Genomic DNA, 284834 nt, shown 5'->3' on the forward strand with positions numbered 1-284834 from the left:
AGTTCTCACCGCGATCCCAGAAAGTTACGTGGTAGCAGAATCTTCTTGACAAAGGAACTGGGGCACAGGTTAAATACTGTGTTTAAAATCACAGCTGGTAGCGGCAGAAGTCCCTGTAAACGTTGAAATGGATACAGATGTTGTTTTTCAAGTTGTCTGTATTATGGACATATTGGAGAGGCCTAATTCCCCTGCAGCTTGGGGGATGGCTCAATTAACCACGGACTATCCAGTTATGGAATACTGTTGTCCTAACGTGGGAAGTTCCCCCAGGACATATTTTGGAATGGAGAGCAAAATGCACGTTGCAGAACAATATGTATTTCGTCATTTTTTTAGGCAAAACCAGCCCCTCAAAACAGTGCTGCTTTAGTGTGGTAGACATCAATGGTAAGCGAATAGAAGAAAAACTGAATAAGCTATACTAAACTGATACAGTGACCAGGGGAGGGAAGGGGGCAGGGATTTATGGCAGTTATGGTAAAATAGAAATTTATTCTCTCTCCTGGTTTTTGGACAGGGATGTAGTCAGAAAAACATGTATATGTTCCTTATATAATAATTTTAAAGTGACTAAAAATTCCTGTTTTTTAAATTTATTTAGAAAGAGAGAGTGGGGGGAGAGGGGCAGAGGGAGAAAGAGAATCCCAAGCAGGCCCCACACTCAGCACGGAGCCAGACATGGGGCTCGACCCCATGACCCTAGGACCATGACCTGAGCTGATATCAAGAGTTGGGCGCTCAACCACCACTAAAAATTACTTTTTTTATCCTTTGAGCGCCCAGTCCATTATACGTGGCATTTGAATAATTTGGGAGATAAAATGCACCATTAAAGGGTGAAGAATTGGGGGTTATGAGAATATGAATATAAAAATATTCTTGGGGAATCCCCAAAAAGGACATTAAAAGACATTTGAAACAGTGCAGTATTTCATTGTTTAGTCTCAAGGAGCTTACAAAACTTTACACCTGTTCTAGGTCGACATTACGTAGCTTATTGGATGAAAACCAAAAGCTGTTAATATCTGCTTTTTCAAATATGCATCCTGATATTTTTAGTTGAAATATATTTTAAAAGTTTATTTATTTGTTTTGAGAGAGAGAGAGGGTGCCATGAGGCTCTGCACTGTCATCCTGGAGCCCAATGTGGGGCTCGAACTCATGAACTGCAAGATCATGACCTGAGCTAAGTCACTGCTTAACAAGCTAAGCCACCTAGGCACCCTTCAGTTGAAATATTTTATAGCAGAACTTATAAAATGGGGATTTTTTACTTACAAAGTTATTCATTTTAATATTATGAATGATGTGCTAAAATCTTATACATAACAGTTTCAGAAGCCTTTTTTAAAAATTGTTAAAAAGAAAAAACCCATCTCTTGCACATTGCCCTGGGGCTGAGGCCCTCAAACCAAAAGACATAAGTCCCAGGATTGAAATGGGATTTTCAGTGGGAAATGGGATCCACTCTAATTGGCAATAACCACTTTAAGTTGCCATTGAAAATATATCAGTTGACGTGAGGAATGTAAGAACCAATTTTGATTTGAAGATCCCTAGGTTACTCACTTTATTTAGGAAAGTAAAGAAGAAAGTAGAAATAGATGTAGTCACCTGAAAAGTCCCCTTTTCTTTGGGACTTCTGTCAAGTGGTTGGAAAGATCCCAGTAAGTTAGAGTTCTAATCCTGATGACGTCACAACCGTTGCTTGGTAGCAAACCAGCTCAACAATTTTTTTAAGATTTTATTTTTAAGTAATCTCTATACCCAACATGGGACTCAAACTCACAACCCTAAGATCAAGAGTCACATGTTCTATGACTGAGCCAGTCAGGCACCCCAGATAAACAGAATTTTCAAGAGGTGTTTAGGGCATTCCTCACCCTGATAAGATGCTAGAAGTCTAGTTTAGCATATGTATTCGTTGTTGCTGTGTAACAAATTATCCCCATGAAAACATACATTTTTCCCCACCATTTCTGAGGGTCAGGAATCTGAGAGCAGTGTAGTTTGGTAGTTCTGGCTCAGTCCCTTTTTGGGTTGCAGACAAGCAGTTGTCCTGGGCAGTAGTCACCTGCCATCTCAAGATGGGAGCATTCCAAGGCATCTGGCTTGCCCAGGTGGTGGAGCGTGCAACTCTTGATCTCGGGGTTGTGAGTTCGAATTCCATGTTGGGTATGGAGATTACTTAAAAATAGTCTTTAAAGGGCGCCTGGGTGGCTCAGTCAGTTAAGCATCTGACTCTTCAGCTTAGGTCATGATCTCACGTTTCGTGGGTTCGAGCCTTGCATCAGGCTCCTGTGGAGCCTGCTTGGGATCCTCTCCCTCTCTCCGTGAGCCTCCCCCTCTTTGGCCCCTCTACCCTCTCAAAATAAATAAGCAAACTTTTTTTAAAAGTCTGGAAAAAAAAAAAAAGATGGCAGGGGCGCCTGGGTGGCTCAGTCGGTTAGGCGTCCAACTTTGGCTCAGGTCATGATCTCAAGTTTGTGGGTTCGAGCCCCGCGTTGGGCTCTGTGCTGTCAGTTCAGAGCCTGGAGCCTGCTTCAGATTCTGTGTCTCCCTCTCTGTTCCTCCCCCACTCACACTGTCTCTGTCTCTCAAAAAATGAATAAACGTTAAAAAATTAAAAAAAAAAAAAAAACGATGGCAGTATCCCATCTACTGGGGATGAAGAATCTGCTCCAAGTGCACTTCTGTATTGTTGGAAGGCCTCAGTTCCTCATCAGTTGGGCCTCAGTATTATGGCTGGTCACAACATGCCAGCTTGTTTCCCCCGAGTGAGAGATGAAGGAGAGAGAGCAAGATGGAAGCCACAGTGTGTTTTAAACTAATGAAGTTTCATATCATCTATTCTCTGTGTGCTAGTGATCCTACAGACCGACCTTAGTACAATGTGAGAGGGAACTTGAAAAGACTATGAAGACCAGGCAGCAGAGATCATTGGACGCCATCTTGAAGGGCAACTTGTATGGTGTGGGGCCATTTTCCAAGCTCTCACTCCCATTGATAATTACCAGATACCTACAGGGTGCCTAAAGCTATAATAGAAATAAAGGAATTAGAAACAATGTAGAAATTGGGAGAATACAACACTGGTACAATTTCCTTACCATCCGATGAATGAGTCCTCAGGGAAGAAGATAAAACGTATACACCACAGTTTTACACAGCATACTAAACTCAGTATTAGTTACCTTGTATAATATTCTGAAATCTCTCTTTGTTGATCCATCCAGCTGGTTTTAATTACCCACTATATAAATGAGTTATTTCTACGTTTTCCATCTTATTACTCCCAAACATGTATGGAAATGCCATTAAATTTTTACTATTGAGGTTTATAGTACCTGTGTTGGGTAACCATAATATATAACATGATGATTAATAAAGGTAGTAGTGGAGGCTTCCTCTGATGATCCTGATCCTCCTCCAATTGAGAGAACTGACTTTGAAGTTCATGTGGATATTGATGGGAAAGCTTCATTCACATTAGGGAGCTTGATACTGGGATTGGTAGAGGAGAGACTGGGTTGGAAATTTGTGCACACACCTACGTACACAAGTGGACAAATACAGACAGACACACACCTACACTACCCAAAAGAGGAAGTTCTACTCTGGAATGTGAACTGTTTTGTTCCATGGTTTCTGGAATTGTTTTTCTAGTTTGGATTAAATTGAAAGATGCATGTGACTCTAGTAGCAAAAAGCACTGATAGTCCATGCATGACGTGGCAACAGAGATACACACAATATTGCCTTGCATTCTTGTAATCAACTTTGAGAAAACCCATTCTTGCCACGAAGAAGTTTCCATCTCTTTAGAGAGTTTGTCTTTGCTTCACTGTGAGGGAAAAGCCATAATGCACCTGCAGTATAGGTGGAGAAGGTGGATGAAGGGGCCAACTATGCAGCCAATGGCCAACAATTGTTAAGTCAGTGAGATTTCTGTCCTCCTTCTTGTGTGACTCTATCACTGCTGTAGAGGCTGTAACCTCAAGAACAATTTCCACCTATGCTCTGGCACTCTCTCATGAATGCTTAAGTCATGGGTCTTACATTTCTGTTCATTCACCAGTGTCATCCCATAGTCTACTGTGAGAGTGGTCCAAGCAGAGACTGGCAAGGAAGGCGGAGTAACTCTTGAAAGGCCTTGTAAGCCATGCAGAGGAGTCTGAATTTTGTTCTAAATGCATTGGAAGGGCTGACCCATCATAAGACCCAACTGGCCCTCCTGCTTTCATCTTCAGTTAACTACTTTCATTTTGAGAAATATCTTTTGGCCTGGTACTGGGCCTTAGTAGAGACTGAATGCTTAAGTATGGGCCATCACATTACCATGTAACCTAAGCTGCTTTTCATGAAATGGGTGTTACCTGACCCACTAAGCCACAAAGTTGGGTGTGTGCAGAAGCACTCCATCAACAAATGAAAGATCATGCCCAAGTAGGCCCTGAATGTACAGATTCCATGAAGAAATGGCTCGAATGCACATGGCTTCCACTTTTGCTATAATACCTTCTCTCTGCAAGCCTGCATGTATGGCTTCATGGGGGGAGTTCTCTATGGCCAGAGCTTACACAGAGAGAGGGAAGACTTGGCCTTTGTTTATAGATGGTTCTGCACAATAGGCAAAGCGGACAGCTGCAGCACCTTGAATCTAGTTGAATCATAATAACAGTTTTATAATACTCATTTGCATATGTAATATGTTTATTTCCCTATTGATGTAATAAATAAGGGAGTCCAAAAGGAATCCAGCCCCAGAGGAATCTCTTTTGGGGGTGACCAAAAGTGTTCTAAAATCAGGTAGCGTTGGGGCACCTGGGTGGCTCAGTCCATTGAGAGTCTTACTCTTGATTTCGGCTCAGGCCATGATTTCACGGTTTGTGAGATTGAGCCCCGTGTCTGGCTGTGTGCTGAAAGCACAGAGCATTCTTGGGATTCTCCCTCTCCCTCTCTCCCTCTGCCCCTCCCCTGCTGGTGCTCTCTCTCTCTCTCTCAAAATAAATAAATGAACATTAAAAAAATATCAGATAGTGGTGATGGTGGCCCAACTCTGTGTATCTAAAAACCAGTAATTTGTACATTTGAAAATAATTTTAGAATGAGTTTTATGGTGTATAAATGATCTCAATAAAGCTGTCATAAAAACATAGATAGCAATGAAAGATGACGTGGGAAAAAAATCCTGCCCCCAGATACAGCAGGTTGTGTGGCCTTAGGTGAGGTATTTATTTGAAAAGCTCTCTTTGCCTCTATGTTTGCAACTATAAAATAGGATAATTACAGCACTTAGCTTGTAAATTTGTAATGAGGATTGAGTGAATTAATATTTGTGAAAGCACAGAACAGGGTGAAGGAGTGGAATTGACACAGTGCTCAGTAAACATTGCAATTATTATTATTATTTTAATGTTCATTTATTTTTGAGAGGGAGAGAGACAGAGGATGAGTGGGCAAGGAGTAGAGAGAGAGGGAGACACAGAATCTGAAGCAGGCTCCAGGGTCTGAGCTGTCAGCACAGAGCCCTACGCGGGGCTCGAACTCATGAACCGTAATATCATGACCTGAACCGAAGTTGAATGCTTAACCGACTGAACCACCTAAGCGCCCCTGCAATTATTATTTTGTTACTACCATCAAAAAACCTCTGCGACCTATGCTGTGTTGTTTTCAGTGTTCATGAGAAGACATGTAGACATACACATATATATGTATCCTTGGGCACATCTGGAAGTGCCTAAAGAAAACCTCAATGGAGATTAAATTACTGGATCTTGGGTATGCGTCATTTGACTTTACTCAATATCACTAAAGAGCTCTTTAGTGATGTATGATAGCTCCTTTTCCTCCACATCCCCAACCACACTTGGTATGAAAGACTAATTTTGCAAAAATGACACTTTGAAATGATATTTCATTGTTTAATTTGCCTTTACCTGCCCCTGGTGAAAGTTGTGTGTCTTTTTCTATGTTTATTGGCAATTTGGGTTCCTGTCCAGTTAATTGCATATTTAATATTGCATGTTCATATGCTATATCATGTTTCTATTTTTTAATTTATAGGCAGCCCAGATATATTCTGGACACGGAATAAAGGTTGACCCTCATGTTTTAGATATGGACAAATGGGTGGATTGTGTGCTACTTAAATGAATGAAGAGAGGTAGTGGGAAACAAATTTTAGGAGAAATATCAACAGTTTGCTTTCAGAAATTTGAGATGCTTTCGAGTCGTCCAAGAGAAAAAGTCTGTGCTGCAGAGATACATTTGGGAGTTGTCAGCCCACAGATAGTATGCAAAGTGATAGCAATGCATGTGGTTATCTCCTGAGAGAATGTGGGGTGACATGACAAGAGCAGAATTATGCTTTTGGAGGGGAGAGTCTAGAAACTGATACTGAGATCGAGGGCTAGTAAGATAGAGAAAAACTCGAATTTTTCTAGAAAAACTAGATATCATGGAAGATAAGAGAGGAATGTGCTCCTGCCTAACCCCCCATTTTTGTAATGGCTGCATCAGGTTTCATTGCAAGGGTGTACCATAACTGCTCTTCTTCTTGGAATTTGGATTTATTCCAGTGCTTTTCTATTATAAACTGCACTTTGATGAACACTCTTATAGATTTATCTTTTTTCACCACTCTGATTATTTCCTTTGTATATACTCCTGCATGTAGGTTTAAGAGTATGCCTATTTAAAACTTTTCACTTTAAGTTGAACATGGTCTTCTAGAAATGTTGCTTTCATTTATATTCCTACCTGAATGGGTTTGCTGTTTTCTCCATTCTGGTGGTGGTGGAAAGTGGCAAGAACTCAATATTGCATACCAACTTTTTGATTGGTTGTAAAGTGTGCCATTGTAAGTGACTCAGTCAATTACACTGTCTTCTAGTCTATAACTAGTGTTGTGATTATTAAAGTTTAGCTGGATCATTTTGCTCATTTTTAACCTGTTCCTTAGAATAAATTTCTGAAAGCAGAATTGATGAGTCTAAAGTATTTGTATTTTTAAATTTGTGGATACATGTAGATAAATCAACAGGGCATGGAAAGAGGCATCCCTAATCTTTGGTGGGAGTTATTTGGAGAACCATATCCAAATTGCTTCTATCAGGTTGAATGCATCCTGTATGACTTTGTAAGAAAACTGTGCTCAAAATTCTTAAGCAATACCACTTTTACACATTGCACTGGGGTTGAGACTCAAAATCTGAAAGGCGTTTTATTCCAACTGTATAATCTGATCTGAGAGCCAAAAACAAAAATTATTTTCAGCAGCATTGTGTTGGCAACCAAGTCATCAGAGACATCTCCAGAGGGCAGAGGATTTTTGAAGCTAAAAGCTTCAAATCACAGTCAATGCAGTGTGGCCATGGGATCACTTGGAAAAGGCAGCCTCAGGTTTGAAAGTATTTCCGTTGAAAGTTCAGTCTCAAAAGCAGCGACATTTTTGCTAGGTTGGGTTCAGTTTGGGATTTCCCTTTTTTGTTGTTGGTCTAACGGTTGACCAAAATAGGTTCAGTTCTTGTTGAGATAGGTCTTGTAGATGCTTTTGATTTTTTTTTTTTAAACACATGGCAAATAGTATTGCATCCGCATTAAGTATGTATTTGGATTAGAATCTGAAGACACAGGATTCTTACACTAGCATCCGAGTCTTGGCGTGAGATGTCAACACCCTGACTTGTGTGCGGGTACTAAGGTCTCCAGGGCGGCCGGGAACACAGGTGGAGGACCCCCGGCGTAGCGAGAACCCAGCACCCACAACCCAAGGACCTCCGCGCGAGGACCAGCCCACTAGGGCGCCTGCGCCAGACCAGCCCATCCTTTCCCTCAGGAAAAGGGGAAGGGCGGAGCCTGAGGTAGGACCCGCCCGCGCTGGCGGCGCGCGGGAGGCCGGGGCGGGTCTTCCGTCTGGCGAGTGGCTGCTTCCGGATCCGGTGGCGGAGGCTGGTGCGGAGTGAGGTGGTGCGGTGCTAGCTGGCTGGCGGGCGGGCTGGGCAGCTGCCCGCGCGCTGCGGGCGATGCTGGGAGGCGGCTCCGGGGCCCGGGAGCGCGAGGCGGAGGGCGACGGGGCGGAGGCTGTTCCTGCGCCGCCTGCCATTGAGTTCCCGGCCGACGGCTCGGACCCCAAGTATGATGGTGAGCGACCCGGAATGCTGCGGCGGCCCTCTTCTTGCACCCATCCACCTTCATTCCCGAGCGGGCAGGGCTGCTGCGAGCAGCCCCGAGCTTCGCCGCAGCCATGGGGCGAATTCGGCTGGACCCCGGCCCAGCGACGGGGGGCGGCGGGCGGGCGGCATGGGTAAGGTAAACATTTATTGAAACGAGCGTCCGCGACCCACTGGTTTGTTTACGTTTCTGTTCCGTGGTTTCCTCTTTGCGGACTCGAAGTCCTTGGTAAGGCTTCGCTCAGGCTGCTTTCCAGCTCTCGAGCCCTGTGGTTTGGTCAGACGTTGAGAGTGAGCTTTGTAAACTACTAGACGGAGATTTTGCGGACCTTATACGCTTAACAGTTTGGGTTAAGCGTTTTAATTTGTAGTTTCTCACTGATAGGGGAGCTGAAGACTAGAGTGGGGCCGTATGGAAATCACTCTATTCGGTTTAAAGAAAAACAATGCCTCCAGGTTTTTGGGGGGTGAAGGACCTTTGGTTACTAGGAGATACAGGGTTAAGCCAGGCAAGTTATGTTATAGTGAAAAGTACTTAAAACATTGACTCTAACCACTTCAAAGTATCCACTATTTTATTGAAAGTTCTTAGGGTCTTTAATTACTACCAGTTGTTTTGGCAGTTTTTAAAATTAAATTGTGCTATCAGGAATGAATACATTGATTCAGGGAGGTTTTTAGTTTTCGGTAGTTAGGATGATTACAGGGAATACAAGCTCAGTTTAAGCATGAAGCAAGTATTAACATGTTGCAGTGGATTTGAAGGTGCAAGTCAAGTTGAAAAGATTCATTTGTTTCTAAAGTCCTTCGAACTTCACCCAAATACTGTCTATAATTCTTGACCCTAATGGGAGACAAAAGCAGACTGCGGTGGTAATTTTAGTAGGTCCTTGACAGAGTAGTTTTAAGAGAACTATATTTTAATGAACCGATTTTTTCACATGAAACCTGGTCTACTAAGGCAGCACAATATTAGGTGAAGTGTTATGTCAGAGGAAAAGTCCCAGCTGTAAACATGCAAGTCTGTGTTATCTGTAATATTTCGATAAGGTTTTCTGCAAAGGAGAGATTATTTTTGAAGGGAGTGATCTTAGATAAGCTTTGGAAAACTTCTACTAGGTTACTAACAGTACTGTTGTGTTTACATATTGCCTTTTCTTCCAAAGAGGCCCAGAATATCCAGACATGATTTATCATTTTATGTGAAAAGTAAGGTCTATGGAAAATAGTTTCATTTTTTAGTAGACTTAGAAACAGAACTGTTACAGAATTTCTTGAAGGTCGTCTATATGATGTGAGGTGGTCACTCTGCCAGTTGATGGTAGAGTCAGAAAATTCAGAACCTAGATGTAACTCTATAACCTGTGTTCTTCAGCCGTCTGTTATGTGGGGACCAACTTTGATCAGTTACTGCATGCCCCCCCCCCTCCCCTGCCCCAGCATGCCCTAGAAGGAGAGCAACAGTAAGCCCATTGTCAGACTCACTGGTTTTCTTCTTTCATCTGACACAAGTTTTCCAGAATTTTTGGCTCAGATTAATCCTCCAGGTTCCTCCTTCATTTAATAATGGACCATTTATTAAGATCATACTTGTCTGAGGAGCCTGAAGTAGGTGATCCTTTTTTCTGTTTGTCTACTCACCTCCTACTTGGCAGAATTCTAGAACTCTAATTCACCTAGGAGCTCATACTATTTCTTATTCTTTTTTATAAGAGGACCCGACCTCATCTTTCCTATTACCCACTTAGATCTTCCTCTTCTACTTAACCAGGATTGAAGCGGGAAGCATTCAGTGTCAGCCTTCATTGCCTTTCAGTTTTACTCCTTCCTGCGTCTGAGTATTTGTCCACTGGTCTTTTTTATAGTTGCTATTTTCTTGATTTAGTTCATTTGACTCCACTGATCAGTCATTTTTTTTTTTTTGTTTTGCTTTTTTCTTATTAAAAAGTAGAACTTGGGGCACCTGGGTGGCTCAGTTGGTTGAGCGTCTGACTTTGGCTCAGGTCGTGATCTCGTGGTTCATGAGTTTGAGCCCCGCGTAGGGCTCTGTGCTGACAGCTCAGAGCTTGGATCCTGCTTTGGATTCTGTGTCTGCCTCCCTCTCTGCCCCTCCTCCGCTCACGTTCTCTCTCTGTCTCTCAAAAATGAATAAATGTTAAAAAAAAAAAAAAGTAGAATTTAATTATTGTAGAAAATAGGAAAGTATGAGTATAGAGAAGCAGAAAACTCTCCTAACCATCATTTCACCATTGTTGACAATTTGGTATATTAAAAAAAATTTTTTTTTCACATTACAGTGTGTTTTAAAATTATAGAAAAACCTAAAGAAGAAAATTTAAAAACCACAATCTGATCACCCAGAGATTACTGTTTACATTTTGGCAAAGCTAGAGACAATTTATTCGATGACTTACATTTAAAACTATTGTTGGTCGGCACCTGGGTGGCTCAGTTGGTTTATTGTCCGACTCCTGATTTCGGCTCAGGTCATGATCTCAAGGTTCGTGGGATTGAGCCCTGTGTCAAGCTCTGCGCTGAGCACGGAGCCTACCTAAGATTTCTCTCCCTCTGCCCCTCTCTTGTGTGCATGCGCTGTCTCTTTCTCTCTCAAAAAGTATTGTCAAAGATCTCATGAACGGGTTAAAGATTTCTGAGTTTGTCCAAATGGATAAACATTTAGAGAAATAATTCAGAAAAATTTAAGGAAATCAAGGAAAAAGGAGAAAGTCATCTGTACTCTCATCCCAGAGAACTCACTGCTAACAATTTAGTGTGTTTGTTTGCAAATATTAATGAGGGCTGCTGTAAGCCAGGTGGATTCCTAGATTCCAAGATCCTAGATACTAAGGATCAAACAGGCAGACTGTAAAACAGCGTGTTCACTGTAATTTCATTTCTTGTACAAATTCTATTGATGTATGGTTGAAAACAGAAGGGGCAGAGATTTTGTCTGTTTTGTTCTTTCTGTTGTATATATATATTTATATAGCTATGAAATAAATGCATTTTTATTTTTTTTTAATTTTTAATGTTTATTTCTGAGAGACAGAGCATGACTGGGGAGGGGCAGAGAGAGAGGGACACACAGAATCCAAAGTGGGCTCCAGGCTCTGAGCTGTCAGCACAGAGCCCGATGTGAGGCTCGAACTCACAAACTGTGAGACCATGACCTGAGCCGAAGTCGGTCGCTCAACCGACTGAGCCACCCAGGCGCCCCGAAATAAATGCATTTTTAAATTATGATCATAGTATGGTAAACCTTTTACATTCTGCTTTTTATCTTTTTTTTTTTTTTTTTTTTAATGCTTATTTCTTAGAGCAGGGAAAGGGCAGAGAGTGGGAGGGAGAGAATCCCAACCAGGCTCCTTGCTGTCAGCATGGAGCCCGACTCTGGGTGCAATCTCACCAACCGTGACATCATGACCTGAGCCGAAATCAAGAGTCAGACGCTTAACCGACTGAGCCACCCAGGTGCCCACAAAAGTCTTTATTGATACCTGATTATTTCCTTAGACTACATGTACAGAAGTAGGATTTGTTGGGTTAAAGAAATAGGTTAAAAAAAAAAAAAAAAGTTTTCATACATTTTGATAAAATGATGACCAGAGAAGTTGTGTTGGTTCCTATGGAGCTATCTTGTCTCACCTTCATTAGTATTAGTGTTTTATAGCTTGCTCCTTTGACTGGATAATGAACTAGTCATGATTATCTTTTTATACACCATCGTTTCCAACAGCTGCATAATATTGTTATATATATATATATATATATATATATATATATATATAACTTAGCAGGTTTTCAGTATTCTAAACAGTGGTATGCTAAACATCTTATATATTTGTTGTGCCTTGTTGTGCCTTGTTTACTTATTTTCTTGGTAGATGTTTCCAAAAACTAGAAGCGTGAGGCCAAATGTTTGCACATTTTGAATTCTGTATTTATTGCCAGAAGTTGCAAGCACTTTTACCCCCTTGTGATTCAAAGTGTTTGCTTTTCTGTATCCATAACAATACCATGCTTTAAGTTTTTTTTAATGTTTGTTTATTTTTGAGAGAGAGAGAGAGCGAGCAAGCGAGCACAAGTGGGGGAGGGTCAGAGAGAGAGTGAGACACAGAATCTGAAGCAGGCTTTCGGGTCTGAGCTGTCAGCACAGAGCCTGACGCAGGGCTCTAACTCACAAACTGCGAGATCATGACCTGAGCCGAAGTTGGACGCTTAACCGACTGAGCCGCCCAGGCGCCTCTTCAGACTTTAAAAATAGTTACCAATCTGATGGCAAATTCTGGTACCATAGTTATTTTAATATGTATGTCATTAGTTACTAGTTAGCTTAAACCTATTTGAATTTTATCCGTGCTTCATTTTCTTACTAGCTTATAAGAGCTTTATATAAATTTATTATCTTTTCTTTTTCTTGTCATCTATAGGACAGATCTGTGTATTGTATCTGAATGTGTTATTCAAGTTTTAACTTTAAGATGTCTTTACATAGAGAAGTTTTTACATGGGCACATTTTTCATTCTTTCCCCGCCCCCATACTTGGTTAAGTTTTCTTTTAAAACGAATAGCACATCTGTGTATGCCGCAGGTGTTCTTTTGGTCTCCTTACAAGTCAGAGAGGAGATTGGTGATGAAGTCAGGACTTGGACACTGACTTCTCGAGGACCTTAATAGATTATAGAGGAGGGCAGAATAGAATATTTGAAATGGGGAGGATTTTTAGCAGGTGTAGGATGCATGGTCTCTTTCTGCAGGGCATTTCCAATTGAATGGGTCCACAGCTCTTGAGGGTTTGAGAGGTCTCATCTCTTCTCTAACGGCCCCTCTTAGAGTTTTCACTCCCATTAACGCCTCCATCCTCCTTTTCCTGGTGTTGTATAGTTGGTCAATCCATTTCTTTCTTGACATTTCTGGGACCTGTTCTTTCCTCCGTGTTTTTTCTTTCATTTACTCCTTTACTGGGCTCTTGACTGTTGCACGCCCCTTCCCATCTACATATTGCGTGTTTCCAGAGCAGTTTCCTCAAACATTTTTCCTTCTGACTGCTTTTGGCCTGTTCAGTAACATATTAAATAAAGAGTAAGTGAGAACTTACAACCCTCAACTTCAAGTGCCAACTTGTTCATCTGCTTGGTCTTGTGTAGTGGAAAGAGGATGGGCTTTGGGCCCCTGGGTGGCTCAGTCGATTGAGCGTCCGACTCTTGGTTTCGGCTCAAGGTCATGATCTCACAGTTGGTGAATTCGAGCTCCGTGTTGGGCTCTGTGCTGAGACCATGGAGCCTGCTTGGGATTTTCTCTCTCTCTCTCTCTCTCTCTCTCTCTCTCTCTCTCTTTCTCTCTCTCCTTCTCTCTCTCTTTCTCTGCCCCTCACCTTCTCACTCGCTATCTCTCAAAATAAAGGAACTTTAAAAAAAAAGAAAAGGGGGGCGCCTGGGTGGCGCAGTCGGTTAAGCGTCCGACCTCAGCCAGGTCACGATCTCGCGGTCCGTGAGTTCGAGCCCCGCGTCGGGCTCTGGGCTGATGGCTCAGAGCCTGGAGCCTGTTTCCGATTCTGTGTCTCCCTCTCTCTCTGCCCCTGCCCCGTTCATGTTCTGTCTCTCTCTGTCCCAAAAATAAATAAACGTTGAAAAAAAAAAAAATTAAAAAAAAAAAAAAAAAAAAGAAAAGGGAAAGAGGATGGGCTTGGGAGTTATTCTGACCTGTCTGCTTAACCTTCCTTAACCTCTGAGATCTGTAAAGTGAGAACGGTAACACTTCCCTCCCACTGTTTTGTGAGGATTGAATGAGCTTGTGCACATGAAACACCTGGTGTAGACGAAGTGCATGCCCCAGGTGGTTTCCGTCCTTTCTCCCTTGCCCTCTTTCTGCTGCCCAACTCCCTTCTTTATGCCTAGGCCTCGGCTGTCCTCTCGAAGGAAAGAAGCCATCTCATTCCCTCTCGTTTGCTTGAGTGTTGAGTTATTCACCTACCTATTTCTGCCTTTGCACACCTCATTACTACCAAGCTCCCCACCCCCCGCCCCCCACCCCCCAACCCCCCAGTGGCATCCTTCTGCTAGTCTTCCAACATCCAGAATTCAACTCAAAACTCAGTTCCGGTAAGTCTGTCTTGATTAACCCCACTGGGCATAACTATTGTTTTGTGTTTTATTTCCTTAAATGTAAATAGTTTGTGTTGCATTAATTAGATTCTGCTGTTTTGTCATTATGAGATATGTGTACTGTTAACATTTTTTCCTCTTTTAATTTTTAGAATCTGATGTCCCAGCAGAACTCCAAGTGTTAAAAGGACCCCTACAACAGCCGACTTTCCCTTTTGCGGTTGCAAACCAACTGTTGCTTGTTTCTTTGCTGGAACACTTGAGCCATGTGCATGAACCAAACCCTCTTCGTTCAAGACAGGTGTTTAAATGTTAGTAAATCTTGCTAAATAAGCCTTGCAGAAATACTATGTTGTTTGATGTTGTGGGTCTGAGAAGCAGCTGGTATATAAACATTTGAAATAGGTATTAATAGTTTCTATTTCTTGAATGTATTTTATATTCTTCTTTGGGTAATTGCTAATGAATATTGTCATTGAGGAGCCCAAAAGATTAATAACCGTATGATCGTGTGTATTTAAACAAATGAAAGATAGTTTTTTTGTTTCTATAACATGTTCCTTCATATAATTTTTGAAGATCTGTCATGGTTTGGTGGGTGAGCAGGTAAATGAAAATCACAGCTACTCATTCTGAAGTAGTTCTTAACCAGAGCCCTGGAAGAGCTGCATGCCGTGTTGTTGAACAGGAAACTGTTTTCCTCTACGTGCTGGATACTTCTGACACCCAGTGTGTGGGTATTTTCCTGTGCTGACCAGTTCTCTGAAACCAGCTGGGTGTCCTACCATTCAATTCAGTTCTGATACTACTTGGAGTTATTGTCAGTTCCCACAGGTTAAGGTCTCAGTCCCAGACTGCCTTCATTTTGGATGCCAGTTGGCAAGTAGTGGGTCCCCAGTGTCCTCAGGTTACCCATACTTGTGTCCAACTTGGCTATAAATTGTTCACTATAAAGGGTCGACCTCTCAGGTTTGATAATTTGCTATAATGGCTCACAGTAGTCGGGGAGACACTTCTGCTTACTGGTTGATTATACAGTAGAGGGTATGATAACAATACAGGTGAACAGCCAGATGAAGAGGCACATAGGATGAGGACCGGTAGGATCCAGCGTATGGCAGCTTCTTTCTCCATGGAGATGGGGTGCATCACTCTGCTGGTAGGTGGATGTGTTCACCCAGAAGCTCCCTGGATCCTGTACCTGAGGGATTTTTATGGAGGCTTCATCATGATGGCATGATCAATGAACTCAATCTCCTGCTCTTCTCTCCCTGGAGCATGGAGGGGTGGAGCTGAAAGTTCCAAGCTTCTAATCATGGCTTGGTGTTTGTGGTGACCATTCCCCATTTGAAGCTCTCTGGGGGACCCTCAGTCGTCTCATCAGCGTAACAAAGACATTCATCACTCTGGAGATTCCAAGGGTGTTAGAAGCTCTTGTGTCAGGAACTGAGGTCGAAGACCAAATATTAGAACAAAAGATGCTCCTCGCCCGCTCAGCACTTGGGAAATCACAAGAATTTTAGGAGCTGTGTGAATTTTAGGACATAAGACCAAGCATGTTTCTTATTATACCACAGTGGTTGAAATGTTTATTTTTATTGCTGCCATAGGTTATGTGTATGAGAAACTTGAGCCCCCCCCCCCCCAAAAAAATAAAAATAAAAAAAGAAACTTGAGCTCAGAAGTGAGCAGAATTACGGGTTATGATGTTTCTGGTCCAGCTCATTGAGAGCATTGTGGCCTCTTTAATAGCTCCAACCAGCCACAAATTCTGAGGATCTTTTCTACCGAAAAAGTCTAAGTCTTGTTTAGTGTTAGGAATCCTCAGACTTACAGATACCTTTATGCCGTCTTAGAATGGAATGTTCTTAGTTAAAGGCAGAGTATTATTTTGATGAGCTCGGTGGGACATGAAAAATGTACGCATGTACACTTATTTTTTTGAATGAGTGGTGGGGAGGTGGGTTGTACAAAAGCACGTGTTCTGTAGGCTCTGGAACATTGGTAGCTGGGGATTACTGTATTGAGCTCATTGAACAGAAAAGCAGGTTATAACCACCTTTAAGTAGTAATATTCTTCCTAATTAAAGCAAATCTGAATCTTGCTGATTTTAAGATAGTTTTGAATTCCTTTTTAGGTGACTGAACTTTTATTTTTATTTATTTATTATTTATATATTTTTTAAATGTTTATTTTTGAGACAGAGAGAGACAGAGCATGAGTGGGGGAGGGGGAGAGAGAGAGAGAGAGAGAGAGAGAGAGAGAGAGAGAGAGAGAGAGACACACAGGATCCGAAGCAGGCTCCAGGCTCCGAGCCGTCAGCACAGAGCCTGATGTGGGGCTTGAACTCACAAACCGTGAGATCATGACCTGAGCCGAAGTCGGACGCTTAACCGACTGAGCCACCCAGGCACCCTCACTTCCCCACGTGACTGAACTTTTAAATAAAATATATTTAAAATGTTTTTGATGTTATTCAGTTAGTTAATATAATGAAATTACCCATATAGAAAGAATATTCTCTATGGGGTGTGTGTGTGTGTGTATGTGTTTATGAAAAAATAAAAGCCAAGCACTTCTGTAGAAACTTCTTTTTCTGAGGAGCCTGGTATTGTGACTTCAGACTTAACTTTCCCCCTGGTATTTGGTCTTGATGCACATGTGCTCTTTGTGGGTTAGAGAGGGTCCATAATTGAGAACAACTTTTGTTCTAATAACGTTTTCACTTTGCCTCTGTTCGGACCTCGTTGCCTGTCAGCAAAAGGAGATGTGATGTGTTTGAATGTCAGAAGAATAGTAAATTTACATTTTTTTCTTGCCTTTTTAAAAACAGCTTAGTACTTTACCAACCATCCAGGCATGGTAAACAAGCAAGTGCTCAGTATCTAATAAGCAAATGTAGATGTGTTCCTGATCGATGAGTGACGGTTGTTCCTTCTCTATTAGAGGCTCAATATCCAAATTGTAATGTGTATGAAGATAACTTTTTTCTTACAGAGGTTTTGTTTTTTTTTTTTAATAGAGGCTATTAATACTCTTTAGTCTCCTTAAAATTGTCATCTTATTGATGGCCTTTCTAATAATAGTTTTCCATGTTCTTTGTAGTGCTTTGTCAGACCTTTATCAAAATGGGACTGCTGTCTTCTTTTACCTGTAGTGATGAGTTTAGCTCACTGAGACTACATCACAACAGAGCTATTACCCATTTGATGAGGTCCGCCAAAGAGAGAGTTCGTCAGGTAAGCGCTGAAATACACTTCATATTTGACAAAAACATTTTAATTTCAAGAGAACTGTATTGTAAAGCATTATGAAGTCCTGATTATAATACGGGTTTATGAAAACGTTAACCTTAATTTATCCAACAAATATTTATTGAGTGACTACTATGTGTTAGGCTGGGATTCAGGCAGCAAACCAAATAGACAAAAACACCTGCCCTCATGGAGCTTATGTTCTTTTTTTTCTTTTGAGATTATGTTCTGATGAGGGGCAGTCAGCAACAGCAACATAAAAATGTATAAAAATAAATAGGGTGTTACATGGTGGTAAGCGTTAAGGAGAAACAAAGCAGTGAAAGGGCTTAGAAAATGTGCGTTATATACAGAGTGGCCAGTTATTTAGGTGAGGAGCCCAAGTTGAGTATGAGCCGTGCACCTGTCTGGGGGAAGAGTGTCCAGGCAGAGAAACAGTGATTCCCGAGGTGGCAGTGTGCTTGGCTCACTGGCAGCCATGTGGCTGGAGTATAGGCAAGGGGAGAGTATGGAAGAGGTAGGGAAGGAGGGCAGCGAGATGGACAGATGGGGTAGGATCTGGAGACCGTTTTAACATCTTTGGTTTTTACTCCGAGTAAAATGGGAAGCATTACAGGATTTTGAGCCAAGGAGTGACATGATCTGACTTTCGTTTCAATGGACGCCCCCCCTGCCCCCAGCTGCCGTGTTGAGAATAAATGGAGGGAGGCAAGGGTAGAAGCAGGGAGACAGGTGGTCATACAGGGACAGGAAGTGATGGTGGCTTGGAATGGGTGGTAGCAGTGGAGATGTGAGAAGTGGTCTGTTTCTGCATGTATTTTGAAGGCAAAGCTAGAGTTATTTGCTGATAGAACTCCTTGGTCAGTTCTCAACTTTGGCAGTGGATGGCAAGACTATAGCTTTTTAAGTAGTGATCTTTTGGTTAAGAGAGAAGTGTTTTCAACCGTAAACCCCTTGGTGATCTTGAAAACGCCAGAGTGTTTTTCTTTCTTGGAATGTCGTTTGAGCATTTGAGACTGTTAATGTGACATGAATCTCACATGAATTTTGTGAGATTCCTCATTCCATGAACTTTTCAAAATGCTTTTAAAAGCAATTTTCTAATTTTAGGATCCTCGTGAGGATAATTCTCATATCCAGAAGATCAGGTATGTGTTAAATACTTCTGTGATTGTGCAAAGAGTAAGCTCTCCAAAAGAAATTAAGAACTTATCCTGAATTAATCAGAAATTAGTTTGGGGATTAAAAATAATGTAGTTCGGGTAATTTATGAAAATTAAAATCTTTGTTCTGAGAAAATAGTTACTGCTCCAAGATTTGTATTACTTCTCATTCCCACTCCCTCTTTTGTCCCCCCTCCACTCCTTTTTCTGTGTGGATTCCATAAGCCCCACCCTTTATTGAGGGCACTGACACCCGGTCTCTGTCAGCAGAACAACATTGAATTTTGGTTGTATGTAGGAAATGCTAGTTTAAAATCTGTAATTGGTCTCATTAAGAAATTTAAATAGGTTTGTTACTGAGCTCCGCTAATCAACTGCTGCTTGTTAGTTATCCTTAGGATTCCTGCTTTAAAACATTGATAATTTCTAATTGGAATGCTAATTACTGGTAACATACTTGATTACTTGATTAATGATCCCTTTCCTGTCTTTATTTTTTCCCCACTCGCTGTCTGTATTACATGTTGATTTGCTTGGCAAATATTTTCTTCCTAGAGAATGAAAAGTGTCATTTTGGCTCATCTTTTCAGATCGTCATAATTTAGTGATAAGTAAGGTTTGGTAGGTTAATAATACAATGAACATGAAATATCCTAGATGCTTGAATCTCTCGTGTTTTGATATTGATTGGTTGTTTGTATCTTGCTTTTAGATCAAGGGAAGTAGCCTTCGAAGCACAGACTTCACGTTACCTAAATGAATTTGAAGAGCTTGCTGTCTTAGGAAAAGGTGGATACGGAAGAGTGTACAAGGTTGCTTCCCACATCCTTGTTTTGACCTCCTACTCTGAATAAGTGCATTTTGAGAAGTTGTTCTCGTGATTATTATTTAAAGCGCTCAAAGGAAATTCCTAGAAATCATGTAGGCTTACTCTTCGTTGAGATCTGTCATTTACGGGGAAGTCAGCAGGTTTTAACCTTTTCCTAACCATACTGGTGGTTTAGGCAGATTCCGGAAACTATATTAATTTTCTTGAAAATGCATCACTGAAGAAAGTTGTGGTATTGTATTTTGGGCTTTACATAGTCCTTTTTTGCTAACATGCCCATTTTTCAGACCTAGAGTCTCTAGGAGTTGGAGTCTCACTGCAGTTTGGAAGCTTCTAGTCTGGCTGGCTATGGCCGACTTCCCTGAACTCTTTACTATTAAAGAGGAGGCTTGTCTTTCGCTTAATTTTATCTCTTTAGCTAGTTTGGATCCTGAGCTCAGGTTACAATAACTTTCTCTGTTGGAATTTAATGGCACAATGTACTTTCTCTTTCCCTCTACGTTTTAGGTCAGGAATAAATTAGATGGTCAGTATTATGCAATTAAAAAAATCCTGATTAATGGTGCAACTAAAACAGATTGTATGAAGGTATGGTTTTTTAAGTGTATTTGTTTTGAATAGTTGAGTGTTTAAGTCCTTTTGAAAGAGTTATGTGTGTGTGTGTATTTGGCAAATACTAGATGATATGGGGGCTTTTGGGGGGGAGGGGTTTAAGTTATTTAAATTCCAGTTAACATACAGTGTTATATTAGTACCATATAGTGGTTCCACAGTCCCATACATCACCTGGTGCTCATTAGGCTCTGATAGTTATTTATTTTTTATTAAATTTTTTTTTTTTTAATTAATACTAGGTGTTGTGGATTGCCGAATTTACTGAGTGGGTTACAGTAAAACAAACATCAAAACTAAATTTTTATTTGACTTAATTTTCTTTTAAGTTTATTTTGAGAGAGAGAGAGAGAGAGAGAGTGCGAGTGAGGGAAGGGCAGAGAGAGTGGGGAGAGAGGAGAGAGAGAGAGAGAGAGAGAGAAAGAGAGAGAGAGAGAGAGAGAATGAATCCCAAGCAGGCTCTGCACTGTCAGTGCAGAGTCCAGTGCAGGGCTCGATCTTACCAACTGTGAGACCATGACCTGAGCCCAAACTAAGTAAGAGTCAGACTCTCAACCGACTGAGCCACCCAGGCGTCCCTGACATAATTTTTTATAGACGCTCCTGATTGACCACATTTCAGGAGCGTTGCTGGGGAAATTAATTTTTTTTTTTTTTAATAATTTTTTTTTTCAACGTTTATTTATTTTTTTTGGGACAGAGAGAGACAGAGCATGAACGGGGGAGGGGCAGAGAGAGAGGGAGACACAGAATCGGAAACAGGCTCCAGGCTCTGAGCCATCAGCCCAGAGCCTGACGCGGGGCTCGAACTCACGGACCGTGAGATCGTGACCTGGCTGAAGTCGGACGCTTAACCGACTGCGCCACCCCGGCGCCCCGGAAATTAATTTTTAAAGTAAATCATTCATATACAGTATAGCTTGTTATGAAAATATGAGTTCAGTTCAGGTTCTGGTCTTCCCCCTGACATGTTGTATGGTCCTGGGAAAATGACATAGTCCTCTAAGCCACTTCTGTCTCCTGTCCTTGACGTAGTGACTGCAGTGGTTTTATTTACCTTCAGGGCCTGGATTTACTCATAGCATATGTGCTGCCGAAGCAAGCACTGGACTTACTGGTAGTAGTAAAATGAGAGAACGAATATAAATGGGCTCGGTAAAGTGTGAAGCTCTCGGTACATGTACGTTATTTTGTCGCTGTAACAATTCCATTTGTCTCAATAATACTACGATTGTCTTAACGTAGTTTAGATTTCCTGTTCAGATGGATTTCGGTTGTTTTGCTCTGAAACAAGTGGTATTTTGGTACGATGGACAGTCAGCTGTCCGTGAAAGCCAGATCTAAGTGTGTTTCCTCTGTAGGTACTGCGGGAAGTGAAGGTCCTGGCCGGCCTTCAGCATCCTAGTATAGTGGGCTACCACACTGCTTGGATAGAACATGTTCACGTGGACCAAACACAAGGTAAGCAGGTACACACGATGTAGCTGAAGGGTTGGCAAACTTCGGCCCGTGGGCCAGACCCGGCCCACCCCCATTTTTGTGCATCCCCTGAGCGGAGGGTGTTTTCTTACATTTTTAAATAGTTTAAAAGCGATCAAAAGACGACTATTTTGTGAAAGTTACCTGAAATTCAGATTTCACATCAATGAGCAAAGTTTGCTAGGCCACCGGCTCATTCATTTGTGTATTGTCTGTGGCTGCTTTTGCACCACAACAGCAGAGCCCAGTAGTTGGGGCCGAGTCCTGGAAGACCCACGGAACCTACAGCAGTAACTCTCGGGTCTTCTGCAGGAAGTTTGCTCCCTGCCACCCTTTTTGGGCATAGTTGAATAGCTCTGTTTCTACAATTCCTAAAATGAGCCAGGCATTCGAATACGCTTATTATATTTTGCCAGAAGGTATTGACATTTTTAGACTTGTGGTCCCATTTGCTGTTATTTTATTTATTAAAAAACTTTTTTTTTAATGTTTGTTTTTGAGAGAGAGAGAGAGAGAGAGAGAGAGAGAGAGAGCAAGCAGGGGAGGGGCAGAGAGAGAGAGGGAGACACAGTATCTCAAGCAGGCTCCAGGGTCTGAGCTGTCAACACGGAGCTCTACATGGGGCTCGAACCCACGAGCTGCGAGATCATGATCTGAGCCGAAGTCGGACACTCAACCAACTGAGCCACCCAGGTGTCCCTCATTTGGTGTTATTTTAGCTCTGCCTTTGACTATGACTTAGAAAGCTAGGCTGCTTGAAGATATGTTTTTGTTTTTGTCTGACAGATAGAATTTCTATTCAGTTGCCATCTCTGGAAGTGATCTCCGACGAGGACGACGACAGGTGTGTGCACTGGTGTTTAGTTTGGCCGGTTAAGGTATAACCTGCCCTGGGTTGTCTTTGTCTTTTTCCTCATTTTCATTACAAAATGTTAAATTGTTTCCTCCTCTCAGCCATTTCTTGTCAGTGTTTTCAGTAAATGTTGCTCCTAGAGAGATTTGATGCCATTTGCTTCAGGAGTTTACCAGTCAAGATTCTGAGGGCTCGAGGGGACAGCTGAGTTAGTCTTTATCTTTTTTTTTACGTTGGTTTTTAGCTTTACTGTTTTTTTTTTCCTTCCAGAAATCAATATGTTAAAACTGATGAAAGTAACAGCTCATCCATTATCTTCGCCGAGCTCACCTCAGAGAAAGAAAAGTCCTTAGAAGAATCTGGCATTGAAAATCAGAATAACAGATTGGTGAATTACACCACCAATGCAGTTACAAGAGACGCCAGTGAATTTGAAGCATCCAGTTTACTCCAGGGAAATGGTTTGGCCGATTTGCCTTCCAGATCGATTGTCGAACATCAGCTGCCACTTAGGCATCATTCTGACTTAGAAGAGAATTTCGCATCCACTGAGGAATCTTCGGAAAACTTAAATTTGCTGGGGCAGACGGAGGTAGGTAACTTGCCCAGAACCTACCGATGATTTGATGCTCACCCATAGCAATTGTGTCAAGGACCGTGACTAGCTGTGGCCTCTCCCTGCCCCCGCTGACTGCTCACCTTGCCCTCCCCCGTCTCCCCTCTCGCCCTTCATCTGCTTTGGTCAGCCTCTCCCCTCCATGTTCCCCCACCCGTGGCCCTTGTGTTGGGTCTTCCCTCCTTTGCTTAGTTAGCTCCTACCACTCCTTTTCTGGCCTTCTCTAGATCTTCTCATTTGTGCCCCCTGGAGCTGGAAGCATCATTCACACTTTTTGTGTTGTGTGTTAGCATCATGCTGTACACATATGTTTATGCATAAAGGTTTTCTGTATTTTGGAACATGACTTTAGGAGAGAGGAGAGGAGAGATCCCCAAGTCCATTTTCAGGACACTCATTAGGGTCACACTTACATGTCGGTGAGACTCCTGCATACTCTCCCTGGTGTTGACAATTCGTGTTTAAAAAAAACAAAATAGGGGCGCCTGGGTGGCGCAGTCGGTTAAGCGTCCGACTTCAGCCAGGTCACGATCTTGCGGTCCGGGAGTTCGAGCCCCGCGTCAGGCTCTGGGCTGATGGCTCAGAGCCTGGAGCCTGTTTCCGATTCTGTGTCTCCCTCTCTCTCTGCCCCTCCCCCCCGTTCATGCTCTGTCTCTCTCTGTCCCAAAAATAAATAAACGTTGAAAAAAAAATTAAAAAAAAAAAAAAAAACAAAAACAAAACAAAAAAAACAAAATAAATCTTAAACATTAACAGAATCTATATACAGTCCGCATGCTGGGATTACAGAGCTGTATGCCATCTGTATGTATGCAGAATTAATTCTCGTTGTCCAGGACCATGTGGCTCTGTGCATGTGCTTTTCACGAAACACAAAACTTTGAGCAGAGTCCTCCAAATCCAAAGGAGTTGCGTGTGAAGGACTGTTCATCAAAACCATTTCATTTCCCTGTATTACATTTGGGGGATTTTCCTCGGCACCTAAATGGGCTCTAGCAAGCTTAATTTTTGCTTACCTTTTCCTTGAACAAGTTATTTATGGACCCAGTGAAGCCACCACAGTGCATATACCTTGAGGTATACAGAGGGTAGAATACCACACAGCCATTCTTTGACATGGTGTTTTAGCTTTGGAAACTGTGTTGTGAGCAGACCACATAGCCTCAGCCCCCGTGCGTCCGTGTCCCATTCAGGAGCTGCTCCCATTCTTCCACCGGGCCTATCCCTGCCCCCTTGGGTTATGACACACCGTTTTCGGTATTCCTTTATTTCTCTGTCTCCTTCACTAGACCCTGGGGCTTCTTGGGTAGACACGTGCTTGTTGTCTCTTTCCTGAGCACTTAGCCCCCGTGCTTGGCCTAGAGTAGGCAGGTGAGTATCTGTTGACTGAGTGATAGGAGCAAATCGTGCACAGGTGGGAGCCAGCTGTGTCGCCCCGCAGGTGCAGTACCACCTGATGCTGCACATCCAGATGCAGCTGTGCCAGCTCTCACTGTGGGACTGGATAGTCGAGAGAAACCAGCGGGGCCAGAAGTACGTGGACGAATCTGCATGTGAGTACCGTATGTATCTGGAAACATTGGGCTGGGAAATCAAGACATGGGCGGTCTTCCACTGTAGGAACTACCTCCCTGTGCTTTAGGGGAACTACCTCCAGGTGCTTTAGGGGAAAAACATCACCTTTTTAACATAAAGAAACAATGGTGCTTATTTCAACATTTTTTAAGAATGGAGGTCTATAAAAAGAGAGACGTGGTTTGTTGATACCTAAGCAGTAATACGCTAGAATTCAGGTTAATGCTTTTGGGCAAAAAAGGTCTTTTAGAATTTTTGCAAGGAAATTTACATATTTGTGTTATTTTTTGGAACATGACACTGTGATACTCTTGCAAAATTACACCCTTAAAGAAATCGTTACAGAAGGGTAGGGGGTGAAAAGTTTGTCTCTCTGAAGATCCAGATCCCCTTCCTTCCTCTGTAGTTAGATATCCTCTAGAAATACTCCGTCAGGTTAGTAATTTCTAAAATTACCATCACACTGGTTCTCAACTTGTGCCGCACATTAGAATCACCTAGGGAGCTTTCAAAAAGGTGTCGTTGATGAGAAAGAATAACTTTAAGGTGGAGTAAGCCGACGAACATGACTTTGGCTGGTGTTCAAGGTCAGCATCTGCAGTGAAAACTCCTATTCATAGTGTGTGCCCTTGAGAAGGGGTGATGAGAGGGGCATTGTGTGTCTGGAGTCTTTCTCCCCAAAACCCATAATGCCATCTAGTTGTAAGAAAACATCAGACAAATCTCCATCTGAGCATGTTCTACGAAGTGTCTGACCAGTACTTCTCAAAACTGTCATGGTCGTCATAAATAGGAAAAGTCTAAGGAACTGTCACAGACCCGAGGAGCCTCGTGAGACATGACAACTAAATGTAATATGGTGTCCTGGACGGAGTCCTAGAACAGAGAAGGGACATTCAGTAAGAACTAAGGAAGTCTGAATAGTTTGTGGGCTTGTATCAGTATTTGTGCATTATTGTGACAAATGTACCATATTAATGTAGGTGTTATTAAAGGGAGACTGGGTGTGGGGTAAGTGGGAGCCATACTATCATCTCCATTTCTCTGTAGATCTAACATTGTTTTAACAAGTAAAGTCTGTCTTTTTAAAAAGGCTGTTGTTGGGGCTCCTGGGTGGCGCAGTCGGTTAAGCGTCCGACTTCAGCCAGGTCACGATCTCGCGGTCCGTGATTTCGAGCCCCGTGTCAGGCTCTGGGCTGACGGCTCAGAGCCTGGAGCCTGTTTCCGATTCTGTGTCTCCCTCTCTCTCTGCCCCTCCCCCGTTCGTGCTCTGTCTCTCTCTGTCTCAAAAATAAATAAAAACGTTGGAAAAAAAAAAATTAAAAAGGCTGTTGTCTGAGACCACACAGTAATTTTTACATAATTGGTATTGGGATAGGGTTTGGCCTTTGGTATTTATTTGAAAATTCTCTTGTCGATTCTAATGTATATTCCGTTACCAAAATTGGGGACACAAGAGACTGGGTTTTAAGTAAAGCCTCAGCTAAATGCTGAGTATTAATCATTTGCTCTTCACTCCTGATGACACTGTCACCCTTTATTTGGTCTAAAATACAGGTCATTTAACCCACCCAGAATCTTAGATTAGCTTCCAGTGAAGGCAGAAACATAATGCCTCCTTCAGACATTCGAACTCGACGGCGAACTCGACGTTCGCCGCTTCTTTGGTTTACCACGTAATCAGAACCTGGCATGCTTTTCTCAGTTCAGTCGTGGCAAGGAGTAGGCAGGGTGTTTTCAGTGCCCTGTTGGGTTGTATCCGTTGCTGCACAGGCATCGTAGTGCTATACACAGATGTTTCTACAAGAAGAATGGCTTATTAAAGTCTGTATGGAGTTGTTGATCTTTCAACTTCCGTTTGGAAAATAAGTAACGGGTCCCTCATGACGTATGGGATGTCTCCGATTTACACCATCCAGGACAGTAAGCCACCATCCAGGACAATGAAATCAGGGCAAGACCGTGTATGATGTAGCTAGCTAGCACGATACATATTTTTCTTCTAAAAATACTTTAAAATACAAAAGTTTTACTTTGTAGTACTCCGGCACCGTGTGCGTTCCTTCCTGTCGCGTGTAGTTTTACAGGAGCCATTCCCAACAGTCCAGAAGCGATAGACCCCGGTTTGTATCCTGCCTCTAGCACTCACTGGCCTTAAGGCTTGGGTCAAGTCAGGGGGCTGTTCTCTGCCTGTTTCCTCCCCTGTGAAATGTGGATTGGCCCATGTGATTGGGTTTGAGGAGTGAAGCAGTCGGTGTGAAGGGTGCGGTGCTGAGGGAACGGAAAGTGTTCTCCCTGGATCGGGCCCGTGTGCGGCGCCGAACCCTCTGGCTGGGGCCCGAGATGGGCACCTCTTACCGACAGACCCAAGGAAGGTAGTTGTTCCAAGGCTGTGAAAGCCCCAAAGCCCTCCTTCATCCCTGCGGACAGGAGGTCGTGGCCTCGGTGTGAGGGGCGCTGGTAGTAGAGGTGCTTGTGAGTGGTACCCTCGTGTACACACCCACGCACACACCCACGCACACAGTGTTCTGTCTTCTCAAGCACTGGGCTAAGGACTTGAGCTTCCTGAGGTACATGCTAGCTGGTGCAAAAGGGGAGCGTGGGGTAGGTGAGCTGCGTAACGACGTAAGCTCATCCAGGAGAAGGGAGACTGTCTCGTGTTGTGCTTGAAAGTAAGCAGTCTGTTCAAGGTTTACAGTGGCTGACAAGAGAAAAGCCATTAAGTTCTCGTTACGATATTCACCGAAATAGCTTAGCTGGAAAACTCCAGGATTTTTGTCTTTATCAATTTCTGTTTTAGTCCTACAGAACTTTCCCGCCCTCTAAAGTTAGGTGTTATATCATCACGGCAATAGATGAATTAAATTATTTACTTTTCCCTATACCTCATTTTTCATTTGTTAGTCAATTTTGGAAACTGCAGCATTCCAAACGTCCACGTAATGGAAGCTCACTCCTCAAGCTAGCCTAATGTATCTGTTTTTTTACTCCATTATTTGTAACAGTGTCTCTAATCCGCAGTGGGTTTAGGACACCAAATTTATTAGCTGTGAGGGATGTCAGGGGTTGAAGAAGATTTAAACCTAATTTAATCTAGCCGCCTGATGCCTGAAGAATGGTTTGCAAGGTAATTAATACAGGGGCTCTTGAGTGAAATTAGTGACACCAATTCTGTTCACTAGGGTGCTGGTTTGTGGTGGTTTCTGAGCCACCTGAGGAGCCCTTCTTGTCTAATTTCTAACCATTTTGGAATGTTGATTTTGTTGAAAATCTGAACGATGTTAATGTGTTTAATGTATTTAGAACTATGTAACATTGAGATGTTAATGTAATGAGTAAAAAGACAATTAGAGAAATAAAACTTCCTCTTTTACTTGAAGGTCCCTATGTTATGGCCAGTGTTGCAACAAAAATTTTTCAAGAAGTGGTGGAAGGTGTGTTTTACATACACAACATGGGAATTGTACACAGAGATCTGAAGGTAAGTGGAGAGGCTGAGTCATTGAAAGCAGCAGTAATTTCGTATCAGGGAGGACGTGGCATTGGTTCTTTGAATTAGATGGAAGTATGTATCCTCTTTCATTTATCTAGAGGATTATCATTTTTATGTAAATCATCATCCTGTAGGTCCCGAACTTTAGGCAGTGATCTTTGGGCATTCGAAAATTCTCCCTGGAGGATTAGTACTGGTTTTCCAGGTAGTAAGTGTGCGGAGTACTAATATAATTGAGGACGTTAAATGTATTTAATGCGGACAAAAATCCTCATAGATTATTGCAGCCTTAGAGGTAAAATCTATTTCTATAATTTTGTATCTTCAAGGGAATTTAATATGGCCAGTTTTTTTCTGCTGTTTAAAAAATCTATGCTTATCTTGATTTTTAATCAGAACAGGCTATCAAGAAAGAACACGTTTACTTCTTTGGCAGAAGAGTTTTAAGTGGCTTATTTTTGAACAAAAAGTTGAATTGTGGAAAATGTATTTAAAAGAGTATTTGGGAACAAAAAAGTTAACGTGCAGATCATTTTATTTTTTGAAAAAAGTTTAGGAACCAAATGGTTTGTACATCCGGGATGTGCAAGCTGATGGGTTCAGTGTTGCCAGGGTATGTGTCTTAGCCAGAAACCGCATGGTGAGTTACTGAAATTCCGTGGCCTGTGCCACTTGGGGGTGCTATTTCAGGAGGTAAGCTAAGTCATGAAAGCCATATACAGAATGCCACATCTTCGCGGGGAGAAGTCGCTTCAAGTGCCCTTTGTACTTCTCACCATAAATATTCCTGAGGTTCCTTTTGCAGATGTCCTGTAGGGATAAGGGTCTTTGAGATAGCTTTATGAGGGTTTCCCTTAAGAGGTGGAATTCTGGCAGCATGATTCCCGCAGGTAGAATTCCGTGGTTATTGGTCAGTCTCAAAGGATAAGAGCGATGAAGTAGCCTGGCCAGAAGCTCCGTGTCCCTTACGTTGGAACTGCGCTGAAGGTACATGTAGATGGGAGACTCCCCGTTTCTTGTTAATAGGTTGACATTTGCTTCAAATTCGAGCAAGAGATTGATAATTGCCTCTCTGCCTCCAAAACACGCCTCATGGATAGCCGTTTGACCTTCGTGGTCCCGGGCATTCACTTGGGCTCCGTGAATTAGCAGTAAACGGATGCAGTTCACGCCCGCGGCCAGCATTCGGCCTGCTTTGCTCGACGCCGTGCACACCGCCAGCTTAAGGGCCGTGTTCCCAGTGGAGGAGATGACGCAGTTAACATCTGCTCCGCAGGCAATTAGTGTTTCCATCATCTCCTTGTTGAGCATGTCTGCAGCCGTGTGAAGGGGCGTCATGCTGGATTCATTAACAGCATTGATGTGGGCACCATTTTGGGCTAAAATGGAGAGCACTGGATAGGTCCCGTAGGTTATGGCCAGGTGGAGGGGAGAGTGTTTGTTGCTGTTGTCTACCCGAGCGTTGACTTGGGCTCCGTGTTCGCACAAAATGCGGAGACATGTTACGGCATTGTTCTGAATGTCTGTCAGGATCCTTCGTATTCTGTTCCCCGGTTTTGTCCACGTGGTAGAAATGATCGGCCAGTGCAGCAGCATCAGGTGAAGTGTGGTAAGGCCTCTTGTGTCCCTAAAATAGTTATTCATCACAGATTATACTGTACCCACGAATGTCTGCGCTATATCCACAAGTATCTACACTGTATCCACGAATATCTATGCTGTATCAATGAATGTCTACGCTATATCCATGAATACCTACATTGTATCTACACGAAGAATTAGTGCTCAAGAAGGGAATGTCTGTTTGAAGTAATTCTCCTCAACTACTTGGAAGAAGCGTTTGGAAATCTGCATGGCCGTTTAGTCCTCGGGGTATCACGGCGTTTTGGGGGGACAGGGTACTGTGCATCACAGCATTGGAGGGGCCTAGCTTCCTACAGCGGTTTCAGTTTTGTTACCCCTGCTGGGACTGGCCTCTCCGAGGCTGTATGTTAGTTAATCCTGTGCCCCAGCACCTCACACGGTGCTGTGGTTTAGCAGCCACGCGGGAGAGTTCCGTGGGCCTGGTGTGACCTGGTCTTAACGCAGAGCTGAGCCGAACCGGGCCAGAACCCCTGCCAATGTGGCTCTTCGTGGCCCTGCATCTGCTCCCCGTGTGTGGGGAGGTGGAACAGAAGACAGAGTCGAATCTGGAGACCCACAGCCCCCAGTTAGTGAAACCAGTTGGTCTTCACTCCCTGCGCCAACTCAGGTGCAGCCAGGGTTTTACAGCGGCCCCCGTGCGCCCCTCTGCTGAGGTCTCTCCGGGTGGCCTCCCAACTTGCTTTATTTGGCAGAGAAAAGGGAAGGCTTATTACGAATAGCTGACCGCTCTGCTGAGATTTGGAAATGACTTTCAGTTCGCGTGTATTTATGTAGCGTAAGGCCCCAGGCTAGGGAGGGATAGGGTAAAACAGTCTCTGCCCTTGCAGGCCTGACAGTCTGGCATGAAAGGCGTTTCAGTAGCTAGGCCAGAATTACCTGTGGGGAGAGTTCTAAGAGTTATGAGGGCCCACGGGGGCGGCCTGTGGTGGAAGGGTCGGAAAGGGTGCACCGAGGGGCCGCTGTGGAGGAGGGGGCGCGTTGGTGACGTCCAGTCGTGGAAGGACAGCGCGAGGGTCTGCAGAGCTGGGCAGGGGTGCGCAGGGGTGAGGGGGGAGCCACACAGGTTGGGGGGCTCTTCTGGAGCATAGTGAGGATTTGGGGCTTTACTTTGTTGTAATGTTATGGGGCCAAGAAGGTGTTGCTTCACTAAGTAGTATTTATCGGGCACTTAGTGCCTGGCATTGGTCTAGGTGGTGAAGACGGGTTGAGGAGCCACACAAGCTTCTCTTTTGTGAAGCGTACTTTCTAGGGGTGGGTGATAAAAAGAAAATCCGTTGTCTGTTTCTGTTTACTTATTTTTCACCCTAGCTTAGGGTGTTAAACTCCTTGAGGGCTGCGACCAGGACTTAACGCATTTTCCACAGCATCATTGCTGAGCGCTTAATTCTCAGGATGCTTTCAGTGGGCTGCCTGGTGTGTATTCCTGCGTTTCGGCCAGTTTTTCAGAGGCTCTCATCTAGTCAGTAAGGAAACGGGCTCATTCGAGACCTAGGATTTTGTAGTCCATGACACGGAAGGATGGGTGAGTCCGGACGTGACCGGGAAGGGTAACCTAAGTCATGCGTCTCCTCACTTAGAAGTGATCCCCGTCGAGTTACCTTACTTCGGGGTCAGCGCCATGTTCTAGCAAACAGAGCAAACTTTGTGCCTTGCGGTGTTTGGCAGCCAGATGAATGGGGATGATGGACTGCGTCTGCTTCAGGGGAGAAACCGAAATACGTTACAAGGAGCCCTGTGCAGGGAGAAGTGGCCATTGTGTCAGCCTGCTGTTTTGGAGGAAATAAGTGTATTTAGTATCTCAGTTCGGTATTTTTTCTGGTATGTGCATGGAAATTTTCCTTCCTTTTGACTGTTTTAAAGGACCCCAAACCAGTGAGTTTCTTATTATAAAACCTGTGTTTTGCATAAATGCAGATTTACCAAGGCAACAGAAATCACTTACTGAAAGCTTTGGAAGTTGATTCTTGTGGGGAGCTCACAGGGGAAAGTTAACGGTAATTGCTACTAAGTCACTTTGTCCTTAAATTAACCTGCAGGGTGATTGACAAGTGCGGTTTTGTGTTTTTTCCTACTTTGCCAGAGTTATAGTCTCAGGAGTAACACCCACATTTCCGGGGTCTCAGAGAGAACGTAGCGTGTGTCCTGTGACTCGCCGAGCTTTTTATGCCGGTTCTTAAAATGCATATGTATGTAATCAGTGGCTTCACAGTGTGACAGCAGGATGAGGGAGGAAGGTGGGGTAAGGGAGAAGGTGACTTTTTGAAAAAATAACTATAAAGGTAATTGTATAAAAATGTAGCAAATGATAAAGCATATGTAAAAAGGGGAAAAGGAATCCCTTCACACAGCTGTCATCACCATATCTGAGAGGATGGCATCAGCGTTGTGCCAACCAAATGCATTCTAGTCCTTTCGCGTGTCCGTGTGCGTGTGGTAACTAGAGGGGGGGTGGCACGTCGACTTAGAAGGGCCTGCTCTGGCCATGCGGTGTGCTGGGGGTGACCCGTGGGGCTGCGGGTGTGGGGGGGCCTCGAGGAGCCTGCGCGAACTAGGTGGTGGGCCTTTGGAGCAGCGTGTCTTTTCCCTACAGGTGGCTGAGCAGAAAGCGGGCGGGGGGGCGGGGGGGGTACCTGGTTCAGAAGGAGTCGGTAGCTGGTGGAGTTGGCCAGAATGGTCATGGGCTGGTTGACGGGGTGGCTTCTCAGGAGCACCCGGATGGCAGCACAGTCCTCCCTCATGATGGCCTCGTAGAGTCTGATGTGGAGGGCCGCGGCTGGGCCTTCTTCCAGGGACTTGGCCCCGTCGGCCACCAGCTCCCTGCTGCCTCTCTTGGTTATGTTTCCCATGAGCAAAACTTCAAAGAGTAGGGACTTGGAAGTTCAGGGGACACTTGTGACAGAATTGCTCAGTTTTAGTCTCATTATGACCCCTTCAGTTCCATTCTAGAACTGTGAAGGCTTGTATCTGTGAACAAGGTTCACTTTTCTATCAGGCTCAACTTTTTAAAGCTTTGTTGTTAGGTCATACAGTGGCAGATAGAAGCATGGTTTGGGGACTTTTTTCAGTCACAAAAACATAGCCAAATTATCATCGTGTGCATGAGATCATTTCTGTGTTATTCTCCATTTGGCGATAGTTAAAAAAAAAAGAACAAAGCTAAAACAGGAATTTATAGGTGCAAATAAAAAATTAAAATTATTACATTTAAAGTAAGAAAAGCCAACTTTAAACCTAAATACGTTTTTTGTTTTGAGTAGAAGGCCTCTTCCCCTCAGTGTGGGCGCAGGTCTGTGCTGCCACAGGACTAGTTCCATTGGGAGAAGTTTTGGGTCTGCACCCGTTGCTTAAATAGAGCTGAATGCGTCCCTTCACAGTCGCAGCCCTGGCTAACAGAAAAGAATCATCCAGGAGCTTTTTACAAATATCAAAATGTTCTCATTAAAAAAAGAAATCTGGGGCGCCTGGGTGGCTCAATTGGTTGAGCGTCCGACTTTGGCTCAGGTCATGGTCTTGCGGTCTGTGAGTTCGAGCCCTGCATGGGGCTCTGTGCTGACAGCACGGAGTCTGCTTGGGATTCATTCTCTCTCTTTCTCTCTCTGCCCCTCCCCTGCTTGCTCTTGCTCGCTCTCTCTCTCTCAAAATAAAAAAATAAACTTAAAAAGAAAATCAGTCTTTGGCTTGTTGGAGAAGATGATAGTTTTTAAAAGCTTCTCAGGGAATTCTGACGCTCGGCTGACCAGTTGTGAACAAAGTGTGCTCTGTGTTAGTGGTTCTCAAACTTGGAGTAACATGGGGACTTCTATTAGTATTTTTTTGTTTATTTATTTTGAGAGAGTGTGGGGCGGGGGGAGGGGCAGAGAGCGAATCCCAAGCAGGCTCTGTGCTGCCAGCCTGAAGCCCAATGCAGGGCTCGAACTCATGAACCGTGAGATCATGACCTGAGCTGAAATCAAGAGCTGGACACTTAACCAACTGAGCCACCAAGGCACCCCAACATGGAGAACTTTAAATAATACTGCTGCCTGCGTGCACCCCCAAGAATTCTGATTTTATTGGTCTGTGGAATGGCTGGGATATTGGGATTTTTTTTTAAAGCTCCTTGGTGATTCTAATGTGCACTTGAGTTTTAGAACCACTGCTCTAATTTTTCATTTTTGAGGGGCTCCCTGCTCCTGAGTTGAAAACTCTTAATGTCTATGCATTTTTACAATTTGTTTAAGAACACCAAGGAATTGTTCTGTTTGTTTACAGCCTAGAAATATTTTTCTTCATGGCCCTGATCAGCAAGTAAAAATAGGCGACTTTGGTCTGGCCTGCACGGACATCATACAGAAGAACACAGACTGGATCGATAGAGATGGGAAGAGTAAGTTTATTTTGGTTGTGATCTTTTCTTTCTACCTTTTTTTTTTTTTTTTTTTTGGCATTAAGGAAAAAAGAGGCATGGTTGAACTTGTGGATATATTTTTACAAATGTTAGAGACATACAGTGCAGGTGGGGGAGGGGCAGAGCGAGAGGGAGACCCAGAATCCGAAGCAGGCTCCAAGGCTCCGAGCTGTCAGCACAGAGCCCGACGCGGGGCTCGAGCCCACGAACCACGAGATCATGACCTGAGCCGAAGTCGGACACTTAACCGCCTGAGCCCCCCAGGTGCCCCTGCGCTTAAAGAGAATCACAAAGCTTAATATAATAGCAAAAGTAAGATAAGAACAAAAAGCAACCATCGTTCCTTCGGGGGCTACAGTGCCCTGCTCAGAGTCCGTGTTCTTTATTGTAGACAGTGTGAATTCCGCAGTGTTTAAATGTCTGGCTTTTCCAATCGTAGGAATGCCCACGCACACTTCCAGAGTGGGTACCTGTCTGTACGCCTCCCCCGAGCAGTTGGAAGGATCCGAGTATGATGCCAAGGTAGTATTCGCTGCCTTTCTCCCTTTTGTTAGACGGAGTCTGCGGTCCTGAGTAGCAGAAGCGCAGATAAATGCGATGGCCGCTCTCGTGCAGAGGAACTGGACAGATAACTGAGCAGGGTACCTTGTCTGTTACATCAAACTGCCAGAACAGGAAACCTAGCTTTTCAGCAGAGTCTGACGGCACTGACTTTTAGGCTACTTTACTGGTTATAAATCCGTGGGTGTCATAAATTATTTTTGAAATGAGCCTTCCCTTTAGAAGGTCACTGTTAACCTCAGGATGCTACAATTCATAGAAGCCTGTTTTAGCCTGCCTTTCTTCTGTTTTCTCAAAAAAATGCTAAATAGCGCTACAGGGAACTGTGGTTCTTGATTCCCTTTGAAGCAGAATGAAGATACTGAAGAGTTTTAGTCCGTTTTGTTCCTTGAAGGAATGTCAAAGTAAATCCATTTCTCAGAATAACAGCCTAATAGATTTTCTTTCTTTTGATGAATCATTCAGCTTTTTAGTGGCTAGGAATGAACTGTCAGAAAAAACCATGGCGGTTCCTAAAATCCTATCTGGCAAAGACTTTTCTCTAGAAAAACTCTTTCAGGCAAAGTAACACATTTTCTGCAGCTTGTTGAACTTCCCCAGAATGCTTAACTGTGTCTGGAGGCAGAGGGGGCACTACCGGAGCAGGCCGCAGGGACACTGTGACCCCCTTAGTTGGGACCAGCCCTTGTGGGCTCACACCTCTCGCTCTGGCTGCTCCAAGCCTGGATTTGCAGGGAAGTGATAGTGTGGTAGTGACTGTGGGTGCTGGGGGTTACCCTGCCCCTCGCCCGGCTGTCCATCCTTTGTGCCCGTGGATGCCCCTTTTTGCTGTTTAGAGACAGGGATTGTGACAGTACCAGTCACCTCTCCCTCAGGGCCATTGCTGCAGGTGGCAGACACATGCCGCTGTGAGGGGTGAGTCCGCCCACTAGGTTTCCTTCCTCGTGAAGTCTGTGAACCATCCTTCCTTACAAAGGAAAGGGTACTCTCTCCCTGTGTGTTTCACCACTAAATTCCCTTTCCTCCGCTTTCTCCAGTCAGATATGTATAGCTTGGGTGTGATCCTGCTGGAGCTCTTTCAGCCGTTTGGAACAGAAATGGAGCGAGTGCAAGTTTTAACAGGTTTAAGAACTGGTCAGATACCTGAATCCCTCAGTAAGAGGTGTCCTGTACAAGCCAAGTATATCCAGCTCTTAACTAGAAAGAACGCATCTCAGAGACCGTCTGCTGTTGAACTGCTGCAAAGCGAACTTTTCCAAAATTCTGCAAATGTACGTATATATGTATTTTCTTCATTCTTTTTTTTTTAAAGTAAACTCTGCCCAACGTGGGACTCAAACTCACAACCCCAAGATGAAGAGTCATGCGCTCCACTGACTGAGCCAGCCAGGTGCCCCCTGTATATGGATTTTTAATACTGGGGAAAATATGAAGCTTAAAATAGAATTTGAATTGTGAATCTGATTTCACGAGGAACAGTTGAGCTTAGAATAAGGTTTGTGGGAGCCAGACATTTAAACTCCTTCCCAGAGTTCCCAGTAACACACTTTTCATAGTCCAAGAAGCGAGGTGACCACTGCCGACCGTCTACCGTAAACATGTAATTGCAGGCTGTGCTTTTTAGCCCCATCTTGCTAAGTCAGAAGGCTTTCTTTTTCTTTCCAACCGTGATGTATAACCTTTTCTAAATGATTATAACACACCTACTAGTAAAAAGGAGCACCTGGCAAAGGGTGAAAGCAGGAATTCGTGGGGGGAGGTAGAGGGACGGTGGCAGAGACCGCCTTAGCCCGTCTACGACCCTTCCGCGTGCAGGTGTGTGTCTGGTTCTCAGTCCTGTGATCGCCCCAGGACACCCCCCTTCCTTTCCTCTTTCCAGACATGTTACAGAGCCAAGCACCGTCTCTGGTCTGCATGTACCGGAGAAACATCCGTTCTGTTTCTCTAGGAACTTTCTGAGGTTTAACGAAAGCTTGATTCAAAGATACATTCGCAGATCCTCTAGTGCTTTGCTCCTCCAAGTGTGGGGGAGGGCTGGTGAGAACGCACAGGGTCTTGGGCTCCATCCCAGACGTGCCGAGTCAGAATCCGCATTTAACAAGACACCCCGAGTGAGTTGCACACCCTGTGCTGGAGCAGTATTGCATTCACTGCCCTGGTCCTCACGGTGCAGTCTCCAGGCAAGCAGCATAAAATCCTCAGGAACCTGCTAGAATTCTCAGGCCCTCTCTGGTGCCCAGACCTAGTCCGAGAGAAGTCCCGGGGAGGGCGAGGGAGCAACGGTCTGTGCTTAACACACACCTGAAGTGGCTCTGATGCACGCTAGTCTGGGAACTATTTGTGCGATCTGTTTAGTGGATATGTTTCCTATTTAAGGCTTACTAATTTTCAAGTAAGACCGTGAATTTCACTGGTTTGAATGATAAACAGGTGGCTGTAGTACTTTGCCGAGTCTTTGAAAATAGCAGATGTGGTTATTAAATTTATCTCCTCCTCCCATTTAAGTCTGATATTAGATGGGGCGTCTGGGTGGCTCAGTCAGTTAAGCGTCTACCTTCAGCTCGGGTCATGATCTCACAGTTCGTGGGTTTGAGCCCCACATCGGGCTCTGTGCTGACAGCTCGGAGCCTGGAATTCTTTATAATATAGCCTACACATGCCTATAGAGATAAAATTTGTACATACAGGCAGTCATTGCTTTGCGTGGTCATACAGACTAAAAATGACCATGCTGAGCTCAAACCATGCAAATGGATGTTAGTAGTCAGTGGGAAGTTACAGTTGTCCCGTGACCTTTATAAATGTTTCTCAGAGAGGCGCCCACATGGCTCAGTCTGTTAAGCATCTGACTTTGGCTCAGGTCATGATCTCGTGGTAAGTTTGAGCCCCGTATCCGGCTCTGTGCTGACAGCTCGGAGCCTGGAGCCTGCTTCAGATTCTGTGTCTCCCTCTCTCTCTGTCCCTCCCCTGCTCATGTTCTCTCACTCACTCTTTCTCAAAAATAGTAAAAAATTGTTTTTAAATAAAAATGTTTCTCCAAACATTAAAACTTGTCAGTTTCAGATGTACATGGAAACGAAGCCAGTTGTAAAACTAGTATTTAGTGCACTGTGATTAAGAAAGTGTTCAGGAGTGGCGTGAACAGTGCCTGCTTCCATCTTCTAAGTAGAATTTAGGATACAGAATGAATGTCTCTTCTATGCCTTGGTGCCTTGTATATTCCTTTTCTTTTTTTTCTTTAACATGTATTTAAAAAAATTTTTTTTAATATTTATTTTTGAGAGAGACAGAGCACGAGGGGGGGCAGGGGCAGAGAGAGAGGGAGACACAGATTCCGAAGCAGGCTCTGAGCTGTGAGCATAGAGCCCGATGCAGGGCTTGAACTCACAGACCGTGAGATCATGACCTGAGCTGAAGTCGGGGCCTAACCGACTGAGCCATCCAGGTGCCCCAGTGTTTATGTATTTTTGAAAGAGTACACACACACAAGTGGGGAAGGAGCAGGGGGAGGTGGGGACAGAGTTTCTGAAGTGGGCTCTGTGCTGACAGCAGAGAGCCTGATGCTGGGCTTGAACTCATGAACCGTGAGATCCTACCCAGACCGAAGTCGACGCTTAACCGACTGAGCCACCCAGGTACCCCTAACTGTACACTCCTTTCTAAGTTTGGATTGGCTCCCAACATTTTATCCTTTGCACTTCCAGTGTTGTGAAATATCTCCCAAGGGTTTTTCAACATGAATTTTGCTGTTACTTTCTCTGGGACATCTTTGTCCTTTTCCTCACTTATGTTAAGTCATCTTCCTGGGCCCTGGAGCTGCGCATCCCATCTGGTGGCGGCAGGAGCAGCAGCCCCACAGTCAGCTGTTTCTTCTCGAACATCATTTAGGTGTGATAAGGTTTCCCCTCCAGCATCATCGCTTCTCATTAGCTTGGGGCACTTCTGTCTTGGTTGGCTGGTTCCGTTTTCAGTTATTCATTTTATTTCAGTTATTCATTCATTCATTCATTTATTTAAAAAAGAGATCTTAATTTTTTTTAATGTTTACCTATTTTTGAGAGAGAGACAGACTGCAAGTGGGGGAAGGGCAGAGAGTGGGGGAGACACAGAATCTAAAGCAGGTTGCAGGTTCCAGGCTCGGAGCTGTCAGCACAGAGCCTGATGCGGGACCAGAACCCATGAACTGTGAGATCATGACACAAGTTGAAGTCGGACGCTTAACCAGCTGAGCCACCAGGGGACCCAGTTATTCATTTTTAAAAACTGTCTCTTGGGTTTGTCACTGGGGACGAGTAGGCAACACAACCACACACATTGGCAGTACTGATGCAGTGACCAAGCACTGACAGAGTGACGCTTGGCCCCTGGTTGTACATTGTGGACTGAGGTGCTGAAAGTTGCGGTTACGCAACAGTGGGAACCTCCCCCTCGAACACGTTGCTGGGTGCCTGGCGCTGCTTCCCTAGCCGCGGTAACTGGCATTCAGGCCCACCGGAAGCATGCGGAGGGAGGAATGCCTGGATGTTTAAAATGGAGGAAGCCGTTTTAATGGAGCTTAAAATGTTCTTCTTAACAGGTTAACCTCACTCTACAGATGAAAATAGTAGAGCAAGAAAAAGAAATCGAAGAACTGAAGAAGCAGCTGAGTCTCCTTTCTCAGGACAAAAGGGCTAAGGATGACACGAAGGACGGGAGTGTGCCCGTCTCGCCTTCATCAGGCTCTGTAAATGTGAACTTGGACTTCTAATCCTTGAGTCAACTGGAATGTAAATTTTTAGTCTTTATTAGGGTATGGATGGTATACTTGTATTTAGTGAACCTGTACAAGACTTACTAAAGTTGTAGAAGTTCCCCCAAACTGCTTTTCCTTAAGGCATTCTTCCACAAGCCAGCATTCTGGACTGAAGCCTTCTCTAAACTAAACGTATTTTCTTGCCCTTGTCCTTGTCTATGAGTTCCTAATTTTTAATATCACGGTCTCTCCAGTCTCTGAAAGTAGAGATTTAGACACCAGGCTCAATTTGTTCTCCTTTGAGCTCTGCCTGTCGACCACCAAGCCCTCCTCTGGAACATTCTGCACAGATCTGGGTTTGTGCCTATCCCATCACTGCCCACGCCCAGGCCTGCATGCTCACCGGACTTGATCACTGCCAGTCTTCCTCCCCCTTCCGTGCCATTGCTGCCAGTTAATTACCAGGAAGACGTCTGCGCAGATCACTCCCTGGCTCAGAAGCTCCTGCTGGCTGTCTGCTGCGTCTGAGACACAATTTCAGCTTCTTAGCAGCACAGTGTGCATCATCTAGCCTTTCTGTTCCCTTCACCTTCAGCTCAGCATCCTTCCAAAACCACGCCCTTCTTGAGCTTTGTGCCTCTTCCCCCAAATGATCTGAATGATCTCACGGTAGCTCTGGGATGTGTGTTCCTGTTCTCCTCCCCGCCCTGTTCCCACGGGGCGCTCCTTTGCTCCCACAGGGCCGGCTCCCGGCCAACCTATGTTCCCCAAATGCAGCCATGGGATATGTTCACTGCATCTCAGAAATGTCTGCCACGTAGCCTACAGCCATCCTGGTATATTGCACACAACGTTACTGAGTTTTAAATAAAAGGAAAACCATAAATTATGATACCTTTATTCATTCTAGACAACTGAGCTAAGCAGACTTTGATTTTAGTACAAGTCCTTTACCCCCAACAGGCAGGAAACAGCACCATTCATGAAGTCAGCCTTTTACAGGTACCGAAATTCACTGAAGGAGCTTGAGCGCAGTGTTGAAGGGGGCCAGGTTCTCACACGCCCTCATCCACTTCTGCACGTTGGCCGGCACTGTCATGCTGCCGCCTCCCGTCTGCTGGAGCACGGACCACAGCACCACATCTGCCACAGTGAGTTCATTCCCAACCAGCCAGGGGCTCTTGCCTAGAGCGGAGTTCATGGAGCGGAACACAGCGGCTTTTTCTTTACCGCTTCCCTCTTTTAGCTGAAAAACCGCTATATCTACCCAGCTATCTATGAGGGTTAAATTCACAGCATTCTGCTTCTGGCCAAACAGAGAGAACAGAAACCGGGCGATGTTCCCTTCTCCTTCGATGGGACACATCGTTTGGACGCTGAACTTCATCTGCGTCTTCGGCACTGAAGGGAGAAAAGCACACCATGTAATGGCCACGAGAGGAGCCCTCAGGAGGAAGTACCTGAACGATGGGGAAGGGGATTTGCCAGTTGTGAACTGGTGGCAAGGGAAAGGGGTTTCAAGATCACGATTTTAGCCTGTCTCCAAAAAGTGCATTTTTCAAGAGAGTTTAAACCGGATGGGTAGAGAACGTAAACTCTGTTGAAAGAGTAAGCGTTTCTGGTATTTGATTATGATGGTTTTCAAGCTAGAAAGGCCCTCAGACCATCTACGCCAAACCCTGTGCCTAACAATTTGCAGGATGAGGACTGGTCACCAGGAGTCCCACGTGCCATGCTGGGAGCTCCGTCTACCTTCACGAGGGCTCCTTATGGGTTGCTGAGGTAGCGAAGGGGTTCTGGATGAACGGTGCTCACTCCCCTACCATATAAACGTAACCAGGAGAGGCATACATCAGAGGGACGGCGAAGAAAGGACAGCCTGCCACCCTTTCCAGGCTATTTGAAAAGATAACACTGATGTCCCTGTAATACGTCTGGAAATGGGAGGTCAAGGTGGCCAAGACTGTCCTTTCTCTCCTGCTCTAGCTGGTCAGACAGGATCCTCCCTAAAACAGCTGTCAGAGACGCTAACCTTCCTAGAGGAGGGAGGACATCTTTGCCTCAAGGTTCATCTGTGCTCCTTTTCTAGAACTACCTGACGTGCTTTCTAGACTTTGAGAGAATTTGACCTGATAGCAAGTCATGGTCCTGGCCCCTTAGGAAAGGCACGGTGCACGGCTCAGTCCAGGGTGCGTGAGCCCAGCCCAGGGCCCTCTGCTTACCATTCTTCCAAATTAGAGTAAAACCCAGCTGATACTCGTGACGGGGCTGTTTTTTGGTCTGGTCGCCGAAGCACTTGAGGAGGTTTTCTGGCACACTCTTAACTGCAGAGTGCGTGTGAACGGTGGACAGGACCCTGTAGTGGTCACACAGGAGCCTGTGCAGCACGAGCAGGGACAGGGGAGGGGAGGCAGGGTTTGCGTTGATCACGATGTCTTTCAGCGCCCCGTAATCCTGCGGGAGAAACCCAAACATGAGGAACGTTAACAGCAAGTTGATTGTATGTAATTGTACCAGGTGCCGTTCTTAGGGCCTGACCAGGGTTATTTAACTGGGTCCTCGACGCCCACGAAGAAGGTCCTGCTCTCACCCCATCTCACAGCTGAGGAAGCTAGTTCTGGGGGGCAGATGACCCGCCAGGCCCACAGCTCGGTAAGAAGTGGAGCAGGGACGGGAGCCGACTGCAGCCCCTTCACTTCTGTGCTGCTGGCCCTCGACACCGTGAAATCAGGAAAACAACACGTGAAGAATGACACCACTGGGGCAGCAGGATGGCTCCGCTGGTTTAGCACGTGGCTCATGATTTTGGCTCGGGTTGTGATCTTGCAGTCGGTGGGACTGAGTCCCACATCAGGCTCTGCGCTGACTGTGCAGAGCCTGCTTGGGATTCCCTCTCTCCCTCTCTCTGCCCCTGCCCTGCCTGTGAGCGTGCTCTCAAAATAAACACAGGTAAAAAAAATAATGGCACTATTTGTTCCTAAGTTATTGAAGAAAAAAAAACCCCCACACACGCAATTACTCCATTTACTGAATCTTTCCAACACCAGACCACCTGACAGGACAGTTTCTATGTCAATTTCTGTGTGAGTTACATGTCAATAGCAAGTCCCCTGAAAAAGGGCACAGTTCCAAATGTCCATGGTGATGGCAAGTGGGCAAAATCTAAAAAAATTGGTGTTAGCTGAAGTGCTATGAAGTGCTAAAATGTACTGCTCTTTTAGATGCAGACTTTATGCATTCATTTTAATTTTCTTTTTGAGAGAGAATGGGCACATGTGTGCAGGAGGGGCAGAGAGAGGGAGAGGGAATCCCAAGCAGGCTCCACACCCAGTGCCTTGGAGCCCTAAATGGGGCTCGATTTCATGATCGTGAGATCATTAGCTGAGCTGAAATCAAGGGTCAGAAGCTTAAGCAACTGAGCCACCCAGACGCCCCTCCCTCCTTTTTTATTTTAGAGAGAGTGGGCACAAGCGGGGCAGAGGGAGAGAGAGATTCTTAAGCAGGCTCCACAAAGCACAGAGCCAAATGCAGGGCTCGATCCCACGACCCTGGGATCATAACCTGAGCCAAACTCAAAAGCTGCACACTCAACAGACTGAACCACCTAGGAGGCCCATGTTATAATGAATGAACTCTTATAACACTCTGGAGGCCAAGTTCCTCGGCTTTCTGTACACAGCCTGCCACAATCTGGCCAAGAGTCTTGCCCCTCCTGACCAAAGCCTGTCACGTCAACCTAGGATGAATGCGCTGCAATTCTCTGAACAGCATCACTTGACGCTGTGCCTTTTGAGGTAACAAAATTCATCTTATGCACCATGTGCCCTGGGAAGCCTTCCCAGCACCCTGACGCACTGGCACAGCTGTGTGTGATCACCCACTCATCAACCCGACTGGCTCCCTGAGGAGCCTGGCTGGGTCTCTGGGTGCTCAGTGTAGGCAGACATACCGGACGAGGAAAGAACCCGAGCGCAGAGGTCCTGAGTTACCGGGACGCGCTGCGACCACACCTCCACATGTTCATGCTTCCCCGAGAGCTCCACGTCTATCACCGATTCCAGAGGACGGGATTAGCAGAGGTTCTTGGGACACCCTTTCTGTGCCCTCAATAAACACCACTTGGGAATGAGATTCTTTCTCTGCATATCAGACTGTCAGCTAAGCTAGCTAAATCCTGCAGACTGATCACTAAAGGCGGTGCGCGCAACTTAATTCTAAGACCGCAAACTGAATGTAACAAAAGACACTTGACATGTGAGACTGTGGCTGGGCAGCCGACACTCTGAAGTCCAGGCTGCTGTCAGGGTCAGGATGGACTTACGTGAACCGGAGAAATGCTCAGGTGACCTAAGGTCTGTTTCTCCAGGCTCGGAGGCTGTGAATGACACCCACCTCCGGCCTGCGTCACACGTGGCATGGAATGGCGGGAGCTGTGACCGGACTCCTTTCCTTGCCTAAGGATGTTCCCAGCTCTTCTCCACCGGGTCTGAGAAGTCAAGCAGCTTTAGTGCTTGCTCTGGCTTTGCTCATAGCTCACGAATCTTGTTTTGTGTGTGCACAGGCACAATCATTGAGGGGAGAAAAAAAAAGAACGTGCTCCTTGTACCCACCTTTGAGAACTAGAAAACCAAAGCTTGAATCACACGAGCACGACTTTCTGGCACTCACAGCAGCCGAGCATGCTGATGTTCTTTAGCTCTCCAGGTGAACTTACCTTTCCAAGCACTGAGTTTAAGTCCAACGCGCTGGTCGAGAAAGCAGCGGGCTCATCAGCTTGGATTATGTTGGTTACGTCCACGTCTGCGTCTGGTGTCTGAATCATCTTCGAGAGGCCGTCAACCGCAGCTTTCAATTCATAGAGACGTTTCAAAATATCATCTTGGCGGGACTCAAGGGCTTGAAGAGATGGGTCGGACTCTTCCTAAACAAACCAACATCAACACGTTCATCTCCTCTAACGTCACAGCAGCATTTACATTTGATCCTTTGTCTTCTGCTGAGTTCCATGAATTCATCAATACCCCCCCACCTCTGAAAAGAATTAAAATGAAGTAACAGAATCATCTCATTTTCCAATAGGTCCTGCAAATCGATCCACAAATGCTTCAAAACAAATAAAGAATGTGACTGAAAGCCATTCTGAAATTGTAGGACTATTTCAGGTAATTTAAGAACGGAGGAGAATGATGGATGAACATAAATCTTATTTCTTTATTCTCAGTATCAAATTAGTTCAAAATACTTTGCTTCAACAAACAGAAAAAGATGGGGGGGGGGGCAATGAGAATGTAACTGAGAAATTTATACAAATAGGAGAGAAAATGGAGCAGAAGCAGGCTCAACACAAAGTGTCATTGGCTTGGAAAGGTATGTCCATGGAGTCAGATGATCTATTCCCCCCATCGTTCTTAAGGCAATGCTGGCACTCACTTAGAGTCATCCAGAACTTTTTCACACTAACATCCTTTACTCACTGAATCTTTGCATTCTTCTTGCCTGGTATAGTCACTGCTACACAGTGAGTAACCAATAACATTCACTGAGGAATAAATCTCAAACCTCTACAGGCTTACTTTAAAAAGCACTAACAACCCTCTCAATAAAGTCACATTGTACAACCTATTTCCAGATTCACGAGCTCTCATAACAGATAATCCATTTTGAGCTGAGAGAAGAGTATGTTAAGCAAGAAGAAAATGCTCGTAACTAGAAAGAATAGTCAATACGGCAATGACCTTGATGTGACTGTAAACGTGCACTCACGATGCACTGTATTTTGTGTGCTGGTAAGCCTGATGTTCTCAGGAACTTTTCTTCTCGCACAGCCACTCATAACACTGCCCTCGCACAGATCTAGTTCATCACTAGGTGAGGTCCATTTCCTGGAGTTCATCGGTCTCCTCAGCGGTCTAAGGTTTCCTCAGCGGTCACTGCCCAAGTTGAAGACACCACTTTTCACCTAGCCTGCTTCCACTGGTCACCTTGCTCCCATTGGGGTCACCCTTCCGATCCGTCCCTAAGATGGCAGAAAGATTAAAACAAATGTTGATCCGGTCACCCCACCTCCATGTTAACCTCTTAGGCTCTTTGCCTAAAAAACAAAGCCCTTAAGAAATAGTCTGTATTGGAGCATCTGGGTGGGTCAGTCGGTTGAGCGTCTGACTCCAGCTCAGGTCATGGTCTCACGCTTCATGAGTTCGAGACCTGCATCAGGCTTACTGCCATCAGTGAAGAGCCCACTTTGGAACCTCTGTCCCTCTCTCTCAAAAATAAACATTAAGAAAGAAAGAGACAGAGAGAGAAAGCAAGCCAGCCAGCCAGCCTGTCTGACTTGTCCTCTGGGTACTTCTCACATATCGCTCCCCCTGGAGCTGTGCTCTACCTATGCTGCCCTTCAGGTCCCTAAAACACACCATGTCCCCACCTACCACAGGGCTCTTATTTATTCTGTTCCCTCTATCTGCAACACTCCTCTCTCTTCTCCTAGACCTTAATCTGCACTTTCTCGCCTCCCCTAGCCTGCCACTCTGGTTTAAGCTCCAACAGCAAAGAAACTAAGATAATTGGCTTGCGGGTGGAGCAAAGAAGAACAAAGACTTCAGTGTGCCAATTAAATAATTAGGGGCTGACTAGAAAGAAGTCTGAATTCAAGATGTGGGACAGGCACGGCAACTCCTGTGTAACGTCCTTATGTTCTTCAATGATAGTCCTCGAGTGCTCTCCCAGTTTCTTTTAATCAGCCTTATTGGTGCACTGTGTGTGCACAATCATGCTCCTTTCTACACACGGCAGCAGGGTGTCCCTGACGAGCCAGGGCAGAGAAGCATCTATTGTGTTCACCGCGCCAGTCAACACACCGAAGACGGTCCGAAGACTGACTGGGAGCCCCACTCAGCTTGATTTCACGCCTCCTGGGGTGAGGAATGAGGAAGTGCTCACAATCTGCTTTACCTATGCATTTTGCTGCCCTGTGGCTTGTTTTCCCGCTTGGATTAGCCTGTGACTCGGCATGTCGTGTTTATCCGTTTTATTTTAGATGTATTTTAGAAGCGGTTTATTCTTTGTGTTGCTCCCGTTTACCTTGGAGATGCTTGATTTCTAATTCTCTGTCTACACTGTTGTCCTGAGCTTAAGAAGTGGGGCTGGCTGGCTTCTAAGTTAGAGGTTCACAGTTAAAAGTCCAAGGAAGTTAAGCAGCACACCAAGAAGGAAAAAAAAAAAAAAAAAAAAAAAAGACTTGGTTTCAAATGAGACAGTGGCACTCCCAACTCTGGGTCTGGGTTTTGTTTTTAATTCCCTGCAACTGTCCTGTGTCCAGTGACGGGCATTGGATCATGGTGCTATTTCTGTCCTAGCTCCCTAGTGAGACAACTGTGTCACCATTTTCCAGCTAACCTAACTACCCGCCTTCCAATCTAGGCAGAAGGCTATTAAAACAAAATGAAGGATAACTCTCTCCGGGAGAACAAAAGTTACCTGTTCACTCATCTTCAGTCAGAATGGAGGGAAGGTGTCTCCTGTTGGAAACCTAAGAAGTGTATCTGCGGCCCATAAAAAACAAAACAAAAAACACGAAAGGCCTGGGCAGAGGCTTTGGAAAAGAGACCACTAGAATGGCCAGCCCTCAGGAAAAGGCGCTCCACTGATCCAGAAATCTGGAAAACCCGAACTGAAAGGACACCAGGCTCCCGCGGTCCACCCGCCCGCGCTGGGGAGGGTGCCAGCGCCAGGAGCTCCGGGCCCACCGCCGGGGCGCACACGCCGCTTAGGGAGGCGGTGCACCCGGTGCAGGTGCAGGCGGTCCAGTCCCAGGGCGAGCACGCACACCCCAGGCCTGCTCGCGCGCGACAGCGGCCGCTGCGGACCCGCTGCCCGCGATCCCGAGGCAAGCCTGCGGGAGGCGGCACGACAGCGACGCGGGGGCTTGGGGACGCAGGCTTAGGGCGCAGGGACCGCGGAAGTCGGGCCCTGGGGGCGCTGACGTTAACCAGGGTGGCGGGGACACCGGGGTTCGCCTAAGGATTCCTCAAAATTAACATTTACGTGCTCCTTACTTTGCTGTGGCCAAAATTTGGTAACAAAAAACCTTAAGTAACCATAAGCGGGAAAAAGAGATACAAGAGGATTAGAGCTTTTAATAGACAAAAGCAGGTACAGAGAACTGGCGGGAGCGTGAAGCCGGGCCTCCACCACTCCCCACTGCAGCTTGTCGAATCTCAGGGCTCCAGCCGGAGGAGACCCGACCCTTAGCCCCTCACCCCCGACTGACCCGGCCAAGGCGCCAGCGCACTGGGCGGAAGACCCGGAGATGTGACTTCGCGCTTGCGCACTGCAACAGGGTGGAAAACGTACGCACAGGGCGGGTGGGGGCGGGGAGGGACGCGCGCTCCTACCTGCACGTGGCCTGAGTCCGGCGCTGAAATGCCGGTTCTGGCGTGCACGTTGGGGAGCCGGTACATGCAGGTGGGAAGCTCTACACGGAGAGATGCGCTGCCCTCGTGATAGGGCTTTACCTGGTACATCGGCATCGTGGGAACCAAAGGACGGAAAGTGGCAGATGAGGGACACGAACGCTGAGAAACCGTCCGAGACGACGACAGACTGCGGCCACGTCCTTTCCGATCCGGCTGCGGCCTATCGGGAAAGCGCAGTCCGTATGGTCTAATTGGCCCGCGCCCTCTTACGTCACGGCCTCGACCTTTTACACAACCAATCAGCAAGAAGGAGGTGTGGGAATCGTCGGCTGCCCCATCCGGAAGGGGCGGGGCACAGTGTCGGAAGCGGCCAATGGGCAGCCGGGAGGCCGAGCCTCCGTGGGAGCGGCGGCGGCGGGAACTGTCCCGAGTCCCGGAGGTGGGTCACATTCTGGATCCATGGAGCTAGCCGAAGGGCCAAGGTGAGAGGTGCTTGCAGTGTCCCCTCGCGGTCGCTCTCCCTGAGGTCCACGGCGTTCCAGATTCCTGGAATGGAATGGAAGGAGGACGCAGCGTTGGGCGAGCCGGCGCGGAGGCCCCGGAGCGAGCCCCCCTACCTGCTGCCCTTTGGGCTCGGCGGGAGCATCCGGTCGGCTCCCTGCAGACTCTGCTCGGACGCCGCCACACGTCCATGGACTGGAAGCCGGAGCACGAAGTGCCTGGAGACTGAATTCATTTTTTCTCTGCCTGGTTTCTTTCTTTTCTTTTTTTGAAAATTGAGGTTATTTTGGGGAGGCTTCAAGGCAAATGTTAATTTGCATAGCCGCACCGTTTTTGAAAATGCAGAACTTTTGTATCTCTTCGAGTATGTCATTGCTGGTTAGTAAACTGCATGCAGTTCAGAGCGGCGAATCTTCAGCTGGCACTGTTGAATTCAGTGTCAGCTTCCTGAACCCAGATTCGCGGTCTGTGTTTAAATGTTTCATCCCCAGTCCTTAAAATAAGTATCAGAAGTGGACTTGTTAGCCAAATAAATAAGTTTAAGAGATACTTCTTTCCATTTTATATTGTCATCTGCAGTTTCCACATTTAAGAGAAACCTGAGCGAAATTTTTTTCAAGGTAGAATGAAGAGTAAAGATGTTTGTTCCCTTTATCTTATAAGAGTTTATTGAAGGTCTGCTGTGTGTTAGCTGCTGTGGGAGAAGATCCAAAGATTTCTCTCCCATGGAGGCTTCTGGGTTCTGTTACATCCACATTATCAATTAAACTGCTTACGAGAAATTGCTAAGTCAACGAACATAAGGAATACGTTCTTGGGATGACAGGAGTTTGCCAGGCAGAGGAGGAAGAGGGGAGCAGTCTAGACCAAAAGATTTGTATGTGTGTCTAAAACAGCTTGTGACATTCAGGAAACAGTTTGCTATTACTAGAATGTAAGGGAGTTGGTGAAGGGAGAGGATTGGAGAGAATGAGAGAAAAGTAGACTGGGGTCCAGTTAGGATGAGATTTTAAACTTAATATAGGAGACAGTGGGACGCTAGTAGATTTTTCAAAAAATTTTTTTCCTAAAGTTTATGTATTTTTTTTAGCAATCTGTATGCCCAAGGTGGGACTTGAACCCAGGACCACAAGATCAGAAGTCCCATGCACCTCCGACTGAGCCAGCCAGGTGCCCCAACAGTAGTAGATTTTTCAGCAGAGAAATTATTTGGCCAGATTAATGATTTTTAAACTGATGGTTTCATGGAAGGTGGATTGGAGTAGGGAGAAAGTGGAAACAGATTGGTTGGGAAACTCTTAAAGCAGGTATAGCAAGAACTTTGGGAGAGTCTTTGCTAAGGCAGCAGCCAGCAGCCTGGATTGGGAGTGGAGATTCAAAGGCTTCTTTGGGAGTAGTAATAGAACCAGTACCCAGTTTCTAAGATGGTTTTGATTTTAACATAAACGCTGTGTATGTCCCACCATACTTGTGGTTTTTCAAATCGTGTGAGAAATGTTGTTTTCACTTTTTGGAAGAAGATCCCATTGTTGCCAAAGATTATTGACCTGTAGGTTTAAGGGTACATGTGTCTCCTCCGTGTAGATCCTAGTATAATAAATTTCTAAATACCCATTACATTTGAAGTATCCAGATTTTTTGACAAATGTGTAAGGATCATAGAACAACGTTTATATTTAAGAATATGCTCAAGGGATATGTTAATATAATAAATGAACATGTTAGATACATTGACTATTAACAGAGATGAATCATTTCCCGCAGTTAAAGCCAGGATGAAAATACATAAATGCATACTTGCTTTGTTTCTTGTAACTGGTGTCTTTAGTACAGAACTTGCTAAGGCCATCAAGCCTATCGATCGGAGGTCAGTCCATCAGATTTGTTCTGGACAAGTAGTACTGAGTCTAAGTACTGCTGTGAAGGAGTTGGTAGAAAATAGTGTGGATGCCGGTGCCACTAATATTGGTAAGTTTAGAAGAGTTTTAAGCCACAGGAAATAATCAGTTTATACTGTATTATTCAAGAAACATTTGTGATTGTAATAAGACAACCAGATGTTGATATACTGAGAAATTACTATGTCTTAAACTTAAATTTAGCATCTTTTATGTGCCTAGGTAGGTAGTAATAATAAAAGCAGTTAACTTTTATTGTGTTCTTACTAGTGCCACACAGCTGTTTCTAATCTGCCGAATAACCGTATGAGATAGGAATTATTATCACTACTGTATTCATTTTATCGAACAGAAAATGAAGGCATGGGAATTTACTTTGAGGTCATAGAGCTAGGAAAATGTGATTCCAGGAAGTCTGATTGCAGAGCCTTTTTTCCGTAACGACTCTTGAAATTATCCTTTTGAAAGAAAGGTAGAAAGGAAGGAAAGAGAGAAAAGAGAAAACTATTTTATCTGGGTTAGTAAATTGCCAAGAAGTCCTTTTAAAGAAAATGAAATACACAAAATGACAGTAGTACATTTAAGTAAGTGTAATTATGACTCTAATTTGTATTACATAAGTTATAAGTAATGTGAGTGTAAAGGCTTTTTTACATGGATCAAATAAATTAATTTGTTAAACTTTTTAGATCTAAGGCTCAAAGACTATGGGGTGGATCTCATTGAAGTTTCAGACAATGGATGTGGGGTAGAAGAAGAAAACTTTGAAGGCTTAAGTAAGTGGAGTTTTTCTAATCCTTTTTTCTTTTTTCTTTTTTCTTTTTTTAGTGTTTTACTTATGTTTTGAGAGAGAGACAGAGTACGAGTGGGGAGGGGCAGAGAGAGAGAGGGAGACACAGAATCAAAGCAGGCTCCTGGCTCCGAGCTGTCAGCACAGAGCCCGATGCAGGGCTCAAACTCACGAGATGTGAGATCATGACCTGAGCTGGAGTTTGATGCTTAACGGACAGGCACCCAGGTGCCTCTAGTCCTATTTTTAAATATTTGAGCAAAATGTTTCCAAACTTTGAGTAACACTGTCTTAGGAAACACAAAAACAGCTTTTTAAAACCAGTTGCTTTGGTAGGTGTGGTATTTATTCAGGGGTATATCCCTTGAAATATTTTTGGTCTTACTGTGTACCTCTCTTTCAGCTCTGAAACATCACACTTCTAAGATTCAAGACTTTGGTGACCTAACTCAGGTGGAAACTTTTGGCTTTCGGGGGGAAGCTCTGAGTTCACTTTGTGCACTGAGGTGATAACAATATTTTTATCCACTAACTTGGCCCCTTACGAAAATCTCTCTGAACCCGAAAACGTGGGGTTAGAATCATTGTTGTTTATACTTCTCCATGCTGAGTGTCTCAACTTGAAACTTCCACATTCTGTTTTATCTTACTGCCAATCTAAGTGGTAATACTTCCGAAATGTAAGCAATGAAATGAAATAGTATTGTAAAAGAATTATTACCCTTGTTAAAGCAGTAACTTCTCAATTTTAAAATGGCACGTAGATAATAAGTTACAGATGTGTTGGTTTTGATTTATTTCAGTGTTTAGGAAAAAATTTAACCAAAATGCTTATCATATATAACAGAGTCTAGGTTTTTATGAATAATTACTTACGCATTGGAACTATAATATTTTTTGGATCCTTGTTAAAAGTTTTGTTAAACCAGTAGGAATAAAACTGAGAAATAAATCTTTATTTGTTAATATGTAAGCTGTGAGACCTTTTATTTTGCCGTTTAACCATAAAAACAAGTATCAAAGCTTTCATCAAAACAAAGCATTTATAGAACTCTCTGTCTTACTATTAGGCGCCAAGATTTAGATCCTGTGATGACCCCTCACCCATATAAACTTTCTCGATTATCTCAGAGGGATCAGCATTTTTTCGGGAGAGGTTTTAGAGAACAGAAGTGGGAGAATGAGCATGTGATGTCCAGCACCTGTCAGTGTCTGACCGTGTCGCACCTGCTCTCTCTCACAGCGATGTGACTATTTCTACCTGCCACGCATCCGCGAAGGTCGGGACTCGGCTTGTGTTTGATCACAATGGGAAAATCGTCCAGAAAACCCCCCACCCACGACCCAGAGGGACAACGGTCAGTGTGCAGCAGCTATTTTATACGCTCCCTGTGCGCCATAAGGAGTTTCAAAGGAATATTAAAAAGGTACATTAGGGGCATCTGGGTGGCTCAGTCGGTTAAGTGTCTGACTTGGGCTCAGGTCACACTCGCGCGGTTCATGAGTTCGAGCCCCGCGTCGGGCTCTGTGCTGACAGCTCGGAGCCTGGAGCCTGCTTCGGATTCTGTGTCTCCCTCTCTCTCTGCCCCTCCCTTGTTTGCGCTCTCTTTCTCTTGCTCTCAAAAATAGATGAACATTAAAAAAAGAAAAATGTACAGTAAATTCAGAACCCCAGCCTCTGAGAGCATTGATACACATGTAGTGAGAGATCTACCGCACTAATGTGCACTGAAATTAACTCTTCAGATGATTCTCTTCCCTGAATTTTTTGGGGCGTGCTTAGTTTGTCTTTTCCTGACCGAAGACTGAGCTTGAGGTTGATGTATCCTCTCTTTTTTTCTTGGGGAAAAAAAAAAAAAGTCATTAAATCATATTTATTAGGTGTTCTAACATGGGAATGAATTCTCTAAGAAGTAACCTTTTTCATTCTGTCTGTAGTTTTTAATAAGATGTTTTTCTTGGTTTCCTGAAAAATGAAGTGTTACAACTTTTACGAATTTGAATGGAAATGAAATAAATATATCAGTTGTGCTTAAAAAGCAGTTCTAGGGGCGCCTGGGTGGTTCAATGGGTTAGGCGTCCGACTTCGGCTCAGGTCATGATCTCACAGCCCATAAATTCAAGGCCCATAAGTTTGAGCCCCGCGTCGGGCTCTGTGCCGACAGCTCAGAGCCTGGAGCCTACTGCGGATTCTGTGTGTCTGCCTCTCTCTGCCGCTCCCCCACTTGCTTGCTCTCTCGCTGTCTCTTTCAAAAATAAATAAACATCAAAAAGAAAGCAGTTCTAAACTGTGCATACGTGTATTTATGTGTGTCTGCGTATATGCACGTAACCATATAGTTTTGTAAAAGCAAAGCAGTTAGCCGAAATATGCATAGGAAGAAGGCTGGAAGGGAAGACATGTGACTGTTACCAGTGGTTATTGATGCATGTGCGATCACAGGTGCTGTTTGCTGTCTTCCTTCCACTTTTCTCTTTTGTGTATCTATCTTTTTATAATCAAAAAGTTATTTAAATGGATGCAGCTAAACACTTTCTTGTACAGCAATTTGCACAAGTTATAGTGCAAATTTTACAAGAATGTATATTTGCTGTGGATAAAACCGTTTTTTCATTTTTATTTAAAAATTAAAAATTTTGGGGTGCCTGGGCGGTTCAGTTGTTTAAGCATCTGACTTTGGCTTGGGTCATGATCTCTCAGTTCATGAGTTCGAGCCCCACATCAGTTTCTGTGCTGACAGCTCAGCGCCTGGAGCCTGCTTCGGATTCTGTGTCTCCCTCTCTCTCTGCCCCTACCCCGTTTGTGCTCTCTTTCTCTCTCGAAAATAAATAAACATTAAAAAAATTTTAAAAACCAAAAAAAATTAAATTTTTTTTGTATAGAAAAAAATTATTATTCATTTTTTATATCTCATGGTAAAAAAAATCAGTGCCTCAAAAACTATAGGAATAAAGAACTTCTACTTGCTGGAAAAGACCCTTGTTAATAGTGTGATATATGTGTTTCCAGGCTCCTTTTAATTTCATGTATTTACAAATCTTGAGAAAAAAAATTCAAGATAAATTAATATAATGAAAGGAAACAATACAGAATATAAAGATGTAAGTAATATAGGATTATATGTAGTAGAAAGTTGAGATTGTGTCTGTCTGCCTCCCAGAGTTTGGTGTATATCCTTTAGACTGATATACAGATGGAACCTTTATTCCGTAAAATGGAGAATAAAATCCGATCTTTGATTTTCTTTTGTAAAGGTTTTTATTTATTTATTTTTTTAATGCATGCGTTTTATTTTTTTTGTTAACAATTAGGATCACATTATACGTTACGGTTCTATAACTTGACCATTTCTATGGTATTTCGTAGGTATCTTCTTTGATCGTGTATCTTTTTTGGCTGACTCGTTACTTTATTCTCTATCATTCTGCCATTATATGGATATACCATAATTTATTAACTCCTTGTTGATGGTAGCTTAGGTTTTTTTTAATTTTTCACAATTACAGGGGCACCTGGGTGGCTTAGTCAGTTAAACATCTGACTCTTGGTTTCAGCTCAGGTCATGAACTCACAGTTTGTGAGTTCAAGCCCTGCATTGGGCTCTGCACTGATGGTGTGGAGCCTGATTGGGATTTTCCCTCTTTCTCTCTCTCTCTTTCTCTCTCTCTCTCTCTTTCTCTCCCTCTCTTTCTCTCTCTCTCTCTCAAAAAATAAACATAAAAACATTTTTTAATGAGAAAAAAAAAGTTTGACCTAATTGACTCACTGTCTGGGGAAATAACTTTTAAATAAACTTTTTTTCACAATTACAGATTGTTTCAGTGAACATTTTTGTAATATATCTTTGATTATTTGTGCCAGTCATTCTACAAGGATAAATTTATAAAGGAAGGATTACCAGGTCCAGTGGAATGCACTTTTTGATTTTTATCGCAGTGGGCGTGGACATCGTGGACACAAGAGAAGTGTGGTTAGGAACCTAAGCCTCTTGAGCTCTCTCTTATACTACGTGTGAGGGTATACGTCGAATACAAAGGTATACATGCATAAAGGTATTCACAGCTCCTTCTGTCAGGAACAGTTTTTCTTCTTTGTGCGCCGATACGAGAACCTTGAGTTGGATGTTTTAACTTGAACCATGTAGTTTTTGTAGGATTAAAGTAACGTCGAGTCTCGTATTTGTGTTTTTTAAACAGGAGTATGCCAGAATGGTCCAGGTCTTACAAGCATACTGTATCATTGCAGCAGGCATCCGTGTAAGTTGCAGCAATCAGGTTGGACAAGGAAAACGCCAGCCTGTGGTTTGCACAAGCGGAAGCTCCAGCATAAAGGAGAATATTGGATCTGTGTTTGGGCAGAAACAGGTAGCGGTGGCCAGTTATTTAAAAAACATTTTAGGGGCGCCTGGGTGGCGCAGTCGGTTAAGCGTCCGACTTCAGCCAGGTCACGATCTCGCGGTCCGTGAGTTTGAGCCCTGCATCAGGCTCTGGGCTGATGGCTCAGAGCCTGGAGCCTGTTTCCGATTCTGTGTCTCCCTCTCTCTCTGCCCCTCCCCCGTTCATGCTCTGTCTCTCTCTGTCCCAAAAATAAATAAACGTTGAAAAAAAAAAAATTTTATTTCTCTAGTAATTATGGCAGGTTTCTCTTGTCCTTTCCAAAGACGAGAGAAGGAAGTCCAATAATTGATTTTTTTTTTTTTAGGATTTTTATTTTATTTTATTTTTTATTTTTTTAAAGAGAGAGACAGACAGATGGGGGGCGGAGAGCAGAGGTAGAGAGAAAGAGACTCTTAAGCAGGCTCTACACTCAGCACTGAGCCTGACATGGGGCTCGATCCCACGACCATGAGATCATGACCTGAGCTGAAATCAAGAGGGACGCTTAACTGACTGAACCACCCAGGCACCCCTAAAGATTTTGATTTTTAAGGAAGCTTTATCCCCAACGTGGGACTCGAACTTAAAACCCTGAGATCAAGAGTCGACTGCTCTGTCGACTGAGCCAGCCAGGAGCCCCCAGTAATTGATTTCTTAATTAGGTACTTACCACAAGAGTTAATGCTGAGAGCTGAAAGATTTTTTTTATTTTTTTCTTCCAGAGAATAAAACCCTCCTTTTACTCTGCATCTGAAAAAGGGTGTTGTGGGCAATGTATTGATTATGGATAAGTATGCGCTCAAGTGGTCCATCCTTCTGATAAAAAAATCAAAATTTCAGTTACGATAGCTGCCAGAATCAGCCACCGAGATTCCTTGTGCTCTTACTCTGAGTGGCCTGACCAGGAAAAGCAAACACACAAAACCCTTCCTTTCTGAAATTAGGTTCCTCCTAATTTTGTTAGGAATTAACTGTGAGTCTTGTCTCTTTTAGCTGCAAAGCCTCATTCCTTTTGTTCAACTGCCCCCTAGTGACTCTGTGTGTGAAGAGTACGGGCTGAGCCACGGTGATGCTTTGCAGACTCTGTTTCGGTGAGTAGATTGCTGCCGGGAAAATTACAATCAGACATTTTGTCTGGGTTTTTTTGTATGTATGTATGTATGTATGTATGTATGTATGTATTTGTTTTGAGAGAGAGATAGCACAAGCAGGGGAGGGGCAGAGAGAGAGAGAGAGAGAGAGAGAGAGGGAATCCCCAGTAGGCTCTGTGCTGTCAGCACGAAGTCTGAAGCAGGGCTCGAACTCATGAACCCATGAGGATCACGACCTGAGCCGAAATCAAGAGTCAGACACTCAACCAACCGACTGAGCCACCCAGGTGCCCCTGGAGGCTTTTGTTTTTAAAGATCGTGATTTTAAGGTTTATAGTTTTTATATTCGTTGTAAAGTTATAGGCATTATTATTGCCGAGAAAGAGGATTTTTATAAAGGGGTCCGTTACTTAATTCGTTCAATATCCTGGGTCCCTGGTGCACTTGAGGGGATTTCCTATTGAATTCTTGGGTTTCCTATTGATTTCCTATTGAAACCTTTGTAATAAGGAAACTGCTTAGTGACAAATTAAAATAATTTTTAATTTACGTATATGTTTTGCCTTATGGGGATTTGACAGAGCGGAATAGTGTTTCCTTTCATTCATGCTTTACCCAATAGCTTGTCCACTGTCACTACTCTCAGGGTAAGAAAAATTGGCATTGCCCCTACTTGGGATTGGCCTTGTGATGGCCCACGCCTGCTCACTGTCTACTGGCCTCTGGCTCACATTCAGAGATTCATTTCTTTTGTGTGCACACCATTCTTACAGAGTGCAGAGTGCACATACCCCGGGTAGATCACAGGCAGAGGGAGCACTGTAATTTTTTTTATTTTAGAGAGAAAGAGAGAGTGAGTGAGTTGGGGTGAGGGGCTGAGGGAGAGAGCACAGTGCCCCAGCGCAGAGCCTGAGTCGGGGCTCCATCCCGCAACCCTGGGATCATGACTGGAGCCTAAATCAAGAGTTGGGTGCTCAACTGACTGAGCCACCGGGTGCCCTGAGGAAGCTCTTTAACAATACCTTAGGAGATAGGAGTTTGCTGATGGAGAACAGATTGTCTCGTCTTGTCTTTTTTTTTCTTTTCTTTTTTTACTTTAAAAATTTTTTTGAAGTTTATTTAGAGAGACCAAGAAAGTGAATGGGGAAGGGGCAGAGAGAGAGAGAGAGGGAGACATTGAATCCCAAGCAGGCTCCGCACTCAGTGCAGAGCCCGATGCAGGGCTTGAACCCACTAACCACGAGCTCTTGACCTGAGCTGAAATCAAGAGACGATTAACCCACCGAGCCACCCAGGCGCCCCAAGGAGAACACATTCTAAAAGGGCAGGGAGTGCGCGCAGAAATCCTGAATACAAGTAGTTGAGCTCCCTGGGCATCTGGTGGGGACAGCTTGAAGATTCTAGAATGTGAATTTTGGGTGAGACTCCTTCCTTGCATAGAGGCCAAGAATTTAACAGGGCAAGCAAGAGAAGAGCTGAAGCAAATCTGTTTTGAACCCACTGCATTTCCTGTGGTGGATTCATTGACCGTAGGAGCTGTAGAACATGCCAGAAGGTCTGTGTCCTTTTTATGATTTATCAGAGTGGAACACGGACACGCATCAACTGAAATGTTAATACTTATCAGTGTGTAACCAGGTGTTATATTTTATTTTGTTTTTACTTTATGAATGTGCCCTCTGACACGTTACTGTTTTCCATTCTGGAATCCTGTCCTTACCGTGTGAACATTGTACAGCATCTCTGGTTTCATTTCTCACTGTGCTCATGGTGTTGGAAGAAGCTCCACAGACAGACAGTTTTTCTTTATCAATCGGCGGCCTTGTGACCCGGCAAAGGTATTTTTTTTTTTTTTATGGTTGTTTTTTGTTTTTTGTTTTTTTTTGAGAGAAACTGAGAGAACACAAACAGGGGAGCGACGGAGGGGGTGGAGAGAGAGAGAATCCCAGCAGGCTCAGCCCTTGTCAGCACAGAGCCTGATGCAAGGCTCAATCCCGCGTCTCTGGGATCATGACCTGAGCCAAAATCAAGAGTCAGACAGACGCTCAACTGACTTAGCCACCCAGGCGCCCCTAGACTGGTCATCTTGATAGGGTTTTAGTGTTTCAGTTTTGATTTTGCATTTTCAACAATATTGTACCTCGGTCATAGATTCTGTTTTCTTGTGGCACTTGAAAGTGACTTCTGTCTGTTGGATATGGTTCAGTATTGTGCATGGTGCAGTTTTATAGTTTATCTCCAACACTTTTAACAATGATATTACAGAATCACATAAATACATTTCTCTGTACGTTGGAGTGTGTTTAATGAGCATTTAAATTGCACCTGCAGCATGTTGGCACTGAAGTTAAAATAACATAATAAACAGATAAATAAATAGGCCGCACCTACATCTTTTGACATGTCTTCAAAAGCAGCTTTGGATTGGAAAAAGATTCAGGTTTAGGGATTGATGACTAAAAATATCCCTTTGAGGGGCATGAGGAAACTTTTTTGGGCAATGGATAGATATATTGATTATCTTGATTATAATCTTACTGATCTTGATTGTAAACTTGTCAAACTGTATAGTTTATTTTTTAAACATTTTTTTAAGTGTTTATTTATTTTTGAGAGAGAGAGGGAGATAGCGTGTGCATGCAAGTCAGGGAGGGGCAGAGAAAGAGGGAGAGAGAGGATCTGAAGCCAGCTTCATGCTGATAGCAGTGAGCCTGGTGCGGGGCTTGAACTCACCAACTCTGAGATCGTGACCTGGGCCGAAGTCGGATGCTTAACCGACTGAGCCACCCAGGCACTCCTCAAACTGTATACTTTAAATACATGTAGTTTATTGCAGGCCCCGCTCTACCTCAGTCAATCCGTTAAGATATAACCGTGAAGTGGCTGATTAGAGCAGTGTGTTGGGGGACACACAGGAATGTTTGTTCTTTTTTTAACCTTTGTTTTGTACGTAGGTTTCCAGACTTGTGAACGAGGTCTATCATATGTATAATCGCCATCAGTACCCATTTGTTGTTCTTAACATTTCTGTTGATTCAGGTAAGTTCCACTGAGCTTTCCGTCACGTTGGTGACTTACCCCTAAAAGAAAAAAATGAAATCATAAAGCCATGATATGCCCAGAAAGGATTTTTGTGGCAACAGTTAATGGCAGTGTATTTTTTGTTTACAGACTTTTAATTATATTGTATAGACTTTTATTTTTTATACAGGCTTTCTTGCTTTCTGCTTGAGACCAGGTTAATGGTATTATTAGAAAAATAGGAGTTTTTCATGGCACATCAGGGAGAAAGCAAACCAAATGTTCCCCCTGATTTTAAAAATAATGCTATTTTTCTTCTCATTGGGAAAATTCTGGTTTATTGTTATCTAGGATTTTTTCCTAGGTACTTAGAAATATGTGCACGCCTTAAAATACGTAATGCTATATATATATCCCTACTCACATCCTTTATAAAAGGGAGAAAATAAGTTTGGGTAAGTTTGTATCAAGCTCTTTATCCTTTGACATAAATGGTATTTTTTTTTCCATCTCCTAAAAATTATTCAGAAACATGATTTTAACATCTGTACTCATTATATTCCAAGGTACAGATGTATCTTAAACTTTTTAAATTCGTAGCCTTAATTTAGCTGTCTTCAGTTTTTAGAAATTTAAATACTATCCTTATATTAAATTGTTACCTGTGTCGGGGCGCCTGGGTGGCACAGTCGGTTAAGCGTCCGATTTCAGCCAGGTCACGATCTCGCGGTCCGTGAGTTCGAGCCCCGCGTCGGGCTCTGAGCTGATGGCTCAGAGCCTGGAGCCTGTTTCCGATTCTGTGTCTCCCTCTCTCTCTGCCCCTCCCCCGTTCATGCTGTCTCTCTCTGTCCCAAAAATAAATAAACGTTGAAAAAAAAAATTAAAAAAAAAAAATTGTTACTTGTGTCATTGGTAATTTCCTTAAGATACATTCCTAGTACTAGAATTAGTGTGTCCATGACTAGGATCGGGCTGTACTCATTTACACATCTAGAGCCGTGTGTTGGGTACTGTCATTTTTAACCAAACTCAGTGGGCAATACTAGAAGACCTTATTTTGGCGTGTGGTCTTCTATGTTTTCATGTGTTTATTTGCTCTTTCTTTATTTTTGCAAATTAACTGTTCAGATGCTTGCATATTCTGTCCGTTTAATAAACGGTTCATCTTTCCCTTGTTTCTCTGCAAGTGCTGATTTTACAGTTTATGAATATTAGTCCAGACACCGCAGTGTTTTTAACAGTACTTTCGGTAAGCGCAAGAGAGTAAAACAGACGGGGAAATTTCTGTTAAAGGTGATTTTAAACATAAGTGTCTTTTTTTTTTTTTTTTGGCCTTAGAATGTGTTGACGTCAATGTTACTCCCGACAAAAGGCAAATTTTACTGCAAGAGGAGAAGCTTTTGTTGGCAGTTTTAAAAACATCTTTGATAGGAATGTTTGATGGTGATCTCAACAAACTTAATGTCAGTCAGCAGCCGTTGTTGGGTATTGAAGGTAAGAAAATACACAGGTGTATGGACAGCTTCTGAAACTCACTATCCTTTTTTTTTTTTTTAATTTTTTTAAATTAAAAAAAATTTTTTTTAATTTTTTATTTAATTTTTATTTAGAAGAGAGAATCTCAGGCAGGGTCTGCACTGATAGCATGAAGCCCAATGTGGGGCTCCATCTCATGAACCGTGAGATCATGACCCGAGCTGAATTCAAGATTCGGACACTCAAACGACTGAGCCGCCCAGGCGCCCCCAAAATCTCTGAGAGGATGTGTCACACTAGGCAGCGTAGAGCTGCAGATGTAAGGAAATCGGGTAACAAGAGAAATGGAAGGCACATTTGGCACATCCAGGGATGTGTTCTTACCGGGACTCCACCGTTTTCCTTTAATGAACACTCCTGATGGCTGCAAACCTTTTGTTAATTTCCAGAGTCCTGAGAAAAGTCGATTCTGACCATTTTTGCCCATTTTTCTCATTTCTTTACGGAGTGGGGAATTTCTGGGGGCCCTCACGCTGCCATTTTCCCACCCGTCACCCCTGTGCCTTCTTCGCCGAGTGGCGTGTGGGAATGTGCGTCACCACAAGGCTGATTCAGGATGTGTAGTAGTGATAGGTAGAGTCATTAGTTTATTGCCTGGCCCTACGTGATCAGATATTTAAGTGGTTTTCTTCTTTTTTATCCAAACCAAGAGCAGCTGGGACTTCTGGGAGGGGGCCCAGCGTTGAGCTCCAGCCGCCTTCTTTGGCAGAGGGAAGAGTTGGCCATTACCCCCGCCCCCCATGACCACATCTCCTCGGGGTGCACACTCTCTGCTGTCGGCCAGCCTGCCCTGATCTCCATGTCTGTATGTGCAGAGATGGTGGGCGCCCATCAGTGCGTCTTCCGAGGGGGGAAGACCAGAGCTGCTGAGGAAGCTGAAACTAGAGTGTGGCAGAAGGCTAAGGTGACAGACGGGTGTGGCTCCCAGTGAGAGGAGAGGTTGTGGGATGACTTTGTGAGCTGAGGGTGTGAGGAGGAGCTGGAAGGGTCTTGGCAAGGGGGTGGGGGTGGGGGTGGGGGGGGTTGTTGGCAGGGATCCTGAGCCGCTCTGTCCTAATGTTCCTTACACCCCAGGGTCGGGGAGAGGTCGATTTGGAAGAGAGCAAGCAGGCTCTGGTTTTGATAATCAGGGCATAAGGTGGAGGCGAAGCTCCCGAGGGGTGGAGTGGAACAGGAACGCAGAAATCCGGGCAGTAGAGTGGCAGAGCTTCGCTTTGGACGCAGTGGGCGCCCGTGAGCCCTGGCCGTCCTCGGCGTGGGGTGGCGTGGATGTGGATGTGCACGGGGATGGAGTGGAGGCTGCGCCGCTGTATGTACATCTCTGTGGAGGGGGCCACTCACAGACACGCTTCGCCAGATGCTACCCTCTAAGGAGAAACTGCTCAAAATACCGGTGCCTCTCGAAGCCCAGTTGAACCGATGCCCCTTTCGGCCATTGTATTGAAAACAAACAAACACGAGTGTATCAGCCCTGAGGTCAAGAGATGGCAGCCGTAGAACCACCTTGCTACCCCTTCTGCTTGCCCCGACCCCCCGTGGTAACCATCTTCCTCACTTCTGACACCACAGATTCAATTTTATCTGCTTTGAATTTCTGCTTTTTTGCGTCTTCTTTCTCTCATTACCTTGTGGGATCCGTCCATGTCACATGGCAACTCATTCATTCGTTCTCGTTGCTGTGTGGCATTCCGTTGTAGTTCTTTTTTTTTTTTTAATTTTTTAATTTTTATTTTTGAGACAGAGAGAGAGAGAGAGCGTGAACAGGGGAGGGTCAGAGAAAGAGGGAGACACAGAATCCGAAACAAGCTCCAGGCTCTGAGCTGTCAGCACAGAGCCCGACGCGGGGCTTGAACTCACGGACTGCGAGATCGTGACCTGGGCCGAAGTCGGACGCTCAACCGACTCAGCCACCCGGGCGCCCCTCCGTTGTAGTTCTTAACGGCTGATTTCTTTGTGGACGGTTGGGTTGTTATGGCCAGAGCGGCCGTGGACAGCCCTGTGTGTGGCTCTGGCGGGTGTGGGTGTGCCAGGAGTGCAATGCCAGGCCACAGGCCTCCACCTGCAGATGCGTCGTGTTTAGATTTAGGAGCTACTCCCAGAAGGTTTCGCAAAGCGACTGTACCGATTTCACTACCACCAGCAGTATTTACACCTTCCTTTTAAGCCTCATCTTTGCGAACTTTTGTCGATTGTTAACTTTTTGCCCATTCTGGTGATCGTACAGTAACATTAAAGTGTGGTTTCAATTTGTATGTCCCTTACGATTAACCATTGTTGTATGTTCTGTTAGCCATCTCTGGATCCCTACTTTTGTAAAATGTATCCTCTTTTTAAAAAAAATTTTCTTTAACGTTTGTTTATTTTTGAGAGAGAGAGAGAGAGAAAGAGCACGAGTGAGGGAGGGGCAGAGAGACAGAGGGAGACACAGAATCCAAAGCAGGCTCCAGGCTCTGAGCTGTCAGCACAGAGCCCGACGCGGGGCTCGAACTCATGAACCGCGAGATCATGCCCTGAGCCGAAGTCGGCCGCTTCACTGACTGAGCCCCCCAGTTGTCCCCAGCTCTTTCTCCACTTCAGTGCAGCCCCTGATACTCTCCTCTGCTCCTATCTACTCAGGTAACTTAATAAAACAGCATTCGGCAGAAATGGAGAAGCCCGTGCCAGAAAAACAGGATGATCCCGCTTCGTTAAGGACTGGAGGAGAAGCGAAGAGGGCAGTGACCATTTCCAGACTGAGAGAGACCTTTTCTCTTCGGCACACGACAGAGACCAAGTCTCAGGGCCCGAACACCACCGAACCGAGACGGATTTCTCCGAGACAGAAGAGACGCGTCCAGTGTTCTGGAGCTCCAGACTCCCCGTGTTTCCAGAAGTGCGCCTCGGGCACAGGCTCGTCCGGCCCTGGCGGGGAGGCAGTGCGTTCGCACGGGGGCCCCTGTGACCGCAGGGACGGAGCGGAGACGGAGCAGGACTCGGGGCACAGCCGCACTTCGGCCGGCCCGCGGGAAGGGCCCGGCGCCCCAGCAACGGGCGGTCGGTCCGGTGGTGTCTGTGCAGCAAACTCCCCTGAGGACAGGTTTTCACAGGGAAGCTCGGAAGCTTCTGAGAAGTTGCCTGAACTTGACCGTCGCCCTGCAGACACGGAGCGCGGTTCCAATCACGAGGACGGTGGACGTCAACATAGGGTCTCGCCTCCGCCCGTAGATGCATCCTCCCCAAGCACACGGCGTTTCAAAAAAGACGGCATTCCTTTGAATCCTGACGTTCCCCAAGGGTTGGTGATTGCACAGAACACGTCAGCGTCTCAGGTCGACGTGGCTGTTAAAATCAGTAAGAAAGTAGTGCCCCTGGCCTTTTCCATGCGGTCTTTAGCGGCACGAATAAAGCAGTTACGTCACCAAGAAAGGCCACAAGAAGGCGAACAGAATCACAGGAAGTTCAGGGCAAAGATCTGCCCCGGAGAAAACCAAGCCGCCGAAGATGAACTGAGAAAGGAGATAAGGTAACGTTCTTTCATAGGATGAGCTGCCGGGAGGGGACGAGGCTGGTCCTTCCAGGCCCCGATTTTGCTCCTCTGGCTGTCAGGACGGTCCTCCCTGGGGGCCTTCTCTGCACCACAGACGTGACATCTCCTGATGTCACACTTTCCCAAGCTTCTGTCTCCCCGTCTCCCGGCCCCCCCTTTCTCTCTGCCTTCTCTGTGCTCCTCGAAGATTCTAATTTGGGAGTCTGTTTCCACTCACCCGATTGCTCATTAGCCCTACCGGTGCATCCTTGGTGATGCTGTTTCCACTCGCTACGTTTTCATTGCCCCTCATACGCGTCAAATTAACTTTCTTTAAAGAGCTCTTTCTCGGTGAAACCTTTCAAGAATTGTTTCCTTAGATTTTCTTAGCACATCCTGTCCATTTAGTTCAAATTAATCAGGGCCTCCTCGACCCCGATCTCATTCCTCTTCCCCAAGGTTTCACAGTGACTCCTCCCTGCACTGAATCCATGGAGGTTTTAGTGGACATTACTATTTCCCATGATTCATTAAAAAAATTTTTGTTTAATGTTTATTTATTTTTGAGAGAGAGAGACACAGAGTATGAGCAGGGGAGGGCCAGAGAGGGGGACACAGAATCTGAAGCAGGCTCCAGGCTCCGAGCTGTCAGCGCAGAGCCCGACATGGGGCTCAAACCCACGAACCGTGAGATCGTGACCTGAGCTGAAGTTGGACGCTTAACTGACTGAGCCACCTAGGGACCCCTCCCATGATTCATTTTAATGCATATTAGGAAAAATTATAATTTATTATCAAACTTGCGATTTCTAGAAGATTGTGTAGGGTAAGGTTAAGGAAAAAAGAGAGTCAATTTCAAGAACACTGTTAATACTGATAACAGAAAACACTGGTCACCACCACTTTCTTGACAGTAATCACGTACAACATTGTAACTTCTAAAAACGATGACTTCTCTTGAAATATTTAACTTTGATTTTTTTTTTTTAATTTTTTTAATGTTTATTCATTTTTGAGAGACAGAGGCAGAGCATGAGCGGGGAAGGGGCAGAGAGAGGGAGACACAGAATCTGAAACAGGCTCCAGGCTCTGAGCTGTCAGCACAGAGCCTGACACAGGGCCCGAACTCACAGTTTGTGAGATTCTGACCTGAGCCGAAGTCGGAGGCTCAACCGACTGAGCCACCCAGGCGCCCCTTAACTTTGATCTTTTTAAAGCATTGTGTATGTTTTGTCTCAGTAGATACTGAAATGTGCTGTGTCCTATACACAGAGCACCAGTAATTACGTTGAAATTTTATGGCACTTTTGGTTTGGACTGCACAGGCTTTGCCTGATTTTGATAATCAATTCTTCAACAGCAAGCGTTACGTTAGATAATTCCCTTGATATTCATGGTGCCTAACACTGGGAAAGGTTTTTAGGAAATAGTTCATTTACTTATTTTTTCCAAAAGTTTACTTATTTTGAGAGACAGAGAAAGAGAGCACAAGCAGGGGAGGAGCAGAGAGAGAGAGAGAGAGAGTCCCAAGCACTGATGGTGTGGAGCCTGTTGTGGGGCCTGAAGATCATGACCTGAATAGAAAATCACTAGTTGGATGCTTAACTGACTGAGCCACTAAGGCACCATAGGAAATAGTTCCTTTAAATTCTGTGTGATTAAGGGGGGGTGAACATCTTTGGGTGGGGTCTGGGCCCTGTGAACGCTCAGGGACACAGTGAAGAGCTGGGCTCCTGGCTTACATGCACGATCATGGAACACGTGCTTGATGGAGAAAGACCTGTAAGGTGCCCAAAAGGCAAAGTAATTATGCTTTCTCTTTGGGTTCTTTTTTTTTTTTTTTATTTATTATTTTTTTTTTCAATGTTTATTTATTTTTGGGACAGAGAGAGACAGAGCATGAACGGGGGAGGGGCAGAGAGAGAGGGAGACACAGAATCGGAAACAGGCTCCAGGCTCTGAGCCATCAGCCCAGAGCCCGATGCGGGGCTCAAACTCACGGACCGCGAGATCGTGACCTGGCTGAAGTCGGACGCTTAACCGACTACGCCACCCAGGCGCCCCTTCTTTTTTTTTGAGAGAGAGAGAGTGAGTGCACACATGAACAGAGGGTGGGGAGGGGGCAGAAAGAGAGAAAGAGATAGAATTCTAAGCAGGCTCCAGGCTCAGCACAGAGTCTGACTCGGGGCTCGATCTCACAGACCGTCAGATCATGACCTGAGCTGATATCAGTAGTCGGACGCTTAACCGACTGAGCCCCCCCAGGGATCTGACCCTGGGTGCTTTTAGCCTTCTCAGTGAGTGAAATCAACTGTAATTTTTAAAAGCAGTGATTTTAATTCAACAAATATTCATCGATCCCATGTTATGGTAGTTCTTGAATTTGGGGAACACAAAAGAACCGCTTAGGATGCTTGTTCAGAAAGCGGAACCCGTGGTCAGCCTCTGGAGATTCTATTTCAGTAGATGCGGTAGATCGTGGGTGTGGAGCCCAGGAATCTGCATTTTTGCCAGGTACTCCAAATGCTCCCTTTGAGAAACGCTGATCTACAGTGGGCCTGGCATTGGCATCTGGCCTTCGGTGCACGGCTGCTGGAACGCCTTTTGCTCTGAGCTGTCCTGCCGATGATTTTCCCAAGACATGTCCGGAGCGGAAGATGAGGCAGCAATTGAAATACTGTGGTAGCATTTACCAGCTTTTGTGTTTCTGTTTTGAGTTATACCCAAAGAGAGCAAGTCGTACAGTTTTGTTTCTTCTTCACTGTTTGAGCCTGATGCTACTTTTTAAGTTTACGGTGGGAGATACACCGGCAGAGACAGAATGCCTGTGTCTTCAGGCCGGTGCAAGTTCTTCCCACGGGGACTCTATCTGGGGAACCAGAGCCAGGGACTTGGTGTTGGTGCTGCTTACAGGTGTGTTGCGTCTCAGTTGGAATCCACTGTAGGCTCCTTACTTTGCAATCTCTGAGGCTGGACCATGTGAGCATCTCTGCTGGTGCACTTCTAGACTTTGTCAGTAGGGGGCGGTAGAGGGATGCCGCGAGAAAGCACGGGAGCCCGGCCTCTCCTTCCTTCTGGCTGCCCTGGTCTTTTCCTCCTACAAGGCAGCTGCCAGCAGGAGGCCCAGCATTGCTCACTCTGTTTGCTACCCCTGCGTTTCTTAGCTAACTAGTTAATTACCTTCTACTAGTTTACTATACCTGGTTATGAATTTCCTCTGTTCAAATCGCTGGTGTGGTTTTTTTGTCTTGATTGGACTCTGACACGAAATTACTACCAGGGAATGGTCCCAGGAGACGCATCCTCACAGACAGGGTTTGGGGATTCGTTTGGTCCTGACCTTGGACTTGAGCTCAGTGTGAGCTCCTTGCCAATAGGAAATGGGAGCTTAGTAATCCATGGCACACGGAGGTGTCGCTGTCAGACCATCACCCGCGGTTGACTGTGGCAGAGCTCCAAGCAAAGCAAGTCCCACGGGAGCCCAGGTGGGTGCTGTGGTGTGGAAGGGATCTTCCTCGCTGCTCTGGAGCACTCGCAGAAAGAAAGGACCGTCTCAGGTCTCAGCTCGAGTCCCGTCTGAGCACCACAGGGCTGATCCTCATGAAAACCCATTTTCACAAAATTTGGTTGCGTGGGGTACAGAATGGCAATGTCGTTTTCTCACGTGAAGATCTGTGGTGGTGTCTGTCTTGTCTGCACTGACGCACGTAGTCATGAATGGAATTGGATTTTGAAGCCACCCACCAAAGGACCCGTCCGTGAGCTTGGCAGATGTTAGAAGGATTGATACCCAGGATTAGTGAAGAGGCACTTTTACACACTTAACAAATCGAGGGATTTATTGTACAGAAATACCCCCAGAATAGAGTGGATTTCTGTCCATGAACGTTTGCTGCAGCATCATTTGCGTTACTCAAAATGAAAACACCCGAAAGTCGTTCAGTAGAGGCTTTGTCGGACAGGTTATGGTACGTGCTCGCAGTGAGCTCCCCTACGGCCACTAGAAAGAATGAAGGAGATCTACATGAATGGGTCTGAAAAAGCACTGAAGATGCCTTGTTAAGGGAGGGGCGTAGAACGGCCTGAAGAATTATGATTCCATTTTTAGGTTTTTTTGTTTTTTTTAATATTTATTATGAGAGAGAGATAGAGAGCAAGCGGGAGAGGGGCAGAGGGAGGGAGACCCAGAATGCCAAAGCGGGCCCCACAATGTCAGCGCAGAGCCCGATGCGGGTCTTGAACTCACGAACCCTGAGATCATGACCTGAGCCGAAATCAAGAGTTGGACGCTTAAGTGACCCAGCCACCCAGGCACGCCCGGTTTTTTTTGTTTTGTTTTTAATATGTAAACAAAGGTCGGGGAACATATACACCAAATGAACAGTAGTTACTGATGCCATCTCTGGGGAGCTGGATGAACGAATGAATAACTAATGTTACCTTTAAAAGCGGGATTATTAGGGACTTTCTCTAGTTTATGTTTCTGTATTGTTCATTTTCCTGTTACAGTCTCTTTTATAATCAGAAAAGTAATCTTTTAAAAATCACGATGTCACGGGCGCCTGGGTGGCGCAGTCGGTTAAGCGTCCGACTTCAGCCAGGTCACCATCTCGCGGTCGCGGAGTTCGAGCCCCGCGTCGGTTCTGGGCTGATGGCTCAGAGCCTGGAGCCTGTTTCCGATTCTGTGTCGCCCTCTCTCTCTGCCCCTCCCCCGTTCATGCTCTGTCTCTCTCTGTCCCAAAAATAAATAAACGTTGGAAAAAAAAATTAAAAAAAAATAAAAATCACGATGTCTCATAACGAACATTTTCCACATGCAGTAAAACGATGTTTGCAGACATGGAGATCATCGGTCAGTTTAACTTGGGATTTATAATCACCAAACTCAATGCAGATATCTTCATAGTGGACCAGCATGCCACGGATGAGAAGTACAACTTTGAGATGCTCCAGCAGCACACGGCCCTCCAGGGTCAAAGGCTTATCGCGTAAGTTCTTTCTGGTGTTCAGAATCTTCCATGTTCTTGCACCCCTAAAGCTTAAGACCCGAGAGCATATACGTACGTGTGTGTGTGTGTGTGTGTCTCTTTTTTAGCCACAAGCATCCCTGTGGCCGATTTTTATGCTTGTCACACAGCAGTCATAACTGCCATCTCTTGAGTCCTTACTCTGTGCCAGGCACTGTTGAAACCATTGACACGCGTTAATTCATTTAGTCTTCCCCAACCTACAAAGTGGCGGCTGTTACCATCAGCACTTCACAGGTGATAAAATGGAGGCTCCCGGACGCAGAGGTTAGGTGACTTTCCCAAGTTCACACAGCTAATGTTCTTTATTTATCAAGCCCTTTACCTCTTCCGGTTGGCCAGAAAATCTGTCTGACGAAGGCCAGTTTATAGTACGTAATGTGTCTGTTTATAGCACATAGAACTTAGGTGTGCACAAGGGTGGCGCTGCCTGTGTGTCTGTCCTCAGCTAGCATAGATCAAGTTCAGTGATTAGTCACCACAGAGCTTGGTATTTGTCTCTCCTTTGCCAACGCCTGTTTTAGGCTGACCGCTTCACAAGGTGGTGGGATGGTGTATCATGTAGACCAGAAGTCTTAAGCCAAGTGATAGGAAGAGGTCATGGATTTTCATTTGGGAAGTTCAGCGACATAGAGAAATACACTGAGATCCCAGTAGGAGTAAATCCTGGCACGAACAAACAGTCACTCAGCTGGGAGAAAGCACCGAGTTTACGGAGTAGTCTCTTTCCTATGGAATGGTTGAATCCACTTACTTTCAGTAGGTATTAATGGTAATGGAAAAGACATTTATTTTTTAGTTTTTTTAACGTTTGTTTATTTTTGAGAGAGAGAGAGAGACAGAACGTGAGTGGGGAAGGACAGAGAGAGAGGGAGACACAGAATCCGAAGCAGGCTCCAGGCTCCGATCTGCCTGCACAGAGCCCGACGTGGGGCTCGACCTCATGAACTGTGAATTCATGACCTGAGCCGAAGTCGGACACTTGACCGACTGAGCCACTCAGGTGCCCAGTATAAAGACATTTAATAAGCTACTTTCTCATACTGGATTCTTCCTGCCTCTTTCACAGAGGTCTTTTATTTTTTAGCCATTTTGCATAAATAGGGTCTCGCTTGTGACATTTCAGGTTGCCCCAGGTAGTCACAGATCACTTGGGGTCCCAGGTGGCCCATGCTCCAAGGATAAAGACCACAGGTCCTTCCTTTCCTACCAGGCCCTGCGTGGTCTGGCCCTCCCTAGGTCCTTCCTCTTGGTTCTCCATGCTTGAGCCACCTGGCCATCTCCTTCTCAGGCCGTTGACAGACCTGATGAATTCCTACCTGGTCATTAAGGAGAATGAAGTAGATCTTTTGTATGTGGCTCTGGGAACATCAGTGGGCCATCCTCGGGCCTTTGCACAGACTTGTCCCTGCCTAGAATGCTTGTCCCTGTGCTCACCCATCCATCCATTGGCTGATAACGGGCGCTCACCCCAGCTCTCAGCTCGGAGGTCCCTTCCTCAGAGACACCGTCCTTGACTCCTATCTCCAGGCGCATCTGACTTGCTCTGGCTCTTATGGCGCTGGGCGCCTCTGCCTCCTGATTGGCAGTGTACTTTGTCATTACAGTTTGTGTGACTGCCTGTTCAGTGTCCTTCTTCCCCACTGGTCTCTTACTCCATGCCCATCCTTTCTCCTGCCCTTATCAGTTCCGACTGATTAAACACTCGCTGAACCAGGAGGACCGGTGGACAGATTGCTACGTGGACAGATGGCGAGGTCAATGATGCAGGCTCGGAAGGGGCGGGATAGCAAAACAGACGCTCTGTGTTCTGCTTTCCGATGCCTGTGATGACCCAGCCGAGCTTTTCACATGGTCTGTGTCGCAGGAAGGAAAAATAGCGTTTTTATGTTGTATTGTTATCTTTAAGGAGTGGATTGAGAGAAACGTGGGGTCACTGGGATGGGGTGGCAGGCTGAGGAAAAGCCAGCTGCTTTGGTGGTCATTTGAACTTAAAAAAAAAAAGAAGAAGAAAATCAACGGGAAATTCTCCGGCAGTTATGTGACAGGAAAGGCACACGGCTGAACAAAGCGTTGTCGCTTACCTGGCTTTTTGAAAGGAATTCAAAGAAGCACGTATTGGCTTTGTTCCATTTCTGCTTTACGGCTAAATGTTTGACTTCGAGACTGGGTTTGAATCTCTTCTCTGTTTTTTCAGACCCCAGACTCTCAACTTAACTGCTGTCAATGAAGCTATCCTCATAGAAAATCTGGAAATATTCAGAAAGAATGGCTTCGATTTTGTTATCGACGAAGGGGGTGAGTGACGACGATGACGGGATTATCCTGTCAGAGCCGGGAACAGTCTTTGAGGTGCCCTCGATAAGTATATTTTATCAGAGATGGAAACGGTTCCCCCAGAAAGGATTTTGCCTCTGCCCTGTGTTTCAGTGTTTGTTACGCACAGGCGTCAAATGAAACGTACTTTTCGAATCGTGGACTCTTCTCCCAATTTTATTCTTCCAGCTCCAGTCACTGAAAGGGCGAAGTTGATTTCCTTGCCAACCAGTAAAAACTGGACCTTCGGACCTCAGGACATCGATGAACTGATCTTCATGCTCAGTGACAGCCCTGGGGTCATGTGTCGGCCTTCCCGTGTCAGACAGATGTTTGCCTCCAGAGCCTGTCGAAAGTCTGTAAGTAAACAACGCTCTTCTTCCAGGGCCCGGAGGGTCTGTTCGGGCCGGTCGTGGCACGAGTTCTCAGGCCAGCTGCTGACCAGGCAGCGCCGTCGACTGTGGCCGAGACTGCCACGGGTCATCGTGTGTAATACGGCCACATCCTACTCTGCCAGTGTGATGTGCGAGCTGGGCGCGTCTGCCTTATCTCTGGCCTCTAACCCATAATCGCTGTGACGTTTCACCGCCGCCGCTCAGCCTGTCCTGGAGGTGGTGGCGCTGGTGGGTCATCAGCTTGATGTCAGAGCGAAGCAGGTGCGTCTGGATCACCTGACCCCTGGGAGCAGCCGGGATGCCCTTCCTTCATCAGAGGCTCCACCCAGGTGCCGCCCAGGACACAGAGGGGACAAGGCAGATGAGGTCCCCCCCTCTTTGCGGAGTTTAAGGTTTCGTGGGGAGGAAGAGACTTAAGCCAAAGTAGTAACTTCTGATACCAGTAGGCCCAGAAAAGAAGTTAAAACAGTATGGGGACAGGGAGTGGCCTTGGCTCCCGGTCGAGCAGCTGAGATTGGGAGGCAGGGAAGGGCCATGTGAGGAGGACGCATCTGGGCTGACGCCTGGAAGGGGCATGGAGCCCCTCGGGGAAGAGCTCTCCTAGTAGAAGAAACAGCAGGTGCACAGATGGGGCGGGGGGGAGCGTGTGAGCCAAGCCAGAGGCGGCCTGTCCTGGCGGGGGTCCCGGATGTGAGCCGAGCAGCGTCGGGACCCACACGGGGTCTTGCGATCCCGGTGGGAACCGGGGAGCTCGTGCGGAGGGCTGGAAGGGCTGAGGCGCAGGCTGCCGTGGGGGCGCCTGAACTTCCAGAACAAGGCGGCGGGGAAGCAGCAGCTTGCTCGCAGTTGGGGGGGTGGGAGGCATAAAAGCTGATTTGGACATGTGGTATTTGAGGCCCCATGAGGCTGTAAGTGCAGGCGTCTGGAAAACGGTCAGGTTAATGAATCCGAGCTCGGGGAAATGTCAGTCGGGGAGCAAAGTTCAGGGGCACCGTGCAGCCTGGGGATTGGATGAAGTTCGGGGAGGGGTGAGGGGAGGATCTGACTTCCGGCCACAGGTATTTCTTTGATGAAGACAGTGTTGGTGCCCCCACCCCGGGGTCGGTGAGCAAGAGGCAGGGCAGACTGGCCTGGGCCGGTGGCCAGGCGGTTTAGAGTGTCCTGCCTTAAGGTGCCACACAGACTCGGGGAGCCACAGGCTGCCCTGCCCTCCCCACCCTGGCGGGGCCGCCACACTGTGGCTCTTCGTCCTCCCGTCAGCACAGCTGCCGACCGTTGTGGGTGATCCTCTGCCGCACCCCGCGGGCCCGTGCCCTGCCAGCCCCTCAGCCCCTTCTGCTCGCTTGGCTCCTGCCACACGGCCACGTGCCACGTCCCCAGCCACACCAGCCTTCCTCCCACCCGAAGCCCTTTGCGCTTGCCCGCCTCGCATGCCGCCTTCACACACCCGCCCAACTCCCTCCAGCCCTGGGCTCTCCCAGGTCCCCCACGGAAGTGGGCTTTCCCGGGCGCCATCCCCCCGCCCTCCCTGGGTGACACCTGTTTCTCTGTTGACTCGTCTGGGGTCTGTCCGCCCCAGTGAGGTGGAGCGCCCCACGCACGCTGCCTCTGGGGCTGTGCGTGGCACGAGGAAGAAGGGAGGTGACACACGTCTCAGGTTTGTCGTCTCACACCACCTCTCCTGGTTTCTCAGGGGCGCTGATTGCCAGTGCTTGCTGGGGGGCCCGCTCACCTCCACGGAGAGTTCAGCTAGAGATGAGCTGAGTGCTGTTTCATCAAGAGGAGGCAGGGACAGGAGCCTGAAGGGAGGGCGAGTGAGACGGGCAGTATCTGGGGAGGGAGGACCCGGGCAGAGGGCATGGCCAGCACCAAGGTCCCAAGGTAGGTGCTTGTGTAGTGCACCTGTGCGAGAGGAAAGGGGCAGGTGCCTTGGCTGCCTGTGGCTCAGTCAGTCGGTTAAGCGCCCCCCTTCGGCTGAGGTCATGATCTCACAGTTTGTGGGTTCGAGCCCCGCGTCAGGCTCTGTGCTGACAGCTCAGAGCCTGGATCCTGCTTCAGATTCTGTGTCTCCCTCTCTCTGCCCCTCCCCTGCTCGCACTGTCTCTCTCTCTCTCTCTCTCCTCTCAAAAATAAAATAGAAACATTAAAAAAATTTAAAAAGGAAAGGGGGTGCCGGTGTGCTGGAGAGGGGCAGGGAGGGATGCGCTCTAGCAGATGCAGGCACAAGGCCAATAGGGGCCAAATCCGCCGATGCACGTGGGCTTTTACCCAGGTGAGCAGCGAGCGCTGGCAATGTGATCTGACGGCTTTTGAAAGGAATCACTGGCCGCTGAGTGGAGAACAGGTGGAGGGGGACAGCGGGGAGGTCTTCAGAGGCCCTGTGGTTGCCAAGGTGACAGGTCTGGGCGGTGGGAGAGCCGCTGAGACTGGTTGCATCCTGGACAGGTGTGGTCAGTGTCTGTAACAGAGGTGTGTTGCCGTAAAGGAGCCACGGAAGGGCTGGATTTCACAAAGCGGAGGGGGGCTGAGATATCAGCGGGTAGGGTTCCTCGGAGGAAGATTTTTCAGGGACCACTGTTTTGAATAGTCATCGTGTCCATCCTCGTTCCAGAGAAAAATGTTGCTGGAGAGGTGCTCTTGTACCCAAAGCCTTTGTAAAACTTGGAACCGTTGTGTCTCCTATTCAGGTGATGATTGGAACCGCCCTAAACACAAGTGAGATGAAGAAACTGATCACCCACATGGGTGAGATGGACCATCCCTGGAACTGTCCCCACGGAAGGCCAACCATGAGACACATTGCCAACCTGGATTTCATTTCTCAAAAGTGACAACATCTCTCGCTTTCTAGAATTGTACGTTTTGTTGCAGATTTTTCCTTTTCAAAAGCAGGGTTTTAACGAGTCAGCTTGTTGCCAAATAAACCTGTTTGAAAAAAAAGAAAATGACCAGATCCACTAGAAATGATCTTGAAAACCTTGTCAAACCACGCGGAGCAGTGCTTGCACCGGCTTTTGTCCCGCACCAGAGTGTGTGTGCGCGCGCACGTACAGGCAAGAAGAGCATGTCTTACAGAAACGGGAAGAACGCTTCGAAAGCCACCTGGGCCTCTGCTGCTGTGGCCTGAGGTATCTTAGTCAGCAACTTTCAGCCCGTAGTATGATTAAATTCATAATGGTTTGATTTCATAAAATTACGGTCCTTTTGGGTTCGGGGTTGTCCACCCGAATGCACGTTAAATTAAAAAAAAAAAAACCCAAGAGAGATTCTCTGCCCAGGTGGAGGAAAATGGCCAAGTGGGGCCTGGGGTCACTATTTTTAAATGTTCCCCGGCAAACGTTCGTAGGCAAGGGGAAATAAAAGATTGACTTTTCTGTAACTTTAATGCTGTGATGTGGTTTTTTGGGGTGGGAATCGCAAGATGTTCCCGTTACTGGTCCTGAGAGCAGAAGCCCTGTTGTCAGAGAACTTTTCGTGGAATCTCGTCCTGCCGGAGACAAAAGCAAGCCCCTGTGGACCCAGACGGCTGTGGGCTGTACGGTGACCAGTGTGGCCTCCCCCCCACTCAGCTTCTATTTGCAAACTTAGAATTCCTTAGACTAATTGAAATAATCGAGTAATTATTGTCCTAAGTGCCTATGCTGTGGTGCCCTCCTACAGGATCTCATTTAATAGTTGCAGGAACTCTACAGATGGGGGTCTTAGGCAACCCCCCTTCCCCGACCGCTGTGTCCTAATCCGAGAGCCCTCAAATACGTGACCCAAGTGGCCAGAGGGGCTCTGAAGATGTGGTTGAGGGGAGGGTCACGAAGCGGGGCACGATCCTGGATTGGCCGGGTGGGCCCAATCTACCCCGTGACTTAAAAATTGGAGAACCTTTCTCAGCTGATACCGAGGATGTAGGAAGGCCGCCTCGAGAAACTGGAAAAACAAAGAGATTCTCCTCTGGAGCCACCGAAGGAACCAGTCCTGCTGGACTCCTAACTTAAAATCGTAAGATGATAAACTCGTGTTGCTTTAAGCCAGTAAGTTTGGAGTAATTTGTTTACGGCAGTGGAAGCCGCCTGGATTCCTGTGTTATGGTGAAGATAAACGTTGCGAGGCCACGCGGCAATTAACAGAGCTGGGAAAACCTGCATCAGGTGCGTCCAGCTCCAGGTCGCCACCTGGACGTCTGGACCAGAGGGGCCGAGCCTTGTGGCTCAGCGGCTTTTCGGCCGGCGGTCCCTTTAAGGGCGGGGCGGAGCCTGTGGTTGCCTGGAGACCAGCCTCGTCGGTCGGGACGCTCCGCAGTCGCCGCACCATCTCCGCCTCCTCCTGGCTGCGCCCCTCCGGAGACCGGAGCCGGGTGGGCGCCCCGCCGGTGGTCCTGCGTGCGCCGCGGCCGACTTCCCGGTCGGGTCCGGCTCTTCCTCCGCCGGGCGGACGCGGCCCCCAGGACCTGAGCAGGTGCGGTGGGCAGGAGTTGCGGGGAACCCCAAGCTCAGAGAATGCGCGCCCCTTTTGTGCTGCCTAAGGAAGGAATAAATCGCCAGGGTAAAAGGGCCTCAAGCCAGGGGGACCAGAATGTAAACACAAGTTACTGGGAAACAGGACTCGAGGAAGGAGATGGGCCTTAGTTGCAGTGAATATTTCACCCAGAGACCGGAAACCTATCTGTAGCAAAGGCTCACCTGGGCTTCCCTGGGCTTCCCTGGGCTAAGGGCTGGAGGGAGTAATGCGGTTTGAAGGACAAGAAAAGCGGGATCATGTTGGTGAGAGCAAAGCCTAGGGGTGTCGTTGACTGGCAGGTGGGGTGTCCAGAGGATGCCATCCAAGCAGAGGGTGTGGGGGTGTCCCCTTGGACCCCTCAGGGTGTGAGGAGGGACCAGACCTTGCCCTTTACCCCAGGACTCATCTGTGTATATTGCTTGTTGCACTGGGATGTTTTCAATGAGGCCAGTTTGGGAGGCCATGAAAACTGTGGCTTTGGGGACCTGCCCGTCAGCTCCGTGACCTTGGGCAAACGTCACACGGCTCCTTTTCTGGCACGGGAGGCACTCAGTCTGGCATATGGAGTGGGCAGCCCAAGATTTCAAGTTCAAACACAGGGAAGTGACACAATAATCACAACATCATTGATAGTGTGCTGTATCCCACACTTCAGAGGTTTTCTGTGCATCATTTCATATAATTCTTACAAATGAGTCAAGGCCCTGTTTTTTCTGTTTGGTATCTGAAGCAGATGGAGTTTAACCTGCTTAAGGACACACAGCTGGTGAGGGGCAGTGCAGGAACCTGAACGCAGCTCTTGAGCACTTTACCATGCAGATAGATATAGATATAGATATAGATATAGATATAGATATAGATATAGATATAGATTAGTTTACCTATTTTTTGAGAGAGGGAGAGAATCCCAAGCAGGCTCCCCAACTATCAGCACAGAGTCAGACGTGGGGCTCGAACCCATGAACCACAAGGTCATGACCCAAGCAGAAATCAAGAGTCAGATGCTTAACTGATTGAGCCACCCAATCGCCCCTCCATGCAGACGTATTAAGAGATGGGCTTTCAAAGTAGGAATTGCCAGCATGTAAGACATTAAGGGTTAAGTAGCCATTTTTTAATGTATCGGGTTCCCTTCTTGCTGGAACACTATTTGAAAAGAAATGGTAGGCAGTGTTTCCAGTTTTTAAAAATTTTAGGAATGGGGTGCCTGGGTGGCTCAGTCAAACGACCGACTTCGGCTCTGATCATGATCTCGCAGTTCGTGGGTTCTAGCCCTGAGTCGGGCTCTGTGCTGACAGCTCAGAGCCTGGAGCCTGCTTCGGATTCTGTGTCTCCCTGTCTCTCTGCCTCTCCCCTGCTCAGGCTCTGTTTCTCTCTCTCTCCCTCTCTCAAATACATAAACATTAAAAATAAAACAAAAAAATTTTAGGAACAACCAATGCGATATTTTTATAAACTGGTGATACTTGATAATCATAATTTTTCAAGCTTTAAAGAGGAGAATGATAATGACATTGGGTTGTAAAGCTAAAATTTTAGCTACGGATGAAACCCGCAAGTATGTAGAGCTACGATTTTTCTTTTTCAGATAAAACCCATCAGCACTTTGAAGCAAACAGCTCCCAACCGAAGGAATCATTTGATACTTACATATATAAAGTAAACTTTAGGACTTCTAAAGACAATGGCGAAAGAAAAGAAAAGAGTGGAAAAACGGGCGGATAAGTTTTCCCGCTCTCCCTCCACTGATAATCCAGACTTTTCCACACCAGACAGCAATGCTGCTAGACAAGAACTGTCCCCCAGGGCTGCCCCACCATTGGAAACGCATCTCAGTGAATCAGGGCTCAGAAAAGAGTCCAATGACGATGCCCAGCTGAATGAAGACGCCACTCAGTACGAAGAGCCCATTCTCACCAAACTCATAGTTGAAAGGTGAATTTGATGGGTTGCGTCTTCCGTGTTCCCCTTTCTAGTGCTTTCATGCTCTGTTCTCTCTCTCTCTGCAATCTCTTATTGTGGCTTTCCCTGTCACTCCCCTAGGTGACTGTAAAAGTCTGTGTCTTCAGCCCTGGTCTCTCTCCTGGAGTTTTATATTCAAATTTATAACTCCCTCCTGAACGTCATCCAACCCGACTTCAAGCCCCCTGTGTCCAAAAGCAAAGACTGCAGGACTTGAAATAAGATCTGGACCGGAGTCCTGGCTCTATGACATCAACCCCATCCTTGAACCTTTCTGAGCCCCAGGTTCTTCACTGGGAAAAACACACCCCATAGATGGTTCCTCTGGGTACTGCCATGCCCCCCCCCCCCCCCCCCAGCCCTGGGCTTCTCCATTGGTGCCTATTTCTTTTTCTTTTTTTTAAATTTTTTATGTTTGTTTATTTCTGAGACAGAGCATGAGTGGGGGCAGAGAGAGGGAGACACAGAATCCGAAGCAGGCTCCAGGCTCCGAGCTGTCAGCACAGAGCCCGACGTGGGGCTCGAACTCACAAACTGTGAGATCATGACCTGAGCTGAAGTCGGTCGCTCTACCGACTGACCCACCCAGGCGCCCCATCCGTTGGTCCCTATTTCTGTACGGGCACCACCATCTCCCTCCCTATTAGGGCTGCCCTCCTCCTCTCCTGCCCTTTTGTATTTCTTTTCCCTCTGTGCTTCTCTCATTAACCCCTTTCTCTCTGCTTAGTTTTTTCATTCCCTCTTGACTGGGCTATTGGACTCACTTCCTAAATATTTCCCTGCTTCTAGGCTCTTCCAGGCCTCCTGTATGGATTTGCCCTCCTAATCGTTTACATACATCACTCCCGGGATTCGTTACTTGTCTGTGTAACAAGTCACCCCAGGGCATGGTAATTAAAACAAATATCTCACATAGTTTATGGGGGTCAAAAATCTGGGAGCAGCTTAGCTGGTCGGTATTGGGTTAGGATCTCTGGAGGTCCAGCCAAGATGTGAGTCTAGACTGCCATCATCTGAAGGCTTGGCCGGCTGCACAGTCGGCTTTCAAAGGGGCTCCCTGGCAGGAGGCCTCAGTTCCTCATCACACAGCAGTATGTCCTTTGGTGTCCCCACCACCTAGCAGCTGGCTTCCCCAGAGAGTAATCCAAGAGAGAGCTAGGGCAGAAGCCGTGTGTCTTTTAGGACCTGCTCTGTCATCACCCTCTGCCCTTTCTTTCTTTCTTTCTTTAAAATTTTTAATGTTTGTTTATTTTTGAGAGAGAGAGAGACAGAGCACAAGCCAGGGAGGGGCAGAGAGAGAGACACAGAAGCAGGCTCCAGGCTCTGAGCCATCAGCATAGAGACTGACATGGGGCTCGAACTCACAGACCTCGAGACCATGACCTGAGCTGAAGTTTAACCAACTGAGCCACCCAGGCGCCCATACCTCTGTCATTTCTGCAATACCCTAGTGGTCTCATAGGTCAGCCCTCTTCAGTGTGAGAGAGGATTCCACAAGGCTGTGACTCCTAGGAGGTGAGAATTGCTCTGGGGCCATTTTGAGGCTGGCTGCCACATTCTTAAAAACTTTTGATTTCTTAACATTGTCTACAGAATAAAACCCCTGAGCCTGATACTCTGACCGCAGCCTGCCTCTCTCCTCTCAAACTCAAGAGCCCAGTTAGACTTTCCCCCACAATCTCATTTTTATCTTTGCTTGCAAAGATGGCTTTGCTTCGTTTCTGAATGGTCAAATTCCAGCCTACTCTTCTGGTCCAAATCTTTCCTATTGATTCTTCCCAATAGGAAGTCATTTTGCCCAAAACTTTTTTTTATCATGCTTATCACGTTCTATCATGTTTTACTATATACATAGTATGTACTACTTTCTATCACATACATATGTAATATGGATGAATTACCATAATTTGTTTCCAAGTTTCAACTTCTCTACCAGGTGGAAAATTCTGTCCTAGCACAGACACGCCCAGAGTATCAAACACCAGACCTTAGGCATAGGGGATGCTCAGTCAAGATTTACGGTTTGAATGATTATCAGTGGCCATTTTTCTTTTCATTTCTTTTTATTTTTTTCTAAATATTGATTGTTTTGGGGGAGAGTGCAAACGGGGAAGGGGCAGAGAGAGGGGGACAGAGGATCCAAAGCGGGCTCCGAGCCGACAGACAGCAGAGAGCCCGATGTGGGGCTCGAACTCACAAACCATGAGATCATGACCTGAGCCAAAGTCGGACACCTAACCGACTGAGCCACCCAGGCACCCCATCTTTTCATTTCTTAATTGAAACCATCTGTCATCACACAACACTATTGCAATACCACTGGCGGTATTCCCTATGCTGTACCCTTTATTCCCCGGGACTTACTCCACAACTGGAAGCCTACCTCTCCCTTTCCCCCTCGCCCATTTGGCCGATCCCCCCACCCTCTTCTGCTCTGGCATCCACCAGCTCTCTGTATTTATGGGTCTGTTTTTGCATTTTGTTTGTTTTTTAGATTCCACATATAAGTGCAATTGTATATTTGTCTTTCTCTGACTTATTTCATGTATAATCCTCTCTAGCTCCATCCATATTGTTGCAAAAGGCAAGATCTCATTCTCTTTTGTAGCCGAGTAATATTCCAGTGCTTATATATACACCACATCTTCTTTTTCCGTTCATCCATGGACGTACACTTGGGCTGCTTCCAAATCTTGGCTCTTAGACACGATGCCGCCATACACAGGGGTGCATTTATGTTTTTGAATTCGTGTTTTCATTTTCTTTGGGCAAATACCCGGTGGGGGGGATTACTGGATCATATGGTTTTTTTATTTTCAATTTTTTGAGGTACCTTCATGTGGTTTTCCAGAGTGGCTGTACCAATTTACATTCCCACCAACAGGGCATGAGCGTTCCTTTCTCTCCACGTCCTCGCCAACACTTATTTCTTGCCTTTTTAAGTCTAGCCCTTCTAACAGGTGTGAGGTCATATCTCATTATGGTTTTGATTTGCATTTCCCTCATGGCGAGTGATGTTGAGCATCTATTGATGCATCTCTTGGCTTCCTGTGTATCTTCTTTGGAAAAAATGTGTATTCGGGTCCCCTGCCCATTTTTTAATTGGATCATCTGTATCTTGGTGTTGCGTTGTATAAGTCTTTTACATATTTTATGCATTAACCCCTTATTGGACATATCCTTTGCAAATATCTTCTCCTATTCAAGAGGTTGCCTTGTTTTGTTGGTGGTTTCCTTTGCTATGCAAAACCTTTCACGTGGATGTAGTCCCAATAATTTATTTCTGCTTCTGTTTTCCTTGCTGAGGAATCATGTCTAGAAAAATGTTGTTACAGCTGATATCAGAGAAATTACTGCCAATGTTTTATTCTAGGAGTTTTATGCTTTCTGGTCTCACAGATCTTTAATCCATTAAAAAAAATTTTTTAATGTTTGTTTACTTTTGAGAGAGAGAGACACAGAGTGTGAGCGGGGGAGGGGTAGAGAGAAAGGGAGACACAGAAACCCAAGCAGGCTCCAGGCTCTGAGCTGTCAGCACAGAGCCTGAGGTGGGGCTTGAACTCACGATCCTCAAGATGATGACCTGAGCTGAAGTCGGATGCTTAAATGACTGAGCCACCCGGGTGCCCCAGATTTGTACTCCATTTTGAGTCTTGTTTTGTACATGGTGTGATTTCGAAACTGGTCTCATTTCACTCTTTGGCATGTATCTGTCCAGTTTTCCCACCACCATCTACTGAGAGGCTGTCTTTCCCCCTTGGTGTATTCTTGCCTCCTTTGTTGTAGATTAACTGACCATGGAAGTGTGGCTTTAATGGACTGTCTGTTCTGTTCCATAGATCTATATGTCTATTCTTCTCCCAGCACCATACTCTTTTGATAACTACAGCTTTGTAGTAGATCTTGAAATCCGGGATTGTGATGCCTCCAGCTTTATTTCTGTTCTTCAAGATGGCTATTCAGGGGCTTTTGTGGTTCCATACAAATCTTAGTGTTATTTGTTCTAGTCCTGTGAAAAATGCTGTTGGCATTCTGATAGGGATTTCGTTGAATCTGTAGATTGCTTTGGGTAGGATGGACATCTTAACAATATTAATTCTTAATCCATGAGCATGGAATATCGTTTCATTTGTGTTGCCTTCAGTTTCTTTCATCTGTGTTTTATAGTTTTCAGAGTGTAGGTCAGGTCTTTCACCACCTGGGTTAAATTTGTTCCTAGGTATTTTATTGTTTTTGATGCAATCGTAAATGGAATTGTTTTCTTAATTTCTCTCTTATTTTATCAGTGTATTAGTGTATTCCATGTATTTCTGTATTCCATGTATTCTGTATTCCATGTATTTCTGTATTCTATTAATGTATAGAAGTGCAACCGAGGGGCGCCTGGATGGTTCAGTTGGTTAAGTGTCTGATTTTTGGTTTTGGCTCAGGTCGTGATCCCAGGGTCATAGGATTGAGCTCTCTGCACTGAGCATGGAGCCTGCTTCGGATTCTCTCTCCCTCTCTCTCTGCCCCTCCCCTGCTCGCATTCTCTCTGTCTCTCTCTCTGTCTCTGTCTCTGTCTCTCTCTCTCTCAACGTTTATTTATTTTTGGAACAGAGAGAGACAGAGCATGAACAGGGGAGGGGCAGAGAGAGAGGGAGACACAGAATCGAAGCAGGCTCCAGGCTCCGAGCCATCAGCCCAGAGCCTGACGCGGGGCTCAAACTCACGGACCGCGAGATCGTGACCTGGCTGAAGTCGGACGCTCAACCGACTGCGCCACCCAGGCGCCCCTCTCTCTCTCTCTCTCAAAATAAACAAACTTAAAAAGATTTTTAAAAATTATCATCATAAAAGACACATAACGTAGAACTTCCTATTTTCACCATTTTAAGTGTACAATTCAGGGGCACTAAGTACCCTCATCCTGTTGTACAACCATCACCACTATCAATTTCCAGAACTTTTTCATCATCCCAGACCGAAACTGCCCAGAACAAACCCTCACCTTCCATCTCTGCCTCTTTTCACTATTTCCTCCTGGCTGTTGGCTCTCCCTACAATCTCTTCTCCACACAGTGGCCATCCAGATGCTCTTTTTATGACATAAATCTGACCATGGCCAGCTCCCCTCTTAGAACCTTCTCCTGATTCCTCCTAGAGGAACCCCACCCCCCACCTCAGCGTCTGTCTCCTCTCCTCTTCTCTTTCTCTCTCCTTCCTGTTCTCCAGCTGGGCTGCCCTCCTTTCTGTTGGCTGAACTTGAGCTGTTGGCTCCTTCCTGCCACAGGGCCTTTGCACTTGCTGCATCCTCTTCCCAGAGTTCTTCTTAAGGCTGTTTGTTTTATGACCTGCACATCTCACTACAACTTCTGTGTCCTTCAAGAGGCCCTGACCGCCTGTACACAGCAGCCGCCGCCTCCTTATTCTCAGCGTCATTCCCCCATCATGTCTGTCATAAAAATTGAACATGATCTGGAATCCTCTTGTTTGTTTGTTTCCTCTTTGCTGCCTGTCTCTCCGCAGTCAGCTAGGGTCACCCGAGGGCAGGAACTTTCCAGTCTTGTTCACAGTGGCCCTCGGGGAACATCTGTTGAATGAACGAATGTGAAACATTGTTTGTACTTCTTCATTGATGTTAATTATGACTTTAACCCACCATGGCTTGTGGTTGCTCACACCACTCATTACCTTGAGCTTTATTTCTTTGCAGCTATGAAGGGGAAAAAGTCCATGGACTGTATGAGGGAGAAGGCTTTGCGGTCTTTCAAGGAGGCTGTACCTACCACGTGAGTTACGCGTCTCGGGGATGGGCAGGGAGGGGAGGACGGTGAGAATATTCTGGGAGAGTCTGAGATTTGTATCTCCAGAAAAGTCTGTTGAGTCTTCAAAAGAGATTGGAAGTACTTACTGCTGATTTGACTTTGAACCCAGTTACCTATTTTAAGGTAAAACCATGGATCCACACCTCAGAAGTCATCATTTTAGATTGTTTCCTTTTCCTGATTTTTAATAAATGTTTATGTTAGAGAGAGAGAGACAGAGCATGAGCAGGGGAGGGGCACAGAGAGAGGGAGACACAGAATCGGAAACGGGCTCCAGGCTCTGAGCTGTCAGCACAGAGCCCAATGTGGGGCTCGAACTCGTGAACCACGAGATCATGACCTCAGCCGAAGTCGGATGCTTAACCAACGGCGCCCCCCTTTTCCTGATTTTCGTTTATTGTCCAAACAACCTGAAGGCGACTGGAGCAAATATCAAAGAGTAAAATCCCAGTGTTGTCACCCCTTTGCCATTAAATGTTTTGGACACGCCGCGTCCCTTTAATTCCTCGAATGGGTGTATCAACATTTATAGGGCCTACTGATTTCGTAGATAACATCTTGAAACTTTTTTCACTTATGAATAATTTGCTGCCTTGCTACATGCTTTTCGTAACTTAAATATTTTGCGGCAAAATATACATAAAACCTACCATTGTAACCATTTTTGAGTACAGTCAGGGGCATTAAGCACAGGACCCTCCCCAGCCTCCACCTCCAGAAACCTTCATCCTCCCAAACTGAGACTCTGGCCCCAGTTAAACACCAGCCACCCCCGTGTCTTCCTCCGTGATATTTAAAATACTGCATAGCTCTCTGATTTACTGTTCATGACTACACCATAATTATTAGATCACTTTTGAAGTGTTTTCATTTTTTCCCCATCATTAGCAATGGCACAGTAGATCATTCAGATTATCAAAGAAACGTGTGCTTTTTAAAAAAAAAATAATTTACCAGGGCGCCTGGGTGGCTCAGTCGGTTAAGCATCCGACTTCAGCTCAGGTCATGATCTCGCCATCCATGAGTTCAAGCCCCGCATCGGGTTCTGTGCTGACAGCTCGGAGCCTGGAGCCTGCTTCGGGTTCTGTGTCCCCCTCTCTCTGACCCTCCCCCGTTCATGCTCTTTCTCTGTCTCAAAAATAAATAAAAATTTAATTTAAAAAATAAATAATAAATAAAAATAAAAAATATAATTTATTGTCAAATTGGCTTCCATACAACACCCAGTGCTCATCCCAACAAGTCCCCTCCTCAATGCCCATCACCCACTTTCCCCTCTCCCACACTCCCCCATCAACCCTCAGTTCTCTGTATTTAAGAGTCTCTTATAGTTTGCCTCCCTCTCTCTCTGTTTGTAACTATTTTCCCCTCCCCCTCCCCCATGTTCTTCCATTAAGTTTCTCAAGTTCCGCCTATGAGTGAACACATAAGGTATCTGTCCTTCTCTGACTTATTTCGCTCAGCATGATACCTTCCAGTTCCATCCAGGTTGCTGCAGATGGCAGGATTTCGTTCTTGCTCGTTGCCAAGTAGTATTCCATTGTCTCTATAAACCACATCTTCCTTATCCATTCGTCAGTCGATGGACATTTAGGCTCTTTCCGTAATTTGGCTATTGTTGAAAGCGCTGCTATAAACATTGGGGTAGAAACGTGTGTTTTCAATAAGAACAAATTTTTGTGGTTGGGGTCAGAAAGCAGGGGTTTCAGTCCCCTGATTTTTCCCCCCACTAAACATACAACGTGTTCTTATTCCTGCATCATGTAAACTCTTAAAAACGCCATTAGCGTGCCTGAATAATAGTCATGAATGTGGCCGTCCCGTCTGGCCTCGGCCAGTTTTGGAATCAGCTGTTGCGTTCATGCTGATCAGTCTCCTTTCACCAATCCGGGCGCTAAGTGCACTGCTGTGTGAATAGGACCGAGTGTGGAGGCTGCTTGAGATCCTCTCTCTCCCCCCACCCCCTGCCTGCCTCTCTCCCCTGCCCGGTGCTCACTCTAAAATAAAAAAAAATTTAAAAATCAACCAGCGACACCCAGTTCTCGATTACACAAGATCGACCCCTCCCAGGCTGCTGAGGACACAGTATCGGCTCCCACTACCCCAGAGGGTCTTGTCTCCGGTGGCCTTCGGTCCACAGTGACCCGGTAGCTCCAGCCTGGCCCAGTGGCCTTGCCTTAACTGTTGATGTGGGGCAAATACCCCTCCATTTCTGAGATCTCCTCCCCACCACTGTCTGCTGCTTGCTGGGTAAACTTTCCGTATTTTCCTCAGACTCAAATTATTTTGATTAAAAATAATCATCTGTTGGGGCGCCTGGGTGGCTCAGTCAGTTAAGCATCTGACTTCGGCTCAGGTCATGATCTCCCGGTTCATGAGTTCAAGCCCTGAGTCAGACTCTGTGCTGACAGCTTGGAGCCTGGAGGCTGCTTCGGATTCTGTGTCTCCCTCTCTCTCTGCCCCTCTCCCACTTGTGCTCTGTCTCTGTCTCTGTCTGTCTGTCTCTCTCAAAAGTGAATAAATGTTAAAAAAAAATTTGTTTTAAATAATCATCATTCGGCTCTCCTTTAAATCGCGAGAACGGCAGACCCAGCAGAATGACTCTACTGTGGCCCCAGGCCCCGAGTCAGACCGTGGGTATGTCACATGTTTAGATCACAATCCCCTAAAGATAGACAATGAAGCCAAACATTTCATGGAACATTTGTCCTTACCATGTAGACACAGCATGATCTTTTCTAGTGTAGTTTGTTAATTAAAGCGCCAGTTGTTGCGACCGTAATTGATTCCATAATACAAACAACAGCCGGCCTGCGGCTGGAAAGCCCCTGGTTGCCCCGTGGTTTTCCTCAATGCCAGCCTGTCTCCTGTGAGCCCAGGCTAACCTGGACGCCTAACAAAATGTGTCTTCTTGCCAGTGAGCTAGGGCCGTGGTTCCTGAGTGCGGTCCTGGGGACCAGCAGCATTACCTGGGTATTTTTTTTTTCAAAATGCTCATTCTTGGGCAACAGCCCAGACCTGCTGATGAATTAGAATCTCCAGGGTGGGCCCAGCAATCCCCAGGTGATTTCTGAAGCATGCAAGAGTCTGAGAACCACTGAATTAGGGCACTGTTACATATTCCCCCTTCGCCCACTGACTCTAACAAGGTGATTCTAAGGAACAGCTAGGAGTACTCTTTTTTTTTCTGAGTTTATTATATACTTATTTTGAGAGACACAGAGAGAGAGAGTATGCACAAGCTGGGGAGGGGCAGAGAGAGAGAATCCCAAGCAGGTTCCGTGCTATCAGCACAGAGCCAGACGTGGGACTCGATCCCACAATCCGTGAGATCATGATCTGAGCTGAGATCTAGAGTCAGATGCTTAATGACTGAGCCCCCCAGGCGGCCCAAACTGGGAGTACTTTTCAGCCTCGTTTTCCCTGATTACATTTAGGCATTCAGGCGTGCGAAGTTTTCGGTGACTAGTTCCTATGTGTTAACCACAGACACTAAATATAAGTGGACCCTCCTGACAACTGTATATTGTCTACATAGAGGAATATTCAGGGGGCATGGGCGCACCCATACGGGTAAGTCCCAGTAAGTGGAAAACAGACGAGCGTGAAATTTACAAATGGGGTACTTTCTAACATCCAGTTAACTGTTTTAACCAGGTCTACCTAGTTTAAATAATTTTTAAAAAATCCTTAAACTTTGAAATGCAAAACCAAAAGCATATGAATTCTTTTAGACTGTGGAATTTTTACCTAGCTTAATTAGGAAGACACAGACTGAACTTAAAACTCACGTTTAAGTGTCACACAGGACTGCTTGGTGTAGGTTTTGGGGAATTTGGATGAGCGTATTCATGCAGATGGAAGTGGGATGGGGCGCCTGGGTGGCTCAGTCGGTTAAACGTCCAACTTCGGCTCAGGCTGTGATCTCACGGTTCATGACTTTGAGCCCCACATCAGGCTCTGTGCTGACAGCTCGGAGCCTGGAGCCTGATTCGGATTCTGTGTCTCCCTCTCTTTGTGACCCTCCCCCCTCAAAAATGAATAAACAGTTTAAAAAATAAAAAAGAAAGTGGGATAAGGCTCCATTCTGAGAACTAAAACCAGCTGTTACGTAGAATCAATGGTCCTAATGGTTTGTTGTTGTTCTGTTTTAAAGGGTATGTTTTCAGAAGGACTTATGCACGGACAAGGGACTTATGTTTGGGCCGATGGACTGAAATATGAGGTAAAGTATGTCCGTGTTATAGTTTTCCACTGTAATTAACACAATGTAACGGTCAGCTTCCCACAATCAAACATACTACTGTCACAAGAGTAATGCAGCTCACGGGTCTAAAAAAGTCCACAGAACCCAGGCGCCTGGGCGACTCAGTAGCTTAAGCGTCTGACTCTTGATTTCAGCTCAGGTCACGATCTCGCGGTTCGTGAGATTGAGCCCTGAGTTGGGCTCTGCGCTGACAGCTCAGAGCCTCCTTGAGATTCTGTCTCTCCCTCTCTCTCTGCCCCTCCCCTACTCTCTCTCTCTCAAAATAAAAAAATAAACTTAAAAAAAAGACCCCAGAACCAAAGAATACAGGTGAAAAGTAACTTGTTAACTGCACGGGACCCTCCGCCAATCAGTACTGCGTTCATCCTTACACTCTAGATGTCTCCTGGGCGGGCACAGCACCCGTGCATTTATTTGGCCTGTCTTACTCTTCACAAACACAAGTATAGTTTATTGTACACTCTCGTCTGTCCCTTTAGTTTTTGGAGATCGCACCATAGCCGTTCGTCCAGATCCACCTAGTTTTACTGGCTGCTTTTATTCTATGATGTGGGTTTCACTTAACCCATCTTGCCGGTTTAAAGGGAATATGTATTTTTTAAATCGATCGCTAGAAGGCTGTTCTCAAACTCGCAATTGCAGGGTTGCTCGTGATGGGGTTTATAAGTGGTAGTGATGACCTTTAAAACCTATGCACATATGCTCATATTCAAACAGCAGCCAGATGAAGGAAGCAGAGACAAGTGCCGGCCAGGTGGGCAGTTCACTGGGCCTGAGAGCGGGAGACAAGCCACAGAGGTGGAGGGGCCCCTGAAGATCTGGTGGTTTGGGGCCAGCCTTTCCAGGGACATTCTTCCCCTGCAACACCCTGGCTTCTAGCCTGTGGCCCTTGGTTTATCGTCTCTGGAAGTTCGAAGGCGGGACTCCTAGGAGGCACAGACCCTCCCACGCCAGCCTAGACAGGAGGGTTTATGGGTGGGATTTGGGCTGTCACAGAAGTATCTTCAGGGAGGTCAGCTGGCCTCATGGGATCTGCCCGGCGATCAGGCCAGGCTACCCTGTCCTCTTTTCTCCATTGGCTGGCCGCCTCCAGCCAGGTCTCCTTCCTGAGAGAGAATCCGGTGGCTCAGGGCTGTGGTGCATGGAACTGCGTGCTGCCCACTCAGCTGACGTCCTGGCCCCAAGCAAAGCGGATTCTCTGGAAGTCACCCACAGGGCGGGCGGTTGGCTGGTGTGTCTACAGAATATTTTGATGAACCACAGGCAGAAAGAAGGGTTGGCATGAGTTGATCACTAAGCCGGGCTAATCACCAGAGTCCCCTGGAGAGAACACAGGATCCCAGGGCATTGGGCTTCCTTCGAGGTGGGTTCCAAGACTCTAAAGTTCCCGAGGCCGGGATCGCAAACCACCACTCTTCCACGTCACCTGTTTGCTTCTTGGAGCCTTCTCTGCACTCAGCTATTTTATCCTGCTGGTGCTTCTGCCCAGGAGAGGGGAGGTGAGAGAGGATGGAGTGTGTAGAGAAGGAGGGAGGAGGGTGGAGGCTGGGGGAGGGGGGCAGATACTCCACTGTTTCCGTGGAGGAGAGACAGGAATAGTATCCAGTAGTCAAGGAGGCATCTCAGTCTGGCCCATAGGAGAGGGGTCTGTCTACTGCCTTCTTTCTCTCACTCTCAGGGTCGTTTTGCCCTAGGGGGAGTTTGTGAAGAACATGCCCATGAAGCATGGCGTGTACACATGGCCGGATGGCAGCACCTATGAAGGAGAAGTGCTACACGGCGTGAGGCACGGATTTGGCATGTTCGTATGTGGCACGCACCCCGTGTCCTACATCGGCCAATGGTGTCACGGCAAGAGACACGGGAAGGTGGGTGAGGCGGCCACTTGACTCCCGTCCATAGATAGGATGAACAAATAGAGGTGTGGGAGGTAGGGGGCTGTCCTCCAACTATGGTCCCTTCTTGTTTATTGACGTGAAATCCACATCACACGAAACTCACCATTTCAGAGTCTGCAATTCAGCAGCATTCAGTGCATTCTCAGTGCTGTGAGACCACCACCTCTGTCTAGTCCCAGGACATTTTCATCGACCCTCCAAAGTACAGCCCTGTACCCACCAGGCAGTTATTTCCCACCCGGACCCCCCGGTGGCCACCCTTCTGCTTCCTGTCTCTATGGGTTTACCTACTCTGGATGTTTCATGTGAATGGAACCCTATGTTATGTGGCCTTTTGGATCTGGCTTTTTTTTATTCAGCATCATGTTTTGAGATCCATCCATGTTGTAGGTACTTAATTCTTTTTTGTGGCTAATAGTCCACCATATGGATGGACCACATCTTGTTTATCTGTTCATCCATTGATGGGCACTTGGGCTCTTTCCATCTTTTGGCTTCTGTGAATAGCACCACTGTGAACGCGTGTGTAAGGATTATTTGGGTCCTTGTCTTCAGGTCTCTGGCGTATAAACCTAGGAGTAGAATATGGTAACTCGATGTTTAACGCTTTGAGGAACCTCCCGACTGTTTTCCACAGCATCTGGCCCAATTTACATTCTCACCACTACCACAGGCGATACTTTTAAGCAAGGTTGCTATTTCTGGCACTATTTGCTTTTGTATCGGATGATAAAATACCGCAGCAGTGTTTTCATAAAATGTTATAAGAAAAGAAACAGTCTACCGTTATAATCATCATTCGACTCGAATATAGACAATTCTGTCCATTGGCTTCCCTTCCTTTCCCTTCCCTTGTTCAGCTCATAGTGGATCAATTCAGACTGGGGGTGGTGGCAGCTTCTAGACAACGGCCCCTGGATGGCTGCACGAAGGAACAAGCCAGCGTGGTAATGGAGAAGAAGATAGAAAAATCACACACTCACACACACACACACACACACACACACACACACACACACACACACAAAGAAATAAACCACCGAATAAAGAAGCAACCTGAGGCCATTCAGTGAAGGTCCTCATACGTGCATGGTGACTAGTACTATTCGTCAGAGGAGTCACTGAAGAAAGGTTACACCATGTTCACTTAAACTTGGAGGCAGTCTTGGGGTGCCTGGGTGGCTCAGCCGGTTAAGCGTCTGACTTTGGCTCAGGTCACGATCTCATGGTTCGTGAGTTTGAGCCCCGCGTCAGGCTCTCTGCTGACAGCTCAGAGCCTGGAGCCTGTTTTGGATTCTGTGTTTCCCTCTCTCTCTGCCCCTCCCCTGCTCCTCTGTCTCTCTCTGTCTCTCAAAAATAAATAAATGTTAAACTCGGAGGAAGTCAAATAAGGTGACAAGTGGGTAAAACGAAAGTGGTTTGGGTACATAAAAGGGACTGGCCTTCAGTTACACAGAAGGTGCTACTACTCGGTTTAGGTAACAACACAACGGGATTGTTCAGGTACTTACTTGACTCACAGTTATCGAATATAATATATATAATGATTAGCCCTAATGTGACGCCTCACTATTAAGGAGTCATTGATTGGTGGCATCTCTTTCTTACTTGGTGGATACTTCACCATTTTCTCGATTACAAGACAGAAACATATCACGGATTAAATGTCTTGCCTTCATAGGACATTGACTTCCACATAGTTCGGACTCCTTTAATTTATCTTTGTCTTTAATAAACATTTGCTGTATGACTTGCTTTGTTAAAATCATATTATTTGTTTTAGGGCTCTATTTATTACAACCAAGAAGGTACCTCTTGGTACGAGGGGGACTGGGTATACAACATCAAAAACGGCTGGGGGATAAGATGGTAAGTATTACCACGGCCGCTCTGGGGGGGTGGGGGGAAAGGGTGTGGGGGCCCAAATGATTTTCACTTAGGTGCTTAAAGATAAGGTGCAGAGGGGCACCTGGGTGGCTCAGTTGATTAAGCATCCAACTCTTGATTTGACTCAGGTCATGATCTCAAGGTTCGTGGGTTCGAGCCTCGTATTGGACTCCATGCTGACAGCACAGAGCCTGCTTGGGATTCTCTCTCCCTCTCTCTTCCCCTCCCTGCTTGTTCTCTCTCTTCTCTTTCTCAAAATAAATAAACTTTGAAAAAAAAAGATAAGGTGCAGAAATTTCGGAGAACACATTTTCTATATAAGCAGGGCGGAATATTTCAATTCACCCCAATGGAATCTCCATAGTGATGAAAATATTCTACAGAAAATTTAAAGGAACGTTATATTAAGTGAGATCTAATGATACAACCATACTTTATCACATGTAGAAACTTTGTTCTCTCGTTCATGGATATCTTGTATGTTTTCAGAAGACTCTTGACATGTTTGCTTGATTTTAGATCGAGCTGATGGAGTCATATATTTTAAGGATTGAAATATTTGGGGGCGAGGGGTGCATGGGTGGCTCAGTCAGTTAAGCATCTGACTTCATCTCAGGTCATGATCTCATGGTTCGTGGGTTCAAGCCCCACATTAGGCTCTGTGCTGACAGCTCAGAGCCAGGAGCCTGCTTTGGATTCTCTCTCTCTCTCTCTCTCTCTCTCTCTCTGTCTCTCTGTTTCTCTGTCTCTCAAAAATAAATGTTAAAAAACATTTTTTAACAAAAAAAAAAAGGGAGCAAAAATGTTAACTAATCATACTACTATACGGAGTTGTTTTTAAAAGATTTAAAATCCCTGCTCTTATCCTCCTTATCACCTTAATTAAATGATCAGAGGATTTAATAAAGTGGGTTGTCTTATCCCTAAGATGATGATTTTTACCGCCTGTCCATTTGAGGAGACTGTATGGGCACAAGGGTTGGATTTCTTCAAAGGTGTTTAGACAAAAAGTTTAAAGGACAGTCTTCTTAGGGGCACCTGGTGACTCAGTTGGTTTAGCATCAGACTTCGGCTCAGGTCATGATCTCGAGGTTCATGAATTTGAGCCCGACGTCGGGCTCTGTGCTGACAGCTCGGAGCCTGGAGCCTGCCTCGGATTCTGTGTCTCCCTCTCTCTCTGCCCCTCCCCTGCTTGAGCTCTGTCTCTTTCTGTTTCAGAAAAATAGGTAAACATTTTAAAAAATGTAAAAGAGGGGCGCCTGGGTGGCGCAGTCGGTTAAGCGTCCGACTTCAGCCAGGTCACGATCTCACGGTCCGGGAGTTCGAGCCCCGCGTCAGGCTCTGGGCTGATGGCTCAGAGCCTGGAGCCTGTTTCCGATTCTGTATCTCCCTCTCTCTCTGCCCCTCCCCCGTTCATGCTCTGGCTCTCTCTGTCCCAAAAATAAATAAACGTTGAAAAAAAAATGTAAAAAAGTCTTCCTAAAGATAAGTGTTGTATATAAAATAACCGATTGTTTTTCATTTTTCTCGGTCCCAGTTACAAGTCTGGAAACATATATGAAGGTCAGTGGGAGGACAACGTGCGTCACGGGGAAGGCAGGATGAGGTGGCTGATGACCAACGAAGAGTACACGGGGCAGTGGGAGAAGGGCATCCAGGTACGGCGCCCGTGGGTGTGACCCGAATGCACCCAGACGGGGACGCTGCTGATGCCCTGCACACGCATCACTTGGTATATCATCCGGTCACCTGAAACTTCAGCACTGCTAAATTTAGAAACCCAGGGGTGCCTGGGTGGCGCAGTCGGTTAAGCGTCCGACTTCAGCCAGGTCACGATCTCGCGGTCTGTGAGTTCGAGCCTCACATCAGGCTCTGGGCTGATGGCTCAGAGCCTGGAGCCTGTTTCCGATTCTGTGTCTCCCTCTCTCTCTGCCCCTCCCCCATTCATGCTCTGTCTCTCTCTGTCCCAAAAATAAATAAACGTTGAAAAAAAAAATTAAAAAAAAAAAAAGAAACCCAAAGCATGATTTGCTGGTCCAGACCATCTTTTTTTAGTGCCATTTTATTATTTAGGTTTCTCTAAAGGTCTTACACATGGGTGAACAACAAAATGGTTTTTTTTTTAATATTTATTTTGAGAGAGAAAGAGTGTGTGAGTCGTGGGGGGAGCAGAGAAAGAGAGGCAGAGAGAGAACCCCAAGCAGCCTCCACATGGTCAGTGCAATTTGTGGGCTTGGCCCCACAAGCCATGAGATCGTGACCGGAGCCAAAACCAAGAGTCGGACCCTGAACCTACTGATCGACCTAGGCGCCCCCAAGCAAGCAGATCTCAATTCCCATGGCTCGTGTGTAGACCAAGACTATTATCTATGCCTTAGGAGCTGTGTATTTCCCGCACAGAAAAGAGAGGCTTCATACGGTTAGTTTTATATGGTTTATACAAGCTTGGGTTTTCTGATAATATCTGCATATTAATCTGGTAATTAGGGGCCTTGCTGAACTCACATAATATTTCTGGTCAGTATTTTGTAGGTTCTTTGGGATTTTTTTTTTTTAATTTTTTTTTTCAACGTTTATTTATTTTTGGGACAGAGAGAGACAGAGCATGAACGGGGGAGGGGCAGAGAGAGAGGGAGACACAGAATCCGAAACAGGCTCCAGGCTCTGAGCCATCAGCCCAGAGCCCAACGCGGGGCTTGAACTCACGGACCGCAAGATCGTGACCTGGCTGAAGTCGGATGCTTAACCGACTGCGCCACCCAGGCGCCCCAGTTCTTTGGGATTTTTTAATATAGACAATCCCGAGCACGGGTGCAGGGGCAGACAGCCTCGCATTGGGCCTGAGCCTAGTGGGAAAGCATTCAGTCTTTCATCATGGGCGATGTTTGCTGTGGATTTTTCAGGGATGCTCTTTATCAGGAAGAGCCGTCATTTATTAGGAGGAAGCGCTCTAATTCTTCATTTGCTTACAGTTTTTATCATGAATGGATGTGAAGTTTGTCCAGTGTTTTTCTGCCTCCATCGGGAGGATCTGTGTGGTTTTTCTTCTCTAGTCTGTTGATCGTGTTGAATTACGTTGATTTATTTTCTTAAAAAAATTATTTTACTATTAAAATAAAATTAAGTTTTTAATTTTAATTCCAGTTAACGTACAGTATTCTATTAGTTTCAGGTGTGCAATTTAGTGACTCAACACTTGTATACATCACCCTGTGCTCATCATGACAAGTGCCTTCATCCCAGCACCTGTTTCTTCCACCCTCCTGCCCACCTCCCCTCTGGCAACCATCACTTTGTTCTCTGTAGTTAAGAGTCTGTTTCCTGCCTCGACTCTCTCTGGCTCTCTCTCCGTTTTTTTTTTTTCCCTTTTCTAGTTTTGCTGCTTAACTTTGCTTGTATTTGTCTTTCTCTGACTCCTTTTGTTTAGCATTAGCGTCTCTAGCTCCATCCATGTCATTGCAAATGGCCACATAATCTTTTCGATGGCTGAGTAATATTCCATTGTGTGTGTGTGTGTGTGTGTGTGTGTGTGCGCACGCGCGCGCTCACATGTGTGCATGTACCACATCCTCTTTACCCGTTCATCAGTCAGTGGACACAGCTCCTTCCATATCTGGGCTGTTGAAAATAATGCTGCTATAAACATGGGGGTGCATGTATCTCTCAATTAGTGTTTTTCTGTTCTTTGGGTAAATAGTAGTGTGATTGCTGGATTCTAAGATAGTTCTATTTTCAGTGTTTTGAGGAACCTCCATACTGTTCTCCACAGTGCCTGCACCAGTTTGCATTCCCACCAACCGTGCAAGAGGGTTCCCTTTTCTCCGCATCCTCACCAACACCTGTTGTTTCTTGTGGTGTCGATTTTAGCCATTCTGACAAGTGTGAGGTGATACCTCATCATAGTTTTGATTTGCATTTCCCTGACGATGAGTGGTCACGAGTATCTTTTCACGTGTCTCTTGGCCATCCGTATATCTTCTTTGGAGAAATGTCTGTTTGTGTCTTTTGCCCATTTTTTAATTGGATTGTTTTTTGGGTGTTGAGATTTCTGAGTTCTGTATATATTTTGGATTCTAGCCCTTTATTGGATATGTTATTTGCAGACATCTTCTCCCATTCCGTTGGTTGCGTTTTGGTTTTGTTGATTGTTTCCTTCACTGTGCAGAATCTTTTTGTCTTGATGAGGTCCCAATAGTTTATTTTTGCTTTTGTTTCTCTTGCTTCAGGAGACAGATCTAGAAAAAAACTGCTACAGCCGATGTCACAGAAATTGCTGCATATGCTCTTTTCTAGGATTTTTATGGTTTCAGGTCTCACATGTAGGTCCTTAGTCCATTTTGAATTTTTTTGTCTATATAGTGTAAGAAAGCGGTCCAGTTTCATTCTTTTGTATGTGCCTCTCCAGTTTTCCTATTAGCATATGTTGAAAAGACAGTCTTTTCTTTAAAAATAGTTATATTTTTAAAGTTTATTTTTTGAGACAGCACAAGTGGGGAAGGAGGAGAGAGAGAGAGAGAGAGAGAGAGAGAGAGAGAGAGAGAGAGAGAGAAAATGAGAATGAGAGAGAGAATGAGAGTATGCCAAGCAGGCTCCATGCTGCCAGGGCAGAGCCCAATATGGGACTCAGACTCAGGAAACTGTGAGATCATGACCTGAGCTGAAACCGAGTCGGGTGCTTAACCAACTGAGCCACCCAGGTGCCCCTGTGTTGTTGTTGTTGTTGTTGTTGTTGTTGTTGTTTAGTTTTTTTATTTCTTTTGAGAGAGACAGAATGTGAGCAGGAGAGGGGCAGAAAGATGGAGACATCCAAGCAGGCTCTGTGCATGGTTGGCACAGAGCCTGATGCAGAGCTCGAACTCACGAAACTGTGAGATCATACCTGAGCCGAAATCAAGAGTTGGACACTCAACTGACTGAGCCACCCAGGTGCCCTGAGATTGTCTTTTTCCCATTGGATACTCTTTCCTGCTTTGTCGAAGATTAATTGCCCATATAATTGTGGTTTTATTTCTGGATTTTCTATTCTGTTCTATTGATTTATGTGTCTATTTTTGTGCCGATACCATACTGTTTTAATTACTACAGCTTTATAATAGAACTTGAAGTCCAGAGTCATGATGCCTCCAGTTTTGCTTTTCTTTTTCAAGATTGCTTTGGCTATTTGGGATCTTTTGTGGTTCCATACAGATTTTAGGATTGTTTTTTTCTAATTCTGTGAGAAAAGCTGATGATACTTTGATAGAGTTTGTGTTAAATCTGTGGATTGCTGTGGGTAGTATAGACATTTTAACAGTATTTGTTCTTCTAATCCATGAGTATGGAGTGTCTTTTCATTTCTTTGTGTCTTCTTCAGTTTCTTTCATCAGTGTTTTATAGTTTTCAGAGTATAGGTCTTTCACCTTTTTGATTAGTTTCATTCCTAGGTATCTTATTATTTTTGGGTGCAATTGTAAATGGGTTTTCTTAGTTTCTGTTTCTGCTGTTTCCTTATTGATCTATAGAAATCCAACAGATTTCTGTATGTTGCTTTTGTATCCTGTAACCTTATCGGATTCATTGTTCCGTTCTAGTAGTATTTTGGTGGAGTCTTACAGGTTTTCTATACTGAATATCACGTCATCTGCAAATAGTGAAAGTTTGGCTTCTTCTTTGCTGATTCGAGTGCATTTTATTTCTTTTTGTTGTCTGATTGCTGTGAGTAGGACTTCTAGTACTATGTTGAATAACAATGGTGAGAATGGATATTTTTTGTCTTGCTCCTGATCATATTGGAAAAGCTCTCAGTTTTTCCCCATTGAGGATGGTATTAGCTATGGGTTTTTCATATGTGACCTTTATTACATTGGGGTATGTTCTAAATCTCCTTTGTTGAGGGTGTTTATCATTGAATGGATGTTGTACTTTGTCAAATGCCTTTTCTGCCTCTATTGAAGTGATCATGTTGTTCTTGTCCTTTCTCCTATCGATGTGATGTGTCACATTGATTGATTAGTGAATATTGAACCACCCTCATAACCCAGGAATAAATACCACTTGATTGTGGTGAATGATTTTTTTTTAATGTATTGTTGGATTTGGTTTGCTAGTATTTTATTAAGAATTTTTGCATCCATGTTCCTCAGGGATACTGGCCTGTGGTTCTCTCTTTTTTTTAACATTTATTTTTTATTTTAGAGGGGGAGGGGATGGGCAGAGGGGGAGAGAGAGAGAAAGAGAGACAGAGAGAGAATATGAATATGAATGAATGAATCTTAAGCAGGTTCCATGCTAAGAATGGAGCCCAGTACGGAGCTAAATCCCACTATCCTGGGATTGTGACCTGAGCCGAAATCAGGAGTCAGATGCAACTGACTGAGCCACCCAGGCACCCCTCTGGTTCTCTTTGTTAGTGGATGTTTTATCTGGTTTTGGTATTAGGGTAATACTGGCCTCAGAGAATTAATTTGGAGGTTTTCCTTTTCTATGTTTTGGAATAGTTTAAGAAGAATATGCATTAACTCTTCTTTAAATGTTTGGTAGAATCTGGTCCTGGACTTCTGTTTGTTGGGAGGTTTTTTGGTTTTTTTGTTTTTTTTTTTATTATTACTGAGTCAATTTCTTTGCTGGTTATTGGTCTATTCAAATGTTCTATTTCCTCCTATTTTGGTTTTGATAGTTTATATGTTTCTAGGAATGTATCCATTTCTTCCAGGTTGTTCCACTTCGTTAGCCTACAGTTTTTCATAACATTCTCTTAGGATTGTTCATATTTTTGAGGCGTTGGTTGTTATTTCTCCTCTCTCATTTGTGATTTTATTTGTTTGAGGCTTTTCTCTTTTTTTCTTGATAATTCTGGCCGGAAGTTTATCAATTTTGTTGATTGTTTTTCAAAGAACTAGCTCCTGGTTTCATTGATCTGTTCTATTATTATTTTTAGTTTCTATATCATTTATTTTTGCTCTAAACTTTATCATTTCCTTCCTTCTGCTGATTTTAAGTTTTGTCTGTTGTTCTTTTTCTAGCTCCTTTAGGTGCAAATTTAGGTTGTTTATTTGAGATTTTTCTGGCTTCTTGAGGTAGGCCTATATTGCTGTATACTCTCTTCTTAGGTCTGCTTTTGCTGCATCCCAAAGGTTTTGAGCCATCGTGTTTTCATTTTCATTTATTTCCATGTACTTTTTAATTTCTTCTTTGAGTTACTGGTTAACCCATTTATGCTTCAGTAGGATGTTCTTTAACTTCCATGTATTTGTGGTCTTTCCAAATTTTTTTCTTGGGGTTGACTTCTAGTTTCATAACATTGTGGTCATATGCATGGTATGATTTCAATCTTCTTGAATTTGTTGAGGTTTGTTTTGTGGGCTAATACATGATCCATTCTGGAGAATGTTCCTTGTGCACTCAAATGAGTATTCTACTGTTTTACAATGGAATGTTCTGAATGTATCTGTTAAGTCCATCTGGCTCAGCATGTCATTCAAAGCCATTATTTCCTTGTTGATTCTGTTTAGATGATCTGTCCATTGATGTCAGTGGGGTGTTAAAGTCCCCTGCTATTATTGTATTATTATCAATTAGTTCCTTTATGTTTGTTATTAACTGTTTTATGTATTTGGGTGCTTTCATGTTGGGTGCATAAATATTTACAATTGTTAGATCTTGTTGGATTGTCCTCTTTATGATGATACAGTATCCTCCTTTGTCTTTTGCTACTGTCTTTGTTTTATTTTTATTTTTTTAAGTGTTTGTATTTTTGAGAGAGAGAGAGCAGGGAAGGGACAGAGAGAGAGGGAGACACAGAATCCAAAGAAAGCTCCAGGTCCTAAGCTGTCAGCACAGAGCCTGATGTGGGGCTCAGACTCACAAGCTGTGAGATCATGACCTGAGCAGAAGTCAGATGCTTAACCGACTAAGCCACCCAGGTGCTCGCACAGCCTTTTTTTTAAAGTCTATTTTATCTGATGTAAATATTGTTACTCTGGCTTTCTTTTGCCATCAATTTGCGTGATAGATGTTTCTCCATCCCCTCACTTTCAATACATTGATTGATTTTCAGATGTTGAATGAACCTTGTATTCCAGTGATATCAACCTGACGTGACCATGATTATATTATCCTTTTTATATGTTGCTAGATTCAATGTCCTAATACTTTGTTGAAAATTTTTGTGTCTATGATCATGAGAGATTTTGATCTTTAGTATTCTTTCCATTTAATATCTTTGCCAGATTTTAGTAACCAGGGTAATGTTGCCACATAAAATGAGTTGGAAAGTGTTCTCTTTAATTTCCCGAGTTTGTAGAATTGCTATTCTCTCTTCTGGAGCCATTTACCTGAAGATGCCAGTGAAGATTTCTGGGACTGGAGCTATCTTTGTGACAAGATTAACAATAAGTTAACTGTATATTAACTATAAAATAACACTTAGAAATAGATAATGCACTATTCAGGTTATCTGTTTCTTCTTGAGTAAATTTTGGAAGTTTGTGTTATTGAAGGAATTTGTCCATTTCATAGAAATTTATTAGCATATGGCTGTGCATAATATTCTCTTGTGTTTCTTTTAATCCATATTATAGGAGATCTATAGTGATGTTCCCTGTTTCTTCTGGTATCAGTACTTTGTGTTTTCTCTTTTTTCTTCAGTCCTGGCTAGAGATGTAGCCATGTCATGAAAATTCTGTAAGAGCCAGTTTTCGTGCTATTTATTTTCTCTTGATGGTTTTGAGTTTTTAATTTGATACCTGCTCTTTGTTATCATTTTCCTTCTATGTGCTTCAGGTTTACTATGCTCTTCTCCTTGAGTTGTAATATGGAAGTTTTATTGATTTGAGACATTTCTTCTTTTCTAATACAAACATTTAATACTAAAATTTTTTCTCCTAACACTGCTTTATCTGTATTCCATTAATTCTGATATGCTTTTAACTTTTGTTCAGTTCAAATATTTTCTAATTTCCCTATGACTTCCTCTTTTGAATATAAATTATTTTGATGTATATTGCTTAATTTCCAAATGTTTGGAGACTTTTTCCAGATTTCTTTCTGTTGTTGATTTTTTGTTTAATTCTATTGTGATCAGAGAACATACTTTGTGTTCTTTACACACTTATTACATTTCTTTTAAATATGTTGTGGTTTGTTTTATGGCCCAGAATATGGTCTTTTTCAGTGAACGTTATGTGCATTTCTGCTTTTGTTGAATGGAGTATTCTGTGGATGCCAATTAGATCAAGTTGGTTGGTAATGTTGTTCTTTATCACATTTCTTCTATAGCACATTACTCTCTTCTGCCTACTTTTTCTACCCATTTCTCAGAGGAGAGTGTTGAAGTGTCCAAAAATAGTTGTAGATTTGTCTATTTCTTCCAAATCTATCAATTTTTGTTTTATATATTTTAAGGCTCTGTTGTTAACGTGTAGGATTGTTATGTCTTCTTGGTGAGTTGACCCTTTTTATCATGTTGTAATGTCCCTCTTTAGCCCTGATAATTTCTATTCTCTGAAGTCTTTTCTGATAGGAATAAAGCTACCCCAGGTTTCTTTTTAGTTTTTAATTGTGGTAAAACACACATAACACAAAATTTACCATTTTAACCATTCTTAAGTGTCCAATTCAGGGGCATTAAGCACATTCACACTGTTGTGAATCACCTCCATCCATCTCCAGAACTCTTCATCTTCCCAAACTGAGACTCTGTCCCCATTAAACACTCACTCCCCGTAACCCCTTCCCCCACCCCCGCCACTGGCTTATATCACTTAGCATAATGTCTTCAACAGACACAATGGGATGAATGAATAAACAAATGGATGATGATATAAACATACAATGGAATATAATTTAGTCTTTAAAAGGCAGGACATTCTATGAGGTGCCTGGGTGGCTCAGTCGGTTAAGTGTCCGACTTCGGCTCAGGTCATGATCTTGCTGTTCGCGGGTTCGAGCCCTACGTCGGGCTCTGTGCTGACAGCTCGGAACCTGGAGCCTGCTTCAGATTATGTGTCTCCTTCTCTCTCTGCCCCTCCCCTGCTCGCACTCTGTCTCTCAAAAAGAAATAAATGTAAATTAAAAATTTTTTTAAAAGAAGGACATTCTGACGCATACTATAAGATGGATGAAACTTGAAGACATTATGCTAAGTGAAATAAGCCAGTTGCAAAAGGACAAATACTATATAATTCCACTTATATGAGGTACCTAAAGGAGTCAGATTCAAAGGGACCAAAAATAGATGGTGGGTGACAGAGGCAGGGGGCTCTTTGTCCCTTCAAATGAGTTATTGTTATGATCTATTATCTGAATTTTAAATGGATTCAGGTAAAAAGAGAAAATATTTTGAGCATTCCTCATGGAAATTTGCTTTCTTTTCAGAACGGCTTTGGAACACATTCATGGTTTCTAAAGAGAATCCCCAACTCCCAGTACCCTTTGAGAAATGAATACATAGGAGAGTTTGTAAATGGATATCGTCATGGCCATGGAAAATTTTATTATGCCAGCGGAGCCATGTATGAGGGACAATGGGTCTCCAATAAAAAACACGGCATGGTGAGTGCAGATGTGTGAAGAGTACATTTTAAAGAGTTTGTAAAGCAACTAAAATACCGTACAGGGAGTGTCATTCTCTGGTAAAGTGCATCATCCATTTTTGCATAGGATAAGCTACTGTCTTATTAAGATAACTATACAAATTTTAGAATAATTTCCAACATATCATCAATATCTAAAAGTGTATTTAGAAGTTATTTAGTTGGTTTATGTTATGTACGTGTGTGTGTGTGAGGGTGGTTTTGGTCACAAGTAATGGAATGCCTGGCTTAATAATCTGTAAGTGTTAAGGAATGAGTGGATTTGGGGGCACCTGGGGGGCTCAGTCGGTTAAGCGTCTGACTCTTGGTTTCGGCTCAGGTCATGATCTCACGGTTCATGGCATTGAGCTCTACCTTGGGCTCTGCGCTGATGGTGTGGAGCCTGCTTGGGATTCTCTCTCTCCCTCTCCCCCTCCCCCATGCTCATGCACGCTCTCTCTCTCTTTCAAAATAAATATATTTTTTTAAAAAAGGAGTGGGTTGCAAGGTTGCTTTGATCCAGCAACTCAGCGATGTTGAGGGTGTCCTTCCTCTCCCCAGGAGACGTCCCCTGCCATGCTGTCAGCTTCACTCTTATGCTGCCCCTCCCTCATGACCATAAGTGGCTGTGGCTCCAGGCTTCATATCCACATACACACTAAGTAGAAGGAGAGAAGAAACTCTTTCCCAGGAAGCTTTCCACAGATGTCTTTAGTTTGGTTGAGCTGACTTGGGTTATGTGCTTACCTCTCAATCAGGCTGACTATTGGCCTGGGTTGGACGGATCCCAAGAGAGCCCCCCTTTGGTGATAGGCACTCTGCTGGTCACTAGCATGGTTTGATAAGATACCTTCTGTGACCTAGGGGTAATTGGAGAGAGTTCGTGGGACAGATGGGAAAGGAAGAGAAGGAAGAGAGAGGACTTACAGTGATGTGAGACTCTAGGAGCCTGATTCTATGTGGGCTAAGTACATATAAAAAAAAAGTTTTTTAATATTTATTTATTTTTGAAAGAGAGAGAGTGTGAGAGGGAGAGGGGCAGAGAGAAAGGGAGACACAGAATCCGAAGCAGGCTCCAGGCTCTGAGCTGTCAACACAGAGCCTGACGCGGGGCTCGAACCCACAGACCACGAGATCATGACCTGAGCCGAAGTCAGAAGCTGACTGGGCCACCCAGGCACCCTGGGCTAAGGGCATATCTTAAAAACAAACAAAAAAAACTCCAAACCTTTGAAAAAGATACAGACGCACATTACCAGTCGTTTTCCTGAACTGTCAATCTCTCTGTCCGCAGGGCCGATTAACGTTCAAGAATGGGCGTGTGTATGATGGCCCATTTTCCAACGACCACATAGTGGAGTTTCCAAATCTTGAAGCTGAGTTCTTAAGTCACCTGGATGGGTCTTCAGAATCTTCCTTCAGGAGCTGGTGCCAGGGATCCTCCATCAGTGCTGGTAGGAGTGTTCTCCTGTCAGCTGCACACAAATTAACCTGTATTATCTACAGAATCCACGCATCGAAATACACCCACTACTTTAGAAAACAAGTTTCGGGGTGCCTGGGTGGCTCAGTCGGTTGAGCGTCCAACTTCAGCTCAGGTCACGATCTCACGGTCCGTGAGTTTGAGCCCCGTGTCGGGCTCTGTGCCACCAGCTCAGAGCCTGGAGCCTGCTTCGGATTCTGTGTCTCCCTCTCTCTCTGACCCTCCCCCTTTCATGCTGTCTCTCCCTGTCTCAAAAATAAATAAATGTTAAAAAAATTTTTTTAAGTATTTTTTTTACATTTATTTATTTTTGAGAGACAGAGAGAGACAGAGTGTGAGCAGGGGAGAGACAGAGAGAGGAGACACAGAATCCCAAGCAGGCACCAGGCTCTGAGTTGTCAGCACAGAGCCTAACACGGGGCTCAAACCCATGAACCATGAGATCATGACCTGAACTGAAGTCAGATGCTCAACCGACTGAGCCACCCAGACACCCCAAAACTGTTTTCTTAATAGGTTTTTTGAATACTCTTGTATCCTACTTTGATGGAAAATCTTTTTTTTTTTTTTAATTTTTTTTAATTTTCGAGAGAGCAGATGTGTGAGTAGGGGAGGGGGCAGAAGGAGAGAGAATATTAAGCAGGCTCCGCGCTCAGTGTGGACCCTGACACAGGGCTCGATCCCATGACCCTGAGATCATGACCCGAGCCGAAGTCAAGAGTCAGATGCTCAATTGACTGATGCACCCAGGTGCCCCGGTGGAAAATCATTTTGACATAACATTGAAAAAAATTTTTTTAACTTCCAAAATCATTTTATTTTTTTCCAAAAGCATTTTAATTTACTAGTTGAAATAACATTGAAAACTTTTAACCTTGCTTTTCACAATTATCTCCTCTGTCTGCCTTTATTTGCTAGAAATTATCAGAAAGCTTGATGGCAGTGAAAGTAATTCTGTGTTAGGGTCGAGCATTGAGCTGAATCTAAGTTTTTTGCTGAATATGTACCCCAAGGAACACCAAGCAGAGGAAAAGAAGCAGGTAAAAGCCTTTTGTATTGTTATGCATTTACATTTTAGACTTAAATGTTAATAGTCTCCAGAGTCTTGGAAACATACAGCTGACGGTGGATCTCCTGTGTCGAGTGTCTTTTACAGGCCTGATAGATGCTTTGTGTACCGTCCCATTTAATTTGCACGGCAAACTTAGTGAACAGGCTTTGTGAGAAAACAGAAGGCCAGATAGAGGGGCTCAGCGACTTAACTACTGCCTCAGAGCCCACAAGGCTCAAGTTAACCCTCACCCCCAGCTTGGTCTGAAGGCCAAGGCTGTGGCCACCGCACTCCGCAGGACATGAATTCTGCTGTGCGTCATTATGGGCTGCTGGGATTCAAAAGAACTCGAAACCCTTAGAAATCATTACAAATCTAGAAATCCATAGAGCCAGAGAAAATTCTGTGTGCCCAGACCTCATTTGATTAACATCTGGAAAATCACATCCACCAAATGACACGTTAGCATCGTGATTCCTGCTTTGGCTGGGGCTTGGTATGGGTCTTCCGTGAAACCGTGGATGAAGATGTTTGCAACACGTGCACCACCGGTGCCTCAAAACTGCAAGGCATCCTTGCCCCTTTGCCCTGCCTCGTTCTGGCCTCCTCTGGTCCCTGTTCTGTGGGTCTCAAAGTGGTGACTGTCCGCTCCCGTCCTCCTTTCTTCTCCCGGCCAGCGTCGTAATTCGGTCTCCTGGTATTACTCGCTCCATCTGCTGTCAGACTGTCATTAAAAACAAGAACTTCTGTGACTTTCTCGAGTTACAAAAATGGTACACAACACCTGTAGAAAATTTAGAAAATGCAGATAGGAAAAAGTAAAACAGAATCTTCACCCAGACAAATGTGGTGACCACCTTTCCAGTTTTGTTCTGAGCAAACATAACTAGAATTGGGAGAATTCTGCTCCTATAATGTCTGCTCACGTGTATTTAATAATAGCCATTCAGTGTTCTCCTACAATATCATTTTTAGATGAATAAACATCCATTGATACACCCAAAAAGGAGAGATTTTCTTATATATATATTTTTTTGTTTGTTTTATGTACATATCATTCACTTTCCACTTTGGAGTTCTTTCCATGTCAACACAGGTAGGTCTTTTATTTTTTTTTTAAATTTTTTTTTTTTTCCAACGTTTATTTATTTTTGGGACAGAGAGAGACAGAGCATGAACGGGGGAGGGGCAGAGAGAGAGGGAGACACAGAATCGGAAACAGGCTCCAGGCTCTGAGCCATCAGCCCAGAGCCCGACGCGGGGCTCGAACTCACGGACCGCGAGATCGTGACCTGGCCGAAGTCGGACGCTTAACCGACTGCGCCACCCAGGCGCCCCAGGTAGGTCTTTTAAAAAGTACAGATTTGGGGGCGCCTGGGTGGCGCAGTCGGTTAAGCGTCCGACTTCGGCCAGGTCACGATCTCGCGGTCCGTGAGTTCGAGCCCCGCGTCGGGCTCTGGGCTGATGGCTCAGAGCCTGGAGCCTGTTTCCGATTCTGTGTCTCCCTCTCTCTCTGCCCCTCCCCCGTTCATGCTCTGTCTCTCTCTGTCCCAAAAATAAATAAAAAACGTTGAAAAAAAAAATTTAAAAAGTACAAATTTGGGGTTGCCTGGGTGGCTTAGTCACTTAAGCTCCCGACTTCGACTCAGGTCATGATCTCACAATCTGTGAGCCCCACATCAGGCTCTGTGCTGACAGCTCAGAGCCTGGAGCCTGCTTTGGATTCTGTATCTCCCTCTCTCTCTCTGCCCCTCCCTTGCTCATACTCTGTCTCTGTCTCTCTCTCTCTCTCAAAAATAAGTAAACATTAATTGAAAAAAATATGGATTTAAAGTCTATCTTACCTCATAATTACAAAAGAAGTATCAGATCTAGAAAGTGAAAAAATTCTGTAACTCAGTTCTTAGAAATGCCTCCAAAAGTGTTTTCTTATAGTTTTTTTTTTTTTTTTTTTTTAATTTTAGAGAGTGTGAGCGGGGGAGAGGGGTTGGAGCGAGAGGGAGGGAGAGAATCTTAGGCTCCCCGCCCAGCGTAGATTGCCAATGGGGCTTGAACCCAAAGCCACAAGATCATGACCTGAGCCAAAACCAAGACTTGGATGCTTAACTGACTGAGCCACCCGGTCTCTCCTGATAACAGCACATTTTTTAATGTTATTCAGAAATTGCATTTTATTGACCTGGGGATGAGCAGGGAAAATACAACATTTGCTGAGCCCTTATAGTGGTCAACGGTAAATGCTATTACTTCACTTGTATTATCTCATTTAATTTATAAAGCAGGTGTTGTCTCTCTTTTGTTCTTATTAGGTAAGATTAAGACATGCATGGCTTTCTCTTTGTAGGTGGAATATGCTGTCTTAAGAAATATTACAGAATTAAGAAGAATCTATAGCTTCTACAGCAGCCTAGGATGTGATCGCTCTCTGGATAACACCTTTCTGATGACAAAGCTTCACTTCTGGAGGTTTCTAAAAGATTGCAAATTTCATCACCATAATATAACTCTTGCTGATATGGACAGGGTATTAAGTGGTGAGTGTCCCGGTCCTTCAGGTCTTTTTGGTTAAAGATTGGTGTGACATGTCTCCATGAAACCAGTCAGGAAATGTGGAGGGAGTGACGAAGGCAAATCCCAGGAGAGACGTTCCAGAAATCAACACACCGTCTTCTTAAGGTGCTTAAAATGTACCTGAGACACTCTCGTGAAATAATGGCAACAGTAAAAGACCATCTACAGCAGGGCCTGTGAGCCAAGGCCAGCCCCCTGCCTGTTCTTATAAATAAAGTTTTATTGGGACACAGCCATGTCCATTTCCTCATGCATTGTCTATGGCTGTTTTTGCCCTGTCATGTCAGAACTGAGGGGTCGTGGCCCACACAGCCTAAAGATATTTACTGTGTGGCTCTTGGCAGAAAAGTTTGCCTGCCTCTGATCTATAGTTTAAAGCAACCCAGTAAGTTGTGAGGTCCGAAGCAGAGAGGATCAGAGAGGGCCAGTAGCCGAGAAAACACTTGAGGTGGGCTTGGGCTTGATTTCAAATTAGAAAGTTCATGGCAATAGATTTAACAACTTTGAGGTTTCTATTCCTTTCAGCCGGATTCTGGGAAGCAGGCCTTGACAACCTCAAATTATCTACTGGGAAAACAAAATATCAGGACTGATACTTATTTACTTGAAATGTAAGTGTTGGACACAGATTTTGAGTCCATTTAGAGTCAGAGTCGCCATTAGAATCAAACGTGGCTCAGACCACGCCAAACTCCGAAAGACACTGGGACAAGGTCTCTTGCAACTTTCCTGATAAGTGACTAGGTCTCTCGTGCGGTACTTAAGTTTTAGGTGGGTGTGTATATGGTGTTCATAGTATTCACTACGAGAAAAGGTACTCTGTCACACTAACTTCTTTGACTTGTATACCAGGAGCAAATAAAATAGAAGGTTTTAGAAAATACGAGGCGTCAAGAATGCAACCTTGACATTTGCAACCAATGCGGATGGACCTTGAGGGTGTTATGCTAAGTGAAATAAGACAGAGACAAATAGCATAGGATCTCGCTTGTATGTCAAATCTAAAACAACAAAGAAGGGGCATCTGGGTGGCCCAGTGGTTTAAGCATCCACCTCTTGATTCCGGGTCAGGTCATGACCTCATGGTTCGTGGGACCGAGTTCCTCGTGGGGCTCTGTGTGGACAGCTCAGATCTGGCTTGGGATTCTCCCTCTCCCTCTCTCTCTCTCTCTGCTCCTCTTCCACTTGAAGCTCTCTCAAAGTAAATAATGAAATATTAAAAATAATTAAATACAAATTAAAGAACAAAGAAACAAGCTCACAGATACAGAGAACAGAGTAGTGGTTGCCAGAGGGGAGGGATCGAAGAGATGGGTGAAGGGGGTCAAAAGGCATAAACTTCCAGCTACAAAATAAGTAAGTCATGGGGATGTAACGTGCGGCACGGTGACTATAGTTAAAAATAACGGTTATTTAAAAGTTGCTAAGAAGGTCAATCTTAAAAGTCCTCACCGCCAGAATAAAGGAGAAATTTTTGTAACTACGTAGGCAAAGGGTGTCAACCAGTCTTACTGTGGTGGTCATGTTGCAGCACCTAGTGAATGGCGTCGTACACGGGAAACTAATGCAACGTTATACGTCAGTTCTACCTCGATTAAAAACAAAGTACTAGGCATCCTTTCCAATTTCCTTTATTGTAGCCAATAATGACATTCCAGTTGAAGAAATTCATTCTCCATTTACAACAATACTTTTGAGAACATTTCTGAATTATCTCCTGCAATTGGCTTACCACATCCATCACAAAGAATTCCGGTAAGTACCACTTCTGAAGCTCGGAGAGGGCAGGGGAGACCTAATCAGTCCTGAGCTACAGTGGTGCCCACTTTTCTTTGACGTGCGTGACTACTTTTACATCTCCCGAAGGGAAGGGCCAGAAACAAAAGCGTTTCACAAATATTAACCACAAAACCATCGGATGCCAGATTACACTTCTGAAGCCCCTTCCGAGGTGAGTCGTGTTTCAATGTTGAAACTTGCTCTCAGGGTTTTGATCGGAAATAATCAACACTAGTCCTTCCTCAGGCCCGAATTTCCCCATCTTTCTCAGATGGGGAATAATAAATTGATTGATCCCCTGTCAGAGAAAATTGATCCCCTGTCTTTTTTTATTTGGAAATAAGTTTTCCAGGAGTGTTGCCATGTTAGTACTTGAGTTCCTACACACCCTTCACTCAGCTGCCCTTAACAATGACATTGTACACGACTACGATGCACCTGTGGAAGTTAAGAAATTAACGTTGGTATAATACCATTAACTAAGTCATGGACATTATTAGGGTTTCCCGGGTTTTCCCAATAACGTCCCTTTTCTGATCCATGTTCCTTGCGTTTAGTTGTCTCCTATCTCCTTAGTCCCTACAACCTGTGATAATTTCTCAGACTTTGTCTTTTATGGCCTTGACGCTTTGGAAAACTCTTGGTCAGTTATCTTGTAAAATGTCCCTTGATTTTTGTCTGCTGATATATTTTTCATCATTGCACTGAGGCTTGGGTTTGGGGCAAGAACGGCGCGGAGGTGAAATGCCCTTGGCAGCCCATCACATCAGGGAGACGTGGTATTGATCTGTCTTGGTACTGGTGACGTTGGTCCCGATCACTCAGTGAAGGTGGCGGGAGGCACGACGCTCTACCATAAACCTACTGTGTCTCCCCTTCTGTACCTTCGTGGTTCGAAGCAAATGACTAAATCCACCCCACACTCAGGGAGAGAGGAATTAGGTTCTACCTGCTGGACAGAGAGGTGACTAGATCTTTCTCGTCAGAAACAGAAGCCCATCACTCTTTCTGTGTTTTACCAAACTGATGACTGAGAACATTCACCCAAATGCCGGCCGCGTAAAAGGTAAATACAAAACCAGCAGCATTATATTGACTGTCGCTTCTTTTTCCAAAATGTAGCTTTGTAATCCTTTTTTGACGGTTTATCGTTGCATTATGTTTTTAGGCAATTTATTCAGTGGGCAACAGCGGACGCTCTATTCCATCAGCCACATCAACAAGAGCTGGGAGATTTACACGGTTTACTGCAGACCGCACGCGGCTCCTCCCCACGAGCCGTCCATGAAGGTGCGACACTTCCTCTGGATGTTGAAAGTAAGCGCTCGTGACCGAGACTGGTTTTACATATATATATATTTTTTAATTTTTTTTAACGTTTTTATTTATTTTTGAGACAGAGAGAGACAGAGCATGAACAGGGGAGGGGCAGAGAGAGAGGGAGACACAGAGTCTGAAACAGGCTCCAGGCTCTGAGCTGTCAGCACAGAGCCCGACGCGGGGCTCGAACTCACGGACCGTGAGATCATGACCTGAGCCGCAGTCGGCCGCTCCACTGACTGAACCACGCAGGCGCCCCAAGACTGGTTTCATATTAACAGGCATTTGGGTTTTCATTAAAGAAAGGCAACGTGTTCTAACAACGACACACACATCGTGAGATCCAGGATGGGTTTCCATAGCCAACAAATGTTTACTGGGCCTCTTTGGGCAGAAGCGAGTAATTCCGGGGTCTGGGAACACTGGCCCCACGTGCTTCCTTCCCAGTGAGGGAAGGACCCAGGCGACGGGGCCACAGTGTCTTTGCTAACACAGACCTTGCCGTGTAAGAGAAGACGGGGTGGGGAGGGACGCCAGTGTCATTGACAAAAATTATTATTCATCAGAAAGTAACTTAAAGGAGTTATTAGTTTAAAAGTTAGCGAGAACACCTAGTTTAACAGTATTCTATGCCAACTTTTGGTAGTTTTTGTTTGAATTCACGCCTGTGGGAAGTTAAATGATAAAACGGGAAGGGTCGAATACTAACAGGGAATAGGGAAAAGTCTAACGGTGTCGTATGTATACGAAAACCTGACAGCAGCCTGGTGTCTAATACAGGAAAACAGCTTTTGGGAATAGGTGAGCTTTGGGGGGTATCGTACCAGCTGTTCGTTCACTCCCCCCTTTCTTCATGGCCCCTTACTGAAGACACGAGGTCAGCTGTCCCTCTGGATTGGTCACACGTCCGCTTCGGGCTGGCTGCATCCTATCAGAGTTGATTACCCTGTTCTACTTTTCCCCGTATTTCCACTAAAGCAGGACAGTTAGAGGCTGGTATGGATTCGGGTTTTTTCTTGCCCGGACAAAAGCCACAGGTGGTTCTGTGTACTTCCTGTCACCTTGCCTCAGGAATGTTCCCTTTTAGCGATGTTCAGACGGACCAGTGGTGTCAGCACGATCTTTCCATTAAAACCTAGGAGCCTTGGGGCGCCTGGGTGGCTCAGTTTGTTAAGCGTCCGACTGCAGCCTAGGTCATGATCTCGTGGTTCATGAGTTCAAGCCCCGCGTGGGGCCCTGTGCTGACAGTTCAGAACCTGGAGCCTGCTTTTGAGTATGTGTCTCCCTCACACTCTGTTTCTGTCTCTCAAAGATAAATAAACATTAAAAAAAAAAAAAAAGAACATGGAACCTGGTTTGCATGGTGCTTAGGACGGAGTGGAGGGAGGGCCAGCACGGAGCCAGGACTTATGAGGTGCACGTTCTCCTAATCCTGAAAAGCAGCACTGACCTTAGTGAAAATGGTGTTTTCTGGGCTGAATGCTCTCTGGTTCAGTATCTCAGAAAGCAAACCTGTTTTCAGCTTTGACGCGGATAGGGTCTTCACCTAGACTTTCAGCGAGACTTTGTGTGTTCAGCCCTACCCGGAGTGTTACTTCCAGAGGGGTCTCCGTCCTGAGCGCCCACGGCATCCTGGGTTCCTCGGTCCCCCGTCCAGCATTTCCCCACCTGTGTAGCTGGGTTGATATCTCATGTCCGGATCATCATACCCTCCATCCTGTGTTTATGCTTTTTTTTTTTTTAAGTTTATTTATTTATTTTGAGAGAGACAGAGACAGTGCAAGTCGGGGAGGGGCAGAGAGAAAGGGAGAGAGAGAATCCCGAGCAGGCTCTGCTCTGTCAGTGCTGGGTTTGATCCCTCAAACAGTGAGGTCATGACCTCAGCCAAGATCAAGAGTCGAACACTTAACCAACTGTGCCACCTGGGCACCCCTGTGTTTATGCTTCTAAAAACACTTTCCTTGCAGAGGGATTAGGGTAGGTCTAGACAGGTAAATATCAATGTTAATCTAGAATGCTTTTCAAAAGGGTCGGTTTCAAAGATACTCATTTCTAGAACACCTCCTTAAAATGTTATATGGATATAAATTGACATTAAAAATATGTAACTATCAGGGTGCCTGGGTGGCTCAGTCAGTTAAGGGTCTGACTTCGGCTCAGGTCATGATCTCACGGTCTGTGTGTTCGAGCCCCGCGTCAGGCTCTGTGCCGACAGCTCAGAGCCTGGAGCCTGCTTCAGATTCCGTGTCTCCCTCTCTCTGTCCCTTCCCCGTTCATGCTCTGTCTCTCTCTGTCTGTCTCTCAATAATAAATACACGTTAAAAAAAATTTTTTTAAATATGTAACTATCTGTAATTATAGGCAATTATAGTTGAATTGGTTGTTTCTTTTACAGGACTTTAAAATGATAAATAAAGAATTGACACCAGCCAAATTTGTGGAGGTCATCGCAGAGGATAATCCTTTCATGCATGATGGCATTGACAGCAACTTTGAACTTGAGGTTTGTCAAGAGGTGTCACAAATAGAACAGATACAATCCAAGAACAAGATGAGACTGAAAGGCATTCTGACCCCAATACGTAAATATGTGTAGGGCTCTACACATGTGTATATATACATACATGTATGTATATCCATGTGTATCTATGTAGCTATATCTCCTTGATTATATTAGAAAACTAGAGTTAATATAAAAAAAGAATATTTCAGATATCAGGAAGTGAAATCAAAAGAATATAAAACTATAGTTGATCCTTGAACAGCACCAGAGTTGGGGATGCTGACACCCCCACGCAGTCAGAAATTCAGGGATAACTTCAGATTCCCCCAGAACTTAACCTGCCTGCCGTGGACTGGAAGCCTTACCGATCACATACACAGGTGATTAATACATAGTTTGTATTATACACTGTATTCTTACAATAAAGTAAGCCAGAGAAAAGAAAACGCTAAGAAAATCATCAAGGAAGAGAGAATACATTTTACACCGCTGTCCTGTATGTGTCGGAAAAGATGTATATGTAAGCGGTCCCACGGGGTTCAAACCTGTGTTGTTCAAGGGTCAGCTGTACGATGCTATTTCTTGGAGAATTTAGCGATTTAATACACGTGTATGTTTCTCTGGCGGGCCATGTGTCTCCTCCAGTGAATTCGGTGTATCTTTGGTTTTCAGCGCTCCTTGCCGAGGGGCAAGTCTCCCTCCCCAGGCTCGGTCTTTGCTTCTGCAAAGGGACGTGGGGCAACTAGTTGATGTGTTTTCGGTATACGCCACATCTCCCGCCAGGAGTGTCTACTCCGTGCATTTGTGTCTCGTGGACACGTCCTAAAGGTGGGGTCCGTGTGGGTCCCTCCACTCGGCTGTAACCATTTGTGTTCAGGTCACCAGGGTCCCCACGATGGCCCGCCTAGGGGTCCTGCCCAGTACACCAGTCCATGGCCCTGCCATGGCCCCCGAAACGCGGTCTCTCCCACCTCCAACACGTTCTTCCCTCCATGTCCCAGGTCTTCCCCTTCCCTCACCGCCGGCTCCTTTCCAGCTTCTTCGCAGGTTCCTCCTCTTCTGCCACACTCAAGTCCAAGTGCCCTGGGCTCAGTTCGGGGTCCTCTCATCTCATGATCTTAAGTGCCACCTTTCTGAAGACAAGGCCACCATTGGTGTCTCCAACCCAAACCACGCTCCCTAGCCCCAGACGGCCTGAGTCGGAGTGGCCCCTCACACTCCCCACAGCCCAGAATGTCCCACACCCCAAACGTGTGACCTCCGTCTTCCGCCAGCGTACCTCAGCCTCCCGTGAGTGGGGCGCTGATGGCCTCAGCCCTTCCGTTGTCAGGGCATTGTCACAACGACTCCTTCCTCTCCTACCCCACGTTCACATCTTCAGGATAGCCACCTGAAGAACGGATCCAGAATGTGGCACCTTCCGTGCCGGCTGAGCCACCGACGGTCCCCTGGAAAGCTGCAGTGGCTCCTAACTCATCTTTTGCGTTTGTCTCTTACCTTCCTACCTCCCGGGGCAGCAGTCAGGTCACATCCCTCCTCTGCTCACACCCCCAGTCTTCCCATCTTATGCGGAGTAAAGGCCCTCAAGATGCTGATGGCCCCATCTTTCCGAGTCTTTGTCTGACCGCTGAGTCCCAGCTGCCTCTGTGCTGTCCCCTGAACACACCTGTCAGGCTCCTACCTCAGAACGTTTGAACTTGCTAACCCCCACCCCACCGTTTCGGGGGGGCTTGAATCACAAAAGTACTGCCTGCAGTTCTGAAAGCGAGTCGTCAGAAATAAGGTAGAGCTGGTTCCGTCTGGGGCTGTGGGAAAGGCCTCTCCGCTTGGCTCGTAGACGGCCATCTTCTCCCCGTGTCTCTTCACGTTGTCTTCCCGCTATGGGTCTGTGTCGGTGTCAAATCTCCCTCTTATAAGGACAGTGGCCATGCTGGATTGGGTCCCCCACCCTCATGATCTCATTTTAACTTGATCTGTAAAGACATCATCACCAGGGATGCTTAGGTGGCTTAGTCGGTTGAGCGTCCAACTTCGGCTCAGGTCTTGATCTCATGGCTTGTGGGTTTGAGCCCCATGTCAGGCTCTGTGCTGACGGCTCTGAGCCTGGAGCCTGCTTCGGATTCTGTGTCCCTCTCTCTCTGCCCCTCCCCTGCTCGCACTCTGTCTCTCTCAAAAATAAACATAAATTTTTTTTGATAAAAATAAAAATTTTAAAAAGGCATTATTACCAAGTAAGGTCACATTTTGAGGTTTTGGGGGTTAGGACTCCCCACTCTTTTTTTGGGAGACACAGTTCAGCCCAAAAGAGTCTTCCCTCTCGCCTCCCCTGCCCCATTCCTTGAAATTCATGTCCTCTTACGTACAAAATACACTCACCACATCCCAGCATCTCCAGAGGGCTTTGTCATTCCAGCATCAATGCTGTGTGAACCTCTCACCTGCCTCTGTGTTACTTCTACCTTGTGATGCTTGTGAGTTGCCTTCGGATCTTATCCAACCTGTGAGAATAACTTCATCTTGAACAAAATCTTTAGGCTGTTTTCTACAAACTGACAAGCAAACACATAAGCCGGGACCCACAGAGTTGGCTAGGATTGCAAATCTAAGGCAAGATTTTATCCGTCTGATGTTTTACGGAACAGCCAGGTGGCATGGTGTTGTCTTCAGAGTTTGCTCTCCGCTGGGAAAGATGTGGGAGTACCATGAGCAGAACAGCTAATAAGAACGCAAACCCCTTCTTGTAGGTCCTGCTTCCAAGGTGGATGTTTGGTGTCACCTCAAGACCGGTGACAGTAGGTGCCTGGGTAGGGCAAGGACCTGCTGGCCTGTGCTTTTGCTTAACAGTTACAGGGGCGCCTGGGTGGCTCAGTCAGTTAAGCGTCCAACTTCGGCTCAAGTCGTGAACTTGCAGTTCGTGAGTTCGAGCCCCGCGTCAGGCTCTGTGCTGACAGCTCGGAGCCTTGAGCCTGCTTTGGATTCTGTGTGTGTGTCTCTCTCTGCCCCTCCCCTACTTGTGACCACTCTCTGAAAAATAAGTAAATATTAAAAAAAAAAAAAGATAACAGCTACAAATCCCAGCCACTAATGATTCAGCACTTGAGACAGGCCCTTCATGCCGATTATCTCCTCCGATCCTTGTGACAAAGCATATGGTATCGACCCCGTCTTCTAGGTGAAGAGACTGAAGCTGAGTGAGGTTCAGCAACTCAGCAAAATGGTAGAGCCTCTGCAAATAGGGGGTTGACATGTTGGTAGGACACTTGGGGAATTTGGCAGGTGGTGAGCAGGGGCAAGGTAGGGAGGGTCACAGGACGAGTCAAATTAGGGCACAAGAGACTAAAAGTGTCCAGCCCTTGAACGAAACAGATGTCTCATTTACCAGCTTGACCCATCCTTGGGCGGGTGTCAGTACACTCTTGGCCCAGGGGGCACTGCTGCTGACCCTGGTGCCTCTGTTCAAATGAGCGGACCTGTTCCGGGTCAGACTCAAAGGGCCCTGGGTTCAGGACCAGCAGACATGACCGGTGGACGATCAGAGTCCAAGCAAGCTGTCCCCGCAGGCAGGTGCTGCCCAGGTGGGGGCTGGCCCGGGTGTCAGGTGCACACACAGCAGGGGTGGGTGTGGCTGCCAAGTGGGTTACACCTGCCCTTGTCACTTCGGTTCCCAGATGCCACTTCCCTCAATTTTTGTTCAACAAAAAAGGAACCCTTTTGAAAATGACTGTCCTCGGGGCACCAGGGCGGCTTAGTCAGTTGAGCATCCAACTGTGGCTCAGGTGATGACCTCACAGTTGATGGCTTCAAGCCCCACGTCACGCTCTGTGCTGACAGCTCGGAGCCTGGAGCCTGCTTGGTATTCTGTGTCTCCCTCTCTCCTTGTCCCTCCCTCACTCATGCTCTGTCTCTGTCTCTCAAAAATGAATAAATGTTAAAAAATAAAGAAAATGTCCTCGATTAGTGAACATAAAATAAAATGTTTCTAATAGAAAAGTGACTTAACAAATCTACCGATAGAACACACAGTCTTTTACTTTTAAATTTAAATTTAATTTATTTTTGAATGAGACAGAGCACCAGCAGGGGAGGGACAGAGTGAGAGGGAGACACAGAATCCGAAGCAGGCTCCAGGTTCTGAGCTGTCAGCACAGAGCCCGATGTGGGGCTCGAACTCAGGAACCGTGAGATCATGACCTGAGCCAAAGTTGGATGCTTCACTGACTGAGCCACCCAGGCGTCCCATGCATAGCCTTTTAAATATCATAGTTTTTATTTCCATTCGGTGTGCACCCACGACATTTGAGCGCTGAATGAAGTGGCTTTCTCTGGAGACAGAAGCCAACAGCCAGATGGATCACTGGTCCACCTCAGGGTGGGTCAGAATGAGTGAGCCCCTTTGTATGTTCTTATATTTCAGCTGGTCTTCCTGGAGTTCTTTGAAGCTCTCTTAAGCTTTGCACTCATCTCTGTTACTGACCAAATGATTAAATCCTACTTGAATTTTCTGAATGACGACTTGCCTGGAAACAAACATGAAAGCCCCCGTCAGGTAATAGTAGTTTAGAATCTACAGTGCGAGGAATGGTTTCATTCCGGAATGGCTAAAGTGCCATCAAAACTATCTTGGCCTTTTGTAACCTTTCAGGAAATAACGTTAAGACTGAAGAGAAGACTTAAGACCCCCTTTCACATTTTGAAAGAATGTGTATTGCCTTTTTCTTTAAGTTAGGGAAAAACGTGTTCCCTGGTCATGATCCAGGGGCGTAGGCTCCTAGCCACATTAGTGGAGATGTCCTACAAGAAGGTCAGCGTGGCCAATAAAACACCGGGCAGACCAGGAGGCTTAGAACGCCTGAGGTATTTTGTTATGAAATGTGTTGTTATGCAGTCTGGCATTTACAAGAGTGGAGAGCCTGTCCCAGAGTGAAGTCGCTAAGAAATATCTCCTGAGTGTGCACGAGATACCAGGTGGGTCCCTGAGGATGGGGCCAGCTCACACGTCAGGCCTGCTGGACAGGAGACTCGACCGCAAGACCTCAGCGGATCAGGGCAGCTCCAGCAACCTACCAAAGGGTCCAGCGGCTGGGGCAGATTGACACAGACTGGTTTTGGGTGGGGGTGTCAGGCCAAGTAGGCTTAGAGGGTTTCTGATTTTCGAGCCGTTCATTTGGACCCACAGGGAGAATCTTGGGGGCCAGTGGAACCTCACAGCTGGGTAACCCTTCAGAGCCACACGTACAAGATCATTGTTTGTCGTGTAAAGGGTGACTTCTCAGAAATCCCCTGATGTATCTCGGACTCCTCGTGTGCTAAGAGCTTACTTCATGTTCCACTCCACCTCACAGTCCATCCCACCAAGTAGATATTCCTCCTCCGGCTTGAGGATATGACTGATGGCATCTCCAGATCATCTGGGAGCCTTGTCATGGGCCACAGTCTGAGTCTGCGGCTCTGCTCTGAGGGAAACAAACATCCACCTTAGTTTCGTCCATGATTTCATGGATGGCATCACTCGCACTCCAGTAAACGAGTGCGAACACTGGTCTAGGGATCGTCCTCAGAAACCATCTGATCACGTTCACTTCTGGTCTTCAATAAGTCATTCCAAACGTCCAACAAGCTAAATCCTATTATGTCCACACGATGGAGTATAACTCAGCGATGAAATAACTCATGATAGAGGATACAACAAGGATGAATCAAAATTATGCTGGGTGAAAGAAGCCAAACCAAAAAAAAAGGTACATCCTGTTGTGATTCCAATTACATAAAATTCTAGAAAGTGCAAAGTAATCCGTAGGGATAGCAGATCGGTGACGATGAGGGAAAGGGGGTTGGATTCCTATGGGGGGACAGGACACTTGCGGGTGATGGGATATGTTCACTGTGTTGGCTGAGGGGAGCGTTTCACAGGTGGTAGACATGTCAAAAATCATCAAGTAGTACACTGTGGGTGTCGCTGACCTGTAAACTATACTTTGTTAAAATCGCGTGCGTGTCTCCACGGCAACCAAAAATCCTCTTACGTGTTTGTCCTTGCTCAGAACATCCAGCACAGGAGTTCAAGTGTAGGAACAAGCCAGGAATCTGATCTGCAGGACAGCAGCACCAAGTCCTCTTCAAGCAAGCTAGGACCCATGCTTGACCTCAGCAAAATGAGGAGATCAGAGGTTTGTTGTTGTTGTCTTAGTTTTCTTTTAAGTGTTTATTTTTGACAGAGAGAGAGCGAAAAGGGGAGGAGCAGAGAGACAGGGAGACACAGAATCCTAAGCAGGCTCCAAACTCTGAGCTGTCAGCACAGAGCCCAACGTGGGGCTGGAACCCACGAACTGTGGGATCATGACCTGAGCCAAAGTCGGACGCTTAACCGACTGAGCCACCCAGGCGCCCCCAGAGGTTCATATTTACAACCAACCTCACAACAACGGTCACCTGCTTGCAGTATCAGTAAGCTTCGTGTGCCTCCTGTGTGACGAGCACTCTCTGTGCACTGGTGATCTGCCGGGAAGCGAGAGCCTGAACTCTCGTAGACTTGCCATTCCAGCAAGTGGAGGGAGACAAGTGAGCGGTAGTTATGGCCAAGGCTCCTGGGGTATTTACCAGGTGTGCTCACTTCCCAGTCTGAGCTCGATTAATACTCCCAGCCCCCATCGGGTACTCTTACTATCTCTGGGAGGGAGCCCCGGTGCTGGAAGGTTAGGTAACCTGCCCACAGCCACGGAACCAGTAGGGAGTGCAGCTGGGAGTCTTTATGCAGGCAGTCCGCCTCCAGAATGCACACCCAGGACCACAGTGCTACACTTCCTCACATGAGGCGTGAGCGATGTGGTGGAGATTGAGTGACACGGAGAGGCGGTGACGGGTCTTCTGATGAAGCGACATTTGAGCACGCAACGAGGAAGTGAGGAAGCAAAGCATGTGATCATCAGGAGGAAGACTGGTCTGGGTGGAGGCCCCAAGGTGGAAGCATATTTGGGTTTTTGAAAGGAAAGCGTAGCAGTCAGTGCAGCTGCACGGGAGGGGTCCGGGCACGTGAGCTCAGCGAGGCAGCAGGCTGGACCAGGAGGGCACTGGCCGTCGTGAGGACCCGGCTTTCATTCTGAGCGGGACAGGAGGCCCCCCGGGGCACAGGATCAGTAGGCCCGCCGGGGCTTCACTGTTGAGGAACCAGTAAGGAAGCTCTTGGAATTATGTGCAGGCCTGTGGAAGGCTGTGAAGTCTGAGAGGGAGAGATGACGAAAGACAGAATGATTCAAAGCTTTTTGGCCCAAGGGACTGGAAGATGTGGTTGCCATTTGCCATGAAGGACAAGGCTGGGGCAGGGGACAGGAGTTTGGGGGCAAAATTAGGGCACTGGTTTTGGACACGTTGGCTTAAGGTGCCGGAGCAGACGTCCAAGTGGTACAGATGGAGACACAAGTCCGGAGTTCAAGGGCCAGATCTATGTGGAGGCAGACATGTGGGTGTGAACAGCATATATATATATACACTATATATATATATACACTATATATATATACTATATATATATATATATATATATGTATATATATATATATATATATATACTGTTGGGAAGGGGTTTACTATGTACCGTTAACTGTACCTATGTTCAGATATTGACGATGTTAGTTACTATATATATATAGTATATATATATATAGTATATATATATATAGTATATATATATAGTATATATATATAGTATATATATATAGTATATATATATACTATATATATATAGTATATATATATATATAGTATATATATATAGTAACTAACATATATATATATATATATATAACTTTTTAATGGATACAATAAATCTGTTATTCATTTCCTTAATTGTATAAGTAGCAATGTTTTATGCAGGTTAAAATTAGAAATAGCCTATTTTTTTTAAGTTTGTTTATTTTGAGAGAGACAGAGACAGTGTGAGTAGGGGAGGGGCAGAGAGAGGAGAGAGAGAATCCCAAGCAGGTTCCGCACCATCAGTGCACAGCCCAATATGGGGCTCAAACTCATGAAACCGTGAGATCGTGACCTGAGCCGCAACTTAGAGTTGGACGCTTAACCGACTGAGCCACCCGAGTGCCCCAGAAATAGTTTTGTTAGTTTAAAAAGAATGGCTTTGTTAATAACTTTCTAATTACTTATAATGCAGAAACTTAGTTTGGGCCCACAATGATGCAGAAATCATATTTTGCTTTATGATTTTTTGTTTTTATGTAAAAGCCCAAGATCAGGAAGTCTCTGAGTGATGAAAGAATTTCCAAATTGAATTTTAAATCTCCAGGAAAAGGCCTAACCTTTTTTTTACCTCAAAATGGTGAGTAGTTTCGTTATTGAACTCTAATGTTTGCAAACTGTCACTCGTAAATGATATAAAGTTGATAAAAACATACAAGCGTCTTTTTAGAATGTAATTAGGCTGCCAGGGCCACTTCCAATCCTGACACCCGCTTAACAAAGTTTACTTTCAAGGCCTGATCTTGCTGAGTTTTTTCTGTTTGCCTTTATATTTTTTTTTCCTGTGTGACTGAGATGTGATTTACGATGCTGCCGAAATTTCAGGTATACGGTGTAACGATTTGACACACATATATTGGGAAACAATCACCAAAGTACGTTTTGTTAACATCCGTCACCTCGTGTGGATAACTGATAAAAAGAAAAAATAATTTTTTTTGTGATGAGAATTCTTGGGATCTACTCTCTTAACAGTTTTCTTCTGTATCATATGGCAGGGCTGACTATAGTTGTCATGATGTATATCACGTCTTAGTACTTACCTTTCAACCGGAAGTTGACTGCCTTTTGACCACCTTCATCCAATCCTCCTTACCCCCATCCCCAGCCTCTGGTAGCCACAAGTCTGGTCTCTTTTTCGATGAGTTTCTTGTTTTGTTTTTAATTCTACAGGTAAGTAGGAGCATACAGCATTTGTCTTTCTCTCTGGCTGGCTTATTTCACTGAGCATAATGCCCTCGAGGCCCATCCAGGTTGTTACAAATGGCGGGGTTTCCTCCTTTTTAACGAATGAATAAAATTCCATTGTGTCTATTACCACAGCTTCTTTATCCGTTTTTCCACTGGACACTTGCGTTGTTCCCATGTCTTGGCTATTGCAAATGAGGCCACATTGAGCGTGGGAGCGCAGACATCTCTTCCACATAGTGTCTTCCTTTGGCTATATTCCCAGGAGCGGAATTGTGGGGTTATGTGGTACTTCTGTTTTGAATTTTATGAGGAACCTCCGTACGGTTTTCCCCCGTGATTGTACCAATTTACATTCCCTCCAACAGTGTACGAGGGTTCCGCTCTCTCCCCGTCCTCGCCAGCATGTGTTACCTCTGGTCTCTTCGATGCTAGCCATTCTAACAGGTGCGAGGTGACTTCTCACTGTGGTTTTGACTTGCATTTCCCTGATGATGAGTAACGTTGGGCATTTTTTCATGTACCTGTTGGCCACTCCTACATCTTCTTTGGAAAAATGTCTATTCAGATGCTTCATCTATTTTTTTTTTCTGTTGAGTTGTAGGAGTTCTTTATATATTTTGGATTCAAAGCCCCTATCAGATATATGGTTTGCAAGTATTTTTTTTTTCCTATTGCATAGGTTTCCTTTTCATTTTGTGCATTAGCTGAGTTTGATGTCATCCTAGTGGTCTATTTCTCATTATGTTGCCTGTACTTTAGGCATCATATCCAAGAAGTCCTTGCCAAGACCCATGTCAAGGAACTTTTTTCCCTGTGTTTTCTTCTGGCAGTTTTATGGTTTCTAATCTTATATTTAAATTTTTAAATAATTTTTAAAAATTTAGTTTATGGGGCGCCTGGGTGGCTCAGTTGGTTGGGCGTCCGATTTCGGCTCAGGTCATGATCTCGCGGTCTGTGAGTTTGAGCCCCGCATCGGGCTCTGGGCTGACAGCTCAGAGCCTGGAGCCTATTTCGGATTCTGTGTCTCCCTCTCTCTCTGACCCTCCCGTGCTCATGCTCTGTCTCTCTCTGTCTCAAAAATAAATAAACGTTAAAAAAAAATTAAAAATTTAGTTTCATTCTTTGTATGTAAATGTCCAATTTTCCCAGCACCACTTATTGAAGAGACTATCTTCTCTTCATTGAACATTCTTGGCTTCCTTGTCAAGTACTGACTCTACATACTGGTTTATTTCTGGGCTCTTGATCCTCTTCCATTGGTCTATGTGTCTGTTTATATGCCAGTACCATACTATTACGATTACTATACTGTATAGCATAGCTTCAAATCAGGAAGTATGATGCCTCCTGCTTAGTTTTTCTTTCTTGGGATTGCTTTGGCATCTCTTGTGGTTCCAGATACATTTTAGAGCTAATCATGGTCCGTGGGTTTGAGCCCCATGTCAGGCTCTGTGCTGACAGCTCAGAGCCTGAAGCCTGCTTCGGATTCTGTCTCCCTGTCTCTCTCTGCTCTCCCCCGCTCATGCTCTGTCTCTCAAAATAATAAACATTAAAAAATTTAAATTTTAGAGCTATTTTTTTTCTACTGCTGTTAAAAATGCCATTGGAGGGGCGCCTGGGTGGCGCAGTCGGTTAGGCGTCCGACTTCAGCCAGGTCACGATCTCGCGGTCCGTGAGTTCGAGCCCCGTGTCGGGCTCTGGGCTGATGGCTCGGAGCCTGGAGCCTGTTTCCGATTCTGTGTCTCCCTCTCTCTCTGCCCCTCCCCCGTTCATGCTCTGTCTCTCTCTGTCCCCAAAATAAATAAACGTTGAAAAAAAATTAAAAAAAAAATGCCATTGGAATCTTGGTAGGGATTGCATTGAATCTATAGATGACTTTTGGTAGTATTGACATCTTAACAGTATTAATTTTTCCAATCCATGAATGTGGGATATATTTCCATTTATCTTTGTCTTCAGTTTCCTTCACCAGTCTCAAAGTACTCAGAGGTCTTTGACCTCTTGGTTAAATTTATTCCTAAGTATTTTATTGTTTTTGATGGTATTGTAAATGGGATCATTTTCTTTCTTTTCCTGACAATTCATTGTTAGTGTATAGCAACTCTATTGATTTTTGTATGTTAATTTTATATCCTGCTACTTTACTGGATTCATTGATGAGACGACCTATCAGTTTTTTGGTAGAGTATTTAGGATTTTCTATGTATAAAATCATATTATCTGTAAATAGAGACAGTTTTACCTCTTCCTTTTGTATCATGATACCTCACAATTCTTTTTCTTGCCTAATTGCTCTGGCTAGTACCTTTCAGTATTATGTTGAATAAAAATGGTGAGAGTGGGCATCCTTCTCTTGTTCCTGATCTTAAAGGAAAAGTTTTCAATCTTTCACCCTTGATTATGATGTTAACTGATGGCTTGTAATATATGTTGAGGTTCATTCCTTCTGTATCTAATTGTTCAGAGTTTTTATCACGGGGGTGCATGGGTGGCTCAGTTAAGCATCTGACTTCAGCTCAGGTCATGATCTCATGGTTCATGAGCTCAAAACCTGCGTTGGACTCTGTGTTCACGGCTCAGAGCCTGGAGCCTGCTTCGGATTCCGTGTCTCCGCCTCTCTCTGTCCCTCCCCCCTTGTACTCTGTCTCTCTGCCTCTCTCTCAAAAGTAAATAAACATTAAGAGTTTTTATCATGAATGGATGTAGAATTTTGTCAAATGCTCTTTCTGTGTTTGAGATGGTCAGATAATTTTTTTCTTTCATTCTATCAATGTGATGTATCACATTTTAATGATTTTTCATATGTTTTTCATATGTTGAACCATCCTTGCATCCAAGGGATAAATCCTAGCTGGCCATGGTGAATGATGCTTTTAATGCGCTGAATTCAGTGTGCTAGTATTTTATTGAATATTTTTGCGCTTATATTTATCAGGGATATGGACCTGTAATTTTCTTTTCTGGTAGTGTCATTTTCTGGCTTCAGCATCAGTTTAAGGCTGACTGTAAAATGAGCTTGGGGATGTTCCCTCCTCTTCAGTTTTTGGGAAGAGTTTGAGAAGGATTGGCATTAATTGTTTTTCAAATATTTGGCAAAGTTCAACAGTGAAGCTATCTGGTCCTGGCCTTTTCTTTGCTGGGAGATTTTTGGTTACTAATCAACCTTACTGGTAATTGGTCTGTTCAGATTTTCTATTTCTTCTTGAATTTGGTGTTGGTAGGTTGTATGTGCCTAAGAATTTCTCAATTTCTTCTAGTTTGTCCAATTTGTTGGTGTATAATTATTCATAGTAGTCTCTTATGATCCTTATATTTCTGTATTAGTTGTAATGTTTGTTTTCATTTATAATTTTGTTCATTTTGTTCCTCTTTTTTCCTTGGTTAGTCTAGCTAAATCAATTTTATTTTTTCAAAGAACCAACTCTTAGTTTATTTGAATTCTTTCTTGTTTTTTAATGTAGGTGTTTATTGCTATGAACTTCTTTCTTAGAACTCCTTTTGCCTCATCCTGTAAGTTTTGGTATATTGTGTTTCTATTTTCATCTATCTCGAGATACTTTAAAATTTCCCCTTTGATTTTTTGATCCATCGGTTGTTCAGGAGAGTGTTGATTTCCATGTGTTTGTGAATTTTCTAGTATTCCTCCTGTTACTGATTCCTAGTTTCATATCACTGTGATCAGAGAAGATACTTGGTATGATTTTAATCTTATTGAATTTGCTAGGACTTGTTTTGTGGCCTCACATATGGTCTATGCTAGAAAATGTTCCATGTGTGCTTAAGAAGAATGTTTATTCTGCTGCTGTCAGAATGTTCTATAAATATCTGTTAGTTCCAATATGGTCTATAGTGTTGATCAAATTTGCTGTCTACTTATTATCTGTCTGGATCGTCTATCCACTGTTGAGAGTGGGGTATTAAAGTCTCCAACTATTTTTGTATTGCGTATTTCTTCTTTTTGCTCTGTTAGTTTTTGTTTTATTTAGGTGCTGTGAAGTTGGGAGTGTAAATACAATTATTATGTCTTCTTGATGGATTGACAGCTTTATCATTATATAATGATCTTCCCTGTCCCTTTTTACCATTTTTATTTTAATTTTTTCAAGTTTATTTTTTTATTTTGAGAGAGAGAGGGAGAGAGACAGTGCAAGCAGGGGAAGGGCAAAGAAAGGGAGACGGTCAATCTCAAGCAGGCTCCGCACTGTCCGCGCAGAGCCTGACTTGGAGCTCAAACTCACCAACCATGAGATCATGACCTGAGCTGAAATCAGGAGTTGGACACTTAACCAACTGAACTATCCAGGCACTCATCTTGTTACCATTTTTATATTTGAGTCTGTGTTACCTGTCTTTTTGGTGGTGTTGTTACCATTTTCTTGAACTGTCTTTTCTACGCCTTCACTCTCAGTCTGTGTGTGTGTCTTTAAGGGTAAAGTGAGTTCCTACAGGCAACTTATCGTTGGATTGTGTCTTTTTATCCAGTTAGCTATTCTGTGCTTTTGATTGGAGAATTTAATCTATTTACCCTTAATTATTGATAGGTAAGGACTTCCTGCTCTTTTGCTAATTGTTTTCTGATTGTTTCAAAGAACTGCTGTTCCTTGTTTTTTATCCTGCTGTGCCTTTTTCTTGTTTTTATGTCTTTGGTATCAGTACACTCTTAAAAAAAATTTTTTTTAATGTTCATTTTTTTTTTGAGAGACAGAGTGCGAGCAGGGGAGGGGCAGAAAGAGAGGGAGACACAGAATTCAAAGCAGGCTCCAGGATCCGAGTTGTCAGCACAGAGCCTGATGCGGGGCTCGAACTCATGAACCACGAGCTCATGACCTGACCCAAATTCAGATGCTTAAACAACTGGCCACCCAGGCGCCTCCCAGTATGCTCTTTTTAAAATCACATTCTTCTGTGTTATTACTATAGATTTTCCCCTTGTGGTTACCATAAGGCTCACATAAAATGTCTTTAAATTATAACACCCTATTTTAAACTGATCACTTCATTAGAGTTCCTAAACTTTACACTTTTACTTCTTCTCCCCCTCACATTTTAAGTTACTGATATGACTTACCATTTACATATTTTTAATATTGTGTAACTAATAACACGTTATTGTAATTATGGTTATTTTTATTATGTTTTTAAACTTTTGAACTAGAGTTTCAGTGCATTATGCACCATCATTACCATATTACAGAATCGAAGTGTTCACCATTAGCAGTGGGTTTAACACCACCTTCTTGTTTTTATGATGTAAATTAGTGTCATTGAATTTCCACTCAAAGCACTCTCCCTAGCATTTTTTAAAAAAGTTTACATCCAAATTAGCATCTAGTGCAACAATGATTTCAGGAGTAGATTCCTTAGTGCCCCTCCCCCATTTAGCCCATCTCCCCTCCAGTAACCCTCAGATTGTTCTCCATATTTATGAGTCTCTTCTGTTTTGTCCCCCTCCCTGGTTTTAGATTATTTTTGTTGCCCTTCCCTTAGGTTCATCTGTTTTGTCTCCTAGAGTCCTCATATGAGTGAAGTCATATGATTTTTGTCTTTCTCTGACTCATTTCACTTAGCATGATACCCTCCAGTTGTCATCCACATAGTGGCAAATGGCAAGATTTCATCCTTTTTGACTGCCGAGTAATACTCCATTGTACATGTATACCAAATCTTCTTTATCCATTCAACCATCGATGGACATCTGGGCTCTTTCCATACTTTGGTTATTGTCAATAGTGCTGCTATCAACATTGGGGTTTATGTGCCCTTTGAATCAGCATTTTCATATCCTTTGGGCAAATACCTGGTAGTGCACTTGCTGGGTCATAGGGTAGTTCTATTTTTAGTGTTTTGAGGAACCTCCATGCTGTTTTCCAGAGTGGCCGCATCAGCTTGCGTTCCCATCCTTAGCGTTTCCTATAAGGCAGGCTTAGTGGTGATGAACTCCCTCAGCTTTTGTTTGCCCAGAAAAGTCTGTCCCTCTCCTTCATTTCTGAAGGACAACTCTGCTGGGTAGAATTCTTGGCTGACCGTTTTTTGTTTCCGTATTTGAATAGTTCATTCCATTTCCTCGTGACCTGAAAAGTTTCTGTTGAAAAATCAGCCACTTGTCATACAGGGGATCCCTTATCTGTAACTTCACACTTGCTCTCAAAATTCTTTGACTTTTGATGATTATAGTGTACATCAGTGTAGCCCCATGGGGGCTAAACCTATTTGGGGTCTTTGGTCCTTTTCTCTCCTTAGGTTTGGGAAGTTGCCAGCCATTATTTATCGCTTTAAATCCACTTTCTACCCCTTTCTCTTCTCTTCCTGGAATCCCCATAATGGGAATACTGTTTCTTTTGTGACCCATAAGTCCCATCATCTTTCTTGACCTTTTTTTCTGTTTGTTCTTCTAACTTCAAATGCCCTGTCTTCTGGGTCACTGATTTTTCTGCATGATCAAGTCTGATTTCAAAGCCTACTATTAAAAAAATAGTAATAGGGACACTTTAGTGGCTCGGTCGGTTGAGTGTCCAACTTCGACTCAGGTCATGATTTCACAGTTCATGGGTTCGAGCCTCACATGAGACTTGCTGCTGTCAGCGTGGAGCCCGCTTCAGATCCTCTGTCTCCCTCTCTCTCTGCCCCTCCTCTGCTCACACTCTCTCTCAAAAATAAACATTAAGAAATAGTAATAAAAAATAAAGCTCACTAATGAATTCTTCAGTTGTAGTTTTCAGCTCTAGGATCTCTGGTTTTGCATTTTTTGATGGCTTCTTTGTTGGACTTGCTTTGTTCTTTCACTGTTTTCTCAATTTTGTGTAGTTGTGCATTCTTTGTAGTTCACTGAACTTCTTCAAGAGGATCGTTCTGAATGCTTCAACAGTTCATGGATCTCCATTTCTTTAGGGTCAGCTACCAGAGCTTTATTAGATCTAATTAGCTCTACCTCCCTTTGGTGGTGTCTTATTTACCCGATTTTTCACGATCCTTGATTCCTTACTTTGGTATCTGTGCATTTGAGCAAGTGGTTTCCTCTTTCAGACCCTACAGGTTCGCGTTAGCAGACAGTGGCTCCCCCATCAGCTCGGTTTGGGCGTCGGGATGTGTCTGCTGGTACTTTCCGGGCAGGTGGGCTTGTTATCGGGTCTGTTTTGTGGTGAGGCCAGTGCCCGAGCTCTGAGGTAGGCCGGGGAGAGGGTGAGTGAGAACTGACTGAGAACAGTTTTGGGCAGGACTGGTGGCGTGGTTCCCTGGCCAAGTGAGGCTATAGGATAGGCTTTCCGGTTGTCTGGGTGTTCTGGTCAGGCTTACCAGCTGGTTGGGATTGGGGAGTATACTCAGCTGTAGGCGGAGCTATGAATTAGCTTCCGTACCCTGGCGGGGAAGCAGGACGGGGCCCAGGGTCTGCATGGCTTGTTGTTTGGGTACCTGAATCAGGCAAGCACGTACAGTGAATTCCCTGGCCAGGCAGGTTACTCATTTTTCTCTGTAGACACGGAAAGTCCTAGGCTGTGCTCTCTGTTCAATTGCAGATCTGCTGGGTGGGCTAAAGACTGCTTCCTCCCACCCCCACTCCACCTCATTGCTGGACACAGTGTTATCAATTAGTTTCCTCGGTTGAGTGGAGAGGGAAAACTGCCCCAAGGCGGGCAAGGCTATTCTCTCGTGATCTTGGCTCAAGCCAACCCGTGCTCCCATGTTCCCTGGATTAGCTCTGCAGACTCCCTGCCCTGCTCAGAGTCTGCTCAAGTGTGGCTGGGCTACGCGGCTTTCCAGGTGTTCTGGCCAGGCTTTCTGGCTGCGCAGGGTTGGGAGCTTTACTCAGGCCCTGGGTGGGGCTGTGATCAGCTCCTCTGCTCGGGCAGAGCGGTGGAACCCTCCGTACGTGGCTCTGCCTGCCGTACTTTCTGCTTGAGTGTTGCTGGCCTGTGCCAGCGGGAAGGCAGGTGTCCTTGCCTTCCTGGTCAGATGGGGGCGGTTGCTGTAAGGGAGGCTCTGACTCCGCTCCCCTGCCTGGGCCGGGGGCCGACCAGGCTCCAGGGCTGGTGCAGCTCTTCCTTTGAGAACATGAATCAGGCTGACCTGTACCCCACGGAGTTTCCCCGTCAGACTTCACCGTCGACTTGGTTCTGTAGGGGGGCAAAGATCCTGTCTGGGGACGACCACTCGGGTGTTGTGGGTAGGGACTGTCGGCCAAGATCTCAGTGCTGTTTCAAGCCCCTCATCCTTCTGTCACAATCAAATCCTCCCGCCGCCCCCCCCGCCACCCTGATTCCCTAGCAATTCCATGGGGTGAGACTGGAGCAGGGGTCCCCAAGAAATGACCTACAGTGTTGGGGGAGTTGGATGCCTACCCTGGACTCTCTTTTCCCACTGGAGGAAGCACAGACTCAGGGGAGGCCTCTCAGTTTGACGCTGTGCCAGCCTCCAGGGCGGGGGCTGGGGGTGGAGTGTGGTCGGCATGTAGCCATCCCTCTTACCCTTCCAGGGCTGTTTTGCTCTTTGTGGTGCAGGGGTGCTTCAGCTTCACCCCTGTATTTGAGGGTTCTCTCGGCGGAGTCTTGTCCATGAATAGTTGGTGGTTCTTCTTTTGGAAGGGGAGTGAAGTCGGGGAATGACCTATGTCACCATCTGGGTGACGTCACTTCTCTTGGAGTTGACTTTTATTTATTTTTAAGTGTTTATTTATTTGAGAGAGAGCGAGCGAGCGGAGGAGGGGCGGAGAGAGAGGGAGACACAGAATCCGAAGCGCTCCAGGCTCTGAGCTGTCAGCACAGAGCTCGATGGGGGCTCGAACTCGAGAACAGTGAGATCATGACCTGAGCCGCCCAGGCAGCCGTGGAGTGGCCTTTTAAAAGCAGATCTTACCAAGTTGCATCAGTCTGCCAGGACGGTGGTTCCTCCACATGGGCCCTGCACGTCCACATCCTGAGCCTGATGCTGCTGACTACATCCTTCTATGGTTGAGTTCTCTCGTGCGAGTCTCATGCACTTTTTCTTAAACTGAAGTATAATTACCACAGTATTAGCTTCAGGTGTACAATATGATTCAATAATTGTATACATTACTCTGTGCTCATGAGGATGAGTGTACCCTTGAACCCACTTTTTAAACTTTCACCCATCTGCCCACTTGCCTTTCCGGCACCGACCAATTCTTTGTATTCGAGTTTGTCTCTTTTTTCCTTACTCATTTGTTTTGTTTCTTAAATTCCACATGTGAGTAAAATCAAATTGTATTTGTCTGACTTTGCTTTACAGTCTACCCTCACAGTCATCCACGTTGTTGTAAATGGCAAGATCTCATTTTTTTTTTACAGCCGAGTAATATTCCACTGCATGTATATATGTGTATAAATATGTGTATATACATACATACTTGTGTATAAACATTTATACGAACACAGCTTTATGCATTCACCTATGGATGGACATTTGGGTTGCTTTCCTACGTTGGCTATTGTAAATACTGCTACGATAAACATAGTGCATATGTTTTTTCAAAGTAGCGTTTTCATTTTCTTTGGATACATACCCAGTAGCGGAACTCCTGGATCATATGGTAATTTCAATGTTTTGAGAGACCTCCATCCTATTCTCCAGAGTGGCTGCACCAGTTGGCATTCCCACCACCAGGGTACAAGGGCTCCTTTTCCTCCACATCCCTGCCAACACTTGTGTTTTTGACTTTAGCCATTCTGACAAGTGTAGGTGATATCTCCCTGTGGTTTGATTTCCATTTCGGATGATCAGTGATGTTCACCTTTTTTTTTTATTTAAAAATTTTTTAATGTTTATTTTTGAGAGAGAGAGAGACAGAGTGTGAGTTGGGGAGGAGGAGAGCGCGAGAGAGACACAGAATCCAAAGCAGGATCCAGGCTCTGAGCTGTCGGCACAGAGCCCGACGCGGGGCTCGAACCCACTAACCGTGAGATCATGACCTGAGCCGAAGTCGGACACTTAACCGACTGACCCACCTAGGCTCCCCTCATCTTTTCATTTGTCTGTTGGCCATCTGTATAATGTCTTTGGAAAAATGTGTATGCAGGTCGTCTGCCTGTTTCTCAATAGGATTATTTGTTTCTGGTGTTGTTTATATATTTTGGATATTAGTCCCTTATCAGATGTATCATTTCCAAACATCTCCCATTTTGTAGATTGCCTTTTTGTCTTGGTGGTGGTTTCCTTCACAGTGCAAAGGCTTTTTATTTTGGCATAGTCTCAATAGCCTGTTTTTGCTTCCGTTTCTCTTGCCTGAGGAGACACATCTAGAAAAATGCTGCTAAGGCTGATGTCAGAGAAAATACTGCACATGTTTTCTTCTAGGAGTTTTCCGGTTAAGTCTTTAATCCATTTTATTTTTGGGTATAGTGTGAGATGGTTTTTAAAGATGCTCAAGTTAAAACAATGAAACTCTGAATTGGTGCCTCATATTCCTTATATATTTTTTACATTAAAAGAATTAAATACAAGTTAACATAGTGTAATAATAATTTCAGGAATAGAATTTAGTGATTCATCAATTACATATGCCACCCAGTGCTCAGCCCAACAAGTGTCCTCCTTAATGCCCCTCACCCCTTTAGCCCTTTCCCCCACCCAACACCTCACCAGCAACCCTCAGTTTTCTGTATTTAATAAGAGTCTCTTATGGTTTGTCTCCCTGTTTTTATATTAATTTTGCTTCCCTTCCCTTATGTTCATCTGTTTTTTATCTTAAATTCCACACGAGTGAAATTGTATGATATTTGTCTTTCTCTAATTTTGCTTAGCATAATACCCTCTAGTTCCATCCATGTGGTTGTAGATGGCAAGATGTCATTCTTTATGATCGCTGAGTAACATTCCATTGTACACAGATACCAAATCTTCTTTATCCGTTCATTAGTCGATGGACATTTGGGTTCTTTCCATACTTTGGCTATTGTCAATAGCGCTGCTATAAACATTGGGGTATATGTGCCTCTTTGAATCAGCATGTTCATATCCTTTTGGGCAAATACCTGGTAGTGCAATTGCTGGGTCATAGGGTAGTTCTATTTTTAGTTTTTTGAGGAACATCCATACTGTTTTCCAGAGTGGCTGCACCAGTTTGCATTCCCACCAGCAGTGCAAAAGAGATCCTCTTTCTCCACATCCTCACCAACATCTGTTGTTGCCTGAGTCGTTAATTTTAGTCATTCTGACAGGTGTGGGGTGGTATTTTGTGGTTTTTTTTAATGTTTATTTATGTTGAGAGAGAGAGAAACAGACAGAGTGTGAGCAGGGGAGGGGCAGAGAGACAGAATCAGAAACAGGCTCCAGGCTCTGAGCTGTCAGCACAGAGCTGGATGCCAGGCTTGAACTCACGGACCCTGATATCATAACCTGAGCTGAAGATGGATGCTTAACCGACTGAGACACCCAGGCATCCCTCTCATTGTGGTTTTGATTTGTATTTCCCTGATGATGAGTGATGTTGAGCATCTTTTCATGTGTCTGTTTGCCATCTGGATGTCCTCTTTGGAAAAGTGTTCATGTCTTTTGCCCATTTCTTCACTGGATTTTTTTTTTGGGGGGGGTGTTGAGTTTGATATACTCTTTATAGATTTTGGATACTAACCCTTTATCTGATATGTCTTCCATTTTGTTGGTTGCCTTTTACTTTTTGAGTGTTTCCTCTGCTGTGCAGAAGGTTTTTATCTTGATGAGGTCCCAATGGATCATTTTTGCTTTTGTTTCCCTTGCCTCTGGAGACCCATCAAGTAAGAAGTTGCTGCATTTGAGGTCAAAGAGGTTGTTGCCCATTTTATTTTGATGGCTTCCTGTCTTATGTTTAGGTCTTTTGTCCTTTTGATTTTTAGGTATGGTGCTGTCCAATTTTCCCAACCATTTGCTTGAAGAGAGTGGTCTTTTTTCCACTGGATATTCTTCCCTGCTTTGTCAAAGATTAGTTGGCCATTCCTCCTAATGTTCTCTCTTTTCCTGGTAAAATACTTCTAGCATTCTATCTGCTGCCTCCTCTTCTCCAACTCCCAAGTGATTACTCAGCCCTGTTCACACTGGCTTCCAACTTAACCTCTCTCCTTTTGCTGGGGTAGTCCAATGCTACTGTACTCTTCCTATTAAAGAAGGGCCAAGTGTGTGTAGTTAAAAAAAAAAAAGTAAAGTATCATACAACCCCTTGAAAGCAAAATCAAAGTGGGGCGCCTCAGTTGGTTGAGCATCTGGATTTTGGCTCAGGTCATGAACCCAGGGTTGTGGATTGAGCCCAATGTTGGGTTCTGTGCTGAGCGTGGAGCCTGCTTAAGATTCTCTTTCTCTCTAACATGAAAAAGAAGCAAAAACACAATGACAACAAAAAGCCCAACTAAATATGGGTCCCCTATTCAAAATAATTCTCAGAGAAAAATGAAATTACATTTCTGAAAATAATTAGAAAATTGAAATAATGTAAACATTCCCTAAGAAACATGGTCAAACTATAACCCAAGAAAATGTATAGTATTAATATGTTTTCGCTATTAAGAAAACCTAAACATTCAGCCCAAAAGGGTAGAAGGGAGGAGTAATAACATACAGGAGAGCATCAGGGGGTGCCTGGGTGGCTCAGTTGGTTGAGTGTCCAACTTCCGCTCAGGTCACCATCTCGAATTTCTTGGGTTCGAGCCCCATATCGGGCTGTGTGCTGATGGCTCGGAGCCTGGAGCCTGCTTGGGATTCTTTGTCTCCCTCTCTCTCCCTCTCTCTCCGCCCCTCCCCCACTCATGTTCTGTCTCAAAAATAAACATTAAAAAAAAAAAAATAAAAACGAGAGCATCAAGGTGCCTGGGTGGCTCATTCAGTTAAGCAACCGACTCTTGTTTTCGGCTCAGGTCCTGGTCTCGCAGTTGGTGGGACTGAGCCCTGCGACAGACTTTGCACTGACAGCATGAAGCCTGCTTGGAACTCTTTCTCTTCCTATCTCTCTGCCCCTCCCCACTCTATGCTTTCTCTCTCTCTCTCTCTCTCTCTCAAAAATAAATAAACCTTTAAAAATGCAAGGAGAGCAGGAGGAAGGCATTAACAAAATAAATTCATAACTTATACATAACAAAAATATTAAAATTACACGAAGAACCAGCTTTCGGAATGATCAGTTTTAGTGAGAAGACAGAGGTCTGTGATCCTAATGCAGGGTGAAAGTGAGAGAACACATAAAGTCTCAGAAGGAAAAAGTACCACAGACGAGATTTTTTCAAGTATAGGAAAAAGTATGCCCTATACATCTCTAAGCTAATAAATCTGAAAAATTTGGGGGCACCTGGGTGGCTCAGTTGGTTAAGCATCTGACTTTGGCTCAGGTCACGATCTCACGGTCCGTGAGTTCGAGCCCTGCGTCGGGCTCTGTGCTGACAGCTCAGAGCCTGGAGCCTGTTTTGGATTCTGTGTCTCCTCTCTCTGCTCCTCCCCCACTCATGCTCTCTTTCCTTCAAAAATAAATAAAAATATTTTAAAAAATTTTTTTAATAAATTTGAAAATTTTGAATTATTTTCTAGGTTATTAATAACAAAAATAGACTCAGGCTAATACAGAAAACCTGAATGATCATGGGGAAAAAAACTGTCCAAAAATTACTCTCCTAAATTGAATTTTATGATCAAAAAATTTAAGAAAGTACCAATGTAAGAATTATTCTTATATTCTTATTTTTTAAACTCCAAAGCATAAAAAACCCTTTCAATTCATTTAACAAAATCTGTATAACCCAAGACCTGAAAATCTAGTAAGAAAAAATGAAAGTAACAGATTCCTGTTTATCCCTTGGGAAAGAGTCGGGGGAGGTGCGCATGAAAACCAGCAGAGCGGGAAGGTCAGGGACTTGGTTATAATCTCTGAATTCCCAGAGCCTAAATGGTGCCATGTTGATGAAACCTAGACATTACTAATTCAAAAGTTCCTTTTAATCCACAGGCTCTTTCTTCTGCGTGATCCACTCTATGGGTGATGCTCTACTGTGCTTCCATTTCATGCAGCCCCACGATTTGTTTGGTTGTGATTTTCCATGTCCTTTTCATAAACTGCTTTTGTTCGTATGCTGTTTTCCTGATTTCACTGCACCGTCTTTCCGTGTGCGCTTGTAGCTCCCGGAGTGTCCATCCAATGGCTGTTGTAAACGTTCAGGTCAGTCTGGGGCTGGTTACTGGAAGACCGTGATCCCGTGATGGTGTCACGTTTCCTAGATAGTTCGTGTTCCTTGAAGCCTTGTGTTCCTGTCTTTGCATCTCAGGAATCAGTCACCCCCTAGTGTCTACTAAGAGTATTTTCCATCAGCCTTGCTAGGGGTTGAGGCTTTGTCAGACCACCTAAGGACACACCTGCTCCACCTTCCTTGGTCGCTCTTGTGGCAGACTTCGTAAGGTCTCCTGTGTTCTCGTGATCCTGCAACGTACCGGGCCGAGTGCTGGCAGCCTCCCTTTTGCTTTTCCAAAGCCGGTGCTAACAAGCAGGTTTGGGGTCTTTCCCTGGCCCACGTTCTGTGAGTGCTCCCCAGCTCACTGTCACTACTGGTATGTGGGTGGCGTGTGTGGAGTGTGGGAGGTGGCGCCAATGACCTTGCTTTCTTCGTGCATTTGTTCTTGGATGTTCCACATGAACGGCAGCATCTGGCTTCTTTCACTTACAGTTATTTTGGGATTCATTCACGTTGTAACGTTTATTTTGTTCCTGTGTGTAGCTGAGTAGCGTCTCATTGTCTGAATAAACCACATTTTATCTGTTCATCAGTTGACGGACAGTTGGGCTAACGTGAAGAGTGAAAAGGACAGGCTCGGAGGACATATTTTCACTTTTCTTGGATAGCTAGCTAGCAGTGGAATTGTGTCATATGCTAAGTATATACTTAACGTTTAAAATAAATTGGGACGCCTGGGTGGCTCTGTCGGTTGCACGTCCAACTCTTGATTTCTGCTCAGGTCATAATGTCACTGTTGTGGGATAGAGCCCTGCCTCAGGCTCTGTGCTGGCAGCTTGGGACTCCCTCCCGCTCTATCCCTCCCCTGCTTGCTGTCTCTTTAAGTAAATACACATTTAAAATAAATAGCCAGGCTGTTTTCCTAAATTGGCTGTGCCATTCTCTATGCCACCAGTGATCTAGGAGGACCTTTCTCTATGTCCCCTCCAACGCTTAGTGGTGTCTTTAAATTTTTTCATTGAATTGTGTCACTGAGGCCAAAGATAGGAGCTATTTTCGTCACCTGGATACAAGTCATTGTTTCATCTGGTAGGTTTTACACTTGATCTTAGCCAAAAGGCCGAGAAGCGATCATCTGGTAGGTTTTGCAGGTATTTTCTCCCAGTGTGTGGCCTCTTATTCCGTAATTATTTGCCTGTGGAAAAGCCACAGCCTATCACTGAGCGCTAACTTGTCCCAACACGTCTGTGAGGAGGGTACCCCACGGTTCCGTTATTGCAGATGAGGGAGCTTGGGCACAACTAGTAAGGGGCAGAGCCGAGCCTGACTCTGACTGGTCTGGTCTCGTCCGTGCTCTGAACTGCTGTGCTCTGCTGCTGAAGCCAGAGGCCGTGCAAGCCCCTTGACGTGGTGCCCAGAGTCTGGACCCGGCTCAACAGTCACAGTGAGTCGCTCTTCATCAGTTACCTCCACGCCCAGCACTCCCCCACGCCTTGGCACGCCGCGGGTTACGCGGATGTTCGAGAACCTAGGAACTCGGGAAGCGCAGATGAAGGCTTCCCTTGGTCTTTGTAAGACCTGGCTGTGGTATAAAGTTTCTTCCTGTCAGTGTCCCACTCTGTTCCCTCCACGTGGCTCTTGGGATGGGAGGGTGAATTGCTGACAGGCCCTACCTTTCCGTCATACCTGTCCCCACCTGCCTCACCCCAGCCCGCCCTCACACAGCACAGAAACCCAAGCTATAGACACAGTCTAAAAATACTTGCTGTCTCGAGAGATCCCGGAGTTTCCTGATACTGTAAAACTACCCAAAGCCTGATCTTTCCAGAATCAACTATGAAACACATTCCAAAGTAGACATCTGTTGGCCCCACGGGATGGGAGGCAACTCCTACGAAGTCAGTCATTTTACCCACGTTCTTATTCAATTCGGAGTTAAAAATGCTTTATTTTCTCAGTGAAAAGTGCCTTTAAAGACAATGGATGCAAAAACAGAGGGTTTTTTTTTTTCCCCTGTGAAACATGGAAAATGCAAATTTTCCATAGTTTTAATTAAAAAAAATTTTTTTTCCATAGTTTTAATTTTAGAAAACCAAAATACACCATTTACAGAAAAATACCAGGAGACTCAAAATGTCGATGATCAAAGCTCTGGTCTACTGCCCCCCCGCCTTGTTTCAGGTTGTCAGTAAAAATTTTATGGTTCCCTCCCAAGGTTGTGGGGAGCACAGCATCACCCCATCGTTCGGGCCATGAGGACACTTAGCCCTTGTAGGAAGTGGAAGACCTGGAATTGTATTCGTGCTGATTTTTTCTATTTTTGTTTTTTGAGTTTTTTTGTTTTTGTTTTTTGTTTTTTTTTTTTTTGAGAAAGTGAGCACGAGTTGGGGAAGGGCAGAGGGAGAGAGAGAGTCCCAAGCGGACTCCGCTCAGTGCAGAGCCTGACTCGGAGCTCGATCCCACAACCGTGAGACCATAACCTGAGCGCAAACCAAGAGTGGGCCTCTTAACCGCCTGAGCCACCCAGGTGCCCTTCGTGCTGATTTCAGTTAAACTTTCTTCCAGAGAGAAAAGAGAAATCTAAGGACGAACAAAAGGAAAAACTCACCGTCTGGATCACGAGTATGTATATCTTTTTTGTGAACATGTTTTTCCACGCACACAAACGTGTAGAAGCCCTCAAGGAGAAAGTCAGCAAAGACCGGCTACAGGACGTGGCCACGGCCCATCGGCGGAGGCTGGAAAACGAAGAGCTGGAAGCCAGGTGACCTACCAGAGCCCTTCAGCCCCCCTCCTGCAGGAGCCTCCCTTGCCTTGCCTTCCCGTCTTTACACGTGTGTGGCTTCCTGAGGGAGGCAGCTCTTCCCCTGGCACCGAGAACATGGGACGGCAGGGAAGGGTCCTGCTTGCGGCCATTGGCTCACTTGGGGGGTGAGGATGCCTGGGCCCCAAGGCTCCCACGGAGTGCAGAGGCCCACGGGGCTAGGCTGCTGGGTTCAGATCCTAACCCTACCCCTTGACACGTAGGTGGCCCCGGGCAGGGCCCGTCACCATGCCTCAGTTTCCCCATCTGTAAGTGGACACGAACCCCCATAGGGCTGTGGTGAGGATTTAGTGAGCCGATGCTGTAAAGTGTCAAGAACAGTGCCTGGCACATGGTGAGCAACCCCTACCTGTTGTTTGGCTACCTTTCTAGAACCACGGTCGAGAACCGTACAGTCATGTCTGTTCAGGGTGCTGAAGCCTGCTCTTTGCAAAGCATGCCTTGAGCCTGTTGGTAAAGAAAGCATTAAACTATACTTCAGGGCAAAGACCTCGAGATTTTTAAAGGCCACTCACTGGCTGCTAAGTTGCTACAGAGGAAAGGAGTTCAGAAGTCTGTTCGGCTATGTGAAAATGTCATTCCGGACTGTCTGGGTATGGCATCACTTTCCATTTCAGGCAAAGTGATGAGAGTTTACAGTTTTGCTTGCAAAAACTGTTGAAATCTAGGTGTGGCCTACTATACACCAAATATAGCATAAAACAGGTTTTGAGATTGCAAAATAAAAAGTAAATAAGGCTACCTTCCCGGGTTTGCTTCTTGCCCTAGGCTGAATAGCTTGAGAGAGGAAGAGACCAAAAAACAAGACTCTGAGGTGGACATCACTGTGATCAAGGAGCCGGTCGACGCCCCGTCCTCCACTTTCACATCGAGCCCCCCTAAAGAGGACACCGTGGTGTCCCAATCCAGCAAGCCCGTCACAAGCAAGAAGAAGAGAAAGTAACAGTTACTGGGTTTGTAAACGAACCCCAAGAACGAGATACAAAAGCTTAGAACCAAAGCTCTGTAACACATTTCCTAATAAAATTGTATTGTACCTTGTTTCAGTGTTTTTGAAATAACTGCCTGGGCCCACTGCAATTCAGGTTTCTTACACAGTTAAATCACGGACATGCCTGAAAACAGAGCTGAATGAAAATACACACATGGGTATTAAATGAGCATGCGTTGAATGTATTTTTTTTTAATCCAAGTACGGTATCGGTGATGAAATTTAGAATCTGATAAAACTTATCGGAAGACAAGTGGTAGTGTACAAATTTAAACATTTCTTCAGGCCCCCTGCCAAGCCCGGACCCCCCCCCCCCCCCCCCCGCCCCGCTTTGCCCCTGTAAGTGACCCACGTCCAAGTCCTACCTGTCCTCACGTGCGGCCTCTTCTCCGGCCCCGTGCCTTCCCCAGCACTGCAGACACCACAGGGACGAAACACCAAGGCAGAAAAGCTGACGAACAGGTGTGCTCAGCACTAAGTGAAACTACGTCTCATACACTGTTATACTAATGATTTGTGTTAAATATAAGAGTGACCACCCGAAGCATAAAAATACACTCTACGGCTTCCAAACTAACAGAGGGAAGGAAACAATCGTTCAACATGAAGCTGGGGAAATGGGAAAACAACAAAGAGGCTGGGAACCTAAATCGCCAGAGATGGTGGGACAGTGCCAATATACCTCCCCAGTGTGAGCAGGTTCCCTTCCCAATCCCCAAGCCCCCATATCATTAGCTGGGTTCAAAATAGAAACTCATTTCGGGACACTTGGGTGGCTCAGTTGATTAAGCATTCAACTTCGGCTCAGGTCATGATCCCACAGCTCATGAGTTCAAGCCCCACATCAGGCCTGCTTCGGATTCTCTCTCTGCCCCTCCCCTGCTCACGCTGTCTTATAAACAAACATTTAAACAAAACCAAAATAGAAACTCATTTCAATGTTATTCTTTATAAGAAAACCCTCTTGGAGCACCTGGGTCCTTGGTTAAGCATCCCAACTCCATCTTGGCTCACGGTTCATGGGTTTGAGCCGTGCATCGGGCTCCATGTTGGTGCGGAGCCTGCTTGGGATTCTCTCCCTCTCTGCCCCTCCCCCGTTCTCTCTCAAAATGAATAAACAACAAAGGATAAAAACAGAGATGGAAAAAGATGGACCAGGAAAATCTAATCAAAATGACTGGAATCGTGAGCAATATTAAGAACAGAATTTAAAGGAAACATCTGAATAGGGATAAAACTAGAAATAATGATAAAAGGACCAACAACAAAAAGACGCATGATTCCTCAGCATCTTACATACTAGCCTTGCAAAAGCTAAAGGATTACATAGAAGAAACAGATCAAAAAGACAGTTATTTAGGGGGGATATAGATATTTTTAGCAAGCAAACTAAAAAGTTTGAACACACAAGAATGCAACAGAGGATAAACACGGACTATGTTTTATGCTCAAAAGTACAACTTTGAAGGATGTATTTCCAGATGATGATGTAATTATGCTGCAATTACTAAGTCAGCAACGAACACTCAACACAGGAAGCCTGTCGCTGGAAACTAATAAAACACAACCTCAAGTAGCTCATGGGATAAGAGTGATTTGTGATTTCATAACCGAAACCGTACATTACGTAAGACACGAGAGCGACAAGAGTACTCCAGGTGGACGAGCAGTCATCCGTCCTCCGCCCTGACAGCGGGCTCATGCGGGCTGCCTGAGGGCCAACAGTGAGGAGCCCCGCCTGGAGCTGGGGTGGTTCGTTTTCCCAGACCGTGCCTGGCTAGCTTCCGCCCAAACTGGGAGGTTGAGACTACCAACAGTAGGTTAACTTAGGTAAAATTAAGGGGTGCCTGGGTGGTTTAGTCAGTTAAGCGTCCGACTTTGGTTCAGGTCATGATCTCACAGTTCATGAGTTCAAGCCCTGCATCAGGCTCTCTGCCTGACAGCTCAGAGCCTGGAGTATTTTAAAAATTAATTAAAAAACCCTTGGCTCAGAGCTTGGCATAGTGCAGGGCAAGAAATAGGATCTCTGGGGGCACCTGGCTGGCTCAGTTGGTTAAGCTTCCGACTTCAGCTCAGTCATGATCTCACAGTTCGTGAGTTCGAGCCCCGCGTCGGGCTCTGTGCTGACAGCTTGGAGCCTGGAGCCTGCTTCGGATTCTGTGTCTTCCCTCTCTCTCTGCCCCTCCCCAGCTGGTGCTCTGTCGCTAAGATAAACAAACATTAAAAAAAATTTTTTTTAATCCAGCCAGAATACATCTCAGCTGTGAAGACACAGGCAGTTGTGACCCCTCAGGGTTCTACAGGACACATGCAGAACGCTTTATGTTTAGACCATAGCACTTTCGTGAAGTTCTATTATACGTGGTCTAAAAATCACATCAGTACTCAAGAGAAAAACCAAGGTCTAGCAATTAATTTGGGCAAATGCCTCAGAGTTCGCCCCTGCAGGTCTAGTGACCGTTGGGTGGGGGGGGGGGGGGGCGCGAATCCTGGGAGCTCTAGCAGCTCTAGAAAATCCCCAAGGATGAGCCACAGCCAGCGCCCACTGGGCGGAGTGGTCTACAAACAAACAACAGGCGCGAGACTCCAAGCAAAACCAGAATTTTAAAAACCTTAACAATTTATTAGTCTTATTTCCCAGTAAAATATTCACATAATGTCAAAAGAATGGAATGATGGGAGATGTAGCCGACTACCTTTAATTATTTCCACATAAATATGTAAAATCTAAAAACCCCAGGGATCATCAGACTGAGTAGAAATTTGATTCTTCAAAGCAAGTATTGCTTTACTATTGTCATTAATTCAGTCAATAATATGACCGAGAACCTGCAGTGGTAAACAGAATGCCTGCTGAGTTGTTTTTTTAAAAGATGTCCCGGCGAGCTGTTATCCGTCAATCCAGGAAGAATATGTTATTGAACTGCGTCGCACAAAGTTTCTTCACCTCTTCTGCAAAAGACAGAAACAGGGAGTGAGAAACAGAGGTTTTCACTGGAAAGGTTCTATGACACAGACTGGTCCCTTAAACTCTTCTGGAATACAGCTAGCTGCCAGCAAATGGCCGCATTTGCCCACCTTCAGTCTCAGGCTTGGGCGAGAAACGTTCATGAGTCAAGACAATGGGGAAAGAAAGCCTACTGTCCCTGGGACCTAAGTGCCGTGTCACAGCCACAGGCCACTCCTCCGGGCCCGGGAAGTGCACGCCTAGCCCCGCAAGCGCCTGAGACACCCACAGGCTGGAGGCTGCAGCCCAAGTCTAAAATGTTGGGTGCCATGCCCCAGAAACCCTAGCTGCCACCCGGGCCGTGGTTCAAGTGCTCCGCGGAGGCGGTGCCATCGTGACGCCACTCAATTCCCACTGCACCCGGGGCCGCGTTTCCTGCGGTTTCTAACGCGCACGAGTCTCACTAGAGGCACCGATGGGAGAGACGAACCGTGTCGCAGCAGACACGTGCGGAGAATGAAACCTCAAACCTCACTGTTGTCCATGCGGCACTCTCCCAAACGTCCCACTCCTTGCTCCAGGCCGTATGCGGTGCCGCAAGGGAGCGGAGGCCGTGAAGGGGACACGCTCCCCCCTCCGCCAGCGCAAAGAGCTGTGAGGATCAGCCAAGGCCGGTGCTGGAACAATGCGCGCACGGGGGCCTGGAAGCTGCCAGTGAACCGGCCCGCCCTGCCACGGGGTGGGTCTTTGTCACCGGGGATCAGAGTGGACATCTGTATACACACTGTATGAAGGCACGAGATTTTTTTTTCCATTTAGCATTACAGAAAATCATTTCCTTTGGCCGGTGCCAAGTTTCCGAAACATAGGGACATTTTCCACAGGAAACGTCAAAACTTTTTCAAGGAACTTTTTTAAGGAACTGTGCTTCTGGAGAACACAGGATGGACCAAAGGACGGTTTCCTTTGACATCAACAGCCGTGTCTCCTCTCTAGCGGGTTTCTGACCACAGTGAAAGGACAGACAGCGGCGAAGTTCTGCACCACGCCCAGCTTCTATTTACCATTTACTTCGATCAGGTTTGCATTTTTTTGATTCAGGATAACATACAGCTCCCGCTGGTCAGACTTCTTCCCGACCACCCAGTAGTCGCTCATTGCTTTTACGATGATCTCCTCGTCTTCATCCACTCTGCAAGACAAGGGTTCCAACAGGCAACAGTGTGTTAGCTGTTTAGCTGCAGCGTGAGCGACACACACTCTCACATGAGAAACCGGAAACTAGGGGCGCCTGGGTGGCTTAGTTCACAGAGCGTCGACTCTTGATTTTGGATCAGGTCATGATCTCACGGTATGGTTTGTGAGACCGAGCCCCGCATCAGGCTCTGTGCTCTCGGCTGATTCTCTCTCTCAAACATTAAAAAACTAAAGCAGGGGCGCCTGGGTGGCTCAGTCGGTTAAGCGGCCGACTTCGGCTCAGGTCATGATCTCGCAGTCCGTGGGTTCGAGCCCCACGTCGGGCTCTGTGCTGACAGCTCAGAGCCTGGAGCCTGTTTCAGATTCTGTGTCTCCCTCTCTCTCTGACCCTCCCCCGTTCATGCTTTGTCTCTCTCTGTCTCAAAAATAAATAAAAAAAAGTTAAAAAAAAAAAAAAAACTAAAGCAAAAACCTTTGAAGAAAAACAAAAGAAACCAGAAACTAGCCATCTGAAAAGTCTGGGGAGTCCCGTGCAAGTGGCCAGTGACCCGGGGGCCTCCTCTACTCTGTTCGCAAGTGGGGCCCTCTGCAGCGGCTCTGGGCCGCTCGGCTTCGATGAGGATTCCTTCAGCGCCTCTTCTCCCGTTAGAAAGAGGACACCTCAGGGCACCTGGGTGGCTCAGTCGGTTAAGCGTCTCCCTCTGTCTCCGTCTCAAAAATAAATAAACGTTAAAAAAAAAAAATTACAAAAAAAAAAAAAAAAAAAAAGGAGGGTCACCTAATCTGAGAAGTCCGAATCCGAGAAGTTGTTCGAATTACCTGGTAAAGTCACTGTTGATGTCACCCAGAATCTTCATCAAATCCGGATGCACGGATGTGAGTGACACACTAGGGGTTTTCCTCATGTGAATTGTACTTTTCTCTGCTAAATTCATATGGTTGAAGTAGATAAACTTAAACTGGGGCTCTTTCTCAGACCTGTGAAAACATGTCATCAAAATGGTAACGTTCTCAAAGAATAATTCTCCAAACAATACAACCACATTGTTAAAACCTTAAATCCATGTAGCTACGTAAGGCCTTATATTTTCAATGTCTGGGCCTTCAAATCAAGAATCTCAGTGAAGACGCAACAGGCTCTTCGTTCCCTAGTAACTTATTTGAGATCCATGAGGTATTCAATAGGATGGAATTTTCCAGAAAGCTGAAGCTTAGCTTTTGAAAAACCAGTACTATAACCACTTTGCAATAACAGTGCTTTGGAAATGGCAATCACTTGATTATTTGCTGCATTTTGAATTTTTGGAAATAAATGCAAACTCAATACAGGCCATCTGCCTTCTAGCAGAGGGGTCAGCAAACAGATTAGTGGCCCTGGGACCAAATGTGGCCTTTTTTTTTTTTTTAATCAAGTTTTATTGCAACGTGGCCATCCCCGTATGTTCGGGTATTGTCTATGGCCACTTTCTGCAACATATACAGCCGAAAGAATCTGAAATATGTATTATTTGGCCCTGTGCAGAAGTTGTTTGCTGACCTGTTTTAGGAGAGTGACGGCTCATTTATCTCCGTCCTGGGGGATGAACGTGCCGTGCCCCCTGTGTTTAATCTGCCACAGAACTGAAGTTGGCTAGTCTGAGTCACAAAGCTCTCATCACCCTAAATGGAGACCATTCTGAGGCGTTTGAGGCGCTTCTGCTGAACAGTGATGAGTATTTTCATTGGAATACATCTTATTATTTGGAATGGCTGGACAATGCTACTCCGCCGCCTCCCGGGTCAGAGGCCGGACCCCTCGGGGAACCACTCCGATGGCCAGGCCACAGCTCCCGGGGCCTCCCGCCCTCCCTCTCACTGCACCCTTACTTAAGTGACACTCGGGGGTCTGGGGACAGCCTGAGCAGCCCTGCCACTGGAGGGGGCTCAGAAGCCTTCTCTGCTTACTTCAGGGTTAGCAGCCATGTTCTGGTGGGCTGAGGGTGCCGGAAATCCGACCTCCGGAAAAGTGGGTTACTACTGTAATACTTTACATCTAGGCAAAGAAAGAATGTGGATGGCTTAGTTTCCAGGAAAATGAAAAGAGAATTCTTACAAAACCAGAATATGTTTTCAGTAGGCTCCTAAAACTAAGAACAGCAAGTATAACCCCAAGAAAAACTGGAAAGATGAAACATTTAAGATGCTTGGCCAGAGCTGTGAATTTAGTTGTCTGAGTAGACAAACTTCCACCCAACCCTGATCGGGCCTGCAGTTCCGGTCTTCTAACCCCAAAACCCTCTCTGTAGCCTCCCTCTTACCCTCATTCAGAATGTGTAAAATGCCTTCTTAGAAGATCTAAATTATTTCTTTGGTGCCCCTCATGGAGATTTACATTAGCAAATGTTGTTCAGTGGTTAAGACAGGGGCCAATGTGGCCTCTTTCCACCGCCTTCCACGAGGAGAACACAGAGAAACAGAAAAACTGCTACTTGCCCTTTCACTATTAACTTGCACCGCTGAAGAAGGAGAGGCCCACTCACAATGAAAACAGGACAATGTCCACCCTACAGGCTTCTTAGCTACATCCAAAGCACCATGTGACCAACGGTGAGCTGGTTTGGAAGGAGCAGCCACGGCCACCTGGTATCTTTTCCCAAGAGCTAACACGGACGCCTCTTAAACACCCAAAGCATGTTTCCCCCTAAACACAGAAACACAAATTTCTTGCCGCCTTAAAAAAACACGCTGCATACGGTTAATGACATCAATGTAAAACACACTGAACCCGGGGAACTACTACAGAATTCTTGCTGACGGTTTGTTAGGAGGTTAGGCTGACAAGACGGGAGCACAGGAATGACAGCCTCGAAGAACACGGGAAGGTGGGGCCTGTCTTAAGTGGTTGTATTCTACGCTGAGTGTCCGCTAATTTTTTTAAAAAAGATTTTCTGTTTTCTGTCTGCCCTCGGCCCCTTTCTTCTACTACTGGTAGAAAACCCAAGTAGCTGTGATTGGCAGGGTCACAGGGACGTTTCCCATGAGTAAACGGCGTCAGCTTTAGGAGACGTTTAAGGACCAGGTACATGAACACCTAGCCAAACCTCAGAGGCGTGCCAGGGAAGGTCACTGCAGGCTCTGAACCAAGGGAGGAGGTCAGCAGATGTCCAGCAGGTGTTTGACCACTTGCAGCGTTTCCCTGGGGACGTCAACGGCTGGCTGGGGCCCCGAGACCATCTGGTGGCTTGACCTGTTCTGGGCCTCGTTCCAGGCGACTAAGGTTTGCCAGACGCACAGTTTCTAAGTGAGGATGGCCATTCCACACTTAACAAACCAAACAAAAAGGGAAGATTCCGAATTGACCGATATGGATATTGTAAGAAGGAAAACTGGTCTTCATGTGGGAGTTACATGTTACAGCTATTGCTCCTCTGCGTGTCCAGGGGGATTAGGAAGGGAGGCACAGCTGAGCCCTTGGACTATGCCCGTGAACCACGCCCTGGAAGGAAGGCTTCCCTGCCTGCGCTCCCCCGGCACCACCTCTGCACGCCCGCCAGGCCAACCCACCACCCTCGCCTTCTTCCTGCCTGGCATCCCGTCCTGGGTCTCATCGTTACCAACGCTCAGTCCACGGTTGCACTCCTCACTTCTTGTAGAAAGCCTAACATCCTCAACCTCCGGAGCAACTGGGTTGAGTCCCACCCCCGCCCCCCGCCAAATTCATTCAAAAAGACTGATGAAAAGGATTATAAAAATTGCCCACAGCTATGAGGGCAGCCTTTTTAAAGTAGGCTTTGCGCTCAGTGCAGAGCCCAACGTGGGGCTTGAAATCACGACCCTGAGATCAAGAGTTGGAAGCTTACCTGACTGCACCATCCAGGTGCCCCAACGGTCTCCTTTGCTAATACCTCTGAACTTCGCCCTCCTCACACCTTTTCAAATTCAGTATCACAACTAGCCAGTGAAGAGACATATGCAAAATAGAAACGAACATCTCAGACTCAGCAAAGTCTCAATTTGGGGGAAAACTTCTTAAGTTAGAGCGCTGCCTCTAGTCCTTAAAAATTCCAGGTGAAATGGGTGAAAGACCTAAATGTGAGACAGAAAACCATCAAAACCCTAGAGGAGAAAACAGGCGACAACCTCTCTGACCTCAGCCGCAGCAATTTTTTGCTTGACACGTCTCCAAAGGCAAGGGAATTAAAAGCAAAAATGAACTACTGGGACTTCATCAAGATAAAAAGCTTCTGCAATGCAAAGGGAACAATCAACAAAACTAAAAGGCAACTAACGGAATGGGAAAAGATATTTGCAAATGACATATCGGACAAAGGGCTAGTATCCAAAATCTATCAAGAGCCCACCAAACTCCACACCCGAAAAACAAATAATCCAGTGAAGAAATGGGCAGAAAACACGAATAGACACTTCTCTAAAGAAGACATCCAGATGGCCAACAGGCACATGAAAAGATGCTCAACGTCGCTCCTCATCAGGGAAATACAAATCAAAACCACACTGAGATACCACCTCACGCCAGTCAGAGTGGCTAAAATGAACAAATCAGGAGACTATAGATGCTGGCGAGGATGTGGAGAAACGGGGACCCTCTTGCACTGCTGGTGGGAATGCAAACTGGTGCAGCCACTCTGGAGAATAGTGTGGAGGTTCCTCAAAAAAATAAAAATAGATCTACCCTATGACCCAGCAATAGCACTACTGGGAATTTACCCAAGGGACACAGGAGTGCTGATGCACAGGGGCACATGTACCCCAATGTTTATAGCAGCACTTTCAACAATAGCCAAATTATGGAAAGAGCCTAAATGTAAATGTCCCTTGACTGATGAATAGATGAATAAGATGTGGTTTATATATATTATGCATGTTTATATATACAATGGAATACTACTTGGCAATGAGAAAGAATGAAATCCTGCCATTTGTAGCAACGTGGATGGAACTGGAAGGTATTATGCTGAGTGAAATTAAGTCCATCAGAGAAAGACAGATACTGTATGTTTTCACTCACACGTGGATCCTGAGAAACTTAACAGAAGACCATGGGGGATGGGAATGGGGAAAAATAGTTATAAACAGAGAGGGAAGAAGGCAAACCATCAAAGACTCTTAAATACAGAAAACAAACTGAGGGTAGACAGCAGGGAGGGGGGAATGGGTGATGGGCACTGAGGAGGGCACTTGCTGGGATGAGCACTGTGTGCTATATGGGAAGCCATGAACCACAGGAATCTACTCCCAAAACCAAGAGCACACTGTACACGCTGTATGTTAGCCAATTTCATAATAAACTAGATTTTAAAAAAATTCCAGGTGAATTAGATGGAGACACAGAAGATAAAACCATAAAAGCCCCTGAGATAAAAATGGCACATTCTTAGGCTACTGGGGTGGAAAATCACAAGCATGACAGTGAAAACAGAAACCTAGAGCGAACGACTAATAAAAATGACTACGTATAAACCCCAAACATAACAAACAGTAAAACCAAAGTTAGAAAAACACGTATGATATGACCGAAGGGTATTACGTTAAGAGCAGTGACGTAGAAGAAAGAATACGAAGCACTTCAGTGGGAAGAGCCAATGGACCCAGACTGGCAATTTGTGGAAGAGACAGAACCACCAACCTCGGCGTCACCTATCAGGCATCAAGACATGACACGGAGAACTAGGGCTGTAGCCCCTGTGGGAGGGGACTCACACTGTCACTATGCATTCCCTGTGCCCCAGACCTCCACTCCAGGGACAGGTCCTAAGAGGATGGGTAGATGTCTGCACCAGACTGTTTAATGCAGAACCATGTTAATGCTAACAGCCAGAGGCAGACTGCCCGTCGACAGGAACAGCGACTACACAGACAGAACGCAAACAAACTATCCAAGTAAGTACCGTGAAGCCACGGAGCAGAATAGGCAGATACATATTTGTTGGTTTAAAATGATGTTCATGCCACATCGTTTTTACAAGCTACAGATCTACAGCATGATCTATTTTTAAAAACCCATCAGTAAAGGGGCATCTGGGTGGCTCAGTTGAGCGTCCAACTCTTGGTTTCGGCTCAGGTCATGATCTCGTGGTTTGTGGGATCGAGCCCCCCTTTGGGCTCTGTGCTGACAGCATGGAGCCTGCTTGGGATTCTCTCTCTCAAAATAAATAAACAAACATTTTTAAAAAACCCATCAGTGAAGAACACTATATATACCACTGTTTACATATGTGTATGTACAAGTCTAAAAAGATACAATATTTACACTTTTGAATTTAAAAATAAGGACACGGGGAGCCTGGGTGGCTCAGTCGGTTGAACGTCCGACTTCAGCTCAGGTCATGATCTCACAGTCCGTGAGTTCGAGACCCGCGTCGGGCTCTGTGCTGACAGCTCGGAGCCTGGAGCCTGCTTCAGATTCTGCGTCTCCCTCTCCCTCTGCCCCTCCCCTGCTCACGCTCTGTCTCTGTCTCTCAATAATAAATAAATGTTAATAAATAAATAAATAAATAAATAAATAAATAAATAAATAAAATAAAAATAAGGACATAAATTACTCTCAAAAAAAAGAAAAGGTTTAAAATAATTGAACTCTAAGTCCTTGAGTAGAAAAAAGTTGAGGCATCATACAACAGAAACCAAAGACCAAACAAACCCACTTCATGCCATTCTGTAAAGGGGTGACCTCAATTTCACAAGGAACATTAAAAGCCATAGCTTACGTGTAGGGATTCGACATTAAATATTACGCCCTGAGCTGGCCCTACGGGTGCTGTCCAGTGGGGGTGGGGCTGAGACAACAGGCGGGCACGGAGGCCCTGGCGCTGACCCGTCCTGCCGAGCGCAGCAGCCCCCCACCTCTCAGCAACTGTCTGGAGGGGCCGACATGGGGGTCTCTTGCCTCCCTCAGGCCTCCCTCCCATTTCTCTGGGACGTGTCTCCCAGGTCCTGGGACTGGCATGTAAAACGGTCTGATCTGGGTCAGGAGGATTTCCAGGAGAAAAGCAAAGTATCTTTTGTACTCAAAAGCATTTCCCTCTAGTCAGCTGATACTTATGGTTTGGCAAGTGAGAGCCGCTTACATATAAAATCTCAGATGCATCCTTAAGGTCAACTTAAAAAAAAAATTTTTTTTTTACGCTTATTTTTGAGAGAGAGAAAGGGAGAGCACAAGCAGGGGAGGCGAAGAGAGAGGGAGACAGAGGATCTGAAGCGGGTTCTGCGCTGACAGCAGAGAGCCCAATGCGGGGCTCAAACTTAGGAACCCGGGAGTCGAGAGATCACGACCTGAGCTGAAGTCGGACGCTTAGCCGACTGAGCCACCCAGGTGCCCCCAAATCAACTTTCGAAGTCAAAAACAATACGCCTCTGAGTCCCTGTGCTTCGGCACACCCTTAAATTGTATGCTTTACCGTCAAGTCTTCCAGGCGCCCCACCTTTCAGGGACTGCTGAGGCTACACAGTGGTTCTGGTAACTGTCAGAAACCGTCCTCCGTGACAGACGGAGCTGTGCCAAACCATACACGGCCAAGTGTTAACCGTGGAATCTACGTGGGGGCTGTGTGTTCACAGAGTCATTTTTCCACCTTCCTATATCTGGAAATTTTCCTAATAAAATATCAGAGAGAAAACTGTTTCTAATGAAAACAGATAAGTAGATAATATCCAAGGCCCTGTCCTTTCTTGAAACTGTATCAATTTGGGGAAAAAAATCTTCCTTCCTTTAGCCCTTAAAAATTCCAGGTGAATTAAAGATCGAAACACAGAAGATAAAACCATGAAAGTTCTGGAGATAAAAGTGGCAGTTTTTTGGGGTTTTTAAGTTTATGTTTTAAGAGAGAGCAACAGAGGGCAGAGAGAGAGGGAGAGGGGGAGGGAGGGGAAGGGAGGAAGGGAGGAAGGGGGGGAGAGAGGGAGGGAGGGAAAGAGAGGGAGGGAGGGGGGGGGAGAGAGAGAGAGAGAGAGAGAGAGAGAGAGAGAGAGAGAGAGAGAGAGAGAATGAATCCCAAGCAGGCTCCACACTGTCAGCACACAGCCCCCACGTGGGGCTCAAATTCATCAACCATAAGATCGTGACTTGAGCCGAAATCAAAAGTTGGACTCTTAACCAACTGAGCCACCCAGGTGCCCCCCACAAATGGCATGTTTTTACGATACTGGGGTGGAAAGCCTCAGATATGACACTCAAGACAGAAACCTAATGGAAATGACTAGTAAAATGAACTACATATAAATCTCCAATTGTATATCATAAAACCCAGCAAAACCAAAGTTAAAAAAGGGAAAAATGGGTGTGATTTCCGTACAACCCCGAGGTCAGTGGGACAGAAGGTGCCTGACGGCAGGACCACCTCCCACGTCTGTCGCCGAGTTACTGCACATACGGCACGTGGGAAGCACAGGCAGACGTGCCCAGCAGTGTCCCCGGGTCTTGGGGAAGCAGGGAGCTTCACTTTCCCTCGCTCCACTCAACAGTTCGTCCTCGCACGGTACCAAACAGATCTGACTCCTGCTTCCTTCAGAAAAGACCACCTGGCAGTTTCGTGGTGAAAACCTTAGACGATGAAGCAGCACTGAAAGACGGAGCGGGCAGGTGCGCTCACTTCTCGGCTTTATCTTTTCTCACGCCCAGTAAGCTGCGGCAAGGAACAATCCACACAAGGACACGCAGCCCACGCACACCTCCACCTGCACCCTGCCTGGGACCTCTCCACAGGCCGGTGCTTACGTAAGACCACACCCAGCAGGAGATCACCGTAAACACAGGTTATATGTAAATTCACATGTTAGTAACTTCTCAAAATACGGACACCCATATGAAGAGGGCTTTTATTTCTCAAAGTACTTCCCCTGTGCTCACTTCATCTTTCCAGCAATCTGACCTTACACTAAGAGAGGAGGAGGAGGTTCAAGGACTCTCCAGAGTTCTCAGAACCAACGGGAGTTTAACGTGAGTCTCCCGATACTCGAGCGAGGGCCCTGCAAGGCACGAGACTCAGGCCCAGCGCCCTAAGGGCCCACATCACACCTACCTTCACCCCACACATTTCTGCACAAGAGGCAAAGTGCTTTCTGTCCCCAAGAGGCAGAACCCTTCTGGTTACCACTGCCAGTGTGAATTTCACAACTGGGCTGGTCAAGGGGGATGTGAGGGGTCCTCACGAGGTCCAGCCCACAGGCACAGCCAACACACCGAACCCCGTAGTTTACGCCACAGTCAGGGGAGAGTTGAGGGAACGTGTCCACAGAAGACTCAGCCCCACCCCCCATCGTGGAGGAGGAAAACTCAGGAACAGTTCTCCAGGGAGCTTTTCAGACAGGAATGAACCATTTTTCTCTGGATTCAGAAAAAACACCGTTGATAATACCATCCATATTCTTATATAAAAACTACCCTTATTCTTCCCAAACCAGTTAAGTGCTAGAAAGTAAACACGAAGCAAAGTACAAACCCAGACATTCTTTTGTTGATGTTAAACTGCTCACAAATGTCAGATGCCAGCACTGTGAGCTGGGGCCCAACAATGCTGTCCAGTCTTCGGCAAAAATCCAACGTGGGCTGTACAGAGGCTAACGAGTAATTTGAAAAATAGTGTTATAATTCTTTGCGTTGAAAAGGTCAATATTCATCTAACTGTCTTAATTATAGTATTCCAATGAATACGTTTCTGATCTGGAAAATCAAACAATTAAATGACTGGATCCCCCCCACCCCCAAACAGAAGAGAAAAAGAACAGTCAAAACCAGTTATATTTAAGGAGAGAAAGAGTCAAAGACTTGTCTCACTGTGAATATCGATTTAAGCACACCCTGTGGGGCTGGCTGTAAATGGGTGGCCTACCCCAAGTAGGCCTAAGGTCAAATAAACACGACGTGGCTCTCACAGGCCAGGTGCCGTCTGGTGCTTTATCAACATTACCTCACTGAATCCCCAAAGCCCCCTTTGCAAAAGGTCCTCTTGTGACATTTCACAGGCAGGGAGGCACAGAAAGGTGCCCAGGGCCAGCTGTTAGGAAGCAGGGAGGCTAGGATGTTAAATATATGAATGAGAGCTCATCACCACGGCAGAGATCACAGAGGTGAGCCATGCTCACAAGGGCCTCTGTGACGGCATGGTTATTGTTTAGGAAGAGGACACGGCAAATTGTAAAGAGAAAAGGCTTATCTACTCAGGCTCAAGTCAGATACAGGTGGGTACCTACCATCAATCATAAAGCACACGGCTGCACTCATGGCCTGGGAAGAGAAAACAAGCCAAAGATTACAAAATGGCACCAAAAAGGACTCTTGATAACCAAATGCAGTGGCCCTGCCTGAATTTGCAATTAAATCACCTTTTTTCTTTTTTTTTTGGTCAACTGGAGAAATGTGGACACGGAGTGCCTATCGGGGACGCTAAGGAAGTGTCGTTGATTCTGTCAGCTGTGCTGGTGGTTAGGTGCGGTTATGTGAAAACAGACGCCTTTATTAGAGCCAACTGAAGCCTTTATGAGTGAAATGACATGATCTAACATGCTCTAGCAAAAAACACAGAGGAAACAGATGAGAGATTAGCATGCCGTTCATTCAATTAAGCTGTGTGATGGGCGCCTGGGGATTCATTATTCCAGTGTCTCTCTATTTTTGCGTATGTTTGAAAATTTTCACGAACAGTTAAAAAACCCCTAGCAAATGAATGTCTCCTTGTCTCCCTTCTGATCACAGCAAACGTTATAGTTACGACGTTGGCTACAGGAGCCAGACCAGGAGTCAACCCAAAATGTTTCCATTTATCAGTATACGGTGTATACACGGTACACAGAACCTACGGCTTCATGGGAAAAAGCCACAGAGATCCTCCGGAGGCCCGCTCCTCTAGGCAGCCACTTCTGACCGTTTTAAATACCAAGGCTCTACCACTGTGACCTTCAGATGCCACACTGATTCCCTACTTGTACCATGACACAAGTGATCCTTCATCAGCCTTCCTCTTCTTCCCTGTCGTTCGGAGCACTCCAGTTTGTCCACTGGCCACCTTACGGTCCCAAATGGCCCATTTCTCACACCACAGCCCCAGGCATGAGCTCCTAGATTGCCATTTATCATTTTAAAAGTTCATTTGGGGCGGGGGGTGAGCATGAGCTGAGAAGGGGCAGACAAAGAGGGAGAATCCCAAGCAGGATTCATGTTGCCAGCACAGAGCCTGACACGGGACTCAATCTCATGAACCATTAGATCATGACCTGAGCTGAAGTCTGATGCTTAACCGACTGAGCCACCCAGGCGCCTGGATTGCTGCTTTTTAAACGAGGACACTTAACCTTCCCCCGTCTCTGCACCCCTCTCCACATCCACTTCCCCACCTCCAGCAGCTGTGACTTTATTTTCACACACTCACACTTGAGAACGTCTGCACTACTTTGTAACTGAATCACAATTATCACCTGCCTACAAACAGGCTGCAAAACTGGGGGCTCACAGGCGAGTTCCATCCAACGGGTGTTTCTTCCTGGGTAATTCTGACTTCGATGTCAACTAGTTTTCTACCAAAATTCCACCATCCAGCCTCTCCTGAAATATCAGCCAACCTGGGACCACTAGCTGTGCATTTCCAAGGTGCTACCTAGCAGACGTGAGTGGCCGCTGGCCTCCTTGCGACACGTACGACTCTGTTTCACAGAACCCTCCATCCTGAAGCCACGTTCGCTTCAGGGCTAATGGGACCCATCTGCAGGGTCCCTGCGGGGATGCGCATGTGGGACCCCTCATGGGCTGACTTTTTAAAAGTGCCTTTCAAGACTCCGTTTAAAAACCTGAACTTTGACTACACAGAAAAGCACAGAGAATGGCACGATGAACCCAACAGACCATCACTTTCCCAACAACTGTCAGCTGACGGACTGTCCTGCCCACCCTCCCCGCCTGCCACATGTTCATCTCAGACACCACCTCAGTTACTCCAGACACAGACCAGTAGGTATCTACAGAGGACCAGGACTCGGGAGCACATCCAAAATGGCAGCATGAGGAGGTCCACACTCTCTCTTCAAACACCATAATTGGAGCAGATTATAAAAAACAGTAATTTAAATTTCCAGAGGGAAACTGTTCTAAGGACAAACGGCAAATGGAGGTCTGTTTCTTCAAGAAAATCTGAGTCCGAGTATTAACTTCAGAACCGTCAACACATATACTAAAAAGAAGAAAGATCTCAAATCAAGAACTTCAACCTCCATCCTCAGATTTTGGAAAAAAGAAGAGCAAAGTAAACCTAAAGCAAGCAGAAGAAGAGAATGAAGATTAGAGCAGAAATAAATGAAATAGAGAATAGAAAAATAATAGGAAAAATACCAAAAGTTGGTTCTCTGAAAAGATGAGCAAAACTGAAAAACCTTCAGCTAGATCAGCTAGACCAAGTGAAAAGGTGTAAACCACTAAACAAGCAATTGAAGAGGGGACATCACTACCGACTTATAGGGGAAAATAAGATTTTTAAGGCTTTAAAACTATGAAACATTCTATGTGAACCAACTGAAAAACAAGCAACATGAACAGATTCCTAGTAGGACATAAGCAACTGAAACAGACTCAAGAAGAAAGACAATAAAACCTGTAACAAGTACAGAGGCTAATAATTTTAAAACTTACAACAAAGAAAAGCCCAGATGTAGATGGTCTACCGTGACCAAATACTCAAGGAACCAACAGTAGTCTTTCTCAACATCTTCCAAAAAACAGGAGAGGAGGAAACACTTTCCAACTTACCCGGAGGCCAATTCTACCCTGATAGCAAGCAAAGCCAGACAACGATTCAAAAGGATAGAAAAACCACAGCCCAACATCCCTTCGGGCCCTGAGCCCACCCGGCATCAGTGGACCTCTGGAGGCCAGTGACTCTGGCGGTCAGCTGAATATGCGTGGCCAAGGCCCATCAAACACTCTGGACATCGAGGCCCATCAAGCTTCCCTGGATGACAACTCTGCACACACATCACACGTCACCGCTGGCAGTAACAGGCCCTGCGCTGTCTGCACGGTTCCACCGCGAGAGAACAACTGGAAGCTTGCGCCCAGTGCCTCCTGGATCCTGCCCTGTGTGCCTCTTCCCTGGGCTGTCCTTCACCCATACTCCTTTGCGGTCATTAACTTTAACTGGGAGTGCACCGGCCACTCCGGGTACTATGAGTGCCTCTAGCGAATTCCTGGCCTGACGGTGGTCATGGGGGCTCCTGAGCCAGCAGTGTGTGTCCCAAGTGAGGGTGGTCCTGGGGACCCCTGCACTGTGCGGTTAAAAATGACTGAAGTGAATACATTAAAGAGGCAAACTATATGGTATGTGAACTACAACTTGATAAAGCTGTTTTGAGGAAAAGAGAACACCGTGAAGTAACCGTGATGTCCTCTAAACATTTACATGTTTAGATAGACATTTAAAATTCTATCTATTGATTTGACTCTAAAAATGGAAATCCAATAAGAGACTGTACCAGGGTATTTCTTCCATTAGGGTTCAAAGTCATTACCCCGAGTCACTCAGAGGAGAACGATTTTAAGTGTGACAGAGAGGCGGGCCCTTCCCTACCCCCGTATGCCACACTTCACTTCGGTTCATTTTCAGACACATCTGTTTGTCTTCCCTGGAATTCTCTCCTTCTGGGCCCCTCCTTATGACACCCAACACTTAATCAAATCTCTTAGTCCTGCTAGGTCATGAACTCAACACCTTTTTGTTCTGGAGCCCCTGTACCCAGGACAGAGCCCCCTTTCCTCTGACTGAAGGAAGGACACATGGGGTAACCTTCCTGAAACTTTGCATGTTTAAGAACATCCTTCTTCGATGTTACTCGTGATGGATAGTTTGGCTCAGCAAAGAATTCTACACTGAAAACCATTTTCTCTCAGAACTTCTCAAATGACCTGATTTTCCTTCTGGAAGCTCCTAGGATCTTTATGCTTCTGAAACTGCCCATTGTATGGGTAGAAATACGTCTCTTTGGTTCACCGTGCAAGACATTCAGTGTGCCTTTTCGGTCCAGCAAATGTGTACCTCTTAAGCAAGAGGTGTCCCCATAATCACTTTGCTGCTCTCCTCTCCTCCACATTGTGAATCACATGTTGAAATCCTCCTCTCCCATTGCTCCTCCGTATTTTCATCTCATATCCTTTCATCTCATGCTCCAGGCAAGACAATTCATCTTTAACCCTTACAATGACGTTCTGTCAAAAATTATAATTTGGGGGGACAGGGGCTGAAAAGGTTGTTGTTTAATGGGTACAGAATTTGTGTTGAAGGAAAGTTCCGGAAACGGTGATGATGGCTGCACAACAGCGTGAATGTAGTGACGTCACTGAGCTGTACACTTAAAGATGGTTAAAACGGTGGGGTACCTGGGTAGCCGAGTCGGTTAAGTGTCCGACTACTGATTTCGGCTGAGGTCATGATCTCACAGGTTTGAGACCAAGCCCCACATCAGGCTCCGTGCTAAGCATGGAGACTGCCTGGCATTCTCTCTCTCCCTCTCTCTGCCCCTCCCCGGCTCACACTTTCTCTCTCAAAATAGACATTAAAAGGACGAGGGTTAAAATGGCAAATTTCATGCCACGTCCATCTTGCTCCAGTCAATACGCTTAGGAACTGTATTTTCAGTCAAGCCTAGTTCACGCTCGTTCACGCTCACCTGGACTCTTTTGTGTCTTCCTGGTTCTATTTTATAGATACACTTCTCTAACCTCTGGATGCAAACTTTTTCAAGTTCTCTCTGTTCCCAGAGTCATTTTTGTTTCTCTCAGGACCCACAGTTTTGTTTTTCCAAACATGCTGAAGGATGAGGGAGTGCGTGGCCAAGCAGGGAGGGGGGCTTTGCTCTGGGGACGGGACGAGGGCAGCAGTCACACGGGTGCCTGGGGACGCGACATGCTCCCAGGTGCTCACACCCACACCGGCCGCTCTAGGGCTCCCTGGATCGTTCTTCTTTAAAAGAAGAACTTTTAAAGAAGAACTCCTCGACTTTCGCCCGGGGATAGGTGTCAGCTGCCTGTGTGCAAGCACAGGAAAAGGGGTGGCCGGCCGATTTATATACATTTCACCTACTCCCCTTCTTTCCAAGCTCACGTCCCCCTCCCGACTCCTCAGGTGTCCCCCCAAGCCGGGAGCTTCTCTGGGCTTCTGCGGGGCGGGTGGGCTCTTGCCCGAGCGCACTCCCTCCACTCATGTCCTCGGCCCGACTTCCTCCACCAGCACCACACTTACACCCCCTTTCTGCCTTCCAGGGAGAGAGCCCCCTCGTGCTCTGATGCGCACTCCTCCCTGTGCTCTTACAACATCATTTCTAGGCCTTTACAAGTTGAAACATAACTGTACTCTCAGGTGGGGAAGAAGATAAACATACATGCTTAGCTTTCTTTCTTGAACCAAAACCACCTTTAAAAAAATCCAGCTTCTGGGGCGCCTGGGTGGCGCAGTCGGTTAAGCGTCCGACTTCAGCCAGGTCACGATCTCGCGGTCCGTGAGTTTGAGCCCCGCGTCGGGCTCTGTGCGGACGGCTCGGAACCTGGAGCCTGTTTCGGATTCTGTGTCTCCCTCTCTCTGCGACCCTCCCCCGTTCATGCTCTGTCTCTCTCTGTCTCAAAAATAAATAAAATAAACTTTAAAAAAATCCAGCTTCTAACAATGGGGCACCTGGGTGGTTCAGCTGGTTAAGCTTCCGACTTTTGATTTCAGCTCAGGTCATGATCTTGCGGTTCGTCGGTTCGAGCCCTGCATCGTGCTCTGCACTGACAGGACAGAGCGAGCCTGCTGGGGAATTCTCTTTCTCCCCCTCTCTCCTTAGCCCTCCCCCGCTCTCTCGCGTGCGCTCGCTCTCTTTCTCTCGCTCTCTCTCATAACAAAGAAATGAACTTGAAAAAAACAAAAAAACAACCTAACAAGATGATACCCTGAAACAAACGGACACTAAGGTTATAGAATCAGCAAGTCCTCGGCTTTCAAATCCGCAAAAGCAGAATTCACTGAGGCGTAGCCAGGCCCACACCAGAAGGCACCGGACTACGAGGTAACACAACCTTCGGTGGCCTCTGGTTTGTGAGCGCCCGGGACTTCAAACCCTGGTGAGTCAGAACAGTATTTGAATACAGATACACTATCTGTCACTCTGATTCTTTCTCTAATAACAAAAGTACTGAAAAGGAGCTGAAAATCAGCCCACTGTTCCAGAGGAGCACTCACTGTGAGTCATACGGTGATTAGAACTCTCAACTTTTGTTCCGAGAAACAACGAAGAGGTATGTACGTGCACACACTTGTGTACACACGCAAGAAGGATTTACTTTTCGCGTTAATCTGCGACACTGGAGGGAAAAACAGTTGTTACCTTATAAACAATTAAATGCAGGGCTTCATACGTGTCGTCCGTATTTACAAAAATCTTGGGGAATCTGCATTTTGCTTCTGGATCATTTAGGTTCAAGGGTCCAGTAAGAAATCTGCAAAATAAGCACGGAAATGACTCCATTCAATTAGGCAAACTACAAACAGGAATATATTCCTACTTAATATATATTCATTTTGGGGGGAAGACACCAAATCAGAATACGATAAAGTTTTAACTCACTGGAGACATCAGAATTTCCTTTGCTGATTATTGCCAATAAACAGCACAAAGGTAATTCAGTGCTGATGATTTTATCTTTACCAAAAGAGATCATAAAATCTAATACTGTTTTTCAGAGAACACAAGTTTTACCTTCCATAATGTTGAAGATTTCCTGGCATCTCTGCCCTTATTGGAGAATCTCTTCCCGCCAACTGTAAACAGATACAATGTTTAGAAATGACTTCTCAGATATTCCTACTTTTAAAGCTTTGAAAACAGCACTCATATCTACTAGTTGGCTCCAGACCATTTTTCGGTATCATTCTCTCCTCTTATCCCACCAAAAAGAGAGAGGAAGGATTACAGAGGGAAAGAAGGCACTGATATGAAACAGAACCATCATAACTTGATCATAACCTCAACTCCATACACTGACTCAGTTCCTTTTATGCCAATAACCAGAATCTCCCACGGGGTTAACAGATGCTAGGCGATGACCACCTCATAGGACCCCTAGAGAGAACACACTCTTCCTATCTCCTGGTCGTGGAAACTCAAGTTAGTACAAGTTCACCAACGCACACAGGTCCTACATGGCAGAGCCAGGCATTGACCGCAAGCCTCTGTGACATCAAAGCCCCTGCCTCGGCCAGGACGTCACGCCCCCTCGTGGATCTGGATGTGGAGCATGGAGCACACTCCTGACATTCTTTCTCTGAAGATGTACTGCTTTCAACACACATAGGAAAAGGAAAAAAATTCCAAGTCGTGTTAGCTAAAACCTGTTACTCTAAAAAGTTTTGACATTCTTTCAGTCTATATAAAGTTTTAGCAGAGAGGTCCCCTCCCCAGAGATTGAAAAACATTCTAAATGCAACAGTAAAAACATAGCTCCAACTCTCCCACGTGCGGTGGTCATGAGACAAGACCTCACGCATCCACACTCACATTGCCACGTTGTGTACTGTGGCTTGCTATTTTGTAAGCCTGGCTCCTTGGACTTATCATCAAGCACCAAATAGAGTTCCCTGTTGCAGCAGTGGCACAGTCACACGTGGAAAAGCCTCCCGACTGTGTGCATGTAAGCAGGTAATTTAGCATCAGGCAGACCCTGAGATCAAGTCCTGGCCCTGCCACTTCCTAGCTAGTGACCCCGGGCACATCACCGAAGCCCCCTAAGCCAGAGTATCCGACATGTAAGATGGGCCTCAGGACGCCAGGAGATCGTTCACGTTTGCTGGTCGCTCTGTTCGGTGTCTGGTATGTGGTACGTTCTCAAGAAACACGAGTCACTACACTCAAACCGCCTGGAAAGGGACTAAGTACTCGGAACCTTCCTTTCAATTTCTTTTTCTTTTCCTTTTTTTTCTTACGTAAGCTTCACAACACGGGGCTTGAACTCACAACTCTGAGATCGAGACCTGAGCGGATATTGAGTGGGACGCTGAACCGACTGAGCCCCCCGGGGGCCTATCAATTTCCTACCAAAGTCATTTTCTTCCTGTTGTTTAACTCACAGTCTTAAACAGAGGGAGGGCAAGGAGAGGGCAAGCACATATATGCACCTGAGCCAAAATGGTTTCTGGGCTTCAAGTATCTTTCATCTTCAACCCGAGGAGAGCTGCAGAAGGGCACTCTGGGGAGAAGGCTGCAGCATTACTTACTGGTCTCTGCATAAAACTGGGAAGTACGGCACCACAGTGGAGAAGCCAGGCAGGCAACAGAACATCCACTCAATGACACCTCACGTTTGTAGTGACAAGGCTACAGGATTAACCTTTGTTCTGTCAAAGATCCTGGGCGTTTTCAAGTTCCCAGAACCCTACCTAAAACCCCAGCTTTTCCTCTGCTCGATGAATTGCTCCTCTTGAGAACAGACCTTTCTACTGCATTTGAACCTAACAAAACCCAGAGGTGGCATATGTGGTTTTCTGGGCTAACGAAAACACAACCAAATACTTATCATACCAGCAACGTAAAATACAGACCAGAACTGCCCCACCCACCACCGCGTTACTCCGCCCTCCTCCCCAGCCCCCCAGCCCGGGCGCGCAGGTGTGCGGGGGTGTGTGCGTGTGTATACATACGGGATACACACACACAGAGACGGGGGTGGGTTGAGGGGGGCGGGGGAGAGAGACTAGTACCCGGCCATACCTCAGGTTCAATATGCCTTGGAAATAGAGATGTGGTGAGGTATTTGTATAAAATTCTCATGTCATCTTGCTCTAACCCACTCCTGAAACATCAGAAAAGCACGGTGTTAAAAGCCTGGAACTGGTCGTCCGTCTTCCCACGGCTCTGACTGTAACAGAGCTCCTCTTTTCCTCGTTTCCATTTTATCAAGATGCCATCTCTTTGTCAAGTTCCAGAAGGGAATGGATTCAACTAGTCTGGCCCCGGCAGTGATCCTGACCTGGCGAAGGCTACTATTGCGCCATCTTGTACTCTACGTGCCATTTTAACAAAAAGCCACCAGTCTGATTTGATGGGACTTGATTCTCTCCTCGAATCCCATGGAGGATTCTTCAGGGAGCATGAACGACCACAACGCTCCACTTTGGGCCGCCGATTTCCCTCCGCTTTCTAGGCCGTGCAGAAATGCATATGCCATCGCCCGGCCTCCCGGCAAATACTGGCATGCTGTAGACGGGGGATGTGCTCCCGCCGGGTCTCAGAAACATACGAGGATTTTAATTCTATGATTTCCGTGTAGGCAGAAAGGAGCAAGAGAAAGAGAGAAACTTTCAGGCAGCTCTCATCTGACATGAGGCGAGAATAAGCATGTGGAAACGGGTGCGGAGACACTAGCAGGCATCAGACCCTGTCTGAAATCATGTGTCTAGGTAGGGGTATAAACAGACGATGAGGAGTCGGTCTGGGGTTTTTTCTCTTCAAGAGAACAGAAAAAAAAAAAAAAAAAAAAAATCCTGCGCTAAGATCCAACTCTCTATAAATCAAGCCTCTACAGCACATTCCAGAGGCTTGTTCTGTTTTTCCCAGAAAGACCATCTGTTAGAAAAATCTGGCTTGTCCTGGCAAATACATGCTGTTCCCTTACTGAGACTGTTCCGAGGCTGTCTCACCTTTTCCTCTTCCTATGCCACCCTCTTCTTTCCAGGTTCAATTTTCACAAGGTCTGGTCCACAGCTGAAAGTGTAAGGGGGCTCTGGCCCCTTAAGCAGGTTTGTTCTGTTTTCCACCAAGCAGAACCTTTAAGGTTTGTCCTAGGACAACCCTAACTCTCCAACTCTCACGCAGCCAAACGAGGCAGACCAAATTTCCAAATCAAACGTGTGAAGTCACCTACTCTTTCGTTTTGCAGAAAAAAAAAAAACTCAGGTAAGGAGAGAGAAAGAGAAAAAGGAAAACAAAACAGATTCTGGATGTTACTATCCTTTCAAGACAGGAGTCAGAAGTGCTGGTGGGGCAGGGTCGTCGACGGTCAAGTAGAAGAGATCATCACGTGAAGTACTACGTTCTGGGCCATTTCTAGCACTGCCAGTAACAGCAGCTACTGGGCCCATCTGGCCACTGAACACTTGAAATGTGGCTGGTTGCGGTAAGTGCTAAAACACACGCTAGAGTTTTAAGATTTAGCACCAAAAAAAAAAAAAAAAGTCATTAATAATTTATGTTTTTACAAGTTGAAATAAATAACCTTAGAAATACTGGGCTAAAATATTAATTTCACCAGTCTTTTTTTTTTTTTTTTTTCAACATAGCTACTGGGAAACTTAAAATAATACACGTGGCTCGACCCCTATTCATTCTGGATGGTGCTATTCTAGACCACAGGGCACAAAGTAGAAAAAACCCTGTAAGAAGAAATGGAAGAAAACACTAACTGCTTCCTATGTGTGCCACGTTAGGGCTTGGTTTTTATCACTTAAGACTCAATGTTAGGCACTAAATACTTTGGTGGTGGTTTTCTGGATTGAAAACTTAAAAAGAAAAATACTAAGTTGCAGCCAGCTGTCCCAAGCACAAAACCCGAAGCAGACAATTCCTGCTTTGCCTGCACTAAGGCCTGCCCTAGTGGCAGGATCTCCGTTAGCAACCCTCTCTCCAGTGTTTGCCACCCAGCCCTTCTTCCGCTCCCCTAAGAAATAAAACGCAACATACAAATACAGATACAAAAATAAATGAAGTAATAATGCATTATAATTATAGAGGATGTTACTACTGGGGAACAGTTTTTAGGAAAAAAAATAACAGTTAAAAAAAATCAAAAAGTTCCTTCCTTAACACAAATAAGCAAACAGATAATACATAAAGCAAAAAATTCCTGCACTGGCAGGTCCAAATGATTCAGGATTCTATCAATGGCTCACATCAAACAGGAAACAGACCGCTCATGTTCAGACGTAAAGGTGTTCCTTCAAAGTCTCTCAAATATAGTTATTTAATATGAATAATTTAAAAAAATTAAAGTCTGTTTATTTTGAGAGAGAGACAAAGAGAACATGAATGGGAGAGGATCAAAGAGAGAGGGGGAGAGACAGAATCCCAAGCAGGCTCAATGCTGTCAGCAATGAGCCCAACACAGGGCTTGATCTCACAAACCGTGAGATCATGACCTGAGCCAAAATCAAGAGGTGGACGCTTAACCGACTGAGCCACTCAGGCATCCCATTGTAATTTTTTTTTCTTAAAAAAAAAAAAACAAACAAAACAAACAAAAAAACACAAACTTTTCTTCAGCTTAAATGTCAACTGATCCACTTGTGTGCAATGCAAAATCCTTTCCATCAGGATCAGTTTAGTCTACGATACGGACTACGTTACTGTCACGTATTAAATGTAAAATAATCTAGTCCAGATTATGCTCAACTTTGATTAACTTAAGTATCTAAAGCAGTTATTCATAAAAGCATTAACCTCGGGAAACTAAATCCGTTCACTAAAAAGAAAATACTCTCAAAAAATAGGCCAAGGGGGGGTGCCTGGGTGGCTCAGTTGGTCAGACGACCGACTTCAGCTAGGGTCATGATCTTGCAGTTTTTGAATTAGAGCCCCCTGTCAGGCTCTGTGCTGACAGCTCAGAGCCTGGAGCCTAATTCAGATTCTGTATCTCCCCCTCTCTCTACCCCTCCCCTGCTCACACTCTGGGTCTCTCTGTCTCTCAATAATAAATACACATTAAAAAAATCTTTTTTAATAAAAAAAAAAAACAGGCCAAGAAAAAGCAAAATAAAACAAAACAGGCCAAGAACTCTGGACAAGAAAGCCGAATGACCTCCTACCAAAGAGCAGTAATGTTGAATGCTATCATAGCCCCTGTAAAACCAAATCCATCCATGAAATGCAACACAGTTCAAACAGAAGAGATTTTCTACTAACCATTTGCTTTGAGCTCACAACCAACATTTACTGAGCACATACAGTGTACCAGGTTCTGGCCATGTCCTGGAACAGACAGATATTTCTACCCTCAATCAGTTAATTTCAAAACAATACAGTAAGTAGCAAACCAAAACCATCAATACATTAAAAAAATCATATGCCACGATCAAATGGGATTTATTCTCAGAATGCAAGGGTGGTTCGATGTTCACGAAACAATCAATGTGATGCAGCACATCAATAAGAGAAAGGATAAAACCCATATAATCATTTCAATAGATGCAAAAAAAAAAAATTCGGCAAAGTACAATATCCATTCGTGACAAAAACCCTCTGCAAAGTAGGCCTAGAAGGAATATACCTCAACATAATAAAGGCCATATATGAAAAACTCACAGCAAACACCACACTTAAAGGGGAAACATTGAGGGCTTTTCCCCGAAGATCAGGACCAAGACAAGGATGCCTATCCTCACCACTTTTACTCAACATCGAACTAGAAGTCCTAGCCACAGTAATCACACAACAGAAAAAATAAAAAGGCATCCAAATTGGTAAGGAGGAAGTAAACCTGTCACGATTTGCAAATGACACGATACTCTGTATAAAAACCTCTAAAGACTCCACCAAAAAACTGCTAAAACCGACAAATAAATTCAGTACAGTTGCATACAAAATCAATGCACACAAATCTGTCGCATTTCCATACACTAGTAACGAAGCAGAAGGTGAAATTAAGAAAACAATCCTATTTACGCTGCACTAAAAATAATAAAATATTTAGGAATAAACTTAACCAAAGAGGTGAAAGACCTGTACTATGAAAACTATAAAACACTGATGAAAGAAATTCAAGACAACACAAATAGACATTTTGAAGAATATCGTTAAAAGGACTACACTACCTTAAAGCAATTTACACACTGAATGCAACCTCTGTGAAAATACCAACAGTATTTTTCACAGAACTGTAACAATCCTAAAATCTGTATGGAATCACAGAAATCCTTGAATAGCCAAAGCAATCTTGAAAAAAGTAATTCCAGATTTCCAATTACATTATAAAGCAGTAATTAAGACAGTATGGTACTGGCATAAAAACAGACAAATGGTGCTGGGAGAAGTGGACAGCAACATGCAAAAGAATGAAACTAGACCACTTTCTTACACCATTCACAAAAATGAACTTAAAATAGATAAAGGACCTGAATGTGAGATAGGAAACCATCAAAACCCTAGAGGAGAAAGCAGGAAAAAACCTCTCTGACCTCAGCCGCAGCAATTTCTTACTTGACACATCTCCAAAGGCAAGGGAATTAAAAGCAAAAACGAAATATTGGGACCGCATCAAGATAAAAAGCTTCTGCACTGCAAAGGAAACAATCAACAAAACTAAAAGGCAACCGATGGAATGGGAAAATATATTTGCAAATGACATATCGGACAAAGGACTAGTATCCAAAATCTGTAAAGAACTCACCAAACTTCTCACCCGAAAAGCAAATAATCCAGTGAAGAAATGGGCAGAAAACATGAATAGACACTTCTCTAAAGAAGACATCCGGATGGCCAACAGGCACATGAAAAGATGCTCAACATCGCTCCTCATCAGGGAAATACAAATCAAAACCACACTGAGATACCACCTCACGCCAGTCAGAGTGGCCAAAATGAACAAATCAGGAGACTATAGATGCTGGTGAGGAAGTGGAGAAACGGGAACCCTCTTGCACTGCTGGTGGGAATGCAAACTGGTTCAGCTGCTCTGGAAGACAGTGTGGAGGTTCCTCAAAAAAATTAAAAATAGATCTACCCTATGACCCAGCAATAGCACTGCTAGGAATTTACCCAAGGGATACAGGAGTGTTGATGCACAGGGGCACTGGTACTCCAATGTTTATAGCAGCACTTTCAACAATAGCCAAATTATGGAAAGAGCCTAAATGTCCATCAACTAAGGAACGGATAAAGAAATTGTGGTTTATATATACAATGGACTACTACGTGGCAGTGAGAAAGAATGAAATGTGGCCTTTTGTAGCAACGTGGATGGAACTGGAGAGTGTGATGCTAAGTGAAATAAGCCATACAGAGAAAGACAGATACCATATGGTTTCACTCTTATGTGGATCCTGAGAAACTTAGCAGAAGACCATAGGGGAGGGGAAGGAAAACAAAAGTTAGAGAGGGAGAAAACCAAACCATATGACACTCTTAAAAACTGAGAATAGGGGCGCCTGGGTGGCGCAGTCGGTTAAGCGTCCGACTTCAGCCAGGTCACGATCTCGCGGTCTGTGAGTTCGAGCCCCGCGTCGGGCTCTGGGCTGATGGCTCAGAGCCTGGAGCCTGTTTCCGATTCTGTGTCTGCCTCTCTCTCTGCCCCTCCCCCGTTCATGCTCTGTCTCTCTCTGTCCCAAAAAATAAATAAACGTTGAAAAAAAATTTAAAAAAAAAAAAAAACTGAGAATAAACTGAGGGTTGATCGGGGGTGGGAGGGCGGGGAGGGTGGGTGATGGGTATTGAGGAGGGCACCTGTTGGGATGAGCACTGGGTGTTGTATGGAAACCAATTTGACAATAAATTTCATATTAAAAAAAACAACAGACATACAGATCAATGGAATAGAACAGAAAACTCCAAAATAAACCCCCAATTATACAGTCAATTAATCTTTGACAAAGGAGGAATGAATATCCAACGGGGAAAAGTCTCTTCAACAAATGGGTATTGGAAAAACTGGACAGCGACATGCAGAAGAATGAAACCGGACCGCATTCTCACACCATACACAAAAATAAACTCAAAATGGATTAAAGACCTAAATGTGAGACCTGAAACCATAAAAACCCTTGAGGGGAGCACAGGCAGTAACGTCTCTGACATCGGCTGTACCAACATTTTCTCTCCCGAGGCAAGAGAAATAAAAAAATAAACCATCTGGGACTCATCAAAATAAAGTTTCTGCACAGCAAAGGAAACAATCAACAAAACTGAAAGGCAAACTGGAATGGTAGAAGATACTTGCAAATCCAATAAAGGGTTAATATCCAAAATAAATAAAGAACTGATACAACTCAACACCCAAAGAACAAATAACCCAATCAAAAAATGGGCAGAAGACACGGATAGACATTTCACCAAAGACATCCAGATGGTCAACAGACACCTGAAAAGATGCTCATCATCACTCATCATGAGAGAAATGCGCACCAAAACTACAATGGGAGATCACCTCATTCCTGTCAGAATGGCTAAATTCGACATTCGACAACCCAAGACACAACAGCTATTGGTGAGGATGTGGAGAAAGGGGAACTTTCTTCCACTGTTGGCTGGAATGCAAACTGGTACAGCCACTGTGGAAAATATTATCAAGATTCCTCCGAGTGGAAACCAGTATGGAGGTTCCTCAAAATATTGGAAATAGAACCGCCCTATGATCCAGCAACTACACTACTGGGTATTTGCCCAAAATATACAAAAACACTAATTCAAAGGGATACATGCACCCCTATGTTTATGGCAGCATTATTTTCAACAGTCAAACTACAGAGGCAACCCAAGTGCCCATAAATAGATAAATGGATCAAGAAGATGTGGTGTACCCTTGTTAAGATGAACACAGGGTGTTACACGTAAGTGATGAATCATGGAAATCTACCCTCAAAACCAAGAGCACACCGTACATGCTGTATGTTAGCCAATTTGACAATAAGTTACATTAAAAAAAAAGATATGGTGTATATATACAATAAAACGTTATTCAGCCATGAAAAAATGAGATACTCCCATCTGCAACAATATCAATAGAGTGTAATGCTAAGTGAAATAAGTCAGAGAAAGACAAATATCATAGGACTTCACTCATATGTGGAGTTTAAGAAACTAATGAGCAAAAGAAAAAGAGAGAGAGAGAGAGAGAGAGAGAGAGAGAGAGAGAGAGAGAGAGAAACAAACCAAAAAACAGACTCTCAACTATAGAGAACAAACTGATGGTTCCCAAAGGGGAGGCAGGTGGGGGGAGGCAGGAATAGGGGTGTAGGGATTAAATAGTATACTTATGATGAAAAAAACAAAACATTAAACACAGCAGCACCACCACTGGGCTCCACTTGACAAAACAAACCACTCAAAACTAAAAAACATATGTATATCTACGGTAAGCAATAAGAGCAAATACATATTCTGCTCACGAAATATGAAATACTTCATAGGTATTTTTATACACTAGCTTTGTGATTAACAACCGCTTCTCAAAATGTGCTGTTTTTCTTGTAGCTCCTTGTGGCGACTGTCTGGGACCAGCTCTGTCTGCCCTGCCAGCATATTAGGGTGGGACCACAGAGCAGCTCTGTATGGCCACCAGAGCTGGGCACTGCTTAACCCCAGGGGGTGTCGGGACATCCTTCACAAAGACAAAGATACCAAGAGGATCCCAGGAGCTGGGCAACATTTAGCCCTGTGAGCTTAGGCTTCTGGAACGCAGCCAGGCTTGCTCGTCAGGCTGGCCCCACAGCCTCTCAGCAGGAGCTACTGACCTTGAGGGGACCCTCTTGCTCTAGGCCTGAACCCTTTCTCACCTCCCGAGCTCATACCCACGTCAGGCCTTCTGCTGTGCCTGGCGACTGGAATCTGAGCTGCCCTTCCTCTGCCAAGGGCACCAAGGCTATGGACTGCTGTTCAATTCCAGCTTGTCCCCTCAATCTCGTCACCGTGGCCGCGTGCACCCTTCCCAGCATCTCCCTGTTAATTTCTGCCTTTGGAAAGCTACTCCCTCTCCAGACCTGACGCCCTCCAACCCCGTGTAAGTAACTCCCCTTCACCTTCTCGTGGCAGCATTAAGAATTTCATTTCACTACTACAGCGTGCATATCATAAAAAGCACCTAGAACAGGGCCAGCTAATACAGCATCAGGTTCCCTGCTAAATAACTTGTTAAACAAAAAAGAAGAGGCCTTTTCATCTGGAATTTGTTTTCATAGGAGAAAACAAACTCTACATCAAAACTCATCAATGTGTTTAATAAACAATGTGTTTAACTTCTTTCAGTCAATTTCTCTTCCTAAAATGAGGCTACAAGACCTTGGCAGGGAGAGGACGGGTTTCGGGGAACCGTGGAAAGTTTCAGGGAACCGTTACTGCCCTGTTAGCTGAACTCGGGTTTAGCGCTCAAACGTGGCCGCAGCCCTAATTGAAGAAAGCGGGGTATTAGTACAAGCAAACACGAAAACTGAATGCGTGCGAGCACCCAAAGAGCTCCCGGACCCCCGCAGCCCGTCTCAGACACAGATGAACAGCCGGCTCCACACCCCCTGCAGGTCTATGCAGTCGCATGCACGTTCGCGTGGCTTTGCTGGAGCTGTCTTGCCGCAGTTGAAAGCATTAGTTACAGTTTATCTTTTCTTCTCCAGGATTAACATTCTCAAAGAAATTATGTTTTTGTTCTCACTACAGGTTGCACAGTTTGTTGCTAGTGGGTAACTTCCTGGTTTTATAACACATTTAACTTCTCGGGTATTTGTTTTTTCATCTAGCTTCTTTAAAACAAAGTCTGAAAAGTATGCTTTCCACATTTACTATACGGTTTCTTTAAAGACGTTTTTGGAAGAACGCCAAAATAAAAACGGGCTTCTTAAACTCAGCTCGGCAGAAACGTTTTCTCCACCTCGCATGGCGCCAGTTTTAAGCTCCCCTGCTTGGTCGTTTTAACCCAAATCACCCTACTTTTGGCTTAAGTCATCACTGCTTTATTTTGACAGGATCTATAAAGACACTTCCCACCTTGCCCTTGCCCCCTTGCTATCTGTTCCAGTCCAACAGCCTGCTATCAACCCGGTCACTGCGGTTTTTATGATCCTCAAAGATTTTCTTCTTTTACAGGCCAAGCCTCGGGAGCATACATACCAGATCAGCTGATCGTTATAGAGGAAGGCGGTGTATTTGACTATACTCAGGCTTTCCTCCATTCTATTAATAAAGGATTGGATTTTCAAATAAGTCATTTTATCCAAGGGGAAGAAGCTGATTCCACCAAAAATGTCGAGGAGATCACATGACTGCAAATGCAACGTTTGCAAGTACTGTAGGGAAAAAAAAAAAGGCATCAAACTTAGAGTACACGGAATAGAGCACTGACAGTTCAGGGTAATTAGTCAATTTATGATACGATTACGTACTGCTGCGCCGAGAAGACCAGTAAGGGGGCGAGCCACAGCTAACTAGATGTGCAGTCAGTACCAATTTCACGACATTAAGCTCAAACATAACTAGTTAATGCTTGTTCAGGATTGTGTCTTGTCTCTTTGAAGCGCTAACTCCTTACGCTAGCGCTCCTCAAGTTATATCAACCTTATTAGGGATGTCAACAGTGACGTCGCGGACAGACACTGCCACCTCCTACCAAAATAACGTTGAAAGGACAGGTAGTCAGTTGTTGATGGACAGGAGGGTAAAGAAGGCAAGAACAGGAATCAGGAGGCAGCAGGAGGGTAAATAATTATGGTCAGTAAAGTGAAGAAACAGGGGCGCCTGGGTGGCTCAGTCGATTAAGCGGCTGACTTCGGCTTAGGTCATGATCTCATGGTCCGGGAGTTCAAGCCCGGCGTCAGGCTCTGTCCTGGCAGCTCAGAGCCTGGAGCCTGCTTCAGGCTCTGTTTCTCCCTCTCTCTGCCCCTCCCCTGCTCACACGCGTGCGCTCTCTCTCTCTAAAATAAACAAATGTAAAAAAACAAACAACAAAAAAAAAAACAGATCAAAGATAATTTAGGGAAAAAAACTGAGAATTATTCCACTAAAATAAACTGATTTTTACCAGAGGTAGAGTATATAAAACGTAACTTACTGTAAAACAGAGTGGCAACTATTTAGGGACACTCATTCATCATTTGGGAGGGAAAAATCACATTAAAAACCACTATGGGGGGGGGGGGGGGCACCTGGGTGGCTCAGTCGGTTAAACATCTGGCTCTTGTTTTTGGCTCAGGTCACGATCTCACGGTTCATGTGTTCAAGCCCCACATGGCGCTCTGTGCTGACAGTGCAGAGCCTGCTTGCGTTTCGCTTTCTCCCTCTCTGTCCCTCCCCGCCTCACGCTCTCTCTGAAAATTAATAAACTTAAAACAAAAATAATAACCACTAATGGGATAAAGTCTGTGTCATAGCCAAAAATTTTACCTTGAGTCAACACAGATTACTACTCACTAAACAGAGTATTGTTTCATCAATCCACAAGAATGTACAACTCAGGCAAAGAGTTTAAATTCTGCTAATTAACCAATCACCATGCAGTAAGCCCACACTGGCCAACCCAGGCAGAGCAAGGATGAAGTCACAGGGTGTCTCCAGGATGCTGTGGGGGTGCACACAAATGGCAGGATGCTCTGATCCCGCACAGAGGTGACAGAGAGATTCAAGAGAGCACATCTAAAAAGTTTCCTCACTGGTCTGGTTTTGCCACTAACGATCTTAGGCTCTCTGCCACTTTCAAGTCCTAAGTTTTTTTTGTCAATGAGTAATGAACTTATGTAGGTGTATTTCTAAGGGTCTGTTTGAAGACTACTAAGATTATAAATAAAATTCCAAGTACTTACCCGATGGAAGAATTTCTCTAATCTTTCTTTTAGGAGCTTGACACCTCCATCTTCCATGGCTCTCAGAAAAGTACCATTAAAAAGCTAATGATGTAAAAGATTTTTTAAAAAGTCAATTTCTTATGCCCTTCAATTTCCCAAGGTAACAAATTCTTCTTTTCCTTTCACATTGACTAATTCAGCTTTATTTAATCCCCCCCCCCCATCCTGTTCTTTTTAAAAGGGGAAAACATGTACAGGAGAAAGCCTGAGTTATAAAATAAATCACAAAAAATCAACACACTATTAAGTGATATCATTTCCATGTCATCACCTAATCATTTAGGACATTTTTTTTTTTAACCTCAACTCATACTTAAGTTTCACTTTACATAAATACTATCACCAGAATGTCTCTTCCTCAAGAACATGGAGTTTCTTGTTTACCAATGGGGACACATTCTTAGTACAAGGCTGGGAATAAAGAAAGACTGACTACTCAATGAATAAGTATATGCATAAACCTCAACCCTGTTTCAAAGGCCCCATTGTTTCCTCCCCTAAAACAGATACATAGTCACCAGGCAGTCATCTAAAGAATTAAGATTTTTAAACAATCCCTGGAAACAGGTAACTGGCTAGACTCCATTCAGAAAGAGCATCATGCTTACCTTGTACATGCTGTAGCACTGTTGTAGCACTGAACTATAAACCTTGTCCTGCAAACAAAGACATAGATGTCAATTTTAGGGGAAAAAAAGTCCGCCGTATAACAAATGTACAAAGACTCTTGGCAAAGCAATATAATGCTTACAGACTCAGTCCCACAACAGTTGTGTGCTGAAAATAAAAGGTATTTAAATTCAGTTATGAAGCAGTAATTTTAGGAGGGCCTTGAACATATGACTAGGAGGCACTGGTGAGACGGGATGTACATTTTTATAAAATTGTGTTAATGTAAGCGATAAACATAAAGCTTCACTATGCGTATCCTGAGAAGCTTCCGTAAAAGTGACCCGGCTTAAATCTGACCAAGTCACTCAACATATTCAGTAATAAACTTTCAAAAAATAAGAAATAAAAAAGGACACGTTACCAGCAACTCCTCCTCTTGATATTCAACAATTGGCTTCCCATCTTTACTTTGCTTTTCAATTATAGGATTCCGAACAACCTATGCAATTTTGATAAAACGAAGTTACACAATGAACCAATCATATACATTTTTAATCTTCCCTTAAGTTAAAAAATTTGAGCAGGTCACAATACCAGAAACACACCTTCCGAAAACAGCCCCAAGAACAAATACACTGAATAGAAGTCTGACTTTAAAATGGCAACCCACCCTACTGTAATCCTACTTTGCAGCAGCTAGAGGACTTTCCTCAAGTCCTAAGAGTAAAGCAAAGATCACCCATAACTTCACCACACAAATTCAAAGAGATCAAAGAGATATACTGTGTATGTAAATACCATGACCATCCAGAAATTTTCTTCTGGCTCATTGAAGAACTGTCTGTTCTTCTGCGTATGTAAAGATTTTGCAGGTTTTGATGGACTAAAGGTCCTAAAAAGATTAATAAAAAAAGGATAATTGGGGACAGTTCTCCAAGTCGTAGAAGTTGTAAGAACCCGCTAAGCTCTGCAAAAGCACTTTAAAAGGTATTACCTGGTAAACTGTACAATAGCTTCACATAATCCGACGTTTCTAATTTTTTCATTCTTTTCTACTTCGTTTGGGTAATAAAACAAAATTTTATTTTCCTCCTAAAGTGTGAAGAGACAGAATCGCCACATTAGTATCAGCATGTTTCCCATCTCAGCTGTTGAAAAAGCTGTTGAAAGTCAACGTCTGACGTCACACGTGCTAACAAAAAACCAAAACAAAAACCCTTTTCAGTGAATCCAGAATTATCTTTTCCTCACTATGTAAATAACGCTCATGAGCCTGGAAGGCAATTGTGATCATCAGTAAGTCACATGTCATCTGAAGGAGCACTCAGGCAATTATTCTGAAAACTCGATCTTACGGTTTCTTGCCTCCTGCTCATTTGTAAACCAACGATTGTAAGAAATGAGCGTGTGCGCACGTGCGCAGACGTACGCCTCCAGGCGAGTCAAACTCAGCAGGTTCACCGGCACTGAGACTGACAGCCTTTAAAGCTACCGTGATTTTGCTGCCAGCGGAACCGGACATCCTTGGAGGAAGTCACCGTCCCCACCTATAAAATAAACAAAACCCACCCCTGGAATTTATATATCAGTTCGGAAAAGAACTTTCCAAGGGGAAAGAACTTTCCAAGGGCCCTCCAAGCCTGCGTTATTTTCGGGTTTACAAGTCCACCACTCTCGATCCACGCTTCGGGGGGGAGGGGGTAACAAAAACATTAGCTCAATTTTAGTCACCCAGGAATGATGCAAAAAACAGAGCCTCAACCCGTGTGGAGTGACGAGCTTGCTGAAGCTTCATTCGACACACGGGCTTAGATCCAGGACTCGGAGGAGACCCTGCCGGCGTGGTCCGGTCCCCGTTTACTCCCCGGCTCGGGCGTGCACTTGGCACAAAAGCAGCCTCAACAAAAGCCGCTCCAGGAGCGCGGTGACAGGTGCCGGCCGGGGTCGCCTCCCGGGCGCGCCCCTCGGCTCCCGGGGCCGCCGCCGGCCTGCCGCCCCCGCCCTCGGGCCCTCCTCCGGCCGCCGGCTGACACCGCCGCGCGGTCCGGCTCCGCGTACCTCGCCCTCACGCGGCCCGAAGCGCGGGTTGTAGATGAAGAAGCTCAGCAGCGCCGGCGGGAACTGCTTCTCCTGGGCCGCTCCGGCCCCGGCCCCGGCCCCGGCCGCCGCTGCCGCCATCCCGGCCCGGCCCCCCAGCCTCGGGAGCCTCCCTCTGCCCGCCCAGCGACAGCCGCCCCGAGGAGACCGCACTTCCGCCTCGCTCGCGGCCGCCCCGGAAGTGGTCGCCGCCGGCCCGGAAAAAGAACCCGCCGCCCAACGGCCCCTTCTGGCGAGCGCCCGTGAGGGTTGGTTCCCCCTCGTTTGCTGGGCAGGTGTTTCTCTTTTTTTGAGTTAAGATGAAGGCGAAACTGCGCTCAGATGTCTGCCCTGGCGGAAGGCGAGGGCCGCGTAGTTGAAGAAAAAATAGAACCGGCATAGTTTTCTAGAAGTAGGTGAAGGCGCAAAGGCAGCTTCTGCGGTGAAAGAAACACGTGTAGGGGCGGACGGGCATTCAGCTGGGACGACTGGCCCACTTCCATCATCTACCGGGTCCGTCCTGGCATTTCTGGGTTTTCTTAATCCCCGTTTGAGAGACCGCAGGTGACCGCTGGATCAAACCAACCCGACGGGGTTTGCGCCTCACGCCAATTCCCCAGGCTCAGGCTTGGAAGATTGCGCGCAGATGTGAAGGCGCCGGGCTCCGCGAGGCGTAGTGTGCGCGGTCCAAGCAGGACCAGAACGCGGCCTTCTCCGCGGAGTGCCTGATCCCGGGCCTTGGCCAACAGGGCATCGCCCTGCCTTAGCTTTGAGGACTCCCCTGCTTTTGAGCTCTGCACTGGGACATGATTGGAACAGCTCGTTACTTCTAGCTTCTGGCATTTGGAGTTCAAACCCGCGCAGCGGACCGCTTTGCAAGTTCAAGACGACCTTGCTTTAAGGTCGTTTCATTTGTCACAGATGAAGTTTAGGAACGGGACCTCTTATTCAGTCTGGAAGAATAGATCTTCATGTTTAGGAGCGAGATGCATCGGAATTTGGACATGAGATAGATCTGGGTACTTAATCCTAGCCCCGTCGCTCGCAGAGTGTGAAACCTTGGACCGATCGCCTAGCCTTTCTCCAGACTCTAGTTCGTATTTGTAAAATGTCTAACGGGGCGCCTGGGTGGCACAGTCCGTTGAGCATCGGGACTCTTGATTTCGCTCAGGTCATGATCACAGGGTCCGGGGATGGAGCCCCGTGTGGGGCTCGCTGCTGAGTGTGGAGACTGCTTAAGATGCGCCCTCTCTCACTCTCTGCCCCTCCCTTGCTCACTCACGCTTTTTAAAAAATAATTACAAAATAAAATGACTGATAGTAAATGCTTAACTGATAGGAATTTTGCTTAGAGAAGTCAGTGCGACTATGGATTTGCCAGTAGTACTCAGCTCTTCATCATTATTCAACAAAATGGTTATCATTACTTGCTCTTGAAAGACTTTCCCAACTAGCTTACTCCAGTGGATGAAATTCTCCATTAGATAATAGTGTTTTGGTACTAAAGCAATAATTTATGAGTATTTGATAGTAGAACCCCCTTCCTCCCTCCTTTTGTCCCCCCAAGTCTCTGGGGACTTCTGATACATAAAATAGATGCAGGGCTTCCATGGTTGAATGGGAGCCCCAGGGGTATGACTGAGGCCTAAAAGCACCTTTTTTTTCTACTTGCTTCCCATCATTCCCATCTCCCTTAGAGACCCTAAAGCACCTGCCCAGGTCCCTGCGACTTGAGGAATACTTTGAATACTCCAGGTGAAAGAAGTCCCTCCTTTGTCTCTGAGTACATACTTCTGGGAGAAGTAGTAGAAAGAGCCCAGGGCTTAAGTTGGAAGCCCCGAATTTTAGTTCTGGGTTTCGCCATTTCCCAGTTGAATGACCTTTGACTCATCACTTAACTTCTTTAATCTCTGTTTCCTCCTTGGCAAAATAAGGTCGGTACCTGCCTCACACGGTTACTGCAGAATTACACTGGATGATACAAATGAGAACACCTTGTAAAGTACAAAGTACTGTATAAATGTGGCACGGGGGCACTTAACAGTGTTAGTCGAGCTCTCTTCCCAGCACACTTCTACTTCCTTGTATGCGTTGCCTCCTCCGCACGCATTCAACTAATTGAAATAATTGCCACGGGAAAGAAAGGATACAAAACCAAAAGGAAACCAACAAACCTCCAGAAATCAAAGTGCTTTCTCAGGTTCAAAAGGCAAGGGAGCAAAACAGCGTAGACCTTGGCAGCCCCCTCTCTCACTGTCGGAGGGCAGACCTGGGTGCCAGGGGGGTGGAAGGGGGAGGATGGACACCTAGGTGTGTTTGGAGACCGCAGAGTGGAGAGGGTGTGTCCTTGCTTCCTTGTGAAGCCGGGAGGCAGCAAGCCTCGTAGTTTCCCTCTGCGCCAAGCATGGTGCTGCGGCTGTACCATATCCTCATGAGCGTCCAGGCAGTAGGCTGTACTTGGTGCAGGACGTACCCAAATACTAATATACAGAATCCGGAGAAAGCCAGACCCGAGAGGCCTTAAGGTCAGGACCAAGTGGAAGTAGCTGTGGCCTTGAGGGGTAGGTCAAGTGGACCTAGAGGGGTAGGTCAAGGCCACAAGACTAGAGAGGAATGAGGAGGACTTAGTGGTCGAAGGGAGAGAAAGAGGCCAAACTGCCTGACTTAATTCTGGATTATTTTATCACCTGCACGATGGGGAGTCCAAACTAAGTTCAGTTACAGAAATAGAAGATTACATCTTTTGGGGGCACCTGGGTGGCTCAGTCAATTAAGCATCCGACTTCGGCTCAGGTCATGATCTCACAGTTCGTGAGTTCAAGTCCCACATCGGGCTCTGTGCTGACAGCTTTGAGCCTGGAGCCTGCTTCGGATTCTGTGTCTCCCTCTCTCTGCCCCTCCCCGGCTCATTCATTCTCTCTCTCTCTCTCTCTCTCTCAAATAAACATTAAAAAGATTAGACCTTTTGCACAAATAATTGGGGAACTCACAGAGAGGAACCCACACAGAGGCCCCTGAACGTCTCTCCTCCCACAACACTGAATATACAGCTACACAGAGCAATTCCTTCTGAGAGAAGAAACCCAGTAACCAGCCGAGTGACTCCCACACACCAGTCGAAAGAGGAAATATCCAAGTCAGAATGGGTAGGAAAGGCTGAGACACTCTCACCAGCTACAACCCCCACCCCGGCACAGTTCGGACGGAACCCTCAACTCCTAGCCTCTTCCTGGGTTTGGACTACACATTTAGCACCCCAACTTTTAAGACTCCCATCTGCAGCCCTACCCCCAAAACATCTAACTTTGAAAGCCCATGCTGTTACTAGACCCACAGGACTATAAGAAACAAAGAAGCAGATCTTAATGAGCCCCGGAGCACTCACCAAGACTATCCCCCCAAAGCTCAGTGCAGGGGGAGCAGGCAAAATGCCTACCAGTCTTTCCCTGGAAGGGATTTGACTGTTACTTTGCAAGCTGCTGCCTGAGGGTCTGGCTTCTAATTTAGCACACATTTAGGGGCTGGCTGCAATCCTTCCTGGAGCCCAAAATAGCTGGTTGGTAACACACCGGATTTCTCCCTCTGGTTCACTTCGAGAATAAAACCACGTCTCCCTGTATCTCTCTGGAAGGAGCTTATCCACACATATGGTGCCCCAACATTTACAGGCACTCCCCAAGAGATAGGCCCCCAAAGTACCTGGTTCTGATAGCCAACAGACACATGAGCCCCACAGCACCATAGCAAACATAGGCCAAGGGCGCCCTCCAGTGGCTATACTCCTGGGCTCGGCTCAGAGAGAGAGCTGGTTCCTCTGGATGAATTCCACTGCCCGTCTTTGAGTTCACTCATCCCCCCTCCAGAGGATCAAGAAAGAAAGATCGGACATAAAGCACAAGTTAAAGCAAATGTCTCCAACGAACATTTATAGAACATGTCACCCAAGAGCAGAATTCTCATTCTTCGCAAGCCCACACATTTTCTAACATGATAGATCACGTTAGAGCACAAAACAAGTTTTCTTTTTAATGTTTATTTTGAGCGAGAGAGAGACAGAGAGGCACACACAGAGGAGAGACAAAGAGAGAGGGAGAGAGAGAGTCCTAAGCAGGCCACATGCTGTCAGCACAGAGCCCAAGTTGGGGCTCACCCTCACAAACCTCGGGATCATGACCTGACCCAAAATCAAGACTCGGATGCTTAACCAACTGAGCCACCCAGGCGCCCCAGAGCACAAAACAAATCTTAACAAAATTAAAAAGGTTGAAATCCTATCAAGCATCTTCTCTGACCACAAAGGACATTGAAAGGAGAAATCAGCTACAAGAAGACTGGAAAATTCCCAAATAGGTGATTAAACATGCTCCTGAGGAACCACTGAGTCAAAGGAGAAATAAAAATGGAAATAAAGGGACGCCTGGGTGGCTCAGTCAGTTAAGCATCCAACTTCGGCTCAGGTCATGATCTCACAGTTCATGGGTTTGACCCTGTGTCGGGCTCTGTGCTGGCAGCTCAGAGCCTGGAGCCTGCTTTGGATTCTGTCTCCTTCTCTCTCTGCCCCTCCCCACTCATGCTCTGTCTCTCAAAAATAAATAAATGAAAAAAAAAAAAAGAAATGGAAAAGTTGCTAGAAACGTATAACCTAAGACTAAATGATGAAGAAATAGCAAATCTGAACAGACCAATTAGAGAATTTAAACTGTATTCCAAAATTTGTTTCAAATGATTTTAAAAAGCTGTAGTAATAAAAACAGTCTAGTATTGGCATAAAACAGACACATGGATCAAATGGAACAGAACAGAGAGCCCCGACATAAACCCATATATGGTCAATTAATTTGCAGCAAAGGAGCCAGGAATATACGATGGGGATGGTACAGTCTCTCCAGTAAACAGTGATGGGGAAGCAGGACAGCCCCACACAAAAGAATTAAACTAGATCTATTTTATATCAGACACAAAAATCAACTCAAAATGGATTAAAACTTGAATGCAAAATTAAAGACTTAACTTGGATGTAAAGACTGAAACAGTAAAACTCCCAGAAGAAAAACAGGTTAAGCTCCTTGACATTGGTCTCAGCAATGATTTTTTAGATTTGACACCGAAAGCAAAAGCAACCAGAGCAAAAGCAAACAAGTGGAGAAAATACCTGCAAACCGCATATCTGATAAGGGTGAATCTGAAAAATATCAAGGAACTCATGCAACTCAATACAAAAAGACTCAAACAACCCAATCGAAAAATGGGCCAAGACATGTGTCCAAATAGACATTTGTCCACATAGACATTTGTCCAAAGAAAAAGGTCAAAGGTACGTGAAAACATGCACGACATCAGTAATCAATCATCAGGCAAATGCAAATCCAAACCGCAAAGAGATGTCACCTCACACCTGTTAGCTCAGTTTTTCTTTTCTTTTTTTTTATTTTTTTTATTTTTTTTAATGTTTATTTATTTTTGACAACGAGAGAGAGAGAGAGAGACCATGAGCAGAGGAGGGGCAGAGAGAGAGGGAAACACAGAATCTGAAACAGGCTCCAGGCTCTGAGCTGTCAGCACAGAGCCCCACACGGGGCTCAGACTCACGGACAGTGAGATCATGACCTGAGCTGAAGTCAGACGCTCAACCGACTGAGCCACCCAGGCACCCCAAGGTCGGTTTTTCTAAAGGACAAAAAATTTTAAAAAAGCTGTCCAGAACACGGAGAAAAGGGAACCCTTGTACACTGATGATGGGAATGTAAATTGGTGCAGCCACTATGGAAAACAGTTTGGAGGGTACTGGGAAAAATTAAAAATAGAACTACCATAGGAACCAGCGATCCCACTTCCGGGAACATATCCAGGGGAAATGAAATCCTTATCTAGAGATCTCTACACTCCGTCTTCATTGTGACATTATTCTCAATAGCCAAGGTAGAGAGACAACCCAACGGAAGAATGAAGAGACAAAATGTGGCCGAGGTGTATACGATAGAACATTATTCCACCGTGAGAAAGAAAGGAAATCCTGTGGTTTAGGACAACATGGATGAACCAGAAGGGCATGATGCTAAGTGAAATAAACCAAACACTGCATGCCATCGTTGACATATGGAATCTTAGAAAACAAACAAAACCTCATAGAAAGGGAGTAGAACGGTGGTAGCCAGGGATTAGGGAGCGAGGGACACGGGGAGAGGCTGCTAAAAGGGTCCAGACTTTGAGCTGAAGCATACAGAAGATCCGTCCTGCCTCTGTAATAGCTCTCTCTCGGCAAAACCAACGCAGAACGCTCTTTTTGGGTTTCCCCTTTCTTTGTCAAAGCGAAAGCGACTTTGGTTTTCTTTCACTTAGTGAAACCACGTACTAATGCAGGTCTTATTGTAAAAGGGAGGCGGCGTAACTTGAACTTTTGAGGAGCAGGAACTACCTGTGTAGGCCTGTCTCTTCTACAGGTGCTAGCGAGAGCCGGTTAAACAGTCTCTGTAAGGCGACTGCCTCCGTGGATGCTGAAGTTTGGAGTCTGCAGCCAGGAAGCTGGGTAGGGAGAATGGGGGAGAGCGAGGACAAGCTGGCCCCCGAGAGAACAGACTGGAACTTGCATCAGTCTCTCCCTGCCTCCGGCTCTGATGCCTGCAGGGGCTCCTCCAGGAAAAGCTGGTAAAGTTTGTCACAGCAGGAAAGACACACCCGGAGCTGGGAGCTAAAGGAAGACCCCACACCACGGAGAGGAGCCAGCGGATAAGTGACCACCCGTGCTGACTTCTGGAGCCTAAATACCATGGCTGCCTCTTCGCTTGAAAAAGCGAGGGAGGGGGGAGGCGCACAGGCGGATCATGCTGTCGCGTATTCCCATCTTCATGTTTGAAATATTTCACGATTTAAAAATAATTTAAGGATGGGGCGCCTGGGTGGCTCAGTTGGTTAAGCGTCCGACTTCAGCTCAGGTCACGATCTCACGGTCCGTGAGTTCGAGCCCCGCGTCAGGCTCTGGGCTGATGGCTCAGAGCCTGGAGCCTGCTTCCGATTCTGTGTCTCCCTCTCTCTCTGCCCCTCCCCCGTTCATGCTCTGTCTCTCTCTGTCCCAAAAAAAATAAATAAACGTTAAAAAAAAAAAATTTTTTTAAATAATTTAAGGATGTGAATCCATTTATTTACCTTCATTGTAGCACTCCTAGGGATTCAGCATCTACTCCTTACCGGGAAAAGCGGACTCTTTTCGAAGCCAGTTTAAACCTCATTAAGAAGAGTAATCCTCCCAGTGACTAAGTTAACAGGCCAGGTGGAAACGAGCCTGGCGATTCCAATTTCATCGGTTGTCTTAAGTGTTTGCAAAGTAATACTATGCCTTCACATTAGCAGGAGAGATATAAGATAGGTTTTTGCTTGAAAATGGATTCCCGAGTACACATTACACAAAAGCAAACTGCATCATCACACAGAATGAACTCTGTGCTTTGCAAACCTGAACAAACAGACGATGCCTTCACATCCTTGCTGTTCTCCTATGCTTTGTTTCTGAGCTGGGGATAACTTTGGTGAAAACCTGTATGCTTAAAAATTAATATATTTTGGGGGCGCCTGGGTGGCGCAGTCGGTTAAGTGTCCGACTTCAGCCAGGTCACGATCTCACGGTCCGTGAGTTCGAGCCCCGCATCAGGCTCTGGGCTGATGGCTCGGAGCCTGGAGCCTGCTTCCGATTCCGTGTCTCCCTCTCTCTCTGCCCCTCCCCCGTTCATGTTCTGTCTCTCTCTGTCCCAAAAATAAATTTAAAAAAACGTTGAAAAAAAATTTAAAAAAAAATTAATATATTTTGTAATGTCCAGATGCTGCAGCAAAACACCCAATAATCTTTGAAGTGTTTTGGCAATCCTTATTGTTAGCCTCAACAATGAAGCACATTCAGGGGACTGGCTTTCAGATCATGTTCCATTAAATGATAAACTACGCCGCCAAACTGTAAGTCAAAATTACAGTTAAAAGTAGTCCAAATTAGGGGCACCTGGGCGGCTCAGTCAGTTGGGTGACTGCCTTTGGCCATCTGGAGGTTCGTGCGTTCAAGCCCCGCATCAGGCTCTGTGCTGACAGCTTGGAGCCTGGAGCCTGCTTCGGATTCTGTCTCCCTCTCTCTCTGCCCCTCCCCCACTCATGCTCTGTCTCTGTCTCTCAAAAATGAGTAAACATTTAAAAAAAATAGTCCAAATTAAAACCACTTTCGCAGCCCTGTTTTAGAAGCAATTAGGAAAAACAGTCTTCTGTAACCAATCATGCACTCATTTCAAAGTCGAAATGCATCATCCCACTACTCTCTTGAGGTAGGTTGGTGGTCATCTGCAAATTAGTTAAAAATCGAGAAAGCAAGCACAAAAATACAGTTTTTTACGTACTTGTCAATTTCTTTTCTGGATTGTTACAATTTTAGGATTTTTTTTCCACTTTTGATTTGACTCCGGGTATGCTATATTTAAAATCTTTCCTCAGTATGTAAAAATACAAATGAGTCCAAAGGAATGAGTAGAAATTTCAGGAACAGAATAGTATGCAGGGCTTTCATTCATTCGCGTGTGGGGTACATCTTTGGCGTGAAAGTTTTTTAAAATCAAAATTTGTTACTTTGGCTCAGTGACAAAAATTGGGTGAATTCTACATCTGTTTTTCATTTCTCTAGTTACTATGCTCCGTTTCTTAAAAGGCTTCAGTCTTATCGCATTGTTGTATAATCCTTCCAGCTGGAGATAACCAGTGTTAACATTTTGCTATGTACCGTTTCTCTCTTCTTTGGTGAGGTGCGTATTAAATATGACTCATTTTAAAATGAATTGCTTTGGGGGTGCCTGGTGGCTCAGTCAGTTGGGCATCTGACTTCGCCTCGGGTCATGATCTCACAGTTTGTGGGTTCGAGCCCCGCATCAGGCTCCGTGCTGACAGCTCAGAGCCTGGAGCCTGCTTCCGATTCTGTGTCTCTCTGTTTCCCTCTCTCTCTGCCCCTCCCCCGCTCGCTCTCGCTCTCTCTCTCTCTCTCTCTCTCAAAAATAAATAAAAATTAAAAAAATTTTAACTCAGAAAATAAAAATCACTAATTAACAAATACATTCAAATGCCCAGAGTTGTTACCTGAATTCAGAGATGGAGTTCCTCCTCCCAACAATGTAATTAATCAAAATCCAAACAACATAATTAAAAATTGATATGAGTAAAGACAAGATTGTTTTATTTAAGCATACCACCCAACACTTTTTGGTTGTTAAATACAGAGAGATGGCTCCTTATGATTGCTACTTACTATCTATTTGATGGCGACTCTGAAATTAAGCTCCTAAAACTGAGTTGGAACAAGGGAAGAGCAATGTATCTGCATTGGGCGAGCATAATTGGACTTGTCACTTTGAAACAGTTGAATGAATAAAATTCATGAATAACCAACCATAATTCTATCCGTGGAAAATGTGTGGCAATTTTCCTTCTGTAGACATCCGTCTCCTGAGGATCTTCCCCAAGGCAGGATATCATGATGACCCAGTGCACAGTGGCCCCTGGGTGCTCCATATAACCCCTCCAGTCATTATCCCTAGACAGACGCCCTCCTGAGGGAGAGAAAAGAAATAAGAGAAACCCAGGATCTTCACCTAGATTAGGGCGATGTTGCCTTCGCAGCTCCAGTGGGTGATGGATTGCTTAGTCAGCTAATAGCTCATAACCTTTATTTTAAAGCATCATCATGTACCTGGCTTCTCGGAGGCGTGTGGTGGCCAGAGCCTCCTGGAAGAGTGTCGCAGGCTCACTCTGAGGTATTTAGAGTTGTAGCTGGGATAGAGAACCATTAGCTGGGAAAGGCTAATGGAGCCAAGTGAAATAAAAGAAGGTGTCGCATGGAGAAGAAGGCACCATGCGGATCGTTTGAAGAATCAAAGCTCCGAGGTTTATCAGTATTGGTCGAAAAGGCCCTCTTGATGTCTCTCTTTTGAGCGATTCCCCGATGCGCCTGGGAGACATTTGCACACACGGAGGGGAAGCTGAGGTGGGGAGAGCCTCACCCGCCAGATTCCTGCCAGGAAGGCTGGGGCGTGAAGAGGGAACAGGAGTGCCATTTAAGGGCTTTGTCCCTCAAGATACCACCTCTAATATTCCTTGACTGTTCTTCCAATTGATGCACTTTGAAATCTCTGATGTTCCCTTCAGCCTCAGTCTAACGCAGCGCTATAGAAATCACGTGCTTGTGCCGGTTGAATTTTTTTCCGAATGCATATGCAAATAAATACGTAGTTATGAAAATACAAATGTTGATCCCCGGCCCCCTCAAGTCACCTAGAGGCCCCCTCGTATACACCTCACACTTTGAAAAGCTGCCCTAACGCGGCCCTTGAAAAAAAGGATTCAAAACTCGCTAAGCTACATGGTGTGATGGAAGCAATCCAGGAGAGCCCAGGGCCTCATGAGCTTGGGGGGTGCAGTGAAAAGCGGGAGCCTTTCAGCAGGCTCCCAGGAAAACGCCTCAGCTCCCCCGCCTTGAAGTCCTCAGCTCCCAGGGTCAGCCAGGAAAGTAGTGGCTGCGAAAGACAAGGAGCAGGTGGCAGGGGGCTGGGTCAGAGCGGGCGGGTCTCAGATACCTTGCTTTTCTAAGAACAAACAGACAAAGGCAGGCTTGAAAACGGGTCTGCTTGTGCCCACCGGCTCAGCAAGTCTCCTTGGCTTTGGGGCCACTGCAGTCACACACTTGTTTTCTGTCCTGTCCCATTTGCTTTTAAGGCTGTTTTATGGTGATCTAACACCGAGCAGCAGAAAACACATAAGAGTGATTTTACGCTCTTTATAAATCTCTTCATATTAATTTCAGACTCTGATAACTCCCTGACCCAAATCCTGCCCTGACAGTGCCATTTGTGACTCCCCCCCCCCGCCCCGCCACCCAACCTGTTTTCTCTGATGGCTGCTACCCTCCATTGTGACTTGCTGAGGGCTTGATGGGACCAGAAATCTTTCTAAAAGCCTCGGTCCCCAGATTGTTTTCATCCCCCTACCTTGCTGAGAAAAAACAAAAAAATAAAACAAAACAAAAAAAAACACAAAAAACAAAAAAACCCACCACACACACACACACACACCCCCACACATCAGCAGATGATGAGAAACGTATCTTTATTGGGTGAATTTGAAAGGCATCGTCTGCCAAGGGCCTTACAGGAGTCATCAGGGCGTACTGACCACCGAAAATTCACGAGTGACTGCCTTGTTACCTCGCTAAAACAGGGGGCAAACTGGAGAAGCACATCCGTGGGAATGAATACATAAATTAGGGGCAGGTAGTGGGTTTCCCATTTCTAGGGGCTTTGGAGGCCTTCTGGCTGATTGTCTCTATCTCCACAGCCTGCGGCTTTTAAGAATGCACCATTTCCTGGAATTCTAGAACAGAAGAGGGTGAGAAAACGTCAGTGGAGATGGCTTGGTATTTTACAGACAGGCCGTGTGGCCAGTGAGAGCTCAGAAGAGGAGGTTGTCAGATGGTGAGCTTGGCACCCCTCTCAAGGGCACAAAAGGAGGGGGAAAAACGTGTCACTGACTGCAGGTGCAGGAGGTCTAGAGCGTCCCATCTTCCTGCATAATCTAACAAACATCTTTAGCTCTGCAGCAGAGCCCCTTGTATGAGAACTTGTCAGCCCAGGGGCACCTGGGTGGCTCAGCCGATTAAACATCCAACTCTTGATTTTGGCTCAGGTCATGATCTCACGGTTTCACGGGGTCGAGTCCCACATCCTGCTCTGAGCTGACAGTGTGGAGCCTGCTTGAGATTCTCCCTCTCTCTCTGCCCCTCCCCAGCTTGTGCTGGCTTTGTCTCTCTCAAAATAAATAAGTGAACTTGAAAAAAACAAAAAGAATTTGTCAGCTCAGCCATTTCTCTCTGACGATGCATGGTATAATGGCCTGTCGCAATCTGGGGCCGCTCAACTTTCTGTCTGGCTACTTTAAGATAGAGAAGGAGGGTTTTCTTCCTTTTCTTCCTCCTTTCTGCAGACATAGGAAACAATTCACAGAGTGGGCCTTTGAACTCCCTTTTCTCCCTTTTCTCTGTTGAACCCTAACCTTACCCTCAAGAGCTTAGGTTACTAAAAGAAAGACGACAATGATGATGGTAACAATAATGATGAGTCGCTGCTGCTGGTTGGAGTCGAAAACCGGAGATTTGCTTTATAGTTCTTGGTATGCTTCGCCTATTTGCAATTTTTCCGTGGTTAGATTTAAATAAATCCATCTTCTTTTACCTAAACTCTTGTTGTGAACTATCTATAGAAGCTACATTAACTCCTGCATAGTAAGTTATAGTGGTATCATTTGGACAGGTTTTTAAAATGAGAATCCAAAGTAGCAAGTTTTAATTTCCAATTAGTACCGCCGTAAAGACCAGGCATAAATTCTCCCGAGTTGGCATGCACAGTGTAGCTAAGAAGCGTGTAAGCAACATGACTGAATCGGATTAAAATAATCCTCCAGCCATGTAGTTATACTAAACTCTGAATATAGGGCTCTGCACACAGAAGACCCCGTACATGACGTTTGATCTATTCTCTAATATTGTCCGCTTGGGCTACTGTCCAAGAAAATGTGTTTGTTTAACCCCTTGAAAGCTAAGAGGCTTTCCTGTGCAAGTCAATAGACATTTTGGGGGCGCCTGGGTGGCTCAGTCGGTTAAGCGTCCGACATCAGCTCAGGTCATGATCTCGCGGTTTGTGAGTCCGAGCCCCGAGTCAGGCTCTGTGCTGACGGCTCAGAGCCTGGAGCCTGTTTCGGATTCTGTGTCTCCCCCTCTGCCCCTCCCATGCTCATGCTCTTTCTCTGTCTCTTAGTAATGACTAAACATTAAAACTAAATAAACATTAAAAAAATAGACATTTTGACATGAGACACACTTGAGAATGTCAATCCTTCCCTTATTCAGAGGGGCTCAAATCCCAGCAGTGGCAATTCCTTAAATTATTTCCAATTTGCATTGGGCATCTTGCAAATCATTAGCCAGGCAATAGCTAGTCCCCTGGTCAAGTGAAGGCTATTTATTGGGTCATAGACAGTGAGTGACTCACAGGACCAGCTTCTACGATACATCCCCAGGCATCACGCTAGTCTCTACATATATCATTTGTATCCTCGCATTAGGCCCATTTTACAGATGGCAAGACTGAAGCGCAGCAAGGTTAAGAAAGAGAGATTTTAACTAACCACATCTGCCCGATCTCATGGCCCAATCCCCCGGGTTGCTTCAGGAGCTAAGTTCTTTTGTGCCGTGTACAGGTGTGAACGTACCGTCGGCCCCGATTTTCCCGTCACCGTCATTATCCGCAGCTGCCATCAAGGACTTGGTTTCTGACTCTGTCAGCTCTCTAGCGCTGCTCTCAAACTTCTGGAGGAAAAACCTGCAGGGCAATAAAGATTATGGAACTTTTCTGAAAGACCACACACGTCTGTGCTAACCCTCTCTTTTCCTCTTGAAGCCAATCATCCGTTCCCAGCAACTGCGATATTCAAAGGTCTTTGCAAGCCAAACTCGCCTTCCTTGTGGGCATTTTGTTTTTAAAAGTTTTTCTTTCTTCTTCTTCTTCTTTCCAGGGGCGCCTGGGGGGCTCACTCGGTTTAGCATCTGACTCTTGATTTCGGCTCAGGTCACAGTCTCACGGGTTCATGAGTTCGAGCCCCTCGTTGGGTTGTGTGTTGACAGTATGGAGCTCGCTTGGGGTTCTCTCTCCCTCCCTCTTTCTCTGCCCCTCCCCTGCACACACACACACACACACACACACACACACACACCTCTCTCTCTCTCTCTCTCTCTCTCTCTCTCTCTTTAGGACAAAACTTACTTAAGCTCTTCTTCATCCAGATACCCACTCTGGTCATTGTCTATGAACCGAAAAACATCCTTCACCTGACTGGCCGACATCTTGGAGAGGCCCGACGTCTGGAAGAATTTTTGGGGTTCAAAAGTATCTGGGTCTGAAGAACAGAGAGAGGGTTATTCTCAGGCTCACCGGATCACCTTCTGTATCGGGGCCAAGGTGCTGAAAACATAGGTCATCAAAAGCCCTCCTCGGGCCATCATTGAGCTACAAGGACGCTCTGCTCTCCACTTTTACCAAAAGACAAAGCCTATGTTAACTGACTAGAATTTAAATAAAGACTTGGAACAAACAAACAAATAGATTAAAAAAACAGAGACAAAGAGGGGGCTATGACTGGTGCAAGATTTCGAGGCAGCCAAGACGGGGCAGCTTGGTGATGGCTTCTCCTGTGTCCCTCCCCACCTTACCTGTCCACTTGCTTTTACCCATCTCTTGTCCCTCTCCTCTGGGCCACCCCCCCCCCCCTTTCTACAGGCTGTGTGGCCAAGAGGCACTGGTCTAACTGGTGGGGCGAAACGCAGTCAGTGGGTTCCAACAGGCATCCACAGGCTGCTGCTGCTTCTTTTTTTTTTTTTTTTTTCACTTTGAGTACATTCCTTTGGCCTTACGGAAATGTAACCATATGCTCAGCTCTCGTATCTCTATAATTTTAGTTCTTTGGTTGAGGACCGTTTTAGTGTCTGATCCCACGAAGTTTCAAATGTTCACATTTTTAATTTCCGTGGCTTTGCTGGAGGCGTGACTACGTGGGAAATACGCACCCCTGCCTCACTTTCCTTTTACCTTGGCACTCCTGCAGGGCTGCGGCAATGTCGTCAGCACTAAGGACGTCTGTGATGCTCATTTTCCACCTGTTCACACAGAACACATGAGATGTGGTAAATGGCAAGCGGGAACACGCACGTCCAGGAGCACGACCCCTTCCCAGGCCCCTGAAACTGTCTTTGTGGGGAAGGCTTAAAACGTGATAAGCGTGCCGTTGTATTAAGCGATGGGACAGAACACCCCCATAAAAACCATAAGCGGGAAGGATCCCAGCCCCCTGTGTCTCCGTGCCTTCTCCTGAATGTTCTTCAAAGACAAAATTTTAAAAAGGTACAACTTAAAGCATGACTCGATCCTGCTTTCTTGTAAAAACTGTATTTGCACAATCAACCATTCATGTAGCCGTCTACAAAACGTTCAGAAGTAAATCACGTGACAAAGGCAGTGGCAGTTTCCTAGACCAGCCTGAAAACACAGTGCTACCAATTCCTCTCACAGCTTGGCCTCCTCGGAGACCTTTGGTGGAAAAGATGCTATCTATCCCGAAGGATGCGAATCAGAGTCACGAAAAAGCCAACTGCCAGAGGTCAAAATCCTTCTAGGAGTCAAGCCCACGGGGAAAGAGACGTCTGAGCACAGCCTGCACCAGCCTAATAGGAACGCATTAGGAAAGAAAAGTCTGGGGTCTCGAAGGTCCACCAGCTACTTACCGTTTTAGACTTTCCCCCAAGAAGAATCAGGGAAAAGAGTCGAAGGAGCAAAAAACAGATGTGCTTTTGCTGCCTTACTGACCTATCTTATATAGGATTGAAAAAGTGATAGTAAGAACCTCTTAGATTTCCTTTTCAAGGATCAAGTAGACGTAGCTCAAATGTCTTGCCTTACTAACTAAACCTCTTTTTTTTTCTATTTATATCACAAGGGAATGTGGGTGGGAACAGCCAATATTGAAGAACAAACCTCAACAAACCTTAACTAGGGTTTCAGTTCTGCAAACGAACCCCACGGGCGGTGTGGAGAGGACGCCAGAAGCCTGGCAAAGAGGACAGAGTGGCTGAAACGAGGTGAACACAAACGGAGGCGCTCTGTAAACTGGAAAGGGCTCCCCAGGTGACAGTGGCTGCCGTTTGAGGCAGGTCTGCTCTTAACCTCTGAGGCTGTGGACGTGCGAGGCTGACTTCGGTCCAGGGTTGACCCCAAGTCAGGGTCAGATGGACACAGTAGACTCGTCCATCACAGCAAATGGCACTGGATGGACGACTTTCCAAAGAAGTCTTGACTCTGATATTTCCCAGCTCTCTCCTACACTGCACACACGAAAAAGGCAACATGGAGGAAAGCACCCAACCATTCCCAAACCCCAGATCTAAAATTGCAGGAAAAATGGGAGGCCGGCATTTGAGACCTCCCTCAAGGTTTTTTTGCTTTTGGTTTTTTTTTTTTTAATGTTTATTTTATTTTTGAGAGAGAGGGACAGAGCATGAACAGGGGAGGGGCAGAGAGAGAGAGGGAGACACAGAATCCTAAGCTGGCTCCAGGCTCCGAGCTGTCAGCACAGAGCCTGACGTGGGGCTCGAACTCACGAACCCCTGAGATCGTGGCCTGAGCCAAAGTCGGACACTCAACCGACTGAGCCACCCAGGCGCCCCTGCTTTTTGTTTTTTGTTTGTTTCTTCGTTTTTAGCTTTTAGCAAATATTTGTTGAATCCCTATGTAGCCAGCACTGTGTTAGACTCTTTTCTTTAATCGTGGTAAAAAATACGTAATATAATATTTGCCCTTTGAGCTGTTTTTAAGGATGCGTACGGTAGTGTTAACTATATGCTCATGGTTGTACAAGAGATCTCTAGAACTTTTTCCTCCTGTAAAACTGACCTCTATGCCCATTGAACAAGAAGTCCCCGTTCCCCCTCCCAACACCCTGGCAACCACTGTTCTCCTTCCTGTCTCTGGGAGTTAGACTACTTTAGACACCTCTTGTAAGTGGGATCTTGCCTCATTTGTCTTTTTGTGACTGGCTTATTTCCTTAGCATAATATCCTCGAGTTTCATCCATGGGTTCATCCCTGTAGTGACATATGACAGGATTTCCTTATGTTTTAAGGCTGAATTCAAATTTAAACAAAAATTTTTTTTAACATGTATTCATTTTGGAGAACAGAGAGAGACAGAGTGCGAGCGGGGGAGGGGCAGAGAGAGAGGGAGACACAGAATCCGAAGCAGGCTCCAGGCTCCGAGCTGTCAGCACAGAGCCCGAGGTGGGGCTCGAACCCACAAACCGTGAGATCGTGACCTGAGCCGAAGTTGGGCACTCAACCGACTGAGCCACCCAGGCGCCCCTGAATTCAAGTTTTTTTAAAGTCAAAAACCAATCCCATGTTGCAATCAGAAATAGTCAGTGGCTTCGAAGAAGACAATTCAGGATCGTTAGACTTCCCTGGGAAATACCGTCAGGATAGTCACCTTTAGTTTGTCCCCAAATATACCCCCCTACGTACTCCCAGCATTGCTGGTGTCGTCAATGAAAACTTTCTCTCAGGAACACCCACAGCATTTCTTAAATTACCAAACATCAAGTCGGCACTATTTCTGTCTTGCCCACATGATATGCCCCAATGCCTGGTACAGTCCCTGACCTAGTTAGGTGCTCAGTAATTATTTGATGAATGGATAAATGAAATCGGCAAAAAAGAGCTTGAAAACAGGATTACCAGCCAGCATCAACTTGCCCAGCCCTAAGAAAGCAGTTTCTGAAAATCAGTCTCAAGAATGTAGGTTGCTGACATTAAGTTGCCATAGAAACTCGCTGAGTCGTTTCTTTCTGTGGAAGGGCTTACAATTGTCCATAGAGATAAAAAAACATTTTAAAAAATCTTCCCACTTAAATGAAAATAGCATATAGGTTAAATAAACCAAGACACTTTAGATTTGCATGCTACTTTTCTGATAGGGAGTAAAGATAAGAAAGACCCAGTAAACATATCCTCTGAATCAACGAGGCAGCCATGATTATATGTGAATTCCAGTGTGTGCAATCTGGGGGTCAAAACGTTGGTTCATGCAAAAGAACAAATATTGTACGGCTCCCTTTTTATGAAGTCCCTCGAGTCATTAAATACACAGGGACAGAAAGAATGGTGGGTACCAGAGAGTGAGGGAGAGGGGAGAGGGGGTAGATGTTTAATGGGAGCAGAGTTTTGGGGCACCTGGGTGGCTCAGTTGGTTGAGTGTCTGACTCTTGGTTTTAGCTCAGGTCATGATCATGCAGTTCGTCAGGTTGAAGGTCTGTGTTTGCTCAACTCTGTATCCCCAGTGTGGATGCAAGTGAAGACCAACCAAATGAGAACAGGCAAAGGCTATTAATCCAGAGCCTCCCCGAGCAAGGGAGTGAGCCCTTGAATTCAGCAGAGACTCAAAGGCAGGCAGAGGACTGGGAAAGCTTTATAGCGGAAAAAAGAGAGGGTTCACATATGTCCTGAGAGGAGGCTGTTGGCCTGGGAAAGCTGACCATCCTATGTGACGGTGTGAGGGGACATACTTGGCTTCCTCTGGTCGGTCCTAAGTTGGAAGCAAAAATTAAAACGAAGGAAGCTGGGGGCGCCCGGGTAGCTCAGTCGGTTAAGTGTCTGACTCTTGGTTTCAGCCCAGGTCACAATCCCATGGTTCATGAGTTGGTTCATGAGTTCAAGCCCTGTGTTGGGCTCTGCACTGACAGTGTGGAGCCTGCTTTGGAGTCTGGCTCCCTGTCTGTCTCTGCCTCTCCCCCCCTCAAAATAAATTAAAAAAAAATAAAATAAAAATAATACAACCTACTCTATAGGATTAATGACAGGGAATACAGGTGAAGCACTTGACATTGGGCCAGGCACAGAGTTAGCCAACAATAAATGGTGGCCATTGTTGCTGTTATTTGCTTTACAGCCTTTTCAAAACAAAGATATTCTGGGTAAAGCTCATCTAAGGTGACAGAAGGGACAGTAGTTACCCTTGAGGGGAGGGCAGGGACTGGGGGTGAGGAGGTTCTGCTGTGTTGATATTGTTTTATTTATTTATTGTTAAGTTTATTGATTTGATTTATTTTGAGAGAGAGAGTGGGGGGGAGGGCAAAGAGAGAGAGAGAGAGAGAGAGAGAGAGAGAGAGAGAGAATCCCAAGCAGGCTCTACGCTGCCAGTGCAGAGCCCAATGCAGGGACCGAACTCACGAACCACGAGATCACGACCTGAGCCAAAGTCCGATGCTTAACTGACCGAGCCCCCCAGGTGCCCTGGTGCTGGTTACATTTTTATGAAAATTTAGCATTTTCTGTGTGGGTGTTTTACTTCCACAGAAAGTTGACTTAAAACAAATTTTTTTAATGTTTATTTTATATTTTTTGAGAGAGAGAGAGAGAGACAGAGAGACAGAGTGAGGGAGGGAGGGGCAGAGAGAGAGAGGGAGGCACAGATCCGAAGCAGGTTCCAGGCTCTGAGCTGTCAGCACAGACTCCGACGTGGGGCTCAAACTCATGAACCGTGAGATCGTGACTTGAGCCAAAGTTGGATGCTTAATTGATTGAGTCACCAGGCACCCCAAAAGTTGACTTTTAATAAATGGTTGAGCATGAAAGAGTGGAGGGTCCTGCTCTGTGATCTTGGCCCTTAAGTGTGGCGGGTGAAGGCTGTGGGACCAGGCATTGGCCAGCTGTGACCTCTCTCTGTCGTTTGGGCTGATTGATCACAGGGCTTTCGGGACATCAGTGAGTGAGGCCCAGACACTCAGCTGTGGTGACTCCTGTGTCCATAGCAGGGCTGAGAAAGAGAAGCTTAACAGGAACCATTAGGTGACTGTGCCCTGTGACTGAGGGAAATGACCTCACAACTCAGAAAGAGAAGCCATTCTGGCCCTAAGGGGATCAGACTCTGCCACCCCAAAATATGCCGCTTGAACTATTTTGAGCCGAAGGCAGCTGAGGAACAATGAACACAAGAGGAGGTCTCTGATCTCTGCTTATCTGTCTAAAAGTAGGGCATAAATTTCCCGAGAGGAAAGTTCCTTCCCTGTACCAGGAACGGAGAGCAACCCATCTCTGGGGATGGAGACTTGATGCCCGGAGAAGTCTGCATAAACAGACCTTTCTAAAATACCCCTTCTCTTCCATTAGTCCCCCATGTATTTCCTAGTCACTTCCCCATGGTTTATCACTCCCAGGAGCCCGAATCCCCTTTCCTTGGTTTAGCCACTTCTCCAAAATTTATCGCTCCAAAATATATAAGCTCCTAGGTCTAGTTGTCCTTTTGAGTTTCGCTTCTTTACTGTGAACACCATGTAAGTAAAATCATACTGTGCCTTTTTTTTTTCCTGTTAATCTGTCTTTCGTTGGTTTAATTAGCATGTCCCAGTACCAGAACCTAAGAGATTAGAGGGAAAGTTTCTTCCTCCCCTACAGCCCCATCACAGAGAGGCCTCCCTGTCTACCCATCAGTCTCATCACCTTGTGTTTTTTCTCCAGAGCTCTTACCATGATCTAGTTTCTTTTGCTTGCTCAGTGTCCATCTCCTCCCCCAAAACAGAAGCTCCTGGAAGGTAGGGACTGGGTGTGTCCTGTTTACCCTCAACCCCCAGGGCTTGTCATTGACTAGCATCAAAGACTCCAGCAGTGGAGACTAGAGGGCCTGGGTTCCCCTGAGGGACAATGACAGTCATAAGGTGGACCTGGTGGGAGTCTCAAGTCTTACTTAAATAATGGCCAGTACGGTTAAAACCATCCATCGTGCTTTGTTTTCCCCCACCTATTCCAAAAGAGTCTCAAATGTCTTACAAGACTGCAGCAAATGATTTGAAAACACGAAGAGCTGAGATTCTTAAATGTCAGGGATGAAAAAGCTAGGATCACGGGAAAGCAACTTCTGGCTGGCAAGATAAGAACCCCCCCCCCCCAAATCTGAATTTTAATACCTCGCTGATGCATCTGTACAGTGTTATGGGGAGACATCTAGTTGCTGGAGTTTATTTACAAGTGAGATGTTTCTCTGGTGAAGGCTTTCCTTTACCCACCCAAAGAGACTTGGAAAACATTTATGAAATAGGTTTTCACCCAGGAGCTTAGAATAAGCTCCTTAGTGAGAAGATACTGCTATTTGCTAACAAAAAACCGCACAACGTCTTAGGGGTGAATGGAAAGGACAGCTTGCAGGTTTCACAACAAAATGAGTAACAAGGTACGGTAGTTTCTCAGAGGACACAGTCTGGGCCTGTAAGGATTGACCTCCACTGGGTTTAGAGTTTTTATGAAACCTTGGGTAGGATGCATCCCTGTGGCCTCCTGTGGGTGTGGCCACGAAACGAGGTTTGTAACCAACACCAGCTCCATAATCTGTGGGACCCGGTAGAAAAATTAAATGCAAGGCTCCTTGTTCACAAATTAAGAATCTCAATATGGCAGCAGCAGAGCATTAAATCAAGCGTGGGGCCCTTCCTGGGGAGCCTGGGGGGCTCAATCGGTTAAGCGTCTGACTTCCGCTCAGGTCATGATCTCACAGTTCGTGGGTTCCAGCACCGCGTCGGGGCTGCTGGTATGGAGCCTGCTTGGGATTTTCGCTCTCTTCTCTCTCTCTGCCCCTCCCCCACTTGCGCTTTCTCTCTACCTCTCAAAATAAATAAACTTAAAAAAAAAATGAAAAGAAAGCAAGCATAAGGTCCTTCCAAGTGCAGATCGCACCCACAGAGCTGACCCTGCTCATGACTTACGTTTGTTCAACATTGCCTGCTTTGCCAATATCATGTCACGTCATTAGTCGTCCCAACAACTCTGTGAAATATTACTATCCCCACGAGGAGAAGGGGAGGTTAAGAGACACTCCAGGTCAATTAGCTACTTAAGTGGCAGGGCCTGAACTCATCCTTAGAATTTTCCTTGGTGTCAGCTGAAAAAGTCCCAAGACAGCCCGGCTTCTGGGTTTCCACAACCGCTTCTTCCCCCTAGAAAGAAAAGGGTTTATTTAGGTTTGCTTTCAAGCCCACTAGACAAAGAATGACAGGTTCTCTGGCATAGGTGAATCATCACCCCCATCCATTCCCTTACCTCCCCCTGCCCTGGGAGAGGGTCACGATAGGTGGTCCTGAAGCATCATTGCAAGTTGGGGAGCTGGCAGCTGTTTGGGAAGTTGAGCATATATACATATACCCACCTATCGATTGCCCTTGATGGTTCACTTCAGATCCAGGGAGTCATGCGTGTTTCCTTAGGGAGAGTTTGTAAGGGCAGGACAGGATACCACACTTGAACAAGACGGTAGCTTCACTTAAGCGTAATGTGTGTCTAGACATACACTTAAAATTGGGGACACTAACACAGTACGTGGCTAGGCTAGGACACATTCAGCAAATGAGTGAACAAGCCTCTAGCCTGGCTTGTATATCTCTCTGTCTCTTTGCCACTTGCCCCCACCCCACCCCGTGTGCGTGTGTGCGTGCGTGTGTGTGTGTGTGTGTGTGTGTGTGAAGGTTAAATAATTTTGAAAGTATTATTAAAAACATGCTCTTGGTAGAAAACATAGAAAAGAAAGAAAGAAAGAAGAAAGAGAAGGAAGGAGAAGGGAAAGAGAAGGAGAAAGGCAGAAGAAAAATGAATGTAATTCATCACTAGCGATGACAATGTGAATATTTCAGGGATCCTTTAAGATGTATTGATTTTTAAAAATATTTTAAACATTAAAATGGAGCCATGACCTCAACAACTTGCTTTTTCACTTAATGCACTGTAAACATTTCCCCCTGTCAATGAGTATAAATCTATATACCGTGATTTGTAGTGGCTGTGTATAACTCTCCTGCACGGGGGGGCTCTGATGTCATCAACCCCAATTATTGGACCTCTAGGTTTTTTCATATTTTTACTATTATAAGAAGTGCACGGGGCACCTGGTTGGCTCGGTTGGCGAAGCATCCGACTTCAGCTCAAGTTGTGATCTCACGGTTTGCGAGTTTGAGTCCCACATCGGGCTCTGCCCTCACAGCGCAGAGCCTGCTTGGGATTCTCTCTCTCCCTCTCTCTCTGTCTCTACCTGTGCACTCTCTCTCTTTCTCTCTCAAAAAACAAAGTGACCATTAAAAAAAAAAGAAGTGCACGGATGAACATCCCCATAGCAAAATCTGTGAGTCCATCCATATTTTTTTCTTTAGGGTGCATTCCCCGAAGTATCTTGTAATCCTCATTTGTTTAGCCAGTATCTGTTGGATGCCTTCTACACGCCAGACATTGTGTCAGATGCTGGCTTTTAAACAATGAGAAATTGAGTAATTGCCCAGTTAATTTCACCTAACGTCCCGTGCAGTGGTTGGTGCGGTTGGCAGAATTTCTACGGACGTCCCTCAAAAGTCCGTACCCCAGTGCCTGGACCTGCAAAATATAATCACGCTGATCACTAATGAATGAATACTTACAAAATGAAGAATTATTTGCAAGACTTTGTTGGCCACGTTTAGAAGTTGGCATTCAGAGCAAAAGGGATCCACTGAAAGATCCTATGGAGGGAGCGACTGAATGAGATCTGTATTTTCAAACAGTGCCTCTGGCTGCTGCGTGGAGAAGGATTGGCAGGGGCCAGAGCGATACTGGGGACCAGTGAGAAGACGACCGTTGTCGTCCAGGGGAGAGAGGAAAGCTTGGAGCAGGGGCGGTCGTGGAACTGAAGAGGAATGAATAGATTTGAGAGGTGTTAGGGGCTTAAGCAGCCTGAGTTTGGTCGTGGCCGAGGGCAGGGAGGGACACAGGCGTCAGCGATGGCTCCAGGCGTGCTGGTGTTACCCTGCACAGAGGCGGGGCGCCCAGGGAGGCAGCTTGGTCTGTGGGAGTTTGGCCAGTTTGAAGGGAAGCATCCATGTGGAGGCATCTAGTTGGATGTGTGCCCCTGGAGCTCAGAGGGGAGGTATAGGCAGAAAGTGCACATTTTTGAGTCCTCCTTTTTTTTTTTTAATGTTTGTTTATTTTTTTTTAATTATTTTTTTTTTCAACGTTTATTTATTTTTGGGACAGAGAGAGACAGAGCATGAACGGGGGAGGGGCAGAGAGAGAGGGAGACACAGAATCGGAAACAGGCTCCAGGCTCCGAGCCATCAGCCCAGAGCCCGACGCGGGGCTCGAACTCCCGGACCGCGAGATCGTGACCTGGCTGAAGTCGGACGCTTAACCGACTGCGCCACCCAGGCGCCCCAATGTTTGTTTATTTTTGAGAGAGAGACAGAAACAGAGACAGAGTGCGAGCAGGGGAAGGGCAGAGAAAAGGAAACAGAATCCGAAGCAGGCTGCAGGCTCTGAGCTGTCAGCACAGAACCCAAGGCGGGGCTTGAACCTACAAATCGTCAGATCAGACCTGGGCCGAAGTCAGCCGCTCACCCGACTGAGCCACCCAGGCGCCCCCACTAATAGCTATTTAATTAGTTAGCCAATCAGTTAACTGATAACATTCTTAGTACCAGGCACATAATAGGAACTCCCTAAAAATGTATCAAGTAAAGGAACAAGCTGACGGTCTAAGAGCTTGGGTGACTACCCCAAGGTCAGACAGCTGGGAAAGTCAGGGGAGGGTGGGCTCCCGAGCCTTCTGATTGTCTGTCTATTCGAGGCCACGTCTAGATAAGAACATGTAAGGGACTCTTGAGGCTTAGAACGGTCTCCTCAATTTGAACCTGACTCTGACCTCCGAGGTCTCTACCACCTTTGAATGACAATGCCCCCTCCTTGAAGTGTCTTATTGGCTCGTTTTCCTGGAGACCTGATTCCCCGGGACGATGTCCGGCCAATCCAAGGAAGCTCCCCAGAGCATCACAGGGAAAAAGAGACTGATAAGAAGAGTGTGTTCCCTGGAGGAAGAGACGCGGCCCCTCTCTCGTTATGTTGGGTTTAGTTGCGATTTCTTTTTAATTAACTCACTTGGTCTCCATTAAACATTACCTCCAGCCCAACAGTAAGTTGACACGGAGATGCTCACATTTCTTGTTCATGAAAAAATCAGCCTTCTAAAGCATTTTGTTTCTTTTCTCCTCTAACATTTCATACGTGCCCGAGAAGTCTGGGGCTCTCCTAATATTGTTTTGCCCTTGGTCAACAATCGATAAGATAAAATAAAAATTGACCGAATAAACCACAGAGTTGGCCAGATGGCAAAAACATCGAGGACAGGTTTTTGGTGAAATGCGCTGAGGAAGTTCTTGGTGAGAAGTCCTCAGGTGTGGGAGCCATGGGGCTGGTCCCACCTGCTCTCATGGGCAGCTTGAGCAGGGCTCGAACTCACAAACCCCGAGATCATGGCCTGAGCCAAGATCAAGAGTCAGATGCTCAACTGACCGACCCACCCATGTGCTTACGCTGTGGACTGAATGTTTGTCTCTCTCCTCAAATTCAAATGTCGAAACTGAATCCCCAAATGTGACAGTATTTGGAGGTGGGGCCTTCAAGAGGCCATTGATGAGATCGTGAGGGTGGGGCCCCCATGACTGGGGTTATGCCCTATAAAAGAGACCCCAGAGCGCTCCCCTGCCCCCTTCTGCCTTGCAGGGGCGCAGAGAGCAGGCACTGGCTGCGGTCCAGGAAGAGGGCTCTCCACAGGCACGAGGTCTGCCTGGCACGAGGCCTGCCGTCTTGATCTGGGACTTCTGGCCTCCACAGCCGGGAGAAAGGAGTTTCTGTTGTTTAAGCCCCCCGGTCTGTGGCATTCTGTTATAGTAACCCGAATAAGACAGCTTATCTGCCGTCCATATGGAGAATGACTTTTAAAGATAAGATCAAGGGGCGCCTGGGTGGTTAAGCGGCCAACTTGGGCTCAGGTCACGATCTCACGGTTCATGGGTTCGAGCTCCGCGTCGGGCTCTGTGCTGACAGCTCGGAGCCTGACGCCTGCTTCAGATTCTGTGTCTCCCTCTCTCTCTGCCCCTCCCTCCCTCCCTCCCTCTCAAAAAGAAATAAACATTAAAAAAAATTTTCAAGATAAGATCACTAACAGCATGTTTGGGTGAAAATTCGGTGATGGAGGAGGGGGAGGGGGCGGTAAGTGAAGAGATGTCCACGACTGGGTGGGAGGGGACGGGGTCTGGTATGCACCTGGAGAGCCACCTGGTTCATCTTAAAGGTGAGGCAGGAAGGCAGGTGTGTCTGGGGTGGGGGGGGGGGGCAGGTGCTGGGGGAGGGCAGTAAAGCTCTCTTCTGATGGCTTCTATTTTCTCAGGTAGGGAGAGAGCAAGCCATCTGCTGAGAATGAAGATGTGTTGAGGTTTGAGGAAGGAAAGACTGACCTGGGTATGTGTTGGAGAGAGAGGGCGGGAGAGAGAGACAGGGAGAGAGGGAGAGACAGGGAGAACGAGAGACAAAGAGCATCGTGTCCCAGCAGGAAATCTCACTTGCAGGAAACACTGAAGATTTCAAGGACCTGCAGAATGTGACAGGCTCTGTCTGTAGTTTAATACCAACTGGATCTGACCCGGGATTCCCATTAACCAAATGTGGTGTCATCGTGACCCAGTCACCTGATCTAGTCACCTAGAGCCTCTTTGTAAGTGCTGAAGGTGTTTTTTGGCCAGCATCAGCACAACTGAGCAGTATGATGGGCAAATGTCTGAATTATTCATGTTTTTGACCTATTCTAACGAGAACTTTGTCCAAAAGGCTAAATTATTAAGCACCCGGGTGCGATCTTGCAGTATGCTGTCTAGAAAACTGGGACACAGTGAATCTTCTTGCTGCTTTTGCTTCTTAAGGGAGTTGAGACTTTACTAACCATTCACGGTTGCTCCCCAAATAAAGCCGGTGATGCCGACAGAAGAAAATTAAATTCAGGGAACCAAACATACTCAGCAGTGCCGTGGAAGTCCAATGAGAACAACTGAACACTTGGACAACACATACCCCACGCATTTAGAGAAAGTTATAGAGTTCAGTTATAAGTGGAAATAAATAGGTAATGGCAATACTGAAATCTTTAGTTCTTTTACTCAGTTTGGGAAAATGAAATTAATACACACATGTAGATGCGAGGCAAATACGCTAATCTTTTAAGAATGGTCGAGCTGTCTGGTTTTTTGCGCTCCATTTAGATAAAGATTTTAAAGCAATCCCATAACTACAGGGCGGTTTAAGGGCTGTTCCTGAATATTATATGGATTTGTGCAAAATTTCAGGGCTGCAATTTTCCATACAGATAACACTGAGGTTTCGTGATTTGTATTCAGGGACTTCTAGGGATATTGGGTATTATTAGAAGCACATTGTATGCATGCTGACGGGTGAAATGACATATTCTGTCTTGGATTTGCTTTACTGCCCAGCAAAAAAAAAAAGGGGGGGGGGGGAGGGGCAGTGGGAATAGGACACTACTAGAAAAATAATTACGGGTGACGGGTGCACAGCAGTTAGATTATTCTCTCTACTTTCGTGCATGTTTGGCCATTTACAGAATCAAGTTTAAAAACATGCCGTAAGACCCTCTTCTAAACCGACGTTAGGAATAAGCAGGTTACACTTTCTGAACTGAAATTAAACGTCCACGAATTTCCCATTTCTGTGACTTCATGTTCCGGTAGCTCCTGACAGACCAAAACCAAGATGAAGGTCTCGAAGAGATGCTTATACACCTATGTTCATAGCAGATGTTTGCACACCATGTGGACAAAAGTTAAACACGGAGGCAACCCAAGCGTCCATCAACCAATGAACGGATAAGCAAAATGTGGTCTATTTATACAATGCAATATTATTCAGCCTTAAAAAGGAAGGAAATTCAGGGCGCCTGGGGGGCTCAGTCGACTGGGCATCCGACTTCGGCTCAGGTCACGATCTCACAGCTTGTGAGTCCGAGCCCCGCGTCGGGCTCTGTGCCGACAGCTCGGAGCCTGGAGCCTGCTTCGGATTCTGTGTCTCCCTCTCTCTCGGCCCCTCCCCCGCTCGTGCTCTGTCTCTCTCCCCTTCAAACAAATAAATAAACATTAAAGAAAGAAAGAAAATCTGCAGCATGCTACAGCTTTGACGAAGTTCGAGGACATCATGCAAAGTGAAATAAGCCAGGCACCGAAAGACAAACGTTGTATGATTCTACCTATAAGAGGTACTTAGAATAGTCAAAATCATAAAGACAGACGGTGGAACAGAACGGTCGTTGCCAGACTGGGAGCTAGTGTTGAACGGGGACAGAGTATCAGATTTATGAGACGAGTGACTTATGGGGCCGGATGGCCGTGGCAGCTGCACTCCGTGGGAATGTACATATTGCACACTTAGCAATGATTACGAAGGTAAATTTTGTGGCTTTGTGTATTCTAACACAATCAAAAAGAAGTAAAACCCACGATGAAGACCAAATCAAACTCCCCTACTCGAAGGGCAGAATGAGTCTTCAAACTATTTCGCATTCATTCTTTTAAATTTATCTGCAGAGCGCCAACTGCATACAACACGGTTTTTTTTTTTTCTCAGCGGTGGGAATGCAGGGGCAGACAACACAGACGAGGAACCTCCCTTCCCAGAGCTCAGTGGCTGGCTGGGGAGACAGACTTTCAACCACCAAATAGGTGCATAAACATGACAAGTGACAGCAAACTAGAGAAGATGCCTTTTGATGGAAAGAACGGCGGGGGTTCGTGGAGCATATGGCATTGAACCTGAGATCTGAAAAACGTGTAGGGGGCTAGCCAGGCAAGGTTGTTGGAGCGTGGCAGACTTTGTGGGGGGCGGGGGGGGTCCACACAAAAGGGGACACGTGTGTGAAGACCACAAAATGCACCTTATCCTAAAATCACTGGGGGTTCTGAGTTTGCTGTGGCTCTTTAGAAAAGTTGTAAACGCTTATTTATTATCGAGAGACAAAGAGATGGAGTGTGAGTGGGGGAGGGAGACACAGAATCCAAGACAGGCTCCAGGCTGTCAGCACAGAGCCTGACGGGGGGCTTGAACTCACAAACTGTGAGATCATGACCTGAGCCATAGTCAGACGCCTAACCCACTGAGCCACCCAGGCGCCCCAGCTGGAAGTGTTTTAAAAGTCACTCCAAAACTTAGTAGCTTCAAACTCCAACCACTTTCCTTGCTAACAGTTCTGTGTGTCAGCAATTCGGTCGGGCCTCAGCTGGGATGGCCCATCGATCCTGTGTGGTGTGAGCTGGGCGTACTCACCTCTGGGGCCTCAGCCAGGACTCCTGGGGCAGGTCGATGACGGGGCCTCTCGCCCAAAATGGCCTGTCGTTCTTAAAGAGGCTGAACTGGTATTCTTTGTGGTGTGGTCGTTTCCAGATTCCAGCATGCGACTCTTGATCGTAGGGTTGTGAGTTCGAGCCCCCTGTGGGGTGTAGAGATTACTTAAATAAATTAGAAAAGGCGGGGAGGGGGGCGCCTGGGTGGACCAGTCGGTTAGGCATCTGACTTCGGCTCGGGTCACAGTTCATGAGTTCGAGCCCCACATGGGCTCTGTGCTGACAGCTCAGAGCCCGGAGCTTGCTTCAGATTCTGTGTCTCCCTCTCTCTCTGACTCTCCTCTGCTTGTACTCTGTCTCTCTCTCTCTCAAAAATGAATAAATGTTTAAAAAAAAAATTAGAAGCAAAAGCCTTCAAAAAAGAAGGTTTACAGATGTTTTAACCTTTAACACTATTTTTACACCCAGTACTCTATTTCATTTTTACACAAAATTTTACAAAGAGTCAACTATAACATCCATGCGCACGTGAAGTGTGCAGGTCCCGTGTACAGCTTACCGAAAGAATCGCAAAGTGATCACATCTCTGTGACCGGCCAGCCCCTCTCCTGGCCACATCTCTCTTTTCTCCTCCCAAAGATAATCGCTGTCCTGCTGTCTAACATCATAGCTGAGTTTTCGGACTTCATGTGAATGGGATATATTGGATGGATGGTTTCATCTCGCTGACACGTGTCAACACAGGGCACACTGATTCTCCAGGGCCAGCAGCCTCACCAGCCCCTTCTTCAGACTCTGTCTCCTGGACCACCCACCTGTCTAGCTCATCACATACCTGTCAGACACCCTGGTCACTGAAGTTGGAAGCGCAAGATGACAAAAGGTGGGTGGGGGCTGTTTTATGGCCGTGGGGTAAGATGGGTGTTGGCCCAGGGTGTACCCCAAGCAGCAAATTCCTTGTCAGTCTGGAGGTTTGCCAGGCGGGAGCTTGAAGGAGTGGGGGGCACTGGTATCCTAGGGACATGCCCGGGAGTGTTAGAAACCAAGTCTCTCAGGGCACGGGAGAGGGGAGGGGGAACGGGTGAGGAGGGTAGGGGGCTGACGGTACGGATGGTGCGGGAAGTTTGCAGCTCTCACAGGTCAAGGCTGAGGCCTGGTCCAGAGCGGGGCTCAGAGAACCTGCCTAGTGGGGACAGTGGAAGCTCAGATTTGGAAATTTCCCTTGGGGGACTTCAGTCTGTCTCCTTGGCCGGAATAAACCCTCACCGTGGGTACGACAGCTCTCGGTGAGTCCTGTGAACCCTTCTAGAGAATGATCTAGAAGCTGAGGGTGGTTTGGGGGAGCCACTCAGACTCGTAATTGGTGTCCGTAGTGAGGGTGGTCCCCGGGGACCTTTCCCTGTGACTTTGTAGTGGGCCAAGCTCCTGGCGCCCCATCTTTGTGGGTGCTGTGGATGGGGCTTGGGGGTGATGGTGGGGTTCGTGGGGTCTGGAGCCGACAGCCAAGAAAGAATTCTTGAAGACATCTTTGGTGCAAAAAAGGGATTTTATGAAAGCACGGGAACAGGACCCGTGGGCAGAAAGAGCTGCGTCGGGGCTGTGCAGAGTGACTGGTTATATCCCGTGGGGGTGGAGGAGATACAGTCAAGAGGAAGTTTCTTAAAGGGGTTTCCATATGCTAGGGAGGATTTACAGATCACCGGAGGGCTAGTACTGTCCAGCTAAGGTTGTTTTTCCCTCCAGCAAACATTAGCATTAAGACAGTAGGGAGTTTCTGATTTGTAAACTGATGGAGACTGTCAGTTTAACCATTTGTTTTCCATCCTTTCCTTTGCTTTGGGGCAGCCAGGAGTGCCTGAGGGGCATCACATATGTCCCACCTGGGGGGAGGGCGTCGTGCTAGCTTGTGCTTGGCCCTCAGCTTGCTTTATGTTCCCTCGACGCTGGGTCATGCGTCGCGGGTGTCGCCCGGCAGGGTGTGGGGCTGGGAGCATTGTCACTGCCGCGAGGTCCTTAGGCCGGGGCCTGGTGACCACCTGGCCGCTCTGGACACACGCTCTGCCGACCACAAGCAATGACTGGACCCTGCTGCTGCTGTCCGTGCGTCTTGCGGATGGAATTCGGAGGGTCCCCATCCTGCTGTTCTCCGTCTCACCCACACCGGCCTCTCCCAAGGACACGGATTCGGTGGTGCCCATAGAGAAAGCTCCGGACATTCCAAGCCTGGGCCGCTCTGTGGGGGAAGAAGCCTCGCTCTTCACGTGGGGCTGCTCAGCTTCCAGACAGTTCCGCCGGCTCAGCATCCCCCCACTCCCCTCCCCGTGGTCTCTTCTTTCTACTGACTTCTCTCACCACACTCTATTTCCAGTGGATAGATCTGGACTGAAACCCCAATCTGGGGCTAAATGTCATAGTTTTGGGAGCCAAGTCCATGCTAAAAAGAGGCTCCTAAGGATAGGATATAGGATTCCAAATACCAAATTCACGTGATTTTGTAAAAAAATACCACATTACTCTTTCCTCCATACGATGCCCTTTTGTCCATAACCTCTGACAACATAGACAAGTCAACATAATGTCATCAAGAACATCAAGCTGTTAAAAAAAATATATGGAAATCCATATTTCCAGGCCTATGGACATTCTGCATGTTCTTTCTACCCCCCTCCCACCTCGTTTGAAACTTAATTCCACAAAAAGAGTAAGGTATTTTGTCCCCTTATTCATTGTAATATCCGCCGAACAAATGTTCAAATGTCTCAGAATCATTGAGAAAAGGAAAAAAAACCCACGCAAGTGTGAATAACTGAGATTCAGCACGTGTGCACAGAAAGCAGTCATTTCGGATCTGAGGGGAGACAGGATGCACACGTGTGCTGTGTATCTCACCGAGCCTCAGTGCAAACAGTGATCGGTTATATGCATGTATCTGCCACCTGTGAGTTGTAAAAGATTTATTTATGAAATGTTACATCTGGTTCTAAGTATTAATAACCCCTTGAGGCCGATGGTGGCAATTAACCACGTGGGTAGTATACAAACATGTGTTTCTAAAAACTGAAGCTTTGCAAAGCTCCCCCTGGGTGTCAAAGAAGCCTCCATGATGCACACGGGAGTGCAGAAAGGGCTGGAAGAGAGAGGGTGCCGTGAAGGGTTCCTTAAGGACTTGGTTTGGACCAAGGCTGTTAAGAACCTCCTTCATGGTGGGGGGCGGGGCCTGGGTGGCTCAGTCAGTTAAACATCTGACATCGGCTCAGGTCGTGATCTTGCGGTTCGTGAGTTCGAGCCCCACATCAGGCTCTGTGCTGACCGCCTGGAGTCGGCTTCAGGTTCTGTGTCTCCCTCTCTCTCTGCCTCTCTGCCCCTCCCCCATTCTCTCTCTCAAAAATAAATAGACATTAAAAAAATAATTACAGATCAACATTAAACCATCCTGCACACTAGAAAACTGATCTGAGGATTAACACAACAATCTGCACAACTTGAACCACAGAATTCAGCAAGTATGCGGTGCAGAGACATGAACTGGGGGAGAGAGAAGGCACGGAGGGGAGGGAGCTGTTTTTTGCTTGTGGAGAGAGGACAGGGACGGGGGTTGGATAGAATACGGGAAAAGCAACCCCCCCCCCCCAACAAAAGCAGCTGGAGAGAAGGTGGAAAAGTGGAAACAACTGCAGGGACTGAATAAAAAAGGGAGAAAGGAGAAAGGAGAGGGTTTAAATTCCATTAAGACTCCATAAACAGGGGGAGTGCAGAGTCTGAAACTCCACAGCTCAATACCTGGCGGTGCTCTGGTGAGAAGGGTGAATCCTCAGGAGCAGAGTGGGGACCAGGGGTCTTTAGGCCACATGTGGAGAGGTGGTTCCCCTGCTGGGAGGCAATTGGGTAAAGGCTGTGCAGCCACCCCACAGGCAAACATCACAGCAGACCCTGGAGATCAACCACATTCTCTGGTGCTGGAACAAGGTCATCGGGGTTGAAGCCTGGTGCCAGATGCGTGTTGTGATTTTCCATAGTCCCTGAAACGCTGCCGCTACACGGTCACGTGAACTTTCTCTGGGGCGGGCTGGCACCTGGCCGCAGTCTTTGGGTTTCGGTCCTACAGATGTTCCTGGGTGTGGCCAGCACTGGCCATTGCTCGGTGAGACCCTTCTTCAGAGGGGCAGAGTGGGTCAAAGCCGCAGTCCCTCAGAAGTGAGGGGTCAGGAAACACAGCCGCATCTGAGATAAAACTAAGGAGGGAGGTGCCACCTGGCAACCTGATGGCTTGGTCACGGACAGTGTAAAAGCGGGGAGTGGGTGGAAGCCAGAGAGGAAGGACGGCTGCACGATTGCTGATGGGGGAGAACAGAGTTCTGATACTAGAGACTAGGTAGCTGGGTGACGCCATTTTCACCACTCCCACGCATGTGCATACGCACCCACAAGCACCACAACAGTCCACCCCAGCAAGCCAAGCAGCTCCATCTAGTGGAGAATGGAGCTGTTACACTAAGCCCCGCCCAACTGGGCCAACCTCACTCTTCAGGAACACAAGTCTCTCCACCTGCTTAGTTTACAGACTATAAAGTGCTTCAGAGTTTGACTTCTAGGAGAAAATGATATAATTTCAATCGTATTTCAGTCTGTTCATTGGTCCATCTATTCAATTTTCTTTTTCATTTCTTTTCTTTTTTTTGAATACAGAAAGAGAAAAAAATTTATTTTCAATTTTTATTAAAAATATTTTTATTTAATTTTTTTCTACTATACTTGTTATGTTTTTGTAAATTAAAAAAATTGTTTAATGTTTATTTATTTTTGAGAGAGAGAGGCAGAGTGTGAGTGGGGACGGAGCAGAGAGAAAGGAAGACACAGAATCCAAAGCAGGGTCCAGGCTCTGAGCTGTCAGCACAGAGCCCAATGTGGGGCTCGAACCCATGAACCATGGGATCATGACCTGAGCTGAAGTCGGACGCTTAACCAACTGAGCCGCCCAGGTGCCCCACATTTTTGTGAATTTTTAAAATTATATTTTACTTCCATCGTCTCATTTTATTCTATTTCATTGTATTAATTTTTTCAAATTTTCAAATGTTTTCCTTCCCTCCCCCCTTTTTCTCTAAACTATCAAGCTCCTTTCAACATCCAGACCAAAACACACCTAGGATCTAGCATCATTTATTTGATATGTGTGTGTGTGTGTGTGTGTGTGTGTGTGTGTGTGTGGTGTTTTCAATTTTTTAATTTTAATTCTTTTGACCTTATTAATTCCTTTTCTTCCTTCAAAATGACAAAACGAAGGAACTGACCCCAAAAGAAAGAGCAGGAAGAAACGACAGCCAGAGACTTAATCAACATAGATACAAGCAAGATGTCTGAACCAGAATTTAGAATCACAATAATAAGAATACTAGCTGGGGTCAAAGATAGATTAGAATCCCTTTCTGCGGAGATAAAAGAAGTAAAAGCTAGTCAGGATGAAATAAAAAATGCTATAGCTGAGCTGCAATCTCGAATGCATGGCATGGCAGCAAGGATGGATGAGACAGATCGGTGAATCAGTGATATAGAGAACAAACTTATGGAAAATAATGAAGCAGGAAAAACGAGGGAGACTAAGGCAAAAAAAGGAACTGCATCAGAATCATAGGGGTCCCAGAAGATGAAGAGAAAGAAAAAAGGGTAGAAGGGTTATATGAGTAAATCATAGTGGAAAACTCCTAACCTGGGGAAAGTCACAGACATCAAAATCCAGGAAGCACAGAGGACTCCCATTAGATTCAACAAAAACCGACCATCAACAAGGCATATCATAGTCAAATTCACAAAATACTCAGGCAAGGAAAGAATCATGAAAGCAGCAAGGGAAAAAAAGTCCCTAACCTACAAGGGAAGACAGATCAGGTTTGCAGCAGACCTATCCACAGAAACTTGGTAGGCCAGAAAGGAGTGGTAGGATATATTCGATGTGCTGAATCAGAAAAATATGCAGCCAAGAATTCTTTATCCAGCAAGTCTGTCATTCAAAATAGAAGGAGAGATAAAAAGTTTCCCAGACAAACAAAAATTAAAGGAGTTCGTGACCACTAAGCCAGCCCTGCAAGAAATTTTAAGGGGGACTCTCTGAGGAGAGAAAAGATGAGGGAAAAAAAAAAAAAGACCAAAAGCAACAAAGACTAGAAAGGACCAGAGAACACCACCAGAAACTCCAACTCTACAAGAAACATAATGGCAATAAATTCATATCTTTCAGTATTCACTCTAAACATCAATGGACTAAATGCTCCAATCAAAAGACATAGGGTAACAGAATGGATAAGAAAACAAGATTCATCTATATGCTGTTTACAAGAGACCCACTTTAAACCTAAATACACCTTCAGATTGAGAGTAAGGGGATGGAGAACCATCCGTCACGCTAATGGTCGACAAAAGAAAGCCAGAGTTGCCATACTTACATCAGACAATTTAGGCTTTAAAATACAGGCTGTAACAAGAGATAAAGAAGAGCATTATATCATAATTAAGGGGTCTATTCACCAAGAAGACCTAAAAATTGTAAACATTCATGCTCCAAATGTGAAAGCACCCAAATATATAAATCAATTCATCACAAGTATAAAGAAACTCATTGATAATAGTACCATAATAGTAGGGGACTTCAACACCTCACTTACAGCAATGGACATCTAAACAGAAAATCAATAAGGAAACAATGGCTTTGAATGACACACTGGACCGGATGGACTTAACAGGTATATTCAGAACATTTCATCCTAAAGCAGCAGAATATACATTCTTCTCCGGTGCACATGGAATTTTCTCCAGAATAGATCACATACTGGGACACAAATCAGCCCTCGACAAGTACAAAAAGATCAAGATCATACCGTGCATATTCTCAGACCACAACGCTATGAAACTTGAAATCAACCACAAGAAAAAAAAAATTAGGAAAGGTAACAAATACTTGGAGACTAAAGAACATCCTACTAAAGAATGAATTGGTTAACCAAGAAGTTAAAGAGGAAATTAAAAAGTACATGGAAGCCGATGAAAATGATAACACCACAGTCTAAAACCTCTGGGACGCAGCAAAGGCAGTCATAAGAGGAAAGTATAGAGCAAGCCAGGCCTTCCTGAAGAAGGAAGAAAGGTCTCAGATACACAACCTAACCTTACACCTTAAAGAGCTGGAAAAAGAACAGCAAATAAAACCCCAAACGAGCAGAAGACAGGAAATAATAAAGATAAGAGCAGAAATCAATGCTATCAAAACAAAAACAAAAAACAAACAAAACCAAAAAAACCCCCCAAAACCAAAAAACAAACAAACAAACAAACAAAAAAACAACCCAGTAGAACACATCAATGAAACCAGAAGCTGGTTTCAAAATTGATAAACAAAATTGATTAACCACTAGCCAGTTTGATCAAAAAGAAAAAGGAAAGGACCCAAATAAATAAAATCAAGAATGAAAGAGGAGAGATCACAACCAACACAACAGAAATAAAAACAATAATAAGAGAATATTATGAGAAATTATATGCCAGTAAAATGGGCAATCTGGAAGAAATGGACAAATTTCTAGAAACATATAAACTACCAAAACTGAAGACAGGAAGAAATAGAAAATTTGAACAGACCCATAACCAGTAAGGAAATCAAATTAGTAATCAAAAATCTCCCAAAAAACAAGAGTCCAGGGCCAGATGGCTTTCCAGGGGAATTCTACCAAACATTTAAGGAAGAGTTAACATCTATTCTCTTGAAGATGTTCCAAAAAATAGAAATGGAAGGAAAACTTCCAAATTCTTTCTATGAAGCCAGCATTACCTTCATTCCAACACCAGACAAAGACCCCACTAAAAAGGAGAACTATAGACCAATTTCCCTGATGAACATGGATGCAAAAATCCTCAACAAGATATTACCCAACCAGATCCAAAAATACATTTAAAAAAATTATTCACCACAACCAAGTGGGATTTATACCTGGGATGCAGGGCTGGTTCAATATCTGCAAAACTATCAGTGTGATTCATCACATCAATAAAAGAAAAGACAAGAACCACGTGATCCTCTCAATAGATGCAGAGAAAACGTTTGACAAAATACAGCATCCTTTCTTGATAAACAGCATCAAGAAAGTAGGGATAGAAGGATCATACCTCGAGATCATAAAAGTCGTATCTTTTGGGGGCGCCTGGGTGGCGCAGTCGGTTAAGCGTCCGACTTCAGCCAGGTCACGATCTCGCGGTCCGCGAGTTCGAGCCCCGCGTCGGGCTCTGGGCTGATGGCTCGGAGCCTGGAGCCTGTTTCTGATTCTGTGTCTCCCTCTCTCTCTGCCCCTCCCCCGTTCATGCTCTGTCTCTCTCTGTCCCAAAAATAAATAAACGTTGAAAAAAAAAAAAAATTTAAAAAAAAAAAGTCGTATCTTTTGGGGAAAGACCCACCACTAATATCATCTTCAATGGGGAAAAACTGAGAGCTTTCCCCTAAAGTCAGGAACAAGACAGAGATGTCCACTCTTGCCACTGTTACTCAACATAGTATTGGAAGTCTTAGCCTCAGCAATCAGACAACACAAAGAAATAAAAAGCATCCAAATTGGCCAGGAGGCAGTCAAGCTTTCACTCTTTGCAGATGACATGATACTCTATATGGAAAACCCAAAAGATTTCACCAAAAAACTGCTAGAACTGATCCGTGAATTCAGCAAAGTTGCAGGGTATAAAATCAATGCACAGAAATTGGTTGCATTCCTATACACCAACAATGAAGCAACAGAAAAAGAAATCAAGGAATCAATCCCATTTACAATTGCACCAAAAACCATAAAATACCTAGGAATGAATCCAATCAAACAGGTGAAAAAGCTATACACAGAAAACTATAGAAAGCTTATGAAAAAAATTGAAGAAGACACACAAAAAAATGGAAAAATATTCCATAATCCTGGATAGAAAGAACAAATATTGTTAAAATGTCAATACTGCCCAAAGAAATCTACATATTCAATGCAATACCTATCAAAATAACACCAACATTCTTCACAGAACTAGAACAAACAATCCTAAAATTTGTATGGAACCAGAAAAGACTCTGAATAGACAAAGCAATCTTGAAAAAGAAAACCAAAGCAGGAGGCATCACAATCTCGGACTTCACGCTGTATTACAAAGCTGTAATCATCAAGACAGTATGGTACTGGCACAAAAAAAGACACAGAATAGAGAACCCAGAAATGGACCCACAAACGTATGGCCAACTAATCTTTGACAAAGCAGGAAAGAATATCCAATGGAATAAAGACAGTCTCTTCAGCAAATGGTGCTGGGAAAACTGGACAGTGACATGCAGAAAAATGAACCTGGACCACTTTCTTACACCAGACACAAAAATAAACTCAAAATGGATGAAAGACCTAAACATAAGACAGGAAGCCATCAAAATCCTCGAGGAGAAAGCAGGCAAAAACCTCTTTGACCTTGGCTGCAGCAACTTCTTACTCAATATGTCTCTGCAGGCAAAGGAAACAAAAGCAAAAAATGAACTATTAGAACCTCATCAAAATACAAACTTCTGAATAGCAAAGGAAACAATCAGCAAAACTAAAAGGCAACCAATGGAATGGGAGAAAACATTTGCAAACAACATATCAGATAAAGGGTTAGTATCCAAAATCTATAAAGAACGTATCAAACTCAACACCCAAAAAACAAATAATCCAGTGAAGAAATGGGCAAAAGACATGAATAGACACTTGTCCAAAGAAGACATCCCAGTGGCCAACCGACACATGAAAAAATGTTGAACATCACTCATCATCAGGGAAATACAACTCAAAACCACAGTGAGATATCACCTCATACCTGTCAGAATGGCTAACAATAACAACTCAGGCAACAACAGATGTTGGTGAGGATGAGGAAAAAGAGGATTTCTTTGGCACTGCTGGTGGGAATGCAAACTGGTGCAGCCGCTCCGGAAAACAGTATGGAGGCTCCTCAAAAAATTAAAAATATAGAACTACCCTACGAGCCAGCAATTGCACTACTAGGTATCTATCCAAGGGATACAGGTGTGCTGTTTCAAAAGGGCACATGCACCCCAATGTTTATAGCAGCACTATCGACAATAGCCAAAGGATGGAAAGAGCCCAAATGCCCATCGATGGATGAACGGATAAAGAAGATGTGGTCTATATATACAATGGAGTATTACTCGGCAATCAAAAAGAATGAAATCTTGCCATCTGCAACTACGTGGATGGAACTGAAGGGTATTATGCTAAGTGAAATCAGTCAGAGAAAGACAAATATCATATGACTTCACTCATATGAGGACTTTAAGAGACAAAACAGATGACCATAAGGGAAGGGAAACAAAAATAACATAAAAACAGGGAGGGGGACAAAACAGAAGAGACTCATAAACATGGAGAAGAAACTGAGGGTTTCTGGAGGGGTTGTGGGAGGGGGTATGGGCTAAATGGGTAAGGGGCGCTAAGGAATCTACTCCTGAGATCATTGTTGCAACATATGCTAACTAACTTGGATGTAAATTTAAAAAATAAATCAAATAAAAAAAATAATTTAAAAAAGTACAATAAGATGTTATTTCTGGGGAGGATGAGGGTTGACATCGCTGCCCACGGGCCACTACAGTCCCCTTTGATTAATAATTATTGTTCTAACGTCTGTAACTTCAACCCAGAGAATATTTTCCCCTCACCCTGTAAGTGGGCCCTGTGGCCACCCTGTTGAGAGCAGAGCAGTGGTGAATCTGGTCACCACAGTAGTGGCTGGAAAAATCCCCCATGGAGAGCGTGGAAGTTAGTGCCCCCAAGCAACAGAACCCCAGAGTAGCGAGCGTTGACTTGCCAAAAGCCGCCCACACTGGCTGGTTGGGGCTCCATGAAAAAGCGGATTGTATTAGGACATTGGTGAGTCTTGAATGCCCGGAAAGGTGACAAAGACATAGCTGGGAAAACAGGAATAGGAGAACGTCTTCCCTCTAGGATTCGCTTGAAAAGAAAGATGCTCTATGTAAATGAGAGGTTCGCTGCCCTCTTGTTCACACGCGGGGCGCAGTGATTCTGAAGGGCAGAGCGAGTAAATCCGAGGGAAATTCTACCTGGAGCTGAACTCTGGGGGAATAGAGATTACGTTACATCCAGTTCTCTGTTATCCTCCTCCTTAGGTCCGTTTTAGGCCTCTGTTTTCCGGTTTCCTTTTCCACTTCCGGTTTATGTTATCTTCCTCTACTCTGCAAGGCATCGCGGATCCATTGCTGAATACGGTTGAGCCATTACCATGTAAGCAATGAAGCGACTCCTTAACAACTGCTCGGAGGCAGAGCTGGTACTACACCGACTCTCTGTCCATTCCCAGGCCACTGAATATACCCATTTTATAGATGAGCCCACTGAGGCCCAGAGAAGCAGTCACTATCCTCCAGGTACAGTAATAACCGCTTCCTTTAATCGGCTGCTTCTCTTGCTAACTGGCACTGTTCTGAGCGCTTCAGCTGCATGAACTTTTGCAACCCTCCATAAAAGGAGGTGCCGTTGGGGCGCCCGGGGTGGCTCAGTCAGTTGGGTGTCTGACTTTAGCTCAGGTCACGACCTCACGGTTCATGACTTGGAGCCCCAGGTCGGGCTGTGCACGGATAGTGTGGAGCCCGCTTGGGATTCTTTTTCTCTCTCCCTCTCTCCCTGCCCCTCCCCTGCATGTGCTCTCTCTTTCTAGCCCTCAAAATAAATAAATAAACTTACAAAAAAATTAGAAAGGCAATTTTGAAAAAGGGGGTGCTGGTATTGTCCCTCTCTTTGCAATGAGGAAACCAAGGTAGGTCACTCAGCAGGAGGGAGCAGAGCTGGGATTGGAGTCTAAACAGTGTGGCTTCAACGTGCCAACTCAAGCCTTTCGAGCGACAGCACAGAGTAGGAGGCAACGAACGTCAACGGAACAGATGGAGGGAACGGCACGGTCCCACCTGCCAGACCTTTTCACTCAATGTCCCTCTGTGGTCTCTACCTTTCTCCTGTCGTCTTTATTTGGGTACCCCCCAAGGTGGACCCTGAGACAAGGACGGGGTGCAAGTGGTTTAGCTGGGAGCTGCCCCCAGGAATCCCAGCGAGGGAGTGACAGAGAGGGAGGAAGGCCAGCAAAGGTCAGAACCCAGAGGCCGGCGGGCCTCCGGGTGGGTGTGAAGGATGGGGAAAACACGTGACCGGCTCCGGCTTTTGGCTCCAGCAGCGGGAACAAGACAGAAATTGGCATTTCGATTAGTCCTTACTGTTTTGCAAAATAAAGGTAGCTAGCTGCCCTTTGCACGTGGTTCTCAATCCACCGGCGTGGGGGGCCTTCGCAAATCAGGTTGACAAGGAGCACGTGAAGGCCAGAATAGACAAGACTGGAGTCGAAGCAGGCAAGACGGAGGAGGTGTTTTCATAGACTCCGCAGAGAGTTCTCGCATAAAGCTGTAAGTTCGGGGGCTGGAGTTGAGAGGAGCTGTGAAGAGTGGATTCTCTTCAGTCATGAATGCATCGGGGACCAGGGCCGGGTCCCTGCTGCCTGGGGAACTGCTCAGTGATCGTCTCCCCGTCTCCCTGCTCAGAGGAGCCGTGGAACCCCAGGCGCACGGGGCTGGAAGGGCCCTCCGCTCTCAGGGGAGGGGGAGGACGAGAAGGTGGTAGCAGGGAGAAGCTGTTTCATCGGTGGGACTCTGGTCACGGGCTGACGGCCAAGCCAGGGCGGAGGCTTCTGAGCCTGAGCTTCCCTGAGCCCGAGCCTGGGATCACAGTAGAGTAGGATCTCTGCTCGGGGGAGAGGGCTGCCCGAAGCCGGCGGCCGGCCACCCAGGCTTGCCTAGAACATGACCTTTGACTGGGACCTGTATTCACTACGTTCTTATTTTACGTTTTTTCCTGATGCTTTGACGTCCTGGGGGCCTCGCTAATATGGGAAGCACTGCCTTTCCGGAGACGATGATCCCCAGGGATGGTAAACAACAGGTCTGCAGTAACATTTTTCACAGGCAAACCAGCGGATCCAGAGCCCCCGCCCCCACGCCTACTCTATGGGGCTCTGGGCCACGAGCCCCCTGCCCTAATCCCCCAGGGCCAGGTGCCCACCAACTAGAGACAGCCCCTATGGCCCAGAGCCCGCTGGAATTATTCAAACCGGCTGATCCCGGCTCCCTCTGCCGTACCTGTTCCTTCTCAAAAACCACAGTAAAGGCACTTGTTCATATCTTCCCCTCTCCTTCTGCCTCCCGACCTCGGGGCCTCCCCCTGTGACTGGGCTTGGCAGGCTGTGGCCTGGTGGGGGACACCCCCTCCTCCTGGGAACTGCAAGGGATGAACTCTCTCCACAACGGCAATCCTCTCCTAATCGGTTGGCCTCCCCACACCCGAATGATAAAACCTACATTTTCTTTATTTTTAAATGTTTGCTTGTTTATTTTTGAGAGAGAAGACAAGTGGGGGAGGGGCAGAGAGACAGGGAGACACAATCCGAAGCAGGCTGCCGGCTCCGAGCTGTCAGCACAGAGCCCAACGCCGGGCTCGAACCCACAAACCCTGAGATCGTGACCCAAGCCGAAGTTGGACGCTTAACCGACTGAGCCACCCAGGGGCCCCTAAAACTTACCTTTTAAAAGAAAGCCTGGCAACAAAAGCCTTTCCCTTTATGTAGGTCATGGGGCAAGGAAGGATGAGGGAGGGAGAAAGAAGACAGAGGCTGGGCATGTGATACTTGCTCAGTAAAGTAAGAGAAAACAAACAATTTTGGCTGAAAAGCCAGTCACTCAGAAGAGAGGGAGGTAGGGTGACACAGAAGGTCCAGAGGCCAGGGTCAAGAAAGGAAGCGTGACACTGTGAAAGTCCTGGTCAGCGTGTGTCCACTGACCCAGCAAGTGAGACTGAGGCACGGTGATGGAGGTTTGAGAGAGGTAAGTGGGTAGAGGGAGGGCCGGTTCTCTCCTGAAGGAGACGCCCCCTTCCTCCCCTGTGGGGCGGAGGGCAGGGACAGAGGCCCAGGAGAGAGAGGTGATTCTAATTTTTTTTTCCTTTTTAAAATTTGTGACAAATGCATATAATATGAAATTGACCACCTTCATGATTTTTAAGCGAACGGCTCAGGGGCATGGAACACATATCTCAGCGTGGTGCAGCCATCACCACCGTCCGGCTCCAGAACTTTCCATCTTCCCAAGCTGAGACCGTGTCCCCATTAAACACTGACCCCCATTGCCCTCCACCAGCCCTGCAACCACCTCCTACTCTCTGTCTCTATGGATTTAGCAACTCTAGGTACCTCATATAAACGCAATCATACAGAATTTCTTTTTGTACCTGGCTTATTTCATCCAGCAGAATGTCCTCAAGGCTCACCCACGTGGTAGCAGGTATTCAGAATTTTTTTTAAGTTTATTTATTTATTTTGAGAGAGAGAGAGAGAGAGAGGGAGAGAGAGCAGAGAGAGAGGGGGACAGAGGATCCGAAGCAAGCTCTGGGCCAACAGCAGAGCGCCTGATGTGGTGCTTAAACTCACGAATCGTAAGATCATGACCTGAGCCCTAGTCGGGCACTTAACTGACAGAGCCACCCAGGCGCTCCCAGATTCCTTCTTTTTTAAGGCTGGATCATATTGCATCGTATGGATGGACCGCGTTTTGTTTATCCACTCATCCATTGATGACTGTTTCCACCTTTCGGCTACGGTGAATAATGGTCTATAAACACGGGTGTACAAGTATGTTTGAGTTTTGCTTTTAATTCTTTTGGGTGTGTAGCCAGAGGTGGAATGGTTGGATCTGCTCTGGTTTCTCAAGTAGGTTAGTGGTGCACCGGGGACCAGGCTGCCTCAGCTCTAATCCTGGCCGAGAAGTTACTTTACTTGGGGCGCCTGGGTGGCTCAGTCTAAGCGTCCGACTCTTGATTTCAGCTCAGGTCATGATCTCATGGTTCGTGGGATGGAACCCCTCATCGGGCTCTGCGCTGACAGCGTGGAGCCTGCTCGGGATTCTCTCTCTGCCTCCCCTCCCCCATTTGTGTGCTCTTGCCCTCTCTCTCAAAATAAATAAACTTAAAAAAAAAATAATGTTACTTTACCTCTCAGTACAAAGGTTTCCTCAACTTTGAAAAGGGATGATGATAGGGGTGCATGGGTTACTCAGTTGGTTAAGTGTCCAACTTCAGCTCAGGTTATGATCTCGCAGTCTGTGAGTTCGAGCCCCACGTCGGGCTCTGTGCTGACCGCTCAGAGCCTGGAGCCTGCTTCAGATTCTGTGACTCCCTCTCTCTGCCCCTCCCCTGCTTGCACTCTGTCTCTGTCTCTCTTTCTCTCTGTCAAAAATAAATAAACATTAAAAATTTATTTTAAAGAAAAGGGATAATAATAATGGCAGTGATCGTGGGGTTGTCGTGAGAGATATCTAGAATCACACGTTTTGCACGTTGGCTGGGACCTGGTACCTACCCAGCTTTCCATCATTTTTGCTATGTTTGTAGATTTCAGAGACAGGGGGCGCATTCTTTGGCACGTCCACCAGGGGTCGCCACTGCCCGCGGTACCGAGTCCCTGGCTGGACCATGCTGGCCTCCGCCCCTGCCCTCCAGCAACCGCCTCTGTTTTGCCCCTCTCCGCCCGCAGCTCTCTCCTGTCACCCAGTCCCTCAACTCTACAGTTCCATTTGTCTTCCTAACATAGGAACAAAAAGTTCCCGAATTACCCAGGCCGGATCACTTGTGCTCCACCCCTCAGGGGGAAGTTCCTTCTGCAGGAATTTCAGATCATTATGTTGGCATATTTATCAGGCCCAAACGATCTGCCGCTGGCAGGGAATTACCATGTCCTGCTTGAGGAGGGTCAGCTCAGGTCATGTGTGGGAAAGCACCGCATAAACATTGGGGACAGCTGTAGTGGGTTTCGGGGCCTGGGGCCCCGAGGAGTCCTCCCTGTCAGAACACCTTTCTGGAATAATTGCAGGTTCTGAGCAGGAATGGAACATTTCAGTGTTCATGGGCCTCAGCAGATGTGGCCTGGGGGAGAGGCCAGTGGGCACCGTGGCTAACCATACGAGGGCAGCCGCTCCTGAAGCTCAGCTCAAGGTCTCTTGTTGGTCCTTAACATGGGCTCAGTGTAGGCAGATATTCTGATTTCTCAAGAGCATCGGAAAATGCAGATCTTTTTTTCACACGAAATCTCCAAAATTCTCAGTATTGGCAGTTAGTAACAATCTTTTTTTTTTTTTTTTTCCAAAGTCAGCGTGAGCCAATCAAAACACTCTGCAAGACGATCTTGGTCTGTGGGAGCCATTTTGCGGTCTCTGATGGAGTCTTGTTGAAGATCGTGGTCAGTAAATGCCATGTGACGTCCACCGGGGGGACCGGATTTTAAGCTGTCTAGGTGCTCTTTGGTGCTCACCGGTCAGGGATGAACCAGGACTCCTGGCTTCTCCTATGCAGAGGTGGAAAGGGGTGCCCTTTGGCTGTCTGCCCCAGGACCCAAGGCTAACCAGTGACCTAGAGCTGGGAGAAGCCCCGTTCGGTCCCGTTCCCCTGAGCTGTCCAGCTTCACTCCCCCTGAGAGACCCTTGATAACCCACTGAGAGCATCTGCACTGGGCTCTTACAGACAAAGAGCATCATACTCCTCTCTCTGTCACCTCGATGGCATTTCTGGGTACACACAAAGAGGGAGCTCCCCAAGGTCCCCAAGAAATATCTACTGCTAATTGCACATGAATGGTCCAACCCTTCCGGGAAAGGTCAACCCCATGATGCCCATGGACAGTGCGAAAGGTCCTTCTGAATGGAGGGATGGATTGTCTTTGCAGCCCCAATGATGGGAGCCAGAGGCAAGGGCTGGGAGGAGAGAGTAGCCCTGGGGGTTCGCTTGGAAAGTCCTGATGCTCAGCTCTTCACACCCACTCAGCCAGTGTGATCGCGGCTGAGAGATGGAAATAGATGTGCTTGGCAGAGGGCCTCTTAAGGTGCTGAAATGGAATTTCACATGCCGGGCTGATATCTGTATGCAACAAGAAACCAGAAACTCTGCTCCCTGCACCCCCCATCCCCGCCTCGTGTATCCGGGGGACCAGACTTCTTGTGGAGGTTCCAGATCGTTCTTGTTTTTGACCCTCATCAGGCAACTGGATGGAGCTCTATAGGAGGTGACCGATCGCGCTCATTTGAGATGCATTACAGGGTGAGATGCTGAATGTAGCACTTCCAAACGCCTTGCCCCAGGCTTACCCTTCACGGATTGCAACAAAGTCCGATTTTAACAAAGATGATACAGCTTCTGGTTCTCTCTCTCCATAGCTTCCCAAAGAACTGGCCACACACACACACACACACACAGTTGCTTGGTTTATCACAGCAACATTTTCCATGTTCAGAAATTTGATACACAATCAAGAGAAAGCTCTTCCCCTTGCCCCTGCTGAGAGGGGAAGCTAAGCACAGAGTTCGAGGCATAGCCTCCTCGTGGGAAGTGGCCTGTGTCTCTGGGGAAGGGAGAAACACGCCGAGTTTTCACTGAGGTCTCTTTCTGCTGAAGCGAGGCTCGGATCTGAGCGGAGCAGTTCCGGAGGGGAGCTGAAGTCGTGACCTTCACTCTCTTTTCCTCATCAGCCAAAACTCCGGTCTCGTTTCTCCTCTTCTTTTTTCCAAGTTAGCAAGAGGCTCTCTTCTCGCTTCCCTTCCCCCGGCAGTGGCCCTAGCTGCAAGAGTTCCCAAAGAATCACAATCACGGCTGGACTTCTTGGGTCGTACATGGGCTGGACCCAGTACGTGCCTTAGGTGGGCACCATGCGATAGACCCTCTGCCGTGATGGGCGCGTTCTATATCCGTGGGGCCCAGCACAGTAGCCACCAGCCACACGTGGCTACTAAGCTCTTGAAATGTGGCCAGTGCAACTGAAATTCACTTTTAATATCTCTACCTTTAAATAGCAATATGGGGCTAGTGGCTATCCTACTGGAGGGCACAACTTCAGATCTTCGCCACAAGCTTAGAAGTGCTGGTGTTATTCGCCCATTTTACAGATAAAGAAACCAAGTCTCTGAGGGATTAAGTAACTTGTCCGGAATCACAGAACTAGCTGTATCCACAGTTGTAAACCTTCGCGTTTGGGGCAATATTATTTGGGACGCTTCATCCTCAGCTCTCCTCTTCCCCCTGTGGTCCTGGTCTGGGTGTGCAAATGAAAGTGTGTCTGTGCATGCCTACATTTGTATAGTCCTTCTTTTCTCTCCCCTTCCTTTCTTTAAACATTTTTTAATGTTTAATTTTGAGAGCGAGAGAGTGTGTGTGAGCAGGGGAGGGGCAGAGAGACAGGGAGACACAGAATCCCAAGCAGGCTCCAGGCTCTGAGCTGTCAGCACAGAGCCCGGATGCGGGGCTCGAACGCACGCACTGTGAGATCATGACCTGAGCCGAAGTCAGGTGCTTACCTGAGCCACCCAGGTGCCCCTCTCTCCCCTTCCTTTAAAAAATATGTTTCTAATTACTGAGGAGACAGGTGGGGGGAATTCTGGGAAAACATAAAAAGAAAAATAATTATAATTCCTTCAACTAGATAAAACCACTATAGACAATTGCATCACAAAGAGTAAAACACCTAGGAGTAAATTCAACCAAAGAGATGAAGGACCTACAGAGTGAAAACTGTAAGACGCTGATGGAAGAAATTAATGAAGACACAAATGACTGAGACGGTGCTCACGGAGTGGAAGAATTAATTAATTTGCTAATACATGTTTAATTCATTTTGCTAATATGTTTAATTAATATTGCTAATATACATTTAATTCATTTTGCTAATATGTTTCATTATTTTGTGAATATATGTTTCATTAATATTGCTAATATGTTTCATTAATTTTGCTAATATGTTTAATCAATATTGCTAAATATGTTTAATTCATTTTGCTAATATATGTTTCATTAATATTGCTACTATATGGTCAATTAATATTTCTAATATATGTTTCATTAATTTTGCTAATATGTTTAATTAATTTTGCTAATATGTTTAATTCATTCTGATAATATATGTTTAATTCATTTTGCTAATATATGTTTAATTCATTTTGCTAATATATGTTTAAAAACATACTCATAAACACAGATTCGGGGCAATCCCGATCAAAATTCCCACGGCGTTTTTCCCAGAAATACAACAAACAATCCTAAAATGGCTATGGAATCACAAAAGACCCTAAATAGCCAAAGCAATCTTGAGAAAGAAGGCATCACACTCCCTGATTTCAAACTATACCACAAAGCTATATAATCAAAACAGTATGGCACTGGCATAAAAACAGATACATGGATCAACGGAACAGAATAGAGATCCCAGAAATAAAGACACACACATATGGTCAATTAATTTATGACAAAGGACCCAAGAATATGCACTGGGAAAAGGACAGTCTCTTCAATAAATGGTGTTGGGAAAGCTGAACAGTTACGAGCAAAAGAACAAAACTGGACCCCTATCTTATGCCACACACAAAAATTAACTCAGAATAATTAAAGACTCGAATGCAAACACCTGAAGTAATAAAACTCCTGGAAAAAAACATAGATAGCAAGCCCCTGGACATCAGTCTTGGCAACGATTTTTTGGATCCATGACACCCAAAGCAATGGCAACAAAAGCAAAAATGGGGGCGCCTGAGGGGCTCAGTCAGCTGAGCTTCTGACTCTTGATTTCGGCTCAGGTCATGATCTCACAGTTCGTGAGTTCAAGCCCCGAGTCGGGTTCTGCACTGACAATGCAGAGCCTGCTTGGAATTCTCTCTCCCTCTCCCTCTCTCTCTCTGCCCCTTCCCTGTTTGTGCTCTATCTCTTTCAAAATAAAGAGATACGTTTTTTTTTTAATTTTTTAAAAATGAGCAGAGGATCTGAATAGACATTTTTCCAAAGAAGATATCCAGATGGCCAACAGGTACATGAAAAGATCACTCTCACTCAACATCACTCACCACTGGAAATGCAAATCAAAACCACAGTGAGATATCACCTCACACCTGTTAGGAGGGCTGTCATCAAAAAGACAAGAAATAACAAGTATTGGTGAGGATGTGGAGAAAAGTGAACCCTCTTGCACTGCTGGGAACGTCAATTGGTGCAGCCACTCTGGAAAACTGTATGAAGTTTTCTCAAAAAAATAAAAAAAATTAGGACTACCCTATGATCCTGCGATTCCAGCTCTAGGGATTTATCCAAAGCAACTGAAAACACTAACTCGAAAAGAGATCTGTACCCCCATGTTCACTGTTGCATCATTCGCAACAGCCAAGACATGGAAACAAGCTAAGTGTCCATCAACAGATGGATGGATAAAGAAGAGGTGGCGTATATACACAATAGGGTATCATTCAGCCATTCAAAAAGAATGAAATCGTGCCATTTGTGGCAACATGGATGGAGCCCGAGGTCATCATCCCTAGGGAAATAGGTCAGACAGAGATACGTACTGTATGATCTCAGTTATACGTGGAATCTAAGAAAGACAAAAACCTAGCTCAGAGGTACAGAGAACAGACTGCTGATTGCCAAAGGGCAGGGGACGGGGGCAGGAAGGACAGTGACAGGAGCAACAACCTTCCAGTTATAAAATTTTATAACAAGCTTTCGGTTATAAAATGACTTTTGTAGTCTATAAAGCTTATAACAAACTTCTAGTTATAAAACAAGTAAGTGATGGGGGTATAATGCATAGCATGGCAACTAAGTTAACAATACTGTATTGCGCACTGGGAAGTTTCCAAGGGAGCAGGTCTTAAAAGTTCTCATTGCAAACAACACTAACAACAAAGAAAACCCACCATAAATGTTCACCTATTCGTTCTCTGTGTTTTTCTGTATACACATGCATGCTGACGGACCAAAAAATATATGAATATATATATATATTTTTAATTTTTTTAACATTTATTTTTGAGAGAAAGAGAGAGACAGAGTACGCACGGGGGAGGGGCAGAGAGAGAGGGAGACACAGAATCCGAAGCAGGCTCTAGGCCCTGAGCTGTCAGCACAGAGATCGATGGGGGGCTCAAACTCATGAACTGCGAAATCATGACCCAAGCCAAAGTCGACGCTTGACCAACTGAGCCACCCAAGTGTCCCGGTATATACACACGCACACACACACACACACATACACACACACATTTTTTTTTAATTTAAGAATCTTACCCCATTTGCCAAGTAGGTTTTTGGAAAGTGTATATGAATTTATACCCCAGCAGCAGTGTGTCAGACTGCTTTCCTCCCTTAGACCTTCATTAGATATTATCATTGTTTCTTTTGTTAAATGAATAGACAAAGCATGGTATCTTATTGTTTGTATGCATCATTCTGTGTGTGTGTATTCATTATCTATGTATACATTTTTATAACTTTATGTCTTAGTATTTTTCATCTTGATTTGTGTGATATCCTGTTATATTAAGGTTATATCGTTTTTTTTTTTTAAGAAAAACTATTTTGGGGGGATATCTGGGTGGCTCAGTCGGTTAAGTTTAGGACTCTTGGTTTGGGCTCAGGTCACGACCTCACGGTTTCATGAGTTCAAGCCCCACGTTGGGCTCTGCACTGGCAGCACAGAGCCTGCTTGGGATTCTCTCTCCCTCTCTTGTTGCCCCTCCCCCACTTGTGCTGTCTCTGTCTCTCTCAAAATAAAATAAAAAAATTTAAAAAATTAAATTTTTTCTTTTCTTTTTTTTCTCTTTAGAGAGAGAATGTATGCACAAGTTGCGGGGAGGGACAGAAGCAAAGAGAGAATCTTAAGCAGTCGCCACACTCAGCATGGAGCCTGACGTGGGGCTGAAATTAAGAGCCAGATGCTTAACTGACTGAGCCCCCCCAGCTCCGCAAAGGTTATGTAGTTTTTGTGGGTCATGCTTGTGGCAAGTGCTTCCCCAACTCATTTGCCTTTTCATTTTTTATCTTTTTTTTTTTTTTACTAGTGCTTCATTATCAACTGCTATTTTCTATCATGGCTAATTCCATTGGTTTCAAGCTCAAAATCTTTCCTCTTCCATAGATGAGCTGGCCGTCCTGTATGTCTGATGCTTCTGCAGGACAAATCGGGCACACCTCTATTTCCCAGCCTCAGTCTGCAGAACCCAAGATGCATGAAGCCATTTGATTTGGGGTAAAGCCTAAGGAGGGTGAAGGAGTTCTGTGCAGGGGGACAAAGGAGCCAGAGGGGGGAGGAGAGAACGTGGGGCAAGGGAGTAGAGGGGGAAGGGAATTGCAGGGAAGATCTGGTTGTGGGTACAGACAGAGGGAGGAGAGAGGTCCAGGAGTAGAATGAGGCTATTTGGGAGCCTAGGTGACTGCCACCACATGGGCAGGGAAAGGGCTTTTATCCTCTTCATTCATGCAGGCATGCATGCATGCATCCACCCATGCACCCAACCATGCATCGTGCATCTCCATGCACCCATCTATGCATCCAACCATGCATGCGTCCACCCATGCATCCACGCATCCATCCGTCCATCCATCCATCTGTCCATCCATGCATCCACCCATGCATCCATCCATGCACCCATCCATCCATCCATGCATCCATGTATCCATGCATCCACCCACGCATGCATCCATGCACCACGCATCTCCACGCAACCATATATGCATCTAACCATGCATGCGTCCACCCATGCATCCATGCATCCATGCATCCATCCATCCATGCATCCATGAATGCATGCATTCCTGCTTTCAGTGATGGGGCAAAGGCCACACCTGGTACACTGGGATGGGCCCAGAGCTCAGGCTGAACCAGGTCTAAATGGATCATCCTCACACCTGCATGCACAGGACAGGCGAGTCCCCGCAGAGACAGAGAGACAGCAGGTGAGGTCCCAAAACACAGGCAGAAAGCACCAGACCTCCCCAGACACACTGCAAGAACTGTGACAGCAGACAACTTCGTGTCATTTTCAAACAGAGTAGACAAAATACACTGTGAGAAGTAAAAAGAATTCATAACTTCCTAACTTCAGTTCAAGCTCCTATCTAGGGGTCAAGCCTCAATGGACATTCTTTTTTTAAAAAAAATTTTTTAAACATTTATTTATTTTTGAGACAGAGAGAGGCAGAGCATGAACGGGGGAGGGTCAGAGAGAGAAGAAACACAGAATCTGAAACAGGAAACAGGCTCCAGGCTCTGAGCTGTCAGCACAGAGCCCGACGCGGGGCTCGAACTCACAGACCGTGAGATCGTGACCTGAGCCAAAGTTGGACGCTTAACTGACTGAGCCACCCAGGCGCCCCCGGACATTCTTTTTTTAACCAGCAAATGGGTTTTAGTTAATGGCCTACATGGTGTTAGATTACAAAGTATTTTTTAAACCTTTTGAACTCACTCCCACCTCACTTCACCTAAAAAGCAGGATTTCCAGTTGTTGAAAATTAGGCACTCAACGACGCCGAGCCGGCCTCTGCCCTCCTGGAACAGAGGTGGCTGGAACAGAGTGGCAGGTGCCCTCTGACGTCTCTTCTTGCCTCGGGACCCATCAAGTGGCTCCCCACTCCCCCAGACTCATGACGCGAAATTTCCCTTTATTGGATGCTAAGTGGGGTCAGGATCCTGGCTCTACTGCATACCCTGCTCATGTCCAGTTGTATTTTTGCCTTAATCATTTTTCTATTGAGGTAAAATATAGATCACGTGAAGTTTACCATTTTAACCGGTTCTAAGGCTCCAGTTCTGTGGCCTTCACAGCGGTACCTTCACCTTGGGCAGCTAGTCCCCACCGCCCATCTCCCGAACTTTCTCATCTCACCTCCGCAACCCACTAAACACGGGCCCCCTCCCACACTCCCTCCCCCAGGCCCCGGGAACCTCTTTTCTACTTTGTCCCTAGGCATTGCACTGCTCCAGGGACCTCATACAAGTAGAGTCACACGGTATACATACTTCTGTGTCTGGCTTATTTCCCTCAGCATAATGTCTTCAAGGTTCATCCAGGGTAATCTCACTTTTTAACTGTCTTGTTTTGTAGTGAAATTCTCCTTTCCTAGCATTAATGCCAACTCCCTGATGCTTTTTTTTTTTTCTGCCTTCTTGTCCCAGCATTGCAATCCAGGCAGATCAAACCCTCCACTGGACCCCACGGACAAAGACACCCATCCAGTCACAGGCAGCCGGGCAGCTGTGAGAGTCCACGCAGAAAAAACAAAAACAAAACAAAACAAAAAAAACCCATGCATTTGTAGGCTGCTTTTTGCTTTATTTTTTTAACCTCCTAGTGGAGATGTCACTTGTGACCTGCCACACTCTCCCCAGCTCTGTCCCTGTCGGGACCCGTGGCCGTGTCACCGCAAATGCCAACTTAGTAACCGGTCCCAATGGCTCAGCTCACAGCATCCGGTCGCTTGATTCATGCACAGTAACAACAGAAAGGAGTGGACAGCTGTGCCCAGGCACACGAGGAGACGCAGGGATAATGCGGAGGTTGTCCTTGGGTTGGAAGCCAGCTAAGCCTCTCAGGGATCTTAGAGTTCTGGCAAGAGAAGCAGGTACATCAAAGATGCCTCAGGGAGGAAGTCATCAGTGTGAAGCCAGGCAAGACCCGAGATGAGATCTGGTGACTAATGTGCCCAGGAGAAAGGAGCAACCGGGCTTGCGTGCCTGAGCTCAGATGGGGACCCAGAGCCCCAGCTGGCAGCTCCCTAGACCCGCCTCCGTGAGAGGGTTTCCTCCCAGCAGAGCACTTCTGGGGGATTCCCAGGCAAAGACTCCAGCAGCTGGAGTGTCTTTGCGTGCCGTTAAAATCAGAGAGCTCAGAACAGGGTGGGATGGGGTTCTTGAGTTCAGAAGGCGCTCCCTTGTGAGTGAGGCCATGGGAGCAGATCCGGGCTGCTTGTCTCTGGGCCCTGAGCCACCTGCAGCGTGACGGGGGGCCAGAGCTCCGGGTGCCGGGAGCAGGCGGCAGGGGCTGGAGGGGAGCAGGGGCTGTTGGTGATTTATAGAATTTGATGTCTTATTTGAGTCCCTGGATTACAGGCTTAGAATTGCCACTTGAGCGTTCTCTCCCGGGAAGTCTGTCCCTGAAAATCCCATTAGGACAAATATTTGTCGGCCTTCAGGACACGAAGGGCAGGCGGGGAAGGGGGGTGTGCGGGAGCCTGCGTGCGATGCCTACCCGCTCAGTGTGTCATTTCTCCACCTGTGCCCAAAGTCCCAAGTTCTATTACATGAGGACACAGTGTTTGTCTAGAGCAGTAACACAAGTGTAATATTCTCCAGGTTCCTCCCAGCCGGGATGCAGCCGTGTCTCCCCCGCCCCCCCCCCCCCAAGTGCATGGTCAGCTCCAATCTGGGGTGATAAATGGATATTCTGGTTGATGGAGGGAGAAAAGCATCACAAATTTCATCTTTCAGAGTGTCAGGCTCACAGCTCTGTATCTCAGCCCGAGCTGCACACGCAGAATCTTTCTGCTAAAAACGTGATGTGGGTTGCATGGTGGAATCCTCAAGACAGGCTTCTGAGAGAGGCACGACCATGACGCCCATCTTACAGACGGGTACCTCGAGTCCGGCTTGGAGACCCGGTTGTAAAAGGCAGAACTAGGACGGGAAGCCCGGGTTTCAGAGCTCAGGTTCCAAGCTCAGTTCTTCGACGGCACGGCTCGTACATTGGTGACACATTGCTATGTCTCCACATATCTGCGCCTATGGCATCTCTCTGTTGTCAATTCCCTGCCCCCATCCTGTTCGTGTTGTCTCTGTCCGTCCTCTGCCCGTCTGCCTCTGTGCCCCACACAAAAGGCAGAAGCTGCTGGAAGGAAAGGCAGGTCTCTCCAGGGTCAGGAGGAGCGCGTGAATGCCGGTGGGAGGGGTGGTGGTGGTGGCTCATGGCCTTGATAGCCACCCTCACTCTCAGAAAGCACTTGGAAAAGCACTTGACATTGTTAATTGGTTATATTGATTTCCAAGCTATTTATTCCCATGAGGGAGGGGGTACTGTTAACTCTGTTTTACCCACAAGGAAACCAAAGCTCTGAGTGTTAGGTGCACTGGTCACACAGCTGTCAAGTCGGGGAGCTGGGGTCAGGGGCGCGGTAGCCAGATCCCAGTCCCTGTTCCTCCCCTAAACCACGATCTCCCGCCTCCCACATCCCGTCTCACGATTTAGTCCTCACAGCGATTCAGCGAGGTAGATGTCATTCACCCCATCTACGGATGGGCACACTGAGTCCTGCAGGGCTGGGGGAGGAGCAGGGAGTGGGTGGAACCCAGAGCCACTTCTTCCAACAGGAGGCAATTCTTGGAATTTCAGAGCATCCTGGAGATCTCAAGAATTCTCACCATTTCTACCGGATCACGCTTATTCAGTTCCCATCCTATTCTGCAACTATCATTTCCTTCGCTGCTGGTTTTTAATGGAGAGGCATAAATTTGATGAATTATTTTTTTTCCAGCGTATACTCCCCAGATCAAGATGTGGAACATGTCCATCGCCACAGAAACTTCCCTGGGGCCCCTTTTCGGTCTTTTACACAATTATTTTTAGCAGTTGCGACACCCAGCCTCTATTCTAATGGTACTTTACAATTGATAGATTTTCATTGACTAAAAGTTTAGATTCTGAAGTCATGGCTTTTCAAACAGAGTATTTGCGGAGCCATAAGATTCTGTGACTACATTCTCAGGGGTCCCGACCAAGACCCTTCTTTTGAGGGGAGCCTGGGTGGCTCAGTGGGTGGAGCGTCTGACTTCGTTAGGCTCAGGGCATGAGCTCAGGGTTCATGAGTTCAAACCCTGCATCCGGCTGGCTGCTGTCAGCACGGAGCCTGCTTCAGATCCCTGTCCACCCCACCCCCCCTTCTCTGCACTTCCCCGGCTCATGCTCTGTCTCTCAAAAAGAAACATTAAAAAAAACAAGAAGCAGGAGAAGACACTCCCTTTAAAATGGTTCAAAGTGTACCAGGGTTGGAGAACCGGGAGACCTGGATCCTCTCTGCCAACATACACAGCCACTAGCCCACTGCAGGGTTTCTGCACCTCGGCACCGCTAACATTTCGGGAAAGATCATTCTTTATTGTGGAGGCCGTCCTGTGCCTTGTAGGATGTTTAACTCTGCCTCCGCCCGCTAGACGCCCATAGCACCCCATCCCCCAAGTTGTGACAAGAACAAATGTCTCTAGACAGGACATCATCTCTGGTTGAGAAGCACAGTCCTGCTTAGACAGGCTTAGCTCTGGAGAAACTAAAGATCTTGCAGTAAATCAGACTGAGGGTTCCATAATGATAAATAACAACAACAACAATAATAATAATAATAAGGGAGGAGGAGGCTGGGTTTGGCGGGGCAGGCGGAGGAGAGGGTCCCAGGAGGAGAGGGTCCCAGCCTGCTCACTGAAAGCTCCCACCCTCGAGGAAGCCCTCTGTGTCCTTGTCAGTCGGGCCCCAGGCAGAGTGCAAAAAAGCCCTCCAGGAACAGCCTATAGGCACAAGGCGCCTTTTAGGAGCCAGGAGAGAGGCCCAGAGGTGCTGAGGGAGGCTTGGAAAACCAGGTCACCTGACCCTGGGCACTGTCCTCAAATCTCTGCACGAGCCACAGCTCCAGGGACCTTTAACCCTGGGTTTATCCTTTCTCCTCCCCGCCTCCCCCCACAACTAAAATATTGGAGAATTCTTACTTACCCTCTTCTTCAACGAGGCCCTTCCTGGGCTCGCAAAACGCTTTCCTGATAACATCTTTCTGGATAAACCCACCTCGGAGGAGAAGGCTTTGTGGTTGAAACTGTCAGGTTCTGAGAGACACAGAGACCCCCTAAAGGGTTTTTTTTTTTTTTTCTCTTGTTTTTCACTGGTGATGTAGCCCAACCTAAATCAGTGCCTGGGGCCCTGATCCGCCTTCTGCCTGAAAGTTCCTTATAGATGAGTTACAGGTGTGTGTGCCCGAGGCTTGTGTTTACCAGGTGCAATTTACTTGACATTAACCATTTTTTTTTTCATTTTTTTTAACGTTTATTTATTTTTGAGACAGAGAGAGACAGAGCATGAACAGGGGAGGGGCAGAGAGAGAGAGAGGGAGACACAGAATCTGAAACAGGCTCCAGGCTGCAAGCTGTCAGCACAGAGCCCGACGCGGGGCTCGAACTCACGGACCGTGAGATCATGACCTGAGCCGAAGTCGGACGCTTAACCGACCAAGCCACCCAGGCGCCCTGACATTAACCATTTTAAAGTGAACAATTCAGCGGCATCAGGCGCTCGCAATGTTGTACAACCACCACCCACTGCCTCTATCTAGTTCCAAAACGTGTTCGTCACCCCAGAATGAACCCCCATACCGTTGCTCCCCAAGACATTGCTCCCGATAACCTCCCCGTTTGTCCTGTCAACTGCCAGGTCTCACAGCTCAGAGCCTGGAGCCTGCTTCAGATTCTGTGTCTCCATCTCTCTCTCTCTCTGTCTCTCTCTCTCTCTCTCTGTCTCTCTCTCTCTCTCTCTGCCTCCCCCCGCTTGTGCTCTGCCTCTCTCTCTCTCTCTCAAAAACAAACATTAAAAATTTTTTAAAAAGGGGCGCCTGGGTGGCTCAGTCGGTTAAGCGTCCGACTTCGGCTCAGGTCATGATCTCGCGGTCCGTGAGTTCTAGCCCCGCGTCGGGCTCTGGGCTGACAGCTCAGAGCCTGGAGCCTGCTTCATATTCTGTGTCTCCCTCTCTCTGCCCCTCCCCTGTTCATGCTCTGTCTCTCCCTGTCTCAAAAATAAATAAACGTTAAAAAAAAATTTTTTTTAATTAAAAAAACACAGGGGTTTGAGTATCTGTTGTCAATTCTTTTGGTTGTATACCTAGAAGTGGAGTTGCTGAGTCATAGGGTAATTCTATGTTTAACTTTTTGAGGAGCTGCCATACTGTTTTCCACAGTGGTAGGGCCATGTTTCGTTTCCACCAGCAACGCATGAGGGTTCCTATTTCCATATCCTTGCCAACACCTGCTTCTTTGTTTGTTCGTTTTTTAAGTTATGGCCATCCTAGTGGTGTCTGAAGGGAATTGGGGTTTTATTTATTTATTTATTTATTTATTTTTTAGCTTTAAGTAAACTCTACGCCCGATGTGGGGCTCGAACTCACAACCCCGAGATCAGGAGTCTCTACTGACTGACCCAGCCAAACACCCCGGGGTTTGAGGTTTTTATGGGATATATGCGGCATATTTTAATTAAGGAAATCAACTAGCCTCTTCTAGAGAATTCAAAGCATCTGTGGTTAGAGGTGGTTATCACAAAGAGACTTAGAACTATTTTTTTAATGTTTATTTATTTGAGAGAGAGAGAGAGAGAGAGAGAGAGAGAGAGCATTCGCAAGTGGGGGAGGGGCAGAGAGAGATGGAGACACAGAATCCGAAGCAGGCTCCAGGCTCCGAGCTGTCGGCACAGAGCCTGACGTGGGGCTCGAACCCACGAACCGCAAGATCATGACCCGAGCTTAAGTTGGATGCTTAATTGACTGCACCACCCAGGCACCCCTCAAATAGACTTTTTAAATTTATATGCTACCTCCAGGCACGATGGGATGTTAGTGGCAACTCGAAGGAAGCAATACTTCGGATTTACAGACCTGGCCACAGATAGCAAAGGAATGCCCTCATTTCCTCCCACCGATTATAAATTGTTTCTAATTCACAAAGAGGCCTCAGTTAAAGATGTCAACATTAATAACAATAATGTCTAGAATTTATTGGGTGCTTGACCACACGTCAGATACTGGGCATCTATTGTATGAAACGGCTTCCATTTTTTATCTTCGTTTTATAAATGAACTGCCTCAAGGTAAATGGCTATTAAATGGGCATTAAATGGCCATTTGGTATCCTGAAGTTGGTACGTGGCCAAGCAGAAGCTGAATCTGGGAAGTCTGAGCCCAGGGACTGTGCACTTAACCCGTGACCCTGTGCTGTCTCTTGAGGCATTCTGTTCCCTTATATCCCGATGCTACAGGAAGAGCCGTGGTATCCATGCTGGCCTCAGTTTCCTTGTGTGAGAGCAAGAGGATGGGACTGAGTGGTCCTCTCTGATGCCCCAGGACTCTCCCCATCTGGGGAAGAGATCAGAGCCCATCACCTCTGCAGCTGGAAAGAAGACCGTTGATGTCTTTTGGGGAGACGGAGTCGGTCGTCACCATGGCTGGGCTAAGAAGTAACACGCCAGAGTAAGTCTCTTTCCTGGAGTGCCCACTCTCCCTCTACTAACACTTGAAACCAAAACCAAGCCTGAGAGGTTGGGATCTGTCCTCAGAAACAGGCACAGGAACGGGGGAGGAGGAGGTCCTCTGTTCTGGGCCTGTCTCTGTGCTGGCCCATCCACACACATGGTCTGGGGACCGGAAATGCACTCTTGGTCACCATCCCAGGGGCTGATGGCACTGGGGGCCCTGCAGACTCTGAAGCCAGCCCGGCCCCAAGCCTGGAATCCGTAACTTCTGGCTGGCAACTGCACGCTCTGTCTAATCAGGAAAAGTGGATCCCTGGACCTTACTGCCTCCTCGCTGAGCTCATGCTCTGGTTTAGGTGTTAGGTTTGCAGTCACGGAGGATGGCAAGGAAAAGCCTTTTTGCCTTGTCATTGGGACTCTTTTCAAAGAAAGCCAGAAATAGCCATGCTGGGAAGGGGTTCTGTCCGGGAATGGCAGGGTCCCCCCCACCCCCACCAGGAGGAAGGTCTCAGTGTGGTGTTTTTGAGGAACTCAAAAGGACCTATCTAATTAGCATGTCAGAGAACTTACAAATCCCTCTGTACTTGGCTGGGGTAAGCTTTCTCTTTACCGTGAACAAGCACATACTCCAGAGAGGCAGAATGATGTCGGCAGGCACCAATAAAAATAGGTGACTTGTCCGGGGGGTGGGGGGTGCCTGGGTGGCTCAGTGGGTTAAGCATCTGACTTTGGCTCAGGTCATGATCTCACCACTTGTGAGTTTGATTCTGTGTCTTCCTCTCTCTCTGCCCCTCCCCCATGCGTACTCTGTCTGTCTCTGTCTCTGTCTCTCTCTCAAAAACAAATACTAAAACATTAAAAAAAAATTAAAATAGGTGACTGGGGTGCCCCACCCCCTCTCTGGAACTACTTCAGACAAGTCTTACGTGCAATGTCTCAAATTTTCATGTGGAGAAAGTATTATGTGTATTATTTGGGTAATTCAATTTTAATTTTTAAAAAGCCACTCTGTTGGAAACCACCACGGTTTTTCTCCTGCAGTGCTTGGAAACACCCTGATCTTTGTGTTATTCTGTTCTCAAATTCAGGTCTTCCTCCCCTGTTTGGTTTTCTCCATGAACATTATGCCTTTGAAATTCTCTTAGGTGTTGGTTTACTTTCGGGGGAGGTCTGTCTCTCCACTTATCAGAATGCAACCATAATAGCATCCTGTAGACATTACTCTGCACCAGGCATCATTTTAAGTGCTTTGTATGTAAATTAAACCATGCAAATATCACAACAGACCCTCCCCCCGCCAGGAAGGAATATTCCATTAACATCCCCCATCCTGGGGCTCCTGGGTGGAGCAGTCGGTTAAGCGTCCGACTTCGGCCAGGTCACGATCTTGCGGTCCGTGAGTTCGAGCCCCGCGTCAGGCTCTGGGCTGATGGCTCGGAGCCTGGAGCCTGTTTCCGATTCTGTGTCTCCCTCTCTCTCTGCCCCTCTGCCCCTCCCCCGTTCATGCTCTGTCTCTCTCTGTCCCAAAAATAAAGAAACGTTGAAAAAAAAATTTAAAAAAACATCCCCCATCTTATAAGGGGGGGCGTGAGTGGCTCTGTCAGTTAAGCCTCCAACTCCCGACTCTGGCTCAGGTCATGATCTTGTGGTCCATGGGCTCGAGCCCCACATCCGGCTTTGTGCTGACAGCTCAGAGCCTGGAGCCTGCTTTGGATTCTCTCTCTCTCTCTCTCTCTCTCTCTCTCTCGGAAATAAATACATATTAAAAGAAATATATCCCCATCTTACAGATGAGGACATTCTGCCCCACACAGGTGAGATGATCTGCCCGATGTCACGGGGCCAGGGGTTAAACTCAGTCACAGACTCTAGAGTCTGGCTCTTCACCACCAGCCATGACGTCACGGAAACCGGCTTGCTGGGCTTAAAGACACATCTCGGAACTTAGTGATCTTTCAGGGTGGACTTGATGATGGCCCGGGGAGCCCGTGGTGCTGAGGAGAGAAGAGAGGCAGTTTGACCTGTGTGCGGGGTGCGTGCAGGTGCTCTGCTATCTGCTTATCCCTAGGGTCTGTCCAAAAGGGGTTCATGAGCCCTCCAGGAAAGGGCTGCTCCCAGGGGCTCCTGGGTACTCCTGGCCCCCGGGGGGTGCAGGAAGCAGGGTGTTGCCTCCTGTGGATTTCTCACTTTTTTAAATGACTTTTTTAACGTCTGTTTATTTGTGAGAGAGAGAGCGAGCATGTAAGCAGGGGATAGGCAGAGAGAGGGGGAGGGGGACAGAAGATCTGTGCCGATAGCACACCGCCCGACGTGGGGCTCGAGCTCACGAGCAACGAAATCATGACCTGAGCCGAAGTGGACACCTGAGCCACCCAGGCGCCCCTGGATTTCCCACTTTTATCCACCCTAAACTGAGTCCATATAGCACGGACCCCAGCCCTGGCATCCATGTGGGCCAGTGTCAGATGGACCCTCCCAATGGCCACCTCTTGCTGTTTTTGTCTTGAGAAAATGCATATGACGTTTGCACACGAAACAAGATAAATGGCTGAATCTGGGGAAGGTGCTTGGCCGGATCGAATTTCCTGCGATTTAAGCAGAGCGTTTCTTTCAGCTCCTCAAGCCCAGGGCCAAGGACAAAGACAAGTGCTGGGCTGTGCCCTAGGACGCAGGGTGAGCCAAGCTGACGAGCGAGCGGGAGGCAGAAGGGAGGGAAGAGCTAGTGAAATGTGCTAACCTGTCCCTGCTGGGTGCAGACAGTGCCGCTGACAAGGCCCACCTGGCCAGCGTCTGGGGCAGAAAGCAATCCTGCCCTGCGCATCTCGTTTTGTTTTGGAGCAAAGGGACAGGAACACTGTTGACTCAGATGTTTGACCCAGGAAAAGAGGATGGGACTCCTCTGTTTTTTCCCTCCTTCTCAGAGAAAGGGTTCCTGTCTCCTAAGAAATCGGGGTCGCTGCCCCTGTCTGCCCCTGGAGCCACTCCCTGACTTTTGGGTTGGGAGATTTCCAGATTTCCTCCACATTTATGAAGGGAACCTTGTGCTTAATTGTTTTGTTTTTTTTTTTAGTTTGATAGCTTTTTGGCTTTGTTTTCTTTTTTTTTTTTTAATTTTTTTTAATGTTTATTTATTTTTGAGACAGAGAGAGACAGAGCATGAACGGGGGAGGGTCAGAGAGAGAGGGAGACACAGAATCTGAAGCAGGCTCCAGGCTCTGAGCTGTCAGCACAGAGCCCGACGCGGGGCTCGAGCTCACGGACCTCGAGATCATGACCTGAGCCGAAGTCGGCCGCTTAACCGACTGAGCCACCCAGGCGTCCCTTTGGCTTTGTTTTCAATTAAAATTTTTTTTTTATTTTTATATTGCCTTAAAACACACAGACTATAAAATGTACCATCTTAACCATTTTTTTTACATTTGTTTATGTATTTTGAGAGAGAGAGAGAAAGTGTGAGAGGGGGAGGGACAGAGAGAGAGAGAGAGAGAGAGAGAGAGAGAGAGAAAAAAAATCTCAAGCAGGCTCTGTGCTGTTAGCACAGAGCCCGACTCAGGCCTCGTTCTCACAAACCTTGACATCACGACCTGAGCCAAACTCAAAAGTCACCACTTAACCGAGGAGCCACCCAGGTGCCCCTTAATCATTTTTAAGAGCACAGTTCAGGGGTATTAACCACACTCACACGGCTGTGCGGCCATCACCACTGTCCATCCCCATAACTCTTGGAAACCTGAAAAGCACCTGTTAAAATATAACTCCCCAGTCTTCCCTCCCCTGAGCCCGTACCAACCACCATCCATTCTTCTGTCCATCTTTAGGATTCTGACTGCTCCAGGTACCTCATATAGGTGAAATAATACAACGTTTGTCTTTTTGTGACTGCCCTTTTCACTTAGCATAATGCCCCCAAGGTCCCTCCTGCTGGAGCAGGTGCCAGGATGCCCTTCCCCTTTCAGGCTGAATAATAGCCCGTTGTATGCATAGGCCACACTCTGCTTATGGGTTAATTGGTGGATGGATGCTTGCCTTGCTTCCAGGCTATAGCCCTTGTGAATAGTGTTGCTATGAACACAGGTGCACAAATATGCCCCTGGGGGCCCCTGCTTTCAATTTTTTTCAGTATATTCCTAGAAGTAGAGTTCCTGGATCGTATGTGGCCATTCTAATTTCAATTTTTTGAGGAACCATCATACTGTTTTCCATAACGGCTGCACCATTCCACATTCCCATGAACAGTGTACTAGAATTCTAATTTCTCTCCATCCTCGCCAACAGTTGTCATTTTCTGGTGTGTGTGTGTGTGTGTGTGTGTGTGTGTGTTTGATTTAGTAGCCTTCCTAGTGGGTTGGACATAGTATCTCATTGTGGGTTTTTTGTTTATTATTTTTGAGAGACACAGAGCGCAAGTCGGGGTGGGGGGGAGGGCAGAGAGAAAGGGAGACACAGAATCCGAAGCAGGCTCCAGGCTCTGAGCTGCCAGCACAGAGCCCGATGCGGGGCTCAAATTCACAAACTATGAGATCATGACCTGAGCCGAAGTTGGACGCTTAACCGACTGAGCCACCCAGGCACCCCCTCATTGTGGTTTTGATTTGCATTTCCCTATGATTAGTGACATTGAGCATCGGTCATTTGTGTGTCTTCTTTGGAGTAGTGTCTGTTCATGTCCCTTGTCCATTTTTAATCGGATCGTTTGGGGGTTTGGCCCTTGTGGTTACTGAGGTATAGGAGTTCTTTATGGATTCTCGATACTAACCCCTTATCAGATGAACGGTTTGCAAATATTTCCCTCCATTCCGTGGGTCGCCTTTTCACTCTGGCGCACAGAAGTTTGTTTTAGTTTTGCGGTGGTCCGATGTATCTGTTTTTCCCTTCGTTGTCTGTGGTCGTGCTTGATTTGTACAAAAACTGTTTTCTCGGAAACCACCGTGGTTATTCTCCCGCAGTGCTTTGCGAAGTTCTGCCACCTGTGTCACTGTGTTTTCCTAGGAAGGTCTTTCTTCCGAGTGATTCCCACGGGTCTGCCTTCTGTCCATCCTGGGAGACAGAGTCGGTGGCCTGCACCAAAGGGACCGGTCCATATACACAAGCTTCCCCACTAAGGTGGCGGTTCGCCTGCAGCCCCCCACCCCCACCCAGTGGCCCACATGGATCCTGAAATCTCCCAGTTAATCACTGTTCTGAGTTAGGACCCCTTGGGGAAAGGCAGACTGTTCCTAGGACCACGGCTCTTGGACCCCCGTCAGGCACGAAGTCCTGGGAGGTGGGCTTCCCATGAATGCTGGGCATGATCTCAGCACTAAGACCAACCCCGGACAGACGTTCAGCTCTCCCAATATCGCCCCAACCAGAGGCAGAGAAAGCTCCAGAAAAGGCCTCTTGATCCTTCTCTGCTGGCTCTCGCTTCTGCCTTCTGGGCTCACGGTTCTCCACATGCACATTCCCTCAGGGGGCCTTGAAAACCGCTCATTCTGGCCATTCTTTTCCATTCTGGCACTTAATCATTTACTGCCATAGAATCTATTTTGAACTGCCTTTTTGTCTGCTTGCTTCATATATGTGGGTCTCCTGTGGGCTCCACGGCAGAGATGCTTCATCCCCTGGCTCATTCTCAGAAACACAGCCAGCCACGTGGGGAGAACTGCTCTCGGGCACAGATGGCACCCGCAGTGGAGACGACAGCACTCTGGTTCCCTTCCACCTGCACCGTGGGACCAAGGCCAGCTTCCCGGCCCGCCTTCCAAATCAGAAAGAGCTGACCACAAAGTTCCTTTCAAAGCCACTTGCCTGCAGCCCTGGACCTTGAAAACACATCCCACAGTTGTTTTCTGTTCCCTGGGCTGGGATGTTGGTGGCTTGTAGACTGGCGTCTCTTCAAATTCGGATTCTTATACACTACCACTTAGTGATGCTGGTCTGTGGCCCGCTGATATGGGGGTGGGGGTGGGAGTAGGGGCTTCCGGAGCAAAAGCCGTGTGCTCTCTCTGGGTCGGGTCCTGAACTGCTGCGCGGGGGGGGGGGGGGGGGGGGGGGGGCAGGGGGGCAGGATCTGGGGAGCTGGACTGTCATCCAGACTCAAGGGTATTTGCTGTATGGCCATCCACGAGGGCCCGCTGCACTTCGGGGGACCCTGGGGTCTTGTCACTCCCCTATACTCTGCAATAACTATTTTAAACTCAGCCTCTGATTCTTGTTCCCTCCCACTCAGCCAGGGACCTCGCCTCCCACTTCACAGAGGTGGTAGAACCTTTAACCAGAAACTCCCGGTGCCCCTCCCCCAAACACACAGACTGCCTTCACCTGCCCCGCCCTCGGCTATATCTGCTCTGCTGTCTGAGTCTGCACCCCACCCAGGACTGCTCCCCACCCAGCCTTCTCTCCACCACTTTCCCTGTGTCCACAAGATCCTCCCCAAAACAAAACCCATAAAGCCCTCCCTGGGCGCCTCACCCCTTCTAGCTAACGCCAGCTTTCTGTCTTCCTTTTGCAGCCAAACTCCCCAAAAGATCTAAACTTACCTCCTCCCAGGGGCGCCTGAGTGGCTCAGTCGGTTAAGCCTCCGACTTCGGCTCAGGTCATGATCTCACGGTTCGTGAGTTCGAGCCCCGCATCGGGCTCTGTGCTGCCAGCTAGGAGCCTGGAGCCTGTTTTGGATTCTGGGTCTCTCTGCCCCTCCTCCACTCATGCCGTGTGTGTGTCTCTCTCTCTCTTTCTCAAAATAAATAAACAAACATTAAACTTACTCCCTCCTATCTCCCACTCTCTGATGAGTCCCACTTTCTCAGCATCACTAGAGTCAGGGGCATCTCAGTCGCTTCTCACCTGTCCTCTTGGCCAGAGAGACGCCAGAAGGTTCTCTTTGCCCAGCTGGCAAAGTCGCCCCCGCCTCATTAGAGCTACTCTTCTGCATCTCCTTTGGAGGCTCTCTTCCTGCACCGGGCTGGGCACCGTCTTCGATATCCTCACACACCCCACCCCTGCCCCATGACCCCGGTTACGGTCAATTCCCATGACTCGTGGTCCTTATGTTCGATACAGAAACTGCACACTGAATTAGCAGATACCGAACCCCTGCTCTCAGGGAAAATACAAGGTCAGCTTCCTTCCAGCCTCGGATCACATTTTCACCAACCGATCAATACATAACCTCATTGTGTGTGGGTTTCTGTTTAAAGACACCGTGTTTCATGTCTGTTGTTGGCTCATTAACAGTGAACTTGGGACCGACTGCACTGTATCTCCTGCCTGAATGAAGATTATCTAACCAACACACGTATTTTCTCCATACCGTGCCCCACAGGTTTCTTGCACTTGGGAACACCTTGGCACTGTATGCGTGGGGCCATCTGAAAGAGCCTAGTCACCAACAAAAAAGCACAGAAATGCAAAAAACGGTGGCATGACACAGACCTTGAGAGGGACCTTATGAACAGCGCCAGCTGCAGCAAAAAGACAGAGCCCCCTTGTTCCATCTGTCCGAATGAGGACATCGGGAGACTTCAATTTTGCACCCTCTTGGGACGTCTGTGAACGACTGCAAGACGCTGTGAGGGTTGGGGGCGGGGTGGGGGGTGACAGATCAAAGTAGCAAGCAGGCAAACTCACAAGTGGGGAATCCCTGAATCACGAGGACGGACTAGACACCCAGAAGCTGATAGTCACGGGCTGAGCGTCTTCCTTCTCGGACCTGGCTGTGCCCTGCACGGCTGGTATGGCACATCTCGATGGAATTACACATTTAACTGTCCAAATTGTCCCCTTGAGCGTGTCCCCCTTAAACTGGGTCTGGTTCCAGTTCTGTCCCCTCCTTAGGAACAGAGCCACCATCCAGCCTGTCACCAAGAGTCATGGCCGACGCCTCCCCCTCCCCCCCAACACCTCCGAGTCCATCCATCCTAGGCCTTGGTGAGTTTATATCCCTCCTCTCCACCACCACTGCCCAGCCAGGTGAACTGACCTGGTTCAAGTGTGGATTAACCGACCTGGTTAAGTGTCTGACTCTTGGTTTCAGCTCAGGTCATGATCTCACGGTTCGTGAGACTGAGTCCCACGTCGGGCTCTGTGCTGACGGTGTGGAGCCTGCTTGGGATTCTCTCTCTCTCCCCCTCTCTCTCTCTCTGCCCCTCCCCTGCTCTCTTGTGTGTGTGTGATCTCTTTCTCTCTCTCAAAATAAATAAATAAACTTAAAAATAAATAAATAAAATATTTTTTAAAACCTCTGATTTTTTTCATATGGAAGTTTATAGTTTCTTTTTTCTAAATTTTTTTTATTGTTTTTTTTTTTTTTTTTTTTTTTAATTTTTTTTTCAACGTTTATTTATTTTTGGGACAGATAGAGACAGAGCATGAACGGGGGAGGGGCAGAGAGAGAGGGAGACACAGAATCGGAAACAGGCTCCAGGCTCTGAGCCATCAGCTCAGAGCCCGACGCGGGGCTCGAACTCACGGGACCGCGAGATCGTGACCTGGCTGAAATCGGACGCTTAACCGACTGCGCCACCCAGGCGCCCCTGTTTTTTTTTTTTTTTTGAGAGAGAGAGAGTGAGAGTGAGCCAGCAAGCAGGGGAGGGGCAGAGAATGAGGGAGACACAGAATCTGAAGCAGGCTCCAGGCTCTGAGTGCTCAGGACAGAGCCCAACTCGGGGCTCGAACTCACAGACCACAAGATCATGACCTGAGCTATAGTCGGCCGCCCAATCAACTGAGCCTCCCAGGTGCCCCATGGAAGTTTGTAGTTTCACACAAACACACCTATTTTTACTTTACATGTATCTATAATATGTGTGTGTGTGTGTGTGTGTGTGTGTGTGTGTGCGCTGTCTTCTCTTCTAAGGACACCAGCACTGGATTAGAGCCCACCCTGCTCCAATATGACCTCATCTTAAACTTACATGTTAATTACATCTGCAAAGACCCTACTTCCAAATGTCACACGAACAGGTACGGAGGGTGGGCGCTAGGACATTAGCATATCTTTTGGGGGGATACGGTTCAACCCCCAACCCAATAAAACACATCCATCTCCATTAAGAGGTTCCCCATTGGGGCGCCTGGGGGGCTCAGTCGGTTGAGCGTCCGACTCTTGATTTCCGCTCAGGTCGTGATCTCACGGTTCATGAGTTCAAGCCCCGCATCGAGCTCTCTGCTGACAGTGCGGAGCCTGCTTGGGATTCCCTCTCTCTCCCTCTGTCGGTTCCTCTGTGCTTGTGGTTTCTCTCTCTCTCTCTCTCTCTCTCTCTCTCTCAAAATAAATAAATAAACTCATAAAAAAAGTATTCAGAGAGAGGTTCACGTTTTTCTCTGCGCCCCTGGTCTTGGGTGCTGTTTGTGAGCCACACCCTGAATAAAGCAGAGTGTGGTATCTGTCCATCCTTAGTCTATTCAAGGACAGCAGCCTAGTTTGGGGGTGTGCTGTGTGGCTTCTGCATCCGTTTGACCATCCCCAGTGGACTCGGAGCTGGATCACCTGGCTGAAAGACCCCACTCTTTCGCTCTTCCCAGAGACCCCCTGGCTGTTTCCAGCCACCCTCAAGACGCCCTCTCTGATTCTGAGGACTGATTAGGCTCAGCTAATCAAAGTGCCAAGCCACCTTTGATAAGGGATTTATTTTTTAATTTATTTTTACTTAACAAATACACATGCATAGTGTTTTGTGTGACTCAAATGCTAGTCTGAGAGTTTTAAAAATGTTAATTCGTTACATGTCTATTTTTATCTCAATAAAAAATAAATGACATTTCAAAAAGAGATGTCAGCTCATTGAATCCTTCAGCCTCATGAAGTGGGAACTGCTGTTATCTAGCTTTTTCAGATGGGGAAAGTGGGGCACAGAGAAGTCAAGGAACTGGCCCATAGACACACAGCGAGGGAGCGAGGGAGCTGGATTGGAACCCAGCCAGTTGGGCTCCACAGTTGGCACTCCTTGTCCCCACCTTATGAGGTGACTGAGGCTTCATCATCTCTACCCCTTCTCTCTCAGCCCAGGTCTAATCCACCTGCTCATCCTGCTGGCTCCGCCTTCAAGGAAAATTCTTTTTTTTTTTTTTTTTAAAGTAGGCTCCATGCCCAAGGTGGGGCTCGAACTCACAACCCAGAGACCAAGAGTCGTGTGCTCTACCAACTAAGCCAGCCAGGCACAAGCCCCACCTTCACAACTCATCCTGCACCTGACCCTTCTCACTCTCCCCCATCCCTGCACCCCATTGCGGGTGTCTGTCCCCTCCCTCCTGGAGGACAGCAATCACTTTTTTCATTTTTAAAGTTTATTTATTTATTTTGAGAGAGAGAGAGAGAGAGAGAGAATCCCACACAGGCTCTGCACTGACAGCACAGAGCCCAACGCAGGGCTCGAACTCGTGAACTGTGAGATCATGACCTGCGGGGAAACCCAGAGGCGCACGCTTAACCGCTTACCCGACTGAGCCGCCAGGCAGCAGTCACGTCCTTCCCGGTCTCCCTGCTTCCACCCCTCCCCTGCCTCTGTCTTCCCCAGGCTCTGTCACACAGCAGCTCACATGGCAGCCAGATGTCCTTTTAAAAATGGAAGTCTTGGAATAACGTTCTGATTCATGCCACGCTGTGGGAGAGCCTCGGAAACATTCTGCCAAGTGAAAGAAGGCAGACACAGAAGGAGAAACAGTGTATGATTCCCCTTCCCTGTGCAATCTCGAAAATAGATGAATTGGCAGACGGCGGCAGAACAGGGGCTCCCAGGGGCCGTGTTGGGCACAGCAACAGGGGAGTTGTTGCTGAATGGGTGCAGGGTTTCTGTTCGGGGGGATTAAAAGGTTTGGGACATGGATCGTGGTGACGGGTGTACGATATCGAGAACGCAACACATGTCCCTGATCTGTGTGCACATGAATATGATTAACGGGGCAGATTCTTTGTCGTGTCTGTTTTGCCACACTTGTGAAAATTAATAATGTACTAAGGGCGCCGGGGTGGCTCAGTCAGTTAAGCGTCTGACTTCGGCTCAGGTCCTGATCTTGCGTCTTGAGTTCGAGCCCCGCGTCGGGCTCTGCGCTGACGGCTCGGAGCCCGGAGCCTGCTTCGGATTCCGTGTCTCCCTCTCTCTCTGCCCCTCCCCCACTCGCGCTCTGTTTCTCAAAAATGAATAAACGTTCAAAAAATTTTTGAAAATGAATAATGTACCAAATAAATAGCATGCCAACACCTTTAAAATTATACATTTTAAATAAGTGAATTGCATGGTCATGAATTATACCTCAGTAAAGCTGTTTTTTTTGCATAAATGGGTTACCTTATCTGGGATCAGTGCCCTCCTGGGATGAAATCCTAGACTTGACCAGGCCCTTGGTGATCTGCTGCCCCCAGTGCCCTTCTCAATGTCTCCCCATTCTTCACTTGCTCCTCAAATCACTTGGGCCACTTAGCTGTTCCTCTAGGGTACCAAGGACACCTCTACCCCAGGGCCTTTGCACGTGCTCTACCCCCTGCATGGAACTCTTCCCTCAAGTATCTGCACTGTCCACTCCTACTTCCTTCACCTCTCTCCCCAAATGTCATTTAAGACACCTTCCTTAACCGATAAAATAGCAGACACACAACCCCGTCACTATCTGCTTTTTATCTTGCTTTATTTTCTTCTCAGCACATTTCACCATCTGAATATTAAAAACGTTTTAAAAAAACCCCAAATCCTCTGTCTCCTCCAACTGGGAGCTTAATGCTGTGAGAGGAGGGAGTTTGTTTTAGCTCCCAGCCCCTCAAAGAATGCCTGGTCGCCATAGGTGCTTAAGTAAGATTTGTTGAGACAATAAAGAGCTGCAAAGCATTTCAGCTTGTGGGTGCTACATAATGTCTTCAGCTAGTCTTTTGCTATTATCAACAATGTTGTGACAAATACCCTTGTAGCCAGGTCTTGGGTACTCGGTAGAGTTCTCCCGTGGGACAAATTTCTCACCAGTGGAACTGATGCCTCAAAGGCATGTGCATGTTTTGGCTTCCTAGATATTGCCAGATTGCCTTCCGAAGGGGGCATCAACCATCCCTTGACTGACCACCCCGCTGAGACAGAGAAACTGGAGGGATTTCACGGAGGACTGCCTTTTTTCCTCCTTTCCCTGCTTCGGATTCTTGCCATGACGGGCACCCACACGTGTATGTGTGGTACAGACAATGTGTCTTCCTTGTAAAGGTCAAGGAGTTAATGATTTCTTTGGAGTTTTCCAGCACAACGTATAACGTCTGAGGAGTCACTGGGCAAGGTCCTCAGGTACCTTTTCCCAGAGCACTGACTCACCAGACTCCTGACTCCAAGGCATAAGTGACTTATAGAGGACACCTCAACACTCATTTTTGTTTTGACCAGTTCCTGGATGCCTGAGAAGACACACACACTGGACCACAGTCCTCAATAAAAACCCCAGACCCCAAGCAAAGGCAAGACGCTGTCTCTTTTCCTTTCTGAGTCTTCCAGATGCTCTGTCTATTTCTGCGCTCTCTCTACGCCTTCCATAAACTCTGCTCTCACTCTCTCTCTGCTTATGTTTGAGTTCTATCCTGCACGAAGCCAACCACACCCTCTTGGCTGGTCCCGCAGGACCCCCACTGGCCACCCTCCATCACCACCAACCACTGTAGACTAAGCAATGATGTGCCATCTTTTATCTTTGCTAACCTGAGAGGTGGGAAGTATTTTTTTTCCCTTCTAGTTTTAACCTGTATTTCTCACTCTGAGTGAGGTTGATCGCTCTGAGTTGCTTTGCTCTTGCTTCCAGGAACTGATGTCTAAGCCCTTGGAATGTCCTGTCTTAGAAGAGTGTGTTTCTTTACCTGGGGGCCTCAGACCACGCCAGAAAGTGTAACAATGTGATTTAGACTTGGCCACACAGTGTCAGTTCAGCCTCTGGAGGGGCTGGAGACTGCCCGTCAACCACCTGGGGAGTCTGTCATGTCGGTGTGTTGGAGCCCCTTATTGGGTGTCCCTGGACACCAAAGCCTGGAGGGGCTTCTCTGGTGGGCAGTACTCCGTGTATGTTGTCACATGTCGTTGCTGGGAGATGTTAGCACCCTCCTTGACTCCACTGGGAGGGGACAACTGGAATTAATTCTCTTGGACCTTGCCCCAGGAGCCTCTGCCCTTGGCTGACCTTAATATGTATCCTTTTGCTGTCATAAACCATAATCATGAGTGTCATGGCTTTGCTGAGTTCTCTGAGTCATTCTGGCAAATCATTGAACTTGAGGTTAGTCTCAAGGTGCCCCCAACTTGAACTTATCCTTGCAAAAGTTTGGTGGCCCACATAGGCACCTGTGTCTGTTCCCCTCTGCCTGCCTTTTGGGGCCTTCTGCTGGTTCCTGTGTCAACCATAGCAATTCGAGCTCCTGCTCTGTCTCATGGGGTTCTTGGAGACCCTCTGGGGTGTGGCCAGGGAGCACCTTCCCGAGCTGGTTTGAGACTTAAAATCTCGATGCCACGAAGTGCTCAGCTGGCCAGGCCACTCCTTAAAGCTGTGGAGGACTGAAAACGGGCCACACGTCCAAAAGGAGGAGAACGGGAAAATAAATCATGGTACATCTACCAGATGGGATGTTACGCAGCTCTCAAAAATAACAACCACGAGGACCGCAGCAATATATTTAAAAAAAATGCCCACAACACTTAAAGTAAAACAAGCAGAATCCAAAGCTCTATCTGTGCCGACCGGAACCTATAAACATGCACCTGCAGGTGAACAGAAACCGGAGGGAACGTAGAACAGAGCAGAGGGCGGTGTGGATGATTTCCCCCTTGTTTTGTCCTTTGGTGGTGGTGGTGCAATTGATCGGATGGAGAGAGAGGATGAGTTCAGAGCCTCCCAAGGAGGGAGAGGCTGTGGACCTCACGCCTCTGCCCTGAAGGGCTGCCAGGGAGGGGGCTTTGTGGCTTCTGCAACGCTCTGCACTCGGCAGGGGGGCGGGTGGGGAGGGCTGGGCACCTTGCAGGGAGCAGGTTATGCCGATGTGCTTCCCGGTCCACCCAAGTTCACGGCTGCCATCTGGACCTGTGTTTCCCTCAGCGTGATACATGTCCCACCTAATTTCAATACAAGTGGTGTGTGTGTGTGTGTGTGTGTGTGTGTGTGTGAGATGGTGATTTTCTACCATGGTAAAATACACCTAGCATAAAATTTCCCATTTTCGCCATTTATTAAGAGTACAGTTCAGTGGCATTAAGTATGCTCACATTGTCAGGCAACCATCACCACTGTCCATCCAGCAGAACCTTTCCATCTTCCCAAACTCTGTCCCCACCAAACAACCCTCCCACCCCTTTCCTCCAGGCCCTGGCACTCGCCATCCCACTTCCTGTCTCTGTGGATCTGACTCCTCTGGGAACCTCATCTAAGGGGAATCATACAATATTTGCCCTTCTCAAAAAATTTTTTACTGTTTATTTCCGAGGGCGAGGGGAGGAGCAGAAAGAGCGGGAGACCCAGAATCCAAGCAGGCTCCGGGCTCTGAGCTTGAAAGGGCGGGCCTACGCCCGCCAACTCCATCTTGTTCTGTGTCCTTCACCTTGACCACGCCTCCTCCCCTTGAGTAACCTCCTGCTCACCTGCCTAACAGGACTCGGACCCTTCCCCAGCCAATCGGCTGAGGCCACAGCCATTACCTCACCAACTGCCCCTAGACCCCTATAAAACCTTTGTGCTTTTGAAACTCCATCTCTCTCCTTGGTATCTCACCGCTGCCTCGGTGCAGGTAGGGGATTGAGCTCGAGCTAGCTCGAATAAAGGCTCTTTTGCTTTTACATCGGACTCGGCTCCCTGGCGGTCTTTGGGGATCACGAATTCTGGGCATAACAAGCTGTCAGCACAGAGCCCGATGCGGGGCTCGAACCTGTGAACGGTGAGATCATGGCCTGAGCTGAAGTCGGACGCTTAACCGACTGAGCCACCCAGGCGCCCCCGATTGCCCTTTTGTAACTGACTTATGGCACTCGGCACACCGTCCTCAAGGTACATCCGTGCTGTAACGTGTCAGAATTTTCCTCCTTTTTAAGGCAGAATAACATTCCACTGTGTGGGTATACTGCATTTTGGGTATGCGATCATTTGTGATGGACGTTTGAGTTGTTTCCACCTTTTGGCTCTTGTAAATAATGCTGCTGGGAACATGGGTATACAAATATCTGTTTCAGTCCCTGCTTTCGATTCTTTTGGGTACCTACCCAGAGTGGAATCGCCAAGACAAGTGGGTTTGGTTTTTTATATACATAGTTAGGTATTCACTTAATGCGTTGATTTGGTTACACAATAGAGGTCTGTGAGCAACGACCACGTGCCCGATAGTACTTCTAAGCCCTGGGGATACAGATCAGTGAACAAAACCAAAAACCTGCCCTCACGGAATGTACATTCTAAAGAGAAGAGACACAATAGACAAACGAGCATAAGTAAAATACACAGAATGTGAGAAGGTGATAAGAACGAACAGAAATGAGAACAAGAAAGGCAGGGTGGACGTTTGGGAAATGTTGCTAAAAAATACTAAAACACAGGGGCGCCTGGGTGGCTCCGTCCGTTGAGCATCCGGCTTTGGCTCAGGTCATGATATTGCAGTTCACAAGTTTGCGCCCCACGTCGGCCTCTGTGCTGACAGCTCAGAGCCTGGAACCTGCTTCGGATTCTGTGTGTCTCTCTCTCTGCTCCTTCCCCCACTCGTACCCTGTCTCTGTCTCTCTCAAAAATAAACATTAAAAAAATACTAAAATACAAAGCTTTTTTCTTCCTTCCATGGTCTCTCTCTTGACCATAGAGACCATGGTGTTTTTCATTTGCTACTTAACATCTTTCTAAGTAAAACTCAAAAATCTACCTCCAGCTCACGGATGAGTAAGGATTGAAAGGAAAAGGATTTGAGGTTGCCTCATCTTTCTCTTTCCTTCGATGCCATCATTTGCAAGACAGGTGGGTGGCTAACATGGGAAGTCACACAGGAAGGAACAGGTGATAGGGTTCCTTGGTGGTTCATGATTCTTAAACCACCGTTGCCCACTTTCTGCATGTGAAGCAAGCTCCGATGTGAATAGAAAGCGTGGCCTCTCTGGACTGTCAGGATCCCCACTTACTAAGTATTTGGTGTCACATGCTTATCATGCCCTAGCTTTGGATCTCAAGGAACTGCCCTGCACTGTGGGTCTGTTGGAGCACCAGCTCTTAAGCAAACTGGTGTCAAACAACCACAGAGCGTGCTTGTTTCTGGAACCTCTTTTGTTCACGGGCAGGCTTCAAAGCCCCATGAAACCTCACTCAACAAACACAAGTTCAAAGATAAAATTATAAAGAGTTTCAAAATGGGGGCACCTGGGTGGCTCAGTTGGCTGAGCGTCCAACTTCGGCTCAGGTCGTGATCTCGTGGTTCGGGAGTTTGAGCCCCACATCAGGCTCAAAGCTGTCAGCACAGAGCCCATTCAGATCCTCTGTTCCACCCCACTCCTGCCTCTCTGCCCCTCCCCGACTCGCATGCACACGGGCTCTCTCTCAAAAATAAATAAAACATTAAAAAAAAAACACCACGAGTTTCAAAATGGTGAGAACGGAGTATTAAACCAAACATGGGACTCCTCTGAGCGTGGGGCCAACTGCACAGGCTGTTGTTGGTTTGCAACCCTCCTGGGAGCTCCCCTGGTGTGATGTGAAATCAGCCCCTATACTTGGAAGCAGAGAGAGACCAAAGGAAGAGGCAGGCTACCCCAAGGAGGTAGGGGGCAGTTGCTTTTTGTTTTATTTTCTTTTATTAAGTTTTATTTATTTTTGAGAGACAGAGACAGAGCATAAGCAAGGGAGGAACAGAGAGAGGGAGACACAGAATCTGAAGCAGGCTCCAGGCTCTGAGCTGTCAGCACAGAACCCGATGTGAGGCTCAAACCCACGAACTGTGAGATCACAACCTGAGCCAAAGTCAGAGGCTTAACCGACTGAGCCACCCAGGCGCCCCTAGGTGACGGTTTTTTTTTTTTCAACTTTTTAAAATTTATTTTGGGACAGAGAGAGACAGAGCATGAACGGGGGAGGGGCAGAGAGAGAGGAAGACACAGAATCGGAAACAGGCTCCAGGCTCCGAGCCATCAGCCCAGAGCCTGACGCGGGGCTCGAACTCATGGACCGCGAGATCGTGACCTGGCTGAAGTCGGACGCTTAACCGACTGTGCCACCCAGGCGCCCCAAGGTGATGGTTTTAATAAGCAAAGGGAACCCACGTACGAGGTTGTCTTGGGTAGCACGTGTCCCCGGGCTGCCTGACAAGTCTTAGAGGTTTGTAAAGAAGCCTTAACTGTGTTCAGTTGTGTATACCGTGCAGGTGTTCTCAACCCCGCATCACTGTCTCAAGACTATGACCTCAGAGCAGCTTCTGAGAACAGGAAAGGCAAGTGGAACCCACATTCCAAGGACAGGGCAGGGGGTGAGGGGCCTTTGAGTACCCTGGTCCAGCCCATGGGTCACTCAGCAGGCACATTGTTTTTTTTCAATGACATTCCTCGACAGTCACTCACCCACGAAGCCACCCCTGGTCTGTAGACTTGGCCTGGAGTAGGCAGCTTCAGAATGCAGCGAGGAAGGAGACGGTTTGGGAGGGAGAGGACACACAGGTGACAAGGGCTGTGGTCAAGGGCATTTATTCTGATGGCACTATGAACACTTACAGAAAACCGATAGCCCCCGGGGTGGGAGCCGATCCTGCTCCCCCACTGGTGTGCACACAAGGAGAAATTGCAAAACATAAAAAAAATGCCCACTGGGGATTCGGTTCAGAGATCAGCCACCATTACAGCAAAGAACCACCTCTCGCTGCCCAGAAGGGCAGGCAAGAAGACATCGGGCTGAAAAAGTGAAAGGGTAACATCGCTCAGTGCTGGCGAAGATGTGGGGAAACAGGGACTCGCCCCCTACTGGGGGCTGTAGAAACTGCCTCATTTGCTTGAAACATTGGCAATCCCTGGGGACTGGAGGTTGCCCACACCACATACCCCAGAACTTGTGTTTCTAGACACATTCCAGAGAGAATCTCTCACGTGGGGAACCAGAAGCAAGGTGCAAAGGTGTTCATTGCAGCACTGAGTGTAATAGCAAAAAATTAGTAGCAGTATAAATGACCATAGTTCTTTTTTTTAAATCTAAGCTAGTTAACATGTATTGTAGTCTTGGTTTCAGGAGCAGAACCCAGTGATCTGTCACTTACATATAACACCCAGTGCTCATCCCAACAAGTGCCCTCCTTAACGCCCATCGCCCATTTAGCCCATCCCCCACGCACCACCCCTCCATCGACCCTCAGTTTTTTCTCTTTGTTTAAGGGTCTCATATGGTTTGCCTCCCTCTCTGTTTTTATCTTATTTTCCCCTCCCTTTCCCTGTGTTCATCTGTTTCGTTTCTTAAATTCTGCATATGAGTGAAATCATATAATATGTCTCTTCCTCTGACTTATTTCCCTTGGCAAAATACCCTCTAGGTCCATCCACGTTGTTGCAAATGGCAAGATTTCATTCTTTTTGATCGGAGTAATACTCCATTGTGTGTATATACCACATCTTTATCCATTCATCAAGCGGTGGACGTTTGGGCTCTTTCAATACTTTGTAAGGAGTACTGCTCCCTCGTAGATAATAATGCCGTAAGCATTGGGGTGCATGTGCCCCTTTGAATCAGCATTTTTGTATCCTTTGGATAAATACCTAGTAGTGCAATTACCAGGTCGGAGGGTAGTTCCATTTTTAATCCTTTGAGGAACCTCCATCCTGTTTTCCAGAGCAGCTGCACCAGTCTGCATTCCCACCAGCAGCGCAAAAGGCTTCCCTCTTCTCCGCATCCTCACCAACGTGGTGTTGCCTGAGTTGTTCCTGTTAGCCATTCGGACAGGTTCGAGGTGGTATCTCATTGTGAAATGACTATACTTTTTAACAACCAAAACGGAGTATTAAAATAAGGACTTTAAAACGAACACCTATCAAGAATAAATCTCAACAGGATGTCAGGTAAAAAAAAAAAAGCAATTTGTAAGCTGTGGACAGTGTGAAAGTGTACATTTGAAGACACAACATGCAATACTCTTTATTGTTCACGGCTACTTAACCAAGGCAGTAAAAGTATGAAAGCAGGGACGGGAAGGACACAGGCCAACCTCAGGGCTGAGAGGTTGCTTCAAGAGAGAGAATGAAATCCACCAGGATGCGAAGGGGATTTCTTAAAATAAGAATTGGAAACCTGCAGAGCAACAATGTTAACATATATCAATTCTGGCGGGGGGGGGGGGGTACGGACGCACGAGCGTTTAGTTTCGTCCCTATAGTCAGTCTTCCGGAAATTTGAGCTACTCCATAATTAAAAAAAAAAAAAAAAAAAGAGCAGTGTTGAAAATTTCTCTTTTTGTTTTTCACCCTTCCGCCGTCTCCACCTTTTAAACCGAGGCCTGGGGTGGCGTGGGGTGACAGGACTGGGGGCTATGGGGTGAGGAATGAAAACTGGCCCGGTGGGGGGCAGGGAGGTGAGGCTCACCACCTCCTTCGCAGATCCACTTTGGCCCCGCCCCCGCCCAGCGGTATCCACGGCAACCAGGGTCAAAGCTCGCTCGGACCAGGTGTCAAGCCAGGCTCCGGGGCGCCACCTGGTGGTCTTTCTGGTGACCCAAGAGTGGGTCAGGGGACCGCCTTGAGAAGCGCTCCTTAAAAATAAAGACCAGCGTTGTCCTGTCGCACCGGGTCCCTCGTAGCTGCCCTTAGGGCAGTGGCGATTCATCCCAGAAAATGCTTTCATTAAAGTTCGGCTGCAGCCATTGGCCACGCGGGGTTTTGGGGGTGTCTCCAGGAGTCCTTCAACGCTCCCACCATTTGCAGGTGTGTGTCTTCACGGGGACCCCCCCCAGACCTCGCGGTTAAAAAGCCTCTTGGAGACCCCAAGAGAGAAGGCTTTAAAACATGCCAGTGTGGACTTCCAGAGAGCATAAACCCATTCTTCTCTATTTTCTTAAATTTGCTTTACTCTAAAAGTAACATACATTTGTAGAAAGCTTGGAAACTCATCTCACCACCCACATAACCAGAACTAACATCCGGGCTTTATCCCTCTAGTCTCCCTCTGCTCCATTCATTTTTGAGGGTTTGGTTTCTTACAAAATTGGAAATTCACAGGCTCAGAGGGATTTTCCGCCAGGAAAGGTAGACCTGGGTTATAAGCCCAGCTCCCATGCTTAACTGTCCCCTCAGGCAAACGGATGAACTTCTCTATGTCTCAGTCTTCCGACCTGCAAAATGGGAATATTAACTGCATCTCATAGGGCCACTTGGAAATTTTCAATGATGTAATGCGAATAGAACATCTAGCACCGTGCCGAATACATAGTAAGGATTCGCACCTTGGCCATCGCTAAAATTATAGCAGCACTCAGCGTGATATAATTACAATATCCTGCAGCCCACTTTCCCCACGTACACACAGCATACGCATTTTCCTCACGTGGAGGAAAAACCTAGTTTTTTCCTTGCTGTGTGGAGAAGCGTCCCTGCTTCTCTACTATGTTATGTCTTTTACCTGTGGGTCTCCTCTCCTGCTCGCAGAAAACACTGCGTTGCTGACACTTCTGGTCACCAGATGTGTAGAGGTTTATGCCAAACAATTCCCCGTGACACCAGGTGGGTGTCCTGCAATTTAACTCAATCCTAACACTACCTACCTGCAGATGGTGTCAGATCCCGCAAGGTTAAGGGCTCCACCCTTAAGTCCGCAAGACGGCCCCCGTCCCCACTTCAGATGCCTGTGTCAAATCCAGATTGCCTGTGGCCTGTGCTTCTGACCAACGGCTCCAGATCAGAGATCCCAGTGTCCCCCCCCTCCTCCTTGAGTTCAATTAATTTGCGAGAGTGGCTCACAGAACTCGGGGGAACACTTACTTACATTTACCAGTTTGTTAAAGGATATGGATATTATTATATTATTAAAGGCGAGGTCTGGGAGCTTCTGTCCCTGTGGAGTTGGGTATGTCATTCTCCCCGGGGCCTCGAAGCTCCCCGAGCCCATACCTTTGGGATTTCGTGGAGGCTTCCTCATGCAAGTGTGATCAATTATTAACTCCATTTCTGGTTCCTCTCCTCTCTCTGGAGAAGCGGAGGGGGAAGGGCTGAAAAGTCCAAGCTTCTCATCATGACTTGGTTTTTCTGGTGACCAGCCCCCATCCAGGATCCCACCCAGAGTCACCTCGTTAGAGCAGAAAAGTACTCCAGTGCTCTCATCAGTTAGGAATTTACAAGGGGGTTAGGAGCCCTGGGTCGGGGACATGGTCAAAGACAAATATTAGACCAGAGATGCTCCCGGGGTTCTCAATAAAGTAGAGGTTCAGTGCCAGAAACTGGGGAGCTGAGACCAGTATAGACTTTCTATTCTCTCACTGTGTGTGTGTGTGTGTGTGTGTGTGTGTGCGCGTGTATCTCCTTAAATATTATCTAACAATGGGGTCCTTAATGATCACATGATGTTTCAACATGCAAATGTATCCAATAACTTACTTTTGTTTCCAATAACTTATTTAACCAACTCTCCACCTTTGGATTCAAAACGTTCCTTTTTTTTTTTCTTTTTTTCTTTTTATAAGCAGTGCTCTAGAGAAGATTCCTCATTAGCTGCTTCCCCCATTGATGATTCATTGAGGCCTTCCCCTCTCCAGGATCAAATAAACATTTTCCTAAGTGTGTTTAGTTCCATTACAGCTCCAGATTTTTAATTGAGTTCTTTAATCCATCTGGAATGTATTTCGATGCCGTGAAGTGAGAGCTAAGAAGTCTCCTTTTATTCTCCTTCACAATAACCTCACGCACTGTCCCGGCATCATCGACCACTCCTCCATCCAATCACTCTTCACTGGTTCCTCGAACCACCCTTATTAGAGTCTAAACTCATCTCCATGCTGGCTGGCTGCTGGGCCCATTGTTCTGCCTCCTACTGCAGGTGTGGCTATTGGCCACAGGCATCGTTTTGTTGAGTCTCAGGGAAGCTCAACCTTTTGGCACAGGGCACGACTTTCAGACAGGAGGAGCCAAGGCTCCAGCTCTTCCCCAGCCTGTGTTGACTGTCTTTGCTATCTTTCCTGCACCACGGACAATCTTCTATTGCTGTTCAGCGTCAAGCCCAAAACTCGCCTCCTGTATGGTCCGCCATTTCCCTCCATGGTCGTATCTATACTTGGAAATCTCTCAGCACTTATGTATTTGTACTCAGCCTCCTCATGGGCGGCAGGTTGTGTTTTCCAATGATGGCCTCACCAGTACATTTATCCATCCTACGTACTCTTGTTAAAAAAAATCGACTGACTTGCCTCTCCCTGAGAAGTGGAGTCTGTGTGCCTTCCCGTGAGTCTGGACCTTCTAGTTGCCCCATCCAATGGACCACAACCAGAGTGATGCCAAGTGATCTCTGGGATGAGGTCATAAAAAGGATATGGCTTCTTCCTGACTCTCTCTCTCTCTCTCTCTTTCTCTCTCTCAGTCCTTACCTTTGGAATCCAGCCACCATCTTTCGAGAAAGCCTAAGCCACAAGGAGAGGCCACGTGTAGGTGCTCTGGCCAGTATCAACTGTCAGACGTGTGAATGAATGACATGATTCTGGCCTCAGCCTTCTAGCCTTCCAGAATTCCAGCTGAGGACGCAGACATTAAGAAGCAAAGATAACAGGGTACGGGGAGGACAGGAAATTGTTGTTGATGAGGGCAAAGTTTCTGTTTAGGATGATGAAAAAGTTCTGGACTTTGAGAGTGGTGATGACCATACAACATCATGCATGTGTTCGAATGGTACACTTAAAATGATAAATTTTACATTCTGTGTATTTTACCACAATAAAAAAAATATATTAAAGGGGGGAAAAAAACCCAGAAAACAAAGATGAGTCATCCCCACTTTCCCTCTTGAAATTCCTGAGCCACAGAAATCAACCCCAAAACTAAGTTTTGAGGTAATTTTTGTTATGCAGCAATAGCTAACTAATACAGACATGATCTCTTACCTTGCAGAAAAAGAATACGCCCCTTTTCAGGAATAAATGATAAGCTTTCAGGGCAAAGTCTCTCCCCACAGCAACTAAAACACTGCTAAGGACACAGTAGGTGCTCAGAAAACGTTTGTAGACTTGAATGTTCTAAGTTACAGATGCGATCTTCGATCCTTTCACAGTGCTTAAAGTTACAACATCAATCAGAGACCTTACAAAACTCAACCTGCTGTCAAGAAGGTCTGAACTAACGATTACTGGGCACCCCTGCGCCAGGCACATCATCTCCATTACGGTTAAGTCCCCGGGTTCTGGAGTCGGGCAAACCCGGGTTCAAATCATACCACCATACTTACCAGACGTGTGGTCTGGGGCAAGTTACTTGATCATGTGGGACCTCCGTTTCCTGGAACCGTAACACGGGTTTCGCAGAACCACTTTCGGAGAGATGTGTGAGGATTAAGCAGCGTAAACGCACATAGATCACGAGCAAACGTGAGGTGCACATTCAGTGCTCGAGAAATGTTAGCTGTATCTCATTTGCTCTTCATATCAGCTCTGCAATGCGAGTGCAGACTTATGTCTGTTTTACTGATGGGGAAGGAAACTTTGGAAGCGTGGGCCACCTGCTAACACGAGTGGCCAGGGCTTAGAGCCTGGCAAGCATCGGCTTGCTCTGGCTGCCACAACCCCCACAGAAATTAATTTTCTCACAGTTCCGGGGGTTAGAAGTCAGAGACCAAGGTGACAGCAGGTTTGGTTCCTTCTAGGCCTTTCTCCTCAGCCTGTAGATGCGGTCTTGTCCCTGTGTCCTCATGTGGTCATCCCTCTGTGCGTGTCTGTTCCCTAAACCCCTCTTCCTAGAAGGACCTGAATCATAATGGATTGGGACCCGCACGCACGACCTTCTTTAACTTAGTCACCTGTTTAAAGACCCTAACTACAAAACAGCTCCATTCTCAGGGAGTGAGGTTTGGGACTTCTGCATGTGAATTTCGGGGGGGGTGCGGGGCACCTGGTTCAGCCCATCGCGGCCCCCTTCCTGTTGTTCCTGAAACATGTGGAGGTGAAGGTCTGTGCTGGGACCTTGGTCTCGGCCTGTCCCGGGTCTAGGGCTGCGTGTCCGGACCAGAAGGAAACACCCAATCGGCGAGGTACGTTCAGGGAGAACAGCCTGTTCCGCGTGAGGCCAGGCTGTCAGACTCTGCCGCTGCCCTCCAGGCCTTGGCAAGACTAGAAAGTGCCAGTAAAACCGCATGGAGCGATGATTGTTCAGACAGGTCCAGGCCGGCAGGGCTCACCTCCTCACAAAGACCCGGGAGAGGGGAACAAAATATCTGTTGCCTAAGTGGAGAGGAACAAACCTTCAATTAACGACTCCCTGGGGGTTGTGGGGTGAGAGGAGGTGGGGAGGCGGCTAGACAGCAAAAATTTCCATCTGTAGTGGCTGTGAAAATCTGCAGGGATGGCTTCGCAGAGGAGACAGACAAGAAGTAGAAATTAACAAGCAAGATGGTTTCGCATGATGGCAGTGGCCGTGAAGAAAGTGAAGCCGTGTGATGTGACAAGGGGGGGCAGGAGGTGACCCCTTGTACAAAGAGGATGGTTGGGGGCACCGCCTCTTTGAGGAAGTGGCATTCGAGCTGCAGCCTGAAAGACGAGGGTTATGGAAAGATCTAGAACCGGGTTTCTGGTCCTCAGCACTGTGGACATTTTGGCCAGGATAATTCATTGCTGCAGGGGGCCGTCTTGTGCCCTGGGGGGGACGGGGGGGGGGGCAAGGTGGCAAGCAGCCTCCTTGGCTTCTACTCCCTGGACGCCAGTGAGCGTCTCCTCAGCCGCCGCCCCCCCCCTCCCCCGCAGCGTGAAAACTAAAAATGTCTCCGGACAGCCCCGAATGCTCCCCTCCAGGGCGAAGTCACCCCTGGTCCAGGGGAAGGGCGTTCCGGGAAGAAGGCACAGTAAACATGAGGCTGCTGAGGTGAGAACAAGCTCGGGCAGGTTTTCTGGGAACAGAAGTTTCCAGAAATGAAAGTTTTCAAGGAAGTGACGGTTCGTGGGTGGAGTCCAGTGAGGGAGGAGAGTGGGGAGGTAGGTAGAGGCCGGGTGACTGGGCGCCTGATGGCCTGACGCTGTGGGAAGGGGGAGGAACTCAATCTGACCTGAAACTTCTCTCCAGCTGCGGGGGGCACACATGGGGGCGAGATGGTAAGCGTGTAGTTTCCTGGGGCTGCTCTGACAAACAGCAGGAATAAATTCTCTTATTCTGGGGGCCAGGAGTCCAAACTCAAGGTGTCGGCAGGGCCGTGGGTTTGAAGGCTCTAGGTGAAGATCCTCCCTTGCACCTTCCAGCTTCTGACGGCCCCAGACGTTCCTTGGCGTTCCTTTCTGTCTTCGAATGCCTCTTCCCTGTGTCTCTCTGTGCCCGCTCCTCTTCTTATGAGGTCACCAGTCATTGGAAGTAGGGCCCCCCTCAACCCAGGATGATTTCAGCAGGAGATCCTTAACCAAGGACATTTGCAAAGACCCTATTTCCAAAGAAGGTCTCAGTCTGAGGTTCTGGGCGGGTGTGAATTTCGGGGGACACTATTGAGCCCACCCCAGCAAGCAAGCAGGAGGCAGGGTGGCTCCAGGCAAGGACTGGTGGGGCCTGGGCCATGGGGCTCCAACGAGATGGAGTGTCGGGTGGCTCACACAGCAGGCATCCCCACCTTGACCTGCTGGGCCGTGTTTGGCACAGGGGTCCCAGGGCTTGCCCCCGCCTCCCCGCATCTCCTCACTGCAGGGAGGAGTCGGCCCTGACAGGGTCAGCATCGAGGCTTCCCTGGAACCACTGCCACCCTTCCCCCCTTTCTGGCCTCTGGCGCTGGGTTTGGGGCTCCCCTCCACTCCTCCAGGGTGCCGGGGCCTCCTGCGCTCAGAAGCTTCCGAGAAAGCACAATTTAGTCCCGGGCTCCTGCCTTCCTCCTAAAGCTCTCACGTGAACATTTTTCTTCAAGAACATAGATTAGGAGCCTTTATCTCTGGGCCAAGGGCAAAACAGAAGAATGTCCCTGGGTTTCCTAGGCACACGGCCCTCATCGTCCACGCAGGGCTGGGCTTGTTTATCAGGTTTCAGTCAATGGAGATTTTTGTTCTCTCCCCGGTCCTGTTGGAGGATATGGGACATCGCTGGCCCCCAAGCCCCGCCCCCCCCCACCGTGGTCTGGGTGTGCCCCTTCCCCCACACCCAGGGAAGTGGGGCCTGAGGCTCCAGGAAGGAAGGTTCCGCCAGCAGGAAGCCTAGCTCCCACTCTCTCAAGGGTGGTAATTAGGGCTCTCGGTGGGTGGGGGCCACGCGGGCAGGCAGGGGTGAAGATGTGGAAATGATCCCAAGCGGTCAGGGTAGGGGTGGAGAAAGGCGTGGGCAGGGACAGGAGGAGGGCACCCTGGAATGGACGCGTTTGGGGAAAATCAAAGCACATTCAGTGGTGTTGTGTCACCTCCGTTTACTTTCAAAACATTGCCATCACCCTGAGGAAGACCCCATACCCTTTAAGCAATTGCGCCACCCAACGCCCGCCCTCACCCCTGTGGTCTTCCACCAGCCCCTGGCAAGCACCAGACGGCCCCTGTGTTTTGAGGGATGTGCCTTCCTCTTCTGTCTCTCTCTGGCTCGACATGAAAACTAAAAAAGTAAGAAAGAATAATCCCATGGGTGCCTGGATGACTCAGTCCGTGGAGAGTGAGACATGATCTCAGGGTCATGGGTTTGAGCCCCATGTTGGGAGTGGAGCTTTCTAAAAAAGAAAGAAAGAAAGAAAGAAAGAAAGAAAGAAAGAAAGAAAGAAAGAAAAGAAAAAAAGAAAGAAAGAAAGAAAGAAAGAAAGAAAAGAAAAGAAAGAAAGAAAGAAATGGGGCACCTGGGTGGCTCAGTAGGTTGAGTGTCTGACTCTTGGTTTCAGCTCAGGTCATGATCTCAGGGTTCGTGAGTTCAAGCCCCAAGTTGGGCTCTGTGAGGACAGTACAGAGCCTGCTTGGGATTCTCTCTTTCCCTCTCTCTCTGCCCTTCCCTGGCTCATGGTCACTTGCTCTCTCTCTCTCTCTCTCTCTGTCTCTCTCTCTCTCACACACACACACACACACACACTAAATAAATAAACTTAGAAAGAAAGGAAGAGAGGAAGATCTCAGCCCTCTGGCCATTAATCCTGGGCCACGGTGGGCCCAACATACAGGACACAGGTTAGATTACTTTTAATACTCCTCTATAAGACCACATTGTTTTCGGGAGTAACTGCAAAAATGATTATTGCCTAGATTTGTTCTTCAGTTTTAAAACAATCAAAATTTTAGGAAAGAAGAATACATTTTTATTGGTAAAGATATTGTTCAAATTCACTAGAATATTTCACATAGGAATTAGAAGTTACATTTAATCCAGGTGCCTAGGTGGCTCACTCAGTTGAGTTGGTTGACTTCGGCTCAGGTCATGATCTCAGTCGTGAGTTCAAGCCCCACATCAGGTTTTATGCTGACAGCTCAGAGCCTGGAGCCTGCTTCTGATTCTGTGTCTCTCTCTCTCTCTCTCTGCCCCTCCCCGTCTGGTGCTCTGTGTCTCTCTGTCTCTCAAAAATAAAAATAAACGTTTAAAAAAAAAATTTTTTTTAAGTTACACTGAATCAAAACATCACACCTGTTGTTTTTGCTTTGTTTCACGCTTTTATTTTATTTATTTATTTTTTTTCAACGTTTTTAATTTATTTTTGAGACAGAGAGAGACAGAGCATGAACGGGGGAGGGGCAGAGAGAGAGGGAGACACAGAATCGGAAACAGGCTCCAGGCTCTGAGCCGTCAGCACAGAGCCGACGGGGGGGGGGGGGGGGGGGGGGGGGGGGGGGGGGGGGGCCTCGAACTCACGCGAGATCACGCGAGATCTCGCGAGATTGTGACCTGAGCCGAAGTCGGACGCTTAACCGACTGAGCCACCCAAGCGTCCCTGTTTCACGCTTTTAAATCTTAAACCCAGATGAAAATTCCCCGAGGGGTCGTGCGAAAGGACAGAGCCCCAAAAATTCACTTTCAGAGTCTTGTCTTCGCAGTCACTATCTCTGGAAGATGTGGTTGTCTCACAGGAGTGAGAGACATAAATCGCACCCAAAGTCAGTTCCAGTAACACCCACCCGGGAACGAAGTGGGTCCACGCATGACGGGGCCTGGGCGCCTAACTGCAAGGTCTCTAAATTAACTGTCATGCTGAATGCGATGCTTCTTAAAGCTTGAGGAATAAAAAGGTGCACGTTTGAATTTAAATTCACATATATATTATTAAAACCCAACACTGACTGCAGCTAGTGTCTAAAACTTAAACCACAGTAATTTCTTTTCCAGAGGAGTATTTTACCACTAGTGTTTAGAATTGCTGACACTAAATGATAATAAAAGGCATGCAAATTTCGGGCTGAGTTTACGATTTTAAATGCTCAGCAGAAAATGCACCTCCTCGTTGCCTGTGCTTGGGGTGGTCTGCTCCCCCTGCCCTGCCTTTGGTGTGCCACTGTCTGGGGGCTTTGGGGAGAAAGACTCCGGAGGCAGCCTCCGCAGCCCCTCACCGGACATGGGAGGAAGCCCCAGCCCGGGTGTTTGTTGGTGGTCTTTACGTATATCGAGGGGAGCCTGCACTCTGCAAGGGAGACGAAAGAGATAGAAAGAAATGCCAAGGGGCACCTGGGTGGCTCAGTAGGTTAAGCGCCCGACTTCGGCTCAGGTCGTGATATCGCGGTTCGTGGGCTCGAGCCCCACATCCGGCTCTCTGCTGTCACAGAGCCCACTTCAAATCCTGTCTCCCTCTCTCTCTCTCTCTGCCCCTCCACGGCTCACCCTCTCTCTCAAAATAAATAAACTTGAAAAAATTAAGGAAAAAACACCAAAAAGCATTAAAATTAAATAAATGAACATTAAAGAAAAAAGGGGGGGGGGAGGGAAGAAAGAAATGCCAAGCCCCTGAATCAAACCAACACTGAAGCAGGTGTGAATCACCCCTGAATATAAATGCAGACCAACAGTGGCCAGACCATACGTTAAAATAGAACCCCGAGGGGCGCCTGGGTGGCGCAGTCGGTTAAGCGTCCGACTTCAGCCAGGTCACGATCTCGTGGTCCGTGAGTTCGAGCCCCACGTCAGGCTCTGGGCTGATGGCTCAGAGCCTGGAGCCTGTTTCCGATTCTGTGTCTCCCTCTCTCTCTGCCCCTCCCCCGTTCATGCTCTGTCTCTCTCTGTCCCAAAAATAAATAAACGTTGAAAAAAAAAATTAAAAAAAAAAAAAAATAGAACCCCAACCCACGGCATGGGCAGCCTTCCCTGCCCGCCCCTTCCCCGCCCTTTCCAACTCAGGACCAATGGGAGAAGCCAGGAATGCTCCCCAACCCATCGCACAGGATGCCCCTGACTCCCTTGGGATGGTAAGCTGGGAATGAAGAGCCTCCGTTCATGGTCACTCACGCGGTCCTCACGTGGTCGCGGGCGCCCCGTTAGCTGCTGGAGCGGCCCCCAGTGTGTTTTATGTTACTTAACGTCTCACCGAAGGCACTCCCCTCAGCCTCCCCCGCGACAAAGGAGGGATGATTATGTCCACTCCACCTGCCGGTGCCTGGCATACCAGATGATTTCTTTTTTTATTTATTAAGTTTATTTCTTCATTTGTGAGGGAGAGGGAGCAGGAGCACGAGCGGGGGAGGGGCAGAGAGAGAGAAGCCCGAGCAGGCCCAGCACAGAGCCAGATGCGTGGCTCGCACTCGCGAGCCATGAGATCGTGACCCTGAGCTGAAATCCGGAGCCGGATGCTTAACCGACTGAACCACCCAGGCGCCCCTAAGATGATTTCTGCTGGAAGGAGACGAAAACCCGGACTCAGGCTGGGTTCAACCATGAGGAAATTTGTTATCTCACGTCGCAAGGACTCTGGAGGGACGGCCTGTCCAGAGTGTCGCCTGGGCCTCAGGAGGCCTCCCTGAGTGGTTTCAAGATATCTGTGCTATTCCGTGTCACATCCAGACACATGAACTTCCACAGAGAGTCTATTTTTCCTTCTGAAGGTCCCTTGGGAGCAGACACCTCATTGAACAGGATTATACCACACGGCCACACTTGAGCCCCACGAAAGCTGAGGCACCGAAATTATTATGACTGGCAGGTGCCGATCAGGATCCGCCCATGGCCTTCCGGAATCAGATAAATATCTGAATAAAAAGTGAGATCTGGGGCGCCTGGTTAGCTCAGTTGGTTAAGCGTCCAACTCTTGATTTCAGCGCAGGTCACGATTTCACGATTCATGAATTCGAGCCCTGCATCAGGCTCTATGCTGGCTGTGGGGAACCTGTTTGGGATTCTCTCTCTCCCCCCTTCTCTGTCTCCCTCCCTCTCTCTCTCTGCCCCTCTCCTGCTTGCTCTCTTTCTAAAATAAATAAACCAAAAAAAAAAAAAAAAAAGTAGAATCTGCCAGGAAGAAGGAGGAGGGTGGGGAAGGACGTTGAGGACTGTCACACCTGGGCAGTATCCCCCCCGGGCATTTTATTTCAGATCCTCAATGAAAAGAAGGTACTGCACCCCAGCCTTCCTTGGGCTGCTCCCCACGCGGGCCTGGTCTCTTCCCATTTATCACAGGCAAGAGCCTCACCCAGCTCCTCACTGGCCTGCCTTCCCTTTGGAAAGGAGAGTCACTGGGAATGTGGGATGCAAAACCGGGCATGGGGAGGGGGGGGTCCCAAGACCATTTTCACTGCCGGCACCAACTGCAAAGTTCAGAGGTCCCCAAGACCACCCTCAGGCTTGGTAGTTTCCCAGGACTCACAGAACTCACTGAGAGCCTGTCGAACTCAAGATTATTCTTATTTTATTTTACACTTTATTTCATTACAGTGAAGGATACAGACTGCAAGAGATTCTGAGGGCAGAGGGCTCCACATGTGGGTCTTCCTGCTGTCCCCCCCCCCCCCCCCCCCGGGAAGTGCGGGAGATGCTAACATCTCCCAGCAAGAAACATGTGATGATGTAAGTGGAGGATCTCCGACCGGGGAAGCCCTTCCCCCAGTCTTGCCGTCCAGAGTTTTTACTGGGGCTCTGTCACATAGACATGGTTGACTCCCCATATGGCTGACCTCAGCTACCAGCCTCCCCAGAGGTCAAACCGTGTGGCTCCAGGCCTCCACCATAAATCACATAGTTCGCTGTCTGGCATTGCACAAGGTCCCCAGGTAAACAGAGGCTCTTATCGGCCAGGACATACCGGGACTTAGAGATAACCTCCCGGGAGCTGAAGGCAAAGGCCAGACCTTCCTTTGGGTCACGTCTGTTCTTTGCTAAGCTCAGATAATTTAGCCAAGAGCTGTCTTTGAAGGCTCTGAAATCACTACTGCCTTTCAGCCGAGAAGGGGCAAGAGAAGGCAGGTCCCAAAAGCCTAAATTGAGTCCCCCAGTACGTCTGGGGGAGTGGCGGGGGCCACATTCATGGTCCTCTTATCACCCTTCCTTGAGCTAGGCCATCAGTGACTTTCTGGGCCTCTTGATTAGGGGACCTTCCCGGAGATGAATGTTTAGTGGTCAATTAAGAACTGTGGGGGGAAGGGGGCTCTCCCCTCCAGGTCCAAGCGCCTTACAGAACGGCGAGTGCGGGACTGACTGGCGCCCCCCCCCCCCCCCGCCCCGGTTAATTGTGGGTTTTGTCTCCAAGGGGTGGATGTTCATGTTTTGCTGTAATTAGGTGAAAATTCTACTGCAATCACGTCAGTAATTGCTGTGTTCACACCAAGAGGCAGGGTTGAGCGGCCAGCCCCGGGGACGGGAGCCCTTGTCCCTGCCAGCTTCTCCTTGGATGGCAGCCACCGTCTCCTCGTGTGTCAGGGGCTCAGTGGGCATATCCGAGGCTCTGACCACGCCGGGTGTTTAAACACGGGCACTGGGAATCCCAGCAAGTATGGCTCTCAGCATTTCTTGAGCACCCAGCTGTGTGAACACAGCTCACACAATATCGCATTAATCCTTACCGTGATCCCAAGACCGAGGGCCCATCTGTTTATAGATGAGGAAGCTGAGGCTCTCAGAAGTTAAGTGACAGACCCAACATCGCGAAGCCAGATGGTGGCAGAACTGGGTTTGCACTGAACGAAGTTAGGGGCAGTTGAAACTCCCCAAATCCCAGGTTTTCATCACCAACATGTCTTTGAAGTTGTAGATGCACCGTGATGTCCTCACCGAAACTTGGAGGTAGAAAAGCGGGCACCCAGGCGACAGGAGGGTTCTGCAGGTCGGGCAAAGGATTTTCCCGCAAACCTGTGAGCCATCCACACGCCACACGCTCCGGCTCAAAACTGTGTGCTTTAAGTCCTGATAGAAAATACGAGGTGTGGTGAGGCCAGCAGATCCGGAGACGAGCGCCATCGCAAAATTAGCGTGTCACTCACATGCGTGCCATGCGGGGCCACGTGAGGAAGCACCAGGGTAGGTCAGGAGGCGGAGGCAACAGGGAGAAAACACCCGTAAGAGCTTTTATTGTGTTTTTGGGTGGGAAGGAATGGCCAAGGCAGGAGAAGGAGGGTGAACAGGCCACGTAGGGTTGGGACTAATCCCAGTGGGCGCTGGGGCAGACAGGCTGGCCCTAGCTGGCTGGTCCCTGGCCCTGGGGCATCAGGGCAGGGGGTAATGGCCCAGAGTGGGAGAAGGGGAGTGGAGGGTGGGCTCTAGAGGGTAGGTCTGCATATGAAAGGTACATTCCAGTGGTTTACTACTTCCAGGATTTGGCTAATCCTGGGAGCGGCAGTCTCTCTAGGGTCAACAGGCCCCAGACAGGAAAGCACCAGAACAGAAAATAGAAGACGTGGATGATACACTGTGCAAGAGCTTTGATCACAAGGAAACTCTGGACCAAGAGAGATGAGCAGGATTTCACGAGGCTGAGGAGAGCAGGAAAGGATTTTTAAGCAGAGGAACGGGCGTGAGCAAAGGTAAGGGGGCAGGAAGGTGTGGGTGCGTGTGCCATGGTGCTCTGGAAAGGTCTGGAAGGTCAGATGGTCCTGGGCTCCACCTCTTCTTTCTCATGCCAACCCTTCTGCATCCTATCAGTTTCTGCGCCTTCCCATCGCCTCTACTGCTCAGCCAAGCCCAGGCCATGTCAGCTCTTCCTTGGTGGTGGTGGGGGGGGACAACAGCCTCCTAGCCCATCTCCCCGCCTCCTCTTATCCTCCTTCCTGCCATCTTCATGAGACGTCAATCGGACCATATTATTTCTACGTTCAGAACCTCTGGTGGAACTGAATATTTGAAGATGTTAAGGAATTGTTGACTGTTTTTGGTAATGGTGGCATTGCTGATTAAAAAAAATAAAATGGGGCGCCTGGGTGGCTCAGTTGGTTGAGGGTCTGACTCTTTATTTTTTTTTAAATTTTTTATTTATTTTTGAGAGAGAGCAAGAAAGAGAGCGCGAGCAGGGGAGGGGCAGAGAGAGAGGGAGACCCAGAATCCGAAGCAGGCTCCGGGCTCTGAGCTGTCAGCACAGAGCCCGACACGGGGCTCGAACTCCCAGACTGTGAGCTCACGACCCGAGCTGAAGTCAAACACTCAACTGACTCAGCCACCCTAGGCGCCCCGAGGGTCTGACTCTTGATTTTGGCTCAGGTCATGAGCTCATGGTTTGTGGGATTGAGCCCCACGTTGGGCTCTGCCCTGACCGTGTGAAGCCTACTTGGGATTCTGTCTTTCCCTCTCCCTCTCCCTTTCTCCCCCTCTGCTCTCCTCCCACCCCACGCGTGCATGCCCTCTTTCTCTCTCTCTTAAAATAAATAAACTTAAACATAAATAAGAAATTAAAAGGGTTCCTTTATCTTCTGGAGATGCAGAATGAAATATTTGCAAATGAAAGAGTAGGATGTCTGGAATTTGCTCCGTAATAATATAGGAGGAGAAAGGAACAGGTGGAGGTGAGACCAGACTGGCCTTGAGTTGAAGGTTTGCTAAAGCTGGTGACGGGTATGGGGACTGTCCTTATACTCTGCCGTCCATGTTTCAAAACAAATGTCCCGAGTGCAAAGCTCAGTGAAAAAGTCTCTTCACGGGTCCCCAACAGGGACTAGACAGAGTCCAAACCCTCGACCTGGCTTTCCTAACCTCACGACCTGGCCCCAGCTCTCCTCTCTGCTCCCCAGTTGCCCTCTCTAGGTACTAACGAGTGCCCTGAAGCTCACCCCACACCAGCCCCTAACACTTGCCTCCTGTGCTTGCTCTGTCCTCAAAACACACCCCAAATTAAACTCATCTTTTTTTAAATGTTTATTTATTTTTGAGAGAGACAGAGAGATAGTGTGTGGCTGAGGGAGGGGCAGAGAGCGAGAGGGAGACAGGATTGACGTGGGCTTTGCGCTGACAGCAGAGAGCCTGGTGCGGGGCTCGAACTACTGAACCGTGTGAGTGAGATCATGATCAGAGCCAAAGTCAGACGCTTAGCCAGGTGAGCCACCCAGGAGCCCCTAAACTCGTCTTTTTTTGCCTGCTACCCCTAGGCTAGCTTGGTACCTCGTAAATAACCTAAATTGTATTGTATTTCGAACACCTGCCTCCTTATCTCTCCTATTCATTCGTTCATTCATCCAATCAGTCAATCAACATTTGTTGGCCATTTACAGTAGGCATTTAATCCAGCCACCAGGAACGTGGCGGGCATTGTGCCTGTTTGACCCAGAAGGTACAGGTGTTGGGTTGTTTTTTTGTATTGTTTTGTTTTGTTTTGTTTTCGTTTTTACTTTTTCTTAGCCAGATTTTTATTGCAATCAATGTCGTGGATTAACTTAAAGACTCCACAGTCTTCCAGAACCAGACTGCTAGGATGTGTCCTTGCTGGGCGAATTACTTACTTTCCCTGTGTTTCTGTTTCCTTGTCTGAAAAATCAAGGTTGGAATAGTACCTACCTTGTTGGGTTGATGTGAAAAATTGAATGAGTTAATACATGGGGCTCCTGGATGGCTCAGTCAGTTAAGCGTCCAACTCTTGATTTCGGCTCAGGTCATGATCTCACGCTTCGTGGGATCGAGCCCCATGTCAGGCTCTGTGCTGGCAGCGTGGAGCCTGCTTGGGATTCTCTGTCTCCCTTTTCTCTCTGCTTCTCTCTCTCTCTCTCTCTCTCTCTGTCTCAAAATAAGTAAATAAACTTAAAAAAAAAAAAAAAGGAGTTAATATATGTAGACCAGAGGCCAGGGCCATGGTTAAAGCATCTGTACAGCACAAGCCAGAATCTCAGAGGTCACCTGTGTGTGTCCTCTGTCCCACATCCAACCATGTTCTGTGGGTTGTACCTGGTTGAAATGTATCCTATCATTTCTCCTCATCCCCACCTGAGGTGGTGAGGCCTCAGTCCATCACTTTGTGCCTGAGTGTCCACAACGCTCTCTCCATCCAGATAGCTTTCCCAGATAGTGATTTCATTTCCTTCGGGTAAATACCCAGAAGCAGAATTGCTAGATCATCTGGAAATCCCGTTTTTTATTTTCCAAGGAGCCTCCATATCATTTTCCACGGTGGCTACACCAGCTTACGTCCTCCTGAAAGTGCACAGGGGTTCCCTTTCGCCAGGTGCCCGTTGGCCGATGCATGGATAATGAGATGTAGTGTATCTGCACGATGGAATATTACTCAAGCTTAAAGAGGAAGGAAATTCCGACACCTGCTACAGCATGGACGAAACTGGAGGTCACCGTGCTGAGTGAAATAGGATGGTGGTTGCTGGGCATTGGGGGAGGAGGGAATTGGGAGTTAGTATCTCGTGGGCACAGACTTTCAGTTTGGGAAGATGAAAAAGGCCTGGTGATAGATGGTGATGATGGCGGCACAACAGTATGAATGTACTTGATGTACTTCAAAATTATTAAAATGGCGACTTAAAAAAATATGTACTTTTGAGAGAGAGAGCGTGTGCAAGTGGGGGAGGGGCAGAGAGAGAGAAGGAGACACGGAATCCCGAGTAGACTCCACTCCTCCAGTGCAGAGCCCGACACAGGGCTCAAACCCATGAACCGTGAGATCATGACCTGAACCGAAATCATGAGTCGCCACTTGACTGACTGAGCCACTCAGGTGCCAGAAAATGGCGGCCTTTATGTTATGTGTATTTTACCACAATTGCAGAGAAATTACCTCCTCAGCCACACTAGCCACGTTTCAAAGGCCCAACATGTGGTCAATGGCTACCATATTGGACCACGAAGATATAGAACATTTCCATCATCTCAGAACATCCTGTTGGCCAGTGTGACGCCAGGATGTAGTTGAGGAGGAGCTGGGTGCCATGGACCTCAGTGGTTCCTCCTCGCTGATACCATCACCGGGGACGAGGCATGAAGCCAAAAGGGGTGAGCGGGAAGCCATCCCATGGGGCCTAGTGCCGAGGGAGTGGTGCATTCTGGGTTTTCCGACGCTCCTCCTGGATGATTTGAGAGTGAGCTGGACTCGATCACACATGCAGAGCCCGAAGCCCTGTCTGTGCTCACCTCTTAGCAGACAAAAGAGACCTGTGATCCCACCCACCTTTAGAGAGGCTGAAGCAAGTACATCCCCCTCTGTATGACTCCAACGCTATTCTCCCTCGTTTCGGAGTCTTTCTCATTACGTCTACTGGGGTTCCTTGAGGACAGAGGGCTGCATCTCATCTATTTTTCTACATGCTGTCAGCACTTATTACAATGCCTGGCACGGGGTAGCCGTTTGATAAATTTTATTTTTAATTTAAAAAAAAATTGTCTCTGTGGCAGCGTTCCTCCCACGAGAGTTGAGATGGCTTCCAAAAGGAAAATATTCAACAAAGTAATCACAGCCTAGATAGGAAGAAGGAACCAGGGCCAGTTAAATGAAAAAAGGAGGGACAACCAGGGACAGAAGAAGTCAAAAGGCAAGTCAAAGGCTGACAGAGTTGCTTTAACCTCCTATTTGCTTCAGAGCTTCCTAGTGGGCAAAGTGAAAAGGAAGATAAGATCAGTTGTGTCCCTTTTACTGTCAGGGAAGGAAACACGTCTGTGGCAGACATCTCCCCTTTGTCACTTCAGATCCACCCTGAACCCTTCTCCACACCGTTCTTTGTGCCAGGAAGAGCTGCAGGGACTGTACTAACAGGTTCCGGTGGCCTCCAGCTTCTTGCTGGGTTTAACCCAGGCAAAGCTCTGGCACGAGGTAAGAGGAAGCCTGGAGAGTAAGGTTGGGTCATTCATCTCCCCCGCCGCCCCCAGGGCCTAATCCCTTCAAGGTCAAATTGCCTTGGGCTGGCTATTCCCTCAACTGAAGATCATCCTTCTGTACCTCGCTTTCTGCTCTTCTGGGTTCCGGTAACCCGCTCCTTCCCGACTCCTTAACAACATGGCTGTGGTTAGCCACACCTTTGGAAACAGCTCCGTTGTAAATAAGCCCTCCTAAAATGATGATATTTTGAGTGTGCCATCTGGATCCTGATGGGACCCCCACTGAAACCAATATCCATTTCTCATGGGAAGCAAGCTCTTGCCGCCCTAAATTTGAAAATGAATGTCTCATGTGGAGTGCATTATAGGGATAGGGACTAAGGGGTGGTGAACAACATTCCCACAGCAAAGGCAAACGCGGAAAAGAGTGTCAACGAATTGTTTCCTTTACGAGAGCCAAGAACATCTCATTCGTTCATGCAGCAAATGATTATTCAACTCCTACTATGTGCCCAGGTCCGTTCCAGGTGCTGGGAATCACGCTAGCGAACAAAATGTAACCCGGGGAGGACAGCTCCCTGAGAGGCTGAGCTGCCGTGTCCCAGTATGTGCACTTTCGAACGGTGGTTCTCAAACTTCAGCATCCGATCCCCCCGGGGAGGCTGCTTTAGACACAGATACCGGGCTCCACCCCCAGTTTCTGTTTCAAGAAGTCCAGGCTGGGGCCTAAACATGTGCATGTCTTTTCTTTTTTTTTTTTAATGTTTATTTAGTTTTGAGAGACAGAGACAGAGACAGAGCACGAGTGGGGGAGGGGCAGAGAGAGAGACACACACCATCCGAAGCAGGCTCCAGGCTCTGAGCTGTCAACACGGAGCCCAACGCAGGGCTTGAACCCGCTGACCACGAGATCATGAACTGAGCCGAAGTTGGACACTTAACCGACTGAGCCACCCAGGCACCCCTAAAAATGTGCATTTCTAACACATTCCCTGGTGGTGCTGTTGCTTCTTCTGGTCTGGGGATCCCACTGACTTGTAATGCCTAAACCCCAAGAGTGGTCCACAGAAGCCCTCTTGAAATGAGCATATTTTGTAAGCCGTCTGTCAGTGATGAATCTCCTCCTTCACTTTTGTATCCCATCTGGGGCCGTGTTCTCTAGCCAGGGTTCTGGATGCTAAAAATCCCCACTCTTAGTGATAAGAATCCAGGAGATATACCCCCTCTCACCTTTTTTTGAAGTTTATCTATTTTGAGGGGGAGACAGAGAGCCGGGGAGAGGGGCAGAGAGAGAGAGAGAGAGAGAGAGAATCCAAAGCAGGCTCTGCATCATAAGTGCAGAACCCAATGTGGGGCTTGATCCCCCAAACAGTGAGATCGAGACCTGAGCCAAGATCAAGACAGTCGCTCAACTGAGCCACTCAGGCACCCCCAGGAGATGTCCCTTTTTGAAAACAAAGGCACTGATTCCAGGACTCTGGGTAGCATAGGAGTGTTGAGGGATAAAATCTAAACTGAGCACCCCCTTCTGTGTTCCCTCACTACGGCAGGGACTGGCTTCCCCACTGAACGAAAGCTCCAATTCTTAGCTGGCTACATGGCCAGCTAGAAAAAAAGCCTACATTTCCCAGGCTCCCATGCGCCCAGGCATGGCAATGTGTCTACATTCAGAGCAATGAGTTTTTCTTCCTAATTGAGATATAATTCACATAGCATAAAATTCACCCTTTTAAAGGGAATTCAGCGATTTTTCAATATAATTCACCAAGTCGTGCAACCATCGCCACCATAGAATTCCAGAAGGGCACATGAGTTTTAAGCTTCCAGGAACTTTCCTTAAAAGATAGCTCTTGTAAACTCTTTGCCCCTTCTTCTTCGTCCTGTCTTCCATTTTGCAACCTGGAGTGCGGATGTGCTGGCTGGCGTTCCAACTGCTATCTTGGACCATGAGGATGGGGCCACACGCTAGGGATGACAGCGTGGGAAGCTGGAAGGAGCCAGGACACCTGAGACCTTTGTGTTGCCAAGACTGTTCACCCAGACTTTTAAATGAGAAAGGAATAAACTTGTGACTTGTTTAAGTGCTCTCTTATTTGGGGAGAGGGGGCGGCGGGGGGGGGGGGGGTCACCAATACTCACAGCTGAACCTAATTCTAACTGATAACCAGTAATCTGATGAATCAATCTGGGTTCTTAGTCACAACCCCAGGAACTAACTCTAATTGGTTTGGGCAGAAAAGGGACGCATTAAAGATAATGGCTAACTCACAGCCTCCCCGGGAAGGCTGGAGAACCCGGATTGGAGCCTACACGGGCAAGGAACAAGGCCCAAGCACACCGCAGGACAGGTTTAATGGAGACACCACCGCTAGAAACAAATCGCAATCCCTCGGATTCCCTCTGTCTAGGCGTTATATGCAGTTTTGGCCACCCTCCTTCAGGGTGGATATGCCTGGTATTCGCTTCCATTTCTAGCCTCTGGCTAGGCACCCTTGCAACTGATTGGTGGAACACAGTCACATGGCAGGGCCCTAGCTTCAAGGGAGGCTGGGAGAATGATGATCAGCCATGCCGGCCAGCCAGAAGGAATGATAAATGGCCACTACAACCACCTCTGGCATCCCCCACAGCTGTTGCCAAAGCAGCATCTCAGGTGGCTGTTTAATGAACAGAGCCTCGGGCTTACGTCCGTGGGAAGGAGATCTCTGATGGGCAATGGCTTATCTCCAGGACTCACTCAACCACGCCTTTTAATGCTTTATATTGCCTGTTGCTTTGGGTGTGATGAGTCTGTGTGTCGCCTCTTGAAATTCCCTGTTTGTCCTGAAAAGAAGCATATGCATCCACATATGAGCTTGTCATGAGGAGCAGGCAGTTCCTGACCCAGCAGAAAATTCCGCCTGCAACTCCTACTCCAGAGTCGTGGGTTTCCTCCTTTTTCTTTATCCCCGAGAGGACAAGGGCCCAAGCTTCATGACCAGGACGGAGGGACTGTGTCACTGCAAGACTGGATTCGATCCAGGGGCGCCTGGGTGGCTCAGGCGGTTAAGCGTCCAACTCTTGGTTTTGGCTTAGGTCAGGCTCTTGAAGTTCATGAGTTTGAGCCCCGCATCAGGCTCTATGCAGAGAGTGAGGAGCCTGCTTGGGTTTCTCTCTTTCCTTCTCCTCTCATGCTCCCTCTCTCTCTCTCTCTCAAAATAAATAAATAAACTTATAAAAAAAATTCTAGGGGCACCTGGGTGGCTCAGCCAGTTAAGCGTCCGGCTTCAGCTCAGGTCATGATCTCTCGGTCCGTGAGTATGAGCCCCGCATCAGGCTCTGTGCTGACGGCTCAGAGCCTGGAGCCTGCTTCCGATTCTGTGTCTCCCTCTCTCTCTGCCCCTCCCCCACGCACGCTCTGTCTCTCTCTCTGTCTCTGTCTCTCTCAAAAATAAATAAACGTTAAAGAAAAATTTTTTTTAAAGTCTAAAAAAACCGGTTTGGACTCAGTGCCGATTCTTCATCCACAAAGAGAAGCTTTGGGCTCCATGCTTCTCAAGACCCGTCCAGCTCAAACCTATATTCTCGGGTTTAGTGCTGCTGCCTTTTCCAAACTTCCTGGGGCCCCTCCAGGAGGCAGGTGTTGCTGACACCTAGAATCAGGAGCCAGAGGACTTTTTTAATTGGCCTTATTTCTATTTCTATTAAAAAGCAGCCTCACTCAGCAATTCCACCTCTGGATATACACCCACGAGGACTGAGAGCAGGGGCGTGGGCAAGTAATGTAAGCCCATGCTCCTAGCAGTGTTATTCTCAACAGCCAGAGGGTAGAAACAACCCAGGGGTCCATCAACGAATGAATGGAGAAACAAGATGTAATCTATCGTACCTTGGAATACTATCCAGCCTTAAAAACGAAAGAAATTCCGACACCTGCTCTGATATGAACCAGCCTCGAGGACATCATGCTAGATGAAAGAAGCCACTCACGAAATGACAAATATTATATGATTTCACTTATGTTATGGCACCTAGAATAGTCGAATTCAGACAGAAAGTGAAATGGTGGCTGCGGGGGGCTGGGGGGAGATTCAGTTTGGGGAGGCGAAAAGTTTCCAGAGACGTGCGGTGGTGATGGTTGCACAGCAGTGTGAAGGTACTTAATGCCTCCGAGCTGTAACTTACGAATAGTTAAAGTGATACATTTTATGTTATGTATATTTGGCCATAATAATAATAATTTGAAAACGCCTGCTTGCTCAGAGCCCAGGGTCTTCAAAGATTCCCTTGGCTGGATCTTATTAGCAGGACTAAAGCGAAGTTACCCATTGCCAAAACATCCCATGAACTCACTCGGTTCACTGATAATTGTAATTAATACAGAGAAAAGCAGCGACCAGCCAGCCCTTCCCCATTCTTATGTAAAGGAGCCAGCACCTATTTATATAAGATGTGCTGTCGTCTGGAGACCTGGACCCTCTGACTTGTGGAAAGGTGCAGATTCCACTTAGATATTCCCAAATCGCATTCCCAAATCGTCTTGTCCCCAAACAAGCCAGCTGCTGGCTCCAGCTCCCTTCTGAACACAGACACATCCACCCAGATTTGAATAAAGACGCGACAAATAGAATATCCTCTCCATGCGTTTGTACCTTGCTCAGAAACAATGCAGAGTGGCAAATCGAAAAGCTATCCACCATCCCAACAGCAACAATCTTTCAAGTAAAATTTAAAGAAATACATGGAATGTAGCCAAACATCCCCACCAAAAATAAAACACTCCACTTCCCTCAGCCGATTCAATTATCTCGCTAAAAAAGGGCTTTTTTTAACACCTCCCAGCAGGCAGCAGATTCGGAGTTGGTGGGGATAACAGTGCATAATCAAGCACCCAGAGTCCAAGGTGTAAAATAAAACACGGACTGGCTTGGCCAGGAGCAGCGGCGCCCTAGCACCATGAATATAAATGTTTAGAAATGGATATTATCGTTTTCGTGCCATCTGGAATATTTTCCACGATGTAAAGCATATTAAAAAAAAAATTCCTCATGATTCTCTAATTGTGGTGACTATGCAGGTGCTATGCTGGTGACTTAGTCTCTGTCCTTGACATGATATTGCTCTGAGTTGAGTCTGTGCCATCCACCAGCTTAAAAACAAAAATAAACACACAAAGGTAAAACAAAACAAAACAAACAAAAAAACAAAACCTTTCCCCTTTCCCAACAAGATAATTCAGGCTCATTATAGAACGGTGAGAAAATACCCTCTCCACGCCCCACCAAAAAAAAAAAAAAAAAAAAAAAGAAAAAAGAAAGAAAAAGAAAAGAAACATCCACAGTCCTACCGTTTAGAGATAACTGCCTTAGTATTCCAATGTTTTGGTGATTTCCTTCTAGTTCTTATGAATATGTATGAATACAAATTTGAATATGCATATGAATATGAGATCATGCTGCCTCCTTTTCCTTAACATGGCAACATGGCATTTTCCCTTGTCAACATGGTCACTCCCAGGTCTGGTCACGTTTGTTTCGTCCCCTTTCCTGCCTTTTAAGGCCTTTTGGTCTCTGTCTTCTGGCTGGAGATCTCTCCTGCCCTATGCTTCCCTTTCTCATCCGGCCTTCCTGCGATGTAATTTTCCATAGTCAGCCCTCTCTATTGGAGTGTCTGTGCTCCGGGCCTGTCCAGCGCCATCAGGGCCTTCTGGCCGCCCAGCAGCCAGCCCCGCTGGACCCCCAGATCCCTGGCCAGGCCTCTTGCCAGCCAGGACAGCCTCTACAGACACAGCCACTCGCCACCCACCAGCTCTCTCACCGAGCCTCCATGTAAACAGCTCAGGAGGCCCCATGTCGTTTCCCTGAAATGCTTCTTTGAAGTATAAAGAAGTTTACCATGGGATTTCCCCATAGCAGTCATGAGCTTACATGGTTTATATTCCTCAGCCATTTCAAAAAGAAGAAAGCCCCAGATGGTTTGTTCTCAAAGGAATCGGGTGTGGCCGGGTAAGACCCAAGAAATCTCAGCACAAGCAGAGGAGGACAGAGGATGGTTTTAGGGGTGGCCAGGGATGTCCCACACACCTGTGCCTCGTACCTCCCAGGGGCAAGAAAACCCCCATTCTCCAGCCTAAGAACTAGTTGTGGTTTTTCACCTGCTCAAGACCGAGGACAGACCTGGTGTGGGTCCCTACAGCTTAGGCCCCCTTGGCTCTCCTTCCTTCCTTGGGGTCTCCACCAGCCCGCCTGAGCTGGGATGAACCTTACCTGTGCTCAGGCAGCGTTTCAGGCGGAGAGGTGAGCAGATGGGACAGGGCCAGTGTCCCCCAACAGGAAACAGGAACGAGGAGGGAGACTATGGCTGTGGGCCCAAGTCCCTGGCAGGGAGGTTAACTTCCCTGGGAGCCCTGCTGCTGATCAAATACTGTCCCACACGTTAGCATCCTCGGGGAGAACACATCTGTGAAATGGGCACAGCGCCCGTCCCAGAGGGTTACTCTAGTGAATACTGAAAAACAAAAACCCCACACACCGGAAGAGCCTGCATATCACTCGGGACACAGCATCCTGAGCAGAGCCTGGAATTGTGTGTGGCTTGTCCCCGAAAATCCCAAAGAGGGACACACGCATGCCACCCTAAAAGAGCCGTGGTTCATGATTGAAACCGGCTCTACAAGGAGCAATGGAAAGGCTTGTTTCTAATAAAACCCTGCGATTAAAACAATAGCCGTACGTCCCTCTGCTATTAAATAATAAATCCATCGAGCATTAGAGAAAGAACCACGCGTTCCGGCGGATCTTGTTGGCAGGAACCACCCTGACCGGCTTCGAGCGCAAACAGGTGAGGTGAAGGGAGGGGCAGGAAGTCACCTGGGCCTCCCCGACTTGGGCCCAGCACCTGGGGTGGAGGGTGAGCAGGAGTACAGCTTCCTGCTGGGCACCGAGCCCATGCAGGAGCCGCGGGAAGGATCAGACACCAACCACAAACGGCAGCCTAAGGGTTACCCAGGTGACTTTGATCTCAGGTTCTGGGCGGCTGCTGGAGGAGTCAATCCCTGACTGGTCGTCTCTGGGGTCACATGAAGTGTTTACTTGGAGGCAGACGGGGAAAAAAAAAAAGGGGAATTCCTCCTTCTGGCTGTCCCTTGCTGGGACACACCCCGGGGAACCTCAAATGGGATAGGGTGGCATTGCAAGAGGGGGAGACGTGGCCTCAGGAGCCTCCCCTAGGATTCCCTCTGACTCAAAGTTCCCAGGCCCTGCTTCCTGAACTCCCTTTGTGGCCCAGCGCCTACGCAGTCAGAGGGTGGCGTTGCACGGGCTGATGGGTGCAGGCAAGCCCGCCTGGGTCCCCCTGTCAGCACTGCCTTGGTGAAACTCCCCACCACACGGGCTGGCCTGGGGGGAGCTGGCGCAGGAAGCCGCGGTTCGTAGGCTTGGGGCAAGGGCCCCATGACTGGCGGGGAAGCTGAGCCAGGCAGGGCTTTCCACGGCAGTCTTGGCTCTCCTTGTCCTAGAGCATCGCCTCCCCAAGAGCCCGAAGCTCACCTTGTTTATTCCTGTGCCTGGAAGATGACCGGACACATCACAGTCACTGCTTGGATTTGTGAAAATCCCCGTGGAGTGATCAGTGAGGAGCGGATGTGAACAGAACACGTGCCCTGCCCTGAAGAGGCCCCAGGGTGCACACACACCACCCATTACTACACTGGGCGGGGTGCTCTGCCGTAGCGAGGGGCTACTGGAGGCGACGGGAGGGGGCCAGGGAGGAATCAGGAGAGGATGGATGGAGGGGGTTGCAGAAAGCAGCAAGAAGGAAGGGCCTTCTGGATAAAGGGAACAGCAGGTTTAGTAAAGGCTCCGAGGTGACAGGTTTGGTGTGAGGGAGGGGAGGCCTAGGGAGGCTGAGGGATGGCTCCTGGCCCAGGCCATTGGGAGGCCTGAAGGACAAAAGCCCACGGGATGCCTTTAAGGAGAGGAGTGACCCTTATACCTTTATCCAGGAAGATGGCACTGTGCAAGGTGGACGGCGGTCGGGGACCGGGGGAGGGAGAGTGGCAGTGACCCCAAGGGAAGCTGGGGAAGCCCCGCGTTACGTCTCTGGAGAGCAGCCTAGGGACCCAGCTGGGCAGTGGTGGTCAGACGGGGACAGAGTGCACATGGGAGAGACAGAAGGAGTCAACCATAGGCTCTGTGTCTGGCTGGGGGAGGGGAGGAAAGCTAATCCTGCGTCAGATTTTCCTGAAAAAGCCGCCAGCAGGAGTGAATGTTGCCACCTGGGCCCTGCCTCTGGCTGGCCCACCCGGCAGACTGAGAGGGGCCTCGGGGGACACGCTTGGGTTCTGGCACGCCACGGACCCACAGCCACTCAACAGTGGCTTATGGAGATCCCACCAGTGCCTCCTAGCGGCAGGGATACGGGGACTTCCGTTCTGGTGGAGGGTGACGGGCGATACACCGATGAACATATATAGGTGAAAGAGAGAGTGAAAAGTGCTCCATGGAATAATGACCTTGAGTAGGGGTCACACAGTGACAAGGTTGGGTGGCCAGGGAGGCGCCTCTGAGGATATTTGGGAGCCAGAAAGCAGGGATGGGGGGTGCATTCCAGGCAGAAGCCACAGCCCAAAGCAGGGGGCGCTGAGGAGGGAGCTGCCCTGTGTTTCAGGAATGTCCAGAGCCTAAATCAGGTAAAAGACACACACACACAGAAGGAGTGAACTGAGTGTCCCAAGAAAGCATGACTGTGTGTGTGTGTGTGTGTGTGTGTGTGTGTGTGTCCTGTGGTCAGAAATGGGGGAAGAAATGGGACGAATCAGGAAGAAATGGGAGGAATCAGGGCCTGACCCTGCCATTTTCCCACGGCATTCCCATACCCCTCATGGTCTACACCAGACTCTTCCCTTCCCTCATCAAAATCTATCTCCCCGTCCACCAGATAGTGACAACTTCCCCGCTGACACACCGGAGATCAAACATCAAAACCCATGCTCCTCCCTCCGTCTGGAGCTCTATCTCCCTCTTCCCTTAATAAACTGCCTTCTGTTCATCCTTGGGATTGCCGCTCAAGTATCACTTCCTCCCAGAAGCCCTCCTTGATTCCCAGGACTGGATCAGGCTGCTTTGCATACCTAGTCTTCACCACCTCTCACTCTGACCGCAGTGCACTGACAATTAATCGTCCGATCAGCTACGTGATTTCTGTCCCCGACAGAGTGCGAGCGCCAAGAGCACAAGGACTGCGTTTGTCTGGTCCACGACGGTATCTCCGGGGTCCCAAACAGTGACTGATACTCAGTCGATGCTCCGTGGATACCTGAGGGTCTGGTTCAGGAGCAACGCTCAGAGAGCTGGCTGCCCCCATAAGGAGGAGAGGCCCAGGGCCTTTGCAGGAGCTGGAAGTGGCTTCAAGGATCTTCTGATCCTCGTGGAGCCTGCATGGGGCCGAGAAGTGACTGGAGGGCAGCGAACAGCCACAGAAGAGCTGGGTCTGGGCTCCGGACTTGGGCTCAGGACATAAGCAGCCACCAAAGGGGGCCGTGCAGTGCTAAGTCACCAGGCCCCACCTTGGGAAATGTGGGCCGGGGGGGATGACGTTGCGGGCACCACCCAGGACCCGGAAGGATGCCAGGGCCATGTCTGGCCCCTAGGCCTTCCTGCCAGCAAGATTCACATCGTGGGACTTTCTCATTTCTCCACATGGTAAGGCATTCGCTGCTGGGCAGCCTAACGTGTTCATCCCAGGAGGAGGTTCTGTCTTTCCCTTTGGACAAATGTATTCGATTAAGCAACTTCCTGCTTTCAGGGAGTATAGAATACCCACACCTGGTGTTCACAGAAGGCCTTCAATGTATGCTTTTGGCATTATTCATTTTGATTTTGAGACTTAGCGAGGACTCTGGAGCCAGGCTGCCTGGGTTTGGATCCTACCTCGGCCACATGACCTTGGCCGAAGTACCTGACCTCTGTGTATTTCAGGTTCCTCATCGGTAAAAGGGGAACAATAGTTTATGTCAGTCACGGAAAGCCACATATTGTATGATTCCATTTAAAAAAGTTGATTTATTTTGAGAGAGAGTGAGCACACACGGCAGAGGGGCAGAGAGAGACAGAAGAAGAGAGAAAATCCCAAGCGGGCTCCGTGCTGCCAGTGCAGAGCCTGATGTGGAGCTTGATGCCATGAGCCGTGAGATCACGACCCGAGCAGAAACCAAGAGTTGGACGCTTAACCGACAGAGCCACCCAGGCGCCCCTGGATGATTCCATTCAAAGGAAAGATCCAGATTAGAGAAATCCATAGAGACAAAAAGGAGATTAGTGGTTACCAGGGGCTGGAGGAGGGGAGAAATGGGAAGTGACTGCTAATGGGTACAGAGTTCAGGGATGGTAAAATATTCTAAAATTTGATAAAGTTTAAAGAGTTATTACTTATAAAGTGTTTAGAGCAGTGCCTGACACATAGAGAATGATTTTTTTTTTAATTTAACTCACCGTTAAAGAAAACTCACTTCCGAACAAAGGCATAAATACTGATGAGCTTGGAAAAATGTTTGTAATAGGATTTTAAAGTGGTATCATGTTCCTGAATCTCCCTGTCAGTTGTGTGCTTTTTATAAATGTCGTCACGATCTAGTGGATGGCATTGTTATCTCGTATTACAAATTTTGTATATGAAAAGGGTTAATTTGTTAGACTTAAACTATAGCATATATTTGAGCTCTTCCTCAGCATCTCTTATTTCGATCGATCGATCGATTGATCCATTCATTTTTACAATATTGGGTGCAGCTCCTAAAATGGGAGGTGGCTTGGGACGCTGAAAGGCAAACACAGGTGTGAGCTGTCTTTGACTCATCCAACTTTGGACAGAGGATCTAGAAGGCAATGCAAGGTGAGGACTTCACACAGTCAGGGATGAGGTATGCGGGCTGTGTTGAAGGCAGAGAACTAGGGAGAGCCCCACCTATAATCTGCATGGTCTCCTTATTTGCCTAAGGCTGGATGAAAGCAGGTCAATCACATAAAGGATTCAAGCCAGCAAGGGGGTAATCATAAAGACTCTGTAGAGAGGACCCTATGGCAAGACCATTAGCATGCGTGACAAGTGGCCCTCCAGGAGGAAAACAGCCCTGATTAGTATCATTTGCCCATTTCCGTGGTGTAAATACTTACGCCATGGTTTATTTCAAGCTACAGACGTGATACCCTTGAAATTGGAGTTGGGAAGAAGTGTTCAACGCTGCACTGCCATATAGTGTTTCCATTCTACAGCTACAACATATGGAACCAAGCACAAAGCACAGACAACAGTAAAAGGTAGTAAAATCACGAGAATTGACTGTGGCCATTCCCCATTTCTTCCTGTCACTCCCTGGCCCTAGGCAATCACGAACCTAGTTTCTTTTTTTTTTTTTTAAATTTTTTTTAACGTTTTTATTTATTTTTGGGGGGACAGAGAGAGACAGAGCATGAACGGGGGAGGGGCAGAGAGAGAGGGAGACACAGAATCGGAAACAGGCTCCAGGCTCT

General features: G+C 46.5%; 7 protein-coding genes across 15 annotated transcripts; 3 read left to right on the forward strand and 4 right to left on the reverse strand.

Moving 5' to 3' along the window:
- Nucleotides 1-7949: 7949 nt before the first annotated feature.
- On the forward strand, nt 7950-40370 carry EIF2AK1 (eukaryotic translation initiation factor 2 alpha kinase 1). Of its 2 annotated transcripts, XM_047837577.1 has the most exons (15): nt 7950-8151; nt 14438-14596; nt 17392-17525; nt 18651-18688; nt 19416-19515; nt 20040-20120; nt 21506-21605; nt 22410-22467; nt 22747-23068; nt 24534-24645; nt 28048-28148; nt 34056-34170; nt 34631-34713; nt 35790-36023; nt 39329-40370. In XM_047837577.1, the coding sequence occupies exons 1-15, from the start codon at nt 8034-8036 to the stop codon at nt 39497-39499; spliced, it is 1926 nt and encodes a 641-aa protein (XP_047693533.1). In that variant the 5' UTR covers nt 7950-8033; the 3' UTR covers nt 39500-40370. The 2 variants fall into 2 exon arrangements, with proteins under 2 accessions (XP_047693533.1, XP_047693534.1); XM_047837578.1 differs by lacking the exon at nt 7950-8151 and having other exon boundaries at nt 14450-14586.
- Nucleotides 28842-32650, reverse strand: ANKRD61 (ankyrin repeat domain 61). Of its 2 annotated transcripts, none has more exons than XM_047837580.1 (3): nt 32435-32650; nt 31403-31497; nt 28842-29787 (listed from the first exon to the last, which is right to left on the reverse strand). In XM_047837580.1, the coding sequence occupies exons 1-3, from the start codon at nt 32648-32650 to the stop codon at nt 28842-28844; spliced, it is 1257 nt and encodes a 418-aa protein (XP_047693536.1). The 2 variants fall into 2 exon arrangements, with proteins under 2 accessions (XP_047693536.1, XP_047693535.1); XM_047837579.1 differs by having other exon boundaries at nt 31403-31500.
- On the reverse strand, nt 40367-48118 carry AIMP2 (aminoacyl tRNA synthetase complex interacting multifunctional protein 2). Of its 4 annotated transcripts, XM_047837584.1 has the most exons (5): nt 47878-48003; nt 45220-45500; nt 44199-44405; nt 41707-41938; nt 40367-40885 (listed from the first exon to the last, which is right to left on the reverse strand). In XM_047837584.1, exons 3-5 carry the CDS (start codon nt 44304-44306, stop codon nt 40497-40499), a joined length of 729 nt encoding a protein of 242 aa, XP_047693540.1. In that variant the 5' UTR covers nt 44307-44405; nt 45220-45500; nt 47878-48003; the 3' UTR covers nt 40367-40496. The 4 variants fall into 4 exon arrangements, with proteins under 4 accessions (XP_047693540.1, XP_047693537.1, XP_047693538.1 ...); XM_047837581.1 differs by lacking the exon at nt 45220-45500 and having other exon boundaries at nt 47878-48118; XM_047837582.1 differs by lacking the exon at nt 45220-45500 and having other exon boundaries at nt 47998-48107.
- A 99-nt stretch (nt 48119-48217) lies between these two features.
- On the forward strand, nt 48218-75734 carry PMS2 (PMS1 homolog 2, mismatch repair system component). Of its 3 annotated transcripts, XM_047837575.1 has the most exons (15): nt 48218-48380; nt 50228-50367; nt 50987-51073; nt 51491-51593; nt 52331-52514; nt 55285-55452; nt 56458-56555; nt 58294-58393; nt 59510-59594; nt 60915-61070; nt 63729-64614; nt 69438-69605; nt 71842-71942; nt 72150-72319; nt 75043-75734. In XM_047837575.1, exons 1-15 carry the CDS (start codon nt 48358-48360, stop codon nt 75184-75186), a joined length of 2613 nt encoding a protein of 870 aa, XP_047693531.1. In that variant the 5' UTR covers nt 48218-48357; the 3' UTR covers nt 75187-75734. The 3 variants fall into 3 exon arrangements, with proteins under 3 accessions (XP_047693531.1, XP_047693530.1, XP_047693532.1); XM_047837574.1 differs by having other exon boundaries at nt 48218-50367; XM_047837576.1 differs by lacking the exon at nt 60915-61070 and having other exon boundaries at nt 48218-50367.
- Nucleotides 75735-76640: 906 nt separating this feature from the next.
- RSPH10B (radial spoke head 10 homolog B) lies at nt 76641-140861 on the forward strand. Of its 2 annotated transcripts, none has more exons than XM_047838698.1 (20): nt 76641-76804; nt 78435-78781; nt 84504-84579; nt 88772-88840; nt 90577-90750; nt 92564-92649; nt 94205-94325; nt 103021-103197; nt 104512-104671; nt 105619-105740; nt 108096-108285; nt 109963-110077; nt 111088-111167; nt 111270-111418; nt 113817-113924; nt 118339-118470; nt 119966-120091; nt 122157-122250; nt 139562-139760; nt 140589-140861. In XM_047838698.1, exons 2-20 carry the CDS (start codon nt 78531-78533, stop codon nt 140761-140763), a joined length of 2604 nt encoding a protein of 867 aa, XP_047694654.1. In that variant the 5' UTR covers nt 76641-76804; nt 78435-78530; the 3' UTR covers nt 140764-140861. The 2 variants fall into 2 exon arrangements, with proteins under 2 accessions (XP_047694654.1, XP_047694655.1); XM_047838699.1 differs by having other exon boundaries at nt 111094-111167.
- Nucleotides 140862-143413: 2552 nt separating this feature from the next.
- CCZ1 (CCZ1 homolog, vacuolar protein trafficking and biogenesis associated) lies at nt 143414-177365 on the reverse strand. Its single transcript, XM_047838776.1, has 15 exons — nt 177160-177365; nt 176096-176193; nt 175900-175993; nt 175523-175600; nt 175098-175145; nt 174448-174531; nt 172763-172938; nt 163670-163751; nt 161663-161724; nt 161291-161402; nt 155144-155177; nt 154393-154510; nt 145775-145933; nt 144823-144950; nt 143414-143763 (listed from the first exon to the last, which is right to left on the reverse strand). Exons 1-15 carry the CDS (start codon nt 177277-177279, stop codon nt 143708-143710), a joined length of 1449 nt encoding a protein of 482 aa, XP_047694732.1. The 5' UTR covers nt 177280-177365; the 3' UTR covers nt 143414-143707.
- An 11171-nt stretch (nt 177366-188536) lies between these two features.
- Nucleotides 188537-191889, reverse strand: OCM2 (oncomodulin 2). The gene is made up of 4 exons (XM_047839260.1): nt 191829-191889; nt 191007-191139; nt 190456-190565; nt 188537-188562 (listed from the first exon to the last, which is right to left on the reverse strand). The coding sequence occupies exons 1-4, from the start codon at nt 191887-191889 to the stop codon at nt 188537-188539; spliced, it is 330 nt and encodes a 109-aa protein (XP_047695216.1).
- Nucleotides 191890-284834: the final 92945 nt, after the last annotated feature.

The sequence above is a fragment of the Prionailurus viverrinus genome, chromosome E3 (genome assembly GCF_022837055.1).
Source record: "Prionailurus viverrinus isolate Anna chromosome E3, UM_Priviv_1.0, whole genome shotgun sequence".
Taxonomy (NCBI): domain Eukaryota; kingdom Metazoa; phylum Chordata; class Mammalia; order Carnivora; family Felidae; genus Prionailurus; species Prionailurus viverrinus.

Excerpts from the sequence above, each read along its gene's own strand:
- EIF2AK1 (XM_047837577.1), top strand. The coding sequence starts at position 8,034 with ATGCTGGGAGGCGGCTCCGGGGCCCGGGAGCGCGAGGCGGAGGGCGAC. Across the intron at positions 34,714-35,789 it reads GATCCGAGTATGATGCCAAG|TCAGATATGTATAGCTTGGG; the intron begins GTAGTATTCGCT and ends CGCTTTCTCCAG. Across the intron at positions 36,024-39,328 it reads TTTTCCAAAATTCTGCAAAT|GTTAACCTCACTCTACAGAT; the intron begins GTACGTATATAT and ends TCTTCTTAACAG.
- ANKRD61 (XM_047837579.1), bottom strand. The coding sequence starts at position 32,650 with ATGGGAAACATAACCAAGAGAGGCAGCAGGGAGCTGGTGGCCGACGGG. Across the intron at positions 31,501-32,434 it reads ACCGACTCCTTCTGAACCAG|CAGACGCAGTCCATCATCCC; the intron begins GTACCCCCCCCG and ends TCTCCCCTGAAG. Across the intron at positions 29,788-31,402 it reads GGCGCTGACCCCGAAGTAAG|GGACACAAGAGGCCTTACCA; the intron begins GTAACTCGACGG and ends TAACTATTTTAG.
- AIMP2 (XM_047837581.1), bottom strand. The coding sequence starts at position 48,012 with ATGCCGATGTACCAGGTAAAGCCCTATCACGAGGGCAGCGCATCTCTC. Across the intron at positions 41,939-44,198 it reads TAAACTCAGTGCTTGGAAAG|GATTACGGGGCGCTGAAAGA; the intron begins GTAAGTTCACCT and ends TTTCTCCCGCAG. Across the intron at positions 40,886-41,706 it reads TACTCTAATTTGGAAGAATG|TGCCGAAGACGCAGATGAAG; the intron begins GTAAGCAGAGGG and ends TTCTCCCTTCAG.
- PMS2 (XM_047837574.1), top strand. The coding sequence starts at position 50,112 with ATGAACATGTTAGATACATTGACTATTAACAGAGATGAATCATTTCCC. Across the intron at positions 51,074-51,490 it reads AGAAAACTTTGAAGGCTTAA|CTCTGAAACATCACACTTCT; the intron begins GTAAGTGGAGTT and ends CCTCTCTTTCAG. Across the intron at positions 58,394-59,509 it reads GGCCTTGTGACCCGGCAAAG|GTTTCCAGACTTGTGAACGA; the intron begins GTATTTTTTTTT and ends TTTTGTACGTAG.
- RSPH10B (XM_047838698.1), top strand. The coding sequence starts at position 78,531 with ATGGCGAAAGAAAAGAAAAGAGTGGAAAAACGGGCGGATAAGTTTTCC. Across the intron at positions 78,782-84,503 it reads ACCAAACTCATAGTTGAAAG|CTATGAAGGGGAAAAAGTCC; the intron begins GTGAATTTGATG and ends ATTTCTTTGCAG. Across the intron at positions 120,092-122,156 it reads GCAAAATGAGGAGATCAGAG|CCCAAGATCAGGAAGTCTCT; the intron begins GTTTGTTGTTGT and ends TTTATGTAAAAG.
- CCZ1 (XM_047838776.1), bottom strand. The coding sequence starts at position 177,279 with ATGGCGGCAGCGGCGGCCGGGGCCGGGGCCGGGGCCGGAGCGGCCCAG. Across the intron at positions 175,146-175,522 it reads ATCAAGAGGAGGAGTTGCTG|GACAAGGTTTATAGTTCAGT; the intron begins GTAACGTGTCCT and ends CTTTGTTTGCAG. Across the intron at positions 144,951-145,774 it reads ATCAACAGTGACTTTACCAG|AGTGGATGAAGACGAGGAGA; the intron begins GTAATTCGAACA and ends CTTGTCTTGCAG.
- OCM2 (XM_047839260.1), bottom strand. The coding sequence starts at position 191,889 with ATGAGCATCACAGACGTCCTTAGTGCTGACGACATTGCCGCAGCCCTG. Across the intron at positions 190,566-191,006 it reads CTGGATGAAGAAGAGCTTAA|GTTTTTCCTCCAGAAGTTTG; the intron begins GTAAGTTTTGTC and ends ATTGCCCTGCAG. Across the intron at positions 188,563-190,455 it reads CGGGAAAATCGGGGCCGACG|AATTCCAGGAAATGGTGCAT; the intron begins GTACGTTCACAC and ends CTTCTGTTCTAG.